Source organism: Ovis aries, chromosome 5 (assembly GCF_016772045.2).
Source record: "Ovis aries strain OAR_USU_Benz2616 breed Rambouillet chromosome 5, ARS-UI_Ramb_v3.0, whole genome shotgun sequence".
Taxonomy (NCBI): domain Eukaryota; kingdom Metazoa; phylum Chordata; class Mammalia; order Artiodactyla; family Bovidae; genus Ovis; species Ovis aries.
In genome coordinates, this window is record NC_056058.1 from 12,261,441 (window position 1) to 12,463,923 (window position 202,483).

At 49.8% G+C, this 202,483-nt stretch overlaps 6 protein-coding genes, 2 long non-coding RNA genes and 2 other non-coding genes across 19 annotated transcripts; 6 read left to right on the top strand and 4 right to left on the bottom strand.

Annotated features, from left to right (window-relative positions):
* Nucleotides 1–3,388: 3,388 nt before the first annotated feature.
* FBXL12 (F-box and leucine rich repeat protein 12) lies at nt 3,389–10,184 on the bottom strand. Of its 7 annotated transcripts, none has more exons than XM_004008505.4 (3): nt 9,848–10,184; nt 9,666–9,738; nt 3,389–4,871 (listed from the first exon to the last, which is right to left on the bottom strand). In XM_004008505.4, exons 1-3 carry the CDS (start codon nt 9,931–9,933, stop codon nt 4,050–4,052), a joined length of 981 nt encoding a protein of 326 aa, XP_004008554.1. In that variant the 5' UTR covers nt 9,934–10,184; the 3' UTR covers nt 3,389–4,049. The 7 variants fall into 7 exon arrangements, with proteins under 7 accessions (XP_004008554.1, XP_060271439.1, XP_060271438.1 ...); XM_060415456.1 differs by having other exon boundaries at nt 3,389–7,099; nt 9,848–9,949; XM_060415455.1 differs by having other exon boundaries at nt 3,389–7,184; nt 9,848–9,949.
* LOC114114824 (uncharacterized) lies at nt 9,650–15,134 on the top strand. Its single transcript, XR_003589357.3, has 4 exons — nt 9,650–9,879; nt 10,546–10,663; nt 14,202–14,317; nt 14,922–15,134. It is a non-coding gene; the product is annotated as an uncharacterized LOC114114824 (long non-coding RNA).
* Nucleotides 15,135–15,640: 506 nt separating this feature from the next.
* Nucleotides 15,641–17,141, top strand: UBL5 (ubiquitin like 5). 2 transcript variants are annotated; one of them, XM_027969598.2, is made up of 5 exons: nt 15,641–15,752; nt 16,000–16,117; nt 16,276–16,359; nt 16,521–16,558; nt 16,992–17,141. In XM_027969598.2, exons 2-5 carry the CDS (start codon nt 16,062–16,064, stop codon nt 17,033–17,035), a joined length of 222 nt encoding a protein of 73 aa, XP_027825399.1. In that variant the 5' UTR covers nt 15,641–15,752; nt 16,000–16,061; the 3' UTR covers nt 17,036–17,141. The 2 variants fall into 2 exon arrangements, with proteins under 2 accessions (XP_027825399.1, XP_027825398.1); XM_027969597.2 differs by having other exon boundaries at nt 15,641–15,713.
* A 7,302-nt stretch (nt 17,142–24,443) lies between these two features.
* Nucleotides 24,444–36,548, top strand: PIN1 (peptidylprolyl cis/trans isomerase, NIMA-interacting 1). Its single transcript, XM_004008507.5, has 4 exons — nt 24,444–24,526; nt 26,818–27,030; nt 35,001–35,111; nt 35,928–36,548. Exons 1-4 carry the CDS (start codon nt 24,469–24,471, stop codon nt 36,035–36,037), a joined length of 492 nt encoding a protein of 163 aa, XP_004008556.2. The 5' UTR covers nt 24,444–24,468; the 3' UTR covers nt 36,038–36,548.
* A 4,578-nt stretch (nt 36,549–41,126) lies between these two features.
* On the bottom strand, nt 41,127–115,269 carry OLFM2 (olfactomedin 2). 2 transcript variants are annotated; one of them, XM_027969600.3, is made up of 6 exons: nt 115,045–115,269; nt 48,168–48,317; nt 45,129–45,275; nt 44,402–44,621; nt 43,968–44,074; nt 41,127–42,300 (listed from the first exon to the last, which is right to left on the bottom strand). In XM_027969600.3, the coding sequence occupies exons 1-6, from the start codon at nt 115,120–115,122 to the stop codon at nt 41,623–41,625; spliced, it is 1,380 nt and encodes a 459-aa protein (XP_027825401.1). In that variant the 5' UTR covers nt 115,123–115,269; the 3' UTR covers nt 41,127–41,622. The 2 variants fall into 2 exon arrangements, with proteins under 2 accessions (XP_027825401.1, XP_027825400.1); XM_027969599.3 differs by lacking the exon at nt 115,045–115,269 and adding an exon at nt 96,098–96,321.
* Nucleotides 51,606–51,740, top strand: LOC114115075 (small nucleolar RNA SNORA70). Its single transcript, XR_003589574.1, has one exon. It is a non-coding gene; the product is annotated as a small nucleolar RNA SNORA70 (small nucleolar RNA).
* Nucleotides 72,039–72,173, top strand: LOC114115074 (small nucleolar RNA SNORA70). Its single transcript, XR_003589573.1, has one exon. It is a non-coding gene; the product is annotated as a small nucleolar RNA SNORA70 (small nucleolar RNA).
* An 18,740-nt stretch (nt 115,270–134,009) lies between the features above and the next one.
* COL5A3 (collagen type V alpha 3 chain) lies at nt 134,010–179,855 on the bottom strand. Of its 2 annotated transcripts, none has more exons than XM_027969602.2 (67): nt 179,650–179,855; nt 175,715–175,873; nt 175,442–175,631; nt 175,210–175,366; nt 173,579–173,683; nt 173,100–173,252; nt 170,351–170,464; nt 170,099–170,245; nt 168,512–168,559; nt 168,398–168,439; nt 168,016–168,078; nt 167,440–167,514; nt 167,255–167,338; nt 166,827–166,883; nt 166,675–166,728; nt 166,065–166,118; nt 165,092–165,145; nt 164,956–165,009; nt 164,709–164,762; nt 164,088–164,132; nt 163,923–163,976; nt 163,694–163,738; nt 162,788–162,841; nt 162,611–162,655; nt 161,411–161,464; nt 161,265–161,309; nt 161,074–161,127; nt 159,041–159,085; nt 158,878–158,931; nt 158,633–158,740; nt 158,160–158,213; nt 154,580–154,633; nt 153,610–153,654; nt 153,375–153,428; nt 153,206–153,250; nt 152,732–152,785; nt 152,587–152,640; nt 152,296–152,349; nt 152,054–152,161; nt 151,788–151,877; nt 151,201–151,254; nt 150,004–150,111; nt 149,802–149,909; nt 149,659–149,712; nt 148,954–149,007; nt 148,216–148,323; nt 148,086–148,139; nt 147,681–147,734; nt 147,521–147,574; nt 147,331–147,384; nt 146,422–146,529; nt 145,693–145,746; nt 145,464–145,517; nt 145,149–145,202; nt 144,891–144,944; nt 144,114–144,221; nt 143,884–143,937; nt 143,159–143,212; nt 142,854–142,961; nt 142,437–142,490; nt 142,319–142,354; nt 141,839–141,892; nt 141,085–141,292; nt 140,887–140,999; nt 137,599–137,667; nt 135,110–135,349; nt 134,010–135,012 (listed from the first exon to the last, which is right to left on the bottom strand). In XM_027969602.2, exons 1-67 carry the CDS (start codon nt 179,735–179,737, stop codon nt 134,866–134,868), a joined length of 5,238 nt encoding a protein of 1,745 aa, XP_027825403.1. In that variant the 5' UTR covers nt 179,738–179,855; the 3' UTR covers nt 134,010–134,865. The 2 variants fall into 2 exon arrangements, with proteins under 2 accessions (XP_027825403.1, XP_027825402.1); XM_027969601.2 differs by having other exon boundaries at nt 175,715–175,876.
* Nucleotides 179,856–182,234: 2,379 nt separating this feature from the next.
* RDH8 (retinol dehydrogenase 8) lies at nt 182,235–188,851 on the top strand. Its single transcript, XM_015095717.4, has 6 exons — nt 182,235–182,355; nt 185,030–185,191; nt 185,836–186,015; nt 187,003–187,096; nt 187,472–187,655; nt 187,766–188,851. Exons 1-6 carry the CDS (start codon nt 182,253–182,255, stop codon nt 187,979–187,981), a joined length of 939 nt encoding a protein of 312 aa, XP_014951203.2. The 5' UTR covers nt 182,235–182,252; the 3' UTR covers nt 187,982–188,851.
* A 538-nt stretch (nt 188,852–189,389) lies between these two features.
* LOC121819599 (uncharacterized) lies at nt 189,390–198,751 on the bottom strand. The gene is made up of 2 exons (XR_006059847.2): nt 198,500–198,751; nt 189,390–196,410 (listed from the first exon to the last, which is right to left on the bottom strand). It is a non-coding gene; the product is annotated as an uncharacterized LOC121819599 (long non-coding RNA).
* Between the last annotated feature and the right edge of the window lie 3,732 nt (nt 198,752–202,483).

Sequence of the window (202,483 nt, forward strand, 5' to 3'; positions counted from 1 at the left end):
TCATTCATATGTAGGGACTTATAGTATCTAAAAAACAGCTCGAAGATAATGTTATTGCTTGAGGGGAGAACCAGGACTCCTGCCCCAAGGCTTCACTACGGTCCAGGTACATTTTATTTATAGATTTTTGGTTGTGCTGGGTCTTTGTTGCTGCACTCGGGCTTTCTCTAGCTGTGATGATGGGGGCGCTACTCTTTGTTGGGGTGCATGGGCTCCTCATTGCCATGGCTTCTCTTGCTCTGGAGCACAGGCTCTAGGCATGCAGGCCTCAGTAGTTGCAGGACGCAGGCTCAGTAGTTGTGCACAGGTGTAGTTGCTCCATGGCAAGAGGAATCCTCCCGACCAGGGATCGAACCTGTGTCCCCTGCATTGGCAGGTGGATTCTTATCCTCTGTGCCACCCGGGAAGCCCCAGATACACTTTAAAACAGAGGACAGCCTCAACCCCCAGCTCCTTATCTAGGAAAAGGCACTGGTTAAGGATGGGGAGATCCCAAATGGGGAGGAGCTCTGTCTGATGTCCCACAACTCCACCAACCTTCAGAGCTAAACTCGAGGAAGGCACCACTAAGATAGAATGAGTCCCCCACTAGGTGAGCCAGGGGAAAAAAGAACACCTCTAACTAGTGGTGTGCTGCAGCCAGTTCATGCCAGTGTAGGGGAGGTGATTGCTAAATTTTCAAGAATTTCTTGAGCCAAGTTGTTAAACTGTGGGTATCTTGAAACCAGCCATGGTAGAGAGTTTTACACCACAAAAATCTGCAGGTGCTACAACCACTGCGAATGAGGACTTCCTCCACCACCACCTGCTAACACCAGCCAGTAAACATTTCTGGGCACACCACTGCCTCCAACTCCGTATCTGTTGCTCCATTCCCACTGGAAAAGTAGGAAAGGAGCTGTTCCAGGTTGAATGTCAGTAGGAAATGACAACACACTCCAGTATTCTTGCCTGGGAAATCCCTCGAACAGAGGAGCCTGGCAGGCTCCAGTTCATGGGGTTGCAGAGTCAGACACGACTTAGTGATTAAACAACAACACTCCATCTCCAGGGAGACCAGCAGAGGCCAGGACAGGGCTTCTGTTGATCTCTCCATCACACCCCCTCTCCCAACAGTATATTCCAGATCTCCAAACACCCTCTACCAAGGTGACAGATCCCTTGGTCATTTCCCTTCCTGAGATGTTCCCAGGGCCCATGCCCCAGCCTGGATCAACCTGGTCCCCTAGATGCCTTGGGCAGGAGCTGCTAGATTTGGTCCTGGTGTGGGACAAGTAGACACTAACTATGGCCACATCAGGGGAGCAGTCACACCCTAGTCTACATGTGGTCAGATGGGAAGGAATTTTCATTGGCTGCCCCAGCAGGAAAAGAATAAAACATCTGGTTCCTCTCTGATAGGTGAACTTGCAAAAAAGAACCAAGGGTCCCCAGCTCAACCCCCTTTCCTCTCTCCTGCCTCTGCCCACCACAGAGCAGGCACACTGAACTGGCAGGCAGGTGGTGAGCCTGCAAAGCCACACACACCCTCCTAACCCAGCTCCGATCAGAAGTAACACTCATGGATAAAAAACACAGTCCTAGGGACTTCACTTGGTCCAGTGGTTAGGACTCCATCCTTCCACTGCTGGGGGCACAGGTTTGATCCCTGGTCAGGGAACTAAGATCTCACAAGCTGTGAGATGTGGCCAGAAAACAAAACAAAAAACCCACCAAGGTCCTATTGCATAGCACAGGGAACTATATTCAATGTGTCCTAAGCTGCTTCAGTCATATCCGATTCTGGGGCCCTATGGACTGTCGCCCACCAGCCTCCTCTGTCCATGGGATTCTCCAGGCAAGAATACTGGAGTGGGTTGCCATGCCCTCCTCCGCAAGATCTTCCCGTCCCAGGGATCAAACCCATGTCTCTTATGTCTCTTGCATTGGCAGGTAGATTCTTTACCACTGAGCCACCTGGAAGTCCACTCTATTCAATATTCTGGGATAAACCATCATGGAAAAACATATATAAAAGAATATATAGGGATTCCCCTGGTGGTCCAGTGGTTAAGACATCCTGCTTCTGAGCTAAAGCTTAGGGCCCTTTAAAGAGGAGTCCAATACTCTTGCTCATGCTTTCCTTAAGCCTTGTGCAACAATGTATCTTGCCTGAGAACTGGCCTTTCTTTAGGTCTGGAACTAATGGCTACACAATGTCTTACTCATGGAAATGCTTTTCTTAGACTCTATGAATAATTATAATTGTAACAAATCTTGCCTGGGAACCTGTTTCTCAAGACTTGTAGCCCTGATGACACAGCAACAGTATATCTCCACCAGAGACACTGACCCGGATCATTCCCCCTGGCTAATCTTGTGCCAAAGTTATAACATGATGTATGCCTTGGGAAAGGGTATGGTGGAACTTTTACAAACCTTCAGGTATTATTTTTATTTAACTAGCTAGCAGAAGAGTATATATGCCCTGCCCAAACTAGCAAGCCAGGTATTCTCCTGACCCCTTCTGATGTCTATATCAGAAGCTTTCTCTGTCACTTGCACTTCAAATAAAAATCTACACAAAGCTCTGAGTGACTGAAACTGTCTTTGGAGTTAAATCTTCTCCTTTGGGGACCACAAATCCGGCAACACCATTCACTGTAAGCTTCTTTCACTTCCACTGCAGGGGGCACAGGTTTGATCCCTGGTTGGGAAACTAAGATCACACATGCTGTGTTATTAAAAAAAAAAAAAAGATATGCATATATATATATATATATATATGTATAACTGAGTCATGAGTCACTTTGCTCTATGGCAGAAATGAACACATCGTAAATCAACTCTACTTTAAAAAAAAAAAAACCACCTCATTTCAAGGGTAGGCACTTAGGATCGCTATCTGTCTGCCACCTGTATCTTTCAAGTGGTTCAGACTCAAAAGACAGGAAAACGAATTGCTACTTACTGAACCCCTAAAACCAAAGCCACCTGAGGCCCTTCCAACGTCTCCCCATCATGTCTGATTTCACTATTGTTCACCCCTTGTTCCCTTGGCCACTTGGACCTTCTTCCCATCCTCAGAAAATGCCAAGCTCATTATTTCCATCTTAGGTCTTTGCTTTTTCTGTCTTTCCTAGTGCTCCCCAGGGCTGGTTCCTCATTGCCTCCCAGGTTTCCCCTCAGAGAAGCCCACCCTGCCCACCCAACCAAACACATGTGCGTCCATCACATGGCCCTAGTTTATTGGCTCAGAGTCTCTAAAACTATTCCATGCATATGTTCACCTGTTGATCACCCTGCCTTCTTCCTTGTGTGTGTTTCATTCATTGCTGTGGTCCCAGTGCCTAGAATAGTCCCTGCAAAATAGCTTGAGACACATTTGTTGAATAAATAAACCAAACGCTTAAAAAAAAATTTATTTGTCTTTAATAGCAAAATTACACTATGGAAAATTGGGAAAATCCAGAATACAAAATACAGAAAGGACAGCTTCGGATCTTTATTAACATTTTGCTCATCAAGCATGAACTGTACCCGCCCTCCTTTCCGTGTCTCCCGTGTGCATGTAAGTCTGTCAGTGGCGTGTCAATGTTACCAGTGGTGTGTCTGCGTGTCAATGACATGTTAGTGTGCAGGTGTGCATGCATAGATAGCCTTTCTAGGCGTCCTAAGGGGTCTCGGCCCCTCAGGTCTCCCTAAGTCCTAATCTGCCCTTCCGCATCATCCTGTTCCTGAGAACAGCTCTTCATGGAGGACCTTTGGTGGGCCCGGAGGTGGTAAACATTAAGGCTCTGTAACGTAACCATGAGGTAGCTGTGGTCTTCTTCATCTCCAGATGTGAGGATAGGGCCTCTGAGGGGCTGGCTCATGTTACAGAGGCCATACAGCTGGTGAACCACGATTCCAATGACCTGAAGACGCCAAGGCCTGGGTTCTCTCTACCTGTGGCCTTCAGGCCTCTCCAACCTGATTACCTGCCTACTGGCAAGGTGCTGCTCAGAGGGTCCAGATCTCATTAATGAAAGCTAAGAGGGGGATCCCTGGGTCAGAGGTAGGGGATGCAGTCACATCCACCAGTCCATGGACTCTTTGGGCAAGGCCCTGACAATGACCATACAGTGGGGTAGCCCCTTAGACAGGATCCTCTCCGCCTCCTGACCTTCCCAGCCCAGCCCCTGCAGCTCAAGGACCCTGAGCTTGGGCATGGTGAGGCAGGAGGTGAGGATCTCCTGCGGAGAAGGCATTTCTGGGGTGACAAGTGGCCCCAGCAGGCACAGACTCTCCAGGGCTGGCATGCCCTCCAGGACAGACAGGCCAGGGGCCGAGAGGCCCCGAACAGTCAGCCGTATCTTCCGCACGTCTCGGAGGTGGCGGCTGATGGCCAGGAGGGTGCTGTCGGCCGAGAGGGTACAGCCCAGCACCTCCAGCCTCTGCAGGTAGTTCAGCTCCTGCAGGCCCATATCCAGCCCGGTCTCAGTCACCCGGTAGGTGCCACCCAGCACTAGCGAGCGCAGGGCACGGAAACGTGTGAGGCCCTGCAGGTGCTCATCACGGAAGGCGGGGACACGGTCCAGCACGATGCACTCGAGCAGGGGTAGCACCGTGGGGTCCTGCTCTTTATGGAGCCAGGCCATGGAGATCTCACAGCTATGCAGCTCCAGGGTCCTCAGGGTGCAGGGCAGGCTGGTGATGGGCACCATGCTCAGGTTGGCCACATGCAGGCAGAGGCGCTTGAGGTTGGGGCACTTCTGACCCAGGGCCCTCATCAGGGCAGGGGACAGCTGGGGAGCCTGGGAGCCTGAGAACAGGTAGCCGCCCATCCGCAGGGAATGGAGCCTGGATGCCATGTACCGGCGGAGGAGGTGCCACATGACTTTGGGCCGCATCTGTAAGAGCCAGAGATGGGAGGGTGTCTGGACCAGAGATACGGGGCATCTTCCAGGGACCCCACCCGCCTGGAGACAGAAAAGCCCCGGCTGGGGTTCTGAGGCTTCCTGGGAATTCTGTCCTTCCCTCACCAGCCTCACTCAACCAGATACCTTTCCAGGAGTAACAGGATGGTTTAACCCCACCATTTTGACCTCTAAGTTTGAACAAAAGCATTGGTGGATAAGAGACCATCATAACATATCTGTCTCTACCAGGACAGTGAGTCTCATTACCTTCTGGAATAAGCAAGTGAAACAACAACAACAAAAAGCCTGTTTCTAAACCTTTCAATTCCTTGCATAATGAAAATCACTGTGATCTGTATATATATATCCTAGGAAAATGTTACTGCTGTCTAATTTATGAAATACTATTGATTCCAGGTTTAATGAAATTTTATATCTTTTAAGATTTTTTAAAAAGTGAATCCACCCAGCAATATTTTTATCTCTTTCTTTTTCTTTTTTTGGCCATCCCATATGGTATGTGGGATCTTAGTTCGCCAAGCAGGGCTCAAACCCTCGCTTCCTGCAGTGGAAGCCTGGAGTCTTAACCACTGAACCACCAAGGAAGTGCCTATCCCATTCTTAATGACCACCTCCTCACAGAAATGAGCAACACAAAATAAAAACTGAAAAAGGTTAAAACTGCCCAGGGCAAATTAGATCTAGGTTTTTTTTTAAAAAATCATAGCTTAATAATAGTGAAAGCTGCAAAATTTAATCCTGGGAAGTTAGACTTGTAGAAAACCAACTATATACTAACTAGCATTTCATGTATTTTATTATAGGTACAGTTTACCTTAAAAAAAAAAAGGCAGAAAAAAGAAACTGCATACCATAGAATTTGTTGACTTTTTTTTTTGTAAATATGACTTTTTTATTAGCAAAATCCATGACCAGGCAAGACGATATTCTGCTGTCCCTCAGCTATTCCTTTTCTGTTGGGTTCTTGGTATCCCCAATCCTTTTATTCCTAAATTCATGTTTTTCACACTGTCATTGAAATATAGTTGATTTACAGTGTGTTACAATGTATTAGTTTTGGTGCAGAGCAAAGTGATTCAGTGATTGCTATTTTGGTGTACATCTATATATATGTATATATGTAAAACAGTTAATCACTCAGTCATGTCTGACTCTTTGTGACTCCATGGACTGTCATCCACCGGGCTCCTCTGTCCATGGAGTTCTTTAGGTAAGAATACTAGAGTGGGTAGTCATTCCCTTCTCCAGGAGACCTTTCTGACCCAGGGATCAAACCCAGGCCTTCTGAATTTCAGGCAGATTCTTTACCATCTGAGCCACCAGAGAAGCCCGTACGTGTATACATATGGATGAATATATATATATATATATATACATATATGCTGGATCTATATATATTTTTTATATTCTGTTCCATTTTAGGTTATTACAAGATATTGAGTATTGCTCCTACTGTGCTATACAGTAAGTCCTTGTTGGTTACCTATTTTATACATAGTAGTATGTATATTTTAATCTCAAACTCCTAATTTATCCCTCCCCACTGTTAACTACTCTTGATAGAGGAATCAAATCTTCCTGATCCAATTTAGACCTGCAAATTTGGGCTGAGGAAAGGGACTCACTAGAAACACTTACCACTAAAAGGTAACTCACAAGAGTGGAAGCCACTGTTGGCAAAATATCAAATGGCCACAAAGCCAGAAGTTGAATCATTTTTACTTGTAAAAAGAAAAATGAGAAAATCCTTTAAGTTTCATGATATCAAACACCAGCCAGAATGTGGAGAAGCAGTTCTTGGGTCCTGCTGGTGGGACTTGGTCTGGCTACTTTGAAATGCAATCTGATTTTTACTGAAATGTAAAATATGGACACCCACTGGCACCTGTTTTGTTTTTAAAAATATGAGAACAGCTACTGCCTTTTTGAGAAAGAACAAGGTGACTTGGGTGACAGAAGCAGGGAGAGACCTTAATTTCCAATGTTTATAATTTTGTATATTTTCAATCCTGTGCACTTTTCTTTGGCCCCTCCCCTACTTATGTTTTTTTAAACAAATTCTTTAGTTGGTTTAAATGAACACACTGCCTAACCTAGTAATACCTGTTTTGTGGAATTTACCTTACAGAAATGTTGGTTTCTGACATCGTGGTTTTAACAGCAAAAATGTCCAGTGATAACAGCCATGTAGATAGCAACTAAGAACAAAGAGGATTCAGAGATTCAAACATGGGTAACTCCTCAAGACATGCAGGAAGGAGTGGCAAAATGATACCTTCAAGGCTAAAGAAAAAAGAAACACTACTATGTACTTTTGTTGTTTAGCTGCTAAGTCATGTCTGACTCTTTTGTGACCCCATGGACTGTAGCCCAACAGGCCCCTCCGTCCAAGGGATTCTCCAGGCAGGAATGGCAGAGTAGGTTGCCATTTCCTTCTCCAGGGGATCTTCCTGACCCAGGGATTGAACCGGCATCTCTTATGTCTCCTGCACTGGCAGGCAGATTCTTTACCACTAACCCCACCTGGGAAGACTATTACATATATATTATAATTTATATGGGTACAATTATTTCAACCATAATGGTTAACTTGTATTGAGTAACTATTGTTTGCCAGATGCAGCGCTGAGTATTGAACTAGAACGCTCACACAGTACCTGGCTGCAAAGCAGGTCTCCGTCCCCACCCCCACACCCCCACCTGGAAAAATGCATTGGCCAAATATTGCTGCAAGAGTACAACTATGATTCAACACAGCCTGACCCCAAAGGCCAATCCTGCTCTTGTAACCACTGCCCTTTCCTTCCCTATAAAGCCCCAAGGGTCCAAAAGCATAGAAAATGCTATAGAAGGAAATTCCACACATAATAGTGGTTATTCTGGGGAAGGGTAGAGATACCAGGGGATGACTGTCAAAGGCTCTTGCTTCATCTGTGACCATATTTCAATGTTTTTTTGGCTTGGTTTGGTTTTAATTTAGATATAATTAACATATAACACTATATTAGTTTCAGGCATACATACAACATAATGAACCAATACTTGTATGTATTATGACATGATCATCACAATAAGTCTAGTTAATATCTATCACCATACATAGTTATACTACTTCCAATTTTTGTAAGAATTATTCATGATCTGTGATTTTAAAAAATAAAACCTCAAAAAGAGAAATGTAAAACAAATGTCCTAGTTAATCTCTATTATGGGTACTAAAGTGTTTTAGAAGTGGACTCATCTGTAACTGATTTTGAAGCATACTTAAAAAATAAAATGGGAAAACAAAATAAATAAACATTTGAAAAATAAAAGCTTGATGGAAAGAGGGATGGATGGATGAAGAGATGATAAAACAAATGTATTAAGTATTAGTGGTGGGCAACTCTATGTTCTCTGTTCTTTTAACTATTACATACGTTTGAAAGTTTTCGTAATAAAATAGTCTGGTGGCTTGGAGATAAAGAATCTGCCTATCAGTGCACTGGGTCGGAAAGATCCCCCAGAGGAGGAAATAGCAACCCACTCCAGTATTCTTGCCTAGGAAATCCCATGGACAGAGGAGCCTGGCGGGCTATAATCCATGGGGTTGCAAAAAGTTGGACACGACTGAGTGACCAACACCAACCTAACACCAACAGGTGATTCATATGTACAATAAAGTTTGAGACACGGTCTTATAAAGCTGTTTGTGATGGTAGAAAGTTGGAAATAATCTAACCATCTGTCAACAGGAAAATAGAGAAACAAACTGTGGTATATTCATTTAACAGCAATTAAAAGGAATGAATTAGATTTACAAGTACTAATTAGAGTAAATCTCAAAAGTGATGTGTGAATAAAGTTGCTAATGGGTGGATATATTAATATAAGTAAAATAGCATTTAATTATCTAAAGAGTAGTTTTATCTCAATTTTAGAAACACAGTAACAATACTGTATACTGCTGATAAGCACATACATAGGCAGTAAATAAAAACATGAAGGGATACAAATCCACTTCATAGTCATGGTTATCTCTGAGGAGGGTTTCAAAAGTGCAAGAAACATATGTGCAAATGTTGTATGCATATGTTTGCATAGAAACATTTGTATGTGTATTTCACAAGATCTGCAGTGAATAAAGCCAAAGGTTTAAAAAGATTAAATCTAGGTGGTGAGTACATAGTTTCAGATATTATCCTCTATACATTTCTATATCTATCTGAAATAGTTCATAATAGAAAGAAAAATGCAAAGGGTCAACTCATTGGAAAAGACCTGATGCTGGGAAAGATTGAAGGCAAAAGGAGAAGGGACAGCAGAGGATGAGACGGTTAGAGAGCATCACTAACTCAGTGGACATGAATTTGAGCAGACTCTGGGAAACAGTGAAGGACAGGGGAGCCTGGTGTGCTGTAGTTCATAGGGTTGCAAAGAGTTGGGCAACTTAGCGACTGAACAACAACAAAGAAAAATAAATAAAGCACAAACGGGAGAAAGTTGAAATGATTTGGTTGACTACTCAGATTAATTCTAGAACTAAGTCGACTATAGAAAATTTCTCCATGAAAACTCATCAGTAAGCTCTTTTCCTGCAAGACCTTGGTTATACCCATTCTGGAGATGGGGAAGCTGAGGCCTGGAGGTCACTGCAGAGCAAGTAAGGGACGCGGGCGGGACGCACTCGGGAGAGCCTCGCTCGAAACACAGGGTTGGAGGCGTGGTCCTCGAAGTCCGACCAACCCGACCTCGGCCCAGGCCTGCCCGGCCAGACCCGCATACCGTGTAGAGCGTCAGGTCGACGTGTCGCCACAGCCACCGGTCGTCCACCAGCTTCTTCCAGTGGTGACAGACCCTGGGGGAGGGGACCCGCCGTTAGAACGACCCGGGCCCGCGAGGATCAGATGTGCGTCTCCTAGTGCGCCCCCCGCCTGGCCCTTCCCTCCCGCAGGGGGCGGCCGCACCTGGAGATTCGGATCCGATCCCGGACCTGGAGGTAAGAGAAGATCTCCAGCAGGACCGAGTCGGGCAAGTCGGCAAAAGTCGCCATGATCCCGTTGACACGCACTTCCGCTTCCGTCTAAAGGAACTCGGGGACTCGCCCTGCGGGGGCCCTAAGAAGCGGGGGAAAGAGAGGGTGCGGACAGGGAGGTGGTCGCAGTTTCCGGTAGCTGGCGGGGTTTCGGCTTTGCTCTTGAGGGGACGTGGCTGGACCTGGCAGCCAGACCAGCACGGCATCAGAACTCCGCACAGAGGATGGGGCTGGGGACTGGGACCAAGCCTGGAAGGCGTGGCTAAGGCGATTACGAAGTCAAGGGCGGGGTTAAGGTGGGAACACGGCTCGGGGGCGGGGCCGGAGAGGAGGGCCAAACAAAAAAGGCGTGGCTCGGGCGACGCTGAGCCTGGGGCGGGGCTAAGGGCGAGAACGAGACTGGGGGCGTGGCTGGAGGTTAGGACCGAGCTCCTAATACCGATGCCGAGCCCTAAAGGGCGGGATTGAGGGCGGGACCAAAAGCGGAGCTCTAGGCAGAGAGGGAAGTCCCTATTTTTTTACTTAATAGTGCTTTTTTGTCCATGAGAATAAATTTGTAGAAGTGAAATAGCTTGTTAAAAGACACTGAATTTTTTACTTTTACTGATGGCGCCAAACTGTTCTCCACAGAGCCTGAATTGACACTTGCTCCACATATATAACACTCATTTTTAAAGTTGCCAAGTCATCAGGGCAGTGAAATTTATTGAAACACTCCTGTATTAATGAGCATTCAGGTTGCTTCCAGGTAAGCTAAACAATACTGGAGCTAAACATTCTTTTATATACATATATTAGTTCAGTTCAGTTCAGTCGCTCAGTCGTGTCTGATTCTTTGGGAACCCATGGACGGCAGCACACCAGGCTTTCCTGTTCACCAACTCCCAGAGTTTGCTCAAACTCATGTCCATCGAGTTGGTGATGCCATCTAACCATCTCATCCTCTGTCGTCCCCTTCTCCTCCTGCCTTCAATCTTTCCTAGCATCAGGGTCTTTTCCAATGAGTCAGTTCTTTGCATCAGGTGGCCAAAGTATATATACATATATATGTAACATATACTAGTATCCCACAAGCTGTACAGCATGGCAAGACAAACAAAATCCCCAACAAACAAAGAACCATGTATTGCCATTATAGGCTCTTGAAAGTGTGATTTGGCAAAAGCTATTCAAAATTATAAGCAGTACACTCTCGTTGAATTTTTGTCATACTGTTTGAGGAAAGAACTACATAATTGGCGAATAAGACCTACACTGTAATAACTGTTAATCTGATGACTTTCCAATTAATTCATTTAAAAAACATTCAGTTCAGTTCAGTTCATTTCAGTCGCTCAGTCGTGTCCGACTCTTTGCGACCCCATGAATTGCAGCACACCAGGCCTCCCTGTCCATCACCAATGCCCGGAGTTCACCCAAACTCATGTGCATTGAGTCGGTGTTGCCATCCAACCATCTCATCCTCTGTCATCCCTTTCTCCTCCCGCCCCCAATCCCTCCCAGCATCAGGGTCTTTTCCAATGAGTCAACTCTTCGCATGAGGCATGTCCTTTGACACATCAATCCAATTCCTGGTTTGATTTATCATATAGAAATAGATTGTATTTATAATAGAAACAGAAAGTATATATTACATATATATGTATATATATATATTATATCTATAATAGCTTTTACTAAATCACACTCCCAAGAGCCTATAATGGTAATACATTGTTTTTGTTTGTTTGTTGGGGGCTTTGTTGTTTTGCCATACTGTGCAGCTTGTGGGATCTTAGTTCCCTAAGCAGGGACTGAAGCCAGAGCACTGCAGCAAAAGCGCTGAGTCCCAGCACTGGACCACCAGGGAATCCCCTGGCAAAATATGTTTTTAATACATGTACACACAGAAGAAATTGTGTATGAAATGCAAAACTGGGACTTCCCTGGTCATCCAATGGTTGACGTGGTGGTCCACTGGACTCTGGTAGTCCAGGGGTTTCTGGTTTCCTCATCTTAATAAGTGACTACCACAGTGTTTTACTTTTTATGTATTTATTTATGGATAAGTGAAAGCAATATAGGTTTTTTAAGCTTTATTCAGATATAGTTGATACATAGTTGCAGAAATTTAACACATTCATCTAAAAGAGTTTGCTTTTTAAAATTTTCTTTTGGCCAGCTGTACAGTGCACGTGGGATCTTAATTCCCCCACCAGGGGTCGTGCAAACATCATGTTGCTTGCTAGGGCCTCAAGCCCAGATTTTTCTGATGCCAGAATGTGGGCCTCTATCTCAGTGCTCTCTGGCAGTGATTCTCTCTAGAAAGCCCATGGCATCATGAAGGGGCAATGCCTCTGTCAGTTACACAGGTTTCCTAAGAACAATCTCCTCCCCATCAAGCGAACAGGAGTGGAAGGATGGGCACCCCCACACAGAAGCTCTTTCCTCTGGGTCAGAAATTTAGGTAATAAGGGGCAGAGGGGCCCTGCCCAGCTTGCACCTTGAGTTGTGACTCAGAACTCTCCTTCCTGGGTAGCACCTAGCTCCTCCCAGTAGCAGATGACAGCAGATCCTTCTGAGGCCCAGATGGGAGATTGGGGCTGTCCTGGCCCCCAGTGGGCAGGTACTGAGTCTCTTTATGAGAATTTCTGAATGACATTTATCAGGAAATAGAGAGAAGTCTCTAATGTGAGTCTGGAGAAGGCAATGGCACCCCACTCCAGTGCTCTTGCCTGGAAAATCCCATGGACGGAGGAGCCTGGTAGGCTGCAGTCCATGGGGTCGCTAAGAGTCGGACACGACTGAGTGAATTCACTTTCACTTTTCACTTTCATGCATTGGAGAAGGAAATGGCAACCCACTCCAATGTTCTTGCCTGGAGAATCCCAGGGACAGGGGAGCCTGGTGGGCTGCCATCTATGGGGTTGCACGAAGTGGGACACGACTGAAGTGACTTAGCAGCAACAGCAGCTCTAATGTGAATTGTCCAGCCTCCTGAGGCCTTTCCATATCCCACCCAGCTCTGGAGGAGAGAGTCCTTGCAGCAGTGGCAGCCTAGTCCTGGGACTTCCCATGGCCCATTCCTTCCACTTCCTCAGGATGCCTTAGCCCAGCTGGGACTAGCAGACCCCCAGTAGATCCCCAAGCTCCCAACAATCCCAGGCTTTATTTCCCTCCCCTTTCAGCAGCACTCTTCACCTCTTTTCAATCTCTCCCAGCCCATAAGCTCAGCAACACAATCCTGTGTTTTAGCTATCTCTTTTTTAATTAAAAGAAATTTTTTTAATTTGTGGGGTTTCTGTTGAGGAAAGGGTTTTGTGTTTTGTTTTGTTTTTTTTCTGTGTTGCATGGCTTTCAGGATCTTAGTTCTGCAGCCAAGGATAAAACCCAGGCCCTAGGAAGTCAGAGAGTAGAGTCCTAACCACTGGACAACCAGGGAATTGCCTAGCTACCTTTGAATCAAACATAAAAAATGAGTGAGAACTTTTTTTTTTTTAATAACACTTACTTCCCTGGTGGTCCAATAGTTAAGACTTCGTGCTTCTACTGCATCAGGCATGGGTTCAGTCCCTGGTCAGGATGCTAAGAATGCTGTTTGGTACAGCAAAAAAACCCAAAATTTCTTTTGGGACTTCCCTGGAGGTCTAGTGGTTAAGAACCTGCCTTGCAATGCAGGGGATGAGGGTTCAATCCCTGGTCGGGGAACAAAGATCCCACATATGGCAACTAGGACCCAATGCAGCCGAATCAACCAATAAATATTTTTTAAAAATTTATTTTCCCCCTCATTATGAGTAACATATGTTCACTGTAGATAACTGGGAAAACACCAAAAGCACCAAAAAGAGGAATATGGACTCAGCAATTCCGCTGTCTAGTGGTCAACACCATCAACACCTGGTGTGACTTAGTTTTTCTATGTGAATGCAAAGATGTGTTCTTTCTAAACTTCCCCAGGCACATGAGTCCCTTCAAGCTTACCCCTTACCTTCCATCTCCCTTCTTGCCCCATCTATTCTTCTGGATGAGGAAAAGGAGAATCAAAGAGGGGAAGTGTTGAAATCATGTGTGTGCGTGCTAAGTCGCTTCAGTCATGTCTGACTCTTTGCAACTCCATGAACTGTAGCCCACCAGGCTCCTCTGTCCATGGGATTCTCCAAGCAAGAATACTGGAGTGGGGACGTGGTTCAATCCCTGGTCAGGGAACCAGATCCCACATGCCACAACTAAGGGTTTGCATGACACGTGCTGCCAAGTAAATAACTAAAAATAAATATTAATTAAAACAATTTTTTTAATGGAAGTTTACAGAAATACACTGAAAAAGGCTTCAACTCAGGAGAGAGAATGAGGCCAGGAGTGTGGTCTTACTTTTGGCTTGTACTTTTCCTTCTCCAGAGGATCTTCACGACCCAGGCAGGTGGGTTCTTTACCACTAGCGCCATCTGGAAGCCCGTTGAGACCATGCAGCTTAACATTAAGGAATGAGACTGAGGTTTTGATTCATCATCTGGATCTGTGTCTCCAATCTGAATAAACTTTCCATTAAGATTCCCTGCCCTCTGAAGCCCACTTAGTGGGATTCTGCAGAGGTTGGAGAAATAACAAATTTCTGCCCTGAGGCAGAAAAAAAGAAAAAGTCCTGAGGCAGGAAGGCCCTGGAGACTAGTGTTTGAGATGGCACTTCTTGAGCCAGTTCCTTAAGTCAGGGCAGCCCCAACAGGGTCGCAGAGTATCCATCCTTTCCCCAGGAAGGTATCTCAGGTCTTCTGCCTAATCTCACACCCTATTTTGAGAAGGTGGATTGGGTGAATCAGAAGTTGCCAGCCCCTTTTCAGAGTGAATCGTTTTAGGCTTGTCAAACTAGGAGAATTCTGTCTGCTGAGAAGAAACTGTTCAATAGTGAGTTCTACAGGCAGGTTGGATTTAGGAAGGGGTGTTCCCTGTCCCACCAGCTCTGGGGAACCATATCAGTCCGGGGGCTGCTCTGGGGCTGAAAAGCAAGGTTGGGATCTGGTACACAGCGCCCTCTGTAGGGCAGGAGCGACTTTCCTTGAAGTCAAAGATCTGGGAACTCTTGCACGTGTGCTGGTTTCCACCAGGTGGTTCCTCATCAGTGCTGCATTCTGGTAAGTGCTGAACTTCATTCTGGAGTGCTGGTAAGTGCTGGTACCCAGGCCAGAATCAGAAGACTCCTTCACTTACGGATTGTAGCCAGCAACCCAGATGTCCCTGGGGACAGGCGAGATAGCCAGAGGGGAGGGATTAGTAAAACGCTTCCGGGGTCCAGCCCTGAATGAAGGCAGGGGGACGTATAGTACAACTGCAGGACTTGATCCAGGCTCCCCGTAGCCCTGAAGCTTCTGTTAGAGACTTCGTTGGGCTCAGGAACAGGAGGTCAACCCTGTTCTCTCGGGATGTGCCTGGGCGTCCCCACCAGATGCTACACTAGAGGGTGTCTCGGCACAACGAAGGGCCTTCAACCAAGGGCCTCCGAAAGGCTGGACGCCGGTCCAAGACCTCTGACACTCCACTCCTCTCCCCAGCCGGGACCTTCACTCGGCCCAACGCTCCGTCCACAGGTGTCCCCCTGCCCAGGCTTGGAAGCCCAAAACCGCTCCTGGGAACTGCAAACCCACATCCTACCCTGGGATGAGCACTCCGCGGCGTGTTGACAGGCACCGGGGGGAGGGGTGGAGCTTCCGGCTGCGCACTTCCGCTTCCTGTTTTAGCGTAGGTTCTTAGTGTCTGCTCTGGCCTAGGCTTAGCAGTCGTGCTAGGAGGTTGTGGCGTCTGCTGCTTCCAGGCGATTTGAGGTGAGGGGGCCAGGTAGAGGAGTCCGGAGTCCGGGAAAGGTGAGGGGACCCGGCCTTCGAGGATCCGCCGGCCTGAGAGAGGCTCGGCTCGGTCTTCAGGCTACCTGGAGTGGGTCGGGGCCTGGGCGGGTTGCTGGAGGGGAGGAGCACGGCTGCCCGGCGTCCGCGGTAGCCCTGGGGTCCGAAGTCCTGGGACACGGAACTTGGAGCCTGGGGAGACTCCGATCTGGGGGAATGATGGGGACGTGAACGTTAAGTTTCAATAACCGGGGGTCTTGCGATCTAGGGGACCCCTGAAGTCCCGACTCAGTTGCCTCCCAGTCCCCGCCTTGTGTTGCTCCAGCCAGGATGATTGAGGTTGTTTGCAACGACCGTCTGGGGAAGAAAGTGCGCGTTAAGTGCAAGTATCCACTGGCGACCAAGTGGCTGTGGCTTCCTGGGGGTGCTTGGCATGAGGCAGGCAACTCAATCTTTGTTTTAGGGTGATTGTAGTTAAACCCGGGGGTTGGGGTGGGAATGGGGAGAGTCCCCTTTCCATTTTCCTTAACTCCTCTGCGTCCAGTACGGATGACACCATCGGGGACCTGAAGAAGCTGATCGCAGCCCAAACTGGCACCCGTTGGAACAAGATCGTATTGAAGAAGTGGTGAGTACAGGGGTCGAACTAGGGGCTGGACAGGAGCAGGCCAGAAGGGTTTGGTTGGGGGAGGGCTGCAGCCAGCCCTTTGTTTAGGCAGAACTTTTTTAGCTGGTCTCGGGGGTGAAGAGCCTCCTTAGACTTTTTTCTAAAAAGTTTTTATCCCACAGGTACACGATTTTTAAGGACCACGTGTCTCTTGGGGACTGTATCCTTTTTTGACTTTTTGAGGAAGGATCTACATACCCAGACTTGGTTCTCTATGTTCAATACTCAGGTCTGTATGAGGTTATGCACATAAGCTATTTAACTTAGAACGTGGCACATAGTAAGTATTTAGAGTGGGAGCCATCTCATTATTTTGTTGGGGGAGGAGGGTGGTTGGTGAAATATTTTGACTTGGCTTGTAAGACTTTGACACTTTCTGGTCAAAATATTTATTACTAAGCTCCACCTGAGTGGGGACAGGAGACCAGGGTGGAACGAGATTCCAGGATGTCTGTTGTGCAGAAGGAACATGAACTTTTTACAAAGTTTGGATTCGTTCCAAATCAAAATGATCCAGTCCCAAATGTGCAGTCGTGAGAGATGGGGATGGGGATGGAGCCCACCATAAGGATTCCTTAACACCTTCACTTCAGATGAAATCCACGATGGGATGAACCTGGAGCTTTATTACCAATAGAGCAGAATTCCTTCTTCCTGCCCTTCCCCCTCCTCCCACCCTCACTCCCCACACTAATATGGATGCTTGTTTTTGGAAACTCTCATTAATAAAAACTTAGAGGCTGCTTTGTTGTCATCTTTGAGTGAGACTTATCTCTTGAGGGGAGGGTTGGTATCTGGTTGTCACTGTATTCTCAGTACCCACTCAGCTGCTCAGTAAGACTTCAAGATTGGATCAAGGAGGGAGCCAGTTGACTGGGAACCTGAGTGAAAGACCAGAGCTCTGGGGCTAGCCATGTCTCTGAGCCTCCCTGGTGGCTCAGACAGTAAAGAATCCGCCTGCTATGCGGGAGACCTGGGTTTGATCCCCTGGAGAAGAGAATGGCAATCCATTGCTGTATTCTTGCCTGGAGAATTCCATGAACAGAGGAGCCGGGCAGGCTACAGTCCATGGGGTCACAAAGAGTTGGACACAACTGAGTGACTAACACTTTTCTGAAGGTCAAAAGATCCTGGGATTATTGTCATCAATAGACCAAGGATCCTCTGGGCAAGGACCTTAGTAGAATTAATAATTAGGAATACAGGTTTAGATTCAGACAGACTAGGGGTGGAACCCCAGCCCTACCACCAACTGTGACCCTGGGTAGTTACTTAATCTCCCTTAACCTTCATTTCCTTATCCAATCTGGAACTGATTGTGTTTACTTCATTGGTATGTTGTGAAGTAGAGATGAGATAAGCATGATTAAGCAGCCATAGTTCTTGACACCTATGAAATGCTAGTGGACAGAGTAAAACAGTGTGACCTAGGCTATTCAGCCCTTGCTGATCCTCCGTTTCTTCCTCTAAAAAGGGGCACCATGATGACACTCACATCTCCATGAGATAATAAGATAATGCAGTTAAAACAGCAGGATGCCTCGTGCTATATCCATCCCTGGCCTTCTTCCTTCAGGTATGAGTAGACAGGACATCAAACACTCCATTTCTATTCCCTTGGCCACAGCTCCTGAGGTCAGCCTTGACCTTGTCCTTACCCAGAGCCACATTCTGGAGCTGCTTTTGAGAGTTTCACCTAGAACCTTGCACCAACTCCTCTCTCTGTGTATTGACCTGGTAGGTCCTTCCTCAGGACATAACCATGTTCAAGTCTAGTCCACTGCTCCTCCTCTTCCCCCCAGCCTTATGCTTTCTTTTTGCCATCAAGCTTCTTGGCACGAAGTCTTGCAGACTGCCTAAGATGCTGGCCTATAGTCCACTAAAGCTGGTCTCTCCTTGGTCTCTGCTGGCCTACTTTTTACCTGCCCCCTTGGCTTCCCTACTGTCCTAGGATTCCCTTTCCTGCTGACAAATCAGAAATATCTGTCTTCTGGTACCCCTGCTCTTTTAGCTCAGGCTCCTCCTTATCTGTCTGCTTAGAAAATAAACCCCCTCCCCCAATTCTTTTTTAAATTTCATGACAGCCTTGACATGCTAAAGTCCTTGTTTTCAAATCAGCATAGAAAGTACAAGCTAAAAGTAAGACCATACTCCTGGCCCCATTTTCTCTCCTGAGGTGAAGCCTTTTTCAGTGTATTTCTGTAAACTTCCATTTAAAAAATTGTTTTAATTAATATTTATTTTTAGTTACTTACTTGGCAGCATGTGTCATGCAAACCCTTAGTTGTGGCATGTGGGATCTGGTTCCCTGATCAGGGGTTGAACCAGGTCCCCATGCATTGGAAGCGTGGAGTCTTAGCCACTGGACCCCCAGGAAGTCCGCAATTTAATTTTTTAAAAAAGTACTATGCTAATATCTGCTTGTAAAAAAAATCCACACGTTTTGCGAAAAATTAAGTTTCTTACTTTTATAACACCCCTACTGACAGTGGCAATAATTAACATTTGAGTGAATCCAGAAATTTTCTGAAATACAATTGGAAAAATTACATATTCTGTAATATTTGTATACCATTCAGTAGTTTTTTTTATGCTTTTCATTTTTCTATATTAATGATTTTTTTGTCTCATTCTTTTTAATTGGTATTTTTATTGAATTTTTTGGGGGGCCTTTTTTTACATAAAAGATCAATATGGAGGAGGGATTTTTGTGGTGATGGAATTGCCACATCTGGAATTATGGTGATGGATGCAGGACTCCGCATTTGTCAACCAGGATATAGAAAGATCAAATGCAACCAGTCAAACAGATCCATATGTATAAGTGAATTACAAGACCTCACTGAAGGAGGTGGGGGAGAAAGGAGCTGATCTAAATAATTTTCTAAAACGTATTTTGATGTGATACTATAAGGCTAAAGACAAAAAGAATTATAAACATTGTACTGTAGTTGGTAAATATGTTCCTCACAGCAGAATGATTTTGCAGTTTCGAAACCAGTCTTACTAATATACATCTGTACACAGAGTTGGATACATATATTGCAGATAATTATAGCCAGGTGTCTTGCTGCTGGAGAAAGAAGTTATTGTGAAAGAGGGTGAATAGAAGCCCATGGGACTGATTAGAGTTGGAGGCATCAATATGAACTCATGATTTTCATTTAAAGCATTTACAAACATACATAGAAATACAGATATGTGCATATGTACATACATTTCCTTGTTTATCCATTTAGAGGGACTAGAAGCAGTGGTACCCCAGTATCAGTAGTTCCAGATCTTGGTTTCTTTATATATATAATTTTACTTTTCATTTATTTTGGCTGTGCTGGGTCTTCATTGCTGCTCAGGCTTTTCTCTAGTTGTTGGGGGGGTAGGGCTACTTTTCATTGCAGTGCACGGGTTTCTCATTGCAGTGGTTTCTCTTGTTGCAGAGCACAGGCTCTAGGACACAGGCTTCAGTAGTTGCAGCTTGAGGGCTCAGTAGTTGCAGCTCCTGAGGTCTAGACACAGGCTCAGTAGTTGAAACGGTGCACAGGCTTAGTTGCTCCACGGCATGTGGGATCTTACTGGGCCAGGGGTCAAGCCCACGTCTTCTGCTTTGGCAGGTGGATTCTTTACCACTGGACCTTCAAGGAAGCCCCAGATCTTGGTTTCTAAACAATATTCTCCAATAAAAGGAACCAGGGTTTCTGGGAGAAGTGATTGATTCCTGAGCTGGAGCAAGGAAAATGCAAGCTCAGGGTGGAGCATCTTGAGGTAAGAACTACTCAAAAAAGATGGAAGCATGTTGAAAGAGCACAGAGGCCAACCTGTGAAAAAGCTCTCAGTGGCCAAATGTAGAAAAACTTGAGCAACAAAAGAATAACATTGGACTATAACCCAAAGAATAAAATAAATATCCTCAAGCCCGTGTTCATAGAAATAAATAGCTGAAAGTAAATGAGTGGGGAAGAAGGGACAACCCTTCATTACAAGTAGATTTCAATTAATTGTAGAAGGATAGAAGAAAATAAGAACTCACCAATGCTTTTTAAAAAAAATCACCAATCTTTGCATCACCATAGTAATAATTGCTGTAGGCAAGATGCTCTAATAGATGTTAAAATTGGGGGGTGAAAGTTTAAGTAGAAGGATATTTGCACAGACTCAAAAATATCTCTTCCAAAAGTATTTACTTATTACAAAAGGAAAAATAGTTCAGATACTGTCTTAACCAAGTGATGAAAAATACCACAAGTGTGGGAGGTGACCTCTAAGATGGCCCCTAATGAGCTGGGACCACACTTATACTATTGTGTAATCCCCTCCTCTTAGGCCAGACCTAACTTCTAACAATATAGCAAAAATGATGGGATATCCTTTCTGAGATTAGGCTGTAAAACGTTCCATCTTGCCCTCTTGCTCATTGATGAAAGCCAGGCAGATACCATGTTGTGAGCTGCCTTGTTGACCCCCAGCCAATAGCCAGTGAGGAACTGTGGTCCTCAATTCCATATTCTGTTAGCAACTAAATCCTACCAGCAACCAAATGAGGGTGCTTGGAAGCAGATCCTGCCCAGTCAAGTTTTGGGATAAGACCATAGCTGCTCCTGCTGACACCAGCTAAACTACTCCATTCCTGACCCATGGAAACTGAGATGGCAAATGTTAATTCACTAGATTGTAGGCTAACATGTCAAACAGCAATAGACACCCTAATACAACTACTAATACACTGCAGCGTCATTAATCGCCTGGCACAATGCACTGAGAAGGGCATATCATCTTTGTGGTGTCCTTTCCAATGATGTATGTGCTAGTGGTGCTTAGTTGCTCAGTTGTGTCTGACTCTTTGTGATCCCATGGACTGTAACCAACCAAGCACCTCTGTCCATGGGGATTCTCCAGGCAAGAATACTGGAATGGGTTGCCATGCCCTCTGCCAGGGGATCTTCCCAACCCAGGGATCAAACCCAGGTCTCCCGCGTTGCAGGTGGATTCTTTACCATTTCAGCTACCAGGGAAGTCCAAACCTCAATAAATCATGAGAAAATATTGGACAGACATCATCATGTCCAAACATCAGAATGAAAGCCATTGTACTTTTCAAAAGTATCGAGATCATGAAAGACAAGGAAAGACCTAGAAATGGTCACATCCTGGAGGAGGATATTACTAGAGAAACAGGAAATTCTTTTATTTAAAATATAGTTTAGTTAATTGTATTGGACCAATATTGATTTCTTAGTTTTCGTCATCATTCTGTGGCAGAAATTCTCAGTTTTGGCACTGTTAACATTTGGGGGAATAATTCTTTGTTGTGGAGGCTGTACATTGCAGGATGTTCAGTAACATCCTCAGCCTCCACCCACTAAATGCAAGTAGCATCTCTCTCCTTTTGTGACAACCAAAAATGTCTTAAACTTGCCATATGTCCCCTGGGGAACAATATCACCCCTGGTTGACAACCTCTATTCTGTTATGTAAGATGCTAATATAAGGCATGGTTGGGTAAAGGACTTTGAGAACTATACTACTTTTGCAGTCCAGCCCTAAATCTAAAATTATCTTTAAAAAAAGATTATGATTATTATTATGCTAATACATGCTTGTTTAAAAAGTCAGAATGTTATAACTTAAGTTCCTCATTTCTTCCTTCACCTGCATCACCAACCAGTATTAGTTATTAACATATTTGGATAAATCCAGAAATTTTCAGTGATATACAACTATTTTTATACAGTTTGAGTTAATTATAATACTCTGATAATATACAAAGTTAATTTTTGTTGATCTTTTTGGTTTTATTATGCTTTCTTTTTTTTAATATATATTTGTTTGGCTGCACTGGGTCTTTGTTGTTGTATGTAGGATCTAGTTCCCTGACCAGGGATTGAACCTAGGCCTCCTACTTAGGGAGTACAAAGGCTTAGCCACTGGACCACCAGGGAAGTCTCTTATTATGCTTTCATACATACTATAATTGCTATGCTGTACTATGTTTTGGTTTTTTTTTTTTTTTTCACCCAGCAATACCTACCCTTGCTATGGACCAGACACTGTTTTTGAATGCTTTCTATAGATGAACTCATTTAATCTTTGCATCAAGGATATTCATGAGACATGTTTTTTCCTCTCATTTTGCAGATGGAGAAGCTGAAGTACAGAGGTTAAGTAATTTGTTAAGGTCACAGCAAGTGGTAGAGCCAGGCTTTGAACTCAAAGCAATCTGGTTCCTGAGTGCTTTTAACTCTCAGCTGCATCCTGCCTCTAATTTGTCCTAGACATGTTTCCCTGTGTTTCATGTCACTGTGCCTCATTCTTTTTAACAGTTACATAAGGTTGTATGCTATATTGTTCAGTTGTTAAGTCGTGTCCGACTCTTTGCAATCCCATGGACTGCAGCACACCAGGGTTCCCTGTCCTTCACCATCTCCTGGAGTTTGTTTAAACTCATGTCCATGGAGCCAGTGATGCCATCCCACCATCTCATCTTCTGTCACCTTCTTCTTCTGCCCTCAATCTTTCCCACCATCAGGGTCTTTCCCAATGAGTTGGCTCTTCACATCAGGTGGTCAAAGTGATGGCATCAGGTGGAACTTCACTTCAGCATCAGTCCTTCCAGTGAATATTCAGGACTGATTTCCTTTAGGATGGACTGGTTGGATCTCCTTGCAATCCAAGGGACTCTTGAGTCTTCCCCAGAACCACAATTCAAAAGCATCAGTTCTTTGGCGCTCAGCCTTCCTTATTGTCCAACTCTCAACGTCCATACATGACTACTGGAGAAACTGTAGCTTTGACTATACAGACCTTTGTCGGCTTAGTGATGTCTCTGCTTTTTAATACCCTGTCTAGGTTTGTCATAGCTTTCCTTTCAAGGAGCAAGTGTCTTAATTTCATCACTGCACTCACCATCCACAGTGATTTTGGAGCCCTGGAAAATAAAATCTGTCACCGTTTCCACTTTCCCCTTATCTATTTGCCATGAAGTGATGGGGCCAGATGCCATGATCTTAGTTTTTTTAATGTTGCATTTTAAACTAGCTTTTTCACTCTCCTCCTCCTATAGATGAACTTTAGTTGAACTCTTCCCTGTTGGTGTCCCGATTCCCACGTAAATCTACAGCCCTAGGTCTCCAACCACCTCTTCAATGTCCGTTTAGTGCCACAGCCTTCATTTTAAATTGACTTATTCAACTGATATTTCAATAAAAAATAAATTTTAAAAGCAACTTGATTCAAACTGAGCTATTATCCTCCCACCCGCGCTTCCACCCACTGATTTCCACCCACAAAGCCACCGTGTCCTCATCCGAATGGCAATGCCAACACCCACGAGTCACCCAGGACAGAGGCAGAAGCCAAACTGGGAGGGAATTAGTAAAGTAAAGTAGATTTCAAAGGAAATGGAAGGTGTTTGGGTCAGTAAAATAGGGAGTTTTGCACAAAAAATTAAAAGGAGGTGGGCTAGCTTTGGACATCTTGGGCAAACAAGTGGGACGAGGGAGAACGGAGGAGCCAAATATAGGCTTCTGGATTCTTAGCTGTTCATCACCAAGGTAACTGCGTTGCTATGGCAACAGCAAAGGCAGCACCGCCTTTTTCAAGAACTTCCTTCGCTGCGGTTACCTCCACACAGGCCAGACACTTCCGCCTGGGAGGCTTCAGCCCGCGGGCTATGGTTTAGGAAGGCGGGAATTGCTACAGTAGTAGCCAATCGGATGGGCTCTGTGGCGAAGGACGCAAAGGAGGGGTCGGAACTTTTGGAAGCTCAGCAGAGGGCGTTGATAAGGCGAGTTCGCGTCCCTTTCCCACCATTTAGCGGCCGAGGAAAGGAAGAGGGCGGGACCTGGGTGAGGCCGACCGGGGCGGGGCCCAGATTAATGGTGGGAGGCTCCGCCCACCCCCGCCTTTGCTCAATAGGAAGCCAGAGAGTCAGTCCGGACAGTTAGGGTGCCCAATGAGTGCTGTCGCCAAGACCCCGTGCGGGGCGGGCTCAGCCAATCGGCAGCAGCGATGGGCGGACGCGGGCGGCAGAGGCGGTGCGGCGGAGGCGGAGCGGCCTCTGCGGCAGGAGGGAAGATGGCGGACGAGGAGAAGCTGCCGCCCGGCTGGGAGAAGCGTATGAGCCGCAGCTCAGGTGCCGCGGGGGTCGGGGCTGGGACGGGGCCGCGAGGGCCCGCAGAAGCAGGGCTCGAGCTTGTCCCTCGAGCGCGGCAGCGCCGCTCGGTTCCCGTGGGGTCCTGGCTCCTCCGCGTCGTCCCCGGGTAACGGCCCCGGCCCACCCTGTTGGGGCTGCGAGCCTGAGGAGAGGGGAATCCCGAGGAAACTGAGGCAAGGGGCGTGGCCGGGGAGTTCCAGGGTGCTCCCGGGGTGGCAGGGGGATGGTGATCCCGCGGCACTCCCTCAGGCGATGGCCCTGGCCCTGCCGATCTGACTGACATTTTCGTTCGGCCTAATGCACCAGAAGTCCTGAGGGAACGTCTGTGCAACCCGCTGGTCCCAGGGTGGGGACCCCTTGGGGAGGACACCCCAACATCATGCTCAGGGCGGGGCCCTATAGGGTGTTGTTCGGCCTCGGATATACAACCTCCTTCTGCTAATACGCTCGCTACCATCCACACCATATTCTGAGTTTGCGATATCCGGCCGGTGGTATTCTGCCTGAGAACTGCCCTTGTGCTCCGGAACCCGACTTAAGACTTTTCCCCAATAATAATGTCAAGAATAGGGAACGTTTATCTCAGGACCAAGCATAGTTCCAAGCATTTTGGGTGTTTGCTTTCTCTAAATGGTCATAATTTTGGGAGAGAGGTAATTGTTACCCCCGTTTTGCAGATCGGGAAACTTGAGGCCAGAAAACGCAAGGAACCCGCCCAAGGTCATTGATTTCAGGGGGTGGGGGTTGGGTTCGGACCCAGTCATTCTGACTCCAGAGCCCCCTACCCTTCTTGCTGCAAACTACCAAGATGCAGGTTCCAGTATTTCACACTTCTTTCTCCATAGAGCCTAGCAGTCATTGTCGCAGTAATAATTTGATTTTTTGAACATCAGGAGCACTTTGCATACAGCACCATCCACTCTCCACATTAACCCTCTGGAGGTTTGATGTCCTTATTCTCTCATCCCCACTTTTCAAATGAGAAAACTGAGGTTCAGGGAGATGGAACCCATTGCCAGTGTTTTTGAGGCAGTCAGTGGCTCAGCTCTCACCAACCCCCACCCCACCCTGCAGCCTTGACCCATGGATGTGACCTACAATGTAAAGCCAATGCTCTGCCAAATTTGGGGCTCCCACTCCAGCCATTTCAACCCAGTTCAATCCTGACAGTGTTCCCTGAGGGTGACATCCAGCCCTTCACGGTGTTTGGACAAGTCCTCCGTGTAACCCCGGGCAGACTCTGCTCCAGGAATGACACCCTATCTCTACTGGGTCCTACTTCAAGCTTCTTGTTGGCAGCCCTCACTCCATGCTCTTTAGTCTGGATAACATCTGACCCCAGTAATGCTGGACCCCAGTTCTGTAACTGGGTAGGGGAAAAGGACAAAGCTTTTGTGTGTGACACACATGGGTACAGTTTATGCAGCAGAATAAACACCCATTGCTTTGTTTTGGAGGCACTAGTAGCTGACCAGATGCCTCACAGTAACATGTGCATGCTCAAGTCGTGTCCTACTCTTTGTGACCCCATGGACTATCCCACCAGGCTCCTCTGTCCATGGGATTTCCCAGGCAAGAATACTGGAGTGAGTTGCCATTTCCTCTTCCAGAGTATCATCAAACCCAAGATTTTTTTGCTTCCTGCATTAGCAGGCAGATTCTTTACCTCTGTGCCACCTGGGAAGCCCACGGTTTGACCAGAGATGTATTAGTATGTTTTTTGTTACCCAAATGTTACTGACTGGAGTGTCTCAACATTCATTTATAATCGCCAGCCACAGGCGTTAGTTTTTGCAAAAATCCCCCAGTCGATAATGTGTTAATATATGTCAAGTGCTGTCCTAAACTCGTTACAGATGTGAACTCATACAGTCCTTCCAAAAACCATTCAGGCAAGTACTGTTGTTATTTCCATTTTACAAGTGAGAAAACTGAGGCCCGGAGAAGGGAGTCATACAGGGAGTGAGTGGCAGATTTGAACAGGGAGTCTGGCTGCTGAGTGCATGCTTTGAACCTCTCTTCCTCATCTTGGATTATTTTCCCCCCTTGAAGTTGTTAATGACCAAAGTTATTATGTGGTCGTACTTGCTTGTTTATTGTCTGTCTGCCTCCCACCTAGAGGGTTAGCTCCCTAAGTCCTGGTGACACTGGTGGACAGCAGTGGGCTGGCTGAATGAAGGCATCTTGTTGGCCAGTTCCATATCATGGCTTGATGGTGGTATGCACTGAGCAGGTCCCAGCTGAATTCTGTACCCCACCCCCCCTTCTAGGCCGGGTGTACTACTTCAATCACATCACTAATGCCAGCCAGTGGGAGCGGCCAAGTGGCAACAGCAGTGGCAGCGGCAAAAATGGACAAGGGGAGCCCACCAGGGTCCGCTGCTCACACCTGCTGGTCAAGCACAGCCAGTCACGGCGACCCTCGTCCTGGCGGCAGGAGAAGATCACCCGAACCAAGGAGGAGGCCCTGGAGCTGATCAATGGTGAGCTGGGGTTGGAGACCAGGCCTGGGGGAAGGGGGCAGTCCCTCTCCCCAAGGGCAGTGCAAGCTTTACAGAAATCACATGAGATGCTCCACCCCAGCCAGCTTAGCTGTCAGCTGTGGCCTTGGCCGACCTATAAGTGCCTGTTGGTGGCATGAGCCTGGCTTCCATGGCTGCCTCTCATTTTCCTCCCCAGCTGGTGTGTGAGAGTGGGCCAAGGTTGGTGGAGAGGACCCAGCCTTATGGCAGCCAGACCTGGGTTCACATGGTCACTATGCCCCTAGGAGCTCCTTGACCCTGAGAGATTCACGTCACTTCCTTGAGACTCGGTTTTCACCTCTGTCAAATGGACGTCGTCATCTCCTTGCCTTCATGGGCCATTGTGAAAGCTCAGTGAGATGAAATGGTGTAATGGGTGGCACACAGTTGTCACTGTGTGGGTCGTCATTCAGTGGGAGCTATCCTGGAGAGTAGTGTCATCAAGCAGGGTCCTGGGGCACGTATGTGGATGGGTCAGGAGGGAGGTTGGAAAGGTAGCAGTGTTAGAACTAGACAACAGAGTCAGTGAATTAATTTGGCTCTGAGCAGGCTGTTCGTCGCTAAGTTCTGTGTTTGCTCCGCAGTCTAGAGCAGCAGTTGGTAGGCAGACTTTTTCTTGAAAGGCCAGATGGTAAATAGTTTAGGTTTTGTGGGCTGTACAGTCTCTGTCAGTTCTGCTTGGCAACTCCATAGCAGCTGCAGGTGATGTGTAAACAAATGGGCGTGGTCATGTGTCAATAAAACTTTATTTACAGAAACAGCAGGATTTGACCCCAGGGCTGTAGTCCTCAGCCTCCTGGTCTAGAGCTATCTAGTGTGGCCGCTTCTATCTACATGTGGTTATTTTCATGTAAATTAGTTCAGTTTAAGTCATATTAAAGATTGGTTCCTCAGTCACACCAGCTACACTGTTCAGTAGTCCCACTTGGTTATAGGCTGCCATTTTGGACAGCACAACTGGAGAATATTTCCATCCTTGCAGGAAGTTCTGTTGGACAGTGCTGGTCTGGATCACAAGTGTGGTTTCATCATCCACGCAGCCTCTCTCACCAGAGATCCCAGACACCTCCCAGGCCCTCCAACCCCACAGAACCAGTGCCTCACCCCTGCCCAAACAGCCTGAGTGCCTATCCAGTTCTACCAGGTCCTGGCTGTGTGACCTTGAGCAAGCTACTTAACATCTCAGCCTCAGTCTTTTAACTTACAAAGTTAGTGTTAAGATAATAGGACCCACCACATAGGGTGAAGAAAAAAAATTGTTAGTCGCTCAGTTGTGTCCGACTCTTTGTGACCCCGTGGTCTGTAGCCCACCAGGCTCCTCTGTCCATGGATTTCTCCAGGCAGTAATACTGGAGTGGGTTGCCGTTTCCTTCTCCAGGGGATCTTCCTGACCCAGGGATCGAACCCAGGTCTCGTGCGTTGCAGGCAGATTCTTTATCTTCTGGTCACCAGGGAAGCACTAGTGCAGCAAAGCACGAGTAACAGCCCTTGGCCTCTAGTAAGTGTTCTGTAATCGCTGGTGGCCATTATGATGGTGGTTATTAGCACAGGCCTGGCATGGTTAGTCCGTATTAGCTGTTGTTTTGTGCCACATAACTTGCCTGTGGGATATTACTGACACACACCTACTCCCATACCTGTTCACCCCACACAGTCCCCAGCATGATAAGTGGCACCTGTTAGCCACCCACCTCTCAGCCTTGTAGAGTGGAGCCAAGTTTTTGCACAGAATCTTGAAGGCAGATTTAAAGAGCTTCCTTGGACTTCCTTGATGGTCCAGTGGTTAAGAATTCACCTTCTAGTGCGGGAGAGGCGAGTTCCAACCCTGGTCAGGGAATTTAGGTCCTATATGCCTTGAGGCAACTTAATCTGCATGCCACAACTAGAGAAGCCTGCATGCTTCAATCCACCACAGCCAAAAAAAAAAAAAAAAAAAAAGGGAAAAAACAAAAAATAGCTTGCCTCCAGAGCTCCCTAGGGCGGGGGCTGGGTCTTTTCTTTTCCCACTGCACACCGGACACAAAGCCTGGCCCACAGTAGCGCCCACATCTGGGTCTTCTGAACCCAGAGGAAGCAAGAAGGGATCCTGGCAGAGGAAGCGGCGGAAATGAAGGCCTGGGGCTGGGCTGTAGGCAGGACTCAGGGGAAGACTGCAGGGGACTGAAGAGAGATGAAACTTATCTGGGCAGGCCCCAGCCAGGTGGAGAAGGGCCCAAGCTGAAGCCAAAAGTTTGGGTCCTTTTCCAGAGGCTGCAGGAAACACATGGCCACGTGATGCTGGGAGAAGGGTCCCACAGTCTGGCTTTTCGGTAAGAGCTGTGGCTGGAGGGTGACGGGCCAGGAAAGCCAGAAGGCCCAGGCCCAGGCTGGATGGGCCAGCAATGAGCAGTAAGTGATGAGTGGGGTCTGGCTGCCACTCGGGAAGAGGATGTGGCGGGATGCTCAGAAGAAACCACGAGATGACCTCTTGGATGCTTTTAGCTCAAGTGGTCCCAGTTCTGAGGCTTCTGGACCACGTGTGAGTGCACAGAACGTGATGGGCACTTGGAGAGTGAGTGGCAGGAGATGTCGTCACTGGCTGAGGGGACTCGGGAAGAGGCGCAATCTGGGGAGAGTCTCACTAAGTCTGAGGGCTGGAGGAAGGAACTTTGGCGAGGCAACCATGAGAGGATCTGGGTTGAGCAGATAGCAGGCCAGAGACAGAAGCCTGGGGGACAGTCCCAGCCAGAGGTGGCAGGTAGACATGGGGACATCTGAGCATCACTTGAAAGAATAGCTGTTGGGCTGTAGGGCCTGCCTGGGAGTGGTGCCGCCTGTCCCATCTCCAAGGGACAACGACATGTCTAGTGGGGCTGGCAACTGCAGTGGGAGCCTGGGGGTACTGAGGTCAGCTTGGGTCTGGGGAAGGGGTATCCATGGGCCCTGGGGCCTCACCTTAAATCAATGTACACTCGGAAGTGTTAGCAGGAGTCAAACATGCCTCCCTGTGCCAGGGGCCCTGGTGGAGGCCGTGGGAGGAACTGCAGCTAGAAACAGTGTGACTTGAACTTGGAGTGGGTAGGAGGCAGGGGGAGTAGATTCTAGAGAGCTTGAGTGGGCAGAATCAGGAGGACTGAGTGATAGATGAGAGGGGCAGGGAGCAGGTAAGGTCAGAGGTAGTGTGACCCACCCTGGACTGGCCCATAGGTGAATCTCAGTGCCAGCTGTGTGAAAGTTGCTCAGTTGTGCCCAACTCTTTGTGACCCCATGGACTGTAATCTGTGGAATTCTCCAGGCCGGCATACTGGAGTGGGTAGCCATTCCGTTCTCCAGGGAATCTTCCCAACCCAGGGATTAAACCCAGGTCTCCCACATTGCAGGCGGATTCTTTACCAGCTGAGCAATCAGGGAAGCCCAAGAATACTGAAATGGGTAGCCTATCCTTTCTCTAGCAGATCTTCCCAACCCAGGAATTGAACCGGGGTCTCCTGCATTGCAGGCGGATTCTTTACCAGCTGAGCCACCAGGGCTGTGTAGCTTCAAGCAAGTGTGTTCATTCTCAGAGCTCCAGCTGGCCTCATCTGTAGAATGGGCACAGGGTGGCCTGAAGATCCAGGGGCCAGCTGACCGCTGAACGCTTAGCAGAGCAGTGGGCTCAGTGTCATGCTGTCTGCATGGTAGAGCCTTAACCCCAGTCATGTAGGTATGTGTGGTGGGGACCAGGGTCAGGACAAGGCCTTTGCCTACCGCAGCCTCTCCTGCTTGCTAATGGTCCATGGGTGGAGCTCTGGGGCAGGACATGGGAGGCCTGGTGGGCTCAGCATGCAGACCCTCCACTGACATTGGCATATGGTCTTAGTGTCCTGAGATGGGCCCCCTCAGGGGTCATTATGAGGGTGCAGTAAGATGGCGCAGACTTCGGTACACTTGGTTACCAGACACCCATGTGCCAGGTCAGCAAGCTCTGGGCACCGGGGCCTGGTTTCCTCCTTCATGAAGAAGGATGTTTCTCCCCCGTCCCCTCTTCTCATCATGGACTTGTTCAGGTGATGACGAGATCAGCCTTTCGGTGGCACAGTCTGCCACTGGCAGCCTGGGTCCCTCCGTACCCATTTAGAACCTGTGCTCCTCAGTTGCCTTGAAAACCAATGTGTTCACATTTTCTGCTGAGGCTTCTTTCTCAGGGCCAGCTCCTCTGCAGCCCTTGGGCTGTGGCCAAAGGCTTGTCAGGGATCTGGGGACTGGCTGCCTGTCGTTGCCTGTGTCCTTGTGTAAGAAAGCCAGGCCGCAGAGAAGCCCTCCCTGCCTGTTCCTCCATCCCTCCGTGCCCAAGGTCGCAGAGAGGCCCCAGTGTGAGTCCCATCCCTGTACCCCGGGCCCAGGGTCTGGAGGGTTAGTGAGCGCCTTCCACCCAGTGTCCCCACTCATGGTGGGCGGTTCCCTTCCAGGCTCCTGGTTTCAGGCTGGGGTCTCTGGTCTCTAGATAGCCCCTCCTGGAATTTGGATTTTTTTTAATATTTAATATTTACTTGGCTGTGCCTGGTCTTAGTTGCAGCATGCAGACTCTTAGTTGCAGAATGTCGGATCTGCTTCCACAACCAGGGATCGAATCTGGCCCCCTGCATTGGTAGCACAGCATCCTAGTCACTGGACCACCAGGGTAATCCCTGGAATTTGGGTCTTGAGGAAGGCAGACTTAATTCCATTACCTTTTTCCCTGTCCAGACCCTTTCCCTAGTTTGTCTCTAAACCTCTTTAGAGTCAGAGACCACTCCACTTGTTCACTCACTGTCCCTGGAATCATGGTGTGACTCTGGCTGCTACAACAGAATACCGCAGGCTGGGTGGCTTAGCCACAGACGTTTATTTTTCACAGTTCTAGAGGCTGGAAGTCTAAGGTCAGAGTGTTGATTGGTTTGGTTTCTTCTGAGGCTTCTCTCCTTGGCTTGCAGATTGCCACCTTCTGTGTGCTCACCCAGCCTTACCTCAGTGCATGTGATGGAGAAAGAGCGAGCTTTTGGGGGACCTTTTTTTTTTAATACGTAGTTTTATTTATTTGGTTGCACTGGGTCTCAGTTACAGCAGGCAGGCATGTGGGATCTTTAGCAGTAGCATGTGGGATCTAGTTCCCTGACCAGGGTTTGAACCCAGGCCCCCTGCACTGGGAGCATGGAATCTTAGCCACTGGACCACCAGGGAAGTCCCTAGCTTTTCACCTTGATTTGTGGCCAGACTCCCAAAGGTCAGTTTTAGAAAAGAGAGCTCAGAAAGGAAGTCTTGTTTCTTTTTAAAAAATCATTTCAGGGACTTCCCCTGTGGTTCAGTGGTTAAGACCTCATGCTTCCAATGAGGGGGACGCAGGTTTGATCCCTGGTCATGAAACTAAGATCCCACATGCCGTGGGGCGTGGCCAAAAAGTAAGAAAAAAAATCAGGGTCCCATCCAAGCAGAATATTTTCTTTCTTTTAAAAAACAAAATGTATTTATGTATTTGGCTGCATCAGGTCATAGTTAAGGCACTTGGGCTCTTCGTTGGGTCATATGGGATCTGTCACTGCAGCATGAAGACTCTCTAATTGCAGCTTATGGGCTTAGTTGCTCGGAGGCATGTGGGATCTTAGTTCCCCAACTAAGGATTGAACACATGTCCCCTGCTTTGCAAGGCGGGTTTTTAACCACTGGACCACCAGGGAAGTCCTGTAGCAGAATATATTCTGAGAACTGCTGATCACAGGAAAACGTGAGTGCTGTGAGTGATGGGGAGAAAAGCTTGGCTTTTACTCAGTTCCTAGGCTGCTGTTGCTTGCGTGCACACACGCTGTGTGTCCTTGCCAGGCTGCCTAGTTCCAGGGACCCCTGCAGCTGTGCCCCCAGCCCCAGTGGCTGGAGGATGCTGCAAGGGGTGCTTGAACAAGACTCAGGACCAGGGCTGACCCCCCAAATGCTGGGCCCATGCAGCAGTGCTCCCACGAAGTACCTGGATGCAGGCAGGTACACTGGGGGGTGCTGCACTCAGGATTCCCTGGCTGGGTTTACTGGAGTCCAGACAGGAGGTGGGGGTGGGGGGGCTGGGGGTAGGGAGTTGGGAAACGTATCTGTGTTGCTCAGGTGAGACCAGAATCCAGGGAGAGGAAGAGATGGAGGGGAATCCTTGTGCCATCCAGGTCAGGTCGGAGTCACCCGTGGATACGTCAGGCACAGGGGGTCCACTTGGCAGCCACGGGGGTTATTGGGAGCCCCCCCCGGCTTTTCACAGCAGGAGGCACTGCAGGGACTTCCCTGGCGGTTCAGTGCATAGGACTCCAGGCTTTCACTGCTGAGGGCCTGGCTTTGATCCCTAGTCAGGGAACTAAGATCCCACAAGCTGCAGGGTGCAGCCTCCCCCACCTCACTCCCCCTCCAGAAAAAGCCGCCGCAGCATGCAGGCCACAGGGAGCGGGGCTGTGTCACACCTGAGAGCCTGTCTGACCAGGTAGCGCAGCGCGGTGACAGCCAGCGCAGACCACGAGGTGCAGACGGGCACGCAGGTCAGAAAGGAGCAGGGCAATCCGAGTGGCAGGGCCCCGCCGAAGGGAGGGCAGCATGCTGACAGCGGGTGCCGCTTGTCCGGGTGTCTCTCAGTGCCTGGCACTGTGCCTCGTGTCCCTGTGACCGGCTGGCAAATGACTGATGGTCGAGGCTCAGAGGCGCAGGGACACAGGGCAGGCAGGGGTCACGGGAACAGCTGTGGAAGCAGCCAAGCAGATCAGATGCCAGGACACGAGTTACTGCCGTGGCCTGTAGTGAGATGGGGGAGTGGGGTGACAGGTGTGCTGCCGTAGCGTCCTGGACGGACGGGTGGATGACAGTGACAGGCTAGACTGGAGCCGGAGATCCGTGGGCCAAGGTGAAGTTCCCACCAGCTCAGTGACAGGCAGATGGTCTGGCTGGGTGTGTGGGTCTCTGAGCACCAAGTGGATTAATCAGCAGCGTCCATGCGGTGCTCAGAAAGGTGCCAGGCGTGTCACAGCCTCATTTGGTCAGACAGGAGGAAGTGTCTCCGTGGTGTTGCCCTCTGCTGGGAGCCCTTTCCCTCAGTCCTCTTCCTTCCCTCCCATCAGCCCGGTCTCCCTGTCCCCCCAGGGAGAATCGGTATCTAGTTTGGGCTGCACAGAGGGTGAATCTGGTGTGCTGCCAACTCACCCCATCAGGGCAGCTGGGAGAAGAGCCGTGTCCGCTGCCCCGGGGGCGCAGTCTGCCGCCTGTCCCTTGCTGAGTCCCAGTCAGGCCGCCTCCAGGGTTCTTCATGACACCCCAGGAAGTGGCCCTGGCCTTCCTCACACTTTGGACAGACAGGACAACCGAGGCCCTCGCGCTGAGGGCTCAGCCATCTCCTGTGGCAGAGCTGGGCTAGTGCTATGGCCTCCTGCCTCTAGAAAATTTTCCTTTTACTGCCTGAGGCGTCCCAGTGTCCCTTTTTATTTTTATTTTCTTGGCTGTGCTGCTGTGGGATCTTAATTCCCAACCAGGGGTCAAACCTGTGCCCCGTACGTTGGAAGCCCCGAGTCTTAACTGCTGGACCGCAGGGAAGTCCCCCAGTGCTCCTTTGTAACGTCCGTCCTGCCTTCTGTCCTCCCCAGCAGAGCCTGGAGGTAGACTTCCTCTCAGTGTGTGGGGGTAGGTAGAGGCCATGCCATGTTCATTATGTGTTCCTGTGTGTGTAGGGAGGGGGGTTACAGAGAAGGGGTTGTAGGACTGGGTAGGAGACCAGCTGCTCTTGAGGTCACCACAGGGTCATGGGGTGCATGCCTGTCATGGGTGTGTATGGCTCCGGCTGTGGTTGTGCATGCACGCTCATGCACACACGATTAGCAGGGGTTGCGGGCTCCTTTCTGAGTGAAGTGCTGCCCTGCCCGGAACCCTCCGCCCACCCCGCCCTGACGAGGAGGCCTCCCTTTGTGTCCCCCTTGCAGGCTACATCCAGAAGATTAAGTCTGGAGAGGAGGACTTTGAATCTCTGGCCTCACAGTTCAGCGACTGCAGCTCCGCCAAGGCCAGGGGAGACCTGGGTGCCTTCAGCAGAGGTGCGCAAAGAATGGGCACCCCTGAACCCCAGCAAGACCCTCTGACCCACTGGCACCTGCACCCCACCTAGAGGGATGGCCCGTGTCACACTGTCCCCTGGGGTCCACCAGGTGGCAGCAGAGTCCCTTCCTCAGGCTGCAGAGTCTTCTCCCCGGTGGTGGCATTTCTCTCGGGGTGGGGCATCCATCTGTGTGTGTCTCTGCTCAGTTGTCCCCATCACAGACCCACCAAGGTGGGTGCCTGCTGCCATTTCCCTCTCTTCCTGTTGAGGTGCAAAGCTGGGGCCCCTAAGAGTCCCAGAGCACATCCCCCAGAATCCTCTGCCCACCCTCCTGGGTGGAGAAACCAGGAGTGAGGGGAGGAGGGGGTCAGATCAGCAACCCTGCCAAGTTCAGGCCTCTCCACCTGGGACTGTGGGAAGGGAGGAGCAGAGGGAACCAGGCCGCCGCCGCCTCCCCCCTTCGTCCTGGGGTCTCTAGAGCATCAAGGAAGGGCCCAAAATAGGCTGAGGGGTGTTTGGGAGCCAGCAAGGGGCTGTGGGCCAGGGAGACCAGCTCCTCGGTAAAGCTCCTCTCTCAGTGCACAGAGGAGACAGCCACTGTGCCTCGTTCTTCATGCTGTCCTCAGCTTCCTGGGGCCTCCCTAATAGCCTTGCCACCCCCAGCTGCGCCCAGCTCAGGCGCCGTGGCAGGGCCGGAAAGTGCATGACGGATGAGTCAGAATGAGGGCCCTGGGGGCGCAGTGGGAGCCCCGTCTGCCCAGTCCCACCTGCAGGTCTGGACCCCACCCGCCACCTCTCCTGCTTCCTCCCCCAGGTCAGATGCAGAAGCCATTTGAAGACGCCTCCTTCGCGCTGCGGACAGGGGAGATGAGCGGGCCCGTGTTCACAGATTCGGGCATCCACATCATCCTTCGCACGGAGTGAGGGGTGTGGATGGCCCAGGCCTGGCCCCCTGGGGGAGACAGGTGGGACGGGGTGGCTGGGCCCGCAGACTCCGCTCCCTGCTGCCGGCCAACCAGTGGGGACCCCTCCCTTCTGTCACACAGTATTTATTGATCCCAGAATGGCTGGGAGGGGCCCCTTCACCACCGGGTGCTCCCTGTCCGCTCCTATTGGGGCTGTCCCTGCTAGACTCCCCTCCCCTTTAGGAATCGACTTCAGAAGGGCACAGGGTGGAGAGGCTCCCTGGGCTCCCAGGGCCAGGGTTGGGGGTGACCTGTCCCAAAGAGAAGGCCTAATTAGCTGAGCTGCCCCTGTGCCACCCCAGGTCCAGGATGGGGTCAGGTGGGCCTTGAGTTGTTGCTGGTTGGGCCGTGTTCCTCTGTTCAGTTGTAAAAAGCAGACGCTCTGCGTGGGGCCCAGGCTGCTGGCTGCTATGGGGCCTCTAAGCAGCCATGCAGCGCCTTCCCCACCCTTGATTAAACCTGGAACCACTGCTCTGCTGTCTGGCATTTCATTTCCCACCCCCAGGGCAGCGATCATCTCCCACCACCCCTGGTGTCAGGTGTCCAGGCCATGTTCCCTCCCTGGGAAGCTGCTCCTTTCCCTGGGCCTGGGGTGCTTCATAGCAGCAGCAGACTCTCAGGGAAGTGGAACAACCGCGGTCCTCAAACTTGGGTGTTCAGGAATGTTCCAGAATGCAAGGGCCCTGACCGCACAGCTCTGGGTTCAGCAGGTCAGGTGGAACAGGAGAATCCTCAGGGAACCCAAGTGAAGTCCCCGTTCACCCTTGGTGCTCTCGGTGCCGTGCCCCCCCAAACACACCCCACTTCAGTTGGAACAAAATACTCCCAACACTCCGATGCCCACTCCCCTGTCACCGTAAGCATTCTGCCAGGACCCGGGCACCTCTGCAGATGCTAATTCCATGGCAACGGGGGCCAGTGAGAGGGCACTGCCAGATGTCTCTGAGAGCAGGGGTCCTGCCCAGCCTTCCGGTGGCAGGTGGGGGGAGTTCTGTGCTGGAACATGGTAAGGGGAGGGTCACTGAGCAGAATCCCTGCAGTGGGTGTGGGAGGGGGCAGGACTCTTCAGATGGAGGCTGGGGGCGCGGCCCATCTGTTCTGCATGACTCCTCACAGCTGCCCCTGGATCTGGGCCTGGGCAGGAGGCTCAGCGGTCAGTCAAAGGGTTCATGGGTGTGTTGGAGAAGGGGTTATGTCCGTTCTGCACCCCACGCACACACTTAATGGGGACCAGCCTGGATCTTGGAGTGGTGGGCTAGCAGGGCTTGGGAATCCAATAAAATAAGCCCTGCCTGGCCTGACCCCAAGGAAGAATCCCCTTACCCCCAGAGCTGAGTCTCTTAACACAGGCCTGAGTTGCTCATAAATAGTCACCTGGGCCGACTCCCATCTGGCCAGTTTCTGGAGCAGTTGCTCTCTGCCTGCCAGCACGCTTGTCATTAAGGTTTAATGAGCCTCCTCTCAGCTCTGGCTGCTTGGCTGCCCCTCCAGACAGACCCTTCTGCCACCATCTGTGGGGGCCACGAAGCAGGCAGAGGCCCCACTGCCGTTCTCTGGGGCTTGGGGAGCCTTCGGCCCCCTCTCCTGGTCCAGTGGAGCCTCTGGGAAGGATTGGAAATGAGCACTTCGGGGCAGAAAGGTTTGCAGCATCCTCCTCCAAAGTACCACCTGAGAAGTGGGCCTGTGCCCCTTAACACCAAACACCCAAGGAAGGTCTCCCTGAGCTCCCAGGCATCTGAGGTGCTGTTGGGGAAGGGAGAGGGTGGGGGTGCATTTTCCTGTGTGGGGCTGGCAGGGAATTTCTTTTTTTTTTGCCTTGCCACCTGGCTTACGGGATCTTAGTTTCCTGAAGCAGGGATGCAACATGTGCCCCCTGTTGTCCTTAGGTGTGTGTCCTGTGTGACCCTGGGGGTCCCCACCTGCCTCCATGGACCTCCCTCTTCCTTTGTCTAGCAGCAGCCAAACCCAAAACACAAAAGAAAGTTGCTCTTAGATAAACATGCCTTGGAGCCCTCTCAGCATCCATAATTCAGAAGCTGTGGCTTCTGTCACCTGCTCCACACTCCCACCCACCCGCTCCTGCCCAGAATCCAGGCCCTGGATCCCAGGCCCTCAGGATGATGAGAGTGTAGTCTACGCCACTGGTCTGGCGCCTCCCCGCTCAGACTACCTTAGGGGCAGTGTGGTCGCTTCAGTTCGGGGTGACGTGGGTACTGCCACTGGATGGTCTGCAGAGCTTCCCCCGTGAAGTCAGTCACGTCCATCATGGGGGAAGTTGCGATCAGCAGGCAACCTTGGACACAGGCGGATGACATGTGACCCAGGCCAGGGTCAGGGGATGGAGGGTTATTTCTCCTGCTCATATTTTGTTCAGTCGCTCAGTTGTGTCCAACTCTTGGCGACCCCATGGACAGAGCGCCAGACTTCCCTGTCCTCCACTGTCTCCTGGAGTTCGCTCAAACTCATGTCCACCCATCTCATCCTCTGTTGCCCCCTTTTCCTCTTGCTCTCCATCCTTCCCAGCATCAAGGTGTTTTCCAGTGAGCTGGCTCTTCACATCAGATGGCCAAAGTACTGGAGCTTCAGCATCAGTCCTTCTGATGAATGTTCAGAGTTGTTAGAACAAAAGCCACCAATGCAAAAGTGTCAGGGTGGGGCCTGCCCCTGTGTTGTGTGTATGAGAGAAGGAGCTGATGTCAGGCACCTGTGGGCATCGGATGCCCAATATGATTGGAGGGATGGGGTACAGGTGTTCTAAGGTGGGTGGTTTTGGTGTGTTTTTTGTGTTGTTTTTTTAAAGCAGGTACAGAGCAAAGTGCTTCTCAAAGTGCTTATCCAGGAAGTGATTCTTTTCATGTCAAACTTGCTAATTTAAATGGAAATTAATTGCTTTTCTTGACGATTTCTTTAAAAATTGGTTTTAAATGCATGCATCAGGCAGTCATATTTATTATTCATTGGTTTCGTTGGCAGTACAGCCCCAGTGTCCCGCATTCCGGGAGATGCCAGCACAGAGCAGAGATGATTTAATCAAGAGAGGCCATTAATTAGAGATGGGGAGACAGGGAGGGAGGCTTCCTCCCACAGGAGCAGGTTTGGCCACCTCTGTGGCCTCCGCAGGGGGCGGTGGGGTTGGAGGGTAGGGGAGCCTGAGTGGGTGGGGCTGTTCGCATGCTGTTTCTGCTAGAGATTTCAGTGGGGTGGGGGCCATGCGTTGGGGCGAAGGTGGGGGTACGGGGTACACTATCTTTGTTCCTGGCCACAGCTCCAGAGGTGACTGTCCTCCCCCCTCACCTTGCTGTCGCCCAGGCCACCAAGGATCTGGCTAAAATAAAGCCTTCATTGTGTCCTTCCCCTTCTGTGACCCCCTTCCACCCCACCCCGGTCACATCAACAAGGCTTCTGAGGACCTGGACTCTGCTGACTTCAGTTTCTTCCCAACTTGTTCAACACACCCTTCCTGCCTCTGAGACTTGCTAGCTTTGCCCATTTCTTTCCCTCCAGGAGCCCCGATCTCCACGTTGGTCCCCGTTGAGGACTATCCCTGCCCAAACCAGGGCATCAGGTGTGGGTGTGTCCAGTGGGAGACCCCCAGGCACTTTCAGACTGTTGCTACCTTTTTGTTAATAGCGCACTCAGAACTGGTGCAAGTTACACAAAATGGTTTTGAAATTAAAAAGCCAAAACAAGAAAAAGGGAAAATTATTTTGTGTCGCACTCTCATGGTGGTGTTGGTGTTCAGTCACTCAGTCATGTCTGACTCTGTAGCCCCATGGACTGCAGCACGCCAGGCTGCCCTGTCCTCCACTATCTCCTGGAGTTTGCTCAAACTCATGTCCATCGAGTCGGTGATGCCACCTAACCATCTCATCCTCTGCTCCACCCCTTTCTCCTTTTGCCTTCAATCCTTCCCAGCACCAGGCTCTTTTCCAGTGAGTCAGTCTTCAGAGCTTCCGCTTCAGCAACAGTCTTTCCAATGAATATTCAGGGTTGATTTCCTTTAGGATTGACTGGTTTGATACTCTCTTTTGGCCATACCACGAGGCATGAGAGATCTTAGTTCCCCCACCAGATGACCAGGGATCGAACCCACAGTCCCTACAGTGGAAAAACGAGTTTTAACCACTGGACCACCAGGGAAGTCCCATCATACCTATATTCTTAAAAGCAGCCAAACTGTTAAAAAAAAAAAAATGTTTAAAGTTGCCAGATGGTCACCAGTGATGCACCAGTGTGATCAGTGAGTGAAAAAAAGAAAAACACTGGCAATGGGATTTCCCTGGCAATCCGGTGACTAAGACTTTACCTTCCAGTTCAGGAGGGCAGGTCGGGTCGGGCAACCCTGGTCGGGTCGGGCAGCTAAGATCCCACATACCTCCTGGCCAAAAACCAAAAACATAGAAGCAATACTTGTAACAAATTCAATAAAGACTTTAAAAATGGTCCACATCAAAAAAAGTCTTTAAAAAAACTGACAATATTCACGTGAGGCCAGTCTTCAGTATCATGATAGAATTTGTGGTTGTTTGGATCCTGGTGTTTGGATCAACTGAAACAGCTTTGGATTGGGTCTCCTCACCTGGCTTCCCAAAGGGCTAACCCTACCATGACCCCTGCCCTCATCCCTCCCACCCCACCCTCTACCCCCAACCCCCCTTCACCCCCACCCTCAGGCTGGGCTTGTGCGTGCATGCATGCCAAGTCCCTTCGGTCATGTCCAACTCTTTGCGACTCTGTGGACTGTAGCGCCCGCCAGGCTCCTCTGTCCATGGGATTCTCCAGGCAAGACTATTGGAGTGAGTTGCCATGCCCTCCTCCAGAGGATGTTCCAGACCCAGGGATAAAACCTGCGTCTCTTAAGTCCCGCCTTTGGCAGGCAGGTTCTTTACCACTAGCACCACCTGGGAAGCCCCAGACTTGTGCTTACCTGCCCCTATTCACAAAGCTCCTGTCCTCGGACAAGGGAACCCAGCTGGGATGGGCCTCCAGGCTCACCCTCCACTTCACCTCCTCTGCCTCTTCTAGACACACAGAGCAATTAAAGCATCAAATGTCAAAGATCCCATTTATTCCGGCAACCCGGAAAGAAAAAGTGTAAATTAAAAAAAAGAAAGAAAGAAACAGATCCATGCACTCAACTCCTCGGGTCAGGAGGAAGGGACGTGGGGAGAGGGGAAGAGGGTCTGGGTGGGATGCAGAAAGGGAAGGGAGGGAGGGAGGAGAGACACATAAGCAGAGAGAGCAAGAGACCTGGAGGGTCAGACCAAATGAAAGAGACAGGGGCATCAAAAACAGAAGAAAGACGTACCAAAATCAGATCATAAAGAAGAGACAGTACAGAGAAAACGCACCAGTAGAAATACAGAGGCGGAGAATGAAAGCTGGGAGCAAAGGTGAAGAGAGAAAAAACAGTACCCGGAGGAAGAGAGGGAGGGAAAGAGAGGGCAGGACAGAGACAGGTAACCTCGGAGGGACACAGCGGAGTGGAAAGGGCCCCCGTGGCCCTCGTGTGGCAGCGCGAGGCAGCGCGAGCGACGTCAGCCCCTAGGGGTCCCCGGCGGTGCTGATGACATGGAAGAGGGTGACGTTGTAGAGCACCTGGTGGCCGTTGTTCCAGGTGTAGAGGGCCCGCTCCCGGGGGTTGTAATCCAGCATGGAGATGTGGGAATACTGGTTGTGGAAGGGCACGTCCGTGTACTCGTAACTGGACGTGTTGGTGAAGTAGGCAAAGTAGACCTTGGCCCCGGCCAGGTGGGAGTTGGTCACGTAGAGCACGCCGCAGATCATGAAGGCCTCGCCGGCACTGCGCTTGGGGTAGCCGGTGTCCCACGAGCGCACGACCTCCAGGGTGTGCGGGTCCAGCCGGCTGACCACGATGTTGCCTGCATTCTGGTTGGTGGTGTACACGGCCCAGAGCCCGCTCTCATCCACCATGAAGTCCATGTCCGAGAAGCCACCCCAGGAGTAGGGGAAGGTGTTGTTGTAGCCTGCCCCGGGGAGGCTCCGCTGCACCAGCACGGAGCGAGAGCGGAAGTGGTACTTGACCACCACGTTGCTCTGGTACTTGTTGTAGAACAGAGAGCCGTTGTACACCACGTGGCCGGTGCCAGCCCACGGCTGGGGCAGCAGGTGCTGGATAAAGTTCTGACCCTTGATGAAGTCTCCCAGAGTGCGGAACTCCAGGACGCGCCGGCCCTTGTAATAGCCATCCATGTACCAGACCTGCGAGAGAGCTGTTGGTCACTGGTGGGCCACTGCCGATGTCCAGGGGTCTCGACAGGCACACATCAATCACACAGTCATGAGGGGTCAACAGTCTCTTAGTGGTCATTACTCAATCACGGGATGTCTGGTGACCCTTCGGGACCAGGCAACATCCCGGTGACTGGGGTCACTGGGCCAGTGCCATTGGTCTCAGACACTCAGAGGACAGGGCTTGATCCCCAAGAATCAGGGCGACTGCAGTCCCTGGAGATTCGCTGGGCCTAGGAATTGACTGGTCACTGGATATGGGACGGTTAGCAGTCATGAGACTGCCCTGGGGTGGCAAGAGGTCACTTGAATCTACTGCCTGTGGGTAATCCCAGTAACGATAGGTGACTACCATGTCACCACCATCCTCTCCGTCAGCATCACTCACTGTCACCATGGTAGTTAGCAATTATGAGTGTTCTTACTAGTGCTGGTTATTGGGTTAAATATCTTAAAAACTGTAAGGCTGACCTTATTATAACCATTTTGAAGATAAGGGAACTCAGGCTCAGCGACATTAAGGAACTTGCCCGAGACTCCCTAGCTGAGATTCCCTAGCTAAGAACTGGTGGAAGTGAAGTTGCTCAGTGGTGTCCGACTCTTTGCGACCTTCTCCAGGGGATCTTCCCAATCCAGGGATCAAACCCGGGTCTCCCGCATTGAAGGCAGACGCTTTAACCTCTGAGCCACCAGGGAAGTGGGATACTAATCCAAGTCTGATTCCCAAACCTAAGTTCTTTTTGTTTGTTTTGCTATTGTTTTTGGTGGTTGCTTTTTTGGTTTCAGCCACACTTGTGTGGCTTGCTGGATCTTAGTTCCCTGACCAGGGGTCAAAATTGGGCCCCAGCAGTGAAATCACCAAGTCCTAACCACTGGACAGCCAGGGAATTCCCCTCAAACCCAGGCTCTTAACCTCTTGATTAAACCACCATGATGCCTCAGGAGCTCAATGATCACGGTGGGGAAGTGGCTATTATGGGCTTCCCAGGTGGCTCAATGGTAAAGAATGCCAATGCAGGAAACACAGGTTCGATCCTTGGGTGAGGAAGAGCCCCTGGAGAACAAAATGACAACCTACTCCAGTATTCTTGCCTGGAAAATCTCATGGAAAGAGGAGCCTGGTGAGCTACAGTCCATGGGATTGCAAAAGAATCAGACACAACTAATTGACTTAACGATCTATGATGGTGGCTGCCCAGTGACCAATATCTGTCACTGGGATAGTCGCTGAGCAGTTAATGGATGGTTCCTGTGGGCCAGAGGTGACAGGCAATTGTGACCATGGGGGTCACTGGAAGTTCAAAGGTCATCGAGTGGTGCTCAGAGGTCCTAGTCCTCTGGAAGGCACTGGTCACTGGTGGTTATTTTGAGATCAGTGCTCACTGGGAGCTAGCTGGTCAGTGGTACTAGAAGCCATTAGTCTCTATACAGTCACTGGACGTCAGCGGACTTGCAAATTCACAGAGTTGGAAAGTTCTTGGTCACTTGGTGGTCACTAGACAGTCAGGGGGAGGTCAAGGGCCCTGGAGAACCTAGGACAAGATGATCATTGATGTGGAGGCACTGGGCACCTACGGAGCACCACGGGCTACATCTCCCTGACCCCGGGTTCTGACCCCCGGTGTGAGCACACTCACCCGGCTGTCCGCGCTGGGGGCCATCGTGTCCGTCATCCAGGAGCCAAAGCGGGACCCCATGGCCCGAATGGTGATGGGGTTACTGACCCCGGTCAGCTTCCCACAGCCTGGGAGGCAGCAACAGGGGGAATGAGGGTGGAGGATGGGAAGAGTCCGAGGGACACAGGGCAAGGCTGAGGGGGTGATCAAACTGAAGCGCTGGGACCAGGGGTGAGGGAAGATCCAGAGATCTGGTCCCAAGGTGGAGTTAGGTTGGGGGTGAGTAGGGGTAGGGTCAGGGCCATTTCCAGTCTGGGGGGTCTATTTTTGGCCTTGGGTAAGAAAGTCAAGGATCAACGTTTGGAAGTTAGAGGTTAAAACCGTGTTCTGAACACACAGAGGGTATTGGGGTTGGAGGTGGAGCGCAGGGGTCAAGGTGAAGCATCAAGGCATACCCAGCTTCTGGGCGCAGGCGTGGAGCCGGGCCTCCAGGGCCATCACCCGCTGCTGCAGGTCCTCATAGCCGTAGGCGCCCATCTCCTCCTGGATGCTGGCAAGGCTGCCGGAGAGATTCCTCACCTCCTCTCGCAGGCGCACGATGGTCCGTGTGTCTGCCTTGTACTGCTCCAGGACCGAGCTCAGCGGCAACAGCTCTGTCATCCTGTCCTTCAGCTCCTGCCCCCAAGAGGGAACCCGTGGTGATCCCGACCCCTGACCGGTGACTCAGACCTGGCTCCAACCTTCAACCCACAACTCCACCCATTTTGAGGCGGTATTATTTTTATGGGAGTGTAATCACTTTGCCATGTTGTGTTAGCGTCTGCCGTACAACAAAGTGAATCAGTCAAATGCACACACATGTCCCCTCCCTCTTGAGCCTCCCTCCCACCCACCCCCAATTGCTATTGTCCAGTCGCTCAGTCGTGTCCAACTCTTTGCGACCCCATGGACCGCAGCATGCCAGGCTTCCCTGTCCTTCACTATCTCCCGGAGTTTGCTCAAACTCACATCCACGGAGTTGGTGCCAGTGATACCACCCCTTATCTTTGATGCACACCTGACTCTTGACATTCAGCCCAATTAGGACCGCAGATCCCAGGCAACCCTCTGTCCTTCCTGGAAGTAATCGGCACCAATCCCAGTTCCTCCTTTGACCTCTGACATGAACCCTGAAGGACGCACCTGGAAGCTCTTGGCTGAGAGGGACCCGTCGGCTGCCCGGAGCCGTGCATCCAGGCTCCGCATGAGGGTCTCCATGCTGCGCACATACTGAAGGTCCCGGTACGTCCGCAACTCAAGAACCTCCATAGACTGGGAGACGTTCTGAACCTAGGAAGTAGGAGGGTTAGGGCGAGCCAGACGCCTGTCCCTGTCCCCAGGGATGCCACAGACAAGATCTGGTTGGGCCAGAGGCTAAACACCCAACCAACCTTCTTCTCCCGACCTTATCAGCAACCTCCCAAAGGCACGCCCAATCTATCCATCTGGTCTGGCCTCCACCACCTCCCACCTCTCCCTGCCTCCCTGCTCTCCTCGCCTCCACCCTCATTCACAGCAGTCAAGTTTCCACAGCAGCCACACTGAGAAGCATGTGGGGTCTTAGTTCCCCAGCCAGGGGGCGAACCCATGCCCCCTACAGTGGGAGCACAGAGTCTTAACCTCTGGACCCTTGGGAAAGTCTGGAGAGGGAGTTTTTCAAAAGGAAGATTGAGCCACCTTCTCCTGCAGACCCTGCGAGCTGGTTCTGCCCCTTCGCCTGCCTCCTCTTCATGTTCATCTACTCCAACCACCAGCCCAGCTTCACTCTCATAGGCTCAAAGCTCCTTCCCTTCTCAGGGCCTTTGTTGTTGTTTAGTTGCTAAGTCGTGTCTGAGTCTTTGCGACCCCATGAACTGTAGCACCCCAGGCTCCTCTATCCTCCGATATCTCCCAGAGTTTGCTCAAACTCATGTCCACTGAGTCGGTCATGCCATCCAATCATCTCATCCTCTGTCACCCCCTTCTCCTCCTGCCTTCAATCTTCCCCAGCATCAGGGTCTTTTCCAGTGAGTTGGCTCTTTGCATCAGGTGGCCAAAGTATTAGAGCTTCAGCTTCAGCATCAGTTCTTCCAATGAACACCCAGGACTGATCTCCTTTAGGATGGACTGGTTGGATCTCCTTGCTGTCCAAGGGACTCTCAAGAGTCTTCTTCAACACCACAGTTCGAAAGCATCAATTCTGCAGCGCTCAGCTTGCTTTATGGTCCAGCTCTCACCTCTGTCCACGACTGCTGGGCCTTTACACTTGCTGATCCCTCTATCTGGAGAGCTGTTCCTCTCGTCTTCCCACAGCTGGCTCCTCTTCATCCTTCACGTCTCAGCTCCAGCATCACCTCCTCAGAGTGGCCTTCCCCAATCACCCTCCCTCAAGGGACCACTCACTTTCTCTCCCTTATGCGGCTATTTTTTTTCCAGTTGTGACTACTACTGGAACATTCTTATTCATCTGCCTCCTTCAGATGGGGTCCTCAGAGGCAGACCCGGTGTTTGGTTTGTCCACAGCTGAATTCTCAATAATACTAGATGCTCAGTAAATACGGGTAAATGATGGAATGAAACCTCCCTTGCCCTGACCTCTCTGAATCAGCCCGAGGGCCCCCTAGGTCCCACCTCCACCTGGCTAAGGTGAGCTCCTCCCAGTCAAGGTGAACTCAAAGACAACGCTGGATGCTTGTTGAAATACGCAGACATTCTCGAACCATTGTTCATGTGACACTTGGAAGTTCTGAGGAAGCCAACAAACAGCCTGATACCCATCCTGGACATCACAAAAGATTTTAATAGTCATTGTCAACAATCAGGGGACACCCCCTGTATGTGTTTAGTGTCTCCTGGTTTACAGTCTACAGGAACTTGAATACAATTTGTATTTTGCTGTTGTGTGAAAATTGTATGACTCTTGTGTGTGTGTGTGTGAAAATCATTCAGTCATGTCTGACTCTTCTGCGACCCCATGAACTGTAACCCACCAGGCTCCTAAGTGTATGGGATTCTCCAGGCAAGAATACTGGAGATTGCCTTCTTCAGGGGATCTTCCCGATCCAAGGATCAAACCTGGGTCTCCTGCACTGCAGGAGATTCTTTACCATCTGAGCCACCAGGGAAGCCCTGTATAAATCTTAATTATGTTAAATTGATTCATAGTGCTTTCCCGGTCTATTATATCCTTCCACTTTTTGTCTATTCATTCTATTTACTTTTGAGACTTTGATATTTAAACTCAAACTAAAAAATTTGTCTGCTTTAAAAAGTTGTAATATATAGTGGAATTATATGTTACTTTGTTCTGTATTTTCCAAGTCTCCTGTAAATGTTTTATCATACTTTCAAAACTTTGAAAAAAAAAAAGAAAGGAAAAAAAAAACAATCAGGGGACACTACATGGTCATCTTGAACTGTTCTGGTGTCGCAGGCAGACAAGACTTTGGTGCCAACAAGGGTCTCTGTCCTCAGCTTCCTCCTCTACAGGAGGACAGTGGGAGGTGGCTAGTTCCTCTCAACACTGACATCAGAACTGACTCATAAGCAGTTCATCTGGGTAGTGGCAAAAAACAGCAATCAGCCTGTAAAGGGCACCCAAATATCCTTGGATTGAATTGCTGTTGTTTAATTCCTAAGTCGTGTCTGACTCTTTCTGACCCCACGGACTGTAGCCTGCCAGGCTCCTCTGTCTCTGGAATTCTCCAGGCAAGAATACTGGAGTGGGTTGCCATTCCCTTCTCCAGGGAATCTCCCCAAACCAAAGATCGAACCTGAGTCTCCTACATTGGCAAGTGGATTCTTTACCACTGAGCTACCTGGGAAGCCCTTGGATTGAATGGGGACCAGTTTATATCAGTCACAATCAGAAGGGGGAGGAATCTTCACGTATCTTGGGATGGAGGACGAGACCCTTCTTAGCAGCTGAGTCCTGAGGCTGAGTACACACTGCGGCTGGGGCTCACACACCAGAGTGCAGATGCTGCCACTGGGGTTCACCTTCCCTGCGCCCACACTGTGCTCAGCTTCTCCTCCAAAGAAGCAGCAGAGAGATTTTGACTAAAACACCCGCCCGGAGGGCAGCCAGGTTATCCACCAGCTTTGCATAATCATGGCTTAGATCCAGTCCTGGCTGATCTGGCGGGAAGCAGAGGAGAGGGTGGGGAAGTGAGATTTTCACAGGGGAACCTGGACGGTTCTTACCTTCTCCATCAGCTGCCGCAGCTCCCGGCTCCGGCCGTCTCGGGAGCAGGTGCTTTGCGCAGGGATCACAGCCGTGCAGATGCATTTTCCGTCGGGGGCCTGGGCTGAGGTGTACAGCTGCCAGCCTTCCTCTGGGCTTTGGAAGAGGGTCTGCAGGGAGGTCAGGGTCAGAGAGCGGGAACCCCAAGAGGGATTTGCCCCCTCACCCCCTGGGAGAAAAAGAGGATCCCAGGGAGATGACAGATGCCCTTCCCTGGATGCTTGGAATGTCCCAGACCATGTGCTCTGCGTGCCAGGGTGTGTGATCTAAATCCTTCCTCAGGGAAAGCCCCATTTTACAGGTGACAAGATTGAGGTACGAGGGGTGAAGAAACACAGCAAGGAACTGTGGGATACGAGCTCTTCCACAAGACAAGAATTCATTCTCTCAACACATATTTGCACACGCACACACCACTGTCTCCATAACCACCATTAGAACATAGACCAGGGGACTTCCCTGATGGTCCCGTGGTTAAGAATCTGCCTTTGCAATGCAGGGACTTCGGCTTCAATCCCTGGTTGGGGAACTAAGATCCCACATGCTGCAGAGCAACTAAGCCTATGTGCCATGACTACAGTCTGTATATCAAAATGAAAAGCAACTAAGACCCAAGGCAGCCAAAAAAATGCCCCCAAAACAAAAACCCCTCCACCTATGTCATTCTGCCTTCCCCAACTCCTGCTCCCTAGAAGCCCAAGCAAGGTAATGGCCAAAGAGTGACACAGTCCTCACCAAGACCTTCAAGTCTTTGCCTGGAAAGCATCATTCTCAGACTCCTACACTAAATTTCAAGTTAGATGATGCCACTTAGATAATTCAATTATCAATTATGGCTGTTTCCCAAACCTGGCTTCTTGGAACCCTGGCAAGCTTATCAGGCATGCGAGGAAAAGGGGTGCTCTGTGGTCAAATATGTTTGTGTAATGCTGAGTGAAATGAGTTTTTTTTTTAATGCAGGACTTATCAGAGCCTTTGCAATGCTCATGTGCATCAGGGAACTCAGCCATAATTTCCCAAACTTACTAGAAAATATCTAGTGAGTGCCTACTGTATGCCAGGCATGGGTCTGCAACAGGGACTAGGAAGAGAGGAGAGATGAAGAAAGTGTATCTATTGCTCCCCATGGATGTGGAGGAGGCAGAATTCAAGTATGGAATCCCACTGATGCTTCCAGAACTATGTGCATACATGCTAAGTTGCTTCAGTCATATCTGTTCTTTGCCACCCCATGGATTATAGCCTGCCAGGCTCTTTTGTCCATGGAATTTCCCGGTCAAGAAAACTGCAGTGGGTTGTCACACCCTCCTCCAGGGGGTCTTCCCAACCCAGGGATCAAACCTTGGTTTCCTGAACAGCGGGTGAATTCTTTACTGTCTGAGCCACCAGGGAAGCCCTCTAGAACGGTATGCTGCAGCGGATGCTACAAAGAAAGTGCAGAGTGTAACAAGGGGTGTCCCCAGGCTGAGAGTCTCAGAGGAGGCATACCAGGGACGGGACATATAACCTGAACTGGAGGAATGAGTGAGCCAGTAGAAGGGCAGAGAGGAAGAGACAGTTTGGGCACCCAAATTCTGACCAATGGGACATCCCTGGCGGTCCAGTGGTTAAGATTTTGCGCTTCCATTGCAAGAGCCTCAGGTTGGATCTCTGGTCAGGAACTAAGATGCCACATGCTGCACCACACAGCACAGCCCACCCTTCCAATTCTAATCAACCTATGGAGGAGTCGGAGAAACACTGCTCAAAAAGCATCAAATCCTCACTGGATGGAGCATACATCATGCCGCCTTGAGCTTCCCCAGAACATACTTCCAGCCAGTCACAAGTCCCAATCTTTTTTATTTTAATGACAATGTTGTTTTTGCTTAGTTGCTGAGCAACTAAGAGTTGTGTGACTCTTGCGACCCCATGGACTGTAGCCCACCAGGCTCCTCTGTCCATGAATTTTCCAGGCAAGAATACTGGATTGAGCGGCTTGCCATTTCCTTCTCCAGGGGATCTTCCTTATCCAGGGATTGAACCCCCTGTCTCCTGCTTTGGCAGGAGGATTCTTTACCACTGAGTCACCTAGGAAGCCTGCAATTTTAGGGGCCCTAAGAAGACCTTCATGAGAAGGTGTCATTTAAATAAAGACATGAAGGAAGTGAGGGAGAAGCCTTGGTGATATCAAGGGAAAGACGGTCCAAGCCAATAAAACAGCAAGTGCAAAGGCTCTGAGGCAGGACCAAGCCTGGTGTGTTTGGGAAACGGAGAAGGCTATAGCTAAAACAGAGGGAACAAGGGGAAAAGTGGGAGGGGAAAGATGAGGACAGGGATGGGACAGGACAGCCTGTGCAGTGCTTATGTGCCATGGGGAGTGACACTGATTTTTGGTCTGAGGGAAGTGGGAGCCACGGTGGGTTCTGATCACAGGATAGACAGGACCTGACTCAGGTGCTCACAGGTGCACCCTGGCTGCTGGGGGGGGGCGGGGAACAGACTGGGGGTGTCAGGGTGGGAGACCAGGGCAGATGGGTGGAAACTGAAGAGATGGGAAGAAACTAGAAGATTCCAGTCCTATTCATAATGCATCCCTACAGACAGGAAGGAAAGTCTAATAAAACCCCAAGTGTTTTACAGAGAAACAAAGCCCCACTACCATGGACTATTTGCACAGCCGCTGCTTATCACCCAGGAGAGGCTGTTTCCATGAGCTGTAGCAGAGATAAAAGCCAGACTATGAATTATGAGCAATCCTAGAGATTCCAGCTATTAGCCCACCTATTTTCTCTCCCACTCAATAAAGTCTCTTTTTTTAAGCTAATTGGAATGTGAGCAAGTGGTATCATTGTACAGATGAGCTTGACTCCTCCACTAATTTATAAGAAAAGCAAACCATTTATAAATGCCAACTGAAACTATTGTAATTAGTCATTCCTTGCACCTTATATACACATTTTGGAGGTTGAGGGAACCCCCACTGTACGAGGTGCTGTGAGAAGACTCTTGAAGAGTCCACTGGACAGTCAATCCTAAAGGAAATCAACACTGAATATTCACTGGAAGGACTAATGCTGAAGCTGAAGCTCCAATACTTTGGCCACCTGATGCAAAGAGCCAGCTCACTGGAAAAGACATTGATGAAAGATTGAGGGCAGGAGGAGAAGGGGGCAACAGAGGATGAGATGGTTGGATAGCATCACTGACTCAATGGACATGTGTTTGAGCAAACTCTGGGAGATGGTGAAGGACAGGGAAGCCAGGCATGCTGCAGTCCATGGGGTCGCAAAGAGTTGGACATGAGTGAGTGACTGAACAACAACCACCACCTCTGTGAGAGTCCATGTCCCCCCCAAGAAGGAATAAAGTCACTTACCTTCCCAGCCTCCCTTTCGAGCAGAAATGGTCCAGGTGGTTTGCAGCCAATTAAGCCAACTGTGCTCTTTTCCCCATGGGGGCCCAGCATGCAAGGGCTGCAAACAGCAGCCCCCTCAGTAGTGTAGATGGCCTGTTGTCTATACAGGTTGCCCTAAGGGATCTTGGAGACAGTCCTTTCCAGCGGACATTCATGACTGGCATGCTGTCTGCAATCTAGGCTCCAGACAGGTATGGACGGTGCCTTTGGAAAGCCCCAAGGCACAGTGGCCAGGGTCCACACTGGCCAGGTCATAATGTCCATCCACACCGAGCTGCAGAACAAGAAGTGTGTGACTGAAGCCCTCTGCAGGGCTTCAAGTTCAAGTTCAAGTTCCCTGGCTGCCAGAAGATCCACATCTCCAAGAAGTAAGGATTTACTAAGTTTAATGTGGATAAATTTGAAATCATGGTGACAAAAACGGGCTCATCCCAGATGGCTGTGGGGTCAAAGACATCCCTAATTGTGGCCCCCTGGACAAATGCTGGGCTCTGCACTCATGAGAGCCTGGGCACTGTCCCCTCCTTACTCATGTGTGGGTGCTAACTTGCTTCAGTCATGCCCAACTCTTTGCAACCCCGTGGACTGTAGCTCACCATGGGATTCTTCAAGCAAGAATACTGGAGTGGGTTGCCATGCCCTTCTCCAGGGAATCTTCCCAGTCCAGGGACTGAACCCAGTACTCCTGCATTGCAGGCAGATTCTTTACCATCTGAGCCACCAGGGAAGCCCACCTGGTCTAAAACAAGAAGGATGCCCCATGGGACTTCCCTGGTGGTCCAGAGGGGTTAAGATTCTGGGCTTCCAATGCAGGGTGTGTGTGTTCAATCCCTGGTTGGGGTACTAAGATCCCACATGCTGCATGGGCAATAAGTAAATAAATAAAACAACAACAACAAAAAAAAAACAACAATTTTTTTTTTTTTTTAAAGGAGGCTTGCTCAAGGTTAGAAGAGTGACCCCAGGGCAGAGATAAATTAGGAGGCTGGGATTAACATACACACACTACTATACAAACTGCTCCTGCTGCTGCTGCTGCTACCATATATAAAACAGATAATCAACAAGGACCTACTATATAGCACAGGGAACTCTACTCAATATTCTGTAATAGCCTATATCGGAGAAGAATCTGAAAAAGAATAGATTATATGTATACGTGGGGTTTCCCAGGTGGCGCTAATGGTAAAGACTCTGCCTGCCAATGCAGGAGACACAAGAGACAGGGGTTTGATCCCTGGGTCGGGAAGACCCTCTGGAGTAGGAAATGGCACCCCACTCCAGTATTCCCGCCTGGGAAATTCGATGGACAGAGAAGGCTGGCGAGCTACAGTCCATGGAGTCCCAAGGAGCTGGACACGACTGACTAAGCATGCGCACACATACGTATATGTATAACTGAATCATTTTGCTGTACACCTGAAATTTATACAACATTGTAAATGAACTATACTCCAATATAACATAAGAATTTTAAAAAGAAAAGAGTGACCCAGGAATGCCTCCCCCTTGGATCTAAGAGAATGCAGAGCTAGTTTCACCTTTTTTTCATGGCAGATATAGTTCTTAACAAACAAAAACAGAATCATGAATGTGAGTTCAAACACCTCCATCTGTGCTCCCCTGGCCCTGGTTCCCAAGCAATTTGGACGGAATCCCCTGAAGATTTTCGTTTATGCAGAGACAAAGCAGCCTGGTTCAACATAATTAACATCCCTTTCTTACATTCTGTAGCGTGTCCTTTGAAGCAAACAAGCCATTTTCTCTCAACATATGAAATATTGAATTGTAAAAGAGAAGCAAGATTTAAGTGGCACGGAGAGAAGGCCTTCATGGCTCGCCTAAAGTAATTGTCTGCGTTGGATGTACCTTGCTGGGGTATTCTCTGCAGCAGCGCAATTAAATGCCTGGGGTTTGGCTGCCAAATCTCTGCATGGCAGAGATTCTGAGTTTCACCCGTGGGGTTCAAGTTCAAAAACACAGTCAAGTTCAGGTCCCAGGGAATTGCTGAAATGCCCTGGAAGGCTCAGCATCTGAGTGTCTAAATACCAGTTCCCCAGACTGGGTTGAGGTTGGAACCAAAGTTACAAATTCTTGGAGGTCATAGTCCTAGGAATAGAGAACACCTATAAGTAATGGAAGGGGCTTCCCACGTGGCACTAGTGGTAAAGAACCCGCCTCCCAATGCAGGAGACTTAAGAGATGAGGGTTCAATCCCTCGGTCAAGAAGATCCTCCGGAGTGGGTAGTGGCAACTTACTCCAGTATTCTTGCCTGCAAAATTCCATGGACAGGGGAGCCTGGCAGGGCTGCAGGCCATGGGGCTGCAAAGAGCCAGACACGACTGAGCACATCACTAACAGAAATGTTTGCATCACCAGGTGTGAGAGCCCTCCTGGTACAGACACTTCTGGTCTGGTAGCCCGTCTCACCTCTAACGTGGCAAACGTACTGGAGGAAGCCAGCCACTCTGTCAGTTGAGCGGTTGGTTCCAAGTTTAATATTCTTGCTAATGGGCTCTAAGAGCATAAGCCAGGCATTCAGCTAGCTCTTCCTCAAATTGTCTTTTCTGCCCAGAATTTTTCAAATGCTTTCACCCAGGCTACTGCCCTAATTAAACAGCTGTCTTGGTAACCAGTCCAGGACTGAGTAAAGACAAGACACGCAGGGAAAGTTTTCTAGCTGTCAGGTCCAGGATCATCAGCTCGGCCTACAGCTCCATCACCTACGTCTTGGTTCAGAAAACAATTCCTGGTTCTTTGGGGAGCAGAGGGATTGCCACAGAATCCGGGGGGGAGGGGCCGCCAACCATTAAGTGCCGGCTATCAGGGGTTTAGCCAACAGGAACAGAGCAAGTGGCTGCCTCTTAATGAGTCAAAGATATTATTTCGTGTGAGGCTGCATAATTTAACCAGGAAGCAGAAATGTCTTGGGGCTCATGTATTTATTTGTTCCCCGCCTTGTTCCGGAGAGGATCGCAAGTGGTTTACAAAGATATGTAAAATACCGCACGATAGGTCCAATTAAAGAGGAGAGCAGGAATTAGATATTTCTGGAGGGCAGGCTGTCAATCCAGAGCCAAAGCCTTCAGGCTTCTGCATTTTGTATTTAACCCAGTCAATCCCACTCTAAGAATGTAGCCCAGGGAAATGGTGTGGACGAGCACTCGATGGCTATAAGAATGCTCATTAAAATGCCGTCTAAAATTGGACAAGTGGAATTTTTTCCCTCTCCAGCCTTTTGCCAACAGGGAGGCTGATTTAAAAACTCTACAGCGGAACTTCCCTGGTGATCCGGTGGTTAAGAATCCCACTGCCAAGGCAGGGGACACTGGCTCGATGCCTGGTCTGGGAAGATTCCACATGCGGTGGGGCAACTAAGTCCATGTGCTGCAGTTACCGACGCCCTCATGCCTAGAGCCTGTGTTCTGCAACAAGAGATGCCACCACAATGAGAAGCCCGAGCACTGCAGCTAGGGAGTAGCCCCCACTCGCCACAGCTAGAGGAGGCCCATACGCAGCAACGAAGACCCAGTGCGCCGAAACTAAGTGAAACAAACTAAGAACTCTACAGGGAGGAATACTGTGTGTGTGTGTGTGTTAGTTGCTCAGTTGTGTCCGACTCTTTGCAACCCTATGGACTATAGCCCACCAGGCTCCTCTGTCTATGAAATTTTTCAGGCAAGAATACTGGAGTGCGTAGCCATTGCCCTCTCCAGGGGATCTTTCCAACCCAGGCATCAAACCTGGGTCTCCTGCATTGCAGGAAGATTCTTTTACCACATGAGCCACCAGGGAAGCCCAGGGGAAATACTATGCACCCATTAAAATTAAGAACAAGCAGGGATTTTTATCACCATCTTTACATGTATCTTGAAGCAAAAGTTCTCTACAATAAACACGGACTGTTCTCGTGAAGAATTTCTTTTCAGTCCCTTAAAGTTTTGTCTTTGCAAGGGAGAAAAGAAAGAAAGAGAAAAAGTAGAGACACTAGAGCTCGAAGGAAAGCTAAGAAAAACCCAGCCCTTAAAACCCTGAACAACCAGCATATGGTCAGGCCATAAATTTGGCTCCCAGCTCCTTAGCAGCCAACTCAAAAAAGGGAAAGCTGGTCATTTATGCGGCTCCCAGTGTCCTGAAACAAAAGCACGCCAGATGCTCAGGAGAAAACTTAACTATTTTTAGTACCAAGAACAGGCAAGGCTCTCTCCCACGGTCCTCCCCAAAAAAGGAGCCCATGTGATGTCACCAGGATCTTTCCAGACAACATCCTTACGGGAGAAATGAGTCGTTTTCTCTGGACGTTCCTTCTCCCTACTCAGATGGTGGAAAGGTCCGATGGTCCGAGGGTCAGACTGCCTGGGTTTATGTACTGGCTTGGCCTCTCCCCTGTGGTATGAGTGGGGTCACCTCTATAAGCCTCCATATCCTCATCTGTAAAATGGACATGATAACTGTACCTACCTCACAGAGTTTCCAGGAAGCTTGAATGAGTCAAGACTACATGTGTGAGCAAGGAGAAGAGTCATCAGCATGTATTGACAGTAAGGATTTGCTTTTGTTATTATTATAATCCTCATGACAATCTAATGCCAATCTGGTGACTTCCTAAAGTCAAAATTGTTTGAGCTTGATGCAGGCATGAAACTGAGATAATTGGGAAGAACTGGTGCTGGGACTTCCTTGGTGGTCCTTCCTTGGATTAAGACTTTGCCTTCCAAAGCCGGGGGTGCAGGTTCTATTCCTGGTCAGTGAGCTAAGATCCGATGTCACTCGGCCCAAACAACAAACAAAAAAACATAAAACAGAAGCAATATTGTAAGAAATTCCAGAAAGACTTTTTAAAAATGGCCCACTTTAAAAAAAAATCTAAAAAAAAGCAGGGGAACTTCTCTGGTGGTACAGTGGATAGGAATCTACCTGCCCATGCAAGGGACACTGGTTCAATCCCTGTGCAGGAAGATCCCACGTGACTAGGAGCAACTAAGCCCGTGCACCACAACTACTGAGCCTGAATGTTGCAATTACTGAAGCTGGAGCGCCTGGAGCCCGTATGCCACAGCAAGAGAAGCTACCACAATGAGAAGCCTGAGCATCTCAACTAGAGAGTAGCCCCTGCTCACCGCAACTAGAGGAAGCCCTCTTATAGCAACAAAGACCTAGTGCAGAAAAAAAAAACAAAAGAGTCACTGAAAGTCCATTTGATTTGGGACTGAGAATGCAAGATGAGGAAGACTCACAGACAGCCAGATGGCAGAGAGATAAAGAGAGAGAGAGCATCAAGTCCTGCCAAAGAGGGACAGAGTTGCTGCTCCGTCTTACTTGCCACGTGACTTGGCTGGCTTCTGGTTCCAGACCATCTCCTTGACATAACTTGGTGGGAGAGGAGTCCTGCTTCAGAGTAACAGGCAGTCAACAAGGCTCACACGATCCTGTTCTCTGTGGCTCATCTTCTGGCCAGTGGTCCCCAACCTTTTTGGTTTCGTGGAAGACAATTTTTCCACGGACCAGGCAGGGTGGGAGGGATGGTTTCAGGATGATTCAAATGCACTTCACTTACTAGGCACTTTATTTCTATCATTACATCAGCTCCATCTCAGGTCATCAGGCATTAGATCTCGGAGGCTGGGGACCCCTGCCAGTCATCTTACTCTTCCTGGAACACATCACGCTTTTTCCTCACAACCCATCCACTGGCTGGACCCTCTGCCATCAAAACTCTTGCCCGAGTCATACAGCAAATTCCTATTGGCTATCTATTTTATATATGGTAATGTAAGTTTCCATGTTACCCTTTCCATACATCCTGCTTCAAACCGCAGCTCTGTAACAACCTAGAGGGGTGGGATGGGGAGGGAGGTGGGAGGGAGGTTCAAGAGGGAGGGAATCATACCCTATGGCTGATTCATGTTGATATTTGGCAGAAACCAACACAATTCTGCAAGGCAATTACCCTTCAATTAAAAAATAAATTTAAATTTCTTTTAAAAAAGAACTCTTGCCGGGGAGATCCCTGGCACTCCAGTGGTTAGGACTCTGAGCTTTCACTGCAGGAGGTACGGGTTGGACCACTGGTGGGGGAACTTAGAACCCACATGACATGCAGCATGGCCAAGAAATTGAAAAAGAAAAAAATGATTTTTAATCTTGCCCTATCTCATGGCTAGGCTAACCCTTCCCCATTAGGGCTCAGGCATAAAGGTCTCTTCCAAAAGCAGCCTCCACTGTCCCTTCCCCATCCTACCCAACTCTCAGGCATCCTGTGCCTTTTTTCCCCTAATACTTCTATTTCTTCTTAGTGTATGTCAAGCACTGTTCTAAGCACTCTGCATGCTTTAAGTGATGGACTTCTCACCACGACACTTAGACAGGACTGTCATTATTCACCTTTGATGAGCTGAGATTCGAACACGACCATCTGTCTCCACAGTCCTCGTCACCACACTGCGACTCCCCTGTCCTCCTTAAAGCCCAGATCACAACGGCCACTGGGGGGAACTTCCCTCGTGGTCCAGAGGTTAAGAATCCATCTTGCAACGTGGGGAACTTGGTTTCAATCCCTAGTTAGGGAACTAAGATCCCACATACCACAGGGGAACTAAGACTCAATGAGGCCAAACAAATAAATATAGGGGGATAAAAAGAAAAACAAAGGAATTAGGGGCTTCCCTGGTGGCTCAGTGGCAAAGAATCCACCTGCCAATGCGGGAAACACAGATTCCATCCCTGATTAGGGATCTTATCCCACATGCCACGGAGCAACTAAACTCCTGCGCCACAACTACTGAGCCTGCGCTCTAGAGCCAAGGAGCTGCAACTACTGAAGCTGCTCCGCAACAAGAGAAGTCACTGCAGTGAGAAGCTGCAACTAGAGCTGGCCCAAGCAGCAACGAAGACCCAGCACAGCAAAAAATAAATAAAATCATATCCTTTCAAAATAAAATAATAATTTCTTTTTTAAAGCAATGGCTATTGGGACCTCTTGGGTGTGACCACTGGCTCAAAGCCTACCTCTGTTCTCAGACAGAAAACATCATGGAGATAGGGAGTTCTGTCTGCTTTGGTCATTGCTGAATCCCCCAGCCCTGGCATGATCAATACTGAGTAACTAGACGCTGATGGGCTGGTGAGTCAGAGAGCAAACGTCCTCACAGACCCACCATGCATTTCCCCTCTGCCACCAAATAGGTTTCCATCTCTTCCAGGGAGGGACTGGCTGAGATCAAACGGCAGGCAGATCAGCTGAGGCAGGCACGGAGGCGGCCACGGCTCCCCTCTGACTCTGGGGATGGCAGCAGGGCCATGATGAATGATCAGGGACATGCTTGTCTGCCTCGTCTCAGCCGTGACGGGTCCTGAGTCCCTCTGGAGGGCTTGAGATAATAGCAGGCTGCCCCTGTCAAACCTAGCGGTATTGGGCAAATCCCCCCTGAGTGATAAGCTTGACAGGCTTTAAAGAAGACATCAGCTCACCCGTGCTGAGATGGAGAACCAGGATCTCCCTCAGTGTGAGCAGCGGGGGCCTGGCTGGTGAGAGCCTGTGGCCGGGGGAGGGGCTGAGATGGCATGTGGGGAGGGGGGCAGCTGGAAATCCATTCATTCATTCTCTTTTTTTTTTTGCCGCACCACTTAGCTTTCGGGATCTTGGTTCCCCCATCAGGGATGGAATCCTGGCCCTCGACGGTGAAAGTGCCACGTCTCAACCACTGGACCAGCAGGAATTCCCAAATCATTTATTCTTTTTTTAAAATATAATCTTATTTATTTATTTTTGGCTGTGCTGGGTCTTCACTGCTGTGTGGGCTTTTCTATAGTTGCAGCAAGCAGGGGCGGCTCTCCGTCTGAGGTGCGCGGGCGGTTCTCCCTCTGAGGTGTGCGGACGGCTGGCCCTCCGTCTGAGGTGCGCGGGCTCCTCGTTGTGGCGGCTTCTCTTCTTGGAGAGCACGGGCTCTAGGGCATGCAGCCTTCAGTGGTTGTGGCTCCCAGGATCTAGAGCACAGGCTGAGTCGCTGCGGCACGCAGACTTACTTGCTCCAAGGCATGTAGGATCTTCCCAGATCAGGGATCGAACCTGCATCTCCAATACTGGCAGGTGGATTCTTTACCACTGAGCCACCAGGGAAGCCCCTGATTCATTTACTCTTTCATATCCTTCCAATGCAGATTACCCATCTTGCCCTGAGAGGCTATTCAGGCTGGCACACACAACCTCTTCCCCTCTGAAGCCACCCAAGCCATGGCAGAAGACCGCCCCCAGTGCGCCCTGGGCCACAGTCTACACACATATTCCTGGATCCTAGGCTCTGCCATTACAGTGCCAATGGGGGCCAATAACGAATGAAACAGACTTTCTTGGGAGAGATGAGAAGAGACACAGGTCTCTGAGTTTGACTGACTGCCTTCCTTGGGGTCCAGGGAAGGTGTGGAGAGGGCTTGCCTTATGCAAAATTTTACAAACAGTCCATTCTCTTGGAGTGTGGCCCAGACTATTGGAATCACCTCAAATCCCCATGGATAGCCCCAAGAGTAGGGTTTATGGGCAGAGCTCTGCATCCAGGCTACCATACAAGGGCCACTCCAGTCCTCATACCAGCTTGCTTCGATGAGGACAAGTTCTTCTCTGTCTCCAGCCCTCATGAATACCCCATTTGAGAAGACCCCTCTGGGAAGAAACAGACTTTCACTTGAGTCTCCTGAGTCTTACCATCTTCCTTTCAGATCCCCAGCGCCTCCTGAGCTCTTTATCACCCCAGGGCCTTTGAACATGCTGCTTACCCCAAAGTCATTCTGGTGTGAGGGTTTGCCCCAGGGCAGATGGAATGGAGACAGAAAATAGGCAGATTCTGGTGTTTTACACAAGTCACAGCCTGTGACTTCCCTGGTGGCCCAGTGGTTGAGATTCTGAGCTTCCACTAGAGCGGGCAGAGTTTTGATCCCTGGTATGGGAACCAAGATCCTGCATGCTGCTCGGCAAAGCCAAAAAAATAAAAAATAAAGACAGAGTCCACAGGACTCTGACCACCTCCACGTGGAAACGCCAAGTTAGGTAGTTGGGATGAGGAAGAGAGGGGGTTTGGCTGGAGATACATATTTGCATGTTCTTGGCAGAGATGGGATGGAAAGAGACATCCCTGGTGGTCTAGTGGTTAAGACTCTAAGCTTCCAATGCAGGGGACGCAGGTTCAATCCCTAGTCAGGGAACTAAGATCCTGTATGCCAAGCAGCCAAAAAATAAACAAATAAAACTAAACCAATTGCTTGAATTAAGATCCCTGAAAGCCCTAAAAGAGTTCTGTTTCTCTTACCAGCCTCTAAGATACCTTAGCTGCTCACTAAATACCTGTACATGAACAGGCAGCTATAGAGTTCATCAGTACAGGCTGCTTCAGCCCCAATTCTGATCCACTCCTTCCTGCGTGACCTTGGGCAAGTAGCTTAACCCCTCTGTGCCTTCCTTCATCCCTCTGCTTCCTCATCTAAAAGTTGGGATCATAATGGCCAGGCTTCTCAAAATTCTTGTCAAAATGATGAATTGGTACATGTCAAGCGTTAGTCACAGTGTGTGGTACACTGTGAATGTCCAGTCAGTGGGAGTTTTTATATCAGTTCATGGAAAAGACTCTGATGCTGGGAAAGGCTGAGGGCAGGAGGAGAAGGGGGCAACAGGGGATGAGATGGTTGGATGGCATCATTGACCCAATGGACATGAGTTTGAGCAAGCTCCGGGAGTGATCGACAGAGAAGCCTGGTGTGCTGCAGTCCATGCTGGGGTTGAAAAGAGTTGCACACGACTGAGCGACTGAAAAACAACAAATGAAAACAGCACTGTTCTAGAACTGTCTTATGTCCCCTGCTGACTGTTTAACTTTTTATATATTATTTTATTCAGGCTTCTCAGGTGGCACAAGTGGTTAAAGAACCCACCTGCCAGTGCAGGAGATGTGAGAGATATGGGTTCGAAGCCTGGGTTGGGAAGATCCCCTGGAGGAGGGAATGGCAACCCACTCCAGTATTCTTGCCTGGAGAATTCCCTGGACAGAGGAGCCTGGCAGGGGGGTTCATGGGGTTGCAGAGTCGGACACAACTGAAGCGATTTAGCACACACTCACGCTGTGAGGCATGTGGGCTCTTAGTTCCATGACCAGAGATCAAACCCTTGCCCTCTGCATTGGAAGAGTGGAGTCTTAACCACTGGATCACCGGGGAAGTCCTTCCTGCTGACTTTTTAAAAATAAACCTTTTATATTGGAAGGATTTTAGATTTACAAAAAGTTGTAAAGAGAGGGCTTACATACACCCCTCACCCAATTTCCCTTGTTGCTAACCTATAACATATTCATGGGACACTTGTCACAACTAAGAAACCCGTTCAGGTGCATCACTCATTAAACTCCAGACTTTACTCAGATTTCTTCAGTTTTTCCAGGGGTACCCTGGTGGCTCAGACAACAAAGAATCTGCCTACGATGCAGGAGACCCAGGTTTGACCCCTGGGTCAGGAAGATCCCCTGGAGAAGGAAGCGGCAACCCACTCCAGTATTCTTACCTGGAGAATCCCATGGACAGAGGAGCCTGACGAGCTACAGTCCACGGGGTCACAAAGAGTGGGACACGACTGAGCACACACACACACCAGTTTTTCCACTCATGTCCCTTTTCTGGTCCAGACTCCCATCCAGGATCCCACATTGCATTTAGTTATAGCACTCCCTTAATCTCTGGTCTGTCATAATTTCTCCATCTTTCCTCGATTTTCATGACCTTGGCAGCTTTGACGACTACTGATCAGAGATCCTGTAGCAGGTCCCACTGGCTTTGAAGGGGCAGGAACCAGGTTCTAATTTCTCTCTGAGGCTTCCCTGGCTCCCAGCCTGATGCCTAGCACGCAGTAGCTGCTGCACAGACACTGCCTGAATGAATGAACACATGAATGACAGTCATTTATTTCTTTATCCTCTGCACTCTATGTTCCACAGGCATTCCTGCCAGAGGCTAGATCTAGAAAAGTTCACAGAGAAATAAAAGCTCTTCTCCTTTCAGAAAGGTTCGTTTTTGATCCCTTCTTTGTCGACATCAAGGATTCATTTCTTTAATATTTAGGGGCTTTTGTACCAAAGGGAAGTGACTACGTCTGCATCAGATGTCTCATTTTTAAAGGCAAGTGAGAGAGATCTTTCTAGCAAGACGGGGGTTTCTTCCTTGCCAGTGCTATCATTTGATTTCTCTACTTCTCCCTCCCCAACCTTCAGGCAGGGGTGGAGTGGAGGGGTGAGGGAACTATGGAATTATCCACATTTTGATGTCCTCTCTGTCATAGCCCAGGGAAGCTTAATTAGAAGAACCTTGCAAAGTTTACCGAGGCTGAAGCAGCCTCAGGACCTGGTGCAAAAAGTGGCACGGCTGGTGATGGAGATGAATTGTTATTGTTGTTGTTTAGTCGCTAAATTGTGTCTAACTCTATTCTGGCCCCATGGACTGCAACCCGCCAGCCTCCTCTGTCCATGGGATTTCCCAGGCAAGAATTCTGGACTGGGTTGTCATTTCCTTCTCCAGGGGATCTTCCTAACCCAAGGACTGAACCTGTCTCCTGCATTGGAAGGTAGATTCTTTACCGCCGAGCCACCTGGGAAACCCAGAAATGAATTAGAAGTTTTATTTCCCATCCCTCTGAATGGCCCAATATTTGCCACGGGGACCAAGAGACCTGCCTTTGGGTACACACAGCATGCCCCTTTTTAGTTAGTCAGAAATGGGAATGCCCTTTAGCCAGGCAGGCATTGGGAGTCTGGCTGTTTTTTTATTCCTCAGCTCTGGGAGGCCAAGATGAAGCCAGGGAATGGAAGAAAAATGTACATGTCGAGGTCATCTTACTCCCCCCAACCAACCCCGGAACCATGGTCCCTGCAGATGAAAGACACTGAGCCAGGTTTAATCTCTTGCCTGAAGTTTGTCAGAAGTAAAAATGAGCCTGGGTGAGCTTTTCTGACACTTCTCCTGACTTACAGGAATTCAATTTCTGGCCTGGGCATAAATTTGCTGCCAACAGCCCCCGCTGTGGGGTTGGGCCCATTGGCTGAGGTTGGATTCCTGAAATCAATGCGGCGGTGCATGGAAAAGGTCGTCATGGGGGAAATTGATCTTCCGTGGCTGGCTCAGGAATTTCACGCTAGGAGCCAGGGACGCCCTGGCACAAAATGAAGGCATTCGCTATGAGGCTCCTGGGCAAGGGATGAAGGGAGGGAGGCCTTGAAGGCTGGACAGTGCAGTCAGGAGGTGACGATCTGCTGGCTAATAACTCACAGGGACGGCCAAGCATCAGCACTGTATGAAACTGACTTTCAGAGGCTCCATGGGCACCTCTGGGGGTGGCAAGTTAATTTGGGGTCCAAAGCTTTGATCATTTGGTTACACCTTGGATACATATTCCAGGGTTTCAAAGATGGGCATTCAATTCCCCAGGCCAAGGTGAGGCAACAGAGCATGGTCATTTAGGGTGCCAACTCTGCACCCAGGTTGCCTGAGCTCCACTCTCAGCTCTGCTATGTGGCTTTGGGCAAATGACTTAACCACTCTGGGCCTCCATTTCCCCACTTGTACTACAGCACTAAGAATAGTACTGATGTGGGACTTCCTTGGTGGTCCAGGGATTAAGAATCTACCTGCCAATGCAGGGGACACAGATTCAATCCCTGGTCCAGGAAGGTTTCACATGCCAAGGGGCAATTACTGAGCCTGCGCTCCACAACAAGAGAAGTCACCACAGTGAGGATCCTGAGCACCGCAATTAGAGAAAGCCATCAGGCACAAAGATCCAGCACAGCCACAAACAAAACAAATATATGAATCTGTTTGCTGTGAGGGAGGAGGGGGAGAACTGTTCAGCCCATGACCACGTGTGAACAGGGAAAAGGTCTGGTCAGGAAGATCGTTGAGGGTGGATCAGCCAGAGTGAGACAGAGAGGCAGAAAAAATCCACCAGCAAGATTCAACTGAGCACATCAGGGGGCTGACTCAGCCCCTGCTTTGGAGTTTTCCAGAGCTTTCAAAGAAATAGATCTCAGAGAAAACAGCCCCAGCCACGAGGCACATCCTCCGCTCAGAAAGGGGAAGAGGCAGTGCTGGCCACCAGGGTCACTGGAGCCCTTTGTTAGCAAGAACGGGCCACTTGAAGGGAAATCGATCCTGGCTAAGCACGAAGCAGCTGCTCCCAGCCAAAGCTGCTACAGAGAGGCCCTTTGCACCCTCTCCTCCGGGGCTGGGACAGGAGCCAGCAGGAGCCCGGGGATTGTTCTGCCAGGTGGCGGGTCTCAGAAGGGCCTTCAATCAGCATGCATTGTGGCCGCTGGCTCCTATATCCGTCCAAAGTGAAGTTTCAGCATCACCTGCACTCACCAGAGATCCGGCCTCATATGGAATGGTTAACAATATCATCAGCCTTGCCAAGTGCCATCCATGTGCATGCATGCATGCTAAGTCGCTTCAATTGTGTCCACCTCTTTTTGACCCTATGGACTGTAGCCTGCCAGGCTCCTCTGGTCATGAGATTCTCCAGGCAAGAATACTGGAGTGGAGTATTTCCTTCCCCACAGCATCTTCCCAACCCAAAATTGAACCCGAGTCTCTTGCATCTCCTCCATTGGCAGGCAGATTCTTTACCACTAGAGTCACCTGGGAGGCATTATGCAGGCACATCTATGCCTGAGGAAATTCCCAGAGTCACCTCTTAGCCACGTGACCTTCAGCAAGCAACGTGAACCTCACTGTGCCTCAGTTTCCCATCTTTAAAACAGGGCCAACAGCAGCACCCACTTCTCAGGATTGTAGTGGAGGTGAGTGGCACACAGAGCTTCAAACCATGAGTGATAAGAACTGTGGAAAGAGACTTCCCTGGTGGTCCAGTGCTTAAGAATCTGCATTGCAATGCAGGGGACATGGGTTTGATCCCTGATCTCAGAACTAAGAGCAATTGAGCCCATGTAATTACTGAGTGCACGCATCACAACTAGAGAGTCCATGTGCTACAATGCAAGATCCTGCAACCCAGTGCAGCCAAATTAATTAATTTTAAAAAGACGGGGGCCTTCCCAGGTGGTGAAGTGGTAAAGAATCCACCTGTCAATGTAGGAGACACAAGAGACTTAGGTTCGATCCCTTGGTGGGGAAGATCCTCTGAAGTAGGAAATAGCAACCCACTCCAGTATTCTTTCCTGGAAAATTCCCTGGATAGAGGAGCCTGGCGGGCTACAGTCCTTGGGATGGCAAAGAGTCAGACACAACTAAGCATACACATACACATCCCTTGCCATAAATTAAAGATAATTCTAAAAGTAATCACAGCAAAAACAAAACGATGTTAAAAGAAAAAACAGAACTATGGAAGGTCACCCCCTGATAGGGTTGTCCCCTTTCATCTCACAACAGTTGTGGGATGTAGGGGGTGTCCTAAGTCAAAGGTCAGGGAGGAAAGTAGCAGAACCTGACATGCCATCAGTCTGTTGGGAGACAGTAGCCACGCTAGACGGGTCCATGGAGAAAATTTAATATGGGGAATATGGTGCCAAGGACCCAGAAGGCCTGGATGAGGAAAGTGGGGAAGGTAATCAGAAGAATAGCGATTGTAATAAGCTGCACGATTAGCAGGGCAAAGGGGGTTACTAGAGCTGGACCCAAGGAGGGGACACGAGATCACTGCCTGCAGCTAAGAAACAGGGACAGAAATCCCCTGATTTCTCTTTTCCTCCCACCTACAACTCCTACCACGGCTTCCCATTGGCCTAACCTAACAGGAAGCCACTGAGCAAGGAAACCTGGGAAATGTAGTTTTCAGGGGTCAATTTCCCTCAGATACCAAGAGCAAGGTAAGGGTACTTAACTCAGGGCCCAGGCTGCCTCTCTCTAAATTCTGCTCTGGTCAACTGTCCCATTTTATGCCTCACAATATAATAAGTCTTTGAAGGAACAGTGATTCTTCTTTAAGGGTGGTAATCAGGGAAGGCTTCCTTGAGGAGGTGACTTTTTAAATTTTTTTATTTTTCTTGTTGAATTTTCCTTTTATTTTATTGGCTGCACCATGCAGCATGTGGGCTCTTAATTCCCCAACCAGGGATCAAATCCACATCCTTGGCAATGAAAGTACAGAGTCTTAACCACTGGGCCACTGGGAAATTCCCCAAGGAGGTGACTTTTAAACTTAGGTGAATTTTTTTCTTCAAACTTTACATTTTTGTATTGGGGTATAACTGGTTAGCAATGTTGTGGTAGTTTCAGGTGAAGAGTGAAGGGACTCAGCATATATATACATGTATCCATTCTTCCCTAAACCTCCCATCCAGGCTGGCACATAACACTGAGCAGAGTTCCATGCACTATACAATTAGGTCCTTGTTGGTTATCCATTTTGAATATAGCAGTGGTACATAACCTTCCCAGACTCCCTGACTAGCCAATTCCCCCAGCAACCGTACATTCATTTTTTTAAGTCTGTGAGTCTCTTTCTGTTTTGTAAGTAAGTTCATTTGTACCATTTCTTTTCAGATTCCACATATAAGAGATGTCATGATATTTCTCCTTTGTCTGAGTTACTTCATTTGGTATGACACTCCCTAGGTCCATCCGTGTTGCTGCAAATGGCATTATTCTATTTTTTTAATGACTGAGTAATATTCTCTCTATATATACATATATACACATATACACACAGACACACCCCCCACACCTGCTTTATCCATTCTGTCCATGGACATTTAGGTTGCTTCTATGTCTTGGCTATTGTAAACAGCTAATGCAGTGAACACTGGGATGCATGTATCCTTTCAGATCATGTTTTTCTCTGGAATATGTGCAGGAATGGGATTGCAGGGTCATTGGTAGCTCTATTTTCAGTTTTATAAGGAACCTCCATACTGTTCTCCATAGTGGCTGTACCAATTTACATTCCCACCAACAGGGAAGGAGGGTTCCCCTCTCTCCACACCCTCTCCAGCATTTGTTCTTTATGGATTTTTTTTGATGATAGCCATTCTGGCTGGTGCGAGGTGATATCTCATTGTAGTTTTGATTTGCATTTCTCGAATAACCAGCAATGTTGAACATATTGTCATGTGCCGGTTGGCCATCTGCATGTTCTCTTTGGAGAAATGTCTATTCAGATTCTCTGCCCATTTTTTGAGTGGGCTGTTTGTTTTGATGCTGTTAAGCATCATAAGCTGTTTGTAAATTTTGGAGACTAGTCCCTTATCAGCCACGTTAAACCTAGGTGACTCTTAACTATGAAGGAGACTTTCTCAGTCCCCAGCTCTGCCTGGCATTTGTCACAGAAGATATCAAACTATATTTGTTGGCTGGTGTAGTGTATGACCCACTAGGGAAGAAGTGTACAAATACAAGGACCTTATGTCTTGGTCACTGCCATGTTCCCAGTGCCTAGAATAGCACTTGGCACATAGTAGGTACTCAATAACCCTCATAGCTCAGTTAATAAAGAATCTGCCTGCAATGCAGGAGACCCTGGTTTGATTCCTGGGTTGGGAAGATCCCCTAGAGAAGGGATAGGCTACCCACTCCAGTATTCTCGGGCTTCCCTGGTGGCAATCAGCTGGTAAAGAACCCACCTGCAATGTGGGAGACCTGGGTTCGATCCCTGGGTTGGGAAGATCCCTTGGAGATGGAAACGGGCTACCCACTCCAGTATTCTGGCCTGGAGAATTCTTTTTTTTTTCCCTTATTTCATTATTTTTTATTGAAATATAAATATATATACTTACAATATTACACTCATTTCAAATATACAACATAATGATTAGATGTTTTTATATGTTGTGAAATGACCATCATGATAAACCTGGTTACCATCTGTGCCCATGCAAAGTTATTATAATATTATTGACTATAATGTATTTTACGTTCCCGTGAAGGAGAATTCCATTGACTGTATAGTCTATGGGGTCGCAAAGAGTCAGACACGACTGAGCAACTTTCACTTCACAGGTGCTCAATAAACGTTTGTACAATAATTTTTAAGACCTTGAAGTGGCGCTGCTTGCTCTGTAAATTAAGTAGAAGAGCTGGAATTACAAACCAAATCCTATGGCGCTCTAGAGAGCCTGGTGTTTCTACTCTGCCATCTACCCGCTACCCCAAGACTGTCCAAACTCTCTGCATCCTTCAGGGTTCAGAGTAAACATGGTGGTTGTTTAGACTCTGTCATGTCTGACTTTTTCAGACCCATGGACTGTAGCCTGCCAGGCTCCTCTGTTCATGGGATTTCCCAGGCAAGAATGCTGGAGTGGTTGCTGTTTCTTCTCCAGGGGATCTTCCTGACTCAGGGATCGACCCATATCCCCTGCATTGGCAGGCAGATTCTTTACCACCTGGGAAGGCCATCTCTGAAACATTACCGCCCCCAAAAAGCCTCCCCATCTCTGCAGACAGGTCAAGGTCCCCTCTGTGTGTGTCTCCAAAGTCCCCCCCCCCCCCTTCTTACAAGGTTCTTATATCTCATAGTTTTTCTTCCCGGGTGAGTGTCTGCATGCCCTTTCAGGCTGTGAGCTCTAAAAGGGCAGAACTAGGTGCTCTTTCCCGCTGTGGCCCCTATTCCAGCACATGCTGGACAGATAAGACAGGCATCATCAGGACATGAACAAATGAATGCCTCCTACCTACTCTGCGTCCTCCACGTGACCTCCTCTCTCACCCTCCATACACTGTTCTATTCTCTCAGGGATTACCTCCCTTCTTCCCATCCCTTCTCAAGTGAAGGCAGGGGTTTCAGGTTTCAAAGGGGTCATGGGGTCTAAGGGCTTCCCAGGTGGTGCTAGTGGTAAAGAACCCACCTGCCAATGCAGGAGATGCCAAAGACACGAGTTCTACCCCTGGGTCAGGAAGATCCCCTGGAGAAGGAAATGGCAACCCACTCCAGTATTCTTGTCTGGATAATCCTATGGACAGAGGAGCCTGGCAGGCTACAGTCCTTGGGATTGCAAAGAGTCAGACACGACTGAAGCAACTTAGCACACAGCACACACACATGGGGTCTAAGGTGGGCTTCCCTGTGGCTCAGATAGTAAAGAATCTGCCTGCAGTGCAAGAAACCTGGGTTCGATCCCACGGTCAGGAAGATCCCCTGGAGAAGGGGATGGCAATCCACTCCAGTATTCCTGCCTGGAGACTGAGTGACTAACACACATGGGGTCTAAGGCAGTTGAATGTGTCTCAGAAGCACAAAGATCCCAGGCCATGACGACCTGAGTTCAGATCCTGGCTCCTCCAGTTTCTAGCTATGTGACCTTGGCAAGTGATTCGACTTCTCTGTGCAACCGTTTCCGCATCTGCCAAACGGGCACGATGGCAGTGCCTTCCTCTAGGACCATGGGAGAATGAGGTGAACTATTCAGAACTGCTTCCGGGCTGTATCTCTTCCTCACAGCTCCCTTCTGCAATTCCTAGGCAAGTCTGGGAAGCGGAGGGCTGAGCCTCTGGCAGTTAATGAATCCAGAAAGGATCTCAGCTGTGTCAGGGGAGCCCCAGTGCCAAGTTGGCCTGATTTTCATCCCAAAAGAGCTGAGAACGGGTTCTGGTGTCAGACATCTGCGCTGCGATTGGCATAAATGCCTGGTGTTCCCGTGACCCTCTTTGTTAGAGCCTGGGGGTGTAGATGTTCTTGGGGCTCTGCCCAGATCTCCTTATAACGGGGCACACCCACCCCACAAATGCTGAGAGTGGAAGCTCAGAGCTAGCACTGCTGACCTTCTCTGGAGACCTGCCCTTGGCTTTCGGGAGCTACCACATGCCTGAGATGCCTCAGAGGCTTCCTCCACCCCTAGGTGCAGCCAATGGTTAATTGATGCCAAAGCCCACCCCTCGGCAATGTAATTTACATTCCAGAGCTTCCCCCATCCTTGTGGATCAGGCCAGTGTACCTGAGTCCCCTTTCCTGGTCCCACTTCTCTTTACCCCTCCCACTACTCACAATTAGTCATGTGCTCCAAATCCCCGTCTTGGGTTCTGCTTCTCACAAACCCAACCTGAGATGGGGAGAAACAATGAGCATTCAACAGGAGAGGGCATTTATGCGAGAGTCCCTTCAAAGCTCATCTTCACACCCAGGCACCAGGTTCTGTCATTTCCACCTACACAGGCCATCCATCAGCGAATCCCGAGAACAGCTCTCGCTTCAAAATGTATCCCCAGTTCTGCCCGGTCCACCCAGCCTACAATGTGCAGTCCTTATCACTTTCTAAGACTTGCTCTGCTGCATTTTATTGCATAAAATGTACTGCCCCTTGACCCTACATTAAAATTTATCTTGTTTCTTGTCTGTCTCCCCTGTGATGCTGTCAGCGTTCCAAGGGCAGCATCCAAAAGATGCTTATTGCTTTGTGTGTTGCTGTATCTGCAAGCCAGAACAGGGCCTGGCACCCAGTAGGTGCTTAATAAGCATTTCTGGAATTAAAGAATGAGTCCTTTAAATGCATTCATTTAGAAACAACTTTAAATGTCTCTCTCTTGCATGTGTGTGTGCTAAGTCGCTTCAGTCATGTCTGACTCTGCGCAACCCTATGGACTGTCGCCCTCCAGGCTCCTCTGTCCATGGGATTCTCCAGGCAAGAATACTGCAGTGGGTTCTCATGCCCTCCTCCAGGGGATCTTCCCAACCCAGGGATTGAACCCACGTCTCTGGCATCTCCTACATCGGCAGGCAGGTTCTTTATCACTGGCGCCACCTGGGAAACCCATGTTTTTCTTTCATCTCTCTACACTCAGAATCTATGCACCTTTTGCTCTCTGGATGGACATCTTAGTGCAGTCACTTCTGCCCTGGTCCCCTGGATCTCACTCTCGCCACCCACAGTGTGTTCCCTGCTGCAGCAGCTAGAGGCCACCTACAGGCATAAGTCAGATCATATTCTCCCTCTGACCAGAAACCTTTATGACTCCCACCCTCACTTGTAAATAGCAAAGTTCTCCCACAGCTCACAAGGCCTTGCATAATCTGCCCCCGTCACCCCTCTGCCCTCACCTCCTCTATGCTCCCCTTCACTCACTGTTTCAGCCTCACAGGCCTCCTCACTGTTCCTACGACACCCCAGGCACACTTCTTCTACATCAAGTTTCGCACCCACTAGTCCCCCTGCCTGGAAAATGTCCTTCCATTTCCTTCATTTAACGTCATTTTTTCAAGAGGCCTCCTTGACAGCCCCCCCACCTCGCCCCCGTCAAAACAACGAATGTTTCAGCACCACCCATTTCCTTCTTTGCTTTATCAGCTTCCAACACACTACATCATTTATGCATTAATTTTGTGCGTTATCTTTCTTCTTTTCTGGAATGTCAGGCAGCGGTCTTCACCTGTGTTTGTTCACTGCTGTATCACCAGTGCCTAGAATAGTACCTTGCATACCACAAGTATTCATTGGTTACTTTTAAAAATGTGCATATTTGCAGCCAATTAATCCAACTGTTCTCTTTTCCCCATGGGGGCCTAGTGTTCAATGGCTGCAAACAGCAGCCCCCTTGGTAGTGTAGGCAGCCTGTTGTCTGTACAGGTTGCCCTAAGGGACCTTGGAGACAGTCCTCTCCAGTGGACATTCATGAATGGCATGCTAGTCCCAGTCTAGCCTCCAGACAGGTGTGAAGTGCCCTTGAAAGCCCCAGGGCGCAGTGGCCAGGGTCCACACTGGGCAGGTCAAAATGTCCATCCGAGCCGAGCTGCAGAACAAGGAGTGTTTGACTGAGGCCCTCCGCAGGGCCAAGTTCAAGTTCCCTGGCGGCCAGAAGATCTACATCTCCAAGAAGTGAGGATTTACTAAGTTTAACGTGGATGAACTTGGAAACATGGTGGCAGAAAAGCGGCTCATTCCAGATGGCTGCGGGGTCAAATCCACCCTTAATCACGGGCCCCCTGGACAAATGGTGGGCCCTGTGTTCACGAGAGCCTGAGTGCTGTCCCCACATTACTCATGCATGTGTGCTAAGTCGCTTCAGTCATGTCCAACTCTTTGTGACCCTATGCCTGTCAGGTTCCTCTGTCCATGGGATTCTCCAGGCAAGAATATTGGAGCAGGTTGCCATGCCCTCCTCCAGGGGATCTTCCTAGCCCAGGGATTGAACCCTCATCTCTTGCGTCTCCTACACTGTAGGCAGATTCTTTACCGCTGAGCCACTGGGGAAGGCCCACTGGTAGCATTAATGCCTTCTTTTTCCACCCACTGCCGGAGGCAGGTCAGGGAGAGGGGACTAAGCAGGGCCAGCCTCATCTCAGGCTGGAACCCAGGTCTCCTGCATTGCAGGTGGATTCTTTACCACTGAGCCACCTACTCATGCCCACCAATAAATCCTACTTTCCTATCCAAAAAAATAAATTGCATAGCAGGACTTCTCTGGAGGTCCAGTGGTTAAGACTCTATGATTCCAAAGGAGGGAGCACGGGTTTGATCCCTGCTTAGGGAACTAAGATCCCACATGCCACATGGGACGGCCAAAAAAAAAATTTTGCTCAACACCCTATGAGCCAGGGACTCTCAGCATCCCCCCAGAGAGATGAGGACACTGAGACCCGCCAAGAGACGTGCCATGCTTGGTGGGTCCAAGAGTGATCCACAGGCATCTCTTTGGGTGTGTGTGTGACTGTATGGGATTCTGAGTTTTGCCTGCTGGTCTGAGCCCAAATGCCTGGATTTGTCTGGATGCCAACCCAGAGGAGGCTGCCTGGACATGTTCAGGCAAATTTTGCATGTGAGTGTCTGTGTGTGGAAGGGAGGCAGCGGACCAGCTCCCAGACAGGTGGGAATGTGTGTGTGCTCAGCTGTGTGGGAAAGTGTGTGTGTGACAGCGCACAGGACGACGAGGATTCATGCATCCACAGCCAAGCTCTGTGTGTGTGCATGTGTGTGTGTGTGTGTGTGTGTGAAGGGGGGAGGGACAGCTCTGGGAGGCTTGGATGGGGCTGGAGCTGAAGTCAAAGGAATGTGGTGGGTGAGGGAAGAGCCCCGCCAGTCACAGGCCTGTTATTTATAGACGGATCCTGGTTCATAAATTCCAAATGTTTTTTTTTTTTTATCTCCCTCACTGCCAGGCCCTTATAAATATTCATGAGTTTCCTGCCTCGGAATATTCAGAGGAGGAGTGGGGTGGGCCGTGAGAGGGGAAAGAGAGGGTCCTGGTGGCAACGAGAGGACACGCGGGTGGAGAGGACTGGGCTCTCTCTGGAATTGCCTTCTCCCCTCAGGGCTCCTCTTCCAATGCAGCTGCTGAGATGAGGAAGGTTCTCGGCCAATGCAGAGATCTCTCAATGCTTATTACTATTCTTCCCCAGTGTCTGTGGAAAAATACCGCCCACTTTGGGGGCAGAGAAGGCATGTGTGCTGTTTTCTCAGCTCTGACGATAGCTCTGGCTTGGAAACTTGTTACCCTGGGACCCCCCGGCTCTGAAGGGGGTGGGACACCCCTCAGACATACGATGAGACAAAGGAGCTCTAGAGGCAAACCCCTCCTGTCCCTTCCCATGGAGGGGATTAGGTCCCAAAGACTAGTCTGTAAGGGAAGAAATAAAGTGTGTGTGTGTGTGTGTGTGTGTGAGAGTGAGTGTGAGAGTGCGAGAGTGTGTGTGTGTGTGTGTGTGTGTGTGTGTACCTGCATCTGTGAGTATCTCTTCAAATGTGAAACAGACTGCGGCAGGTGGTAGAAGTGTTCACAAATTTTCCAGTTCTCTCTCGGGCTCAGGATAAGACTCTACTTCCCCAGTGTGGCCCTGGGACTTCCCTTAGCCATGTGGGTGGAAGTGACCTCCAGGGAAGAGCTCTAACAGCCAGTGCGTGATCTGCCACATTCTTGCCTCAGTAACTGTGGAAGAGCGTGTGGATGAGAAGCCTCCAGCAGTTGGCCACATGAAGCAGAGACCCCTGCCAACCGGCGAGTAGCATGAGCAACTGCTCATTTGGTTGTGCTAAACCACTGAGATTTGGGGACTGTGTGTTAGGCAGTACAGCCTTGCCTGTGCTGACTGGCACAGAGCCTGAGTGTGTGAGATGGATGAGCGGCACATCTGTGTCCATGTGGCCAAGAACACACGTGAGTGTGTAGCCGAGTCCAGGCCTAAGTGTGCAAGCATCAGCAAGTGTATGGAACTATACACACGAGTGTACAAAACAGGGACTGAGTAAGAGTGTGCAAGGCTCTGTAGGTGGGTAAAAAAAAACGTGAACATGAATGGCCAGGCACTACACTGCACTGCACAACTCCAGGGGGCACTGTTCTCCGAGAACACATCCCCTAGAGTCGGGGCATTGCTGTAAACATGAAAGTATCATAGGGTGGGAGGCTGTGTCTGAATGCGCTGCCTTGGCTGGCTGGCAGTGTGTTTGTGATTCATTCTGTGCCCGTGTGTGTGTGTGCAAGGATTTATATACGGCTGCTGTATCAATGTGCATATATGCGTGAAGCGTGTCGCTGTGGGTTTGAGGAACATGCATGGGTTTGGATGCTGTGTGTCTGTGTGCTGCTGTGTGAACTGACCCCCTGTGTGATGAGTCTGTGTGAAGTGAAAGCACCGCTCTAGTCTCCATCAGAGTGGCCACAGCCAACACGGAGGGAGGCACGGCCACCTTGGGCATTCCCAAGCTGTCAGCTCTGCTGAACATGTTTCTGGGCTCAAGGGCCTGAGCTGGCTTCAACTTACGCCCTAGGATGACCTGGCACTGGAAAATAAAATTCACATCCCCTCATTAGTCCTGGGACATGCTATGTCATTTACAGTGGACATTAATCAGCAGTACTCAACTGTTTGAGCAAAGTGGCTCAACAGGTAGGGAGATCCCTGTTCTCCTCAACTTCCCCAAGAGAAGCACATTTTCTTTTTCTATCCTCATAACCTCTTCTCTGGTCTCAGGATATGGGGTCAGCACTGGTCCATCTCAGGGAAGTAAAAGAAGTTAAAGTGTTAAGTTGCTCAGTCGTGTCTGACTCTTTACAACCCCATGGACTGTAGCCTGCTAGGCTCCGCTGTCCATGGAATTCTCCAGGCAAGAATAGTGGAGTGGGTTGCCATTTCCTTCTCCAGGGGATCTTCCTGACCCAAGGATCGAGCCCGGGTCTTCTACATTACAGGAAGATTCTTTACCATCTGAGCCACCAGGGAAGTCCTTGGTCCATCTCAGGACTTAGGTTCAACTCTGGTCCATCTGAGGACCTGGATTTGACCTTGCCTACTATCTCAAGCCTGAACTGTGGCCTCAATTCATCCAGGACTTGGGTTCATTCCTGGGCTCCTAGGTCTCCTAGGACCGGGTTTATCTTTGGTCTATCCCTAGACTGAAGTTCAGTCTTTGCTGATCCAGGGCTTGGGCTTGACCCTAGACTGTCTCAGAGTCAACCGTGGAGTATCTTAAGACCTCATGGATATATCTCTGCAGGGCTTGAAGTACTCTCCAGTCTCAGAACCTGAGTTAAGTCTGTTTTGACTCAGAACCCAGCTTTCCCCAGATCTATCTCAGGATCTGAGCCCCCCTTACCCAAGCTCAACTTTCAACAATCGGTGGTAAACTCACACCTGACATTTCCTCTTTCTGAGCATCTCCTTACTCATGGATCACTTCCCCCAACAAGTGCTTAGGCTTCTTGAATGAATGTCCACTTCAAATGATTGGTGTGTCCCATGATTAATGAGGGTAGGGGGATTTTATCTCTCCAATGCCATTATCTAAAATTCACCAGCGTGGATTTTATGGGTCTTTCAAGGATTATTGCAAGGCTTTCTTGATAAGCTATTACAAGCAGCATTAATCTTCAAGAGTTGGGGAGTTTACGAGAATCCATCATGAGTCTTAACTCATAAACACTGGAGTTGGACACCCCCTCCCCATCTGATCTCTCTCTCGGCTCAGAGGCCCAATCTGAGGCCAGGAGCTCAGTAGCAGACTTTGAAGAGGGCCTTCTTCGTGGGTGTGTACAAAGGGAACGAATGCCCGCACACTGTCATGGGGCAACTTGAGCTAAACTGGGAGGCTCAAACTATTCTCCATTTTCCTCCAATGTTCCCTGATCTTCCAGGGAAAATAATAGCCATAAGGTGGACCCTCTCTTCTCCCCTGACATGTTTCACAAACATCTGCTCCATTCTGGCCCCTCCCTCCTGTTACAATAGAGGAGTTGCCCTTCATTTCAAAGACCATGCAGCTCTTCTTGCTTTGGTCCTCTTCTGCCTTCTTATGTTGCTGTTGCTCAGTCACTAAGTTGTGTCTGACTCTTTGCAGCCCCATGGACTGCAGCATGCCAGGCTTCCCTGTCCTCCACTATCTCCCAGAGTTTCCTCAAACTCATGCCCATTGAATCGGTGAACCAGCTCATCCTCTGTCGTCCCCTTCTCCTCCTGCCCTCAATCTTTCCCAGCAGCAGGGTCTTTTCCAATGAGTCAGCTTTTTGCATCAGATGGCCAAAGTATTGGAGCTTCAGCTTTAGCATCAGTCCTTCCAATGAACATTCAGGGTTGATTTCCCTTAGGATTGACTAGTTTGATCTCTTGGCTGTCCAAGGGACTCTCAAGAGTCTTCTGCCTTCTTATACGATCTCTTTTATCTGTATTTATCTATTTATCTTACTCAATTTAAACTTTTTATTTTGTATTGGAGTATAGCTGATTAACAATATTGTGATGGTCTCAGGTGAACAGCAAAGGGACGCAGCCATACATATACATGCATCCATTCTCCCCAAGCCCCCCTCCCATCCAGGCTGCCACATAACACTGAGCAGAGTTCCCTGTGCTCTACAGTAGGTCCCTGTTGGTTATCCATTTTAAATATAGCAGTGTGTACATGTCGATCCCTAACTCCCTAACTATCTCTTCCTCCCATTCTTCCCCCTCGGCAACCATAAGTTCGTTCTCTAAGTCTGTGGATCCGTTTCTGTTTTGTAAGTAAAGAACTTTCTCATTGGTTTTTAAATAAACTCAAGTCTCTCCTATGAAAAAACAAAACGCCTTACTTGACTCCTCCTTCCATCTGTCTTCAGCTCCCCTCCTCCTCTTTTCAGTTGCCTACACGAACTGCCTCCGTTTCCTCACTTCCTGAACTAGCTCCTCCACTGCTCCTGTCTAGTTTCTGACCCCATCATACCACCGACACAGATTTTGTCAAGTCCACCCACGGCTTCCATGTTTCTAAACACGATGGCCATTTTTCAGCCTGCCGTCTCTCTTGACCTCTCATCAGGGTTCAACTCTGTTGACTTTTCTCTCTTTCTTGATATATTTCCTTCCCTGGCTGCCTTCACACATGTTTGCATGGTTCCTTTCCACCCTAGTGCATCTCCTTTGCAGACTCATCTTCCTCCACCTGGTCATTAAATGGTACTCAAGATCAGGATAAGTCAACCTGAGCATGACAGACATTGTGGCCAGATAACAATTCTGTGCATTGTAGGATGTTCAGCAGTATGTCTGGCTTCTACCCACTAGACACCAGTCGTATCCCCTTTCAGCTGTGACAACATGTCCCCAGACAATGCCAAATATCTCCCTGGGTGCAGAATCACCTCCAAGTTGAGAACTAGTGCTCCAGACTCTCAGTCTTAGGCTCTCCCGTTCCCTCGATCTTTCTCTGAGGGTGTTTACTCTTACCAAATCTCCTGTCATCACTTGCATGCATGTACATCCTCAGAACTCCAAATACATATATATATCTGACTCCTTGATCCCCTCACCCTCACCCAAGACCCTTGGACATCTCAAAAGCATCTCAGTCCCAAAAATGCTCAAAATGAAATGCAATCTTCTCTCCTGAACCTAGTTCAGATCTAGATTCCTATGTTAACTTCTCCATCCCCTTCCCTACCCCCAGGCAGTGGTTCAGATGCCCAGGCATTATCCCCACCCCCATTTCTACTCTCTCACTTGGTCTAGTTGACTTTAACTCCTAGATACTTTTACAGCTCATGCAGGGTTCTCCACGCTGTATCATCACTCAATGGTCCAAGCCACCCTCACAATTCAGAAAGTCTGTCTGATCTGTCTTGATCCACCCTTTCTCTTACCAGTGCACTCCACACATGGGAGCCTCAGGAACCTTTTTTTATATATATATTCCTTACTCCATTATGGCTTATCACAGGATACTGAATATAGTTTTCCTGCCCTATACAGTAGCACTTTGTTGTTTATCCCTTCTGTATAAAATAGCTTGCATCTGCTAATCCCAAACTCCCAGTCCATCCTTTTCCGTGCCCCTCCCCTTTGGCAACCACAAGTCTCTTCTCTGTGTCTGAGTCTGTTTTTTGTTTTGAAGATAAATTCATTTGTGTCATATTTTTAGATTCCACATATAAGTGATATCATATGGTATTTGTCTTTCTCTTTATGACTGACTTCACTTACTATGGTAATCTCTAGGTCCATCCACATGGCTGCAAATGGCATTATTTCATTCCTTTTTATGGCTGAATAATATTCCATTGCATATATGGACCACATCTTCTTTATGCATTCATCTGTCAGTTAATATTGAGGTTGTTTCCATGTCTTGGCTACTGTATATAGTGCTGCTATGAACACAGAGGTGCATGTATCTTTTTGAATTATAGTTTTGTCTGGATATATGCCCAGGAGTGAGGTTGCTGGATCATATGGTAACTCTATTTTTAGTTTTTTGAGGAACCTCCATACTGTTTTCCACAGTGGCTGTACCAACTGACATTCTCACCAACAGTGTAGGAGGGGAGGGAACTTTTATAATGCATACTGATGATATCATTTTTCCAACCAAAACCTCAGTGGCAGATTTCTTTTATTCTTAGGATACAGATAAAACCCCTTAACACAGCCACGAGGCCCTGCCGGCCTGACCTGTATTTACTTCTCTGCTTTCACGCTATGTTGTCTCTCCCTTCCAAGGCCATCTTTGGCCTGCCATATAGTCTGCCTCATCCCAGAGCCTTTGCATAAGCAGTTCTCTCTGCCTAGAATACCCTTTGCTCTCTGCTTCAGATCTCAGCTCTTACTTCCTCTGACTTTCCAAATTAGATCAAATCCCCTTATTAGATGCTCTTTTGACACCAAGAATCTTTCTTCAAGCTGTTATCACAGCTGCCATTTATATTTATTTGTGAAATTTGGTCATCACCTGTCTTTCTGTTTTGAAGGAGGCTCCATGCACTGCTTGGCTCACCATCTTATCCCCCAGGAAGGGCACATAGTCGGCCCTCAATGGTTATTTGTCGAATAAATTAATGATTGGATAAACGGCCACACTGCTTTCAGGATCAAGTTAGAGTGATGTGCTCTGGCATTTGAGAATCTCCATGACCTCGAGGACTGAGCTCTCAGTCCCGGTAAAGGTCAGAACAGAGACCAAAAGGCACAAGACACAAAGTGGAGAATAATAATTCTGTAGAAGTGGGAAGTCAGAGGCAGGGATGACCAAGAAAAAACAGGCCCTCCAAGGAGCGTGGGGGGGTAAATCTTGGGGAATGAAATGCCCTTCACAGAACTTAGAAGGGAAATTCAGGCCATTATATCTACCTGATTATTAATGGGCAGGGTGACCCAGCTGGTATTTGGTCTGCTCTATTCACCACCCTCCACACCCCAACCTTTAGAAATGGTTCCTAGGTCTTTGGTTCTCTCCAAACATCACCCCATTTCTCTGTTCCTCACTTTCTCCTCCCCGACGTCAGCTGGATCCATCAGCAAGTCCTGATGGCTCTCCCCTAAGAAACGTGCCAATCTGCCCACTGTTCACTTTTCCAGATGCTTCTTTCCAGCCCAGCCACCTCTGGCTTTTGCTTGGACCATTGCAGTCACCTCCTCCCTGATCTCCCTGCTTCCACGCTCACTCACTGGTATCCTTTCCCCATCACAGAAGTTAGAGGGATCTTTAAGCAATGTGAATCAGATCATGGCTCCCCTCTCCACTGCAACTTATCCAGTAATTTCTCATTGCATTTAGAATAGAAAACTCACTTTGGCCCATGAGGCCCTGCATTAAATGTCCCTTCCCAACCTGTAAGACCTTAGTCCTCTCCTCCTCTTGAGTAACCCAGCCCTCTTTCCAGAAGGCATGAAACTCATTCCCATGTCAGAACATTTGCACTGTGGTTCCCCCTCCTAGAATGCTCTTCTCCCAGAATGCTCTTCCCTCTCCCAGAATGCTCCTCTCCCAGTTCCTTCCCTCTCCCAGAATGCTCCTCTCCCAGTTCTCTCCTCTCAGAATGCTCTTCTCCCAGTTCTTCCCCTTTCTCAGAACACTCTTTTGCCAGAATGCTCTTCCTTTTCCAAGAATGGTCTTCCCTTTCTCAGTACTTTCCATGGCTGGCTCCTTCTCATCTATCAGGTCTCTGTTGACATGTCACCTCTTCAAACTTCTAAGATGAATGAATTCTGAGGATCTAATGTACAGCATGGTGATAATAGTTACCAACACTGTATTATATACTTGAAAGTCGCTAAGAGAGAAATCTTAAATGTTCTCACCTCACACACACAAAAATGGTAATGATGTGAGGTGATAGAGGTGTTAACTAACTCTGGTGAATATCATTTTGTAATACACGTGTGTATCAAATCATCTTCTTGTACACCTTAAAGTTACACAATGTTATATGTCCATTATATCTCAATAAAGCTGGCAAAGAGTCACCTCCCCAGAGAGCTCTATACTGGTGTCTTGACAAAATGAAGTTCTCTGGTCACTTTCACTTGTTAGTTTCATTACAGTACGTATCTCTCCAAAACGAACTTGTTTATATATCTGCTTAGGTGTTTGTTGCATCTCCATGTAATATACACATCACAAGACTGAGGTAGACCCATCATATTCACAGTTGCATCTCAGCCCCTACAACAGTGCCTGAGACTCTAGGCATTCAATCAGAGTTTGTAAAGTGAATGCATTCATGAGTGAATGAGTGATGATGTCTAGCACTGCCTCCCTTCCCAGTGACCTTTCCAAGAGAAAACTCCTACTTGTAAATCCCAACTGAGTGGAAGACCTCCAAACCACATGTTCCCAGGCACCCAGGGTGTCTGACAAATTGGACAACAAGTGGATTCCTGATACAAGTTGAAAGGGACAAATTCTCTAGTCCAGGGAGATGGAATTGGAACATGGAGGTCACGGCGATTAAAAGGTATGGGGGCCAGTGAGGCCCTGGAGCTGGAGATGCATGGCGGATCAGGGGCTGCAGAAACCAGAGCCACGACAGGCTGGAGTGAGGAGTGCAGAAATGAAGACTCCTCAGAGTAGAGGGTGGACAGAGAAGAGGGTTTCCTCCTGAATCCATAGGAGCCCCACCTCCGCCACATCCTTCACCCTAGTTTACATCTGCACAGTGCTGTTACCGGCTGATAATCTCTCATTTATTACCAGTCTCTTTTCTTACGTATAATTTTACTTATTTACTTATTTTTATTTTTGGTTGTGCTGGGTCTTCGCTGCTGCGCATGCTTTTCTCTAATTACAGCAAGTGGGGGACTACTTTCTAATTGCGATGCTCAGGCTTCTCACTGTGGTGGTTTCTCTTGTTGCCAAGCACAGACTCTAGGGCACGCAGGCTTCATCAGTCGTGGCTCCCGGGCTCCAGAGCACAGGCTCAACAGTTGTGATGCATGGACTTAGTGGCTAAATGGCATGTGGGATCTTCCCGGACCAGGGATCAAACCCATGTCCCCTGCCTGCATTGGCAGGCAGATTCTTTACCACTGAGTCACCACGGAAGCCCTGTTACTGGTCTCTTTCCACTAAAATATCAGCTCCATGAGAGCAAACACCCTGTTTTTCTTGTCCACCTGGCGCCTAGTAGGTGGAGAATAAATATTTGCCAACTGAATTGCTAAATGAGTGAGTGAATGACAGCTTCCCGAGTCCCTGAAGTCCCTGTTATTGGGTTTTCTGAGACTCCCTGTACTCTTTATCAAAAACTCTTACTTCACTGGGCCATATTAGGGTTTGTTTTTTTTTTAATTCCAAATAGATGCTCCGACATCCCCAGGCAGACAGACAGGAACTGTGATGTTTGGAGGCAAATAAGAATGAAGAGAGATGTCAGGGAAGAGTGCACAGTGGGAGAGGAAACCGTGGCTTTAAAGGACTGACTCTCAGAGCAGGAGAGAAACAGATGAAACTGGAAGGCTACTGGGACACTATGATGATAATGCCAGGACTGAAATGCAGAGGATAAAGAATCTCTTTGCATTTCAAAAATATTCATAATAGGGGACTTCCCTGGCGGTCCAGTGGCTAAGACTCTGTGTTCCCAATGCAGGGGCCTGGGTTCCATTCCTGGTCAGGGAACTAGACCCCACATGCCACAACTAAGAGTTGGCATGCTGCAGCTAAAGACCCCTTGTGCTGCCACTAAGACCTGGTACAGCTAAATAAATACATAATTTTTTAAAAAAATAATATTCATGATGATGATTCTATTCAGTGTTAGAGATAGTCCCTGAACACACTGAGCTCCACCTGTGCTGGGTGCCACTTTAAGCCATACCTGAGCATGGCCGGCCATAACTGGCCCTGATGGGAGAGGGGTGTCAAACAGGGGAGAATCTCAGCTAAGACAGCCTGAGTGAGGCTGACTCGGGGCTCTGGATTTGCACTTGTGTAACTTGGGTCTTCTCCTCCATGGTTCTCTAAAAAGAGTCTGAAAAGGTCACTCATGCTGGCTTTGAGATCTCATTTTGCCAGGAACCCTGGAGAATTTTGGGGAGGGGTCGGTCATTTGCATCCCAAATAGTGACATGTGGGTACTGGGGTACACGGGGGGGCTCTGTGACTGTGGACATCAGTGTTCATCCACAGGCACCTGTGGGCATCTGCATTCTGGACACACATGGAGCGTCTGGACACATCTGTGACGAGTCATGTGCATGGCTGCATATGAGCATACACTGAGGGGAATGCTGGTGTGCATCACTGGGCCAGTGCAAATATACATGCCTCTTGCACTGTTGTCCATAGCTGTGAACATTCCCTTCGTTTAGACGTGTTCACAAGAGTCTATTCCCATATGCAATTTGTGAGCCCACAAGTCAGTCTGCATAAGGACTCTTAAATATATATATACATATTATACACACATATGTACATACACACATATATATATGTATATATGGGCCTTCCAGGTGGCTCACTGCTAAAGAATCCACCTGCCAATGCAGGAAGACTCGGGTTAAATCCTTGGGTTGGGAAGATCCCCTGGAGAAGGAAATGGTAACCCACTCCAATATTCTTGCCTGGAGGATCCCATGGACAGAGGAGCCTAGCAGGCTGCAGCCCATGGGGTCACAAAAGAGGTGCCATGACTTAGCAACTAAACAACACAACATATCTTTATATATATCAGGTGTACACTGCATACATGTGTATTTATATACCTCTCTCCTTGAGTCCTCAAGTCCATGTTAGCCACGTACATAAATGCACACTGCTTAATCCAGAAACCGCACTGCCACAGTGCCCATCACAGAAGGGAATGCCCCCTTATAAATACCCATGACCCTCTGTGCGCTCATCTGCACAGCCAGGTACATATCTGTATGTCTAATCAGGAGCCACAAGCATGTTACACATTTGTGTCCATTCAAGAAGATCCCTGCCCTTCCATGTATTCATATAACTCTCCGTGTGCATTTGCGTCCATCTGCCTGTAACAGCGAATATTTCCACATTCCTCTCAGCAGGAACTGACATCTGTATATGTTCTGTCAGTTGCCCTCTTAGGTCTCCTCAACCAATTCATTAGCATGGCAGTCAGTCCTGAAATATTCCTGCAGGATTTATGCCTTACTAATAAGCCTGGTGTCCTGCTGAGGTCACATGGCACTTTACAAGGGCTAATGGAGCCAGCTTCGGCCAGCAGGGCTGGGGATTCCTGGTCTCCTAGAATAGCCAGAGAATGCGCTCACCGGAATGAGCACATTTCTCTTCCTTCTCACTGCACCAAATGCCCCAGCCAACGCCTGTCTGCAGAACGGAAGTCACATTTCAAGGTATGTTTATCACCCAAATGCAACCCTGGCATCACATTAAGGGGGGCATCATCGTCTTTGTCATTATACTGGAGGCTGCATCGCGGGTGGACGCTATGCTGAGGGCTGCCTCAACAGTGTGCAGTGGGAAGGGACAGGCAGAGGTAAGAAGTAATCCCAAGGGACCTGGTGGGACTAGAGCAATGGAAGAAATGAGGACCCTGGCGCTATGTCCTGGGGGAAGGAAGCTACAGGGGAGCAAACAGGGCATCAAGACTTGGCACTCAGGGACTTCCCTGGTGGTCCAGTGGCTAAGACTCCACGCTCCCAGTGCAGGGGCCTTGGGTTTGATCCCTGGTCAGGGAACTAGATCTCACATGCTGCAACTAAGACCCAGTGCAGCTCTGGGGGGACCAGCAGGTCTCCAGCCTCTGCCTGAGTCTATGCACCCGAGGCCACCTTGCTCTTCTGGATGGATGGATAGGGCAGCAGGGAGAAGGCTGTTATAAATTAAACATTGAGACACCATCTGAGCACCAGACTGCCGTCACCTCATTGGCTGGTTCTCTCCCAGGAGGCTGCGGGACCGCAGGGTGGGGGAGAGGGCAGGGGAAGTGGCTCGCTTAATTAATTAGTCCTAATTGAGATATCTTTGTAAATACCCCTTTATGGAAGGACACGATCCCATCATTTCCTGGGAATTTGCCATCTCTATTTGTCCGCAGCCCCTGAGCATCGCAGAAATGACAACAAAAGAAAGAGCAGTCCAAAAGACTGCTGGAGATTTATCCGTGCTTCTGATGATGACAGCAGCACCGAGGGGTTGGGGGAGGAGGCTCAGAGATACACAGAGACCCAGGCGGAGCAGCAGGCAAGGAGAGATGGGGAACTGAAATACTGGGCAGGAGGCGGCAACAAGCAATAGGGAGACCAAGCGACACAGGCAGAGTCAAGAAATCCAGGCTCTGGAATACAGGAAGAGAGAGAGACAGCCAGAGATGGGCGGAGAAACTTCACACCAGGGAAGACCAGAAGTGGGGACAGATGGACCACGGCTGGGCCAACAGACCTTCCTCTGCCTTTTCCCGCCTCGCCCGGTCTCCCCATCTCTTAGGCAAACTACCCACTGCGGCAGCGGCAACCATCAAGCCTGATTCCTCTTTGGCCCTTGCTCCCCTCCCCTTCGCTCTCCCTCCCCCAATCACTCCTGCAATCATCTTCCTTGTTCAAAATGAGCTTCCGCAGCTGTAGCCCAGACAGCTGTTCCATCTTGGAGCCAATGCTGGGTCCTGGTGGCTGGGTCCTAGAGGGACACCCTCCTGGGCAGCAGAGTGGGTGGGGGAGGGTGGTGGAGGGTTCAGGCTCGCCAAGAGCTTGGGCACCCACTCACTCTTCACCCCAGACTCCCATTAAAGTGTGCCTCCCATCCCCAGCATCACCAGGGGTACAGACACTCCCCGCTTGTCCTTCTAGGGCCTTCAAGGGCTGATGCTGGCCTGGCCCATCCCGTCCCATTCACTGAATCCTGCCCAACACAGGTTCCAGCTCTGTCCTGTCTCAGGAGCCCTCTCAGGTCTGAGAATTTGAGCCTCAACCCTACCCCCTGTCAGGGTCCTGGACTGTGATACAGCAACTATGGCAATAATGGAAACAGAATCCTAGAGAGAGACACAGATAGACAGAGACTGAGAGACAGATGTGGCTTCCCACGTGGCACAGCAGTGAAGAATCCACCTGCCAATGCACGAGATGCAAGAAACGAGGGCTCAGTCCCTGGGTTGGGAAGATCCCCTGGAGAAAGGAATGGCCACCCACTCCAGTATTCTTGCCTGGAGAATTTCAGGGACAGAGGAGCCTGGTGGGCTAGAGTCCATGGGGCCGCAAAGAGTGGGACACGACTGAGCACACACACATGGCATGGCACAGGAGATAGACGCGGAAGAGATATAGTGACAGACACATCAAGAGGCAGAGATGACAGAACCAGAGCCAAAGAGACACAGAAAAACAGAGACACAGAGGAAGGAGGAAGGAGACTCACAGACAGGGAGAGATGAGAGAGATGGAGAGAAGACAGTGGGACAGAGACAAAGAGAGGCAGACATGAGACACAGGCAGACAAACAGATAACCACGAATATCCACTCAACACACACTTTTTGAGGGGACTTCCCTGGTGGCCTAGTGGCTATTACTCCACACTCCCAATGCGAAGGGGCCTGGGCTCGATCGCTGGCCAGGGAACTAGGTCCCACACGCTGCAACTAAGAGTTCACAGCTGGCAACTATTAATAAAAGATCCTGCATGCTGCAACTAAGACTCAGTGCAACCAAATAAATACAAATAATAAACAAAGGAAAAAAGCCTCCATTTATTGAATGCCTATTATGTGATGAATCTGCCTGCAATGCAGAAGACCTGGGTTTGATCCCTGGGTTGGGAAGATCCCCTGGAGAAGGGATAGGCTATCCACTCCAGTATTCTGACCTGGAGAATTCCATGGCCTGTACAGTCCATGGGGTTGCAAAGAGTCGGTCACGACTGAGCAACTTTCAATTTTTCACTTTCTATTATGTGATGGCGATACACAGTGAAGACAAAGAGAGAGGAATAAAGTAGCTAATGAGACAAAAATATGAGAGACAGAGAGAGAGACACAGAGAGAGACTTAAAAGACAATGTTTAAAAATAGAGAAGCATCAAGGCTGAGACAAGAGAGGACTGAGAACCAGCCTGGTCCCTCAGATCTCTCAGTGGCAACTTCTTCACTCCCACACACAAAGACACCCAACCCCACATCAAACTCTCTCCAAGCGCCTGAACCTCCCCCGGAAGGCTGCTTTTCTTCCTCGCCCAGCTTCACGGCTGCTCCTCTCTGGAGCTTCACAAAGAGGCGTTAGCCACCCAGGGCCAGAGGTGAGAAGGATGCCGGGGGGAATGCAGACACCAAGAGGCAAAAACCAGAGCTTCCCTCTGGAAGAGAAGGAAGCCTGTTTTAACTGCACTCAAGCAGCCCCAAGGTTCAGACTACCCTCCCTTGGTAGCTGTCCATGGTGCTGTTAGTGGTGCCAATTGGATGGGCAAAGGCAGCATTTCAAGCCATTTCTATGTGTTGCATCAAGCTCGGGTGGTAGTCAGCAGCACCCAACGGCTTGGTCCCTGCCTATCTCACCAGATCATCAAACAGAACACCTGCCATTCCATCCCAACACCTTTACATCCCCTGTTCTCTTGGCCTCTCTCCCTCCAAGTTACCAGCTCCGTCTTTACCCAGCTCTTACTCATCCTTCAGGTCTCAGGGCAAACATCACCTCCTCAGGGAAGGTGACTAGTCCCTCCCAACTTCCTGTCCTCATAGTTCCACATCTTCTCCTTCACAGCCCCCACTAATTTTTAATAATCTAGAAGTGTGCAAATGGCTATTTGCACAATTCCAGGTTCACTGTCTCCCTACGAAGCTTTGTGAGGAAAGAGACCAAGTCTTCCCTGTTCACTGCTGTATCCCCAGCCCCCAGCACAGGACCTGGCAAGGAAGAGCTCAGAGATCGCTAGTCGGGGATGATTGCTTTCTGGTTGCAAGATCACTTCATAACTTTTATGTGGGCTGCTGGCAACGTGCCCGTTTGTTGGACATCCATTCAAACAGAGAAGAGTTGAGAAACAAAGACACAAGGGAAAAAAGGTTTAAGAAACAAACGTTTCTGAGGAATTCTCTAGCAGTCCAGTGGTGAGGACTCTGCACAATCACTGCTGAGGGTGAGGGGTCAATCCCCCATTGAAGAACTAAGATCCTACAAGCCACAGTGCCAAATTAATTAATTAATTAAATAGAAAAGAGAAAAAAACAGGCACTTCTGAGCCACGGGGGAAGATTGAGTTGTTGTTATTCAGTTGCTAAGTCATGTCTGACTCTTTACAACCCCATGTCAGGCTTCCCTGTCCTTCACTATCTCCTGGAGTTTGCTCAAACTCATATAGTCACAGAAATACTCAATCAAGGCTCAGAAGTTTCACACAGCAGAAAGAAGGGGCAGTAGTGTCATGGGGCAGAACTGAGACCATTCAAGAAATACCTACTGCCCCAATTGAGACAATTCCAGTGACAAACAAGAGGGACAAAAGTTTTTGCTTGCACAGCACTACCGTTCTGTTGGTAGAAGACAGTTACCAACATGATTTCAGATCAGGATGAGTACTGGGAAACTAACAGAACAGGTTCAAATAATAAAGTGGGGGCATTTTAGCTGGGGAGGCCAGGGGAGCTCTCTCTGAGGAGATAATGTTTGAGCCTGAATCAGAGGGGTGAGAAGGAGCTGGCTAGAGGAAGGATGTTCCCAGGAGATGAGAACAAGTTCCAGAGGCAGGAACGAGCATGGGATAGCAAAGTGGTCCTTCCTAGATCTGAAACACAGGCAGGTATGGATTTGTGATAATTATAATCGCTAACCTTCACAGGCTCCTTCCATATGCCGGGCACACTGCTAAACACAACACTATACGGTATATATATATATTGTTGTCCCCATTTTGTGGATGAAGAAACTGAGGTTTACTGAATTGGGCCAGGTAAGGAGTTTAGATCAGGTGCAAGTGAGATGGGGAAATTTTTAAATGAGACAAATTTCACACTCCTAGTCTAGAAGGCTATGCTAACAATTAGGCCTCTAGAAAAATGCATTCCTGCTCCGAAGTCCTCCAGGTCCCCCATTCTTTGACACTCAGAACAAGGTAAAGGCAGACTTCCCTGGTGGTGCACGGAGTAAGAATCCTCCTGCCAATGCAGAGGACATCGATTTGATCCCTGGTCTGGAAGGATTCCACATGCCACGGAGCAACTAAGCCTATGCACCACAAGAATTGAGTTTTACCTCTAAAGCCCACAAGCCACAACTACTGAGCCCACATGCTGCATCTGCTGAAACCCATAAGCCTAGAGCCTGTGGTCCCCAAGAGGAGCCATCGCAATGAGAAGCCCTCACACGGCAACATAGAGTAGCCCCCACTCAACACCACTAGCAAAAGCCCTCACCAGCAAGGAAGACCCATGCAACCAAAAATGAAAATAAATACATAAATAAAAATTTTAAAGAATGAAGTATAGGCACCTCAGGGCAAATCCCATCATGACATGGTCCCCCCTGGCCACTTAGGCCACTTTCACACCCTTCCCATCCTGGTACATATTGGTGTTTAATAAATAGCTGTTAAGTGAATAAATGGGATGCCAGGGAGGGTGCTGAGCACAAGAGCGATGGTGACTCAGGTGTTCAGTTTTTCTGAATTGCTTGCATCTCTCTGTCCTCAACAGGATGCTCCTCACCTCCGAGCCTTTGTCCCTGCTGTTCCTCCTGCCTGGAGCCCCCCTGCTCTGCTTTCACCTGGCCAATTCCTTCTCCACTTTAAGCCTCAGTTGGACATCACCACCTCCAGGAAAGCTCCATCACACCCCGGCTGATTTCAATGCCCCTCTCCTGTGTCCCCGCAACACTCTAGAAATATCCCTGTCTCCAGGCATACCATGACGTGTCACAAGTACTGTGGATGAGACAGTGATCTGATTGAAGTCAGGGCTTTATTTATCTCTACATTCCACAGTCCAGGACCCTTCCCAGTACAAAACAGGTACTCAAATATTTCCTGACATATTGAGGTGTTTGAGCAGAAGCCATAGTCCACAATTAGGAGCAAGTGAATAGGCAGGTGTGGGTGAAATCCACAATACTTCACCTCCTTGGTTCCTGCCCTGGTCCAGTCCCCATCATCACTCACCTGGACCAGGGCTGCGGCCTCTTCCCCAGTCTCCTGGCTCCTGCCCTTACCTCCCACAGTCTGTCCATCCTACAGGGGCCAGAGAAAAACTGTGAACACCTGAGTCACCATCCCTCTATGCTCAGCATCCCCCTGGCATCTCATTTATTCACTTAAAAACTGTTCATTGAACACCAACTGTGTGCCAGCCCCAGTGCTAAGGCACAGGGGCTATAACAGTCAACCAAAATGGATTAAAAAAAAAAATCTCTGCCCTCAGGGAGCTAGCGTTTCAAGGGGGAGGATCAGACAACAAAATAAATGAATCAGCTACACTGTGAGCAACAGAAGGTTAAAAGTGCACTGCTGAGGGCTTCCCAGGTGGTCTAGTGGTTAAGAATCTGCCTGCCATTTCAGGGGACAAGGGTTCGATCCCTGGTCCGGGAAGATCCCACACGCAGTGGAGCAACGAAGCCTCTGTGCTGCAACTACTGAAGCCTGTGTGCCTTGAGCCCGTGCACCACAAGAGAAACCACCACAATAAGAATTCCGAGCACTGCAACAAACGGCAGCCCCCTCTTGCTGCAACTAGAGAAAGCCCGAGTGCAGCAATGGAGACCCAGGCACAGCCAAAATTAAATAAATAAATTGTTTGTTTTTTTTTTTTAAGTGAAATTCGGAAAAGGAAAGCATGAAAGGACAGATAATGTGCAACAAGTTGCAAGTTAAATATAAAATCCTTGCAAGTCTCTCTCCCACAAACATGAGGTGGCTCCCACCACCTCGCTACCCTCATTTCTTCTTGCTGTCCCCTTCACTCACGCTGCTTCAGCCACACTGAAGCCACACGGTCTCCTCACCGTCGCTCCAAAAATTCCGACATATTCCCACCTCAGGGCCTTTGCATTTGCTGTTACCTCCACTTACTTCCTTCAGATCTCTGTTCAAATGTCACCTCCTAAGAGACATCTACTCAATCTAAAATAGTCTCCCCAAGACTTTCCACTCCCCTTATACTGCTCTATGGTTCTTCACAGCACATTTATCACTCTGTGTGTGTTGGGGAGGGGGGCCGGTGGTGTGAGCTCAGTCGTTTTAGTTGTGTCCAACTCTTTTTGACCCCACAGACTGTAGCCCACCAGGCTCTTCTCTCCATGATGTTCTCCAGGCAAGAATGTGGTTGCCATGCCCTCCTCCAGGAGATCTTCCCAACCCAGGGATTGAACCCTGCATCTCCTGCATTGCAGGCAGATTCTTTACCACTGAGTTACGGGGGAAGCCCTGTATCACCATGTATATATTATCGATTTATCTGTGCACTTATCTATTTGTCCCCCTTCCTGCCCTAGAATGTCAGTTTCCCCAGGACAAGATATCTGTCTGTTTTGTTCATGGTCATATCCTTGCCACTTGGAAGAGTGCCTGGCACATAATAGGTGCTCAATAAATATTCGTTGACTGAATTAATGAATGGAGAGAATCTCCAAGAGAATTCTTGTTATAGAATAAGAGGAGGAGGGATCAGTAGTATACAGCCAGGTTTAGGGTTGTTCATAAATATTTGGCCACGTCTCTCTGTTCCAGGTCATAGTAGGGCCCCCTGTCTCACCCTCTTTGGGGTTAAGCATGCCATGTGACTTGTGCTGGCCAATGAAATGTGAGCAGAAGTAACATGGGGTTTCCAGGGGGAAGCTTTAGGAGGCAGTGAGTGGGGCTATGCTGTGCCTTGCTCTCCCTGTTTCAGCGACCATGTCACCATAGAGCCTCCTTCATTCCAGGTCCCTGACTACCACCGACAGAGCTCACCAGCCAACGCGGATGCATAGTGCAAGCACAAAATAAACCCGTGCAGTGTTAAATCACTGAGTTGTGAGGCCATTTGCCACAGTCCTTCCTTGCCTCAACTGACTCCGTATTAGGGTCCTTTCCCCACTGAAAACCGTCGAGAAAAGAAAAGGATTCCGAACTTTGGTTCTTACTGGGAAGTCCTCAAAAAGCCTCTTGCTGATAGCTGCCAGACGGTCCTTGTTTCTCCCAGGAGGAAAATGGTCCTCCCCCAAACAGAATATTCCTCCTTCATCTCCCCTTCCTTCCCTCCATCCCTCAAGCAGGAGGGGTTGGACAAGGGCATAACATATAAGATGCAGGTAACTCACTTCAGGCCCTGTAATGACGGCAGCCGCTGGCAATGGGGCTGACAATGCTCAGTCTGGCTCTGAATTTATGACCCCCAGGTGAGAAACCATTCCGCTGAAGGCTCCCATACCACAGGGATGGTTTATGGCTGGGAGTTGGCCAAAGGTAGTAGCAGAGGCAGTTCCCCCTCCCCCTCTCTACCAGGGACAGTTTGTAGCAGCATCTTTCAGAATCTCTTAGAATGCTAAGCTGTTTCTCTGGATCAGATCAGGGAGGTGAAGAATGGCCAGAGGATCTGGGCTCATTCCATCCTCAAAGAGACCCATTTTAAAGGGTCTGCTTCAGGACCAGGAATTCTCACTACCCGGGTTCCTGAACCCCTCAGCTTAACCATGTTGCTGCTGTGTACCTTCCCACAACTCTTCCCTATTAAACACCTACTCTGCGCCTTCCATTTGTTCCTCAATCCTTATGAAAGTGGATTACTGATTTAGACACTTGACAAATATTTATTCCACGTCTATTATGTGCTTGGCTGTAATGGCAAACAGAGAAGCCTCTCCTTACTGAACCTAGCCATTTGTTTTTATTTGAAGGTGGAATCCTTATGAAGATGCAATTGTTGATTCAGCCACTTGACAAATACTTATTGTAGGCTCACTATACATCAGGTCTTAGGTTTCAATAATGAGTAAAACACAGATGTCCTCATGGATCCTGTGGTTTAGTGGGGACCCTCCTTGACGAATGAGGATATTGGAGCTTAGAGAGATTAAATAATTTTCCCCAAGGTCATAAGACTGGTAACTTGTAGGACCAGAATTCAAACCCAGATTCCTCTGACTCAGAGTCCTGCCGCTGAGCATCTACTGTGTCAGGCACTGAACTGGGATTTTCTGGCATACACACACTTGACATAAAGAAAGTACTCAATAATTTTACTGAATAAACAAAAGAGTTGGATGGATAGAGAGATGGATGGATGGAAGGATGGATGCATGGAAGAACTGATTAAGAGACAGATAATGAATAATAGGTGAATGGAAAGATAGATGGATGGAGAGGTGGATGGAGAAACAAGTGGAAGGATGAAGAGAAGAATGGGTGGGAGGATGGTTGACTGGATGAATGAATGGATGGAGAGGTGAGTGGATAGATGTTTGGGTAGATGAAACAATGAGTATAAAGATAGTTGGATGGATAGATAGATGAAAGGATGAATGGATGAGGACCTGGATGACAGCCCTCTAACCCACAACAGTTCTGTGAGATAGAAATTGTCATTCCCATTTTATAGATGAGGAAACTTCTGCCTACAGTGGTCATGTTGCTGGCCCGGAGTGCAAGTCATAGAGCAAGTTGGGGGAAAGTCTGCATTTCAACCTATGTCTACAGATTCTCAAGACCCTTTCTAGAGCACCCTCATGTCACAGTCTCATTCTAGGTGCTACCCTGAGTTCTCTGGCATCTCACCCCACAGAGCTCTTCTAGCAAGGCTGAGTGAGACTGAGGGATGGGGATGGGGATCAAGGATGGGAGAACTACCAGCTTTTAGTAGGTAACTTCATGGAAGCATTGGATCAAGGTCCTGCCAGCTACAGATAGGCTAGAGTGGAGACCACGTCAGACCACACACCCCCTCACACTTACAGAAAAATTGACACACACAGGAATCCTCCCACACATAAAACTAGGCACACACACCATTCATAGATAAACACTTGAACATATATGCATGCACTTCTAAAGACAGACACGTCCACATTTATATGCACACAAACATATCTGCAAAGACATATTTACACACACAAAGTCATAATTCAGAGACATGCTGTTACACACTTATGTACACATTCCCCAGACATTACCCATATGCTGTACATGATACGAGCACACATTTACACTGACTCACACTTTTTAGATGGTAAGGGAGTGGAATAATCTGGCTTCTGATTTCAATGAGACGCCATCTCTCCCCGCCCCCAAAAGGCAACAGGAAGAAGTCTGTCTCAGAGTCATGTAGACAGACATATGCACACATGCAATTACATACATGCAAACCCACAGTCAGGGACATACAACTGCAGACACACACTTAGACACATCCACACCCAGACAGTGAGTACCCAGGGACACACCCACTCAGTCTGGAATGCACCCTTACATACAGGCAGACACATCTATGCCCTCATGCCAGCAAAGCACATGAACTTTCTCAAAACCTCCACTCACACACGCCCCCATACACACACCAAAACCCACGCATAGACAGATACACCAGGACATTGCTTGATGTGACTGACACACAGAAACACATTGTTTCACACACTGACTTCAATTCTGAGAATTCAGACTGAAAGCCCTCACCTGGGCCAAACCCAGTGACAATTCCTTCCAGGGGCTGATGAAGCCTGAGCACAGGACACAGCACCCCTGCCTCTACTTGCCCACAACCCTTGGGAGCAAAGACCTCTTTCCTTTCAGGGTGGTGGCCCCTGGAGGCTCAAGAGGGGAGCTGATGAAGCTGGGGGACCGTCAAGCAGGAGAGGGAGACCCCATGAATTCCAGATCCAGATAATGGGAGGAGTCCCAAAACCAGACTGAAAAGGGGAAGGGATAAGGGGTATGGGGCATACCTAGAGGAGCCTGAGGGAAATTTGTCCAGGAGCATGTCTCCCCAGGACACCAAGACCACCATCATTAACCCTGAAGGAGCACCCCCACCCCCCGCCCCGACACACACACATCCTGCCCTCTCTCCTCGTGCCCCCTCACCCCCAGCCAAATTCCATGACTTGGGAAGCTAGAGGATGAAGGTGATAGAAGAGGATAGGATGGTATGGGGAAGGCAGCAAACCTGGAGTTTCTGGGGGCAGCACAGAGCCCCAGGCCCTGCTCTCTGCGGCCCCCTCCCGCGGAGTCTGAGACCCCATCTGCCTCCTAGGGTTTCAGCACATGGTGAGACAGGTAATTAGAAGGGAGATGCTGGGGGGTGGGGCGGGGTTGCACAGGGGAGAGGAAAGGAGAGACAGAAAAAAAGAAACACTAAGTCAGAGACAGCTCAACAGAGACTCACAGAGAGGGGAAACAGAGAAACAAACCGGAGGAAAAAGAAATCAAGAAGACAGAGCGAGACAGACAGGGAAACCCACAGAGAGAGACAAAGCTAGAAGAGAGGGAGAGAGACAGACAGACTGATAGGCATACGGGACTACTCAGAGACATCAAGACACAAGCAGGGAGAGACTGTGACAGTGGAGACGCTCTGAGACCCGAGATTTCCCCATTCAGAGGCTGGGTTCCTCCCAGACCCCCGACTCTACCCTCCCTCTTCGCCCCATTCAGCCCGGACCAGGCTCAATTCCGCAGCCCTTGCTGCCTGCGCCCCGGGGCCGGAGCGAGCCTGGTACCTTGTTGCCACTCGGACACTGCACATTAAGCCTAAGAAATAATCATAACAATAATAAAGGCGCCGCGGAGGTGGCCGGGGGTCCCAGGGCGCCTCCGCCTCGGCGTCCCGCCCCCAGCCCAGGGAGGGCGCCCCTGGGACCGGGCGCGCAGGGAAAGCAGGGGGGCGGGGGCCCCCGGGGGCTGCGGCGGCGGCTCGGGCACCACGCCCCCCCTCGGGAGCGCCCCCTGCGCGGCGGCCACTCACGATTTTCTCGGAGGCGCCCGCGCGGGACACGGTGCCGTTGAGCCCCACGAGCGAGGGCAGCGTCTGCGACATCCAGTTAGTGACCATGGCCATGGTGCTGAGCACGGCCCCGATCTTCAGCAGCGGCACCGACATCGCGCCCCCGCCTCATGCCCCGCGGCCGCCCGCCGCCTGGCGCTCCGTCCCTCGCCGCCCAGTCGCCCCAGGGGACGCGAGCGCGAGCTGGGGGCCGGGCCGGGGCCAGGCCGGCCGGGGGGCTCCGGGACGCGGGCTGCGGCTCTGCGCGCCCGGCGGGGCTCCGCTTATAAAGCGCCGCCTCGGCCCCCCCGCACCCCCTCCCGCGCCTCCGCGCCGGGCACTTCCAGCCGCCGTGACGTCACGGCTCCGGCCCGGAGCCCGGCAGGGGGCGGGGGGCGCCGGGCTACACCCCCCCGGGCCTGGCCACCCCGCTCTGCGCGGGACCCACCCATCCCGCGAGGGGGCCCCCTCCGGCGGCCTCCCCCACCTGCCCCACCCCCACCGCCGCGGCATCCCGGCCCCGCCCCCATTGGTGTCCCCGCCCCCAGTTACCCCCCAACACCCCCAACCCCAGTGAGGTATTCCCGGGCCACTCTCCACGCACAGCCCCTCTCTTGACCCCCGGGTGCTTGGCCAGCGTCTAAATGGGCACCCGCCCCACCCCGACCATCCAAAGCTGGCAGGGGGCGGGGGAGGGGCGGCCGGAGTCACAAGTCCCTATCCACCTACTGCTAGGACACCGACGCCGGCTCCCTAAAAACTGGGAGACCAGGCATGGGCTGGGGGGACTCTGGTGCGCTCCCTTGAATGGGAAGGCCAAGGGCCTCCTTTTCCTTGGGGAAGGGGCACCCTGGTACCAGGACCATTCTGGAGACCACTTGGTCATTTTCGGACGAGGGAAGCCTAGAGTGGCGCGTCCGAGACCAATAGATGTGATTACTCGGATGAAGGTTCGGGAATGGGGTCACTTTTGCAGTAGGAGGACCCGCCCCCCCAAATGACTCCAAGGGGCGGCACGGCCACCCCCGACGGCTGAGACAGGAACTAGCCTTTTGCAGACAAGTCCCAGGCGGGTCTCCACTCACAACTTGAACTTAGGGTGAGGGCGGGGAACTGATGCTTTGGACCCTCCTCCAGACCCCAGGGACCAGCTCCCCAGCCCGCCCCTTCGAAGGAGGGGGGCGTGCAGTGGCCCCCGACTTTCCACCCACGCACCAGCCGGCGGCGGGGGCGGCCAGGCCGCCAGGAGGAGAGCCCGGCCGGTTTTAATTTCCTCTGTTTTCCCTGCACTCACGCCCCCTCCTGGCGTCCCCGCATCACCTCGCGTGGCCGCCGCCACCGTCGCCTTCAGCCCGCGGCCGCCACCGTCGCCTTCAGCCCGCGGCCGCCGCCGTCTGGAGGCGGCGATGACTCAGGCCTTTCCTGGGTAGTGGCCGCTCACCGCCCTCGGGAGTAGCGCTGGGCATGGGGGGTACAGATGGTGGGGGTCTTGAACAATCCTTTTTTTCTGAGCTTAACGATCCGGAGAGGAAGGTTCTGCCCTTATGTGACCTCAAGCAATGACCTCTCTCTGCCTCAGTTTCCTCATCTGCAAAGTGGATGGTTTTAAGGACCCGCAGACCTAATACCTGTAGATGGCGCCGTGTCCTGACAATCAAGTAAAAGATTTATTGAGCATCTACTGTGTCCCAAGCACCATGAACAACAGATTTAAAAAGCCCTGCCTTTGTGGAGCTGAACATTCTATAGCCGACAAAGGTCCTTCTAGTCAAAGCTATGGTTTTTTCAGTAGTCATGCACACATGTGAGAGCTGGACCATAAAGAAGGCTGAGTGCCAAAGAACTAATGCCTTCGAACTGTGGTGTTGGAGAAGATTCTTAAGAGTCCCTTGGACTGCAAGGAGAGCAAACCAGTCAATTCTAAAGGAAATCAACCCTGAATATTCATTGGAAGGACTGATGTTGAAGCTGAAGCTCCCATACTTTTGGCCACCTGATGTGAAGAGTCGACTCATTGGAAAACACCCTGATGCTGGGAAAGACTGAAGGTAGGAGGAGAAAGGGACAACAGAGGATGAGATGGTTGGATGGCATCACCGACTCAATGGACATGAGTTTGAGCAAGCTCCGGGAGTTGGTGACGGACAGGGAAGCCTGGTGTGCTGCAGTCCATGGGGTCACAAGCAGCCAGACAAGACTGAGCAACTGAACAACAATAGGATCAGAAGACAACAAATGGGGATGGAGAGGAAGGGGCATATGGACTAAGTAGGGGAGTCAAACTTTAATCGAGGTGGTTGGGAAAAGTGACATTTGAGCAGAGACCTGAAGAAAGTGGAGGGAGCCATTTGGATATCTGAAGGAAGAGCTCCAGGCAGGAAGCATAGCAAGTGCAAAGGCCCTGAGACAGAAGCAAGTGTTCAAGGAACAGGAAAGACGCCAGTGTGCAGGTCGCAGCAGATTAAGCTGGGGAGAGATGGTGCTTGTAAAGCACTTTGCTGCTTGTCTGGGACATCGTGTTTCATAAATAGCTGACATTGTTATTATCTGCAACTGATTATGAGCTTTAGAAAAATGAGATGTCTCTTTGCCTACTTGTACTACAGCTTGCATTTAGGAGAGCTGAACACTTTGCAAATACACTTGCTGAGTACTGGGTGAAATCCCCTGTGAAAAGGACAGCACCTTTCCTATTTACAAGAGAGTAAACCACTCAGAGAGGAGCCAGGAGATAAATTTGAGCCCAGGATTTGAACCTAGGTGGGTCTGATTTCAGATCCCCAAGCCACTGGGCTCCAAGCCCTCCCAGTTTAGAGAATCTGAAACAGGATGATACTCTCACTCACTCAGTGTTGGTGATGCAGGAAACTGCACTAGCTCCTTCCAGCCAAACTCCTTCAAGGAGTGGTCTACACTCACATCTATACTTGCTGTCTCTGCTCCCTCACCTCCCATTTCCTGTATGCCTCCCACAGTCCTCTCACTAAAGGACCAGTGGCCCTACAATTTGTTCATCCCACAGGCTCATTTAGTCACTCTCACAGGTAAGCCCTTGTGGATCATTCCCTTCTTGAAAGTCATTTGTCCTCTGAATTCAATGCTGCACCATCACTGTCTCCTGCCTTCTTCCTCAGTGTCTCCTGGGGCTTTGTCCTAGGTTCCCAGCCCCTGTCATTCTGCATTCTGTGCCTGGACCATCCAGCACACTCACTCCTAGGGTTAGGGTTGCATTCAGCACACTCCCACCTCAGGACCTTTGCACTTGCTGTCTTCACTATTAACACAGATATACGCGTTGTTTGTTCATTTTTAAATTTGTTACTGTATTTATTTATTTCGGCTGTACCATGATATGTGAAAGCTTCCCTGTTGGCTCAGATGGTAAAGAGTCCGCCTGCAATGTTAAAGACCCAGGTTCGATCCCTGGGTTGGGAAGATCCCCTGAAGAAGGAAATGGCAACCCACTCCAGTATTCTTGCCTGGGAAATCACCATGAACAGAGGTGCCTGGCAGGCTACAGTCCATGGGGTTACAATGAGTTGGACACGACTGAACTACTAACACAGTGGGACAAATGGCATGTGGGACCTTAGTTCCCCAACCAGGGATTGAACCCAGGCTCAATACATTGGAAAACAGAGTTTTATCACCACTGGACCGCCAGGGACATCCCTAACTTTATTTATTTATTTGGCCATGCCACCAGGCATGAGGGATCTTACTTTCCTGACCAGTGATTGAATCTACACCCTCTACCGTGGAAGCGCAGAGTCATAACCACTGGATGGCCAAGGAAGTCTCTGTGGTTTATTCCTTTATTTCACCTATATTTCTGGGCTCTCATTATGTAGGTCAGAGCCATACTCTACCTTTCTCCAGAAAACTACATTTCCCAGGTTCTCTGGCACCCTGGCTTCCTGTTAGTCCCACCCAATGAGAGGCCCTGGAGGGAGACTGGAGAGTGCGGAGGAAGGGAGAGGGCCAGGGTATTTCTTCTTTCTCTCTCTGCTAGGGTGGCAGTGTGTATTCTGACAGTGGCCACACCTTCTCCATGATCCCGTGATCCCAGCTCCCACAGCCTCTTCCTCATCACACCCTTCCTTTTGTCTTGTCCCTCCAGTAGCTTCGTGCTGTGGCTTATTCCTGGATTCCCTGATCATTCCATCAGGTTGGCTTCTCAACTCTTCCGTTTCGTGACAAACTAATTCTCTATATTATGAATACACTTCCTCTCGTTGAAACACCTAGAGTGGTTTGTTTCCCTGCCTGGACTCTGAGTGATCTGACCACTGTATCCTGAAGACCTCCCCTGCACCCCCCCCCCATCTCCATCAGCACCACCAACACCACTACCACCTCTCCATCCCTTATTCTGCTCTACTGTTTTTTGAACAATATCTATCACCATGTGACATTGTACTGTACTTTTGTTTCTGGTCTGTCTCTTCCACTAGACTTTCAGCTTCACAAGGGCTCCTACGTGCCTGTGTTCTCCACAGCTGCATCCTTACAGCTTAGGATAGTGCTTGGCATATAACAGTAAGTGCTCAAGGGGCTTCCTGGGTGGCTCAGTAGATAAAGAATCTGCCTGCAATGCAGGAGACACGAGTTCAATCCCTGGGTCAGGAAGATCCCCTGGAGGAAGGGACGGCAACCCACTCCAGTATTCTTGCCTGGGAAATCCCATGGACAGAGGAGCCTGGTGGGCTACAATCCAAACGGTCACAAAAAGTTGGACACAACTGAAGCGATTGAGCACACACGCACGCATGCAAGGCGCTCAAGAAATTATCGAATTGGCTGAATCTACAACCGAGACTCCCAAAGGTATTTCTACAGGCCATATCTCCACCTAGAGCTCAAATTCCTATGCCCATCTCCTCCCTGCACATCTCCACCTGTGTCTTTCACAGGACTAAGCACGTATGACATCCACCAGGCAAACCTCAGTCAAAAAGACAGGCAGAAGCAGGTGCTGGTGATGATGTGAAGAGACCAAAACCTCTTGCTAGTGGAAATACAAAATGTTGCAGACTTCTCTGAGGGTCCAGTGGGTAAGAATCCACCTGCCAATGCAGGGAACATGGGTTGGATCCCTGATCCGGGAAGATCCTATATGCCGCAGAGCAACTAAACCCATACACCACAACTTGAACCTGCACTCTAGAGTCCCTGCTCCTCAACAAGAGAAGCCACCACAGTGAGAAGCCCCTGTACCTCACCCAAGAATAGCTTCTGCTCACTGCAACTAGAGAAAACCCATGCGTAGCAAGGAAGACCCAGTGCAGCGAGCCAAAAATTAATTTAAAAAGTAAAATAAACTGTTGCAACTACTTTGAGAAACAGTTTAGCAGTTTCTTAAAATGTTAAACAGAAATTGACCATAAGACTCAACAATTCCATCCACTCAAGAGAAATGAAAGTATATGTCCATGGAAAGACTTGCACATGAATATTCATAACAGCACTGGTCACAATGAAACAATTCAAACGCTCATCAACTGGTGAAATGATACACTATGTGGTACTTCCATACACCTGGTACATCCATACCGCTGGTGAACACATCCATACCACCGTGGCTCAGTGGTCAAGAATCTGCCTGCCAATGCAAGAGATGTGGCTTCGATCCTTTGATCCAGGAAGTTCCCACGTGTGGCAGAGCAATTCAGGCCGTGCGTCATGACTACTGCACCTGTGCTCTAGAGCCTCGACTACTGGGCCCACAGGCCCTGAGCACCCTAGAGTCAGCGCTCCACAACAGGAGAAGCCACTGCAGTGAGAGCCTGAGCAACAAAGGGTAGCCCCCGTTCAATGCAGCTAGAAAAAAGACCTCACAGCACAACCAAAAATAAATAAATAAAATTTTAAAAAGAATAATAAGGAACAAACAACTGATATATGCTTCAACATGGGTGAACCTTACACATATTTTGCTAAGTGAAAGAACCTATATATGGGTGAACCTTAAACATATTTTGCTAAGTGAAAGAAATCAGATACAAAAGACCACATTTTGTATGATTTCTATTTACACAAAATGTCCAGAAAAGGCAAATACAGAGACAAAGAAATTAGAGCGGTGGTTGTCTGAAATGGGATGGGGTGGGAATGAACTGCAAACAGGCGTGAGGGATCTTTTGCACGTGATATAGATGTCCTCAAACTAGATTGGGATGATGTTTGCACAACTCTGAAAATTTACTCAGTCACTGAGTTGCACAGTTAGGTGGATTTAATGGTATACAAAGTGAAAATGAAAGTCGCTCAATCATGTCAGACTCTTTGCGACCCCATGGACTGTAACCCGCTGGGCTCCTCTGTCCATGGGATTCTCCAGGCAAGAATAGTGGAGTGGGTTGCCATTTCCTTCTCCAGGGGATCTTCCCAACCCAGGGATCGAACCCAGGTCTCCTGCATTACAGGTGGATTTTTTACTGTCCGAGCCCAGAGAAGACCAATGATATATAAATTATACCTCAAAAAAACTGTTTAAAAGGGGGACCATGCCTAAACTTTCCCTGAAAGCTCCCTCCCCCGAGGAACCCTGTACTGACATGAGAATGCAGCTGCTGCTGCTAAGTCACTTCAGTCGTGTCCGACTCTGTGTGACCCCATAGACAGCAGCCCACCAGGCTCCCCTGTCCCTGGGATTCTCCAGGCAAGAACACTGGAGTGGGTTGCCATTGCCTTCTCCAAAGCATGAAAGTGAAAAGTGAAAGGGCAGTTATTCAGTTGTGTCTGACTCTTCGAAACCCCGTAGACTGCAGCCTACCAGGCTCCTCCGTCCATGGGATTCTCCAGGCAAGAGTACTGGAGTGGGGTGCCATTGCCTTCTCCGGACATGAGAATGAGTTCTTCCTTAATTTTTTTTTTTTTTTGCAGTATGTGGGGTCTTAGGTCCCCGACCAGGAATTGAACCCACAACCCCTGCAGTAGAAGCATGGAGTCTTACACTGGGCCACCAAGGAAGTCCCTTCCTTAAATTCTACATTTTTAATTTCTTGCTTGCCCTACCCTGGTCCTGGCCCAGATGTACCCACAGTTAGAAACTATCGATTATGCCCCTCTTGTGTTCTTTCTCTGTCCAACTCCTCCATTCACATCATCACCAATGCCAGCTGAAACTGATGTAGAAATATCTCCAGAAAGTGTCCCTTTTTCACGGTCACCATCACCACTCTAAACATCGTGTTGGGGAGTGCTACAGACTGAATGTCAGTACCCCCCTACTCCTTCCAAATTCACATGCTGAAAGCTAACCTTCAATGTGACAGTGTCTGGAGGTGAAGTCTTTGGGAGGTGACTAGGTCCTGAGGGTGGAGTCCTCATGTACAGGATTAGTGCCCTAATACAGAGACCCCCAGAGAGCTCCCTCTCCTTCCACGTGAGGACACAGTGAGAAGACACTGAGAAGCTGGTCCTCACCAGACACCAAACCTACCAGCGCTTTCACTCTGATCCAGGGCTTCCCCAACTCCAGAACTGAATAGAATTCTGTTGTTTATAAGCCACCTGGTCTATGTTATTCTATTACAGCAACCTGAACACACCAGGAGCCATGAGAAGAAATCTTTTTCCCCTGACCTGAAAATTATCAGGAGGAAAAAAGTTTGTAACAGTCAGAAACAGTAACAATAATTGCTAAGGTTTATTGAGTACTTATTATGAGAAGGCAGTGGCACCTCACTCCAGTACTCTTGCCTGGAAAATCCCATGGACAGAGAAGCCTGGTAGGCTGCAGTCCATGGGGTTGCAAAGAGTCGGACACAACTGAGTGACTTCATTTTCACTTTTCTCTTTCATGCGTTGGAGAAGGAAATGGCAACCCACTCCAGTGTTCTTGCCTGGAGGATCCCAGGGACAGGGGAGCCCGGTGGGCTGCCATCTATGAGGTCGCACAGAGTTGGACACAACTGAAGCGACTTAGCAGCAGCAGCAGCAGAAGCAGAAGCTTTCTTTGGAAGGAAAGCTATGACAAACCTAGACAGTGTATTAAAAAGCAGAGACATTATTTTGCCAACAAAGGTTCATATACTCAAAGCTATGGTTTTTCCAGTTGTCATGTACGTATGTCAGAGTTGGACCATAAAGGAGGCTGAGCACTGAAGCACTGATGCTTTCAAATTGTGGTGCTGGAGAAAACTTGTGAGAGTCCTTTGGACAGCAAGGAGATCAAATCACTTGTTCCTAAAGGAAATCAACTCTGGATATTCATTGGAAGGACTAATGCTGAACCTCCAGTACTTTGGCCACTTGATGCGAATAGTCAACTCATTGGAAAAGACTCTGATGCTGGGGAAGATTGAAAGCAAAAGGAGATAGGGACAGAAGAGGCTAAGATGGTTAGATAGCATCACCAACCAATGGACATGAATTTGAGCAAACTCTGGGAGATAGTGAAGGATAGGGAAGCCTGGCATGCTGCAGTCCATGGAATTGCAAAGAGCTGGACCCAGCTTAGCAAGTGAACACCACCAACATGAGCTAGGCACCATTTGTAGCAATCTACATGTAATCACTCATTTACCCTCAGAATACCAATATGAAGTAGATAATTTCAATTTTTAAAATGAGGAAATAGTGGCACAAAGATGCTAAGAAATTTTTCCAAGATCCCCTGGAATCTAGCCCAGACTCTGGAGCCTGTTCCTGGATCATTCGGCCCTATTCAAAGGGGAAAGAATAAATGTTGATCTGTACCTCACATCATATACAAAAACCAATTCCAGGTAGATTTTACATCTAAATGTGAGAGGTAAACAACGTGTATTTTAAGTAAATATAGAAGAACATCTTCATTACTGTGGGGTGGGCAAAGATTTCTAAAACAGAACACTAACAAGCACTAACCTTGAAGGAAAAACATTATTATTTAAACTACATTCAGGGACTTCCCTGGTTAGTCCAGTGGTTAAGCATTATCATTCCAAAGCATGGGATGTGGGTTTGATCCTTAGTCAAGGAACTAAGATCCCACATGCTGTGGGGCAACTAAGCCTGCAAGCTGCAACTAGAGAAGCGGCACAACGAAGACCCAACCCAGCACAGCCCAAAATAATTAAAGTTCATTTGTTAAAAAAAAAAAAAATACCATAGTTAAAAATAAACTACATTCAAATTAAATTCTATTTATCAAAGACATTAAGAGAATGAAAAGACACGCCACACAGTGGAAGATACTTGCAATCCTATGTCCAACAAATAACTGATATCCTAATTTTAATTTATATGAGAAACAGAAATACAGATCCAAAATTTGGATGTATACAAAACACATATTCTTACAAATTAATAAGAAAAAGGCAGACAGCCTAATAGCAAAATGGGCGAAAGACTTGAAAAGGCATTTCACAAAAGGGAATACTCAAGTGGTCAATAGACATGTGAACAGGTATTTAAATATTATTAGTCATCATGAAATGTAAATTAAGCCCAAAATGTGATACCACTATACACCCATCAGAATGTCTAAAGGGAAACAAATTCAACACCAAGTGTTGGTAATGATGTAGAGCAGCTGAAGACTCAGACGCCACTAGTGGGACAGTAAACTGGTAAATTCTTTGAAGAGTCTTTGAAACTTTCAAAGACTGTTTGGCACTTACCTCCTCAAGTTCAATATATTCCTCCCCTGTGTATGCGTTCAGTTACTAAGTCATATCTGACTCTTTGTGATCCCAGGGACTGTAGACCACCAGGCTCTTCTGTCCATGGAATTCTCCAGGCAAAAATACTGGAGTAGGTTGCCATTTCCTATTCCAGGGGATCTTACTGAGATCAAACTAGTGTCTCCTGCATCTCCTGTATTGGCAGGCAGCTTCTTTACCACTGAGCCACCTGGGAAGCCCATAGTCCTCCCCTATGACTCAGCAGTCCTAGGTATATATACTTGAGTCTCACTATTTGTGGGTTCCGTGTTGTCAAACTCACCTACTCACTACAGTTTATTTGTAACCCCAAATTCAATCCTTCTGGAGCTTCTGTGGTGATCCATGGATGTTCACAGGGTAGCAAAAATACTGAGTCCCAATGCAGAGCCAGTGCAGCCATGCTTTGGGCCTCTTGTTTCAGTTCTCATCACTGCAACAACTTTCTCTCTCACAGTCTACTTGATGCTGAAATTTTCACATTCTCATGCACTTTATTGGTGATCTCGCTGTTTTAAGGGACCACGTGCACAGTGCTAAGTTCTGTCTAGTGTTCTAGGCAAAAGAAGGTTGTAAAGTGTCTTCTAGAGAAAATAGGACTCATTGATAAGCTTTGCTCGAGAGTGTCTTTGGGGGACTCAGTTGGTGGTCCAGCGGTTAAGAATCTGCCTTACAATGCAGGGGACGCAGGTTGGAGCCCTGGTTGGGGGAACTAAGATCCCATATGCGGAGGAGTAACTAAGCCTGAGTGTTGCCTGCATGCTCTGGAGCCTGTGCGCCACAACTAGAGAGGCCCCTTGACTCAAAGACTGAACCCTAGAGACACAACTAGAGAAAGTCCCTGCACCGCAAGGAAACATCCCGCAAGACACAAGATCCCGCGAGCCACAGCTAAGAGCTGATGTAACCAAGTAAATTAATTTAACTAAGGTTTAAAAAAAGAATGCCTTCGGCCATGAGTTTGATGCCAATGAATCAGCAACATATATTAAATAAAGTATTTTTAAACACAAACATTCATAAAAGGGGTTTGCGTATCGTTTCGTAAACAAAAATGTGACCAGAGCCTTGCAGGAATCTAATGCCATGATGACTCAGTATTCACAGCATACAGTCTTTACCTCACTAATTCTTTGTAGAACATAATCCCTTGGAAAAAAGAGAATCTACTGTAAATATACACCCAACAGAAATGCAAACAAGCATCACTAAAGGCATGTATCAGGGTGTTTATTTAAGAATGTTTGTGTCAGCCACAAACTTCACCAACCCAAAAGCCAAGAAACAGTAGAATGGATATCTCACACTCGATATATTCACACAATGGAACACCACAAAGCAATAGAAACAAGCAGTCTACCACAAAACAATAATATGGAGGAATCTGACAAGCACTATGCTCCGCAAAACAAACTAGGCACCCAAAACAATATATTTAGTGACTTCATTAAGTTGAAAAGCAGGTCAAACCAGTGATAGTGAGACTATGCACTAGGTGGACGGGGAAGGTGAAAGCGCAGATGGGAACTAGAAGAGGCATCAGGGGGCTCCAGATTCTTACAAAGTTCTGTTTCTCAACCCAGTACTGGTCCCATTATGTCACTTTAAGACAATTTCTAAAGAGCACTGTTATGATTTGCATACCTCTTTGTAGATATGTTTTATGTCAAAAAGGAAGTTCACTCAAAAATATGAACTAAGATACCAAGCATAAAGAGACTTCCCAGGTTGCTCAGTGGTAGAGAATCTGCCTGCCAATGCGGGAGAGCCGGGTTCAATCCCTGATCTGGGAAGATCCCCTGGAGAAAGAAAAGACAACCCACTCCAGGATTCTTGCCTGGGGAATCCCACGAACGGAGGAGCCTGGCAGGCTACAGGCCTGAGTCCTAAAAGAGTCGGTGACGACTTAGCAACTTAACAACAACCACCAAGTATAAAATGTAAGTGTCATTTCTGTTTGACGTGCAGCAAGTAAAAATGCTAGAATGTCCAGCGGAAAAGCTAGAAAACATAAACCAAGCAAAACTCAGTCCTTTGCAAGAAGCCAAGTGGCCTCTGTCAAAGGGACCATGTTGGCTCCCATGATATTTCATTCACACAGAGGAAAGGCATGAATTTCTGTCCACACATACAGAGCTTTGCATCCCTCAGAACACACAAACACACATGGTATTAATCTTCTAGCCTGTGCCTGCCTTGAGCTTTTTTTTTTTTTTTTTTGCTTGGTTACAACAGGTGTTTAGAAATGGTGTTGAAACATCTTTTCCCAGGAATTCTCTGTCTTGCCATCTCTGCTTTCCTGCCTGGTTCAGAATTCCAAGAGGAGACTCCAAAGGAGACAGCAGGCCTGGCTGAGGACTTTGGCCACTATGCAACGAGACGCACATTCCCCCTGCCCCCTAAATGTTGGTCCTGCTCTACCCACGGCTGCCGCCAACTTGCCTCTGGTTTTGTTAGCTCTTGTAATAATTCTGTTTTCATACCTTTACTCTCCCTATGCAGCCTGTCTTCCAAGTTACAACCAGAGGATCTCTCCCTCTTACAAATCCAACCATGTCTCATTCCTGGCTTTAAAACCTTGTATTTAAACAACACAAAAGCAGACATCCCAATTTTGAAAATGGACAAAGGTCTTGACTAGACATTTCTCCAAAGAAGATATACAGATGGCAAACAACAACAACAAAAAAAAAAAAAATGAAAAAACGCTCAACATCATTAGCTCTTCTTTTTCCAACATCACTTAATGAAACGCAAATTGAGGCCACAATGAAGAACCGCCTTAAACACCTTCAAATGAGAGCCCAGGAGCCACAACTATTGAGCTGATATGCCGGAAGTACTGAGGCCCGAGTGCCCTAGAGCTGGTGCTCTGCAACAAGAGAAGCCACCGCAATGAGAAGCCTGCACACCACAACTCGAGAGGAGCCCCCGTTCATCACAACTATATAAAAGCCCACAAGCAACAAAGACCCAGCACAGCCAAAAATAAATTAATTAATTAAAAATAAATAAAATTTCTTTTTTAAATAGTAACACTTTTTTTTTTTTTTTAAGAGTAAACCAGCACTGAGAACCTACTGGATTTCCCAGAAGCAACACAAGTCAGTTTCTCTGCACAGACTTCATGGAACTTATTCTGACTCCTCTCTGCTCCTTCTGGTTTCTTCTTGATTTGTGGCTGAGCTCTGAATGGATGAGGGCTTCCCTGGTGGCTCAGATGGTAAAGAATCTGCCTGTAAAGCAAGGGACTTGGGTTTGGTCCGGGGATCAGGAAGATCCCCTGGAGAAGGGAATGGTTACCCATTCCAGTATTCCTGCCTGGGAAACCCCAGAGATGGAGCTACAGTCCATGGGGTCGCAAAGAGTTGAACACAACTGAGCAACTAACACTGAATGGATGGGGTTGTGAGACAGACCAGGCTTCTGTTCTGGAAGTGAAGATAAGTCAATGTTCTCAGACATGAGTTCCTGGAAAAACGCGAACAAAGTCTCCTGCCCCTGCCACAAAGCCCTTCTCCCCAACAGAGCCAGGCTCAACTTGAAAGAAGTTAAATCTTCATCTCACTCCTTGAGAGCTCAGTCACCCAGCCTCGGCGTCTGGTATAAGGCTCGAAACACAGAAGACTCACAATGGATGCTTTCTAAATGAATACATGAATGCATGAATACATGGAAACAGCCAGTCACTGCTTTCCCAGGCACTGGCCACCAAATACTGGGGACAGAGTCATTGCTAACACCAGCTGCTGAGATCATAAGAAATCTACACATGTCCATGTGGTCAACTTGTATGGACACAGAATCACTGTGCCTATACACCCATAGGGGTGATATGGCACACGTGTGTCCCGGTGCCCAGTTTGACCAATGCCAAGTGCGTGGCTCCTAAACACACACACATATGCGCATGGACACTATAGACACACTACTGTTGGGGCAGGGTTAGAGTGAAGTGAGCCGTACACAAGGAGAGGTTGATCCTGCCTTTATTTAAAACTTTGTTATTTTGTTCATCGTGGATTTTTTTTGCGATTTTGATTTTCTTAAAATATTGCATAAAAACATTTATCTTGGGGGCTTCCCAGGTATCCCAGTGGTTAAGAATCTGCCTTGCAATTCAGGGGACACTGGTTCAATCCCTGGTCCAAGATCCCACCTGCCACGGAGCAACTAAGCGCGTGGACCACCACTACTGAGCCTGTGCTCTGGAGCCCTTGAGCCACAACTACTGAACCCACAGGCTTCAGTTACTGAACCCCGAGCACCCTAGAGCCTGTGCTCCACAACAAGAGAAGCCACCACGATGAGAAGCCCGAGCACCCCAAAGAAGAGTAGACCCCCTCTTGCCTCAGCTAGAGAAAGCCTGCATGTAGCAGTGAAGACCCATCACAGCCAAAAAGTAAAAATAAACCTTTTTAAAAATATATTGGTTTCTGAAGCTATTGGCACCTCCTTCAATTCTGCACCCAAGGCGAGTGCCTCACCTGTCTCACACCCTGGCCAGGACTGTGATTGACACACCCCCCCACCAAGGGTATCTGCCTGCACCTCCTCACCAGAGTCAACGGGACACACACACACAGTCTCTGCACAAACCTCATTCTACCACTAGATGTCGCCCCAGCTCCTTCAGCTTGAGCTCAGCAGCAACCCCTTAGGAAGAAAACGTCCAATTCACTTAATTATCTGGGAGTCCTCGAGATTTCCTTTTACTTCCCTCCACCCGAAACATTTACATTCTCTGATGGAGCCCTGGGGGAACAGCGTCTTAATCCTAAATAGTGGTGCCCTGGAGTGCTAGAATTTTTAGGCACAGATGAAGACGGGTTTTCCTAACGCCTGCGATCCAGGAGCGATGGTTGACTTGAAATTGGTATGGGATAACCCAAGGGGAGGGTTGTTCCCCTGACCTTCCCTTGGCACAAGAGTCCCACTGTTTGAGAAAGAAAGAGACTCTGTGGGGGGAGGAGGAGGAGGGACTGATCCATTCATTCGACAGATATTTTTTGAGATCCTACTGCGTGCCAGGCTCTGCTGTAAACACTGATACAACAGATCACCGGACCCCAATAAGTTGCCCCTCTAGGGGGAGAGAGACAATAATTTGTTGTTTTGTTGTTGTTTAATCTCTAAGTCACGGCCGACTCTTTTGTGACCTCATGGACCGTAGCCCGACAGGCTCCTCTGCCCAGGCTCCTCTGCTCCTCTGCCTGGGATTCCCCAAGCAAGAACACTGGAGTGGGTTGCCATTTCCTTCTCCAGGGGATCCTCCCGACCCAGGGACTGAACCCATGTCTTCTGCATGGCAGGCAGATTCTTTACCACGGAGCCACCCAGGAAGCCCAGTAAGTGAATAAACAAATCCTGGAAACGTAGTGACAAAGGCTATCAAGAAAAACAGCACAGAGGCAGAGCTCTCAGAGGAGGTGACATTTAAGCAGAAGGGGAGGGAGGAAGCTGAGTAGCTACCTAGGGGAACAGTGTCCCAGGCAGAGGGAATGACACGCGCCGAGCCCCTGAGGCATGCAGTATGAACTGAGCCATCCCTCCTGTCCCATCCCGCGAGGACCCCAGGAAAGAGGGGACCCCAAAGTCACAAAGTGCCACAGATGTAGCTACATCTTTTCTCTTTTTCTGACTGCTGAGTCTTCATTCCTTTGCTCGGGCTTTCTCTAGTTGCTACAAGTGGAGACTACTCTCTGGTTTCGGTGCAATGGCTGCTCACTACAGTGGCGTCCTTGTTGTAGACTACAGGCTCTGGGGCACACAGGCTCAGTAGCTGCGGTGCACTGAGGCTTAGCAGCCCTCCATGGCATGTGGCATCTTCCCAGACCAGGGATTGGACCAGTGTCCCCTGCATTGGCAGGTACATTCTTAACCACTAGAATACCTGGGAAGTCCCAATGTAGCTAGATCTGAAACAGGACTTCCCAGTGGTCAGGAACGGAGCATCTTTCCAACAGGAAAGATGGTGAGCCTTGAAGCTATCAAGCTCTCTGGTAGCTCCAGACCCTGGATGGATGGACAGCTCCTCTGACATGTATTACTTTCCTGTTCTCAGGGTAAAATCAAGCTCCTATCCACAGCCCACAAGTTTCTACTTGGTCTGGTCCTTTTTTCGCTTCCCTGGCCTCATCTTCCCCTCGGCTCTTCCTTCCCTCACTCCTCTCTAGCCACACCAGCCTTCTTGCTGCTCCTCAAACACTCCAAGCTTGTTCCTACCTCAGGGCCTTTGCACTTGCTGCTCCTGCTTTGAAAGCTTTCCCCCTGGGACACAGAAGGCATCTCTCTCACTTCTCAGGGAGCCTCACCACCTCCTTAGAGACACAGTCTCTCTCACACCTGCTAAAACAGCTCCCCACCCCACCCACCACCTCCTTTGTTGTTTAGTCACTAAGTGGGGTCTGACTCTTTGTGACCCCATGGACTGTAGCCCATCAGGCTCCTCTGTCCATGGGATTTTCCAGGCAAGAATACTGGAGTGGGTTGCTATTTCCTTCTCCAGGAGATCTTCCCCACCCGGGGATAGAACCTGCATCTCCTGCTTGGCAGGTGGAGTCTTTACCACTAAGCCACAAGGGAAGCCCTTAACCTCCTTTACCCTGTTTAATCACTCTTCATGCCACTTGTGCTGTATTATATATTGATTTAGTTGTTCACTCTGTATTATATATTTATTCGGTTTTTGTCTGTCTCTCCTACTACAAGGTCAACCCCAGGAGGGCAGGGACTTGATGACTTGGTTCAAGGCTGTATCTCCAGTGCTTCATCATATCTGTTGATTGAATGGACAAAGGCATAATTTCCAGAAAGGACCCCTGGTGGAGCCCAGGGCCCATCAATGAGGGGAGGAGGCTCTGGGAAACAATGGAGGAGACTCGGAGGGGACAGAGTGTCCATTTTCCAGACTTCTCTCCTCGCTGGGGCGCTAGGCTGGGTGGGCAAGCTGGGACACACAACACAGAAGCGCCCACTGTATCTAGTGGTAGGACCCGACCAGCATCACCCCAACTGCTTACCCCAGCTCTAAGTTCTGCCCCATCCACCGTTTAGCCCCGCCTCCACGGACTCAGTTTAGTCCCGCCCCCGAACAGCCTCATTTAGCTCCTCCCCCATGAATCGTCATATGAGTCCCGCCTCCAAGCTTCTCCCACCCTTCTCTGGGGTCACCCAACGGCACCTCTCACTGCACTCTCCCGCACCCCTAGACAATCTTGGCCACAGGACAGGAAATCTAGAGTTTCATAAAGGTTAGCAGGGGTGAGGGAAGAGTCCCCTGATGGTGGTTCCAAGGATCCTGCTTGGAAATGCAATTCAACTTCCTTCCTGGTGCATTTTTATCCACCGTTCTCTTGAGTGTAAGCATCTTTTGGTTTCTTGTCTCTCACTCAGCTGACTTTCTTTACTTCTTTGGGATTCATGTACCAATCGAGCACCTGTAGTGTGCAGCCTGATGCCTGGCACTAAGCACACTCCCATCCCAGTCAGTACTTGGATACTGTGGTGGGAGAACAGAGTGAGGGAGGGGACCTCTTGAGGTCTTCTGTGGCCTGGAAATCCTTATACCTGGAGTCTGATCTCCATCCCTCCCAATGTCCCCAGACCCCCAGGGTGGGCACAAGGGTCTGATTTCTTTCTTCTCTCTCTCTCTCTTTTTTGCCACACCATGCATCTCGTGGGATCTTAGTTCCCTGACCAGAGATTGAACCTGGGCCCTCAGTAGTGACAGTACAGAGTGCTAACCGCTGGACTGTCAGGGAAGGCCCTTTTTCTTCTCTTGACCACAAAAGAGAAGGTACCAGGACTGTTCTTCCTCTGAGTTTCTACCTAGAAACCCTTCTAGTGTGTACACAGGCACTGTCCACACCCATAGAGTAGATTATTTAACAAGACAGTAAATGTGTGGGTTCAGGAGCCTTGGTTCAGTCCCAGCTCTGCCACACCCTAGCTGTCTGAGCTTAAGCAAGTGACCTAACTTTCCAGTGCCCTGGCTTCCCCATCTGTAAAGCGAAGGTAACATGAGCACCCATTAATTACTGATTAAATGCCTTAGTTCATTCTGTGTGCTTGAAACAGTGCCCCGCACATAATAAGCATTTAATAAGTGTTAGCTGTTATCATAATTATTATTTTATTATGTTGGATTCCAGCTTCCTTCTGAGCTTCTAAGATGAGAACTTAGGGGGCTCCCACCCCCAAGATGGAGGAGGAAAGAGGTTTCCCAATAGCATTAGAAAGCTGGGACCACCCCTCCTTTTGCAAAGCCTGCTCAAGAGGTGAGGTAGCATGGAGAGGGAGACACGCTTCTGTGAAAGCATGGAGTGTGCAGTGCACACACACACATGGATATACACGTCTGCACACACAGTCCTTGCCCCACACACCCCCTTTTAGAATGACTTGGGCACAAATGACACACAATTACCCGAAGCTCCCACACAGCCACACACCTGGCCGCGCACATTTTGTACAACACCCAGGCAGATGGACAGAGTCGTGGGGACACTGACACACACAGTCCTTTACACACGGTCACAGCTGCCCAAACGCCACTGGGATTAACACAGACCTCACTTGCTGCCACTCTGCCAGCCACACACACATACACAACTCCGGGTCGCAGACTCACAAGCCTCCCACTGTCACAACAGCCCTTCAATTCACAGCTTCCAGCTGTGACACTCAGACTCTGCCTCACGTACACGCACCCTCTCCCAATCCCGCCCCAACTCAGGCACAGCCGGCCCCACACCTGCACAGCCACACACACAAACTCTCAGTCACACCCAACCGTGACACAAAGGCCCCCACGTTCACCCAGCACCCCTCCAGCACCTCACACACATCCCCATCAGTCACACACATGTGAGTCCCACCCCCTGCCCGCACTAGGGGGTGCTGGCGAGGAGTGGGGGGCTGTGATGGGGGGAGTGAAGGACAAGTAATGCCCAAACCCCCCTGAAGTCCCCTCCCACAACCCCACTAAGCTCGAGCGACATGGCGGGTGTGGGCTCCGGGTCACCAAGAGGTTGATAACCCCGAAGCTGGAGTCAGGTGGTCCCCCAAACCTAGGATGCTTTGAAGCTGAATTTAAAGCTTCCCTTCTTATTCCCGAAGCCAGGGTGGACGGCCCAGCCCCTCCCCCGCTGCGACCCCCCTTCCCTCACCGCCCCGGGGGGGAAGCCATGGAGCCCCCAGTCCCGTTTCTGCGGGACCTCCTGAGCCCCCTCCCCTCCTGGAGCCCTCCGCGCCCGCACCTGCCCGCCGGGCCCCTACCTGTCCGGCGAGGCCTGAACACAGTAGCAGCAGCAGCAGCGGCGGCGGCGGCGGCGGCGGGACCGCGAGCGGCCACATGACGTGCCCCCGGCCCGGCGTCCCGTCCCCCGCCCGCCCTAGCGGCGCCTCGGCCCGGGGACCGCCACCAGGCGCGACCCCGCCCGCCCGCCGGCCAGGGCGACCCTCCGCCGCCGCCTCCCCCGCCTCGCCGGCGGCTGGGATCCCGCCCCACCCCCGCCCCCCGCGCTCGCTCAGAGTCTTTGTTGCGGGCTCCGCCCCCCAGCCCAACCCCCAGCTCGTTTTCGGGAGCGGATCTTACTGGGTCTGGGGGTGGGGAAGAGGGGGAAGGAAGATGGAAGGAAGAAGGGGAGGGTAGCTGGGGACGCGACCCAGAACCCCAAGGCCATGGGGGGGGGTGGTCATGGAGATGGGGGGGAGGGAGTGAGGTTCCATCACGTGGTTGTCAATTTCCCCCTCCCTGGACATTTCCTACGTTGTCGTGAGGGGTGGGAGGGGGATCAAGGGACGGATTAGTAGGAGGAAGGCCTGGTAGCAAAGAAGAGACATTGAGAGGCCTCATGTTTAAAGAAGTCAGGAGTGAACAGAGAAACTGAGGCAAAGTGTGTGAAACTCTTCTTTGCAGGAAGGGGCCACGGCCATGACATGGGGGGCCAGGGGTGGAGTGGAAGAAGGAGACAAAAAGGAAGACAGATGCAGCGGGCGGGAGATCGTTAGACTAGGCCGAAAGGGGTGACCAGCTGGTGGGCACCTTGTTCTCACCTCTTCCCCTTCTCCAGGGGTCCTCAGGCTGCCTCCCCTCCCCCACCACACCTGCGACAGTCTCTCCCTCTCATTTCAACGGCCCAAGACTGGAGACCAGAATCCTAAGAGAATCCGTACTAACGCCACCTCCACACGAAGCTGTTTGCAGATGAGGAGCGTCCTTGTCTTGCCTCCATCCTTTCTCTGCCTCCCCGCTCCTCGGCTTCCCCAATCGTCTTCTCTCCAAAGTCCTTCTGTGGCTTTTTTGACGGGGAGGGGTAGTAAGGGAGCAGGCCAGTCAGGTTATAGAGGAATTGATCATAAATATTGGGAATAGGGAAGCATGGAATTTTGCTGATCCTATTGTGTGGGACAGATAACAAGTTATGGGTGTTTTTGTCAAAGCAAGGAGAAAGAGCTTGTTATACGATCAGACCTGGGTTCCACCCTGCTCTGTCCCTTCTCGGCCATGCAATGCCAGGCAAAGAGATTTCCTTCTCTTGGGAGAACTGTTTCCTCTTGAGTTGTTTGGGGACTTTGTGACTCACGCATAAAGAGAGCACCTCGCCAGCGCTCAATTCCCAGAGGGCATTACTACAATGAAGGATATATTAAAATTATGATCAGGTCATACTACGGTCAGGGTCATACTCGGTGTCCTGATTGTACGTTGTTAGTTTGGACATCAGCGCCATTGGGAGTCCTCACCATGGTTCATTCAGCTCCTGCCAGGTGGCCGTTACCCTGGTAACCCGCTCCTCCCTCTGCTGCTTCAGCCCTTGGAGGTGGCTTGCTACTCTTGAGTAGATTCACTTTCTCGTATTTACTTTTAAAGCTTAACTGCCATCTCTGTGACTAAATCCCCATATAAAATTCCTGCTGTTGAACTATCTGGTGTGAGCTCTGTTTTTCTGACTGGACCCTGGCCAATGCATTCAACAGCTGTGGTCGGCCAATTTCAGTGCCCTGATCATGCTGTAGTCAGTGTCCTGTTAAACTATGACCTGTGCTGGCATCAGCACCCTGGTCCTACTGGGGTCAGCCCTGCAGTCAGTACTCTGGCCTCTACTGCTCTTAACTGTGCTGTGGTCAGTGTAGTGGTCAGCTTCCTGGCTGTGTTGTGCTCAGAGTCACAATCACTGTCCTGGTCATGCTGTGGTCAGGGTTCTGACCTAGCTTTGGACGGTGCCCTGGCCATGCTACCATCAAAATCATGATCAGGCTTTACCGTCCTCACTGTCATGCTCAGTGTCCTGGTTGTACAGTTGTCAGCTCTGAGACCAGCATCACAGTCAATGCTATGATGAGCATGGTGTCTGCCTTCCTCTGTGGTTAGTGACGTGGTCAGAACTGAGCCCCAGCATTGAAAAGAGATCGGCTTCTCAAGGACCTTATACAACAAAACTGTTGGGCCAGGTGGCTTGGGGTCTGGCACTGGCAGTTGGCTCTCCACAGTGTGCAGAGGTAGGGTAGAAGGGCCATGGATCCCTGCCAACTCTCATCAGGTGTCATTGGGTTTTCTTAATTGGTGCTTGGGTATCCATTGGCTTTACTCACCTGTGACCCCTCTATGTGTCCAGCTAGAGGAAGAAACAGTCCAGGCCTTTGTTTTCCTTTATTCTTCACAGAGCCTGACATGGAGAAGATGATCAAGAACAATTTAACAAGTAAGTCAACCTAAGCCATGCATGTCTACCCAGGCCTTTGCTCTTGCTAATCCCACCGTACATTATTCAGTGCTCCTTTGATAGCAAGTAGCAGAAAGACAACTTGAATTGTCTTAAACAGTAAAGACTAGCTATTATCTCACAAAACTGAAAAGAAAAAAAAAAAAAAAACAGAGGTAATGGAATTCAGGCATGGCTGGATCCAGGGATTCTGTTATATCATCAGAATTCTGTCTCTCCCCATTTATCATCTCTACTATTCTCTATGTTGTTGATGTTGTTCAGTCACTCAGTCATGTCTGAGTCTTTGTGATCCCCTGGACTGCAGCACGTCAGGCACCCCTGGCCTTCACTATCTCCCAGAGTTTGCTCAAACTCCTGTCCACTGAGTCAGTGATGCCATCCAACCATCTCATCCTCTGTTGCTCCTTCTCCTCCTGCCCTCAAGCTTTCTCCTCATCAGGGTCTTTTCCAATTAGTTGGCTCTTTGCATCAGATGGCATGGCATTTGCATCAAAGTATTGAAACTTCAGCTTCAGCATCAGTCCTTCCAGTGAATATTCAGAACTGATTTCCTTTAAGATTTACTGGTTGGATATCTTTGCTGTCCAAGGGACTCTCAAGAGCCTTCTCCAGTACCACAATTTGAATGCATCTATTCTTTGGCACTCAGCTTTCTTTATAGTCTAACTCTCACATCCATACATGACTGCTAGAAGAACCATAGCTTTGACTAAACAGACCTTGGTCAGCAAAGTGATGTCTCTGCTTTTTAATCCCTATTCTCTATAAGGGATCTCTTTTAGCCAGGAGATGACATAGATACTTCCCAGAAGCTTTCATCTTCCAAGCTCAGCAGCTTTAGCAGAAAGAGAGCTTGCAAAATAATGAATCTCACTGGCCTGTCTCAAGTTATGTGCCTATCTCTGAGCCAATCGTATTTCAGAGGACTTGACTGTGTAGCTTGATCAGACCTGGTTCATAGATCACCCCTCTGGAGCCAGAAGGAGGAGTTAGCCTCATTTAAACTATATTGAATAGAAGACAAGGGGGTAGGGGTGGAGGATATGAAACTTTCACCATTGAAAGAGGGAAAAAATTCTGTGTATCAAAACCAAAAGACAATGAACTGTCTCAACACCATCCCAAGCCCCTAGTGTGCCTTCCTGTACTACAGAAGCTGCAAAGCTAAAAACTATGTTTGCCAGACTCCCTTGCAGCTAGATTTCTGTATGGCAATGAGATTCCATCAATTAGAAGCATCAGATGTGGGTGGGGGAAGTGAGTGAAGGTGGGTGGAGGTCATCTTTCTATTGTGTTACAGTGATGTCTAGCAAGCACAATTGTAGAGACACTAGGTTTTCCTGCAGGAATGCTACTGTCTACAGTCACCAGTGTCACTCACTTTTGTTGAGAGGCAGTTGCAAGTGACAATGATGAAAGCTTCCAAATCTCTAAGTTAAAACCAGGGATAAATAAATAAATAAATAAATATATATATATATTTAAGTTTTATTGAGATATAATTCACATACCATATAATTTTCTCTTTAAAATGTACAATTCAGTGGGGTTTGATATATTGCAGTATTAATTTTTTAAGTTGTAAAATACATGTATCATAGAATTTGCCATTTAAACCATTTTTAAGGGTACAATTCAGTGGTAGTAACTACCTCTGTGGTGTTGTGAAACTATCAACACTATTTTTTTCAATTTTTAGTGTTTATTTATGTATTTTTAATTCATTTTATTGGAGTATAGTTGATTTACAATGTTGTATTAGTTTCAGGTGTACTGTACAGTGAATCAATTATACATATACACATATCCACTCTTTTTTTATATTCTATCCCCATATCGGTCATTCCAGAGTACTAAGTAGTTCCCTGTGCTATACAGTAGGTCCTTATTAGTTATCTATTTCATATATAGCAGTGTGTATATGTTAATCCCAATCTCCCAATTTATCCCTCCCCCATGAAACTGTTTTCAGAACTTTTTCATCTTCCCAAAATTTTAGATATTCTATATAAGTAGAATCATACAGTATTTGTCCTTTTTTGTCTGGCCTCTTCACTGAGCATAATGTTTTCGAGATTCATCCATGGTATAGCATGTGTGAGAACTTTATTCCTTTTTATGGTTGAATAATATTCCATCATGGGCTCCCCAGATGGCGATAGTGGTAAAGAACCTGCTTGTCAATGCAGGAGACGAAGAGATGCAGGTTCGATCCCTTGGTGGGGAAGATCCCCTGGGGGAAGACATGGCAACCCACTCCAGTATTCTTGCCTGGAGAAGCCCCATGGACAGAGGAGCCTTGAGGGCTACAGTCCATAGGGTCGCAAAGAGTTGGACACAACCGAAGCAGTTTAGCACACAATATTCCAATGTGTGGCTGGACCAGATTTTATTTACGCATTATGGTGCATTCTTGAAGTAAGTGGTTCCCAGTGTGTTATTCCCCACCTTCCTGTGAATAATAGAGGTAGAAGTTCCTGGAAGCACAAAGTTCCCTGATTTTGGTCCTTATTTCCTACAGCTAATCCCTGATTGACATGTGCTTGGAACATGCATTCCTCTTATTTGTATGGAGAAAACCTCATCATTCACGAAGCCCTAATACCCCGGGCTATGTGAGACTACCCACTCAGGTCTACATCTCTTTAAAAAAAAATTTTTTTTGGCCATGTCTCACAGTTTGTGGGCCCTTAACAGGGGCCAACCCCATGTCCCCTGCTGTGAAAGTGTGGAGTTTTAACCACTGAACCAGCAGGGAATTTCCTACATCTCTTTAATAACAACCATCCCACTCATCGAGCTCCCACTTAGGACTCAACACCAGGTGAAGTCTTCCATTGCTTCTTTGAATTCCTCCAACAACCCTTGAGGTAGAAATTAGTATCCCCATTTTAAGATTGAAAAGTCTGAGGCTCAGAGAGGCCAGCTAACTTGGCCAAGACTGCCCAGCTATGAATATCAGGCACAGGATTCAAACCTAGTTCTGTCTACCACAAAGTCAACCTATTGACCTCCGTAGTATTGTACTGGGTTATTTTTTCTGAATCTTTCCTCTCCTATCAATTCCGATTAGGCAACTGAGGGTCAGTCCTCCTGGAGACCCCTGGGAGAGTGTGTAGATGCTGGCTGCCTTTCCTAATTGTCCCACAGGAGGGTGAGGGAGGTGGGTTTTTATTCTCCAAGTCCCACGTGTCACTGGGGGAGGGCTGCTCCCAGAAGTGTCAGCTCCTCAGCATTTCTGGTCTGGCCAGCATGTGAGCTGAGACATCCCTGAGGCTGAAATGTGCACAGGAACCCATGAGGGCAAGGGGTATACAGGCAGGGAACTGACATCATCTGCCTTGGTCCCATTTTTCAGATGGAGAAACTGAGGCTCAGAGAATTTAAGACACTTGAGCAAGGCCACAGAGGGTGTATAGCAGAGCTTAAGACTGTAATTTGATTCATGTGCAATTCCAGACACAACGTACTTTATTTTCTTTATTTATTTAGTTTTAGCTGCACTGGGTCTTCATTGCTGCGTGCAGTCTTTCTCTAATTTTGGAGACCGTGGGCCACCCTTCATTGCAGTGGCTTCTCTTGCTGCAGAGCACAGGCTCTAGGGTGTGTGGGCTCAGTAGTTGTGGCACATGAGTTTAGTTGCCCCGCAGCACATGGGATCTTCCCAGAACAGGGATGGAACCCGTGTGCCCTGCATTGGCAGGAGGATTCTTAACCGCTAGACCACCAGAGAAGTCCACAAGGCTCTTAATGCTGTGGTTGCCAGGGATATCTGGGCCAGCTCCCCCAGTGTCACATGGCTTCCAAACACCTGGTCTATCCCAGGTGAGCTGAGCATCATCTCTTCCCCTCCCCAGCTTCCGCATCTCCATGGCGATCATTCCAGGGCCCTTTCAGTCCAGGGCTCCCAATCCTGCCCCTCCCACTGCTCACCCAGAATGGAGCCCAACTCTCTTTCCGTGTCCTGGAAAAGGCTCCAAGGTTGAGCCCTTGAGCTTGGGGTTCCCCACAGACTGTGCCCACCATCCAGCCCCATTCTTTCCTTCTTGTGAGGCTTTCTCAGCGTGGGACTGTAGCCACCCAGGAAATCCCTCCTCTCCAGGTATCACACACACACACACACACATACACACTGAATGATCACATGAAAATAGGAATTTGTCTTCCAGTTGCATAAGACTGGCCTCAAGTCAACTGACACACAAGCACACAACATGAGCATATGGTCACCCAGGGACACTACACCCCCTTAAGTGGTCCAGGCACAACGCCATGCTCAGACCGAACAGTGTCACCCAGAACCGGTACACACAGCCACAATCGACATACAGCCAGACACGTGTTCCAGGCACAAGGGCCCACAGAAACCACCCCACCACCACCGACACACACACACACATACCCATCAAAGGGAGGAAGAACATCAGAGGTGAACCGGCCAGTTACCCAGGAACCAGCACTCACACAATTGACCCAACGCACACACAGACCCCCAACACAAAAAATACACAAACCCCACAGTTCCGGCACACAGCTCACGCACACAGATTCACACACATAGAGATCTGTAAAACAGATTGTTGCTACATTAACATGCGGGACTTCTTGGTGGTCCGGTGGCTAAGACTGCACTCCCAGTGCAAGGGGCCCAGGTTTGGTCCCTAGTCAGGGAACTAGATCCCATACGCTGCAACTATAAGGTTGCCTGCCACAACTAAGCCAAATAAATAAATAAACATTTTTTAAAAATACGGTAACATGCTCAAACCCACAGGACAATCACACAAAACAGGACAGATAGACTACATGCAACACAATTCAGACACAGTCACACACACAAACAGTACAGGCAGACAGCTCAGACACACACACAGACCCACAGGGACCCATGACATGATAACAGACATCCTGGACACGCGAACCCCAGGCCGGGGCAGCGTGGGAATGAGGTTGTGAGAAGCTGGGAGAGGGGAGGTGGACCAGATGACTCAGGAGGCCTCTCTGGGGGAGGAGGTGGAGGAGGGCAGGCGGATGGGTGGGCAGCCGTCCAGCGCATATGGTTCCCATTAAAGGCTTGGGAATTGAGGGTTGAGTTGGCGGGACAAGGAGACCCAGCACTGCTCTCCAGCCCTGCCAAGCCAGGAAGGAGTGAAGCCCTAGTCCAAGGTTGTGGGGCTAGAACTTGGCTCTGAACCACAGAAGCTCCTACCAAGAGTGGTCTATCCTGAGCCAGGTCCGGCTGGGGCTCATTTGAACCCCTGCAACAGCCCTGGGAAGGGTTTCACAGAAGAGGAGCGTGAGGGGCTCCGAGGAGTTAAGACACTTGCCTGAGGTCACACAGCCAGGAAGCAGTGGAACTGGGATTGGAGCCCAGGTGTCTCTGCAGCTGCTGCCCCGGCCCCAAAACAGATGCAAGGACTCCTCCGTTTAGCCAGCAGCAGAGACTGGGAGCTCAGTCTGGGCCCAGCCTGATTTGAAGCAACCCCATTTTCAAATAATTGAAAGTTAAGAGTGGGGCAGGGTTTGCTGACTGGGGGTGTCAGCATCAGAGAGTGACACCAGAGTTATAACCTGAAGGTTGAGTAAGAGCTGACAGGGTGTGTTGGGCAGAAAGAAGTGCAGGTGCAAAGGGCCTGAGGCCATGGGGTGCAGGAGGCTATGTCTTCTGGTGAGTTATGGTGACAAGTGAGACCAGAGAGGCAGGTAGAAGAACCTGGACTTTGTCTCAGGGCCAACAGGGAGCCTCAGGAGGGCTGTGAGCTGAAAGGTACACAGTGAAGTTTGGACAACCAGCATGAAGATCATACTCAGGATAGATGAACATGTACTTTCTCCCTGACCCAGAATTTCCTGTTTTGTTATATATTTATACACTCTAGAAGGGGAAGATGCCCTGGAGGAGGGCATGGCAACCCTACTCCAGTATTCATTCTTGTCTGGAGAATCCCATGGATGGAAAAGCCTGGCTGGCTACGGTCCATAGAGTTGCAAAGAGTCAGACACGACTGAAGCGACCTAGCATGCACGCCCTGGATACACTTAGCCATGTGCACACATGCCTGGATGTTTGCAGAGGAACAAAATGGGAAACACCTAAAAGTTTATGAGTAAGAAAACAGCTAACTCTGTTGAGGTAAACCTTTTCAAAGCAATTAAAAAGACAAGATTAGAAATACTTGTGTCTACATGGAGAAGTTGGGGGAAAAAATCTCTGGCTGAGCTAACAAAGCAAGTCGCAAAAGAGCATGTTCAATATTGTACCCATGTGAGACAGTTTAGAAACTTGCCAAATCATGTTGTGCATCACCCCTGGATACAACTTCCTGTATGAGGTAAACATGGAGAAATAATGAGGTCAAAAATTCCCATAACCTAGGGAGAGGAAAAAATAGGGAGTTAGGGTTTTATGGGGACAGAGTTTCAGCTGCGGAAGATGAAAAAGTTCTGAAAGCGAATGGTGGAGATGATGGCTCAACAATGGGGCACAGAACCAGACATTTTAAATGGGTAAATGGTTTAAATTTTACAGTATGTGCTTTCAACCACAATTAAGCCCATGTTTTTCACTGAAATTCATCTACACTTGGTGGAGAAGGAAGAGAAATGCCATGGCGGAAATATACTCTTGTGTGCAATGCATGCTAAGTCATGTCTAATTCTTTGCTACCCTATGGACTATATCCCACCAGGCTCCTCTGTCCATAGGATTCTCCAGGCAAGAATACTGGAGTGGAATGCCATGCCCTGCTCCTTCCCAACCCACGGATCTCAATCGTGGTTGTGATGCTCTATTCTTAGGTTGGGTGGTAGGCATATGTGTGTTCATTATAAAATTTCTCTCTTTTTCTCTCTCCATATGTGGATGTATATGTTGCATGTAAGTGTTGCATATTTTTATATATGCAACACTTAAATACAACATTTGTATAGCATTTACCTCATGGCAGACATTGCTCTAAGTGTGTGATCTCTTTTAACTAATTCAACCCTCGCACAAATCTGATGCTGTAGGTGCTATTATTCACCCCATTTTACAGCTCTGGAGACTGAGACTCGGTGTGGTGAAGATCACATCTGTTATAGCAAAGGAGCTGACCCTTGCACCATGTGACTTGGCTCTAAACATTATGCCACACAGCCTCTGCACAACGTCCATGTTTCATTCATAGGTTTTGTCACACGTGGAATGGATCTGAGAAGAGGGTGTGTCTGGGGGCGCATGGGAAAGGATGTGAGGAATTTTCTGGGTGCTGGAAACAGTCTACGTCTTGTTTGGGGTGTGTAGACAATTGTCAAAATTCCTCCACAAGAACACTTAAGATCAATGCATTTCATTGTACATAATGTGTGTCTGAATGAAAACAACTTCTAAAAAGAAATAATACCCGATCCAGCAATTCCACTTCTGCGTATAGATCCAAAAGAATCAAAAGCAGGGTCTCAAAGAGATACTTCCACTCTTTTATTTATAGCACCATTATTTACAGTAGCCAAGATCTGGAAGCAATGCAAGTGTCCATCAACAGATGAATGGATAAACAAAATGTGGGCCAACCATCCATTGGATTATTACTCATCCTGAAAAAGCAAGGAAATTCTGACACATGCTATAACACAGACGAACCTTGAGGATATTATGCTAAGTGAAATAAGCCAGTCACAAAAAGACAGATATTGCATGATTCTACTTATATGAGGTCCCTGCTGCTGCTGCTAAGTCATTTCAGTCATGTCTGACTCTGTGTGACCCCATAGACGGCAACCCACCAGGCTCCCCCGTCCCTGGGATTCTCCAGGCAAGAACACTGGAGTGGGTTGCCATTTCCTGCTCCAATGCATGAAAGTGAAAAGTGAAAGGGAAGTCGCTCAGTTGTGTCCGACTCTTCACGACCCCATGGACTGCAGCCTACCAGGCTCCTTCGTCCATGGGATTTGCCAGGCAAGAGTGCTGGAGTGGGGTGCCATCAAGGAGTCAAATTCCTAGGGACAGGACTTTCTAGGTAACCCAGTGCTTAAGAATTCACCTGCCAATGCAGAGGACATGGGTTCATTCCCTAATCCAGGAAGATTTCACATGCCATGGAGCAACTTAGCCCGTGTGCCACAACCACTGAGCCCAGGCATCCTAGGGCCTGTGCTCCACAACAAGAGAAGCCACTGCAATGAGAAGCCTTCACACCACAACTCAAGAGGAGCCTCTCATCGCTGCAACTAGAGAAAGCCCGTGCACAGCAACCAAGACCCAGCACAGCCACAAACAAACAAATAAAAAATTAAAGGTGAGCACCAGGGTTTGATGAGGGGTAATGAAGAGTTGTTTAATGAGTATAGGTTTTCGGCTTTGCAAGATGAAAAAGTTGTTGCCCAGCAGTGTGAACATACTTAACACTACTGATCTGTACAGTTAAAAATGGTAAATGGTAAATTTGATGTTATGTAGTTTTTCAACACAAAAATACTGTAAAATAAATATAGCAAGGGAGGAAAAGCATATATAAGGGAGATGAGACCAGCATCATGGAGGGACAAGACAATCCCTTGATGTCAATCTGGTCTTTCGTCTGCTCAGCCTCCCATCTCTCCTGCGCTACACAGTCGCCTTCAGGGTCTAGGCCCGTCCTCTGAAAAGGAAGTTCTGATATGTCTGGGACACTAAGCATGGGAGGCCACACGTCTGCTCTTGTGGGGTCGGAACCTCTTTGTGTGACCAGGTGGGGATCAGCATGGTTCTGAGTGGTTCACTGCCTCTGGGCCCGGCTGTGTGAGGTGTTGCTTGGCTCCCTCTCTCTCTCTGTATGAGCCTCCACTTCAAAGATGCCTTCTCCAGGAAGACCTCCCTGACTACCCTGTCTTAAAGAACACCCCTCTAATCCTCCTCCCTGCCTTAGAGTGTTAACTCCACGAGGGCAGGGAATCTTTGTTCTGTTCACTGCTGGGTCCCTGGAGCCTAAAACAGTGCCTGGCACATGATAGGTACTAAATACAGATTTGTTGGGACTTCCCTTGGTGGTCCAGTGGTTAAGAATCCATCTTGCAAAGCAGGGGACAATGTGGATTCAGTCCCTCATCAGGCAGCTGGGATCCCACATGCCACAGGGCAACTAAGCCCGTGCATCACAACTACTGAGTCACCCACGCCACAACTAGAAACTGTGGGCCCCTGCAATGAAAGACAGAGAACGCAATGGCACCCCACTCCAGTACTCTTGCCTGGAAAATCCCATGGACAGAGGGGCCTGGTAGGCTGCAGTCCATGGGGTTGCTAGGAGCGACTTCACTTTCACTTTTCACTTTCATGCATTGGAGAAGGAAATGGCAACCCACTCCAGTGTTCTTGTCTGGAGAATCCCAGGGACAGGGGAGCCTGGTGGGCTGCCGTCTGTGGGGTCGCACAGAGTCAGACACAACTGAAGCGACTTAGCAGCAGCAGCAATGAAAGACCCTGCATGCTGCAGCTAGGACCCAGTGCAGCCAAATAAATAAACTAAATATTTTTTTAAAAATCGGTGGATTGATTGAGTGAATGAATGTGTGGGCAGAGTAAGGGTTGTCTCTGAAACAACCATGATGGAATTTACCTGGACCCGCATCTGTGGCTTGTGTGTTGGTGTCGTCTCTGTGTGTGGGGTTGTGTGTCCGTCTGTGTATCTAGCATCTGCCAGGATGTGGTACTTCTGTGTGTGACAGTGAGGATCTCCCTCCAGAGATGGCTCCATCTCTGAGTGTGGGTTTGTGAACACAGTTGTCTGGGGGGCTCTGGGTGTGCATCTAGACACAACTGTGTGTGTGGCCTGCTATGCATGTCACCATATCTGCATCTGACTAAGGATGTAGGGGTGTATGTGAGGCAGATCTGCCTCTCTGAGTCTGCTTGTGGGCCCAGACTTGCAGCTGTTGGTGGCAGAGGGGGAGGGGAGGAGGTGACAAGATGCGGGTCTGATTCCACCTGCCCTTGGTCTGTGTATGTCATTGTTTGTATCTCTGACAATGTTGTCAGTGAGTACGTGTAAATCACCCTGCTCCAGCCACCCTCTACAGCCCTGTCTAAAGCCACAGGCAGGCCTCCCCGCTGGCTGTCCCATGCCCCCTCCACCACCACCTCGAGAGTAATTGCTCAAGAAGCACTAGCGGTGTGATTAATTACGGCTGCTGAATATGCAAATCAGCTGGGGGTTTCCTAGCAGCCGCCTGGGTGCTGGTGATGATGTGAGTAAATACACAGCAGAGGCGAGCCAGGCCTAGAATTCCCTCCTTACATCTTTGTCAATTACCCTTTAATTTAGCAGGGCAGGTTTCTAATTCTTTAATGAGCTTTTACCTAATTAAAGAGTCCTCATTACGCTATTAATTGGTCCTCCCCTCCAAAATACCTGTACCAGCATGGGATTGGAGTTGCCAAAGCAGATGCTGGCTGACCTGCACTCAAACCCTGGGGTGTTATTGGGTGTAATTTTTAAGATTATGTTGGAAATAATTCCCTTTAGGGAGAAGATGGCTTTTTGCTTAGCAAAATCTTTAGCTGTAGACTCGGCAAGTTACTCTCTACTTGTTTCTTAGCTCTGTTATCTGCAAAAAGGAGGTAGTAAGAGAACCTAGTGGCTCAGACAGTAAAGAATCTGCCATCCTCTGGAGAAGGGAATGGCTAACCACTCCAGTATTCTTGCCTAGAGAATTCCATGGACAGAGGAGCCCGGCAGGCTACAGTCCATAGGATTGCAAAGAGTCGGACACAACTGGAGTGACTGAGCACAACAGAACCCTCCTCAGAGGTGGTGATGAGAAATAAATAAAAGCATTCAGGAAAGGCATTTGATGAACAGTGTCTGGCATGGAGACAATCGATGGTCTTTATTAATATTATTAACAGTGTGAGTTGAACTAATCGTGGATCATGTGGTCATGGGGACAGGGTCTAAACGAAGGGTTGAGGGGATCGCTCTTCATAAGAAAGTGAGATAAATTCGATCTAGCAAGATAAGTTTGATCCAGGGAATTCCCTGGTGCTCCAGTGGTTTAGGGCTCTGTGCTTCTGCTCCAGGGGGTGTGGTTTCGATCCCTGGTCAGGGCACTAAGATGTTACAAGCCGCACTGCATGGCCAAAAATTTAAAAAAAAAAAAAAAAAAGAGCAGAAAGACTTAGAGGAAGGGAGTGAAGACTCAGGCAAGGAGAGCTATCAGGGAGGGAAAGATGGTCGGGGGCGGGAGAATGGTAGGAAATCTGGGCTTGGGAAGAGCATACCTCCAGTGACAGATTCACAGTGGTGGACACATTTGAAGATAATGATATTCAATAGTAAACTTTTGGAGAAGCCAATGGCACCCCACTCCAGTACTCTTGCCTGGAAAACCCCATGGACAGAGGGGCCTGGTAGGCTGCAGTCCATGGGGTCGCTAAGAGTTGGACACGACTGATCGACTTCCCTTTCACTTTTCACTTTCATGCATTGGAGCAGGAAATGGCAACCCACTCCAGTGTTCTTCCCAGGAGAATCCCAGGGACGGGGGAGCCTGGTGGGCTGCCTTCTATGGGGTCACAGAGTCGGACACGACTGAAGCGACTTAGCAGCAGCAGCAGTAAACTTTAGGTTGATTTTCCTGCAATGAGACCTCCTGGTTTGCACACATGCTTACATGCTGATCTTCAGTAAAAGTTGGATTTATTCACTGTGTTAGGATAATTAATGATAGCTGCCGTAACAAGCAACTCTTAAAAATCTCAAGGGCTTAAAACAAGTAATTTCTTAATCATATCTAATGGAGTTCTCCCTGACAGCATTCTTCCAAGTGCAGTTGACCCTTGAACATGAGTTTGAACTCACAGGTTCTTTTATATGTAGGTTTTTTTCCAATAAATATATACAGTACCACGGGCTTCCCTTGGTGGCTCAGTGGTAAAGAATCTGCCTGCAAAGCAGGAGCCACAGGAGATGTGGGTTCAATCCCTGGGTCGGGAAGCTCCCCTGGAGGAGGGGATGGCAACCCACTCCAGCATTCTTGCCTGGAGAATCCCATAGACAGAGGAGCCTGATGGACTACAGTCCATGGGGTCAAAGAGTTGGACATGGTTGAAGCAACTTAGCATGCTCACATAGTACTATAATGACCTGAAGCTGGTTGAACCCATGGATTCGTAATCATGGATGCAGAGGTCTGACTATAAAGTTATGTGCAGATTTTTGACTATGCAGGGGTTGGCTTTCCTAAACCCAGCCTTGGTTCAAGGGTCAGCTGTAATAACTAATGGAAGCAGTCTTTCTAGTTCCACATCTGATACTCTCATCTGACACACGTGATCTCCAAGATCTTCATGGAGTGGAGAGAAAGAGCAAGGAGGGCTGTGTGGGAGGTTTTATGGCTACACACATCCTATTGGCCAAGACCCAATTGTCCCCAACCTGACTACAAGGGGAGCTACGAGATGTGATCTCAATTATGTGTGCCCAGGAAGAGGAAAATAACATACAGCATTGGTGATACTATTATGCATTCTTCTAGGGGGCTGTGATGGGTCTTAACTGCAGCACGCAGGATTTTGGTTGCTACATGTGGAATCTAGTTCCCTGACCAAGGATGGAACCTGAGCCCCCTCCATTAAGAGCTTGGAGTCTTAACCACTGGACCACCGGGGAAGTTCCCACTCTAGGCCTTCTTTTTTTTTTTTTTTTTCCTTAAAAGATGCATTTATTTATTTATTTATTTAGCTGTGGCGGGTCTTTGTTGCTGCACGCAGACTTTCTCTAGTTGCAGCAAGCGCAGGCTACTCTCTAGTTGCAGTGCGCACCCTTCTCTGCCGTGTCTTCTCTTGTTGTGGAGCACAGGCCCTAGGTTCGTGGGCGTCAGTAGTTGCAGCTCTCAGGTTCCAGAGCACAGGCTCAGTAATGGTGGAGCATGGGCTTAGTTGCTCTGCAGCATGTGGGATTTTTTTGGACCAGGAATTGAACCTGCATCCCCGACATTGCAAGGCAGATTCTTAACCACTGGACCACCAGGAACGCCCATCATATGCATTCTTGAGTTAAAGATGTTTGAGAGAGGAACTAAAAGAAGGCAGGGCCAAGTCAACATTTGGATTGATAGAAGTCAGGATGAAGAAATCAGCAAAAGCCACACATCCAGAGAAGAGGTGACTGGGAGAAACACCATCCTCTCAAGAGCCCTCAAGGGTATTTGATGCTTTCCGGGTTCTTACACTGTGTGTCAGATGCTTCCTTAAGACTTCACATGATGAGTTCCCTGGTGGCCTAATGGTTAGAATTTGGGGCTTTCACTGCCATGGCCTGGGTTCAATCGCTGATCGTGGAACTGAAATCCCAAAAGCCACGTGGCCAAAACAACCTCCATATGGCTCTTCTCTCACATCCCTCAGATCTCTGCTAAAACACTGGCTCCTCAGCAAAGCCTCATCTGACCAACCAGTTTCAAACAAGCCATTACTCCGTCAGTCTCTATCCATGCAACTTGTTTGATTTTCCTTCACAACAATTGAAAGTGTTAGTGGCTCAGCTGTGTCCAACTCTGCGATCCCATGGACAAAGGAGCCTGGAGGGCTACAGTCCATGGGATTCTCCAGGCAAAAATACAGGAGTGGGTTGCTGTGCCCTTCTCCAGGGGATCTTCCCAGTGGACTCTACCATCTGAGCCACCAGGGAAGCCCTTACCACGATCACTACCACCTGAAATCATATTATACAGCTATTTGTATATAATCTGTTTTCCGAGGGAATAAGATCTTAAGGGCAGACACCACATCTTTCTTTTATCCCCAGCATCTGGAAACATGCCTCGTTCTGAGTACATGTGCCACAGAGATAATGAATGAATGAATAAGCAAATAAATGGAGGACCTCTGGGCATCAACTTTCTTCATAGAATTTCAGCTCTTAGTAACATTTATTGGATGAAGCTAAAGCTGAAACTCCAGTACTTTGGCCACCTCATGCGAAGAGTTGACTCACTGGAAAAGACTCTGATGCTGGGAGGGATTGGGGGCAGGAGGAGAAGGGGACGACAGAGGATGAGATGGCTGGATGGCATCACTGACTCGATGGATGTGAGTCTGAGTGAACTCCTGGAGTTGGTGATGGACAGGGAGGCCTGGCGTGCTGCGATTCATGGGGTCACAAAGAGTCGGACACGACTGAGCGACTGAACTGAACTGATTGAATGAATAAATGAATCCAGGTGGCCTCAGAGAGGCTGCTGGCAGAAATAGTAGAGTATGCCCTGGTTTGGGCTTTCCACGTGGCTCAGTGGTGAAGAACCCACCCGCCAATGCAGGAGACGCAGAAGACTCATGTTTGATCCCTGGGTCAGGAAGATCCCCCAGAGAAGGAAATGGCAACCTACTCCAGTATTCTTGCCTGGGAAATCCCATGGACAGAGGAGCCTGGGGGGCTACAGTCCATGGGCTGGCAAAGAGTCAGACATGGCTGAGCATGCATGCATGCAAGCCCTAGTTGGGGAGAGGCAACTTACTCCAACCTGTTACTTCTGCCCACCCAATCCCACCTGATCCAACTTAACGCACACCAGCCCTCCCTCACTCCTAACTCAATAATGTCTATCAGCCCGATGAATGGATAAACAAAATGCAGTAAATTATTATTCAACAATAAAAAGGAATGAAGTTCTGATACATGCTACAACCTGAACTGTGAAAGTATGCTAAATGAAAGAAGCCAGACACAAAGGACCATATGTTGCATGATTCCATTTATGGGAAATGTCAAGAATGGGCAAATCCATAGGGACAGGAAGATTAGTGCTTTTTTACCACTCAGAGGTTTGGAGGAGATGATGAGTGACTGCTAATGGATATGGGATTTCTGTCTGAGGTGATGAAAATGTTTCAAAATTGATTGTGGTGATGGTTGCACAAGTCTGTGAATACCCTAAAAACCATTTAATTATGTACTTTAAGTGGGTGGATTAGATGGTACGTGAATGACATCTCAATTCAAGCCGGTGGCTTGTGGGATTTTAGTTCCGCCACCAGGGACTGAACCTCAGCCACAGCAATGAAAGCACCAAGTCCTAACCACTTAATCGCCAGGGAATTCCCAATCAATCTGTTTTTTAAAACTCTCAACCCGGGGACTTCCCTGGTGGCGCAGTGGATAAAAATCTGCCCGCTAATGCAGGGGACGTAGGTGCAGTCCCTGGTCTGGGAAGATTCCACGTGCCGCAGGGCGACGAGCCCACACACCACAGCCCGTTCTTGAGCCCGTTCTCGAGCCCGTTCTCGAAGGCCTGTGAGGCCCAAATACTGAGCCCACGCGCTGCAAATACCAAAGTCTGAATGCCCTAGGGCCCGACAGCCAGGACTAATGAATACCTGTGCCACAACTACTGAAGACTGTGTGCCCCAGAGCCTCTGCTCCACAAGAGAAGCCACTGCAAGGAGGAGCCTGCACGCTGCCACTGCGGTAGCCCCTGCTCTCCAAAATGAGAGAGAACCTGCGTGCAGCCACAAACACCCAGCACAGCCCAAAATGGATAAAATAAAGCAGTGTGTCCACGTCAACACCAAAGTGAATATCCTCAGCCCAACATCTAATCCCCAACACAAGTCATCCCACATCCGACTCATCTTAACTGATCCCATTTTGACTCACCAAATAGATAATCCTCCACCTCAAATTCATAGTAACCCCTACTCACCTCTACTCAACTCAATCTACTTCTTAAGTCAACCCTAATTTGGCTCAATCCAGTATCCAGTTTCAAACCCTTAACTCAACCCTCTCATCATTTCAACCTCCAACTCAGGCTGACTCAACTCACTCCAAACTACCTCCAACCCGACTCATCTTTAACCCACCTCCCCAGTGGCTCAGGGGATAAAGAATCTACCTGCAATGCAGGAGACACAGGAGGTGTGGGTTCAGTCTCTGGGTTGGGAAGATCCCCTGGAGGAGGAAATGGCAATCCACTCCAATATTCTTGCCTGGAGAATTCCATAGACAGAGGAGAGCCTGGTGGGCTACAGTCCATGAGGTCACAAAGAATCAGACACAATTGAGCATGCACGTGAATCACTAAAGCTAACTCTACCAAAAGGCACAATTAATTAAGACAAATTATGGCAAGATGCCTTGAATGAGACAAGAGCCAGACCCTAAGAGAGCATCAGTTGACAGAGACAGACAAGGAACCTCCCTGGTGGCCCAGTGGTTAAGAGTCCGCCTTGCAACGCAGGGAACATGGGTTCTATCTCTGGTCTTGGAAAATTCCATATGACTCGGGACAATTAAGCCCGTGCACTGCAACTACTGAGCCCACGCTCTCACACTCTAGAGCCCAGAAGCTGAAACTACTGAACCCGTGTGCGCTGAAGTCCATGCTCTGGAATAAGAGAAGCTACTGCAATGAGAAGCCCAGAGACCACGGCTAGAGAGTAGCCCCTGCTCACTACAACTAGAGTAAGGCTGTGCACAGCAATGAAGACCCAGCGCAGCCAAAACTAAAAATAAATAAGTAAAAAGGTAAAAAGAAAGAAAGACACACACAGGACACAGTTCACTGATTTATTCTCAGACTTGAGATGCCAATTATGCCCTGTGGCCTGGGGCAGGTGGTGGTATGGGGGAGTTAGGGTGGGGGATGGGGATTTCTCTCATCATATCCCAGCCTTCCCTAAGGAGGAAGCAGATTAAATATACAACAGAGGGGATTCTCCCTTTTAATACAGACCCAGGTATAAATAGGGCAGCACCATTAGAATCCTGGTTTCCCCCCAACCCCACCAGTTTGGTCCCCACGCCACCTGGCATGGCAAGGTGTATTTGGGGAGGCATGGAGGGAGACAGTATTCAGAGCTAGGCTGAGGCAGCAGAAAGGGAACGCAGCTCAGTCCAGGGAAGTCCCACTTCCCTCCGTAGTCTGACATCAATCCCTTCACTGCGAACCCACCTGAAAAGAAGAAATGAGCGAGGGGATCCCAGTTTGGGTTCAGGAGACATCCAGTGCTTAACTATGGAGAAGGTAGCACCAAAGGGTGTTGAGAGCACTGACTGAGGGGGTGGGAGGCGGGCGTGGGTGGGGGCATTCATCAGCTCTGAGTTAGAAGTTCATTGCTGGGGTGGGGGTTCAGGGGAAGGAGATGAGTGATGGGCACCGAGGGGAGAAAGAGCCAGACTACAGTTATGCCAGCCGGGGCGCAGTGCAGAGAAACGGGACCCATGGACCAGGGTAGTCCAGCCCCCAGACCCCCTGAACGGAGAAGGAATATTGTTTGACCGTGATGACCAGACCGTTTCCTGGCTCCACGCAGTCACAGGAGACAATAAATCCGACGGCTTCAAAGCCTCAGCACCAAATGTGGCCCATCTGGGGGGCTCCCTCATTGTCCCTCCAGCCCCCGAAGCTCTCAGCTGCTAAAGCAGACAGGGCCCAGTTCAAACCCAAACTTCTGGTTCGTCTGGCCAAAGTCAGCAGCTGCCACATCCAACAAGGGCAGAAATCCCACTCGGGAGGAGTTGAACTCAAAGAGGGTCTTCGACTGTCCCTTCCGGAGCTGACACGGGAAGACACGGATGGTGGGTGAGTCAGGGGGAGGGGAGAAATCACAGGCTCCCCTCCCCAATCTGGCCAGTCCCTGCCCTCTTCCTTACCCTGCAGCCATCGTAGGGGACCGTGATGGTGGCGGCTGCTGTCTGGTTGAAGGACAGCTCCTCCCCATTGGCCCCGAGGAAACGGGCAGAGCGGCTGTGGTCACCTGCAGCTTCGTCCAGCCAGGCGGCCGAGTTCTGGCAGGTGAACGTGAAGCTCTGGCGGGCCGTGGCACTCAGCAGCTTCAGGAAGGTCAGCTGTACCACACTCACCGGGGCCCCATCGGCATCCACGTAGGAGAACTGGAGGTGGGACAAAGAGGAGGGGAGGGTGTGTCCTTCGCCTCGACTCTCCGAGGTACCCACCTCCCAGGATCTCTATCCACTGCCGACCCGCCCCTGCTGCCCTGACTCCCTCTTTGGCTGCCCCACCAGCCATCTGATCATCCCTGGTTCTCCTGCAAGCCCCTAGGCCTGTGTGGCTATTGAGCACTTGAATGGTGGCTGGTGAGACTGAGAAACTTTTCATAATTTCAGTTAAATTTTAATTTTTTGGGGGGGCACTCATTTCTTAAGAATTGAAGTATAGTTGATTTACAATGCTGTGTTAGTTTCAGGCTTATAGCAAAGTGACTTAGTTATATGTATATATATGTATATAGATATACACACACCCATATACATGCATATTCTTTCTGATTACAGTTTACTACAAGATACTGAATATATATTCCCTGTGCTATAGGAGGTCCTCGCTGTTCATCTGTTTTATACATAGCAGTGTGTAGTGTGTATATGTTAATCCCAAACCTCTAATATATCCCTTTCTCCCTTTCCCTTCTGGTAACCGTAAATTGGTTTTCTGTGTCTGTGAGTCTATTTCTGTTTTGTAAAGAAGTTCGTTTGTGTCATATTTTAGCTTCCACATGTAAGCAATATCATCCGATTTTTGTCTTTTCTGACTTACTACACATAGTATGATAACCTCTGGATCCATCTATTTAAATTATCTAATTTAAAAATGTTTAACTTTATTTAATTTATAACTAACAACTGAGCCTCAACCCATTTATCAGAAAACTGAGGTTTGGAACAACTTGAAGATGCAAATCTACTTTTTCAACTGCAAGTTTTATGCAATCTAAGTATTTCCAAGGAAATTTAGTATCAAAATTATGATGTGCTATAAATATAAAATATGCACCAGACTCTGAGGAACTCACGGGGAAAAAGTTGAAAATGCTTCAGTAATCTTTATATTGATACGACAATATTTTGGATATATTGGGCTACATAAAATATATTATTAAGTTATCACTGGCTTGAGATACCTAGCCCAGTAACGCATCTTTTTTGGCTTCCTTCTCTTCCCTGTATCATTTCACATGTCCTGATTTATGTTTTCTGGACTCACATCACAGATCAACCCCTCGCAATTGAGTCTCAGTGTGTTTTAGGGGAACCCAAACCCATATACCACTTGGCATTATATGATAGCTTTATTTCCTTGGTTATTCTCTGTCTGCTTCCTTGGTCCCATTCCCAATAGAATAGTAACTTCAGGAAGCCAGGAACTGCGTTTCCTTGGCTGCTATGTTCCCAGTGCTTAGCACACATACGTATGTTACATAAACAAGTCTCAAGTGGACCCAAGACCCCCCACCACTGCATAAACCTGATCCTCTTCCCATTTATATATCTCAGAATCTCACTAGACTGTTCTTCAAACCAGGAGCCTGGGTGTCATTTCTATCTTTCTTTTCCTCCCCTCCATCTCATCAATTAATATTGACAGGTCCTATTGACTTGCCATCTCATCAATTAACTAGGTCCTATGAACTTGCCCTCTTAAATAACGTTCTAAGCCATTCCTTCCTCTTCATCCCTCATGCCACTAGCTCCAGCCTCTTCCCTTCCTTGCCTTTCTAAACTAACACATCAGTCTCCTCCTGGGTCTCCCAGCCTCCAGTTTCCCCACCACCACCACCAGCAGCCCAGAGGCATTTTCCTATAATAGAGACTGAATCTCAGTCCCTCTCACTTAAACACGTTCCATGGCTCCCTGCTGCCCACAGTCTTTCTGAGGAGGTGGTCTTAGCTCTCACCTACCTGCCCAGCCTCTTCTCCTACCACATTCCCCCTCACTCTCTTTAGAGCAGAGCAAGTCACTTTTTCTTCTTTTAATCTACCAGGCTTTCTCTTGACTCTGGGACTTTGTATATGCTGTTCCATCTCTCCAGAACACCCTTCCTTGTCCTCCCAAACTTGCAAACCAGTTAATTCCTTAGACCTCAGCTGAGCTGTAACTTCCCTCAGGAAGCCTTCAGGTCCTTCCAGCACTGCCTTTAGATCACCACCATGCCCTGTGTTTCCCCCCATATCACACATCTGATGCTGCTCCCTACCCCCTCACCCCACCCCCCCTCAACAAGCCTATGATCAGCATAAAGGCAGAGATGAGGCTATCCTGTTCATCTCACCTCCTCCAATTCCCCATGCTGGTTTACACCAATTTTTATACCATCCCCACCCTGGCTTTGCAGGCAACTCACCTTTTTCCCTCGACGGAATGTGCTATACCAGCCACCTGGCTTTTCTTTGGACCAAGAGGCCAGTTTCACCTGGGGGACAGAGGGAAGGGTGTAACAGGTGCCCTGGCGGGTGGGACTGGCAATGTGTCAATTTTGCATTTACCACCCCACACTGAAAGCCATGAAATTAAAAGACGCTTACTCCTTGGAAGGAAAACTATGACCAACCTAGATAGCATATTCAAAAGCAGAGACATTACTTTGCCGACTAAGCTCCGTCTAGTCAAGGCTATGGTTTTTCCAGTGGTCATGTATGGATGTGAGAGTTGGACTGTGAAGAAAGCTTAGCGACGAAAAATTGATGCTTTTGAACTGTGGTGTTGGAGAAGACGCTTGAGAGTCCCTTGGACTGCAAGGAGATCCAACCAGTCCATTCTGAAGGAGATCAGCCCTGGGATTTCTTTGGAAGGAATGACGCTGAAGCTGAAACTCCAGTACTTTGGCCACCTCATGCAAAGAGTTGACTCATTGGAAAAGACTCTGATGCTGGGAGGGATTGGGGGCAGGAGGAGAAGGGGATGACCGAGGATGAGATGGCTGGATGGCATCACAGACTCGATGGACATGAATCTGAGTGAACTCCAGGAGTTGGTGATGGACAGGGAGGCCTGGCGTGCTGCGATTCATGGGGTCACAAAGAGTCGGACAAGACTGAGCGACTGAACTGAACTGAACTGAAAGCTACTGACTGTAGGGGACTTCCACGGTGGTCCAGAGGCTAAGACTCCGCACTCCCAATGCAGAAGGCTCGGGTTCAATCTCTGGTCAGGGAACTAGATCTCACATGCTGCAACTAAGATCCAGTGCAGCTAAATGAATAAAAAGAAATCTATTGACTATAAATATCAGGAACTCTTAGGTTATTCTCTGGCTGTGGGACTGGGCTTGGCTGGTACCCAGGACAGATCCAAGAGGCTGGGGGTTTCTGACTTCTGAGGGTGCCTCCACTAATGATTGACAAGAGCTGGTGGATAAATGCTCTGGCTCCCACCTCCCCCCACCCCCCGAGCTGAGGTAACCCCCAGGAGCCTGCCCTACACTGTCTCCCTGAAGCCCGCTGTGGACTGGAGCCTTGGGTGTCCAATGGTGATGTTTTAACAATACACCCCTTGGGATTTTCCTGGTGGTCTAGTGGTTAAGAGTCCACCTGCCAATGCAGGGGATACGGGTTCAGTCCCTGGTCTGGGAAGATGCCACATGTTGCATAGCAACAAAGCCTGTGCGCCAAACTAATGGGCCTGTGGGCCACAACTACTGAGTCTGTGCGCCTAGAGCCCATGCTCCTCAAAAAGAGAAGCCACTGCAACGAGAAGCCTGTGCACCACAGAAGAGTAGCTCCCGCTCACCACAACTAGAGAAAGCCCACACACAGCAACGAAGACCCAGTGCAGCCAAAAAATAAATTAACTAAAGAAAGAACAACATTACTGTGCACTTTTGCAGGCCCTGTGCTCACTATGTGGTTTACCAGCAGTAGAGATAGTAACAAAATGTGTTAGTCAAGTGACTCAGTCGTGTCCGACTCTGCAACCCCATGGACTGTAGCCCGCCAGGCTCCTGACTGTCCATGGAATTCTTCAGGCAAGAATACTGGAGTGGGTAGCCATTCCCTTCTCCAGGGATCTTCCCAAACCAGGGATCAAACCTGGGTCTCCTGTATTGCAGGCAGATTCTTTACCATCTGAGCCACCAGGGAAGCCCCAAGAGGTATTAACACAGCCCTGCGCACAGTCAGTGTATCAGTGCCATCTGATATGTGTGCTGGTAACATGAGTGCTCAACTACCCTATGAGGTAGATACTTTCTTGAGCCCCCACTTTACAGATGAAAAAACTGAGATAACAGATCTGGATTCCAACCCAAGCAGTCCAGGGTCCAGAGGCTCACTGCTCACCCACTGCTCTCTACAGCTAGGCCTGGTTCTTAGTGTCAGAGACGGTTAGGCTCCCTGATGGAGAACCCCAGGATTTCTGGGGGACCAGATGGGGCCTGGAGAAGGCAATGGCACCCCACTCCAGTACTCTTGCCTGGAAAATCCATGGACGGAGGAGCCTGGTAGGCTTCAGTCCATGGGGTTGCTAAGAGTCGGACACGACTGAGCAACTTCACTTTCACTTTTCACTTTCATGCATTGGAGAAGGAAATGGCAACCCACTCCAGTGTTCTTGCCTGGAGAATCCCAGGGATGGGTAAGCCTGGTGGGCTGCCGTCTATGGGGTCGCACAGAGTTGGACACAACTGATGTGACTTAGCAGTAGCAGTAGCAGATGGGGGAGGGGGGCAGTTAACCCATGGGACCTATAAGAGAGCAGGTTAGGAGGCAGTATAGATGGGTGGTTAAGGGCTGAGACAAGGGCCAGGTGGTCATGGGTAATCTTGTCCTTCATGCCTCAGTTTCCCTATCTGGGGGATGATAACAGAATTGCTATTTTTTAAAATGGAAACAGAGCTGACTTCCAATGTTGTGTTAGTTGCAGGCGTACAGCAAAGTGATTCAGTTACACACATATATCTTTTTTTCTTTTCAGATGCTTTGCCCTGATGGTGTTTAGTCTCAGTTGTGTCCAACTCTTTTGCAGCCCGATGGACTGCAGCCCAGCAGGCTCCTCTGTTCATGGGATTTCCCAGGCAAGAATACCAGAATGGGTTGTCATTTCTTTCTCTAGGGGATCTTCCTGACCCAAAGATCTGACTCAGATCTCCTGCTTAGCAGGTGGATTCTTTGCCACTGAACCACTAGGGAAACCCTTTCTCCCCTTATAAATTATTACAAGATATTGAGTATAGTTCCATGAGCTGTACAGTAGGTTCTTGTTGGTTATCTATTTTAGGGATAATAATAAAATGACCGCAGCGGTGGCTGGGACTCAGTAAGTTAATGCAGCTGAGTGCTTAGGGCTGGCACATATATCCTACTATTTCAAGGTTCACCACTATTATTGATTTCTTTACTATTTTTTCTTATCTGTCTTTCCCCACAGAAAATAAGCTCCATAAAACAAAACGAAGCAAAGAAGGGTTTTGTGGGGTTTTTTTGGTTTGGTTTGTTTGTTTGATTCTCTGCCGTAGCCCCAGCATTTCAAGGACTTTGACATACAGAAGATGCCCAATAGACGTCGGCTGAAGGGAAAATAAAAACTCAATCAACTCCTGGTTGGGGGGAGGGGTTGGGAGCGGTGAGGTATGAATGAGATATTTTCGAGTCCCTCCTTCCACCAACTCCTCCCAGCCCCCTTCGCAGATACTCACTGTCTCAAACTTCTTGTCTGGGTAGAGGCAGGTTTCTCCTCCTGCCGTGAAGTTACAGAAAACCCTGAGTGCATCCCGCGCGCAGCCTTGATTGGGATCAATCCAGTATTCCCCTGCCGCAGAGCCAGTGGGGAGAGGATGAGCTGGGGGCTGGATCCCACGGCTCCCCGCCCTCCGGGGGGAGGGGCGGGACCTCACCATCCGGCAGATGTGGATGGCTGCGGTGCAACTCTTTGCACACGAGGCCCGGGCGCTCAGCCGTGCCGGGAGGGCGCCGCAGCTGCTCTAACTCGAAGCTCAGCGACGCCATCGAGGCCAGCACCTCCTCCAGGCCGCCCTCCGGGGTCCCCAAGCCTGGCAGGGAACGTCGGCGCCGGCGCAGCCCATGCAGCTCCGCAGAGGGACCCTGGGCAGAGGTGGGGATGGAGGAGAGGAGGACGGCAAGAAGAAGAGACAGGGAGAGAGACAGGCAGAAATGAGAGATGGGGGAGGCAGAAAGACACAGCGGTGTCGGGGGAAGAAAAAGAGTAGAGAGAGATACAGACAGGAACCGGGGACATGGACAATCAGAGACAGAGGGAGACGCAGGAAGGAGAGGGACAGAAAGGCTCAGAGATGGGAAGTGGAGAGAGGAAAAAGAAGAGCCAGAACCACAGTCAGGCAAAGGAGAGAGAGACAGAGAAAGACCCGAAAGACAAAAATAAAGATAAAATAGTGAAACAACGTTTTGAGGTAGAGACAGAGAAAGGCCAGAGAGATGGACAGACAGAATCCAATCAGAGCCCCCATGGAGGTCCCCCCAATCCCCTACACACAGCCCAGATCATCCTCCAGCTTTTGAGCCACCTCCCTTCCCACCTGCAATCCCTGAACACGTGATGTGCACTCCGCCCACTTCTAGTCACTGAGAGACCAGGGGAGACACTGGGACAGAGCCCCATGGGGAACTTACCGGGGGACCAGGAGGACCTGGGGGGCCGGTGTCTCCACGAGGACCTTGGGTTCCCTGTAGGGAGAAGTCACTTGGGTGTGAACTCTGTCTATGGAGACCCCTGCCTGCCCACACACACACACATACACACACACACACACACACCACTGGAGGAAGGACAGGCAATTTTCAGCCCCAAGCATAAAATGCAAATTTTCTTTCCATAGTTGAACATCTCTGAAATCAGCATCTTAACATCTATGACAAGTCATCATTTACTTGGCAGAACTGTTTTCTTCTGCGCAGTTCATAAAACAATGGCGCATCTTACAATGGAGGACATCTTAGATTTGATAAAATACAATGGTAAGTGTTGAAGAAATAGTCAAATGCCTGACTGAATAAATAAACGAATGAACCCAAAGGCACTGAGGGTTCTGGTACAGTGAAGGGGGCTGGGGAGTTGGGAGGTGAGAGCCCAAGGGAGCAGTGACTACTTACTGGGGACCCCTTTGAGCCTTTCTGTCCTGGAGGACCCTGTAGGGTAGAAATAGGAGGGCTTGGACTCCTGGCCCAACAGGGTGACCCCCCCCCACCCCCGCAAACCCCTCATACTCACCACCACGCCTTGGGGCCCAGGGTGGCCCAGAGAGCCAATGGGGCCAGGGGAACCCTGGGGAAAGGACATCAGAATCATCACTGACGGGGTTCATCCTTATGGTCCAGACACATCCCCCAGACCCCATGGACTGCAGCCTACCAGGCTCCTCCATCCATGGGATTTTCCAGGCAAGAGTACTGGAGTGGGGTGCCATTGCCTTCTCCGATCCCCCAGACAAGTCCTCTCAAAAGAAGGCCCTCAACCCCAGACACAACCATCAAGTCCCCCAGATAGAGCCCCACATTTCCTTCAGACACAATCCCTATTGTTCGAGACCCAGGCTTCCCAATGCCCCCACACCCAAACAAGCCCCATTTCTGCTTTCCCATCCCCCTCGAACACAATTTTCCCTCTTGAGGCAGGACGAACACTCACCGGTTCTCCCTGGAGGCCAGGGGGGCCTTGCACTCCTGGCAACCCCTGATCCCCTTTCTCACCAGCCTCCCCAGGGGGGCCGATGAGACCAGTTAATCCAATGTGGCCCTGGAGGATATGAGAGACACATGTGGGGGAAGAATGGGGGGGGGGGGGAGTTGACAGACTGTTCCCTTCCAGCCTTGGGGCAGTGAGTTTGGGAGCAGAGGAGACCCCAATCTCCTAGCCCTCTGGCTACGGAGGGAGGTAGCTGGGGGAGAAGAAGAAGAAAATAAGAAGAAGAGAATAAAAAGAGGCATCCTTACCTTTTCTCCCTTGGGGCCAGCATCTCCCTTCAGCCCTGGTAGGCCAGAGGGCCCCTGGAAGGAGAGTTAGGATCAGTTGAAAGAGAAAATATTAGTCACTCAGTGGTATCTGACTCTTTGCAACCCTATGGACTGTAGCCCGCCAGGCTCCTCTGTCCATGGGATTCTCTAGGCAAGAATACTGGAGTGGATTGCCATACCCTCCTCCAGGAGATCTTCCCAAACCATTGACTGGACCCAGGTCTCCTGCATTGCAGGCAGATTCTTCACTGTTTCAGCTACCTGGGAAGCCCTAGGGTCAGTTGTTAAGTCTCAAACAGAAAGCCTCATGTGAGTGACTGGGGGGTGGTCAAATGGGAGATTACCTAGATTTCAAATGGAATTACCAGGAAAGTGGTCCTGGGGGTGGTCAGGAGAGAAGAGAGATGATGAGAGATGAATGGAGGGGTTTTTGGAGGATGGTCAAGATAAATGATCTGTAGTCCACATTGGTGTGGGTAGTCAGTGTAGACTGTTAAGATAGATGGTCAGTTTGGTCAGTGTAGACCATCAAGATGAGTGATCTGAAGAGATGGTTAGTATAGATGGTCAGGGCAGACAATCAGAAGGATAGTCAATGAGGGGTCAGTCTGCACTATCAGTACCCAAGGTCACTAGATGGTCACTGGATGGATGCCCAGTGTGATTCTCAGTGCTAGGACCTCAGGGATGAAGGAGTCTCTTACCAGGGGACCAGGAGGGCCTAGCAGTCCAGGAGGTCCCAGGAGGCCTGGTTCACCCTAGGGCAAAATAGAACATGAGGGGCCTGCACTCTGCCAGAACTCAGTGTGGCGCCCCACCTCCCACCCCGACCAGGGTCAGCTCCTCCCAACTGTGATGACAAATTACAAGAAGCGAGCAGACAGGGAGGGCCTGATCCCGCACCCAACCCCAACCCTATTCCCAGTCCACTCACCACAGGTCCAGGGATCCCACGAAGACCCTCAGGTCCAACACGTCCAGGGGGCCCTACAGCCCCCACTGGGCCTGTCCTCCCTGGGGGTCCATCGGGACCTGGTTCCCCCTGAAAAGGAGCAAGGTGGAAGGGAGGAGGCAGAGAGAATCAGGGGGAGCCTGCCTCCTGACCCTCCAGCCAAGAACCATCAGGGAGTGGGAGAAATTGGGGCAACTGTGGTGGTCACAGGTCCCTCCCCATTCTGCTGGCCCAACTGTTGACCAACGGGTCAGGACAAGGACCGTTCCCTGGGACTTCCCTGATGGTCCAGTGGTTAAGAATCCACCCGCCAATGCAGGGGCTGCTGCTGCTGCTAAGTCGCTTCAGTCGTGTCCGACTCTGTGCGACCCCTTAGACAGAGCCCACCAGGCTCCCCCGTCCCTGGGATTCTCCAGGCAAGAACACAGGAGTTGGTTGCCACTTCCTTCTCCAATGCATGAAAGTGAAAAGTGAAGTCGCTCAGTCGTGTCCAACTCTTAGCGACCCCATGGACTGCAGCCCACCAGGCTCCTCCGTCCATGGGATTTTCTAGGCAAGAGTGCTGGAGAGGGTTGCCATTGCCTTCTCCACCAATGCAGGGGACATGGATTTGATCCCTGCTCTGGGAGGATCCCACATGCTGCAGGGCAGCTAAGCCTGAGCACCACAGCTAAAGGGGAGCCCCCACTTGCTGCAACTTAGAGAAAGCCCACACACAGCAATGAAGACCCAACACAGCCAAAAATAAAAGGAACTCACCTTGGCACCTTTCTCTCCTTCTCTGCCTTCTCGACCCATGCGACCAGAAGGACCCTGAGGGGTGAGTAGAAAGTGTGAGTAGAGGGCTGTGAGCTGAGTAGGGGGCTGTGAGCTGACTAGGGGGTTGTGATGGTGAGTGGAGGGCTTGTTGGGATGAGTGAGGGCCTCTAGGTATGAGGGGGGCTTGTGGAAGTAAGGGGGGCCTGTGAGAGTGAGTGGAACCAAGTTAGAGCCAGGGGGTGGGGTGTCATCACTCACCCTTTTACCAGGAGGCCCAGGGGCACCAGGCTCCCCAGAAGCGCCAGGTGGACCCTATGGAGATTGTAACCAGCATGGGAGTCAAGGATGACGGTTTCAGGATACCTTTGATGGGAAGACAGCCTTCCCCAAACATCACCCCAGCACCAGCCATCCCTCCATCCCCCTGCCTCCTGCTCACATTCATGGTACAAAGCAGATGCATCTCTGGGGGCCCTGGGGCCCTCACTAACCCATTCTCCTGGCCCTCAATTCACCCACTCACCTGCCCCGACACCCCTCTTTAGGCACCACCTCCTCTGTTCCCCTACTCACCGGTCCCCCCACATCTCCAGGGTTTCCCTTCTCCCCTGGGGGGCCACCTTGACCCTGTGGTAGAGGAAATGAAGTTGGGAGGGATCGTGAGGGCACAGCAGAATGTTGGGGTGATGCTTGGAGGAAAGCGGAGGTTTTTTGCTTCATTGACCTTACTCAGGTTTGTGATGAGATTGGGGACAGAATAGGGAATAGGCTGGGCTTTTGAGGAAGAGGGGGTAACACTCACCGAAACTCCAGGGTCTCCGGGGGGGCCTAGGTCTCCTGGGAGGCCTGCGGGGCCCTGGGACACAGAATGATGACAAATCATATCTCTGAGTGAGGGAGCATTCATCCATCCATTCATTTATTCACTCATCCAGCTGTCCTCAGACACAGCTCTGGTTGCTGGGGATGCATTGGTAAAGAAAACACAAAACCCCAGCCCTGCTAGAAGGAACATTCTGGTGTTTAATGGGAGCTAAAAATGTTCCATGAATCATTTCACTGCATCCTCCCAGCTAGGGATTCACAGATAAAAATCAGAGAGGGGACCTGGTAAGGGGTGGGGTACTGAAATTCAAATCAAGGTCCCTCAGACTCTGAAGCTCCTCACCACCCTCCCTCCCCACCCGGAGCCCCATCACCGTGGCAGGAGGGGTCAACCTCTACCCTGATGGCAAATCCCAATCAGCCAACCCTGATCCCTCATCAGTTGCAACTTTGACCTTTCCAGCACTGTTAGAATGACTCGATGTGGAAGCAAGTTTCCCCTGCTGCCACGACCAATTACCACCGTATGTTTACACTGACTCATTCTTTCATTCAACCATTCATTCATTCGGCCACATTCTGGGTTGCTTGTGGAATCAGCACACTGATCAGCACACAGGACCCCTGGCTGGAAGTTGGGGAGCAGGTTCGAGTTGACACATGTGCCCCTCCCCGGGTCATGGCCTCCATGTGCCCCAGGACTCACCACATTCCCCTTTGCTCCATCCTCTCCAGGGGGGCCTTTCTTGCCTGGGGGTCCAGCAGCCCCAGATGGGCCTGTATCCCCCTTTTCACCAACTTCTCCCCTGGGGCCCTTGGCAGAAACAGAGATCAGAGGTCAGAGTAGCCTGGACTCTCCAGGGGTCAAGGTTAGCATACCTGAACTCAGGAATCTGTGTGGCTTGGGACTTTCCTGGGGTTAGGGGTCAAAGTAGCCTAGACTGCCCAAGGGTCAGAGGAATCTAGGATTTACTGGAGTCAGGGGTCAGGGTGATCCAGTTGACCAGAGGTCATGGGCAAGTTTGGGCTAGTCCATGTGCCACCCTGGGGTGAATCAGAAAAGAGATCCCAGGACCTCCCTCGTGGCCCAGTAGTTAAGAATCTGCCTTGCAATGCAGAGAACACAAGTTCAATCCCTGGTCGGGGAACTAAGACCCCACACGCTGTGGAGCAACTAAGCCCACATGCCACAACTACTGAACTCTCGCGACACAACTGGAGCGTCTGTGCACCCCAAGGGAAGCTCCCACACAGCCCAGTGAAGCTCCCACGTGTCCCAGCTAACACTGGACACAGCTGAACAAATGAACGTCAATACTTTCAAAAGGAAAAAGGGATGCCCTGTGGGCAGCTCATCCCCAAGCCAGGGCTTGCGCTTTAGGTCTGAGCCCCCCCTGCCCCCTCAGCCGCGCACCCTTGCGCAGTGCACGACCTAGAGAACTTGATGTAGCAACCCTGACACTTTCCAGGTCTCTGTCATCAAGATAACGAGGGATGCCCAGAGGTCTGGGCCCATGAGTGACCTAGGGCTGCCCAGAGGTCATGGGGGCCCAGGATGCCCAAGGGTCGGGGATTCCCTGAGGTGGGTGCAGGGGCCCAGAAGAAAGTCACTCACCGGGGCGCCTGGGGTCCCTGGGGGTCCTGGGTCTCCAGGCTCTCCTGGCTCACCCTGCGGGAGGCAAAGTGAAAGTGAAGAGGGGTACCCTCCTGGCAGCCAGAACTGCCACCACCCCCCACCCCCCCGCAACCAGGCAGGACTGGTTGAGCCTCCCCGACCCTGGGCAGCCCCTTGTTCTCTCTCTCACCTTCTCACCCACAGCGCCGGGCTGACCAACTCCCCCAGGCAACCCTGGAGGACCCTGGAGAGACAACGAGGGGTATGGGTGGGATGGAGGGATTCCAACAGCCCCTTCTTGGGAAAGTGATGTCCTGAGGCCTCCTGAGGCCCTCCCCCCAAGTCCTCACCTCTGATCCGCTGGGGCCCTGGGGGCCCCGAGGGCCTGGAGCTCCATGGGGACCCTATGGAACAGTCAGAATAGCATCCAGTGACCTCACAGCCCCTCAAAAAGCTCCAAGCAAGAGGAGAAGGGAGCGACAGAGGAGATGGTTGGATGGCATCACTGACTCAATGGACATGAATTTGAGCAAACTCAGGGAGACAGTGAAGGACAAGGAAGCCTGGCGTTCTGCAGTCCATGGGGGTCACAAAGAGCCCAACACAACTGAGTGGCTGAACAACAAACCACAAGCACCACCCTTGATACTGGTGACCCGCACGATCCTTAAAACAATGTGCCCCATGACCCCCCAAACCGATCTGATGGCCAACCCTGCCCTACCACCCCTCCCACTTCCCCCCATAGTTCATACCATGGACCCTACATCTCCAACTTCTCCCTTTTCTCCAGCAGGGCCTGGCATTCCCTGTGGAGCAAAGAAGCAAAATTGGGGCACAAAGTGGGGAGGACCAGAGGCCATACCCTCAAACTCAGACACCCACCTGTAGGCCAGGAGGACCAATCGTGCCAGGGAAGCCCCTCACTCCATCATCTCCTTTCTGCCCAAAGAGGCCTGGGGGTCCCCGGCGTCCCTGAGCCCCATCTGCTCCCTAGAAGGAGGACAGGGTAGGACACAGTTAGGGTCTGTGTCAAGGGTTGGAGTTAGGTTCAAGGTCAAAATCAGGATGGAAGTTCAAGGTTGGAATGAAGTTTTGGGAGGGTCAGGGTTGGGTCTGAAGCTAGGCGTGCAGGTTAAGGGTCAGGGTTTAGGAATGAAATCTAGGACGGAGTCAAAGTTTTGAGATGAGCCTTGGTGGAGAGTCAGGGTCAAGCTGAGGTCAATTAAGGTCCAAGTGGGTTGAGAGGTAGGGTTGGGCTTGAGCTCAGGTCCGAGGTAAATTCAGAATTGGAGCTCAGGTTTGGGGTCAGTATTGGAGGGTGGGTCTGGACTGAGGTCAAGCGTAGGACTGGGTCAGGTTCAGCTAATGTTGGATGTGAAGATAAGGTCTGAGTTGGGATTGAGGTTAAGGTCACAGTTAAAATTAGAGTGTTAAAATTAGGGCTGTGATGGAGTTTGAGGGTTGAGGTCAAGACTGAATCAAATTCTGGGGTGAGTTTGAATTGAGCAATGACACGAAGGGGTAGGGGTTAGGGTTGAACTGGGGCCTGAGTCACAGTGGAGAACACTGTCCCTTCCCATAAGGGATCCAGAGGAGGACCACAAAGCTGGGAGTACTCACTGGAGAACCTGGGTGTCCCACCAGACCCCGTATCCCTGTTGGTCCAGGCGGGCCCTGGAGGCGGGAACAGAGTAAAGAAACCCTCAGGTTTAAGATTAAGGTCGCAGGTGGAGAACGTCCCTGGTGGTCCAGTGACTAAGACTCTGCACTCCCAAGGGGGTCAGGATTCGACCCCTGGTCAAGGAACCGGATCCCATGGGCCACAACGAAGATCAAAGATCCCATAAGCAGCAACGAAGACCCAGTGTAGCCAAATAAATAAATATTTTTTTATAACTGAAAAAAGATGAAGGGGGAACACTAACGACATCAATCACTGCACCCCTGTCCACTCCCCACTCCACTAGAAAACTGCATTTCTCTCCCCACAACCCTGTCTTCCTCGCCACCAACTCGTGGCACCAGACACAGCATCTCTCATAAGCTTGGCCCATCAGAACGTTGGCCCCAAAGTCCCATCGATTTCCCAGAACTGAGCTGGCTTCCGGGTGATGGGTGCTGAGACTGAATTCCTGGAGGGAAGTTGGGAACGCAGTTGGCCCCTTTATTCTGGGTAGCTTAAGTGACTTCTGTTACTTGCGAGTGTCAAGATGGGGCTCAAGAAGGCAGGAAACCCCTTGACCCACGCCCCTGCCCATCCTCTCAGTATCCCTTTTACCCTCTCCAAAGACAAAGACCAGCTCCCTCTCTGGGTGCCCCACTCACCGCATCTCCCTTGTCTCCTTTGCTGCCTTTGTGACCGGGGGCACCCACTTCTCCCTGCAAAGGAAACAGGATGAGCAACGACCCAGCGTCCCTCTTCCCCTGTCCTCCCCCAGCCCCTCCCCTCTGCCTCAACTCTCTCTCACCTTGTCCCCTTCCTCGCCAGAAGGCCCCGCAGCTCCAGGGGGTCCAGGAAGGCCCAGGGGCCCGGGGATGCCATCTTTACCAGTGGGGCCAGGGGCGCCACGTTCACCCTGTTAGGGGGAGTAGAAAGAGTCAGGGCAGAAATGCAGTCCCGGTATGTGGAGGGCTGGTTCTTGGGGATGAATGGAGGGGGCAGGAACTTACCGGGGAACCCTTCTCGCCTGTGGGGCCCACGGGGCCTTGGCCTCCACTTTGACCAGGAAGCCCAATGCCCCCTGCTGGGCCTACAGGACCACGCTCCCCAGGGGATCCCTGAAAACGGGGGAGGGGGGGGAGGGTCAGGAATGATAGCAATAACAGTAGATCTCATTTATTGGAGGGTTTGCAAGCAGCCTGAGTTAGGTGGTTACCACCAATCCAGGCCGTTCCCCACACAGCAGCCAGAGGGCGCTGTGAACATCCAAGTCAGAGCACGTGACTTCCTCTGCCGGAAGCCCTCCAAGGCTTCCGCTCACGTGGAGCAAAAAAGCTCTCCCAGCAGCTCATGAGGCCCTCTGAGACCTGCCCCTATCTCCTCCTTGCCCTCACCTCCTCCCACTCACTTCCCTCCAGCCACATGGCCCCCCTCACTGCTTCCTCCAGCCTCAGGACTTTGCAAGTGCTGTTCCCTCTGCCTGGCACCCACTCCTCCTAGCCAACCACATGGCTCTTTCCTCAGGTCTCAGCTCAAATGTCATCTTCTCAGGAGACTCTCCCTAGTCAGCTTTTTAATTTATTTTTTGGTGCCTCAGGGTGGCATGTGGGATCTTAGTTCCCCCACAAGGGTTTGAACCAGCGCCCCCTGTACTGGAGGCACGGAGCCTTCACCACTGCACCTCCAGGAAAGTCCCCTGGCCAGACTATTTAAGGGCTCTTCCCTGCTCCTCACTAGCCTGTGGTGTTTGGCTTTGTGGCATTCACCGCCGCTGATCCATTATCTCCTTGACTAGATAGTAGTAAGCTCCAGAAGAAAGGAGCTTTTTAAAGGGGCTCATGTCCAACTTCCCTGAGGTCCAGTGGTTAAGACTTTGCCCTTCCAATTCAGAGGGCACAGGTTTGATTCCTGGTCAGGGAACTAGGGCCCACATTTAAACGGTAAGGTCTGGGATGCCAGTAAGTATGTGTTGGACAGATCATCTCATTGAGGTTTACAACCTAGAGACAGGACTATTTTACAGACAAACCAACTGAGGCTGGTGGAATGATAGACTGCCTGGCCAGTGAGTGGCAGAGAGGAGTGTGACTCAAGCCTGTTTGGCTCCCAAAATAGCTGAACATGATCATGACCATACCCAGCTTCCCAGATATTTTGAGACCTCTCCACCCTGCCCACCCCCCCATAGCAGATGGATTTACACTTACGTTGGCACCAACAGGACCTGGGGGGCCCTTGTCACCCTTTAAACCAGTTGGTCCCTGAGGAGGAGATGATTCATAGTCAAGAGACCCCCAAAGGTAATTCACTGGTAGTCCAGTGGTCAGGACTCTGCTCTCATTGCTGAGAGTCTGGGCTCAATCCCTGGTTGGGAAACTAAGATCCACAGTTCAGTTCAGTCACTCAGTCGTGTCCAACTCTTTGCGACCCCATGAATCACAGCACGCCAGGCCTCCCTGTCCATCACCATCTCCTGGAGTTCACTCAGACTCATGTCCATCGAGTCCGTGATGCCATCCAGCCATCCCATCCTCAGTTGTCCCCTTCTCCTACTGCCCCCAATCCCACAAGCCCCCATGAATTGCTTCCCCAGAAAGAGAGACCCCCCCCCAAAGTGCTCCCAGGACCTGTGTTTACTCTGGGGGGCTCAGAGTTCCCACCCCCTTCCTGGCACTGAGATTCAGGGATCCATCCCTCCTCCTCCATGGTCAGGAGGCTATAGCCATGTCCCTCCTCAGCCCCCCTTTCTTTCTCCATTTCACAGCCCAGCCAGGCACGTGCAAACCATACTTACTGGTTCCCCGGGGGCTCCATGAGGACCAGGGAAACCTCTGGGTCCAGGTGGCCCTTCCTTCCCAAGGGGTCCCAATGGTCCCACGTCCCCCTGCAGGAGTCCAGGGGAGGGAAGTCAGACTGTGGAGGAGGGGGCGTCTCCCCTCAATCTGTGAGTCTGGCTCCCCTCCCCCACAGGGTTGATGCTGAGCCTGGGGATGACAGTAAGGCCATTCCAGGATCTTTGAGGTCACTCAACTGAGATGTCCTGTGGGGTGGTGGTCTCACCTTGGCCCCCTCTCTGCCTTCCAGGCCCGGAAGACCTTGTTCACCTGGAGGTCCAGGGGGCCCTGGAGGCCCCCTCTCACCCAGAGGCCCTGCTTCTCCTGTCTTTCCCTGGAGAGGAAGAAGGCTCATCTTGAATGGAGGTGGCCTGGGGTAGTGGTTCTGTCTGGGATCACCATCTCCCCTCCCCCCAAATATCCCCAAACTGGTGCAAAACTGGGGAGACCTGTGGGGGCCACTCTGACCTGAGGACCCACAACTCCAGCTGGTCCAGGTGGGCCTGTCTGACCTTGGAAACCCTGAGGAGAAACGTTGAAAGAAGGTGTCATGGCACTTCCCTGGTGCTGCAGTGGTTAAGACAGCATCCGCTGCACGGGGTGCAGGCTCCCTTCCTGTAAGGGAACTAAGATCCCACATGCCACAAGATGTGGCCAAAAAAAAATTTTTTAATAAAATATAAATGAAAAAAATATCATGGAGTAGAAGAAATGAAGAGCCCAATGGGGTCAGGGGTTAGAGGTCAAAGGGTTGCTCACCAATTCTCCTCTCTGTCCAGGGTGTCCAGGTAGCCCATCTTTCCCCTGGGGACCCTGACGGACAAAGCATGAGAGAGTTGAAGCACAATAAGGAGTTTCCCCTCTGCCTGGCTCCCCCTCCCCCCAGCAGGATATGCTGACTTACAGGGGGACCCTTTGGTCCGGAGAACCCAGGAGGACCTTGTAGACCTGGGAGGCCCTGAAACGGAAGCAGAAATCATTAGAGCATCCTCTCTGCTTTCCTCCCCCTCCCTCTGAGTCCCACCTAATGACAACAAGCATTTTGGGTGCTTCCTGCAGGCCAGGCATGGGGTCAAGCATTCTGCCTGCAGGAAGTCATTTCATTTGCCACTGCAGCCCTTCGGGAGGGGAACTGTGATTATTCTCATTTGGTAGAGGGAGAAACCAAGGCACAGAGAGGTTAGGTGACTCAACCAAGGTCACAGAGCAGATGAGCAGCAAAGTTAAGACTTGAACTCACAGCTCTCAGATATCAGAGCCTCTTTCTGCATTCTGCATTATAATGTCTCCCTACCTTCTGGGCTTGTCTCCCACCCAGAATCACACACACACACACACACACACACACACACACACACTCACTCACTCACCCACTCACCTTTTCTCCAGGGAACCCAGGGGCTCCATCCTGGCCCACATCACCCTAGGATAGAATGAATTAGACTCAGGCTGCAGAACAAACTCAACAGGGATGTATTGGGAGGGACTTGGTGAGCCTGAACCAGAAGGCTTGCATGGGGGTGCCTGGCCACCCGTCCTCTCCATACCTTAGGGCCCGGCTGCCCTGTGGCACCTGGTTGCCCTCTCTCTCCACGGGCACCCTGAAGAGAAAAGAAGCAAAGATTAGAAGGGAGAGGGTGGGGGGGCCCAGGGAGTGAGGCCAAGTCCTTAGGGTCCCTTCCCTCTGCGACCACCCAAGGACCACTGACATGCCCCAAACTCTCTTTCCAGCCACCTCTCCCCTCATAGCCCATCTTTCTGGCCCTGTCCCCATTTTCTTACTGGTGGTCCCCGCTCTCCTTCCAGGCCTGGCTGCCCAGCCTTCCCCTGGAACATAAATTGGGGCGAGGGGGAAGAAGAAGGTGGTGATGGTGCAAAGACAGGACAGACACACACAAATACACCCAGTCAGAGACCTGGAAAGATGTCTGTCTCACATTCGCTCACAAGCCTTTCACTCACTCATATACATAAACACAGCTTACACATCCAACTATGACAAGATGACACACACCCAGTTATGTTGTGATTGCACCTACAGGGTCCACACCTAGAAGCACGCTCACTCACACAGACGCCTGTTTAGCTATCACAGCTGCATGGTGTGCATACAGGATTGGGTACCACCGTGGCCTGCAAGGGGTAACCACAGCTTCGAGATGACACATGGAGCTTGTCATGTAATATGTTCTTTGCCCATGTGTCTGCCCAATGTAGTAAACATGTACGTGGGCTCACGTGAGGACACGGTCTTGATAAACACAGTAGTATCCACGCTGGGTGCATATACGCAATATCCATTTCCATAGCTGCAGTGCACACATAGCCAAACCATGCACGCAAGAGTACACAACCCCTCAGGTGCACGGAAACACACACCTATGTGTGTTTCCCTATTCTTTCGTACACATCAACATGGCCTCTCATGCATTTATGCCCACAGTCACGCAACAATCGTGCAGCTGGTGCCCTTGTTCAGCCACAAGCCCCGAGGCTGCAGCATCCAGGCCCCATCTGATTCGCACTGAAGGGCATGTAGGATGCACATGGACACATGGGCACACATGCTGTAGTGCCAGGTGGGATCACCTACATGTGCCCTGCATTGCATGTGGCAAGGTGTGTGCACACAAGGGCTTCCAGGCATAGACACACCTGCCTAGGGTCCCACCTGCTGTCACGCACAGCCACACACACTCCTCCTCTCATGCAAGCCCTTCCCCTCTCCCCTGACCCCCAGATCATGACTCACCCGCTTCCCTTTTTCTCCTAATGGTCCCAGGGGTCCCGGAAAGCCAATAGATCCCTGAATCAAGAGAATGAGAGAGAAGAAATGGAGATGAGGCATGGGCGGTGGGCAATGTTAGCCCTCCATTTGGCCATCCCATCGTTTCAGGCATTTCCAGGCCACTGATTCCAGAGGCTTCTTTGGTCCCTCCAGCCCCTGCCTCCTCCAAGACAGCCCTCAGGCATCCTCTCCTCTCTCCTCTTGCTCTCTCCTTTCCAGCCACACTGGCCTCTTTAATGCTACTCACATACCAGTACATTCCTGCCTCAGGGCCTTTGCACTGTCTGCCTTTGCCTAAAATTCTCTTCTCTCAGATCCCCTCCTCATCTAGATCTCACTCAGATGTCACCTCCTTCCAGAAGCCTCCCACCACCATCCTGACCACCTCATCCTCAAATCACGCACTAACACGTTTTCCTATTTTGTTTCCCCTATAATATTTGTCTTGAAATGACCTTGCTTATCTGCTTACTTATTCAATGACTGGGACATAATGCTCTGGTTCTAATCCCCACTGCCTGGCATATTAACTGACTCCAGTAGTTGCTCTCCTGCCCATCATGGAGGCATCCTCCCTTGACCTGGGGGGAAGACGCCATAGGCTCCAATATCCCTCTCACCCCTCACTGTGTTTTGAATCCTAGATCCATCACTGGACTAGCTGTGTGGCCCTAGACAAATGGCTGAACCTCTCTGAGCACCAGTCTCCTTGTTTGTAGCCTGGGATGATATGAACAATACCTCCTTCACAAGGTTCTGGTTAGGAGAGATGGGATATGTGTAGGAAGGGTCTTGTTTAGTTTTATTTTTGTTACAAAGTACTTGGTACATAGTATGAATTCAAGGAATGTTAATTGTCATTTTATTCACGCAATTACTAACTGCTATGGGTTGAATGTTTGTGTCTTCTAAAAATTCATATGTTGAATCCTCAGTCCCTAGTGTGATAATATTTGAAGGTGGGGCCTTTGGGAACTAAGTAGGTCACGAGGGTAGGAGCTTTGTATATAGGATTAGTGTCCTTATAAAAAGAGACCAGACGTACTGAGTGAAGGAAGTCAGACAAAGAAGAAATATCGTATGATATCCCTTATATATGGAATCTGAAAAGAAATGATACAAATAAACTTACTTGCAAAACAGAAAGAGACTCACAGAATTAGAGAACCAACCCATTGCTGCCGGGGGAAGGATGGGGGAAGGGATAGTTAGGGACTTTGGGATGGACATGTGCACACTGCTATATTTTAAATGGATGACCAACAAGGACCTACTGTATAGCACATGGAACTCTGCTCAGTGTTATGTGGCAGCCTGGATGGGAAGGGAGTTTGGGGAGAATGGATACATGCATATGTATGACTGAGTCCCTTCATGGTTTACCTGAAACTGTCACAACATTGTTAATTGGCTATACCCCAATGCAAAATAGAAAGTCGTTTTTTTTTTTTAAAGAAAGAAGACTATATCTCTCTTGGTCTGTGTCTCTCTCTGGCTCCTCCCTCTCTCCTTTGTTGTTGTTCCATGGACTGTAGCATGCCAGGCTTCCCTGTCCTTCACTATCTCTCAGAATTTGCTGATTTCTGTCCATGGAGTCGGTGATGCCATCCAACCGTCTCATCCTCTGCTGCCCCCTTCTCCTTCTGCCTTCAATATTTCCCAGCATCAGGGCCTTTTCCTCCCCTATGTGAGGACAAAGACAGAAAATGTTCATCTACAAATCAGGAAGAAAGCCCTCACAGAATCCAACCATGCTGGCGCTCTGATCTCAGACTTTTGGCCTCCAAAACAAATTTCTATGTTTAGAACATCCAGTCCAAGGCATTTTTATTCTAGCAACCCAAAACTGACTTCAACTTAACTAATACATCAGGCCTCCGGTAATGTGTTCAGTGCTTGATGCCAAGGCACACTGCTCAGTCTTGGCTATGAGCTTTTGAATTTCTTTGAACTCCCAGGAATTCCTGCTCCAACAGGCTGAGTTCTGCTCCGAATTTTGGTGCCTTGAGTTAATTCCCAAACCTGTTTATAGCAGTTACCCTTGCCAATGGACTCATGTGATTTAATGAAAGCTTATGAAAATGGATAAAATGTAGAAAGGGAAAAGAAAGATATCTCTAAAATCAAAGTTACATAGAAAAGACAAGAATTCCCTGGCAGTTCAGTGGTTAAGGTTCAGAGCTTTCACTGCCGAGGGCCTGGGTTCAATTGCTGGTCTGGGAACTAAGATCCTGCAAACAGCAGAGTTCAACCAAAAAAAAAAAGAGAGAGGAGAGAGAGAGAGAGAGAGAGAGAAATGGAAAAGACTTAATATAAAGGAAAGCAATTAAAAGAAAAAAATCACTGTCAAATTAGGCATGGGCAAGATAACTATGGGGCTTCCCAGGTGGCGCTAGTGATAAAGAACTCATCCGCCAATGCAGGAGTAAGAGAGGCGGGTTCCATCCCTGGGTCTGAGAGATCCCCTGGAGAAGGGCATGGCAACCCACTCCAGTATTCTTGCCTGGAGAATCCCACGGACAGAGGAGCCTAGCGGGCTACAGTCCATGGGGTCACAAAGAGTCGGACATGACTGAAGCCACTTAGCATGCACGCAGGCAGGGCATCCAGGGTATGCAGGGCCCTGGTTAAAGGGAAGCCTCAGAGGCAGCACCAGGGGCAGGGTCAAGAGCGTGGGGGCAGTTGGGTAAGGGGCAGGTTAGAGGCAGGAAGATCCCCTGCAGGAGGGCATGGCAACCCACTCCAGGATTCCTGCCTGGAGAATCCCATGGACAGAGACTAGCGGGCCACAGTCCATGGGATTGAAAAGAGTCAGACACAACTGAAGAGACTTAGCACACACAAACGCAAGGTAACTGTGCCAGAACAAGATGCCAAAAGTATGGAACTCGAGGATTCTGTGCTCAGATTTCTTCTAAATGTCTTTGATTTTCCTGCTCCACTTTATGTAAATAAAAACTACAAATCATCAGTGATGGAATACGGGTGTGGCTTAGGCAGAAAGACATGTCTTACCAATAGCCTCATCCATCAAAACATTGGCAGCCAAAGGTACATTTTTACACAAATACACTCTAAGTTATAATTAATTCAAGATATGTAAGCTGCGTGTTTTTTATGATTCTCCTCCTTACTGACTTTTTGTTTGAGCCAACCTTAATCATACCAGTAAGAAGGATCCTACCGATTTATTATCACCAAAATCATCAACATTATTATAATCAAATTGATGAGGTAGCTACTGCTGGTATCTCCATTTTGCAACTGAGAAAAATGGCTCAATAGACTTGTTCAAGTTTGTTTAGCAGGTATTAGGGGGTGACTTACTCAAGGTCATTTAGCAGGTGAGGAGCAACTTACCCAAGGCCACTTAGCAGATAAGGTTGGGTATTCGAGCCCAAGTTTGATGCCAAAGCCCACATCTTATACTTTCAGTGCCCCATGAGGTGGCCAGTTCACACCCCCAGACCATAGCCTAGAACCCCAGATGTTAATCAGTCTCTAAACCCTACCCTTGCCCACCACCCGCCTCGTAGCGTCTGACCTTAGGGCCTGGACGTCCTGGATAACCTGGAAGACCCGGCACGCCAAGCTTGCCCTGCAGAGAGATTGTAGGAAAAAAGTCAGAGATTGCAATTTGGGTGTCAGTTGGGGAGGGGCAGGATGGCTGAGGCACGGTGGCAAAGGGAGGAGGGTGGGATCCAGGGAAACATGGGTTCAACTCCTGGTCCCTGCCTGCTAGGGGCATGTCCTTGGACAGCTCATTCAATCGTTCCAAATCTCAGTCTACTCGTCTGTAGAACGGGGATAAAAATGTCTGTTGCCTGTAGTGGTTATAGGGATATAAATAAGATAGAGTGCATGGCATTGCTCTATCATGCTGAGCTCCAGAAGTGAAGAAATGAAGAGCCTCCTAAAGTTGGAGATAAAAGAACAGAAGGCTGAGGGCAAAGGGCCAGGGAACACCTTGGCTGGAAGCTGGGGACAGACTGGAGGGGGGTGACCAGGTCCACTCACCTTCTCCCCAGCCGAGCCTGGGGGACCCTCCTCGCCAACCAGCCCCTCCTGCCCCTTGAGCCCTTCAGGACCATCCTCTCCCCGAGGACCTGGAGGTCCGGGTTGCCCCTGAAACAGAAAGGAGAAACCCTGATATCAGTCCTTCTTTGTCACCCCTGCCCTCTGTCTTTGCCCCAGTTCACCTCCTCACTGTTTTTCCCAAGTCCCCCAGATTCACCAGACTCCTCCCTTGGAGAGCATCTTACCCGATCTCCTTTAAGCCCCGCATCACCCTTGAAGCCTGGGAAACCATCCTCTCCCTGGGTGGAACACAGTGCAGAGATCAGAAGTCAAGGTTTTCACGAAGGGGCAGAGTCAGAGCCCCATTATTAGGGTTCCCCTCTCCCAAGGAATCCCCTTCTTTCTTACCCTCTCTCCTTTCTCCCCCTGGAGGCCTCGGTTGCCAGAAGTACCCTGAAAAGAAAGAAGCTCTCAGTCCCCACACTGCTCCCACTTAGAAGGGCCCGGAACTCAGTCCTCTGCCTGAAACAGCCAGGACAATCCCAAGAGGATGCAAGACTAGAGGGAGGGGGTGGGGAGCAGCCCCAGAGAAAATTATCTTGTCCCATCATCTGCTAGTATGGTGTACAAGAGATTGCATTTCCCCCGCCCCTTCTCACTGGCAGCCTCCCAAGGTCATCTGTGTGGGGGTGTGAAGGGAAGGCCAAATTTCCAAGTAATTGATTTCCATCTCCTAGGGACACTGTGTCCACAGTTCCTTCTGGCAGGAGGAAAAGGATGAACATTCCAGAACCCAGCTTCATTCTAAAGGCGAAGGAATGTTTCCCATTGTGCTGGATACAGCGCGACTCTGTGCCTGGCAACAAGGGGAGTCTGTGCTTGGCTACAGCGCGACTGCTCAGTGCAAGCCCAGATGCTGCTCACACCAAATTCTTGGCTTGGGCCATAAGAAAAGCTGCACTTGGCTACAGTGTAACTGAGCTAAGTGAGTTAAATGAAATTGTACTTGGATACACTATAACTATGTTTTGACAATAGCATGACTGTTCCCAGCCACAGGGAGACACACTATAATGGAATTCAGTGACTACAATGAAGTTACACTTGGGTACAATGTAACTATGTGTTTTGACAATATCACCACTGTCTCTAGCCACAGGGCAATTCATGGACCACGATGTAACCAAGTTTGACTGCAACTGTTCTCTGACCATGGCTATGGTGTAACTGCTGCTAAGTCATTTCAGTCCTGTCTGACTCTGTACAACCCCATAGACGGCAGCCCTCCAGGCTCCCCTGTCCCTGGGAGTCTCCAGGCAAGAACACTGGAGTGGGCTGCCATTTCCTTCTCCAATGCATGAAAGTGAAAAGTGAAAGTGAAGTCGCTCAGTTGTGTCCGACTTTTTGCAACCCCATGGACTGCACCCCACCAGGTTCCTCCATCCATGGGATTTTCCAGGCAAGAGTACTGGAGTGGGGTGCCATCGCCTTCTCCGATGGTGTAACTAGACTCAGCCAAAACATAGCCTTCAACTCTATATAGAAAACCATGCCTGACTTTCAATGGAACTCTGAGTTTGGACACCCACAGGACTTCATGGCCAGCTACAACATAACTACACCTCCTTGGTTATAGGGTAACTAAACTGGTCTATAATGCAAAAATGTGAGGAGCTGGCTTTTAGACTGTTCTTAGACTAACCAAACTCTGTTCTTAGACTACAGGTAATGGATACCTGTACTTGGCTACAAGGTAACTGGACTTAGCTACCATACATTTTAATTACAATGTCCCTACAGCTGGTCAATAGTAAATCTCTATTCAGTACACCTCTCAACTGGTCCTAGCATTTCTAGGCTTGTAGATTGTATGGCTCTTGGCTTGAGTTTTTGTTGCTTTTGTTTGTTTTAATTTATTTCTTTTTAATTGAAGGATACATGCTTTACAATGTTGTATTGGTCTCTGCCATACATCAACATGAATCAGCCATAGGTATACATATGTCCCCTCCCTCTTAAAATTCCCTCCCACCTCCCACCCCATGCCACCCCTCTAGGCTGTTACAGAGCACTGATTTAAGCTCTCTGCATTAAACAGCACATTCCCACTGGCTATCTTTTTGAGCTTTTAAAACAACCCTCTGCTTGATTATAATGTGTTGACCTGGGGATGTGATATATGTGCTTAACAGTGAAATGGGTTCAGCCTGTAATGGGTTTAACTACTCTCAACTACAAGGTGACAACTATGCTGTAATGTTACCCTTTGGCTGTTCAGCTTCAAAGTAGCACACACCCTACTGTATACGGTCAGTCCTACCGCATCTTGCCTGGCAGGCTGATTCCTCTCTCACACTCTTGCAGAAGTGTCTGATGGGGCCAGCTTCCTGAAGTCAGTGCTGATGAATCAGCCCTAACTGCAGGCCCCAAGCATCACTTACCTTCACACCCCGAGGTCCCGGATAGCCTGGAGGGCCTGCTGACCCTGTTGGACCCTGAGATGGAGATAAGATCAACGTCAACCTGTTCTTCCCCCTCCGAGTTCCCAGTGCACTCATCTCTCTTCTCATGAGACTCCCGGCCCTGCCTGCCAACCCCCATCCCCAAATCAGCCCCTGTTCAGGTCACTTACCTGGGCCCCTTTCTCTCCTGTTGGGCCCTCATGACCTGGGTGACCCTGGGAGAAAGACGTTCTGAGTTGTCAAAGACCTGATTTGCCATCCAAACTCCCAAGCCTCCCCCTTCTCCTTCCTCTTTCTCCCAGAATCTAGTTCTCACCGGAGGGCCTTCAGATCCTGGGAGGCCTGGAATTCCTGGGTTTCCAGGGGGACCCTGAAAGAAGATGAAAAGTAGGGAGAGATACAGGGTCTCAGAGCCTGGCATCCCACCAGGAACATCCCTGCTCAGACATGCAGCTGCCTCAAGGTTAGAGAAAAAGCAGATTCTACTGGTCACGCAATCTATTCTCAGCAATTCCGAACTTGCTGTATGACCCTGGACAAGCCGCCTCCCCTCTCTGTGCCTCAGAAAGCCTCTGCTTCTGGGAGAATTCAGGCAAGGGATATAAAACCAGTGTGAGAGACATGCTGGGACGGGGGACCCCTTCCTTTAGAAGCCCCTTCAACCCATAGTGCCACCAAAGACTGGTGGGTCTACAGAGGCATGGGGTGGCCTCTCTATGTCCTGCAAACAGTTGATGAGTCCAGAGGGGGGATCCTGGCCAGTCAGCTAAGCCAGTCAGACTCTCTCCTGAAATTCTGAGGGAAGTGACACCTTGCCTCACAGAAACTATGATCAGATGGATTTGAGTAAAGAAACTATTAGATTCTAAGGAGCTGGGGACTGAAATAGTGACAGCAGTACAAGATTGTGTAGAAATAGGAGTTGGAGTAAGAACAGACTTGGACGGTAAAGAATCTACCAGCAACGCGCAAGACATGGGTTCGATCTCTGGGTTGGGAAGGTCCCCTGGAGAAGAGAATGGCAACCCACTCCAGTATTCTTGCCTGGAGAATCTTGTGAACAGAGGCACCTAGTGGGCTACAGTCCATGGGGTCAGAAAGAATCAGACGTGACTGAGCGACTAACATTTTTGCTTTTTCAAGGTGTATATAGAAAGAATCCTGTCCTTCAAGGGGAGATGGAAACAGGCTTGCAGAGGAACAAAGACGACACTGCAAGACCCCCAGAGAAAAGGATTTCTTGGCCCATGAATCTTGGTAATACTTTCTGGCTTCTGAGAGATTCCCCCGTGTCTTGATAACGTCCCCCTGTGCTCCAAACTTGGTGGAGGTATATTTCTCACAATCAGCCCTTCTCCAACAATGACACTTGGTTACTCTGAGCTTGTTTAGGGACTGTTGCAACTGATCATTATCCATGGCTTACAAAAGGGGCCCAGTGGGAAGTTTTTCCTGCAGGCAGAGTTGGAGGAAGAAGACATGAAGGGGGAGGAGGGAAAGCAGACCTGTCACTCACCTTCTCCCCAGGAGTGCCGATGGGCCCCTGGGGGCCAGGAATTCCCTGGAGATATTTTAAAAGAGAGAGAAGAAAAGCTTTAGAAAGGGACAGTGAGTGCAGAAGTTGGAGGAGCTAGGAATGATCTATGACCTTCAAGGACCACGCTCCCCCCATTATTGGAAAAATAGCTCAAACCTGGGACCCAGGATTTCCCTGCTGTCCTGGGGGGCCTGGTTCTCCTGGAGGACCCTGGGGAGAAAGTGAGGCTTCTGTGAAGCTGGAAAGGTTGTGGTGTTGAGGTGTCGGTGAAGCTGAAATGAGGGAAGGGGTCACGGGAGTGGACAAGGATATGGGTGGCCATAGGGTCAGAGTGTCTGAAAGCATCAGGGGGACTTCCCTGGAGGCACCCTGGCTGGGAATCCACCAACCGATGCAGGGGGCATGGGTTCAATCCCCGGTCCAGGAGGATTCCACCTGCCGCGGGGCAGCTGAGTCCATGCACCACAAGTACTAAGCCCAAACCCTATAGAGCCCACAAACTGCCAACTACTGAAGCCCGTGGGCCTAGAGCCCATGCTTTGCAAAAGGAGAAGCCCGCACACCACAGTGAAGAGTGGCCCGGGCTTGCCACATCTAGAGAAAGCCTGTGCCCAGCAACGAAAACCCAGTGCAAGCAAAACTTTAATTAATTCATGAATTTAAAAGAAAGCATCAGGTGGGGCTTCCCTGGTGCCTCAGTGGTAAAGAATCCACCTGCCCATGCAGGAGACACAAGCTGGATCCCTGATTTGGGAAGATCCCACATGGCAAGGAGCAACTAAGCCCGTGCGCCACAACTACAGAGCCTGCGCTCTAGAGCCTGGGAGCCGCAACTACAGAGTCCACGCGCTGCAACTACTGCAGCCCATGGACCTAGAGCTTATGCGCCTAGAGCCCGTCCATGCTCCGCAACAAGAGAAGCCACTACAATGAGAAGTCTGTGCGCTGCAACTAGAGAGTAGCCCCCACATGCAACTAGGAAAAAAAGCCCATGCAGCAGCAAAGACTGAGTGTAGCCAAAGATACAGAAAGCAAGCAAGCACCAGGTGTTGGAACACGTACCACATTTCCTTTGGCACCTGGAGCACCATCACTTCCAGTCACACCCTGGGGGAGGAGAGGGTGTGAGACCAGGGCAGACACACGTGCAGGAGCCTGCGTCTGAGACGCTGAGAGACTCAGAGGGAACGGTGAGTGGGCAGAGAAGCCAAGCAGCAAGGAATGGACACGCAGAGGAGAGAACGGTGAGGAAAGGACAAACAGGGATGTCGAAAGACAGCGACATTCTCACCGGGCGTCCCAGGGGTCCGGGGGAGCCTCTAGGGCCAATCAGTCCTCGGGGGCCCTGCAAGGAAGCGGGAGCTAATGTTATTCCAGCATCCCTGCTCTGAGGCCCGAGGAGGCCTGCCTCCCTCCTCTGTGTCAGACAAGCAGTCCAGGGGTCCCTCATACTCACCGGCTCCCCCGCCTGGCCAGTGGGCCCCGGAGGTCCCTCTACTCCCTGTGGGAAAATAGCATCACTTGGGGAGGCAAGGGAATAATCTTCAGAGAATCACCTTCCCTCATCTGGGCAGCCCCTTCCAGGTCATCTCAGAGTCAGAACTTGCGGCAGAATCCAGCCAATGGGATGTACGTGATTTGAAATTCAGGCCCGTGACCCCAGTCCTGGACCTGCAGTCCTGGGCCTCACCTCTGAACTCTAATTGTTGTCTAGTCTCTAAGTCAAGCCTGACTCTTTTGCAACCCCATGGTCTCCAGGCTCCCCTGTCCATGGGATTTCCCAGGCAAGAATACTGGAGTGGGTTGCCATTTCCTCCTCCAGGGGATCTTCCCCACCCAGGGGTGGAACCCACGTCTCCTGCACTGGCAGGTGGATTCCTTACCGCTGAGCCATAGGGAAAGCCCGGTAACTCTAGTACTAACCCCCAGCTCTCCATCTGTCTTTTTGAGCCCCTGATGGGGCCTCCTGACTCTCCAGTGCAAACCTTCACCCCTCCCTCAGTCTCCTGAATGTTCTATTTCCCTCATTCTGGCTTTCTGGCTTCCAAACCACCCCCTAACTTGCTTCCAAACTTACCTTCCGCCCATCTTCTCCTGGGGGACCAGGTTTCCCCACATAACCAAAGTCACCCTGCAGTGGGGAACACAGAGGGCCATTCAGGGTCAAAAGATGAGGGTAGAGAGCAGCCCCCAAGGAAGGGAGATGGGGTGTGAGGGGTGAGCCCTCAGACACAGGGATGGAGGCTCTGATATTGGGGATGGGGAGAGTGTCATGAATATATTGGGAGGGGCTTGGATGGGGGGGAGGGGCCTCACACACTCACCCTTTGGCCCTTCTCACCAGGCAGCCCTGGCAGGCCATCAAAGCCCCGATCACCCTGCACAAAGAGACAGCATCTGAGCCCTGGATCCTCTACCCTGACCGTCCCTCCAAGTCCCAGTCCTGGCCACATCACCTACCTTAGGTCCCGTGGTGCCTGGGAGGCCCCGAGCCCCATCTGCTCCAGGGCGGCCCTGTGGGGGGTAGGGGTCACATAGTCGAGATGTCTACTGCCATGTGTGGAGTACTTTCCTCATGCAGTCCCCTGCGCTGGCAGTTTCTCTGTGTACTAATCGAAGCTCTCAAGTATATCTCAAACCCATCCATTACTCTTTACCCCTAGTGCCCTTTCTCTAGTCCAAGGTACCAGCATCACAAAAATGAAGAACCCTCATCTTTAGGGAATTCCCTGGCAGTCCAGTGGCTGGGGCTCCATGCTCCACTGCAAGGGGGCAAAGGATCCATCTCTGGTTGGGGAACTAAGATCCCACATACCACATGGCCAAAAAACAAAATAAAATTAAAAGAGGACTTCCTTTTTGGTCCAGTGGTTGAGAACTGGTCCCTGGTCCAGGAAGATTCAACATGCCATAGTGCAACTGAGCCTGCGCACAACTACCAAGCCTGAGCTCTGAGTCCATGAGCTACAACCACTGAAGCCCGTGGGCCCTGGAGCCTGTGCTCCACGATGAGAGAAGCCCCCACAAGAAGCTTGTGCACCACAACTAGAGAGAAGCCCCCACTCACTGCAACCAGAGAAAGCCCTTCACAGCAATGAAGACCCAGCACAGTCAGAAAAACTAAAAATAAATCAATTTTTTAAAAAGAGAAGAAAGAATACACTTTAAAAAATATAAAAAAGCCCCCATCTTCAGTCCCCATTAATCTCCTCGCTGTATGTTCCCCATGGAATGTTAATACTATCTGGAAATATCATTTTCCCCAATGTGCCAGTCTTTCCTTTTGCAAAACCCTCAGTGGACTGCCATTCCCTGTCCTCAATGCTCTTATCCCACCAATGACACCAGCAGACCCTGAGAGCACAGAGCCAAGGCTCGTGTTGGGTGCTGAGAGATGGCTAAGGGATGACCTGAAGACCTACGAATCACTCACCATCTTTCCCTCTCGGCCAGGGGGCCCATGAGGTCCCTGAAGCCCTCGGGGACCCTAGAAGAGAAAGAAAAGGAGGCAGAAAAAGAATAACAAAGAGTAAGGACTTAGTTTAAGTCATTCCCTGTTGTGTTCAGTCACTAAGTCATGTCTGACTCTTTGCGATCCCATGGACTGCACCACGCTAGGCTTCCTTGTCTGTCCTTCACTATCTTCTGAAGTTTATTCAAACTCATGTCCATCAAGTTTGTGATGTTATCCAACCATCTCATCCTCTGTTGCCCCTTTCTCCTCCTGCCTTCAATCTTTCCCAGCATCAGCGTCTTTTCTAATGAGCTGGTTCTTTGAATTAGGTGGCCAAGTTATTGGAGCTTCAGCTTCAGGATCAGTCCTTCTAACAAATATTCAGGGTTGACTTCCTTTAGGATTGACTAGTTTGATCTCCTTGCTGTTCAAGGGACACTCCAGCACCACAATTTCAAACATCAAAAAGGCAGTAATTGCAAGCGTATCACCAGCCCTTTTGCCATTTTCCCCAACTCGCACTTTATCCTGTGGCCGTGGGAGACATCCACCTTCCCATCCACCCTGCCCCTCACCCCACAAATCTCACCTGAGGCCCCATTTCTCCCATCTCTCCTTTCAGACCTGGATACCCAGGGAGGCCCTTGGAGGAAGAAAGATAGGGTGATGCACTTAGAGGGAGTTTGAGTTAGAGTCATCTCCACGGATGCATCCCCTCTTCCATGCAGCCTCCTTACTCACCACGGGACCTGGGCGTCCAGTGAGCCCCACCGGGCCAGGAGGGCCTTTCATAGAGAGCTAAAGAGACAGAGGGGAACAGAGCCTCAGGTCTTCCATATCCCCACAAAGTCATTGTCGAGAGTTAAATACCCACCTGTCTGCTGACTATTCACTGTCTCCCATCTTTGGCATTCTCTCAGTGTCCTCCCATTACCTCCCGACATGCATGCTCAATTGTATGCCACCTCATAGACAGTAGCCTGCCAGGCTCCTCTGTCCATGGAATTCTCCAGGCAAGAATATCTGAGAGGGTGGCAATTCCCCTCTCCAGGGGATCTTCCCGACCCAGGGATCAAACCTACATCTCCTGAATTGCAGGCAGATTCTCTACCGCTGAGCCAGTGGGGAAGCCCCACCCTCCAACAGTCCCCATATTATCCTCCCCTCACCTGAGCTTGTTGCAGGACTGCCTGAGCCTGGGCCTGCTGGAAGGATACTGGGGGTCCTTTGTGAGAGCCTCCTGCAAACTGGAACTAGAGGGCAACTAGTAGTGAGGGCAACTTCTACAAGAGGTCCCCACTTCCTGGGTCAGGACTCCACTCCCCAAGGCCAGGGCAGCCTGTCTCCCTCTTACCGGTATCATGATCACAGTGCCTGGGAGTCCCCGGATCCCATCAATGCCAGGGATGCCTGGGAGGCCAGCAGGGCCCTGAGAGAGGAAGAGAGACACAGAGGGATGGAGATAGACAGATGGAGCAAAAGATAGGGGAAGGAGGGGACAGAGAGAAACAGAGCGGGAGAGAGGGAGAGAGACAGGTGAAGGCAGAGAGATGGAGAGAGAGGGGCAGGGAGGGAGAAGATATGGAAGACAAGACAAACACAGAGAAATGGAGGGAGGGAGGGGGAAAGTGACGAAAAGTGAAAGAGAAACAGAAAGAGACAGAAGAAAGAGGGGTGAGGAAACAGACATAGAGAGAAAGAGATAAGAAACACTCAGGGATAGAGACAGAATGAGGAAAGCAGGGGATAGCCCCACCCCCAAGATGGCAGAGGAGCCAGATGGCAATTCACAAATGGGGAAAAAGAGGAGCAGGAGGGGATAGTGCCAGCCCCATGTGATGCCCCCAGCCCCAGCCATGCTCCCAGCTTCAGCTCCACAGCTTGAAATCTCCCTCCCCCAAAAGGTTACATGCCAGAGAGACTCTCTTACCGGTAGACCACGGTCTCCAGGGAATCCTGGGGGCCCAGGAGGGCCTGAGGGGCCAACCACCCCCTGTTGCAGACAGAGGAACAGAGGTCATGAGAAGTGCAAAGTCTGAGCCAAGGGGACTTGCTGCCCACCACTGACCGTGGCCCCGTGTTGACATTCCTACTCCATCGCTGAGCCACTCCTGGCCCCTCAATGCTATGCTGATCCATATAAAGCTCCAGCTTTACATCTCAATCCCCTTTTTCATTCATCTTTTGAGCCTCAAGTATGTAATAGTCTTTGAATGATATGGCAACATTACACTCCAACTCCCCACCCCGGGAGATCAAACACTCCAACTGGAAGTAAAAGGCAAGAAGAGAGGAATGCAGTCATGACTCACTTGGGGTCCTGGGGCTCCTGGGGGTCCTTCAAACTGCTGTCCCTGGGGGAGAAAGGAGTGTGACCCCCATTCTTGCCCATACCCCTGCAACTCTACCCGCCCCAGACCCCTTACCTGTTCAACCACGGCTGGCTCTCCTTTTTCTCCTTTCTCCCCAGCACCCTGGGGCAGGGGGTAGAAAGAAAAGAGATGTGAGCCTGGAACTCAGACACAAAACTCTCAGCTAACTGACTTCACACTAAACACACACACAGACACTCATGCATACACAGAGTCCATTCTCTGAGCTGCCTCTGTTGTTCTTCCTTCAACCAATATGTTTCGAGCAGCTCAGCTTCCAGTTTTGAGCTGGCTGTGCTGCAGCAAGGTGGAGACCATGAACTCTGGGACATGCTGTGGGACCTTAATCCTGGAACTGCCTCTCACTTATTCAACTTATTCAAGTCCTGCAGACTCACCTGCAAAGTTCATGGGTCAAAGCCTACCCTATACATCCCATGGGAGGATGAAGAAGTTAAAACAATGCTTAGTACATCACAAGCACTCAGGCTAAGATGGTTAGGATTATTCACTTTCTTCCCTGTCCAACATCAAGGCTTGGTTGAATAGAAAGGGGTAACCTGGATGAGAGTGGGGGGAGGGGGGGCCTTCCCTATCTGTGGTATTTTTCTAGACAATCTCCTCCAATCCCTGGACTAAAGATAGAATCTCTCTGCTAATGAGTTCTAAGTCTTTATCTCTAGTCTAGACCACCCCTTGAGCTCCAGAATTTTCTAACCAATCACTTGCACGGACAACCGAATAAAGGTTGCCAATTTGTCACTGTTGTTTAGTAGCTCAGTCAAGTACGACTCTCTGGGACCCCATGGACTGAAGCCCCCACCAGGCGCCTCTGTCCATGGGATTTTCCAGGCAAGAATATGGGAGAGGGTTGTCATTTCCTTCTCCAGGGGATCTTCCCAACCCAGTGATCGAATTAGCGTCTCCTGCACTGGCAGGCGGGTTCTTTACCACTGAGCCACCAGGCAAGCCCAGTTGCCAATTTAGCACATCCAAAATAAGATCACTGACCCTTTCCACCTGCTCCTCCCTCGTTCCCCATCTTACTCAGTGGTGCCACCATGCATCTACCCAGTCATCTCAGCATCCTTCTTCACCTTCAGCAGCAAGAGCAAAATGGGGCATGGTTCAAATCAGCCCACTCCTGTCTATCCGCTCCCCCACCCCTTCCCTCCCCTCACCACCACCACTCTCATCCAGGTCACCACTTTCTATTTTGCATGTGTGTGTATATTAATTGCTCAGACATGTCCTACTCTTTGCGTCCCCGTGGACTGTAACAGGCCAGGCTCTTCTGTCCTCAGGATTCTCCTTTTGCATGGACAGCTAGTTTCCCTGGCTCCCCCTACAGTCCATAGGCTGTTCAGCACCAGAGAGAGCTTTGAAAACTCCCAAGTCATGTTTCCTCTCCAGGGGCTTCTCATCATGCCTAGACTAAAAGCCAAATGAATCACTCTACCCACAGAGCCATTCATTAGCACAATGCCTGTCACATTAGCACAGTATCTGTAGATAAATATTTGTCAACTGCACTGGGGTGGTGGGAAGGCATTCCAGGCCAGAGCAAAGAAAGCAAAAAAGAGGATGTGGCCAAGTGTGGCTCCAGGAAGGAGTCCCTGCACCTAAGCCACCCAGACTCACAGGAAAGATCTGGAATTCAGTATTCCATGACTGTTCTGCTGCCCGGAAGAGGGGGCCCATGGTGGGACCATCTTCTTCTTCATCTTCTCTGGCTAACTCAGTCTCCAGGGTCTCCAGTTCAATTCCATTGTCAGGGTCCAGGCCCTCCTGAGGACATTGGAACAGACCAAAGTTTGCCCCTGACCTCTTCATCGTCTGCCACCGCCACCACCCCAGGACCTTCCCTCCCAGCCCAGTCCACTTCCCACCAACCTCTAGGATGGTGCCATTGCTACCAAAGGTCACAGCTGTGGTGATGACCAAAGGCGTGGATGTCGGAGACAGAGGTGGTTCTGGTGTCTCTGTCTTGGGGATGTCAGTGGAGGTCTGGAGGAAGGACAGAGAGAGAGTATCAGGTCTGGGGCCAGGACAATCAAGGTGGAAGGGAGTTCCTTCCCTTGTGGTCCAGCGGCTAAGATTCTGCACTCACAATGCAGGGGGCCCAGATTCAATCCCTGGTCAGAGAACTAGATCCCACATGCTGCAACTAAGAAAGATCCCACATGCCACAGCTAAGACAGTGAAAGTGTTAGTCACTCAACTGTGTCCAACTCTTTGCGACCCCATGGACTGTAGCCCGTCAGGCTCCCCTGTCCATGGGATTCTCCAAGCAAGAATACTGGAGTGGTTTGACTCCAGGGGAACTTCCCAACCCAGGGATCAAACCTGGGTGTCCCACATTCTGGGCATATTCTTTACCCTCTGAGCCACCAGGGAAGCCCAAGACAAGGTGAAAAGGGAAGATACTTTAAAAAAAAAAAAAAAGGCAAAAGGGAGGTGAAGGAAGAGACAGACCCTGTCTCTCAGAGCACTCAGTCCAGGGAGGGGGACAGAGGAGGATTCTCAAAAAACATCAGAGGGGTTTAGGCCACCCGCAGGCCTATGGAGGCGAAAGTGTACTGGCTGGATGAGGACAGCCAGCAGGGGGAGCCCTCGTGTGTGGAGGACAGATGGGGCTGGCCAGGGCTGGGAGGCACAGCAGGACTGGATCCAAAGCCCAGTGGTCAAGGTCAATGTCCAGCACTCAGGGCCAGACTCCCAGAAGCCTAGCTCATGTGTCCATTCCCAAGGCAGAGCTCAGCGGTCAGCCAGCCAGGCTGCAGTCAGAGGGGGAGTTCGAGCTCCTGCTGGCCCAGACAGCTGCAAAGGAACTGGGTCAGGGTGCAAAGCGGGCGGTGGGGACCCAGGTGAAGGGTTGGCACTGAGGAAGGGGCTGAGGAAGGGTAGAATAGTCCTGGCATCTCTGTTCTAGGCTGAAGTGCTAACCTCTTTCTCCACACTGATGCTGAGAACAGATGTAATGCAACCAGTGACCCTCCAAACAGGGACCCCAACAAAGGGCACCTACCAGGGACACCTACACAGTGGCCCTGCCAACTGATGACCACCATCACTGGCCCCCAATTATTCCTACAGTCATGATCCACTGCACGCATGCATGCTAAGTCGCTTCAGTCGTATCCAACTCTTTCTGGCCCCATGGACTATAGCCTACCAGGCTCGCCTGTCCATGGGATCCTCCAAGCAAGAATACTGGAGCGGGTTGCCGTTTCCTCCTCCAGGGGACCTTCCCAACCCAGGGATCAAATCTGCATCTCCTGCCTTGGTAGGTGGGTTCTTTACCACTAGCTCCACCTGGGAAGCCCAATTTAGTGACCCTCCAATTAATAACCTGTGATCAGTGACCCCCATTAAGAATCCTAACCAATGACTAACCAAAACACCTCCTAATAATCTATCATTGATCTTCCACCAGGTATTCCTATAACCAGTCACCTATCACTGGCCCCCCAATTAATGACTTCCATCAATGACCCCAACCAGTTACTCCTTCAGTCAGTGACCTCCCCAACCAATGACCCTCCACAAGAAGTACCAACCAGTGACCCCCTAACCAATGAATCCTCTTAGCCAGTGATCTTCCAACAACGAATACCCACAAGTGAACTCAACTAGTGCTCTCCAACCAATGACCCCCAGACGGTAATTTCATTAACCAATGGCCCATCAATGACTTCCCAACTAATTGCCCATCAGGGACTCCCAAATTAACTATGTCATCCATGATACCCCCAAAATCACTCCCCAACTAGTGATTCCAACTGGTGACTGCACTAGTGCTTTCTAATCAATGGTTCCCCACTGGCGCCTTCCCCAATTAGTGATCCTCAACAATGACACTCCCCCACCATTAGGCCTAAACTAGTGACACCAATAACACCAACAGTGGCCTCCATCAATGGCTTCTAAGAATGAACTCCAATTAGAAACCCCCAAACATCAACCTTAATAAATATCTCCCTACAGTAACCCATCTCAACCAGTAACCTCTGTCAGGGAGTCCAAATAGTGTGCCCCTAATTGCCGTGGTTGTTGTTCAGTCACCAAGTCACATCCAACTCTTTGGAATCCCATGGATGTTAGAAGACCAGGCAACTCCATCCTCCATTATCTCCTGGAGTTTGCTCAAATTCACATTCCATTGAGTCAGTGATGCTATCTAATCATCTCATCCTCTGCCATCCCCTTCTCCTATTGCCTTCAGTCTTTCCCACCATTAGGGTCTTTTCCAATGAGTCCCCCCCCCACCCCAGTGAGTGACCCTTCACTGAATAACCCCAACCAGTCAACGCCAAACAATGACAAACCAACAAACCCATCACTGAACCTAGCCAGTGGCTCTTCTTAAAGAGCAGCCTTCACAAGAACCCTGCTAATAACAATGTACTCATCTGGGTGTGCCCCCTCCCTCCAGCACCCCCACCCCCAGAACTGGAGGTTGGGAGGAAGATATGAGAGAGCTCCTAAGACAGGATCAGCACCCCCTCCAACAGTGACTGGTCAGCCGAGAGAAGTCAAAAGTCAGGGATTGGAGACCAGAGGGGGAGACCCTGGATGAGGCAAAAGGGATCAGTGCAGATCAGAGGCCAGAAGCAGGGCAGTCAAAGGGCAGACCCCTTACCTGGTTGTCCAGGGGCCCAGGAGGCAGACTCGCAGCCAAAGCTTCCTTGAGCTTCTTCTTCCTGCCCTTCCCCTTACGACCTCGCCCTTTCTTCTTCCCTTTTCCTTTCCCCTTCCGCCTAGGGGGAGGGGTTTCTGGCTCCCCCTGAGGGGCCTGGGGAGAGGATTCCAATCAGACCCAGAGTCCCTGAGTGGAAGCTCCATCACTCAGATCACTGGAGGTCATGCTGGCAAATGGGCCACTGGCCCTGTGTTTTAAAGCCAGGGCTCGCTCAGCACTGGGAACAGGGGTCAAGGTCAATATACGATCTGGGGCCAAGGGTCAGTTATGTGACTGGAAGTCAAAGTCACTCATGCCTAGGAATGGTTTGAGGGCGGGGGTCACTGAGCCCCACGGACAGGGCTCGGAATTCACTTATTCCTGAGACCTGGGGCCAGCGATGTCTGAGCCGGTGACTGCAGGACAAGCCCCGTACTCACCCTGGTGACTGTAGGATCCAGGTCATCACAGCCAGGAAGGTACCGCTCACATGCCTGGAAGGCGGCCTGGGGATCTGGGCTTATCACCAGCTCCTGGACATCTCCCTGGGGAGAGAGTGGGGGGTGGCGAAGGGGTCCACAGGCTGACCCCAATTCCCATTCCAAGCATCAAGGTCTCATGTTTTTCCACTCAAATCACCACTACTAAGTATAAGCAAGGGATAGCCCCACCACAGCCCCAGAAATCCCTCTGCACCCCAAAACTGAGAGCAGGAAGATTCCATCAGGCTAATGCCAAACCACAAGCCACACCCCAAAAACGTCTGTCCCATCAGAGGCACATTTGTTCCTTTTTTTCTCAGGCACATGGTGACACCTACTGTGAGTCAGGTGCCCTTCAAAGTACCAGGGACAAGAAGGGAAACAGAAACTTTCCCAGTGGTCCACTGGTTAAAAATCTGCCAGTGCAGGGGACATGGGTTCGATCCCTAGTCCAAAAAGATGCCACGCGCTGCAGTGAAGCGAAATCCATGCATCACAACTATTAAAGCCCACGTGCCCTGGAGCCCGTGTTCCCCAACAAGGAACGTCACCACAAGGGAAAGCCCACGCACTACAACCGGAGAGTAGCCACAGCAGCAACGAAGACCCAGCACAGCTGTAACAATAGACATTTTCTTCTTTAGAAAAAGAAGGAAACCAGATGATGAGTTCCCTGGATTTTTATGACACGCACGACAATCACTTCATTGAAAACACATCTGTCACAGAGCCTCATGACACCTTGCCCTGCTGGCAACACACACCATCACAACAGCCAGTGTGGTCACGCATCACAGTCTTATCCTCCCACCGTAAGCCAAGTAGGTATGTGCATGCTAAGTCGCTTCAGTCGTGTCCAACTCTTTGTGACCCCATGGACTATAGCCCGATAAGCTCTTCTGTCCATGGGATTCTCCAAGCAAAGATACTGGAGTGGGTTGCCATTTCCTCCTCCAGGGGATCTTCTCGACCCAGGGGTCAAACCCACGTTTCTCTTGTCTCCTGCATTGCCAGGCAGGTTCTTTACTACGAGCGCCACCTGGGAAGCCTAAGCCTAGTATGCACCATCACAAATGATTGATTCGTGGTTCTACAGTCTCACAGCACACAACAAAGATGCATTAGAAAGGGCTCCCTTCTCTCAGCTTCCTGGTGCTGAATTGAAGCTGGATACTTCCCTTCTCCGATCTCTTCTCCGGATTCAGGCTGCAGACAAACCTTCCTTCAGCCCTCTGCCTCAGTTTCCCCATCACTGAAGTGAAGTGAAGTGAAAGTCACTCAGTCGTATCTGACTCTTTGCAATCCCATGCCCTATACAGTCCATGGAATTCTCCAGGCCAGAATACTGGAGTGGGCAGCCTTTTCTCCAGCGGATCTTCCTAACCCAGGGATAGAACCCAGGTCTCCCACATTGCAGGTGGATTCTTTACCAGCTGAGACACAAGGAAAGCCCAAGAATAGTGAAGTGGGTGGCCTATCCCCTCTTCAGGGGATCTTCCTGACCCAGGAATCGAACCAGGGTCTTCTGCATTGCAGGCGGATTCTTTACCAACTGAGCTATGAGGGAAGCCCAATCCCTGAAAGGCTACCTCAAAAGTCTCCTCGCCAAGGTCCTGGGTCCCCAGCACAGTGAGTCCCGCTGTACTGATGAATCGAGGTCCCTGAGCCAACACGGGGAGCTGAGGTTCACAATCAGCCACCAGGGTCACCATCCCACCGTCCACACTGACTGCCACACGGTGCCACCTGCAAGAGCACAGTCTCAGAGGAGGGGTGCTCCTCACCCACCCTCCCGGGATCCCCCACCCTCCCCATATTCACCTGCCATCCGTGAGGTTGACCTGCTGGGGGAGGGGGCTGAAGGAGTCACCTAGGAGGTCCAGAGCTGGCCCCAAGGCCAAGCCCAGCTGCCGGACGCCACCCTCATCATAGATGGACAGAAGGACAGAACGGTTGGTTGGCTGGCCCCGCAGGGTGATCAGGATGGAGAAGTTCTCAGGAAAGTGCCCATCTGGGAGGAGAGAGGGAAGGGGGCAGTTCGTGTTGTGACCCCAGCTCCCAGGATGATCCAGAGCCCCTCTGGCCCCGACTCACCTTGGAAGAGCTCTTGCGTGGGGACACCAAGTGTGCTGGTCTTGCCCACCCGGAATGCTCGGTCACCCTCTGGGGCCCTCTGGGGGCAGAGGCCGGGGCCCTCAGGGATCCCAGCCTGGCCCCCCCGCATGCCCAGCGCCTTCAGCACATCCACAGGATCTGCTAGAGAAAGAAGGTGGGTTGCGGGGCAGTTAGAACAAGCCCAGGATTCTGTGTGATCAGCTTCGGTTTGGAGGACTCAGCATCCCCAACTGTGTTTATGGGTCGGGGGAAGGAGCAGGCCTGGGACCTGTGATCCCCTCACCCCTCCACAGCTGTTCCGGCCTCATCAGCCTGTAGACTCCTGTTTTTTTCCCCTCGGTTTTTGGTGAGAAGAAAAAAAAAAAGCTGACCTAGTTCTGGGATGAATCAAAGCTTCCTGGCCTGAGCCCCAGAGCCAGGCGGTCCCCCTCTCCACACTCCCCCGCACCAGCTCCCTGGGGCTGCTTCCCAGGCCTGAAGCCCCCTTGCCAGGGGAAACCCGCTTAGAGAGGAGGGGCTCCTTCTGTGTGCTCTTCCCACCTCTTCCCTTGGCTCCACTCCCTCTGACCTCCTCCCTCTGACCACCCTTGTCCATGACTTCCTCTGACAGCCTTCACCCATGACTTCCTCCCTCTGACCACCGCCTCTCCTGGCTTCTCCCTCTGACCACCATCACCCAGGACTTCCTGTCTTTGACCACTGCCATGTTGGATCTCTTCCCTCTGACCACACTTTATCTGATCCCCACTGATTTCTGGCCATGCCCTCTGACCTTCCTCTGCCTGACCCTGACCATCTCCTTCTGACTACCCCCTGACCTCTTTCCTCTGCCTATCCCAGTCTCTTTCAACCCATGACCTCCCCATTTTATCACCCTCTCTGACCTTCTCCTCTGACCACCTCTCCCTGATAACCTCCTGACTTCCTCCCTCTGACCCTCTCCCTCTCATCCCAGCAAAGAAAGAGACTGGTCCAATCAGATCTTAACCCAGGCTGTCCTACCAGCCCCACCCGGCGCAGCCTGGCCAGTGCTAAGTAGAACCACATGGCTTGGGCAAGGGTGGGCGGGGTCCTCCCCTGGGCCCAAAGCCCCTGCCTGACCCCCCTCCCCTCAGCAGACTGTCCCACTGACCCCCTGACCCAGCCTCTTGGCAGGAGCCAGATTCTGCCGAATCTGCCATGACCTCACCCTGGGGGCGGCTCGGCTGAGCTCACCATTGGGGAGCCAGGGTGAGGGGCCAGACTCGGGGGAGATCGGGGCTCAGATGTGGGCTTCCCATCTCCACTCCTCCTGGGTCAGATCCCGCGTTCACCAGACTACAGAGCCCTGTTCTAGCCTCAGCTCTCTCTTGCCCCAAACTTCTGCTATTTTTCCTCTCTCCCCCTCCCTGCCTTCTCTGCAGCCCACTCTCTGTGTCCAGCTCTGAATCAGTCCCTCTCCCTCTCTTTTGCTAACTCGCTCGCTCGCTCACTCGCACTCTCTAGCTCTCTCTGTCTCTGCCTCTTGGTACTTCCCTGGTTCTCACATCTGTTTTTCTCTGCATGCCTCTCTCTATCTCTACGTGCAGATTACTCTCCCCATCTCTCTCTCTCTTTCTCTCTCTCTCTCTATCCATACCCACTCCCCAACAACTCTGCTGTTTCCACCAGCCCCATCTTTAATTGCCTGAATTGCCTGTTCTATGGCTGGGCTGTCATTAAGAGGTATTTGGGTTACAGCCCCCTGGGGCTAAGATCTGGACTCCCAGGCTCTCCTGACCACAAGGGTCACTCCTGGGTGGAATAATCAGCCCAGCTACCCTCTCTCCAGGCTGGAGCCCCGGGGAGGGCTGAGATTCATGATTCCACCCAGCGTGGCTCTCCCAGGCTCTCTTTTCACCCAGACTCAGAAGGATCTCCCCTCGACCAACTGCTCAATCACATTTTAAAAGCCTTCCCCATCACCTAACCCAAATGTCTCCTACTTCAATCTGAGTTCCTTCTGTTATGGCCTTTCAGAAACTAACTGCCCTTTCTTTTCATAGCTGGCTTGGTGACAAGGAAATACACAAGAGGCATTGAGTTCTGCTTGCAGGGCCAGGAGGTGGGGGTCTGTCAAGCACCCAGCTTGCCCTTCTCCCCACAGACTCTCCCCCGTGCTGGTTAGGACCCCAGGGAGATGCTGGGTGGGGTCTAGGATCTGGAGGGAGGCAGGCAGGGATCAGGCTGGGACAAGGCTGGGACCCCTCAGATGTGTAGGGGAGCTTCTATATGAATGTGCAAATATGTGTACGTGCTATAATGTATGTGGGTGAGGCTGTGCAAGCGTGTGTATGACTCTATACGATCCAGGGACTAGCTGAGCGTGTGCTTTGCAGTGTGTCTATGTCTGTGAATATTCGGCCTATGATGGAGTGTTTAGGTGCAGTTCTTTACTTGTTCTGGCATCCCAGCAGTGAGTCAGAGGTTCTGCAGGTGATTCAGGGAAATCTGTGATTGTTATAGCTCAAACTTGAGCGAGATACAGGCGTGAGGTTATCTGTAAGACTGCGGCCAAGTCAGCAAGTGGGTGACTGGTTGAGAATATTTACTGCTTTGTGTAGATGCCAGTGGGAGAACGTGTGAGAGTCTGAAAGTGTAGGCGGGTGACAAAAGCTGCGGCCATGTGGCGGATGGCTGATGGGGTGGCCTGGGCGTGGGCATCAGGTGTTTAACATTCTTGGTGTCCCAAGGGCCTTATATTCGAAATGCATCCCTGAGATCGCACGACTGTGTAGATGTGAGCATAGGAACGGGGCATAGGCTAATATGGGATCATCTGAGTGAGCAGGGACCTCTCTGAACTGCTGAGAAAGTTGGAGGGGCCAGGGTGCTCGGGTGGGAGTGGGCTGCGTCTGAGTTCACCTTAGTGGAGGATTACCGGGAGGGCCTGACTTGGGGTATCTTAGACCAGGGAAGCCCCCTTAATCACACTTGAAGAACCACGACCTTCCCAAAGCCCTGGGGGCCCCCCCGACCCAGAACCCTGAGGGGAGGGGCGTGGCGTCCGGCCAGAACCGCACAGCTGGGCGTGCGTCAGCGCTGACTCATCCGTCCGGCGGCCCCCGGGACCCCCTGGGGGGCCCTGAGAAATTCCCCGGGAAAAACACCCGAGGCTTGCTCAGCTTGGGGTAGCAACTTCCACTCCCCCTACCACCCGGCCCGCACTCCGCCCCTCCCTTCCCTGAACCCCGCCCCGTCTCGCCCCTCCCCAGGGCCCTCCCGAGGCCCTGTCCATGGTGCTGATCCCGGCTCTGGGGAGCGCGGGGTGGGGGAGGGGGGCAGGGATGGGGGGGAAAGGAGGTGGGAGCGCGCTAACTGGGATCAAAGGAGGAAGAGGAAGAATAAGGTGAAGCCATTTGGGGAGCCGCCAAGGGAGCTCTGAATCCCAGGTCAACCCTCTACAATCCCCACCTACCATCCCCCTTAGAATGAGCCTCATGGGCAGTTATTTACCTATGTATCCCCCAAGTCACAACCACAGCCCTCATAGCGTCACCCAGAGACACACAATCACACGCATAACACACGCGGTTGTTTTTAAAAATCAGCCCCACACACAGACACACCCTCACGATACAACTCAATCACAGATTCTCCCAGGGATTATCCCATCGCCCATATCCATACAATCGTCAACTCCCACTCCGAGCACACGCATAAGCTCATGGCTGCGCACGCACACATACCTATAAATTGCATGCATTCCCATGCACACACCACGAAACAGGGTCACAGGTTTCCATGCCCCCCCAAACTGTCACACCCGCAAACCGCCCAGAGTCAAACACTAGCGCCCCACGCAACGTGCACACCCGCATTCCCCACTCCGCGGCGTCTTTGGGAGCCTCGCTGGACCCTGCACTCCAGGTCCTATTTCCCCTCTCCCAGCTCACCGGCCTGCGTCCGGGGCAGAAGCTGCAGAGAGGCCAGGAGCAGGCAGAGGCCGGCCCGCGGCTGGCCCGGGCCCCGGCGACTCCCCATCCCGGCGGGGCCCACACTCAAGGCGGGGGACCAGCCCGGGCGGCTGCGGGGCGCGGCGTCTCCTAGGGCTCGGTGCAGTCCCTCCGCGGCCGACTCCACTCGGGATCCGCAGGAGACTGCCCGAGACCCCGCCCTGGCCTCGCCCTGCGCTCCAGCGCCCGGCCAGGCGGAGCTCAAGGGAGGGGGGGCAGCTGACAGCTGGTGTGGGGAATTGGGAAAGTTTGTGCTGAGCGCTGATTGGCCAGCTAAGGGTGGAGCCCTGAGCCGGGAGCTGGGCCCTTTTTGCCCCACCCCACAGTAGCGGAGAGTGAAAGAGCCAGCTTAAAACTAAATATTATTTAAAAAACTAAGATCATGGCACTTGGCCCCATGACTGCAGCCATGAAATCAGAAGACGACTGCTTCTTGGCAGGAAAGCAATGACAAACCTAGACAGTGTGGTGAAAAATAGAGACATTACTTTGCCGACAAAGGTCCGTACAGTCAAGGCTGTGGTCTTCCCAGTGGTCAGGTACAGTTGTGAGAGTGGACGGTAAAGAAGGCAGAATGCCAAGGAATTGATGCCTTCGAAATGTGGTGCTTTAGAAGACTCCTGAAACTCCCTTGGACAAGGAGATCAAACCTGTCAATCTTAGGGAAATCAACCCTGAATACTGGTTGGATGGACTGATGCTGAAACTGAAGCTCCAGTATCTGATGTGAACAGCCGGCTCATTGGAAAAGTCCCTGATACTGGGGAAGATTGAGGGCAGAAGAAGAGTGTATCAGAGGATGAGATGTCTGAATGGCATCACTGATGCAATGGACATGAACTTGGGCAAACTTCAGGAGATGGTGAGGGACAGGGAAGCCTGGTGTACTTCAGTCCATGGGGTCGCAAAGAGTTGGATACAGCTGGCCGACTGAACAACAGCGGTGGTGGAGGAGGGTCACTCCCACCTAGCCTTAAATTCCGGGGTCCCAGACTTTTTCTCCAAACAGGCTCTGTCGAAGAGCTTAGTGGCTTCCAAAACTGCAACCTCCATCTAGGGCCTGGAATTAGAGGGTAGAGCTTTATACCAGATCCTTTGTCTCAGTCAGGCCCTTAAATGGGGTCCCAGTTCAGTTAAGTTCAGTTCAGTTCAGTCGCTCAGTCATGTCCGACTCTTTGCAGCCCCATGTATCACAGCACGCCCGGCCTCCCTGTTCCAGCCTGATGCTAAATCCTCACCCACCTGTCTGACCCCACAATAAGGTACCAGCCTCACCCCCTGCCTCCCCTGTGTGTGCTCAGCCATGCCTGACTCTTTGGAGACCTCATGGGCTATGGGCTGCCAGGCTTCTCTGTCCATGGAATTCTCCATGCAAGAATACTGGAGTGGTTTGCCGTTTCCTTCTCCAGGGGATCTTCCTGACCCAGGGTGATTCTTTGTTGTCTGAGCCACCAGAGAAACCCAAACTCTTAATTTTCAAATAAAGCCCCCCACCTCCATCCTCGACGCTCTTCTCCCAGACTCAGATCCCAGCGGGATGTCCCAGGCAAAACCCCCGAATCTTTACACATTTCCCTATTAAATCAGGGAGTCTGGTCCTACCCTCAAGCAGGGCACTGCTGCAGGGAGGGGTGAACCCCTGTCATTCCTGGGGTGAGGCAGAACGCTCCCTTCACCCCACTGGGAACCCTCCCCCACCCCAGTGTGGGGAGGACCCAGGGGGTCAGGTCAGGCGGAGCTGTCTGTGCAGTTGAACAAGCGCAGACAGGCAGGATCTGAGGGAGCTTCCGCAGGGAGGAACCCAAGGGGCGTGTCCCGGGCCCTGAACTGCCCCGCCCCCAATGGGGAAGAGGGAGAAGCCTCCCTCCAGGCCTCTGACTCTTAGACAAAGAGACTTTGTGTCCCTGGGGAGGAGGGGGTGGGGACCCATCTGGCGTGAGGGGGAGGGGGGGCCTTGAGTGGGAGGAGGAGAGGGAATCTCCTCAAGTCACTTCTCCCTCTTCAGGGACACTGGAGACTAAGACTTCCCTAGCTGAAGACCCACAAAGTTCCTGCCCTGCCCTGTTTTGTTGGGAAGTTCTTTCTATAGTCTAACCTCATCTTCTGCCATTTCTATGCCCTTTCTCTCTTTGAAAGGACCCTTCTGGGACCACATTCTCTCCACCAGAGATTCTTTGCCCAGGGTGGAAACAGCAAGAGAACACCCCTGCTCATTCCCCATGCACCCCAACCACCCCCTCACCAGCCCTGAATAACTCATCATCATAATAAAAGCCCCCAGTTATGAGTGTATTGGGGAGGAGAGGAAATATTTGACAGATAAAAATAAAGGACTATATTGAAGTTAAGGGATTCTCCCCCACCCCCACCCTCCCGCCCTGTGGCTGCCTGCGCAAAGTCAGTTCATAATCGAGGGATCCCAAGGTCCCTTCACGCTGCTGGGGATCAGGTGGAGGGTGCTTAGGAGAGAGCAGATGAGCGGATGACAGGTGGTGGAGTCAGCTGCTGGCCAGTGGAGGTCACGCGTCCAGGGAGGAATCAACATGGCTGATGCACCCCGGACTGTGCTCATCTCAGGATGCTCCTCTGGGATTGGCTTGGAGCTGGCAGTGCAGCTGGCTCATGACCCCAGGCAGCGCTACCAGGGTAAGGGGGCCTGGGGGTGGGGAGGACAGGCCAGGCAAGACAGGAGTGGGCATGGTTTCCCAGGACCTCTCGGCTCTCCCCAACTATTTCCACTAGTCCATGCCTTCAGCTGCCTTGGTGAACTTGGGGAGAACCCAGAACACCAAGAGGCCCCCTTCCCACCTCTGCTTGTGAATCATCCCCCATCCAAAGGAAGTTTCTGATGCACCTATTGGGTCTCAGGGTTTAGGTGTGGAAATACAGCTGCGGGGGGAAAAAAAAAAAAGACAAAAATCTGGGGGAGGAGAGGGAAGACAAATACTAAACAGATAATTTAATTGCATTATATGGCTAGTGCTGATGAGTGGTCAGAAGCAAAATAAAGGAAGCAGGGTGCACGTGTGTGATATTTTTAGAAGGGCTGGCTGGGGAGGACTTTTCTGAGGTTTCACTTAGGCATTCCCCAAAGACTCCCTTCCCCCACCCCTCCCCAGATTACTATTCAGTGATAAGCCTCTTAAGTGACCCTGACCTTGAGGGTTTGTGGGGGGGAGCGCTGTAGATCTAAAGACTTGGCCTCCTGCCGCTCTGGAGTCAATGGCCCCAATCTGCACCCCACCCAGAACCTCTGACCCAGAGCGCACTAGAGTCAAGCAGCCAAAGGGCCATTACTTAATAGGATGCAAGGATGAGGACATTGCCCCACTTGGCAAGGCTGCTTCTCCCAAGCGCTCTGCTCTCTGTCTTAGAGACATGCACAACTTTGGCAAAACCCACGGTCAGAGGAGCCTGGCAGGCTACAGTCCATGGGGTCGCAGAGAGTCGGACTTGACTTAGCAACTAAACAACGAGGATAAATTAGGCAAGAAATTTCATTTTGTTGAGACTTGGTGAGTTAATGGGGATACTAACATTATCTATGCGTTCTGATTACTACTGTTAAAAACAGAGCACCCCCAGATGTATGGCATACAACAGCTGTGATCACCTTTCTTGAGAGATTTACAAAGGTTATGAATTTGGAAGAGCTCAGCTGCTCAGTTCAGGCTCAAGGTCAAAGGCTACAATGAGAACAGAGGAGACTGGAGCATGTCAGGGTTGGGCAGACATCTCTCCCTTCCAGCCATCTCGGGGCTGCTTCGTGTGGTCTTTCTGTCTGGCCTGGCTTGGGCTTCCTCCCAGCATGGTGGCCTCAGGACAGGGCTGCTATAGGGTGGCTAAAGGCTTCACCAGTAAGTGTTCCAGCAAGCAAGGCAGAAACTGCAACATCTTTTCCATCCGAATCTCCAAAGCCACACAGTGTTACCTTTATCACAGTCTATTGATTCCCAGCTAGTCACAGGATTCAAGAATCAGATTTCATGTCCTGCTGGGTGAGAAGCTACATTGTAGAAGAGCATGAGCAATATTATAGGATTCCTGTGAGGATTAGAGTTAGCATTTATTAAAAAATGTTTAACATAGTATATGGCACATAGTTGGAGAAGGCAATGGAAACCCACTCCAGTATGCTTGCCTGGAGAATCCCAGGGACGGGAGCCTGGTGGGCCACCATCTATGGGGCCGCACAGAGTCGGACACAACTGACGTGACTTAGCAGCAGTAGCAGCATGGCACATAGTAGGCATTCAATAAATTGCGATCTATGCTGATGATGTAAATGTGGCTATTCATACTTACATGTGCATATTTGCACATATGTTGACTTTATTTTTTTATTGGAGGATAAGGTGGTGCTAGTGATAAAGAACCCACCTGCCAATGCAGGAGACATGAGAGATACGGGTTCAATCCCTGGGTCAGAAAGATGCCCTGGAGAAGGAAATGGTAACCCACTCCAGTATTCTTGCCTGGAGAATCCCATGGACAGAGGAGCCTAGCGGGCTACAGCCCATGGGGTCACAAAGAGTTGGACACGAAGTGACTTAGCACAGCACAGCGGCTTTACAATGTTGTGTTGGCTTCTGCCATACAATGCAAGTCAGCCACAATTATATTATATCCCCTCCTTCCCACTCCCATTCCTCTAGGTCATCACAGAATGGAGGCTGGGCGCCCTGTGTTATGAAGCAGCTTCCCACTAGCTATCTATTTCACACATGGTAGTGTATATATGTCAATGCTACGTTCTCAATTCATCCTACCCTCTCCTTCCCCCACTGTGTCCATTCTCTACGTCTGTGTCTCCATTCCTTCCCTGCAAATAAGTTTATCAGTACTATTTTTCTAGATTCCATATATATGCGTTAATATACAACATTTGTTTTTGTCTTTCTGACTTACTTCACTCCGTATAACAGGCATATGTTGACTTTAGATGTTCACGCATTTCTTTTCTCAAACCAATCTGTTCTATGCTTATTTTATTGTCTCACCTACAGGTTTTGAATTCCTTGAAGGCATGCACTTTATCTTATTTCATGGGATAGCCTCTGCACCTCGAATAGGGTATAGGGTAGAGTGGATGTAAATAAATGTTTGTTAGATGAATGGATGGATGGATGGATGGATGGAGGTACATATAAATGTCTGTACATAAGCATGCATTTGTGATTGTATGGCGAATGTAGATGTATAAACCTATGGGTCTCCATTCCTCTGTGACATTCCTCATGCAGTATCACAGGAACATGGAAGTTCACTCACAGGGTAAAGGAACCCCAGTGCCTGCTCCAACTCTGCTCTCTGTTCCCAGTGGTGGCCACCATGAGGGACCTGGGAAAGAAGGGGACACTGGAGGCAGCTGCTGGGAAGGCTCTGGGTCAGACCCTCACCGTGGCGCAGCTGGACGTGTGCAGTGATGAGTCAGTGGCCCAATGTCTCAGCTGCATCCAGGGAGGGGAAGTGGATGTGCTGGGTGAGTCTGAGCATCCCCTGGGGTCACTTGCCTCCTCCTTGGCCTAAGCAGAGATCCTCAATCACAGCAAGCCCTCTCCAGTGTCTGGGAACCAGCCCTCTTGTTTCACCAGTAACCTCTGACAGTGTACGGAAGGGGTAGACCATTTGACTAAGAGCCCAGGATACCATCCAGTTTATTAAAGAAACAAAAATAAATTGAGATCTGGGAATAGGGTGGATTTTTTAAATGGAACTTCTCACGTATGAAGAAAACCATACGTGGTTGGGGAAATTAATTTGATGAGTCATTGAGGGAAAGGAGCATGATGAAGAAGCAACTCATGGTCCCTAAATGGTCCTCTAAGGAGGGGTGGTTATGGCTGTTTTGATGCAATTTGGGGTCAGAGCTGAATTGCTCATGCACTGAAGGAGAGGCTGTTCCCAGCAGTCCTCTTCCCCAGCCAGGGTTAAGAGTCCCCTATAACAAACGCTAAACTGTATTTAAAGATTTTCAAGGTTCCACATTTGTCTGCCCTAGATACGCTGGATTAACCCCAGACTTGGAGTGGGGGAGGGGTGGGACGATGTAGCGAGTGTCCCTGAGAGAGTAACCCTAGAAGGGTTGAGGGACTTCAAAGTAACCCTCACTCCTACCCCCCTTAGTGAATAACGCTGGAGTGGGCCTGGTGGGGCCCTTGGAAGGGCTCAGCCTAGCTGCCATGCAGAACGTCTTTGATACCAACTTTTTTGGGGCTGTCCGTCTGGTCAAAGCTGTGCTCCCCGGCATGAAGAGGAGGCGCCAGGGCCACATCGTGGTGGTCAGCAGTGTCATGGGGCTGCAGGGTGAGTCCTGAGGATCCAATGCTGGGAATCCTCCCAGTGTCTGACCCTTCCCCAGCTGGAAGGATGGCAACTAGGTTTTAACTCATATTCCCTAAATAGGCCTGCATTGAGAAGAATACTGAACTTCAGGAGGAAAAAGTTCTGGGATAGATAAATTATGTCTAACATGGTACAGGAGTAGACAGGGCTGGTATACATGCTGCCAATGGCCATCCACATCCATTATCAACCCCACTTCTGGAGACATCCAAAAATCTCTTCCAACCATCCCACAAAACTCAAAGGAACATCAGCACTCCTCCTGAGACTCCTTCTTGCCAGACCCCACCAGACCCCAGAGATGCATAGATCTGGGACTCTGAGGTTCTGTAGGAAAGAGTGGTGATTGACTAGCGATGTCAGCTATAGGCCTACTATGGAGGCCACCTACTTGCCATCCTTGTGTCTGGCTCCTTCCTCCTCGAACTTCTCTCAACTTCCTTCCTCTCCCTGGAAATTTCCTTGGAGCTGCCCCTCTCTCCAGCAGCCCCCTAAGGAATCCATCCTACTTGTAACCTTGACATGGAAAATCTGCATTTACCCAGCTCTCTGGTCCCTCTTCCAGCTACACTCCCTGACTTTGGGGGGACACATTCACTGTTCAATAAAGGGGCCAATAAAGACCCTGGTGAGTGGGGCTTGTCCTTGTGGACCCCAGGAATCCCATGACCAAGCAGTCCAAGCATTTAGAGGATGGAGGGAAATAGGAGAGTTCCTTGGACTAAGGATGGATGGAACACTGCAAGGAAGAGGTGGGACCTGGCACCCCAACTTCATCCTGACCCCACATGGTCCCATAATACACTTCCATACACCCATCACGTTGGCCCCAGATATCCTCTGATCCCTAAATCCTCTTTGCTCTGTCTCCCAAGACCCCATCCCTCTGGACCCACTAAGCCCACCACCCAGACTCCCAAAGGGCCCGCCTTCCTGCCATCCTCTCAGGTGTCGTGTTCAACGAAGTCTATGCGGCCTCCAAGTTTGCCATGGAGGGGTTCTTCGAAAGTCTGGCTGTCCAGCTGCTACAGTTCAACATCTTGTGAGGCGGGCATTTGGACAGTGATGGGGGGATGGAGGCAGTGGCAGGACAGACAAGGAGAGAGGAGTAGCAGAGGAGACGGGTGGGAGCAAGGAGGCATGAAATAACATTGGGAGGCATGGGGAAGTGAGGAGAAAAGAGGGACAGTATTGGAGACTTTCCTGGCAGTCCAGTGGTTAAGACTTCACTTCCAATGCAAGAGGCATGGGCTCAATCCTTGGCCAGGGAACTAAGATCCTACATGTCATGCAGCCACAAAAGAAAAAGAAAAAAAAAAAAAAAAGAAAGAAAAAACAGAGAGAGACAGCATTAGACAAAATGGGGTATCTGGCATTTGGGGGGGCACCAGACTCTCTCCCCTCCCCCTTTTCTCAGCATCTCCCTGGTGGAGCCAGGCCCGGTTGTCACAGAATTTGAGGGCAAGCTCCTAGAGCAGGTTTCCACAGCCGAGTTCCCAGGCACCGACCCTGACACGCTGAGCTACTTTCGAGATCTGTACCTCCCAGCCTCCAGGGAGCTCTTTCACAACGTGGGACAGAGCCCACAGGATGTAGCCAAGGTGAGGTGGGGCCTGGAGCCCCAAGACGTGGCTCAGGTATGTGAGGGGGCCCCTCCCTACAGAAACCCTGCCCCTCCTTGGGTCCCAGAGCTCAGGGCTCCACCCCACAGGTCATCGTCAAGGTCATCGGCTCCGCCAGACCACCCTTGCGCCGACAGACCAACACCCGCTACACTCCACTGACCGCGCTCAAGGCCGTGGACCCCTCCGGCAGCCTGTATGTGCGAACTTCCCACCGCCTGCTCTTCCGCTGGCCACGCCTTCTCAAGCTGGGCCTCCGGTGCCTGGCCTGCAGCTGCTTCCGCACCCCAGTGTGGCCCCGATGAACAGAGCCTCACCCAAGCCTTCTCACCCCTGAACAACCAAGCCTCTTTAGTTCACACCCCTCTCTGGATGTACGACCCTTCATTCATTCATTCATTCATTCATTCATTCAACAAACTCTGCCTGACACATTTTTGTGTCTGGGCATTGCTGGAACCCCAGAGAGCACTCAGCCCCCAGGCACAGACCCCTCTGTGGTCAAGGCTAGGAGCAGAGAGAGCGGGCCCTGGGATCTTGGCATCCTGGGCTGAGGAGCCCAGATCAGAAAGCTGGAGTTGTGTCTGGGAAGGCAAGGAAGGCTTCCTGGAGGAGGGGGCATTGTCCCTGGACCTTGAAGGATGAAACAGGCTGTCTCAGTCAACCTCTGGACTTCATTATCTTCAATGTGGGGATTTAGGAATGATCCAAACATCCCCATCCCTCCTCCCCTCCTACACACACACACTCAAAACTGGTTTGACTAAGGGGTTTCCAGACTTCCTTGTCACATACTCCATCAGGACGGCTTCCCAGGTGGTGCTAGTGGCAAAGAACCTGCCTGCCTGTAGGAGATATAAAAGATGAGGGTTCGATTCCTAGGTTGGGAAGATCCCCTGGAGGAGGACATGGCAACCTACTCCAATAGTCTTGCCTGGAGAATCCCCATGGACAGAGAAGCCCGGTGAGCTACAGTCCATAGGGTCACAAAGAGTGACCCTATGGACATGAATGAAGCAACTTAGCACGCACACATTCCATCAGTAAAATATGTTTGCAGACACACCAGCAATGTATGTGTATTTTTTCATAAAATATATATTTGCAACTAATAGTAACCACTGTAAGTAATAAAGCTCAATTCCTCATGTATAAATAAAAACATTAAAAAGAAATAAGGCCTTTCTCACACCTATTAGCAAGACTACATTTTTTTAAATGCCCAGAAAATAGCAAGTGTTTGCAATGATGTAAAGAAATTGGAACCCTGTGCACTGTTGGTGGGCATCCCGGATGGATCAGCAGGTAAAGAATCCGCCTGCAATGCAGGAGACACAGGAGACTCACATTCAATCCCAGGGTTGGGAAGACCCCCTGGAGGAGGAAATGGCAACCCACTCTAGTATTCTTGCCTGGAAAATCCCATAGACAGAGGAGCCTGGCGGGCTACAGTCCATGGGGCCGCAAAGAGTCGGACATGACTGGGCGCTTGGCACATTCCGCATTAGGCAGGCACTGTTGGTAAGAATGTAAAATGGTGCAGCCACTATGGAAAGTGGTACGGCAGTTCCTCAACCAATGAAATGAAATTATCATATGACTCAGCAGTTCCATCCCTGCTGCTGCTGCTAAGTCGCTTCAGTCGTGTCCGACTCTGTGCGACCCCACAGATGACAGCCCACCAGGCTCCGCTGTCCTTGGGATTCTCCAGGCAAGAACACTGGAGTCCCTCCCTGGATATTACCCAAAAGAATTGAAGAGATATCGTACACCCATGTTCAGAACAGCATTGTCCATAGTAGGCAAAAGGTGGAACCAACCCAAATGTCCATCAACGGATGACTGGATAAACAAAATGTGATCCATCCGTACAAGGGAATATTTATTCAGCATTCAAAAGGAAGGAAATTCTGACACATGCTAAAACATGGGTGAAACTTGAGGACATTATGCTGAGTGAAAGAAGCCAGACACAAAAGGATAAATACTGTATGATTCCACTTATATGAGGTCCCTAGAGGAGTCAGATTCAGAGACTAAGTAGAATGGTGGGTGCCAGGGGCTGGGATACGGGGGAACGGAGTGTTAGTGGTTAATGGCGATTGAGTTCCAATTCTGCACGATGAAGAAAGAGTTCTTGGCGACGGATGGTGGTGGCAGTTACACAACAATGTGAATGTACTTACCACTAATGAACTGGAGGGGCTTCGCTCGTGGCTCAGTGGTAAAGAAGCCACCTGCCAGTGTGGAAGACATGGATTCAATCCCTGATCAGAGAAGATCCCCCACACCACGGAGCAACCGGGCCTGAGTGCCACAACTGTTGAGCCTGTGCTCTAGAGCCTGGGAGTCACCATTACTGGATCCCGAGAGCCCTAGAGCCCATGCTCTATAGCAAGAGAAGCTGCTGCAATAAGAAGCCCAAGTACCAGAGCTGGAGAGAACCAGAGACTAGAGAGAGAGCAGTCCTTGCTCACGGCAGCTAGAGAAAGGCTGCTCACAGCGATGAAGATGCAGCAACGCCAAAGATAAGTGAGCAATTAAAAAAAAATCTAGTCAACTATACACTTAAAAATAGTGAAGAGGGGCTTCCCTGGAAGTCCAGTGATTAAGACCCCATGCTCTCCATGCAGGGGGTGCAGGTTCGATCCCTGGTCAGGGAACTCAGATCCTGCACGCCTTGGCCAAAAAAAAAAAAAAGTAGTGAAGATGACACATTTTGTATTGTATATACTTTGCCACAATTTAATTTTTTTTAAACCAATAAGGATTCCATCTGAACCCTGAGACAAGTGTCCCCCAAGTTTCTTGGCCCTCCTCTTGAGAATTTGGAAGCAAATGGACTCTGGGTGTAAATGCAGACTTTGCCTATCATTCAGTGGGTGGCCCTGGGCAGGTGACTCCCCTGGTGTCATCTTCTACCAAGCAGGACTAGCAATAAAGTGCTGAAACCAAAGTCCTCTGGACTGTTTCATTTCACTGGGAATACTTGTTGTGGTTTTGAGTTCAATAACCACCTTGAAATGCCAAGCTCCAGGCAAAGTGTTTTAATTAAAGTTTGCTTGGCAGCTTTATGAGATGGAGTCACTCAGAACATCCCCAGTTTCAAGAGACGGGGGTGGGAGGGGTGGGGAGAGACAGGAATCTAGTCTGGGGCCATCCAACTCCGTCTATGCTGGTCTTTAGAACCTCTTCCAATAAAAGGGAAACTGAAACGAAAATCCCAGATCCTCAGAAGAGATCTTTTTGAGTCAGTGCAGGGGCTTCTCAATATTTTTTCAAATCAGTTCCTCCTTTCTGCTCCCTCTGTACTGGATTTTTGAACAATATTGGAATACCTGCAGAAGAGTATCTGAGAGTAGATAACGGTGATGGTTGCACAAGCTTATGAATCCACCCAAACCCACAGAATTGTGCACTTAAACAGGGCAATGTTTGTGGCATATAAATGATATCTCAATTTAAAAAAAATTCTTTTTGAGTCTATCTGAAGAGGACAAGGGTTCAATCCCTGCTCAGGGAGCTAAGATCCCCATCATGCTGTACGTGATCCCCACATGCATGTGGGACTCAGAGGGTAAAGAATCTACCTGCAATGCAGGAGGCCTGGGTTCCATCCCTGGGTTGGGAAGATTCCCCTGGAGAAGGGAATGGCTACCCACTCCAGTGTTCTTGCCTGGAGAATCCCATGGATAAAGGAGCCTGACAGGCTATAGCCCATAAGATCACAAAGAATTGGACATGACTGGACAACTAACACTTCCATTTTCATCCCCGTAATTTAATTTCATGTGACCTGAATACTGATTTTTTTAATTAATTTTTATTGGAATATAGTATTCACCTGTGATGTAGGAGATGCAGGTTTGATTTCTAGGTCCGGAAGATCCCCTGGAGAAAGAAACAGCAACCCACTCCAATATTCGTGCCTGGGAAATCCCATGGACAGAGGAGCCTGGCAGGCTATAGTCCAAGGGATCACAAAAGAGTCAGATGCAAACTAGCGACTAAACAACAGCACAATTGTGTTAGTTTTTGCCGTACATCAGAGTGAATCAGTTATACATATACATATTCTTTTTTATTTTTAAATATTTTTCCCACTCTTTTTTAGATTCTATTTCCATATAGGTTAGTATGGTCTTCCTGCGGCACAGTGGTAAAGAATCCACCTGCCAAAGCAAGAGACCCAGGTTAGATCCCTGAGTCGGAAAGATCCCCTGGAGATGGAAACGGCAACCTGCTCCAGTATTCTTGCCTGAAAAATTCCAAGGACAGAGGAGCCTGGGGGGGCTACAGTCCATGGGGTCACAAAAAGTTGGACACAGCTGAGCGACTAAGCACATAGGTCATTACAAGGAATTGAGTAGAGTCTCCTATGTCAATTTTTAAATTAAATTAAATTTTAAAAATAATAGGTGAGGGACTTCCCTGGTGATCCAGTGATTGAGAATCCTTCTTCCAATGCAGGGGACTCGGGTTTGATCCCTGGTCATGGAACTAGATCCTTCATGCCACAGCTAAAAGGTCCCATGTACCACAAATAAGACCAGGTGAAGCCAAATGAAATAAATAGATAAATAAACACTGGGCTTCCCAGGTGGCACTAGTGGTAAAGAACCCATTTGCCAATGCAGGAGACGTGGGTTTGATCCCTGGGTCAGGAAGATCCCCTGGAGGAGGGCACGGCAAACCGCTCCAGTATTCTTGCCTGGAGAATCCCATGGACAGAGGAGCCTGGCAGGCTCCAGTCCATAGGGTCGCACAGAGTCAGATACGACTGAAGAGAATTAGCATGCACAGACAAATAAACATTTAAAATGAAAAAGAGTGGATGAAATACACATATGCAAAAGGTCTTCAACCAGGAGGCTCACCCAAGGATTAGATCAATCAGTTTCCTTCACCTCCGGCTTCCAGTTGCATTGGGTTCTGCCAGTGGGAGGCATCAGCAGGAGGTCAGAGGGTGGGAGGGGAAAGACCAGGGTGTTGTCCCTTCCATGCAGAGTCCCTGTGGATTTCAAGCATCTGTCCATCTCAGGCCCTGACTCTAGTTTCTGAGGACCCACTCCCTCCTTTTGCCCCTTTCAGCTAAAGATAGTGATGGGACCCCATGGTTGGCAGCACAAAGGCACTGTGTTATCCTCCATTAGGCTCCCGACCCCGGGCCCTTCCTTTAACCATTGTGCCTGTCCCCATCATTCCCCGAATTACCCATTGTGAGTGTGCTCTCTCTTCCCACCTGGGACGCTGACTGATGGAATACATGCACTTGACAAGACAGAGGAGCAAAGTGCATACCCAGTAGCCTACCGTCAGACTCCACCATTAGAACGTTATTGATATTGGCTGCCTGCCTCACCCCAAAGGGCTCCTCTGCCCTGAATTTTGTGATTTTCCAGTATTTCCTTGCTTTAAAAAAAAAAAAAAAAAAACTCCGATTATTTTTTTAGGACTTCCATATTGGTACAGTGATTAAGGATCCACCTTCCAATTCAAGGGACCTATTCAACCTCTGGTTGGGGAACTAAGATCCCACATGCCTTGGAGCAAGCCGCAGCTACTGAGCCTGGGCACTCTGGAATCCATGAGCCGCAACTCGAGAGAAGCATACCTGCCACCACTGAGACTCGGCACAGCCTAATTAGTTAATGCAGAACCTCCTTTAGAACTCTCCGGAATATTCTGCGATAACCTCTACGGGAAAAGGATTGGAAAAAGAATGGCTATATGTGTATATATAACTGAATCACTTTGCTGTGCACCAGAAACTAACGTAACATTGTAAAGCAACTATACTCCAACACAAAATAAAATCTGTATTTATAAAATGTTTTTAAAACTCCCTTAAGTAAATTATTTTAAAAGACACAATTACCTCCTTACCAAGAAGGAAGCGCCATCATAGCCAGGATGAGTGAAGCCGAACTTGACTTTTATTTGCAGGTGGGGCGGACAGTATTCCAAATCCTGTTCATATAGATTTTTTTTTTTTTTTGGCTGCTCTATGTCTTCATTGCAGCTCACAGGCTTTCTCTAGTTGCAGCGAGCAGGGATTGCTCTTCATTCTGGTGCACAAGTGTCTCATTGTGGTGGCTTTCTTGTTGCAGAGCATGGGCTCCAGGCATGTGGCTTCAGTAGCTGTGGAGCGCAGGCTTAGCTGCCCTGCAGCATGTGGGATCTTCCCATACCTGTGTCCCCTGCATTGGCCGGCGGACTCCTAACCACTGGACCACCAGGGAAGTCTCCGTATAGACTCTTGGAACAAGAACACACCAGACCTTCTCTCCCAGCCTCCCTTGCAGCTTGAGGGCGAGCATGTGACCCTGATCCCACTCTGTAGATGCACAGGATTTAGAATGGAGAGCTGCCCACCCGGAGGAATGATCAGGAAGAGGAGGGGGCAGAAGGGATGCAACCGTGGCATCACCAGTGTTGGCAACAAAAGCCAGAGCTGCTGGCTGGTTCCAGGGGGTGATTTAAACTGTGGTCTTAGCTGCTGTCCTGCCCTCACTTTGTCCTTTTCCATCTTCCAAGGCTGGTGATCCTATGAGCCCCCAGTATCCACCCAAGAAATTCCTCTGCAGCTTAAATCACTGTGAGTCAGTTTCTGCTGCAAATCAGGAAGAATCATCATCAATCCAGATAGCAACTCTACAAACAAATGCAGAGCCTCCCTGGTGACTCAGTGGTAAAGAATCAGCCTGCCAATGGAGGAGACATGAGTTCAATCCCTGGTCCGGGAAGCTCCCACATGCCACAGAGCAACTAAGCCTGGGCATCACAACTACTGAGCCTGTGCTCTAGAGCCCGGGAGCCTCAGCTACTGAAGCCCTCTCGCCCTAGAGCCTGCAACAAGAGAAGCCACCACAATGAGAAGGCCACACGTGGCAACTAGAGAATAGCGCCCAGCTTGCTGCAACTAGAGAAAGCCCACCAACAGCAAAGAAGACCCAGTCAAACATAAATAAATAATTTACAAAACAATTGCAGTGGGAAGAGAAAGGCTGCTATTAAATTCTAGGTGGATGCTACCACTGACCAGCAGAGACTGGTCAGAGCTCAGAAGGTGATAATAACCAGCCTACACTTGACTCTCGATTTCTACACTCACACACCCCCCATCCCATCTTCCCATCTTAGCAAAAATAAGTCCATCCTAACTGCTCGAGCCAAAAATCTTGGCATTATCTCTACTTTCTTTCACACCTCATAGATGATCGGTCAGGAGATCCTATTCACCTGATCTGCAAAATATACTCAGAACCAAGTACTTCAGAACACCTCCTTGGCCTCCAGCCTAGTCCAACCACCAAGATTTCTCACCTAGAATATTGCCCCAGCCTCCTCCCCTTCTGCATTTTCCTCCCTACAATATAGTCTCCAGACAACAGCCCAGAGGACCTTTAAAGATATCTTTCAAATAGTTAAAACATTCACAGTACTTTTCAAAATCAAAAAATACAAAAGAACATACCCAAAAATAAAAATAAAAAATACGTATTAAGTAATATTTTTATGCCATTCTCTGACCCTCATCATTACTCAACTACCAAGTTTCTGATTCCCCACCCCTGCCTGTTATGATTTCCATGAGTTATTTATCCAGATTTTCTTTCTGAATATACAAGGGAAAAAAATACCTAATGAATGGATAAATGAACTGTGGTATATACACAGAAAGGAATAGTATTCAGCCTTAAAAAGGAAGGAACTTCTCTGGTGGTCCAATGGTGAGGAATCTGCCTTTTATTGCAGGGTACACGGGTTCAAGCCCATGTCAGGGAACTAAGATTCCACGTGCCACCAGGCAACTAAGCCTGCATGATGCAATTAGAGAATCCCACGCACTGCAACAAAGACCCAGAGCAAGCAAAATTTTAAAATAAAAGGGAAGGAAATCCTGACCTGTGCTACAACACAAATGAACCTTGAAGACATTATGCCGAGTAATACAAGCCAGATGTCAAAGAACAAATACATTGCGTGATTCTATTTATATGAGGTACCTAGAATATGTAAATTCATAGACAGGAAGTAAAATAGTGGTTCAAAGAGTCTGAGGAATGGGAATGGGGAGTGAGGGTTTAGTGGGGATAGGGTTTCAGTTTGGGAAGATAAAAAGAGTTCTGGAGACGGAGGGTGGTGGAGGGTCAACAACAATATGAATGTACTGAATGCCTGTGAACTGTACACGAAAAATGATCAAAATGGTCAATTTTATGTTGTGTGTATATTACCACAACTTTAAAAATAAGGGGGCTTCCCTGGTGGTTCAGTGGTTGGGACTGTGCCCTACCAAGGCAGAGGGGCACGTGTTCCAATCCTGGTCGGGGAACTAAGAGTCCACACGCTGCAGGGGTGCAGCCAAAAATAACACGAGAAGATTTTTTTTTTTAATTTTTTAAAATAAAATGCTCAAATACTGCCTACATTTAAAAAATAAATAAAAATAAATGTGTAGCATTTTAGTGGAAAAAATGAATATACACTTTTAAAACTTTTTCGCAAAAAGCAACATACTATACACATAAGGGTGAAGAGTGAAGTGAAGGGATCTTTCCTTGAGTATGTCCTGGGAGTTTTCCCACATCAGCCGGAGGAGACTTCCTCATTCTTTGGTTCAGCCGTAATATATTCCATTGTGTAGATGGAGGGTAATTTATGCAACTGGTCCTGGAGTTCATGAAGAATCTTAGGGTTTCTCTGCAGTCTTTGGCAATGACAGAAATGGCTGCAACGAATAACCTTGTGTTTGTACATCATTTCATACATTTGCAAGCATTTCTATCATGGGATTTCTTGGCCAAAGAAGCTAAGCATTTGTAATCTTTATGAACATCATCAAATTCATCTCTACTGGGGAGGACTGAAGTCCATATATTAATATGCTCACTTTTTAACAGCTCAACCATATTGAGCATCATTTTGCCAATCTAACATGTAAAAATTGGTATCTCACTTTCCTCTTATTTTAACTTGCATTACTCTTATTAAGAGCAAGGCCCAGTGTCTTTTAATGCATTAAAGAACCCTTGTGTTTCATTTTTTGTGAACATTCTGACTATACCATTTGCTCAATTTTTTTCCTATGGGACTTGCATATTTTATGTAAATATATAAATTTATATTTATATGCTTATCATTAATTCTTAGAAACTCTTTACATATTATAGACATTAAGGGGTCTATAATATGAAGTACAGTTATGTTTTCCCAGGTTTTTTTTAACTATTCTGTGGTGGCATTTGGCCCTTTTTTTTTTTTAATGAAGGTGCATTTGTTTATTTATTTATTTATTTTGACTACATTGGGTCTTCCTTGCTGTGCTTGGTCTTTCTCTAGCTGTGGTGAGCACAGGCTACTCTCTAGGTTCAGTGCGTCGGCTTCGCATTGCAGTGGTTTCTCTCGCTACAGAGCATGGGCTCCAGGGCGCACAGGCTCACTAGCCGTGGCACTTGAACTTAGTTGCCCTGCACCGCGGGGAATCTTCTTAGACCAGGGATGGAGCCCATGTCCCCTGCACTGGCAGGCAATTTCTAACCACTGGAGCACCAGAGAAGTCCTGGCCTTGTTTTTATGTTGTGGAATTATTCACCTTTCTTCTTGTTACTTTTGGATTTCAAGTCATAGTAATAAAGGATATCCTCAGACTAATTTGCTAACACAGAAAGAAAATGCCCCTCCCTTCTTCAAAATTCTCCACCGCTCCTTCTCTAACTTAGAATCAAATCCACAATGATGAGGCCTCCTACATGATCTGATCCTTGAATATTCATCTCAAATTATCTCCATCACTCACCATCGCTCACTCCAGTCCCGGAACACAGGCCTCCTTGCTGTTTCTTAAACCTCCACACACTTCCGCCTCAGGGCCTTTGCACTTGCTGTTTCCTCTGCCTAGAACACTTTTCCCAAATACCCACAAGTCTCCCTCCTTGATCTCATACAGGGACTCAGAGGGCCCCTCCCTGATCACTACAAGATGGCGCAAGCAGCTTCACTGTGTGCCTTGGACCTGGTTTATTTCTCATCGCCTGACATATTGTTTCTTGCCCATCTCCACCCGTTAGAATATCGACTCCACTGGGAGGAGACTGTTTGTGTGCTCAGTTGCATCACCAGCACCTATGGCACATGGTTGCTTGTTGTTCAGTCACCAGGTCACATCTGACTCTTTGCGACCCCATGGACTGTAGCCCACCAGGCTCCGCTGCCCATGGAATTTTCCAGGCAAGAATACTGGAGTGGGTAGCCATTCCCTTCTTCAGGGGATCTTCCCGACCCAGGGAATGAATCAAGGTCTCCTGATTTACAGGCAAATTCTTTACTGTCTGAGCCACCATGGAAGCCCTGAGAATCTCTGATTTCAGCCTAAATACCACTTCCTCCAGGAAGCCTTCCTTAACTCCTCAGACTAAATGGGTTAGCAGGCTCCTCTGGGCTCTCACATCTGCTTATTTGTGAGTAGTACTCCCTGACCTGGCTGTGAGCTCTTTGGGGACACATATTATTGAAATTCCATGGTGCTTTCAAACCCAGTAATCAACCCCAAATGTGATTGCTAAATTATTCTTTCTCCTCTGTTGGCAATAAGCTTCCCTGGAAAACTCTGACTTCAGAGACCGCCTTTGACCAGCAGAGAAGGCATGGGATTCCCGTAGGAAACAGGAAGCAAAGCCAGTTCTTGAAGCTCTGAGGAAGCCAAGAAATGGCCCAAGGAGCCTGAGCTAGGGCTGGAAGTGACTAAACTGGCCACATCCTGGCCATCCCTTCCACACTGAGAAGCTCCTGGCTCCCCCTACCTGAGCGATCAACCGTACCTCTATGAGCGTCAGTTTCCTCATCTGTAGAATGGAGCAGTTGGTGGAAAGTCCCACCAAGCGCAGGAATTCGTAGGTGTACTACAGATGACAACTATCCGTTGTTATGTTGTTATGGGTGTTATTCCCTGTCTCCTGGGTCCTTCCCGGCCTTTCCCGGGAAGCCTCGGGCTGGAAGCCCAGGCGGAGGGGGACGAAAACAGACGCCACGGATCCGTGCAAAGCCGCTCCTCCCGCCCCGGCCTCCTTTCTGCAAGCCCGGCGTCCCACGGAGGGAGGGGGAAGGAGGGCGGAATCAGCAGCGGCAGCAGCAGCTGCTCCGGGCTGGCCGCCAAAGTTCCCTCCCTCCGCCGCTGACATTCCTGAGGGAGGAGGCCGAGCGCTACTCAGCGTCTGGCCGGAGGTTCGCGGGCGCCCTCTCGTGGCCAAGTTCAAGAGGTTGGACTTGATCACTGGTGGCTGCCGAAGACGTGGGTGGAACCCAGGCTACTCTCCCCAGTTCCTGCCCTTCTTGGGCTCTCTTTTTGTTTCGTTTTTTAATCGAAGTAGAGTTGGTTTACAGTGTTGTGTTAGTTTCCGGTGTGAAGCAAGGTGATTGAGCCACAGGCTTCTCTGGTGGCTCAGATGGTAGAGAAGCTGCCTGTAATGCTGGAGACCCGGGTTCCACCCCTCGGTCGGGAAGATCCCCTGGGGGAGGAAATGACAACCCCCTCCAGTATTCTTGCCGGGAGAATCCCATGGACAGAGGAGCCTGGCGGGCTACAGTCCACGGGGTCGCCAAGAGTCGGGCACCACCGAGAGACTAACACTTTCACTTTCATATATATATAAGTATATTCTTTCTCATATTCTTTTTCACTATTTCTAAGCCTTTATTGAATATGTTACAATATTGCTGTTTTGTTGGATTTTGGCCCCCAGGCATGTGAGATCTTAGCTCCTGGACCAGGAAAGTGAAAGAAAATTAAAGTCACTCAGTCGTGTCCGGCTCTGTGCCGCTCCATGGACTGGCCAGAATACTGGAGCGGGTAAGCCTTTCCCTTCTCCTCGACCGGGAATGGAACCCAAACCCCCTGAACTGGAAAGCACAGTCTTAAGAATGGACCAACAGGGAAGCCCTCTCCATTATGATTTATCGCAGTATATTGACTGTAGTTCCCTATGCTATACAACAGGACCTCATTGTTTATCCATTTTATTGATATATATATAGTTGTTTGCATCTGCTGATTTGGGCTCCCTCTTAAGTCCAGATTTCGAGGTGCAGTTCCATCTCTTAACTTGCTGTGTGACCCTGAGTGAGTCACTTAACCTCTCTGTGCTTCAGTTTCCTAGCAGTACAGTTTAGGGCAGGAGACTTCACTCTGAGTTTTTTTCATGTGCAAAATGGGCCAATGATGGATCTTCAGATTGCTGAGAGGATTCCAAGAGTCCAGGTGAATGTGGCTCTGGGAAATATCCACTCCAGGAGGGCCGTGGTTTCCATTCTGTTCACTGCTGTGTCCCCAGCACCTACAGCAAGGCTGCGCATGCAGTAGATGTTCAAATTTATTTCAATTACTGAGCAAACACTTACCATTTTTCTTTTGGGGGACCTGGATTGGGATGGGATGGAGGGGTCAGGCGGATGAGATATGAACTCTTGTCATCACTCATTCAGTCAGCACCCATTCTTACCCCCATCCATTAGTTCATTGGATGGCAAGGTTATATCTCAAAGGATCCCCACCCGAGTAGTCTAAGTGCTTCCTGCCTCCTCTGCTGCTCACTGGCGCCCTAAGGCAGTTTTTCTTTCCTGGACCCACTTCCAAATCAACATACTGATAGAAACTCAAGAGACTGCTGCAGGCCCGAGTGTGCTGAAGAGAGGCTTGGAGGCACCTACCTGGCAAAGATTCCCACTCAGGAGACAGATGCATTGGCATGGAGGAAGGAGCCCAGACTGGAGAGAAAGATGAGATTATACAAGTCTCTGCAGCCGCTCACCATTGGGTATCCCCCATCCTGGACATGTGGGGGCCCCTGGGATGGGTGGGGGGGATGTGAACACCTGGTGTAGGGATGAAGATGTGAAGTGGGAGAGCTCACTCCAGCCAAGGGAGAGCTGAACAAGACCAACAGAGGTTCCCTGAAATCCTGGGACAGCGGTAGAACATGCCACCCCAAATGGACACCAGTGTTCTAGAACTTTCTAAATTAGGTCTCACCTGCATCCCTAATCCAGGCCGTAATTCCATTCTGTTGATTCTTTGTTTCATAAGAGACTGTTTACCATAGACTTAAGGTAAGGGCGTTAACCAACCCGCAGGGCTCACGGGCCTGATGTGGGGAAATTGCCCACCATCTCTGGGCCTCGGTTTCCTCATCCATACAATGGGTGGTAATTCTTACTTCCGCATGACTCTGAGACTTCAGCGAGTGTACATCTGGCACGTAGTAGGTGCACAATAAGTGCCTGAGGAATAAATGACTACCTTCTTTGTGTCTGACACACTCAGTTTCCCAGCTCTCTACAAAGGTAGAATCCGCAAAGTGGGTACACAGAGAACCAAGGTCATGGGAAGCTATGAAATCCAAGGAGAAAATAAGTTCTCAGAAAAGTACCCACTCCGTGAAAGCAGAGACTTTTTCTATTATGGTCACTGCTGTGTCCCCAGCATGCTAAGCAGGGCCAAGCTTGTAGGTGAATCTTTGCAGCATAAATGCATATTATCATTGTTTGGGGAGGTCTGGGTTCCTCCTAGGCAAGATTCCCCAAGCTAGCAGTGTTGCCCTCATCGAAGGAGGAGACCTCTTTCTATTTATCTTTGGTTGCATTGGGTCTTCACTGCTGCAGGCGGGCTTTCTCTAGTTGCAGCGTGTGGGGGCTGCTCTTCAGGTGTGGTGCATGGGCTTCTCATTGCAGTAACGTCTCTTGTTGCAGAGCACAGGCTCTAGGGTGTGCGGGCTTCAGTACTTGAGGATCCCAGGCTCAGGAGTTGCGGCTCGCAGGCTTTGTTGCTCCGTGACATGGAGAATCTTCCAGGACCAGGGTTCAAACCTGTGTCCCCTGTATTTGCAGGCGATTCTTACTTATCCACCGTTCCACCAGCAAAGTCCAAATAGAGCATATTAGACAGCCAGTGAGAATGATTTCAGGTCAGAGAAAGCCTTCTTCCAAGAATGCTTCAATCAGGACGTGTTTCCCTCCATGGTTTAATGGCACCCCAGTCCAGTATTCTGGAGAATTTCATGGACAGAAGAACCTGGTGGGCTACAGTCCAAGGGTCACAAAGAGTCAGACACGACTGAGGGACCAACACTTTCACTTTCACTATAATAGCGTATAATTTGCCGTCTGGAAAAAGAACCCAGAGAGACTGGTGTAATTTTGGAATAATGGACAGTGGGCGATTTACCAAGTGTAACTGTCTCCTGCTTCCCCGATAGCTCAGATGGTAAAGAATCTGCCCGCAGTACTTGAGACCCGGGTTTAATCCTTGGGTCAGGAAGATCCCCTGGAGAAGGGAATGGCAACCCGCTCCAGTATTCTTGCCTGGAGAATCCCATGAACGGAGGACACTGGTAGGCTACAGTCCATGGGGGTCGCGCAGAGTCGGACACGACTCAGAGACTAACACACACAATCGTCTCCTGCAAGGAAGGAGAAAAGCCATGAGGTTCATGCTGAGTGAAAGTTGCTCAGTCGCTCAGAAGCCCAGTAAGAGGATTTGACCTGTGCATTTTCCAGAACCTTCCACTACAGTGGGTCCCAGGGCCAGATAGCTAAATGCCTCATACGGTTGATCACACCTGCGATTGGGAAATAAAAACATAATGCCTGCATTGCCCTTGTTAAAGCAGCTACCCCAGAAATTCTTGCCAATTTCACAAGGGCAGAGGTGGGGACATCCTGTCTCCTCCTACCCCTACCTCCCAATCCCAACTATGTCCCGAGTGTGTGCTGTGCCCAGTGGTCACCTGGCCTGGGAGCTGACCTCCTCC

What these genes read in the sequence shown, in the direction of transcription:
- FBXL12 (XM_004008505.4), bottom strand. Translation starts at nt 9,933, where the DNA reads ATGGCGACTTTTGCCGACTTGCCCGACTCGGTCCTGCTGGAGATCTTC. An exon ending in GATCGGATCCGAATCTCCAG is followed by an intron (nt 9,739 to 9,847) that starts GTGCGGCCGCCC and finishes CCCCTCCCCCAG; the next exon opens with GGTCTGTCACCACTGGAAGA. An exon ending in TCGACCTGACGCTCTACACG is followed by an intron (nt 4,872 to 9,665) that starts GTATGCGGGTCT and finishes TGGCTCTTACAG; the next exon opens with ATGCGGCCCAAAGTCATGTG.
- PIN1 (XM_004008507.5), top strand. Translation starts at nt 24,469, where the DNA reads ATGGCGGACGAGGAGAAGCTGCCGCCCGGCTGGGAGAAGCGTATGAGC. An exon ending in GCGTATGAGCCGCAGCTCAG is followed by an intron (nt 24,527 to 26,817) that starts GTGCCGCGGGGG and finishes CCCCCCTTCTAG; the next exon opens with GCCGGGTGTACTACTTCAAT. An exon ending in GGCCCTGGAGCTGATCAATG is followed by an intron (nt 27,031 to 35,000) that starts GTGAGCTGGGGT and finishes TCCCCCTTGCAG; the next exon opens with GCTACATCCAGAAGATTAAG.
- UBL5 (XM_027969598.2), top strand. Translation starts at nt 16,062, where the DNA reads ATGATTGAGGTTGTTTGCAACGACCGTCTGGGGAAGAAAGTGCGCGTT. An exon ending in AAAGTGCGCGTTAAGTGCAA is followed by an intron (nt 16,118 to 16,275) that starts GTATCCACTGGC and finishes CTCTGCGTCCAG; the next exon opens with TACGGATGACACCATCGGGG. An exon ending in AAGATCGTATTGAAGAAGTG is followed by an intron (nt 16,360 to 16,520) that starts GTGAGTACAGGG and finishes TTTATCCCACAG; the next exon opens with GTACACGATTTTTAAGGACC.
- RDH8 (XM_015095717.4), top strand. Translation starts at nt 182,253, where the DNA reads ATGGCTGATGCACCCCGGACTGTGCTCATCTCAGGATGCTCCTCTGGG. An exon ending in CCCCAGGCAGCGCTACCAGG is followed by an intron (nt 182,356 to 185,029) that starts GTAAGGGGGCCT and finishes CTCTGTTCCCAG; the next exon opens with TGGTGGCCACCATGAGGGAC. An exon ending in GCCCACAGGATGTAGCCAAG is followed by an intron (nt 187,656 to 187,765) that starts GTGAGGTGGGGC and finishes TCCACCCCACAG; the next exon opens with GTCATCGTCAAGGTCATCGG.
- OLFM2 (XM_027969599.3), bottom strand. Translation starts at nt 96,232, where the DNA reads ATGTCGGTGCCGCTGCTGAAGATCGGGGCCGTGCTCAGCACCATGGCC. An exon ending in TCTCAGCCAAGAGCTTCCAG is followed by an intron (nt 44,622 to 45,128) that starts GTGCGTCCTTCA and finishes TCTTGGGGGCAG; the next exon opens with GAGCTGAAGGACAGGATGAC. An exon ending in CCCCCAGCGCGGACAGCCGG is followed by an intron (nt 42,301 to 43,967) that starts GTGAGTGTGCTC and finishes GCTCTCTCGCAG; the next exon opens with GTCTGGTACATGGATGGCTA.
- COL5A3 (XM_027969601.2), bottom strand. Translation starts at nt 179,737, where the DNA reads ATGGGGAGTCGCCGGGGCCCGGGCCAGCCGCGGGCCGGCCTCTGCCTG. An exon ending in TAGGAGAAAAAGGGAAGCGG is followed by an intron (nt 153,655 to 154,579) that starts GTGAGTCATGAT and finishes TTTATGTTCCAG; the next exon opens with GGGAAGGCTGGGCAGCCAGG. An exon ending in ATGGAGCCCCCGGGGAACCA is followed by an intron (nt 151,255 to 151,787) that starts GTAAGTATGGTT and finishes TCTCCTCCTCAG; the next exon opens with GGACCAACTGGTTTAAAGGG.